General features: G+C 36.8%; 4 protein-coding genes and 9 non-coding genes across 15 annotated transcripts; 10 read left to right on the top strand and 3 right to left on the bottom strand.

Moving 5' to 3' along the window:
- Positions 1-26,883: 26,883 nt before the first annotated feature.
- Positions 26,884-30,188, bottom strand: LOC145685780 (TNF receptor-associated factor 4-like). The gene has a single exon (XM_081758304.1). The coding sequence runs from the start codon at positions 30,067-30,069 to the stop codon at positions 28,648-28,650; it is 1,422 nt and encodes a 473-aa protein (XP_081614430.1). The 5' UTR covers positions 30,070-30,188; the 3' UTR covers positions 26,884-28,647.
- A 19,086-nt stretch (positions 30,189-49,274) lies between these two features.
- Positions 49,275-104,848, bottom strand: LOC145685779 (uncharacterized). 2 transcript variants are annotated; one of them, XM_081758302.1, is made up of 8 exons: positions 104,707-104,848; positions 95,382-95,513; positions 88,734-88,802; positions 78,684-78,746; positions 75,662-75,703; positions 71,088-71,162; positions 70,663-70,734; positions 49,275-49,632 (listed from the first exon to the last, which is right to left on the bottom strand). In XM_081758302.1, the coding sequence occupies exons 2-7, from the start codon at positions 95,511-95,513 to the stop codon at positions 70,693-70,695; spliced, it is 423 nt and encodes a 140-aa protein (XP_081614428.1). In that variant the 5' UTR covers positions 104,707-104,848; the 3' UTR covers positions 49,275-49,632; positions 70,663-70,692. The 2 variants fall into 2 exon arrangements, with proteins under 2 accessions (XP_081614428.1, XP_081614429.1); XM_081758303.1 differs by having other exon boundaries at positions 88,743-88,802.
- On the top strand, positions 95,845-95,916 carry TRNAQ-CUG (transfer RNA glutamine (anticodon CUG)). The gene has a single exon. It is a non-coding gene; the product is annotated as a tRNA-Gln (tRNA).
- Positions 101,471-101,542, top strand: TRNAQ-CUG (transfer RNA glutamine (anticodon CUG)). Its single transcript has one exon. It is a non-coding gene; the product is annotated as a tRNA-Gln (tRNA).
- TRNAQ-CUG (transfer RNA glutamine (anticodon CUG)) lies at positions 101,652-101,723 on the top strand. The gene has a single exon. It is a non-coding gene; the product is annotated as a tRNA-Gln (tRNA).
- TRNAQ-CUG (transfer RNA glutamine (anticodon CUG)) lies at positions 101,834-101,905 on the top strand. The gene has a single exon. It is a non-coding gene; the product is annotated as a tRNA-Gln (tRNA).
- TRNAQ-CUG (transfer RNA glutamine (anticodon CUG)) lies at positions 102,014-102,085 on the top strand. Its single transcript has one exon. It is a non-coding gene; the product is annotated as a tRNA-Gln (tRNA).
- On the top strand, positions 102,195-102,266 carry TRNAQ-CUG (transfer RNA glutamine (anticodon CUG)). The gene has a single exon. It is a non-coding gene; the product is annotated as a tRNA-Gln (tRNA).
- Positions 102,377-102,448, top strand: TRNAQ-CUG (transfer RNA glutamine (anticodon CUG)). Its single transcript has one exon. It is a non-coding gene; the product is annotated as a tRNA-Gln (tRNA).
- TRNAQ-CUG (transfer RNA glutamine (anticodon CUG)) lies at positions 102,559-102,630 on the top strand. The gene has a single exon. It is a non-coding gene; the product is annotated as a tRNA-Gln (tRNA).
- TRNAQ-CUG (transfer RNA glutamine (anticodon CUG)) lies at positions 102,740-102,811 on the top strand. Its single transcript has one exon. It is a non-coding gene; the product is annotated as a tRNA-Gln (tRNA).
- A 9,150-nt stretch (positions 104,849-113,998) lies between the features above and the next one.
- LOC145685776 (uncharacterized) lies at positions 113,999-214,519 on the bottom strand. Of its 2 annotated transcripts, XM_081758299.1 has the most exons (11): positions 214,312-214,518; positions 189,900-189,932; positions 182,384-182,455; positions 172,242-172,307; positions 162,579-162,650; positions 148,698-148,763; positions 145,332-145,403; positions 136,737-136,802; positions 130,142-130,210; positions 124,556-124,636; positions 113,999-114,165 (listed from the first exon to the last, which is right to left on the bottom strand). In XM_081758299.1, exons 1-10 carry the CDS (start codon positions 214,378-214,380, stop codon positions 124,589-124,591), a joined length of 633 nt encoding a protein of 210 aa, XP_081614425.1. In that variant the 5' UTR covers positions 214,381-214,518; the 3' UTR covers positions 113,999-114,165; positions 124,556-124,588. The 2 variants fall into 2 exon arrangements, with proteins under 2 accessions (XP_081614425.1, XP_081614426.1); XM_081758300.1 differs by lacking the exon at positions 136,737-136,802 and having other exon boundaries at positions 214,312-214,519.
- Positions 214,520-235,083: 20,564 nt separating this feature from the next.
- Positions 235,084-259,516, top strand: LOC145685778 (peptidyl-prolyl cis-trans isomerase FKBP2). Its single transcript, XM_081758301.1, has 4 exons — positions 235,084-235,136; positions 246,425-246,612; positions 247,683-247,795; positions 256,968-259,516. Exons 2-4 carry the CDS (start codon positions 246,436-246,438, stop codon positions 257,110-257,112), a joined length of 435 nt encoding a protein of 144 aa, XP_081614427.1. The 5' UTR covers positions 235,084-235,136; positions 246,425-246,435; the 3' UTR covers positions 257,113-259,516.
- The last annotated feature ends 28,842 nt before the right edge of the window (positions 259,517-288,358 follow it).

Raw genomic sequence — 288,358 nt, 5'->3', positions numbered from 1 at the left:
GGTTTATTTGGAATTTGACGCTTTTGTTTTTTAAGATTTTGTAATCAATAAACACCTTATATTGGAAATTCCGAGGAGAATAATGATTGGGAATGTGTCGGAAAAATGGTAGTAAGAATGCATATAAATATTAGCTATGTACCAAATGTCACTCTCTTTATAATAAACTATTAATTTACTTTGTTTTTTGAAGCTGACCGTTCCTGTTCAGCACCGAGAGTATATGAGCCAGGATCTAGTGTCTAAAGTCATATTCGAACCACTGATTGAGTTCCGATCCCAGTGAGGCAAGCACCAACCCTGTGGATCCACCCCGGAACCATGCACAAACAAAGCACACTCATTGGCTACTTGGCTACAAAGAGCATTATTAAAATGTTCATTTAATGCATTCAGATTTTTCTTAGAAGAAAACCTAGAACAGCCAATGCAATTGTTGGTCTAGTGGCTAGTACCTAACGAATGTGGCAGTGATTCACATGTCCTGAGTTTGATTCCCGGTGGGATAGCGTTGAATGCATTATAGTGCTACCCCGGTGGGGTAGCAAATTTTCCACATAAATGTCTTTGCCGATTATACACATACTAACATTATAAGAAATACCGGCCGAATTCGCTATCAAATTATATTCCTACAACATATTTATAGACATGCGACATTAATTTTGGACATGAGTGTACCTACATCACGTTAGTGAATTTAATGATTTTTCTGTATATACACAAAATTTGTACTAAAATGAAGTAACATAAATTCGGAGTAATAAAGTTATTATACTTATAATAGTATTTTATTTATTTTTGTTTATAAAATTAGCGATGATATTATCCCATTCTTTGTCTAAATTGCCTCTTTCAGTGTTGAGTTTTGAATATTTTGTTCTAATATACCTGAAAACCATTTCTTTCAGTTCAAGATGTAGCATGGCGCATCTTCTCGACACTGCCTTAAGTGCTCCTTCACTCTAGTGTGTAAGGGAATAATCTGTCCCTTTCATTTATTATCGAGTTTTTGGGATCATAACTATGTAATGTATGTAATTTCGTTTGAGAGGACCTTTTCCGAATAGTTTTCGTTATCAGGAATATTCTCTTTTGTACTGTTATAAATGTATTTTGCTATTTTGTTAATATTGTCTTTATTCTTTGTATTTGACTAGGGATTTGTTACATTAATTTTGTTTGTAGTTATGTTTGGTAAAGTGGGGTGAAAATAGTCACCAGTGTAACTACGGTAAGTGGACTGAAATTTTGTGAAATATGCTAATACCAAGAAGGGTAATGCGTATATCAAGGACATTTTCAGGAGTATGGTGAAGAGATTCAGAGAAATGTGACTTTAAGCAATCTCTTCTTATGAGAGAAATATTTGTTTTAAAAAAAGGTCTAAAAAAGTTGATTTTGAAAAACTCCTGAAAGTCTTCTCGGTATTTATAGTTTATAAATGTAGGAATTAATTGAAACTTTTTGTACAAGGTCCTTAATGTATCCATTTCCTTGCCCAAAAGTTTAATGTTATTGAGTTTCGTAAAAGTAAAATCGAAAGTGGTGCCATTTTTATAACTTCTATGGGGTGAAAATGGTCAGCGAGTATCTGCTTTTTTTACGTGATTAATAGTATAGACATTAACATGGGTAGTCTTCTGTCGGAAGCATTCGGAAAACATATTTGTTTGTATTTCAGGATTCCACTATATAGCAAGCTAGTTGTACGTGTGTAACAATGGGTCGTGAATATAAAAGGAAGCCGGAAGCACGACTATATCGTGATTACACTGATGAACAGTTGGAGAAGGTATGAGTAGTTGAGTATGAAGCATCAGAGCAGCTGTAAAGGAGTTTGGAGTGCAAAGGGAGACTTTAAGGAAACGTTTGAAGTGTGGAAAAGGGAAAAGGTCTGGAGGACAAACAACTTTATCGGAAGAGGAAGAACAGATCATTTGTGAGCATGTGTCTATGTTAGTAACATGGTCCTAGCCAATAACTGCAATGGAACTACGTTTACTTGTAAAATATTATGTGCAACGTCAGAAAAAAAAAAAAAAAAAAAAAACTATTCCAAAATTCACAGATGGTTGTTTTCCTAGTGAAGGTTGGGCAACATCTCTGAAACGACATTAAGGAAAAACTAAGTGTACGACTACTGCAAAACATAGGTCCTAAACGAGCACAAGTTAGCCGAAGGGAAATTTATACTTACTTTGCCAACATGTAAGAAGATCTGAAAAGATATTGCTCCAGCAAATGTCATCAATTTCGATGAAACCAATCTCAGTGATGACCCAGGCCGTGTCAAATGCATCGCTAAACGAGGACAAAAATATTTTAATCAGGTATTGCCTTCATCAAAATCTGCCACAAGCATCATGTTTGCTCCATCTGCTTCAGGTAAACTTCTCCCAGTATTTGTAATATACAGAGAAGAAAACATCTATGACATGTGGATTACTGGTGGCCCTCCCGGAGCAAGATATGCGGTCTCAAAAAGTGGATGGTTTGATCAGCATGCATTCGAAGAATGGTTCTTCTCTGTGTTGCTTTCATATATAAGACAACTCAAGAACCAGGACCGAAAAATTGTAATTGTTGATAATTTATCGTCACACTTTTCTGTGAGTCCTTGAGGCATGCAAAAGCCATAATTTTTGCTTTAAATTTTTACCACCCAATTCAACACATATATGTTAGCCATTGGACGTAAGCTTCTTTGGAGCATTAAAGAAACACTGAAGAAAAATCCTTACTGAGTATAAAACCTGAAACCCAGGTGATTCGATTCCGAACTCCGACTTCTGAAAGTTATTACATACTTTAATGAATAAACTTCTGTCAATGGAGAGCAGAGTTAAAAATGGATTCCGTAAGTGTGGAATTAAGCCATAATCCTGAAGAAGTTTTGAAAAGTATTCCACAGACAGAAGAAAGCGACCATTCACCATTCTCAATCGATTTCTGACACATTCATTGATTTTCTTGCACAAAAGCACTTTCCAGTTGAAGACGATAAAGGGAGAGGCCGAAAAAGAGGAATTAACATAGAACCAGGAAGAAGTGTTTCAGTAGAAGATATCACCAACGTGGCTAGTACTTCCAGCAATCCTGTAGGAGCAAATGCTACATCCAATACACCACATACAAAAAGGAGAAACCAATGTAAGAAACAAATTGCACAATCAGATACAGAGTGAAGAGTCCCTAAACATACAGTAGGTAGATTCATCTGATGAAGATACCGGTATACAAGACATTATTAATGCCACCGAGGAAGATGAAAGAGAATATCGACGAAGCTGAATTGGAGATGCCAATACAACGAGGGTCCTGGGTTCTTGTCCAGTTTCCCACAAAGAAAACGAGGAAACATTTCATTGGGCAAGTCCTGGAAGGCCACTAGAATGATTCTACTGTGACGTTTCTCAGGAAAATTGGTGATCATTTCTCCTTCCTAGAATCTGTTGACATTTGTAGTACTGATGGAAATGATATTGTTACAAAACTTCTTGAACCAACACCTGGGAGGAGAGGTGAAGTGCATTTTACACGAAACTTGATGGGTACAATATGAACAAACTTCCCTTGAGTGTTGTGTACATAGTGTATATAGGACCATGTAGCCATTTAGTGTCGTTTGTATATTCTATATCTTTACGTTTCAATGACGTTTCAGTGCTTATATTTTTAACGCGGTGCTCCATACTAATGGTACGGAACTATTCAATGCACACAATCAAGGCGAGTACCTTCTTTAGAATATTTAGTGTCTGTATCAAGTATCGAGTCTGAAACTTACTTTGCTACATACGAAATTACCATCTATTTATATTTTACTTTGACATTTAATATGAGCAATTAATTTTGTTGCAAGGACCGGAAAAGAAAACATATTGTAATTTGCCTCAGAAGAGAACCACCATTAACTTTCATACACCAACATGTTCACTGAAAAGCGCTGAATTTAACTCCAAATATTACATCAAATTGTAATCCAATGATCTCGCGGTGATGTCACAACTTTTCTAATTTCTCTGCATGCATGGACGAAAAACAATGCGTAACTTCGTTCAAAATACATGTATCTTAATTTTAAAAATACCCATCGACTCCCCTGACCACTCGTACAATTCCATAAATTATTTCACATTTGATTCACTATATTGACCATAGTGTCCCCAAAGCCGGATGACTATGGTCACATACATTTGCATTGTTTTCTCCTACTGTTTATTGCGTTAAAAATTCAACACCCTACTGGCAGTAATCACAACCAATGCCCTTCCCAAAAGCGTATTTTCTTTTGCATTTCAATACGTTTCCTTAAAATTATACTCAAAACACACACACACACACACACACACAAAAAAAAAAAAAAAAAAAAGTGACCTTTGTCACCTCAGCTTACGTGTATATTTACGTCTTAGTAAAATTCCTAGAGCGCGAGAATTTTTTGATGCTAGAATAATTTAAAACTCCTTACTGGGTAACTTTTAAATTCGAGTTTTGCGCTTTTAACGCTGACTGGTTAGGAGAGGCTAAGTGCAGTTTCTTTTTCTCTTTCTGATGTTAATATCAGCGAAGAGTAGTCTTCTAGTACTCAGTGCTCTTAACAAGCAGTGGAAAAATTGGAAACAAGGGACTTCTGCATAATGAGGATAACTAAAAAGGAACAAGTAAACTCGAAATACAATTGTGGCAAAGACCAAAACTATAAACCATATTCGTTCTCGACATATTTGAGTAATCAGCCAAGTTCGTAATGAACATGTGTCTTGTATTTGTGACTTACGTGAATGACTTACGTGAATTCTGCTGTTGCAATTAATAGTTTTGTTGGTGCTCCGATTTTTTTTTCTTCGTAAATCGAGTTTGGACATGTGATGTGTAACTTTGGTGCCTAGTTCCGTTCTAAAATTTGACCGTTTTAATTGCTAGCAACTTAGCCACCACATATACACACAAAAATCATGGTCACATCAGCCACTTTTATTAGTTCAAATGGAGAAACGTCGCTTGGCTGAGAAACTGTTCAGTATAAAATTCTAGTTTGTAACGATTAATCTCTCTGCTGGACATTAAATCTGCCTGGGATGTTTTGGAACTTGCTGTGATGTCTATGTTTACTTCTTTTAAAGTTTAGATCATTGTTTCATAGTTATGTGCACTGTGGAACAAATTCAAGTTTTAGAACCTCTTTATCTTCAAAATTTCGGACCACAGAAAATTAACTTTTTTTTTTTTTTTTTTTTTTTTTTTTTTAAATTTTCGTTTTGGGAAGATGCTTTTAAAATCCAACTTCCAATTTAAAGATAACTTGATTCTCAGTCGCCCTTCTCCCCTCTTTCTTTATATAGACGAGTGAAGTACTTTTCTAATAATACGCTTTTAACTTTAAATGATTATCTTGGTCCGCAGCTTCCAGGTAGCTAGCTCCAGCTTGGTCCGACAGCAACTTTGAAAGATATTTCAAACTATAGCTTGTATTTTGTGAAATCCTAACTTATGTGTAAATGTATTTTTTGGTTATGAAATTGTGCATTAATACTATGGCAGGCTAACGCGTGACGTTTCTTTTATATTGGTTATTCCTGAAAATTGTGTTCGTGACAGATTAGTATTACCTATTACCAAGCTTTCATGCACTTACCCCATAGGTTCATATGAAGGGTAAGGGGAAAAAACAAGGAATGTCCACGTATGTGCATTTTCGGGTGCTTTGTCCTATCTGTTGGTAACTCTTGGTACTATTTGACTGTATATGCCATGCATGCGTAGATGTAGACATGTCCATGTAAAAATGGGCAAAACATTTAACTAACCATATTTTTTTTACGCGATTTTCAATATTAAAACGCCGTTTTCTCGAAAATGCAGTTTTGTGACATTCCTGGTTTTTTCCCCTTTACCCTTTATATGGATTTTTTTCTTTTGCCTATTTTGATGTGAGAAATCACTTCTTACAGTTTGTCGGTATAGTTCATTAACACCCTGTATATAAACGGGTCGAATTGAGAACTTTTTTTTTTTTTTTTTTAAGTCGGTTAAAAAGACGTCTGTATTTCAGTTCAGAAGATCAGAGATGCCACACTATGTCTACATTAAGGGATTCAAGATGCTGTAGCTCAACTGATTTCAGAGTTACGAACCTAACACAAATCATGGCACAACACACCTCGATATAACTTAATGCATCTATAACCTATTGTTGCATTGTATAATCTCTAAATCCCAAATAATCTTATTACTTCAAAGTATCGAGGACGACTACTCTTGTTTCCGTTATTAAAGAACTTTCCAGTAACTTTTATTCAAATTCCCTGACATTCCCTGAATTTCCAGGTCTGTGCGAACCCTGTTCGTGAAAGAAAAAGTACTCACAGTAATTCCAGAAAAAAGCTCCACCGCCAATAAAAAAATAACTAAATTATTTAGTCTGTGTGTAAAAGTTCGTTCAAAATACGCAAAAGAGTACGTGACAATTGTTACCGTGTAGAGGCGCTAGTGTGTATTTATTACGTGGTGACACAATTCATATAACTCATTACTGAGTATTAACAAAAATTATATATATATATAGCAATGTAACATTGTTAGCGCCATAAGGGGGCTTGCGTCGATAAGCCTTCCCATTTTTCTTTAAGGAAAAAAAAAGCGATTTCTGTGATACACTGCATAATTCGTAGTGACCTACTTTGATTCACTAATTTAACTGCGTTTTATATTAATGTTTGACTAAAACTGATATTTATTCATATCCTTATACATCATATAATGTATTGTTTAAATATATTGTTTAACTTTAAAACAGTGCACTAAAATGGACAAGTTTGTGCACTATTTACGTTGGCTAAATTTGAAACAAAATCACAATTAATTAAACTAACAACACTTTAGTTTTAGTTTCTTTAACATAACAGACTGAATCACGTAGATCATTTTCTAAGAAGATGCAAAGTATGACAGTTCATCTACGTATATTTATTGACAGGGAAGTACGCAAGTGATGGGTCCTGGAAATCCGCCCCCACCCCCTTCCCTGAGATCCCGACTCTTCTGTAAATTTAGTCTAATTTCAGGGGCGATTTTGCACATTTTAATATAATTTATTCTCCTATTGAATTTAGACCACTGCCGAAATAAATTTCTGAGTACGTGCCTGTCTATAGATGTCTTCTGGATGTCAGAGAAAATCAAGATAGTATTGGTTTCCGCAGTAAGTTCATTCATATAAGACTAGACATAAAGACGACTTATGAATACTTCTCGTATTAGGGTAAGCAAAACACAAATTGATTGATTGAATTTAAGTCTAGCGTTCCTTTCAGCAGCGAGGCTATATGAGACGTGGTCCTATAGCTTAACATGGGATCTGAACCACATGAGTTCTCCCTGAGAATTGAACCTGAGTCACCTGCGCCAAACACGTGCGCTCACCATATGAGGATGCTCCAAAAATGAAATGAAATCTTTTGAGTTTTACGTTCCACGGTTATCCTGTGTGGGCTAAAGGAGACAGTGGAGAAATGAATGAAATGGTGGAATGAAAAGAATGGGAGAACCCCGTGAACTCACGCACACAGTGTTTGTCCACTACAAAGCTCTCTTGGCGCGAGATGGAATCGAACCAGGGACCCCAAGCAGAACACGAAGAAGTTATACATGTACTGGGATGAAACTACAGTACATACTGGAATGACGTGTTATAACGAATTTAAGACGTATTATAAATCCAAATGAAAATGAAAATGAAATCTTTGAGTTTAACGTCCCACGGTTATGCCGGTTAGGCTAAAGGAGACGGTGATGATGAGAGATGAGTGAAATGGTGGAATGAAGAAAGTGGGAGGAAACGGGAGAACCCCGAGAAAACCCACGAACACAGTGTTTGTCCACCACAAAGTTCACTTGGCGGGGGCTGGGATCGAACCCGGGACACCAAGCACCATAGGTGAACGCTCTACCACTGAACCACCGCGCCCCCTATAGTAAATCCAGACAATATGCTCTCACACACAAAGAGAATTCAATTCTGATTCCTGAAAAATCTCTTGTACTGCCCACCTTTCGTCTCTCCCTAGAGCCTTGCTCACGAAAGATAAACAGAGGACGAAAAAATAATAACATCAGGAAAAATAAAAGAAATGAACTCACCAGAATACAGCAGTGCAAAGAACACCTAGTCCTAGCTTCCAATAGAGTCATTATCTAAATTCTTGAAAGCTGCAGGATAGGCGTATTTTATTTATTTTTTATTTTTTTTTTAAACTTCTAGTCTTTTTCATTAAGAATACGTCTATTTTCCTTTATTTTGCTTTTCACCTTTAAGTCGTGCAGAAATTAAAATTACGGAGCAGGATTGTGGGATATGCTATTCTTCAAATATAGTAAAACTATGCAGTATGAATGCAGCTTTACATAGACTAAAAGGTACCGTCTCTCGACATACTTTGCTATTATTATACTATGGTAAGATATATTCACTTCTCAGTTTTGGAGTTATTTTTTGGGGAGCATCGCACCTTGCCTTATCCACCTTCCGCACACAGAAAAGTCATGCGTATAATTTTTAATTTGAAACCAAAATCATCTTGTAGAGAAATATTTAACACTTAGGGCGCAAAGTCCGTATATATACGGACTGCGTGTTCCTTCTAGAGATGCGACTCCGTATTTAAACAGACTAAAGAATTGTGTTATGTACTACGCTTACATCCGTATGGAAACGGATTTCGTTGTATGAATAGGGTCGTTGGGGCTTGTTTTTCAGGTTTTTGCCAGAATATGGCAGTGTGGTTGCACGAAACGTTGCGGGAAGTAAGTTATGTTTCGCAGTTGTATTGTGTTGTTTTTATTCTTGCAATACAGAGGAACGTTGCAGAGTTGTTCCACACGATGAATTTCAAGCATGGATTGAAAAATTGTTGTCTTACAGTAGCAGTAACGAATATTTACTGTTCAGAACTGAGTGTTCTTCTCAATAAAAATTAACGACTGTAAGTAAATGGTTAGGTAGCAACATAAAAACTAGCACCATTTCTCCTCACCAGGGTAAGAGTGTGTGTGTGTGTGTGTGTGTGTGTGTAAACAGGATACCAAGAAACAGTAGTAGCTACATATGTTGTCATAATATTTCATTAATCCATATATACTCATGTTCATCTAGCGAGTTTGTTTGTAGTTGTTGTAATTCATATAATCTTATTTGTTATGAAAATGCAAATATATTATCAACAGTATCAAGGCAACGTTGAAGAATTATTAAGTTACCAGCGCCTACATAAGGATTACATCGACAATTTTCCATCTCAAATAAGTGATGTCACCGTCCTACAGCTCATTTTTGCGATTTAAAAGAAACATTGAGAAAATAGATTTATTCTGAACTTTATTAACCAACCCTCGTATAAATCCAAATGTTCTAGAAACTCTTTTGTCATCGCTTTGGTATGTCTCTTCGTCTGTGTTGGTGAACCCGAACAAGATTTTGTAACCATATATGGGCATACGTTGCAGAGACAGTGATTTCCTTTGTGAACGTTCTCTAACTCCGGAAGATCGGGAAAGTCGCAAAAACACTTTACTTCTTGTCATTGCTCAACGCTGATTTGACTATTTAAAATGTCCGCACTTTTTCAGCCAAAGAGTGTGAGTTTGATATTATACGTCATCACCGAAGAGTTTCAGCCCGGAGAAGATATACGCACTAGCTAACTGAACAAGAGGGGCAGTCGCCGTGGGCCAGTCCAGGAGGAACGTGTCGACGTTCGCTCGCACAAATTACGCTTTCCTAAAACCAGCATTCAGGCTGCCTAGCTTTCTATATACAAAAGTGACCGTTTATATTTTCTCACAGTGAGTTTTACATAAGTGCACTTGTTTAACAGTACGTCAATAACGACCCTATGGAACAGAACTTATACTTATAGTTCCTATTTGGAACTCTCATTGAAGAAGCAGCGGTGGGAAGTTAACCTTGGGACTTCAACTCCAGAAACAGCGCATATCCTCGAATACGGGACAACGAGGGAGCAACTTCAACAGGCTAGCCGAAGAAACACGTGAGTTTACTAACATTTTAAGCCACCATCGTCATTTATTATTAAAGCCACACCACCTTCGTGTCAATAGTATTAAACTGTTAATGGTGAATATATTGGAAATGTAAAAGTATGTAATATTTGCGCTCTTATAGTAATATTATATTTCTTTTATCGAAAAGTGACTTTATCATTTGTTATATGTTTAATACTTAATTTTCTTTATACGTGTAGCTAAACAACAAACTTTACGTTGCTTACATTTTCATCTACCATACTCCCAGTTATCGTAAGTTGAAACTGTAGGCATGGGCAGTGATCGTATACGTCATGGCGTAACTGGGAAACATAACTAAGAAAAGGGGGAATATATGAGAAATAAAAGTTGTTCCGAACCACGACGTAAATAACGATTACACCCGAAATGGCTAAACCGTAACAGGACATACTTTAATCTTCGGATAGAACTGCACTTAATTATGTCAGCGTTCATTTACTAAAATACGAACATAGTAAACATTTGAACCACGTAGTTACAGATAGCTAACTCAGTACAAAATCATGCGCAGATTGCTTCAGCTTGTGAAGAGAAAGAAAAGAAAAAGAAAATAATAAATAGGATTTGAAAAAAGAAAACAGAAAGTAAATTCAATTACCACGGAAATATAATTAGTACAATTTGTTTTGTAAGAAATTAAAACATTTTGTTTGTTCGCGAATTTTTCTTCCGCTAACTTTTCATAGTACGAAAGCACAGAACAGCTGATTCTAGCCGAACACACAAACACGTATATATACACCCTATGCACCTTCTTTTTTTATCACGATGAATGAGTAATAATTCGTTTGTTTATGTTAATTGTCTATCGAAACACTTTTACAAAATGAAATTTTGAAATAAAATAAAAACTTTGTGCAACTGAAATAATGAAATAGTTTGAGAAAGGTGTTTGTTTACATTGTTATTTACTTCAAGTGTTTGTTGCTGCATGTTTTGTATTGTGATTTGGTTTCTTTTAAGTTAAGTAAATATGGAAGCGAATATTTTAGAACAATTTCAGGCAATATTAATAGAACAATTAGAGAAACAGTCTGAGAAATTAGAGAAACAATTAGAAAGTAATAGTGAACGTTTAGAACATAAAATTGATACTAATAACGAGCGAATAGAGGAATTGGCAAACGAGTGCGCGAACAATAAGTTAGAGCTAGGAAATAAGTTTGATTGCAAATTCGACAAATTGAGTACCGGTATTACAACCACCAATAATTCAATTATCGAGGTACACTCTGGACTAATTGATGTGACCAATCAAGTTGAAGCAGGAACGGTTGAGTTTAAAAATAGTGTAGCAACATGTAAGGAAAGTCTCGTTGAGTTTCATGAATGCATGCAGACGGCACGACTTGAATGCAGAAAAGTGCAAGGCGAAAGTGAAATCGTAAATACTCTTGAATTCGCGCAGGCTCCCATTGCGGAAGATAAATGCCTCATAAGTCAGAGAGTTAGTTATAGTCAGGAAAAGGAAATACGTAGTGTTGAGGTAGCAGTAAGCAAAAGCCTGTTATGTGTATCCGTAGACAATTGTGATTCTAGTATACTTAGCGTTATTGATTTACCGGCTAGGGATGCCGATGGTTCACACACAATGAATGGTAGCGTTGGGAATGCGCGTACCCATCCTCTCCAAGAAGCCAGGGAAGGCTTGAGAGTTGAATTGTTGTTTTTGTGTGAAGATGTAGTTACAGTGTTGTCGTTTTTACGTCGCGGGCAAGTGGTCTTGCGCGACCTAACAGATTCAAATTTGTCTTTGGTACCATACACGGCCAACGTGAATTGCATTTTTATACTGCAGGTCCATTCCGACTTTACTAACTTCGAGTACGGTAGTAAGAAACAACTCCAGATTAGTAGTTTGAAGTGTAGGCCTATCCAGCGAATTGTTTTACGCGATAAGCGCTTTATTTGTGGATAACTTGTCAGAAACGTTTACGGTAACTGAGCCTAAAAGTGACATTCTTACTCAAGTGCATGCAAACCAAGGGAAATGGCCGTTAGCTGAAAAGTTAAAATGTAATACCGAGGTCAAGAAGAACAGTGAGATAGTCCACGATAACCAGTTGAGTTTTGCTGATTTGGTAGTTTATCTGAATTCGGTCTCAATGCGCACCAATAATAAACTTGCTGTAGAAGGGCGTAAATTAGATTCTAGTATGGTCACCTTTTATCAAGCTAGTACGTCATCATTGCGAAATTGTCGAAAACGAAGGTTCAAATGTAAATCTACTCGAAAACAGCTGATCGTTCGTGATTATGTTCATGCTCGTCAACTTCAATATCAAGTGTATTCACAGCGCGCACAATCCCGCATTAGGTATGCAGCGAAAAGCAGGGCAAAAGTAAAACAAAAGCGTTCTCAAAAACGAAAGTTGGGACAAAGTAATCGTGGGAGAAAGAAATTTAAGTGTAAATCGAAGTTAGTGGTATATCAACAAACTCGTGAGAAAGCCAAGACGCGAAAAAGGTGTATGTCGACTCTGAAGAATGCTAAAAGGCGCAAGCGTAAATACGTACGAGTCTCGTGCAGCAAGTTACATGGTAAATACAGTGAGAGTAAGTGTAAACTTAAAAGGAAAGTTGTGCATGACCCTAAATTTAAGCGCCGTAAACAAAGACGCGTCATTGCGCGGAAATTAAGCAAATGCGCCACAAAAGGGAGAAAAGTCCGACGAATCCCAAAAACTAACTGGAAAAGTACACGTAAGCGTATAAAATTGCAGGCGTACAAGTGTAATCGGCATCGGTGGAAAATGAAAGCTGTAGCACGACCAAAGCGCGAACTTTGCCCGAACTTGGACTAAATCCCGATAGAGACGAGAAATTAAAAACACCGAATATGACTTTTAGGTTTTATAAAAAATGAAAATAAAGATTATTACTCTTTTATTTTATTCCCCTCGAATCTCGAAAGTTAGGAATTTGTTTTTCAGCTTCAGGTGTGTGCCTACCGCCACCGACGCGCCTGTTCCAAGGAACCACCAATATCCATCTACAATCAGGTACGATCATTTAAATGTTATGTTTTATTGTTTCTTTACAGCTTTTGGAGATGAGAGATGAATGGGAAAACCAGAGGAAGAACGTTATTGGAAATTTTAAATAGGTAATCAACTTAGATCGCGATTTCGGACTTCGAAATTTTAATAACACCCATCCACTTTTGGAAACTTTGATTATCCCGTTTTGGATACAGAACTTCTGTATCAAATTTTGTTAGGATGTTTATGTTTTGTATGTCTTATTTCTTTTCAGGTGCCTCCAGTTTTGGGAACCAAATGCCATTAATAAAATTTTACCATTCCATTTTCTTTTGAGTTTTTATTCATTTACCTTATATGATTATATAACATTTAGCTGTCCCCATACCATTACGCATTTAGAGAAATGTTAGGCAATTAGAGATATTTGAAAACTTAATTAGAAAAACACTTATGCATATCATAATTAATTATGAAATTTGGATTTTTGAAAAAAAAGGGGGTGTTCCTTGGTTAATGAATATTTGCATCTAACTTTCTTATTAAGTAAGTGTGAGAACATATTGAATTTGTAACATAAAATTGGTTAGGCGTCGAAACATTGAAAACTAAATATTATTTACTATGATTTTGAAAGTAATTGAAAATAATGTCGAATTTAACAAATCTGTTTATGAATCCATTCACATATAATGTTCGTTATGTGAAGTCAGTGGGCATTTGCCATGATGTTAATGAAGTTTCAAATTTAATTAAATTTAGAAATAATCGATCTACAAGTTAAGAAGAGGTAAAAGGTTGAAAATTATAATTCAACCCTTAGAGGCGTCACTACTATTCTCTTTCCAAATTAAAGTGACGAAATCGGGGTAGCGTCCGATTGGGCCTCAGCTAGTGTGTGATTTGGCAAATATACACACACACTTCAAAATTCTATTTCGACTTTTGATTGTTTAGGTATTTGATATTTGGTATATTTAAAAGTGAAATATTTTATTAAAAGTGAATAATGTTTTGCATCGTAAAGAATTCAATGTTGAAGTATTCTCGATATTTGTTTAAGTTTGCATCAGAAACTTGTTTCAGTTTAGGGAAATGATTTGGCAACTAGTTTTGTTCAATTTGAAATGCTTTGAAATGAAAATGAAAAAAAAAAGAGAGAGAGAGAGGGGACGTATAGTGGCAGTAAGTAACTGAGATATGCAAGGCAAAAGGCCAGTGGCAATTTAAGAACTATAATTGGGCAAGAACAGATTAATAAGGGCCAATAAGTAGTTTCTACGTTGCGGGTTAATGCCGGTGTCAAAGGCTATTTTGAAGAGCGACACCGATGTTGCGTTTCAGGATACTAGCGATAATATTCGCATAGAGGGCGATAATTGCGTATAAGGCCTATAGAGAGGCAGACGCTTATATTGAGGACCATGAATTATGTATATTGCGAAGTGTACACGATGCAAAGGGCAATGAAAGGCCGCATCTGTGTTTTTCGAGGTTGATTTTTCCCTCGTTGTTGTTAAGTTCCCAGCCAAGGGTGCTGGAGGAGGCAAGAAGCCTATAGTTTTGTGCGTCTATGCTACTAAATGACAATGGTCTATAAGGTTGATATGTATATCCCTTTTATGTTCGATTTTGTGAATGCGTAGGAAATATTTTTAAAGAACGCCCATGCTTTGAGGTGAATTTATCCCTCTTATGTTGTTTTGTAAGTGCCCGTAATCCAGTTAGTTGCCATTAAACGTCCATCACAAAATTGTTGTTGATAAATTGTTATAACCAAGTTAAAATAAATAAATAAACTTAAGATATTAAGTTGGGATTTTAGGTAATCTTTTTCAGAATTAAATTTATGTTATGAGAATACATCAACTTTATTACGTAACAGCAGGTGCTAAACTGTATTAAGGTTTAATGAACAAATTATAAACATTATGGAAATTTGATAGTTAAATTTATCGTCGATTTTGAATTCATTAATTTTATTGGTTTAATTTTGAACAAAATTTGATGAATATTGTTTTAAATTTTGAAATGAGTGTATTTTAGAAATTGAGGAAATGTGAATAATAAATGTTATAAGGTGAAATTAATTGAATAACGAATATGACTCTTGATCGTAAGTGATACGGTCCAATGTAATGATTTATTCTCGGATGTGACTTACTCCCAGATGTGACGATATTACTGATGTTGATACGTGCACTTTGCCAGTAGGCCGCACATTTCGAATCGGCTGGCGCTTTTTAGTGGATGCAATTGTAAACCTACTAATTTTGTAGGTATGAGCGGGCCTAAAACAATTAATAGTTATTGAGTGATTGATGATATTGAGGTGCAGGGCTGTAGTATCGAACTTCCCCTCCCCAGGGTATTCTTGTTGTCCTTTTCATATATTTATTTTCTTGAAACACCTTCTTTAGGTCTAGATATTGACAGTCCAATTGGGGTTGGAAAATTTACCCGATTATGACATAGCTGTAATGCGCGAAGCATTCAGCTGGGAGGGACAAGGATTTAGTGCAGGAGCGATTTATTCAAATCGTCGGGGAGTTCAACGACCCCGCACACTCCAGTTATGTGAGAAAATAGTAAGTCGGTGCCTTTTGGTCTTCGGGACCAGTTCATTAACCTATATTTTTGTTTAATTAACGACTTACAACCTGAGGTGTCAACCAATGACACTCAGGATGGCACTTCGAAAGGCTTAACCGCCGTTTAACTCTTGTATATATTAAAAGGTTTAAAAGTTCACTAGTTGGGTTATGTAATGTAAGCATATAGATCAATACTTTAATCATTTTACATATCATGATACAATACGTAAAAATGTTAGTATATAGGTAGATTTTGTTTAGTTTTGAATTTTACTAGTTTTATGAATATATTTTGAATATCTAGTGAGAAAGTATAACTAGAATTTGAACTTTGTTTATATATCGTATCATATTTACATAGTATATTTGTATAATTCCAACTATTATTCTGGAAAACAAATATTTAGAAATGAAGTAGCCGCCTTAATGTGGAAAACATTTAAAAAAAAAAGAGTTTGCTTTCATAGTTTCTACGAATTTATCTATTGCTCAACGACTCACATAAAGGAGAGAATACCTAATTATGTTTCGTTTGTTTTAAATAATTCATACAGGTGGAAAAATTTAATTTAATTCACTTTATTAGAGTTTTATTCATTTCGATATGAGAAAAGTATTAGTTGGAGCTTTCGCTACATAGTTCATCGGAACAGAGTGATCATGATTAACGAATTACTTTGTTGTTTATCTGATTATTTTCATGTTCAAAAGTTTGAAAGGAAAGAACATCGTTTCGCATCAGCACTTGTCAATAAAATCACACAACTATAACGAAATTTAGATTGAATTTGAGAATTTGAAAAAAATATATAATAATAATAATAATAGAAAGAAATTGGTTTGTTGTACAAGTTAATAGTAATTGACAGATCCCATTGCTTATAGTATGTTGAGGCAATCAGATTTAAATCTATTTGGCACGGTGATATTGATAATGGTCATCGAGCGAACAAGATCATTGCGTGTAAAGGATTTTGAGCTATATACGTTTTTCAACTGAATAGCAATTGAGCATTACAAATAAGTTAGGGCTATTTTCGAGATGCCAAAGGCTGTATAGAGCGGTATCCTTGTATCAGTTTCTTGTTACGGTGTACGTGTACTTTAACGTGAAACCAAAGGCCATTAGAGGGCGGTTCACGTTCGGAGATATATGCTCCATGTCACTCCTTGAATACCTAGCTTGGGAATGCTAGAAGAGTAGGGAGAGTTTGTTATAAGTGTTTAATGTTTTTTAGAGGTGGATTGTAAATCCCTCTTATTATGTGATATGTGTTTGCGATTAATGCCCGTAAGATGGAGTTGTAGTTTGCCTTTGCCAATCAGATTAAGAAATGACTGTATCAATCGAAAGTCATATGTTCGCCATCGTTATACCAGATCCGTGCACTAATGTTGATGTCTACATACTACTTGCAATTAATAAATAAATGAAGAAATAAAATAAAAGTTTACATTTGTTGTTAGCAATACTGATAATTAAAAAAAAAAATGAGAGTTGATATTTGATTCTAAATTCATTTCAAACAACCCAACAGAACTTTTAGTTTGTTGTTTGAGCAATATGATTACTGAAACTTGATAGTATATTTGATTTTAAATTCTTTTTATTATTTTGATATTTTGAAATATAGTATTTCGAATAATTATATGTGATTTACGTTATAACTATTTTGCGAATTCTTGTTTTGAAAATTCTTTTGGATTATTAATATTTTATATGTATGAATATATATTAGTTGATATAATCATTTTGACGTTATATTAGATTTTTATGTTTGATAATCGAATGTTATGAAAACTTTGAATAAGAAAATTTAAGTATTAATTTTGCTGTAAGAAGGTGCATATACACACATTACACTACACAAACTACATATTAGGAATTCCGATATTACCGTTCGTTACGTTGTTAGGCTACACTTTCGAAATCGGTATACACATTTTACTATTGTTTAGTAGTTAAGTATTTTCTGTAGTAATGTTTATTTGTATATCTATTTGGCTTAATATATTTGAATATATTATGTGTTTAGTGGAAAATAATTGAAAAGGTAAATTAAAGTACATTGAATCATAGTGAGAAACCAATATTTGAAAAAAAAAATGAATAAACAAATAAAAGGAACTATAAACTGGAAATATAAATAAGTGAATTAATTATGAACAATTTACTAATGGTGGCATAAAGGTGGCTTTGTTTAAACAAAAAGTGGCTTAATTCGGACTTAAAGGTGGCTTCATATAAATAAAAGGTGGCTTTAAAGAACGTAATAGGTGGCTTTAACAAAGGTGGCTTGTTGTCATACAGGGTGAATAACCTCACAGTTAATAAGTGAAGTGCAATATATACAGTGCAGTCCCAATACGTCGAATTTTCATAGTGAGTCCCCAACGATCTTCGATTCCTATACAGAGTGTTCCATAATATAGTGATTTTCTAGTGACACTTCAGTAAACTAGTGGAGTTTGATATATACAGTGCAGTCCCGATATACCAAATCTTTACGGTGAATTCCCAGTGATAATTGATACTTATACAGAACGTTCCAAAATAAAACAACTCTTAAGTGACACTTTAGTATGAACCGTTAACCCTTCAACGGCCAGGGTTCTCTTCACAAATTGAAGCAATTTGCTCGGACACTGCTCGGGCCCCAATAGGTTGTCACCGTCCTACAGCTCATTTTTGCGATTTAAAAGAAACATTGAGAAAATAGATTTATTCTGAACTTTATTAACCAACCCTCGTATAAATCCAAATGATCTAGAAACTCTTTTGTCATCGCTTTGGTATGTCTCTTCGTCTGTGTTGGTGAACCCGAACAAGATTTTGTAACCATATATGGGCATACGTTGCAGAGACAGTGATTTCCTTTGTGAACGTTCTCTAACTCCGGAAGATCGGGAAAGTCGCAAAAACACTTTACTTCTTGTCATTGCTCAACGCTGATTTGACTATTTAAAATGTCCGCACTTTTTCAGCCAAAGAGTGTGAGTTTGATATTATACGTCATCACCGAAGAGTTTCAGCCCGGAGAAGATATACGCACTAGCTAACTGAACAAGAGGGGCAGTCGCCGTGGGCCAGTCCAGGAGGAACGTGTCGACGTTCGCTCGCACAAATTACGCTTTCCTAAAACCAGCATTCAGGCTGCCTAGCTTTCTATATACAAAAGTGACCGTTTATATTTTCTCACAGTGAGTTTTACATAAGTGCACTTGTTTAACAGTACGTCAATAACGACCCTATGGAACAGAACTTATACTTATAGTTCCTATTTGGAACTCTCATTGAAGAAGCAGCGGTGGGAAGTTAACCTTGGGACTTCAACTCCAGAAACAGCGCATATCCTCGAATACGGGACAACGAGGGAGCAACTTCAACAGGCTAGCCGAAGAAACACGTGAGTTTACTAACATTTTAAGCCACCATCGTCATTTATTATTAAAGCCACACCACCTTCGTGTCAATAGTATTAAACTGTTAATGGTGAATATATTGGAAATGTAAAAGTATGTAATATTTGCGCTCTTATAGTAATATTATATTTCTTTTATCGAAAAGTGACTTTATTATTTGTTATATGTTTAATACTTAATTTTCTTTATACATGTAGCTAAACAACAAACTTTACGTTGCTTACATTTTCATCTACCATACTCCCAGTTATCGTAAGTTGAAACTGTAGGCATGGGCAGTGATCGTATACGTCATGGCGTAACTGGGAAACATAACTAAGAAAAGGGGGAATATATGAGAAATAAAAGTTGTTCCGAACCACGACGTAAATAACGATTACAGTGATATACATGACGTATCAGATGTAGGTTGTAAGTGTGCATGCCTGTTATATATTTATGTTTTAAATCTCAAACCAGTAAGGAATGAAGACATTTTCTGGTGAACTACAAGACATTCTGTTTCGTATAATCTGTGGTTGATCTTGTGTGAATACTTGTATTAATGTGAGTAGATCTTCCGGTGCAAAATCACATCTTAATATGGTAATGAAATGCGTCAAGAAACCGTGAGTGAAATTGCGGAGGACTAGAATGCTTTTGTAAGAAAGCAGTCCTTGTGAATCTTGAATCATCTTGTGATAATTATAAAAATATTAAAATTAACCACTTATTTCTTCGATACTAATTTATCAAGTTTTAGGAAAAACATATAATTAGTGAATTAGTTATATCACGTGTACATGATGTATGATGTAGCGGTTTAGCAGTGGCGAAAGAATACCATTTAACAAGTTATGCATTCATTCTGACTGATGGCGCACTAACAGGAAGAAGGAACATTTCAAAGTAGTGCACAAATTATGTTAAAACAGTGGAAAAACATCGAATGAACTTGAATCAATATCAAATTTGTTAATAATGTTATAGTAGACAGTAAAAGTTTGGTAAATATGTACATTGGTAATTAATAGTGCGCACTTCCGCGTCCGCGACCGTAATCGTCCGGGTGTGTTCTGCCTGTTTCGCGATTAAATATGGGCTAAAGGACTGTTATGAATAAAAGAGAGGTTTGAAGTGAGATATTATATTAATATATCTATTCTATAATATTACGAAATGTGAGATTCATGTAAATATCAGTGTAATATGGAAGGGCAGTGAAAAGAAATGTCATGCCGACGGTTCGAAAAATATACACGTTAAACGAAATTAGAGTTATTTAATCAAAGTATTATTCTCTTATTGTATGATTAGTTATAAGTTGCACTTATGTTGATTTTGTGATGTTTGTGCTTTAATGTGAATAACTGAACGAAAATCATACCGGTATTTCCTAGTTATTCACATGGTGATTCTTAGCATGTTCGCGCTATTGAAGGAGCTGGTCACTGAATGATTCATGGTCTTAGTTCGAACCCCGTGGTAATATAGAATAAAATTCCGGCCTTCTTTGGTTAAGGATTATTTTATAAAGAGATATACATAGATAATTTTTGGTGCAAAACCATGTACTAAGCATAAGGTCGTCTTGGGCACTTTGTGACTTGGCCTCTACTTTTTTTATTTTTTTAAAGGAGTGATTTACCACTCCTAGCCCTGTGATAGTAAAGTCTGTCTGCCATTTGTAGTGTATCCGTACATAAGATTACCTAGTGATGTAGTTAAAAATGCTCCCAAACATTGGGGCATAGGGAAAAGTGAAAGTAGGTGGATGACTGGAGAAACTTTTTATGAATTTGTAACCAATGTTTTCTACCCATGGCTCCAGAAGAACAATGTAAAATTCCCCATACTATTATTTATTGATGGTCACGAAAGCTACTTGACTATGCATTTAAGCACATTTTGCAAAGAAGAGAACATTATTATATTAATATCTTTGCCTCCTAATACTACACACATTATGTGGTCATGTGATGGAAGTGTTTTTAAAGGAATGAAAGAAAAATGGAAGCAAGTTGTACATGAATACAGAATAAACTCACAAGAAGCAGTTACCAAACTGTTCGCTACTGTAGTACACAATATCACACCAGAAACTATTAAAAATGGTTCTGAGCGAAGTGGGCTCTTTTCTTTTAATGCCGAAGCAGTTGATTTTAATACGTGCTGCCATAATCCTCCTGCAAACAGTAGTAGGCCTATGCTTCAGCACAGCGAAAATGTTTCGGAGATAATGTTTATTTTTTTTTCTTTTAATAAATAAATACATTTTCGAGCTTTATTTATGTACAAGGTTGAAATCATTGTTTTACATCCCACAATTATGCCGTGTCACCGGCTTCAGGCTCATTTTTTCAAATTTAAAAAAAAAAAAAAAAAATGGAAAAAACAGTGTTAATTTTAAACTTTATTAACCAAGCCTCGTATATGGAGGAACAATCTCGAAGCCGCCTTCATCAGTTTGGTATTTTGTACATTTGTGTTGGTAAGCCTCATTTCGATTTTACGGCCATATATGGTCAAAAAAAAAAAAAAAACTGATCACGTGAGTGCAGCATTTCTGGTAATTGTTTCTTTATATCTAACTTTCGGAACTCTCACCCTTTACCTACGCACTATTATGGCTAAAAGCTAATTGGACAATAATTCTGGTCCCGATGCTAGGAGTAAAAATCGGAATTTTCCCGACTGACCATATACAAGCTTTGGTTTGCTAAAAGGAACCCTCAGTGCTTTGCACGAACGCTTGGACGCCAGACCCGTTACGGTCGTCGCTCGGAAAAGCACCCACGAAGGCGCGTGGGGTTGTGAACATACGCACTTATTTTAAAGTGAACATACGCATTCTTTCGTATATGCTTCCCTGTATGAGTTGAGCTATCGCAAATTCAGTTGTCATTTAATTATGTAAAAGTAAACTTTTTGTGGTTTAGTATCAGTGATTATGCGCTACTTATGTCGTCTGTGTTATCATACTTTTTAAATAACAGTGCAAATAAAAGTTTGCTAAGTCAAACATACATTACAGAGTAAGGGTGCAGCGACTTTTCAGTGTGAAGTAATTTAAATTATTTGTTGCAAAACCTAACGACGTACTCTTAAAACTATCCAGGCCCTGGTACAGAAACTCTTCTGTGGACCCTCTTTGCATCCAATTTAAATTCGACGCCAGGACCCCAGCGGCATCAGCAGCAAATCAATTAACCGGTAGAAGATCCTCGTGAGTAAATGATATTTTAATTTATCAATTATGCCACACAGCCACCTCCATTAAAAAAAAAAAAAAAAAAAATCAGAAGTAAAAAACGGCCACAAACATATGAAGTAAACGTTTGTTTATCCATTTGTTATCTTTTGATATGATTTCAATGTAGCATAAAATTACATTAGGTGTAATTACATTATTTTACACACTTTAGTTAGGCTTTGTAATTTGATCCTCAAGGAAATTTTAATTTATCGTTATTTGTGCCTAGTTTAGTCAGTTGCACGCATTTTCATTTTATGGTACTTATATTTTTGTCTGCCGTTTTCCCAGCTTCGGACTATGACTAAAAAGTAGATATAGAAGGAAATCGTTCTTCGCCGTGGCAGAGCTGGAATGGATACGCGAGAGAAAGAGAGGCGTAAACCTTAAAGAGAGGGAAAAAACAAATGTAAATGTTACAATTATATTCACAAAATTTTAACCACGACGAAAACACGATTTCGGCCGGCTAAGCTAAAGGACACGATGATGATGAGAAATAAATCGAGCGAAGTAGCTCAAGTGATAGAGCGTTGGCTTCGCATTCGGGAGGTCGTGGGTTCGATTCCCGCTGCCGACCATTCTGACTGGTTTTCCAGGGTTTCCCTCAGTCCTACCACGGAAATGACGGGATGGTACTTACTAAACAGGCCGATACCTTCCCATTGTTATTGTTGTTGTTAAATATTCAGTATAAAATTGCCTCTGAGCTGTATCTGGTGATTGTTTAAATAAAATTTTAAAAAATTGCAATGGTGGAACAAATAAAGGGGGAGGAAACGGAAGAACCACGAGAAAACCCACGTGCAGTGTTTGTCCACAAGAAAAGTTTACTTGGTGCGAACTGAGATCGAACCAGGGATCCCTCATGCACAATGTTATCCTGCACAAAGGCACAGACCTGAAATTGACCCAAAGACCTTTTTGCACGAAAGATGAACGTTCTACCATTGAGTCTCATCCGGGTTTTGCGTTTTAATAAAGTGAACAAAATCCACTCTGTCTCTCAATCCTTGATTGCAGCTACTGTCTAAAATATATGAACGCATTATCTTTACTTGAGGAATAGTTAACATTTCTGACAAGAGTATATACACTTATTAAAACTAAAATAACAACTGTACATACTCTGTAATAATAATAAAAAAAAGTGTATATACTATGGTCAGAAGCGTTAATTATTATTTTTTTTTCTTACTGAGTTCCAGTTATATCTTTACTTATTTTTTGACTCAAAAACAAGACAAGAATGTGTTTTAACGGAGTCAGAGATATCTGCGAGGCGCATACATGACTTTCATCTGACTCTGTGCTACCGTTACTGTACGGTACTCTTGCCATTGTTATCTTGACACCATGTGCCGAAATTTACCGTAAAACAAACGTATACAATGCGAAGTAAGTGTGGCAACAAATAGAAAAAAAAAAAAAAAAAAAAAACGTTAACTGAAGTGACGGAAGCATTGTAATCACTGGGCATAAAGTAAAGGAGGTAAAAATGAAATCAAATGGTTATGCCCCCTTACTGAAACTGGATGAGCGGAATGAGAATGTGGAAAACCCTGACAAATCTCAGCTCACCACACATCACATGGACTGGAATCAACCAAGATGTCTTGCACTGTGCATCCCCTAAAGTAAAGGATTAAAAGATTCAAGTACTTGCATAAGATTATGAGAAATAACAATAAAGTTAGCAGATGGTTTGAAGTGTATGTTACTATTCTTTTACTCTTGGCGCAACAACCCTCAGTGTGATGTGTGGTCAGCACATCGGCTCCCGTCATCGTTAATACTTGCTTTATGGGAGACTGAGTGCCCTACTTCTTTCTTTCGAGTGGCTTCCCAACTGTCCTCACGGCGCTTAGTGAACGAAGGGTAATATCAACATCTGGTGAGTACAAACGGTCATCATCTTTCCTCTGACTAGACCCGGCAGTACTTCATTTTGCTAATTATCACGAGAAGTGGTATTTTAGTGCTGCTAGAGTGTTGGCAGTGTATGTTGCTTTGCTAGCCGGTACTAAGAGAACTTACTGTGCGCATAATATCAATATCGCGGAAATAAAAACTGAGGAACTATAAAAGCATAATATTATCCCTATGGATACAAAAATTGGTCATTAATAGAGATGAACACAAGCTAAGCTTATTCGAAAAGGTTTTCCGGAATATTTTGGAAGCAAAAGGAATTGTTTCTTCCGTGGAGTGGAAACGTCACGAAAAATCATGATTATTACCATAAATCTCTTCAATTACAGTAAGGGTATTACTGATTTTAAACTTTTCTCCGTAGATGCACTTTGAAGCATTACGAAAAAAAAGATATATATATATATATCCATAATAGTTGTTTTTAACATATCAATCAGATGAAGTGTACATTGTCCGATGTGTCAAGAACATTCTTCCACGTAAGTTTGCGTTCTGGAAAATTGGACAATACACACACACACACACGAATACAAGGTTGATATGAAGAGAACAGCGATCGACACCAGGAAAGCTTGAGATCGCAATTTTCATAATCTTGGGCAAAAGAAACTCAGCATACCAAACTAAACCCAAACTGCACCTGATATTTTATCTTTTAAGGGGTTAAGTTTCGGAGAAGGGGTCTAAAAATACTACGAAAAAATGGAAAAATTCTGGAGAGGAAGATTATTTTGACGATTTTTCGTTAAATTTGTACTGAAATGGCGGTTTCTTGTAGTGGATGTGATGTTTCTATTTTAAATTTTATATGAACTTATGCTGGAAAAGAGAATAAAACATTAAGATTTGCAGACGAACATGGATTACTAAAGTTGACGACGAATTGTGGTAAATGTGCAAAGAAATTGAAAGCGAAGAAAGTACGTTTCTAAATGTAAACATTATATAGATGAAGTGTCATTGAAGGAAATCTCTAGTAAGTTTTTTTTTCTTTCTTTCTTTCTTTTCAGGACACAGAATTAACAGTGGAGGAAGTGATATTGTTTGTAGCATATTGGTGCTTAATTCGGATACGTATGGAAGATATGATTTCCTACGAAACGAACTGAAATTGCTATCGACCATCGAAGCAAGAAAAATTAATGCGTATATTTTATTAAATTCATAATTGACTTTTGGGGACAAAGGTTAATGGTTGGCAACTATGCGCATACTCATTCAGCACATGACTTCTCTTCGACGCCACAAACTAACTTTTCTTGTGAATGTGTGTGTGTGCAGAGCAGAGGTTCTTTGTCTCAAAGACATTGGAACTTCCGGTTGTATAGCGTCGAGAACATTCTAGAAACTACTAGAACATTTCGTACTTCCGGTGATTTCTTAAAGTTAGTGGTGATTGGACAATTTTTCAATTACTGACCAATCAAAAACTATGTTGTATCCCAAGTATACTCTGCTCACATGCTTTGTGTAGTTGAGAAGTGCGCCAAGCAATCGGGATCCGGAACTAAAAAGAGTACGACGTGCATCCCGAGTTGTGAAACATTTTGTGAGTAATAATGTAGTTTTAACCGAGGATCTGTGTCTAGTGGGCAAAGATGAGTGGATTTAACACGTAAAAGTAACAACGGAATGCAATACTCGTAATATTATCAAGAAAAGTTCTAAAAATAAGGAATTTCGTCGAGTTGGAACTTAGCATGTCGGAGAAAACAAAAGGACCAGCTTACTGCTTCTAAGGAGAATCAAACCGTGAGTAATATTAATTGATGTGATAGGAGCGATCATCGAGTGATTTGTGCGAGCATTATCCAAAACTTTCCTGACCTAGAAATATATCAACAGTTTAAGGTGAGAGTGATCGTGTCTTTTGAATCGTGGTTTATGCACTTGTTATATCATCTTCTATTAACATCGAAAGTCGACTTGACAAAAAAAAAAAAAAAAAAAATATATATATATATATAGACATCCGATCATTAGGCCACTATAAAATAAAAGCGCATGCGTATTCTTATTTTTTTTATATATACATAATTTCATTGCTCTTAAACAGTGTTTAGTTAGTTAGGGATTTCATTAAGAAAAGTTGTCATATGCGATACGAGCTCTAATTTTGTTGTGTCATTGATACGAATGATGAGAATGTTGTTGTGTAATACTCATGTTTAATGCTTGTTGTCCGATTCAGCCCAGGTGTACTTTAATATCCGAACTTATAATGTAGTGTTCAGCGCATGTAAGATTATTACTTTTGTTTCTTGTTAAATATGAACAGTCTATAACTAAATCCCGGAGTTTCTATCTTGTTTCTTTCCTTGAATTTTGTTTGTTGTTGTTTTTTTTTTTAGTTTCGAACATAGACGCGAGAATAGGTCGCGGAATGTACATAGTTCCAATTATGCTTGTGTAGTGAAATATCCCTCGCGCCAAACTTTCATTCAGACAAGAAAAGTTAAATCAATATTTTTTTTTTTTTTACTAATCTTTATATTTGGATATTTCGGACGCGACCAAACACGTTGTTACCAACCCTTCTTCTTGAGTCGTTCCCAAGCTCAGGCAGAGGTTGGCAAAGCATGTATATACTTCCAGGTGAAGGGGATGATTGGGAAAATTTCTAGTTCAAAATTAATGTAAACGAGAGACGTAAATAAGCTTGTTTGACCGCCATTCACCAAAGCGATAGTAAAATGCGGCATTTATGTAGTGAGGAATTAAGAGTAGCTTTCGTAGGCAGGAGTGTATCCATTGGGTTCTTCGAAATTCTGAATGGGTGGATTAGGATTCAAATTTCGGTGCTTTCGGCATCTATGGCCATGTGAGCCCATACGTATGAGGGATAACATCCCTCGGCGATCACACTATCCGGGAAAGAGGGGAACGAAGAATGAAATGGGGACGGAAGGAAGCGATGTGATACATTATGTGATAATACTCTGGCATTTACCTGATCTGAATGAGGAAAACCCAGCAAACATTCACTTAGGAAGACTGGCCTTGGAAAGCTCTTACAGTTTTTCGACCGTGTGTTAACCGTAGAACCGTTCCCACCAAACGCAAGAGCATTATAACCTTTTTATTTCAAGTGTGCCCTCGGAAAATACGTGAAACATACTTCGGGCCCACCCCGCCATGTTCTGACGGAGGAAACCCTCCCTTGCTTAGGGGAAAGAAGTGAATGACCTCGGCTGTGTTGCTAATTTGTCATTCAGCCGTTTGGTCTTAACAAGTGAAGAACGTTGTTTGCTTAGAACGGCTAAACAAGAGAGTGCACAGTGAAGTCCGTGATTCATTGTGGCAAAGCTTCCACACCCAACAATTGAAAGATTCCAGCCGCAGCTCTTCTCTCTCTCCTTTCGAGGGAGGTACGGGAAAACACACCGACAGTAGCGCCAGAAGGGGCATATTTGAAATAGATAGATAGCAACTACACTACGCGGGACCAAGACAAATAGATGGAGGGAAAAGTGGTTGAAATAGATGAATCAAAGTTTGGGAATAAATAGTACAACAGAGGTCAAAGAGTTACAGAGACAGTGAATGTTTGACGGCGTTGAACGGAGCAATGGGTCAAAATTATTCCTGTATCGGTAGAGCAAAAAAGTTCTGCCGACCATATTAAAAAAATAGAATTTCGAAGGAAACTACAATTATTTCAAGTTGCTGGAAAGCATTCAATTTTGAAATTAAAGGCTAAAAGTATTCTCATGTGGATCAGTTTCTATTCACAAACAATACGAAGCAGATGGCGTACTATAAAATACTCGACACGAGCATTCGGAAGAAAGACAATAAGAAGAGCACGTGGAAAGTTATTTGGCGGCGTACCTACTGAAATCGTTAAAAAAAGAGTGTGATTCATAATTTTCTGACGGCAGTAAAAGAGTTGTACAGACGGTAAAAATAAGTGAGTGATTTAGTGTAATTTTACCGAATCGAACCTAATTTAACCTTCAAGTAACAAAACTGAACCGAACCTTAAAGTAACCACGTAGAAATTTTCAGTTGTTTATGTACTCTAAGTTTGGACTCTCTATAACATATTGGTCTTAAAATGTCTGAAGTAAGCTGTTACATAATCAATCAATTAAATACAAATTCTCACCTCTGCATTAAAACTCCTTCATCAAACTGAGTCACAAATGCTTAACTACATTAGCTTAACACTGTTTTAATCAACATTAAAAAGCAACACAGCACATATTGATACTTACAATTTTAACTCTGTTTGAAATTTAATTCACTTATTTTCAATTACTACCTAAACCGTAAAAACTAGAGTACGTTAATCATGCGCCTGTACATTGGAAATAAAACATACAGAAACCCAGCTCTTAGTTACACGATATTGCATCTCAATTGTAAAATAACATTTATCAACAAATTAGAACTAATATACAGTTACTTCGATGAACATTTTATCATGTGAAATAAAATTTCCACGGTGCAACTCTTCACGGGATAAAAACTTACAGAAATTTGCCACAAAATTTGGAGGACCTTCCTCTGGTTGCTGAAAATTCAATCGATAAGAGAGCTTGCATTTTCTCTCAGAAGCGTAACCTTCCGAAGTCCTAACAATATCCTTGCCATTCATTGACTGGTCAATCAATTTGAGGGTGATTGTCCGTTTAAAAGGCCACTCCAACATGGAATCATGTTCTCCTCGAAGGATTTGAACTGCCAGTGACAAATGATGGTGATCAAAGCTCGTTATTCCAGATGGATATAACTGAACTTGTAATTTGTATCCACCAAATTTACAGCTGTAGAAAGGAGGACTTGTTAACGATTGATAGCATTTGAAATTGTTTAACAGGTGCGATACATTTGTAATAGTCCAGAGGTAGGAATTTTTCTCACGTTCAAGTTCCTCAATCTTCTTCTTCTGATTATTGACAATTACCACGAGATTCTCGATTGCATCTTTCATAAGATGCATATGTAAGGAACTATCATCCTGTAAATGCCTTCGCATACTACAAGGAAAACCCTCGAAATTGCACTTAAGTTCCTTGTATGTACAATACGTGAACAATTTTGTGCATTCTTCATCCCGATGTTTTGCTAAATCTTCTCTTCGTACCGTAACACCACACCCTTCGGGACAAGAAACAGGAAATTTCGTGCACGTGCCTTCATGATCAGTTTGCAGCTGTGCTTCCAAATTCTCTGCGCAATATTCGCACTCGATCATTCTCTTAGGGCATTCTTTAGTCACATGGTAGTCGAGATTCTTCCTGGGAATTTCAGCCCCGCATTTGTTATCACATATTATGGGTATCAATTCACATTCCTCCAAATGCTCCGGTAATGAGTCAGCTAACAGCTCGCATTTACAGTACTCACAATTTATTATGCGTTTATTACATGTATCATTTAAGTGGCATGTCATGTACAATCTCTGAATTTTCATACCACATTTTTCACAGTCAATCAAAGTCAAATCACAAGTCTGTGTATGCTTTAGAAATTGATCTTCCATCATAGATTCGCCACAGTAATAACACATAGTAAAATGCTTAACAGCTTCAGGATCTGGTATTTTAACACAATCACCACTTTCAAAGGTACACTTTGTTTGATGGATTTTTAATTTTTCGCTGGGGACTAAGTAAGAACAAAAGTGACATTTAACACATCTTCCTGTGCATTCGTGCTCATCGTGATAATTTTTCATATAACCAAAGAATGTCTCTCCACACAGTTCACATACAATTTTCATCTGTCTACAAATTATTCGGTGATCTTCTAGATTGTTCTGAATATGCCTGTTACACATGTCACAATACTTAAAAGCCGAAGTTGGCATTTCACAACGATTTTCTGATGTTCTCTTCCACTGCTAATAATATACGTACAACAAAAACAGCCACAAACAGCTGAAATGTGTACTCTATTACACAAGCAGAACGCCTACAATCAGGGTTGGAACTTCGTTTGATCATAAGGATCTTGTTTTACCAAATTTCTTGTACATAAAGTACATTCAGAAACTACAATATGGAGCCTCATAACGTACTGATTTTAGTTAAAGCTATGCAAAAATTTCGTTTTAGTTTGAGATTATAAGTATGGTACTTAATATAATTGATTTTTCCAGTCTTTGATTTGCATCATGATCCACAAATTTCCTACAACTTGTATGGAATGACGCTCTCGGATATCGAGTAGACCTATCCAAAATCAGCAAAAACTTTTAACAAGGTGCATATCAAAATAAATACTATATAAAAATGTAATTGTCAGAAGGAGAAGGGGTACAAAATGAGAGAGCTGCACTGCCATGCTCATATATTTTTACTAAAAACAGACTTGAAACTGCACCCCTTCTGCTGTGTGGAGCTGAAAGACAGCAGACAATGGTGGTTCATTATTAATTTCATATGGTTTCCAGAAGTATCGAAAGTCTGCAGCCCATCGAAACACTGAAATTCCATAGAAAATGAAATTGGAATTGGTGCACATCAAACATATTCTAAAGATGACATCTCGTAGTCTTCATGAAGAAAATAGCTATCACCACGAGATGGCACCAGCCCATAATTTGGTCGCCAGCAAGAGGAAATCTTGCAGTATTATATAACGCATCTGATCTTCTTTATCAGAATCCAAGTCCGTTGGAACAAAAGCTTCCACCTACGAATCACATGAAACTATATAACCAATAACAACAGAAAACAAACAATGTTGAATCTTTAGAGGCCCACATATTGTATAGCACTACGTACCCATGTATCCAATATACATTTGAAAAGAACAATCATCACTGACAGGTATTTTAATTCTTCTGTGCTTTAGGTTAAGTTGATAGGTTAGATTAGTTTAGGATTTCCAGGTAAGTATATTAGTTAACTGGGTAGCTTAGGTTAAGTAACATTATGAGGCAGCTTGATTCTATGATTAACGACCATGTGTGACAATTCAGTTTTGAACGAATCTCTATTAATAATATATACGCCATTTCATTAATATTCTTTAATTACTTATTTATTTGCCTCTTTGGCTTATATTAGCATCCTTAATAACGTAATAACCACAATCCATTCAAACAGTATAATTATATTTATCGTAAACATGAGCAAGTTTTTTTATACGTATTCACATAATTAATATACATCCTCACATATCACTTACAGGTCGTAAATAAGCTACTCAGAACGACATTAAAGATGAAGTCCAGAAAACCATACATGAACCATTCCTATCAAACTTCATTACAGAAACTAAAATTTGGAGGGTACATTAATGCGAAGCTATACAATAGACATCAGGAACATCGGGTTGGAAGGAAACATTATGAGGACCCTGTGGGTCCAAAAACTTCTAAAATTGCATTCCTATTAATTTCATATGCATAGTTTGAGGATCTTAATCTCTTGTTTTTTTTTCACGTACAAATTTTCTTCTTTTTCTTTTTAGATATCCTAAATATATGGCACACTCTAAAATCCAAGTTGCTCACTACCTGTATAAAATTTGTAAGATACATACATTGAAGAAATATAGAATAACTTATTAAATGATTAAACGACCGAACCTCATAAATATGAATTTTCAGAACAGTAAAATTATAAAAACAGTAAATGAAATAACTATAAATACAATCTTGTAATCGATTACGAAGTGGAGCATTACAGACTTAATTACGCTATTACTTGTTAGCTTGTTTGACAAAACGAAATCTTTCAGTTTAAAGTCTCACCATTAAGCCCTTCAGTGTTTCTTCCAGACATGTTTTTTGGGGGGCACTGCCCCCGGAGCTCTGAGAGTGTCCCGCGGAAAGGATCAAAATAATACGTCTATAATATCATAATAAAAAAAAAAAATGGAATAGTACCAGTAGTGTCCATGCGAATACTAAATGTGGCCCCCGGAACATTTTTTCTGAAAGAAACACTGATGCCCTTTAGACTTAGAAAGATAATTTATAAGAAAGATGATGCTGCTGCTGCTGCTGCTGGAAGGACTGGTAGAATGAGAATGCGGGAGGAAACGAGATTACCCGAGAAAACTCACGGTCCGATGTTGCCACCATAAACTTACTTGGCCGGGGATCGAACCTGGTATATATATATATATATATATATATATATATATATATATATATATATATATATATATATATATATATATATATATATATATATACAAGGTGACTGGTAATTCGATACATTCTTTGAAAGTGAATATTCTACAAGCACTTTGGAGCACTTTAACCTATATGAATCAGGGGTCGCAAATAAATAGTTCCTGAGTAATTCGCATATGCGTGACTTCTTCGAAATTTGCCGGCTAACGAGAGGCGCGCGAGGAAAATTTACCGTGATCCACTTTCACATATCATAGAGCGTGATTTACATGTGTAATCCTGCTTACCTATGTAGTTCATGTGGTAATGTACAGCTCATAACTCTTCACCGTTGCTGTGTTGTAGGTCCGAACGTGAAGTAAGGTGTAGTGGTCCAAAATCCATTATTTCACCTCAGAAAGCAGCGTGGCAAGATCGCAAAAGTACTTGCCCTAGGAAATGACTGCATGGTTTTCAAGAAGTGAAACGAAGATGACGAACAGTCAAGAGAAAACGCGAACTTTGACAGATTTCATCCCCAGGGTCATGCATCTGTCTGACCAAGATTCGGGCATGAATCTTGCATGTTGTTTTCCAGGAGATGGACACCCTTTGTCAGCATGCCACGCTCTGGGATTTCACAGAATTCCGCAACGCATGCAGCAGTGAGGCATAGTATATCCTTACCCCATGTTGATCCCAAATATACATGATCATCACTTTTGTCGCTCAGAGTCAGGGGCGGATCCAGGACCGACTTCTGGGGGGGGGCGGTGGGTTGTCATAGTGCTACTTTTAAGGGTTCCAAACTTTGGTATGGGTTTCATTTATATATATAATATAAGAGAGTCCCATCTTCTTGGGGGGGGGGCGATCGCCCCCCTGGATCCGCCCCTGCTCAGAGTTGAACACAGACATTCCCTTAGTGATAGTACGTCGGCACGCTGTCATTGGTTTGATTAAATTTTCCCCTGGTTTTCTTCACTCCCATTAGGCGAAGGCCGGAATTTATCTTCTAAAAGGCCAGGGCCAGTTCCTTCCCAAATCCTAAACTTACCTTAAAAACTGATGCGACCCTGGAGTTGGAGGTCTGAACCCTTCATTTACCCACTCCTATTCCCTTTCATAAATACATGCATAAAAAACCTAGTCAAACAATGACAGTGTGCAGATGTACCACCCAAAAGGAAGTCTGTGTTCTAATTTGAGGGTCAAAAGTGATGACCACGTATATTTGTGATCAGCAGGGTATTACTACTTGCTTTCCAGACAAAGAGTACAACAATTACCAGGATATACTATGCCTCATTGCTGCGTGCTTGCGGGATTCTGTGAAATCCCAGATCGTGGCATTTTAGCAAAAGGTGTCCGTCTCCGGCAAAACAACACACCCGTTCACTGCTCGAATTTTGGGTAGACAGATGCACGATCCTAAGTATGAAATCCGCCAGAAGTTCGCGTTTTCTCTTGACCGCACACCATCTTCATTCCACCTCTTACTAACCATTTCCTGTGGGGAAGTACTTCTGTGATGTTGCCACTCTGCTTTCTGAGGTGCAGTAATGGATATTGAACTACTACACTTTACTTCACTTTTGGACCTATAACACAGCAACGGCGAAGAGTTACGAGCTGTACATGACCATATTACCGTATGCAGGATTAAACATGAACATTTTATCGCTCTACGATGTGGAAGTGAATCAGGGTAAAACTTTCTCGCGAACATCTAGTTAGCCGGCAAATTTCTAAGAAATCATATATGTGCAAAATACTCAGAAGTTATTGATTTGTGACCCCTAGTTCATAAAGGTGAAAACTTTCAAAAGTACTTGTAGAATATTCCCTTGCAAGGAATGCATCGAGTTACCAGTCACCCTATATATACAGGGTGTTAATGAACTATACCGACAAACTGTAAGAGGTGATTCCTCACATCAAAATAAGAGAAAAAGTTCATATGGACCTGTGGGGAAAAGTGCATAGTTTCAGAGCTAGTGCTATCCAAAATCGCGAAAAACCAAATTTAAACAGGCCCTACTTCGAATTCCGGAAACTGTGGATGGTAGTCCTTATTAGTGTAAAGGAAGCTATGCATATGCAATCCAAAAATGCATATTTCACTAATTTTCAGTGGGTATACAGAGTATTCCCTGCAGGGTGATATTCCCAAACATGCCATCAACCGAATTTTGAGATATACTCTGACTTTATGATTGGTCCAAAGTAGACAAACGATAAGCCTTGATAGCAGTGAACACAAAATCCTTTGGCACGATGTCAGAAGTGTTAAGGATCGTCAGCAGAACGGTTTCTCGTACTAAGTAAACGCAAGGAATCCAATCCTGAAATTTTGCAGTACCTTTTTGTTACACACTACTGTATATATATATATATATATATATATATATATATATATATATATATATATATATATATATATTCCTTTGTAAAACTTGCACTTGCATTTTTTACGTGCAAGAAAAGAAAAAAGAAAGTGTTCGGTAGATCAAAGACATACTCCTAATTCACTGCAAGACTACAAGGCGAAATTTTATCCTCATAAAAATGAAACAGAAGGAAAATCCCAATAAGATTGAAGGAAAAATCTCCACCTAACTGTCCATAGCATTTCCAAGTGCCACAAAAACTAGCCAATGCAAAAATTTAAGTTCCTCCACCGAGAAGTATTGGGAGTGGGCCATTGATGATTAACCCATCGCCCTTGTTTATAGAACTACCTTGAAGAAGCACTGGTATTCTACTCTCAGTGGATCGTCAGAAGTATCCCCTTCAACCAGAAAGTGCAATAAAATAAAATGACCTTTATTTGAGACGAAGTAATTTTGAAACATTACATTTGCTTTCCTTTGTTTCTCTTGTGCATTGTTTGTTAATTTTACAAAATACTATTTTAAAGTATATATTTTGCAACACAGATACTCACAAACGATTGTCAAACTTTTGTCATCATAATCCTATGAGTCCAATAATTAATATGTAATTCCCATCCTGGATATAAATATAAACAATGTTAGCAGTGTTAGCAGTTCTGGTGTGCAAGTTGAAACAGAAGTAAATCGAAGGAGTGTGACGTTGGACAGGTAGGTTCATTCCCTACCAATGTTCGTAAAATTTTATGGATTGCTACGCAACACAGTAGCTGCAATAAGCAATTGTAAGTGCTATACAGACTATCGCAACTAAAACGCATATTTTGCGTTGGGTTAGCAAACCGTCGCTGAAAATGGTGCATTACCACATAAAAACTTCTGTACGAGAGCAGTTAGAAATACAATTTTAAAAATTTAAACCTAACCTGACTGGAGATTTCCACTATATTTTTTTAAACTAATGTTAATTTAAATGATCAGCATATATGATAAATAAATAAATAAGTAAAAATGTTTTTTTCTGTGTAGACAATATTAACTCTGGCATTATTATATAAATAATTAATATTTTTATGACCAGAGTATGTGTGAAATTGGATTACAGTGAGACACATTTTTTTCCATAGGTAATAACTCTTGTTTTATATAAGATATTAGAATGAAACAAAAACTGAACAGAAGGTTGGAGTTTAGGCTATCATACAATATTGGTTATTTTGATTTAATGTTAATCACCTCTGGTTTAGTTACTCATAAACAAAATATGACAATTTGTCTCACTGTACTCCACTATTGGAGTAGAGTGAGACATACACATACTTAATCCTTATAGGATCTTGGCTTTTTGGGCTATTTTTTAGACTTTCAGTCAAGCAGCTACTGCATCGTCACTATTTACGCTAGGATCATGGTTCATACCTCATTCTCTTCAGAATAGAGCTGGCTTTCAAATGGTACCACTTGCATGCCCATACCATATACCAGGAGAGGGAAAATTGATGTCGAAGGGAAAATGTTGAGGGGGAAATGTTTTTCGTCCAATTTTTGGCCCCCTGCCCCCCCCTGTGTGAACGTAGAGACCTCCAAAAAATCTGATAAATAGCGCTAGGTAAACTAAATGCGTGTACCAAATTTCAAGTTTCTATCTTGAATAGTAAGGGCGGGAGAAATTTTATCAAAAATTCCCACAATGCCCCAAATTACCACAAAACACTATGATCTCAGGGAAAAGAATTCCTGAGACATCCCTAATTACCCTAGGGACATGTGTCGCCCATATTCTCTTCTGAATAGAACTGCCTTTCAGGCGGTACCATTCACATGTCTCCATCATGTATCTAAGGCGGGAAATTCCAGAAAAGGATTTTTTTGTCTAAATTTCCCTTTTTTCAACTTTTAGCCTCTCTGGACCCCCCCCCTGTTTTAACGCAGAAATCTGAAAAAAATCTGTTAAATGCTACTCGGTGGACTAAATGTTTGTGCACAATTTCAATCTTCTAGGTGCAAAAATAAGCTTGCTAAAAAAATTCAGAAAATTCCCCATGTTACCCTATACAGAAGTATATTTTGAAAAAAAAAATCATTGAGACGTCCCTAATTACCCTAGAATAATAATTCGACCGTCATTCTCTTCAGAATGGAACGGCCTTTCAGGCGGTATGACTCACGTGTCTCCATCATGTATCTAAGGCGGGAAAATCATGAAAAACGGGATTTTTGTCTAAAAATCCCTTTTTTCATTTTTTCCCCTTCTGGACCCCCCCTGTTTTAATGCAGAGATCTGAAAAAAATCTGAGAAATACTACTGGGTGGGCTGAATGTTTGTGCACAATTTCAATCTTCTAGGTGCAAAAGTAAGCCCGCCAAAAAAAAAAATATACCCACCATGTCCCATTTTTCCCTATATAGAAGTATATTTTTCAAAAAATCCCTGAGACGTCCCTAATTGCCCTAGGATAATGATTCGACCGTTATTCTCTTCAGAATGGAACTGCCTTTCAGACAGTATGACTCACGTGTCCCCATCATGTATGTGAGGCGGGAAAATCCTGAAAACGGGATTTTTTGGGTAAAAATATCCCTTTTTTCAACCCTTCGCCCCTCTGGTTCCCCCCCTGTTTTAGCACTGACATTGGAACAAAAAATCTGGTAAATACTACTCGGTGGACTGAATGTTTGTGCAAAATTTCAATCTTCTACGTGAAAAAATAAGCCCGCCAAAAAATAATGAACATAGGCTTCATAAGGGAAAATTTCTATTTCAAAATTATGACGTCATCACCTCTTATGTCTGGACGCAGGACGGTCTGAAACAATACGTAATGTGTTCTACAATGTATCTGGACTTGAAAAACAAAAAAAAAAAAAAAAAAAAAAAAAAACCGGACGAAAAAGCTCAAATAGAAGAGAAATAACGCAATGTACGATGAAAAATGCGTATCGTACAAAATGTACGATAAGATCCCCAAAGGGTTAATTGTTTCATTCTCTATTACGAAGTTCAACGCATATCCAAAAGATGAAAATCAACAGAAAATGATAAGTATGACATTTGACTTTTAGTTTTACAATGCGTTAGCAGTTATGGTAACTTCAGTTTGATGTCATTTGCGTTTACAGTTGCAATATCCTGAACAACTGGAAAAATAAATTTTCCGTCCATTTTCCCACCTTTTAGCAGAAGCCTAACTATATAATTATTGTTATCACTATCCAGTTTCAGAATCTTCCCAATATAAAAATTTTCTTTTTACAGTGAAATTCTACAAGAACATAACCATCCTCACTTATGTTTCCAAGGTAGTCTGGGCCAATTTCGAGTAATAATTCAATTTCTTCATCTGATGAGGACAATTTGACCAATTCTTCCTCTATATCTGGATCGACTTCATAGTAAAAAAGGCAACTTTTTTGATTTTGTGCTCGTGTCCTCTTTGTTGTTTTCTTGATGTTTCTTTTCTCAGCCAATAATTTCTTCTCTGGACACATCTCTATTTTGTTTGAAGAAAGCGTCTCACTGTACCCCAACAGCATGTTATCAATGTCAATCGTATTTCCTCGGAATCACAAAAATGCTTAACTATTAACAATTTTGTGATAAATATCTTCAAATAATAAAGCATCTCATGCTCTGAAATTAATCTCCAATTATTTGAATTACTTTGATTTCTTCAGACAAAAAGGAAATACAGAAAATTTACTTTGTTTAATTGAAAATCACTGAACTCCTCACAGCCTGTATCCTTCGCGTCAGTCATTTGCCTACCAAAGTGACAGAGGAAGGTCAACAACCGCATGTCTGTACATCACATCCATCATTTCCAACTTTATGCAACAAACAATCAAGAAAAGCTCTTGTCTCACTCTACCCCACTGTCTCACTGTACCCCACTTTCCGCTGCTTCTTTATTAAAAATTAAAATATTTCATACACAGTTTCCATAACGTAACGTAATCTTCCTCAGACGTTAATATGTATGTATGTTCATATTAATGTGGGTGATAGAGACATCATAATATTAAATCATTTACATAAATTTCCAATTGTTACCATAATGTCATTCGTTTCCTTACATATATTTTAACACGTCTAAGGCACGAGAAAGAACGCTCACATGGTGAAATATGATATGGGAAGGTAGCAGTAATTAATGCCAATTTGTGAATTGAGTGGTAAATAATTTTGAAACGATCCATCACTTCAGTAAACTGAGGAAACTTTGCATTTCTTCCCCTCTTCATAACATTTCAAAACTTTCGAAAGAAGTTTGCTGCATCTCGACAGACACTATCGACGTCATAGTTTTAAAGATGTGCAAGTTAACTCAGTTTTCTCAAACGAGAGTAAGCACTCATTGTTTACATGAAAACTACTTATCCCATATACAATATTTAAGTTTTATGAAAAACACCTATTCATTTCTGCAAGTATTCTGTGAGTTAACTACAGGAGAAACATTTTAAGTCTTTTAGTCTTTTCGTATTCGATATCTTTTCCTCCTCAATAAATATTTCTTCTGTCATGACATACTAATTTAAATGGCAGAGAACGTGCTCTAGACATTGGACACCATGGAGATATTCCATTATTTTCAGCAATAGTCAAAGACTTATCCCAAATTGTTTGGAATCATGGGCTCCGGAAGGGAAGGGCAGGGTGATGCCTAGCCCCCCCCCCTGGCTGACGAAAATGTATACGTAACATAGCAAACCACGAATATTAAATACTAGACGTAATATATCAACCATGGAGATGTCCGTCCCCACCTAGAAAATTTTCTTCGGCGCCCCTGTTTGGAACCCCTCGACTGTATTTCGAATATCACTAAAATAATGCAGCACACTTTTGTAATTAATACAGCATCAGCAAATGTCCTTTCCTTGCTTTGAAGATGATCTGGCAATCTTCAACTTTCCCAGAAAAAAGACGACCCGCTCAGGAGAGTAATGCTCCCGGAAGTACGTTTTTTTTTCGCGCGCTACTCTAGCTAGCTGTTCTAAGTTGGTCACAAAATTTAATCATGGAGTACAAGGGGAACAAAACGAGCCCTGCGGGGCTTCTAACCCGTTCCTACTACTACTACTTACCTGCACAAAAGTAAGTAAATCACTTTTTTGAGTATCATTTTCATCTTATTTTAATTTTAAAAGTGTTATAAAAACTTACTTTGGGCCGGGTTTGAACTCACGCCAAAATAGAATTTCGTTGTTAACATATAGCGCTAGCCCATTTTTTTTACTTCTTTATTCAAGAAAAGTTCAATTACATAATCAAGCACAGACTTAAGCTAAAAAGAAAAAAAACAGAAAACAAATTTTGAACCTTAATAAATGGCGTTTACATAATTAGCAAAATATTTCTGTTGTTGTTGAGATGTAAAAAGTGACAGACGAGAAATTAAAAGTTTCAGATACAAATCAGAATTACCTTTGATATCGTCTTCAAGTATTAAAGCTGCCGTAGTTATCGTTAACCAGATAATAAGATTGTGCTTCGGTTGCGGAAAATGTTTATATTCAGGAAGCAGCAACATGTTGGTAACAGTGACATATTTTGGGTGCAAACGGAGAATGCGGCTTACAATAGAACAATATTTGGACCAGATCACATCCTCAGTAGGGCAACGAGCACAATACATAGTATTACTTAGGTCAATGTTATATCTACGTACATTTGTCACAATTAAATTGTGTACAAGAAGAAACCAAAGCGATTTAAGACTAAAAGAAAGAAATTTCGCCGTAATATTGGTCCAAATTTGCGACCATTGAACAGTCGGAAATTGCTGCTGTATTTTAGGAACATACATTATATTACTATGATAATAACAATATAATTGTTTAACAGTATACGTTTCAATACTCTCATGACTGATGAGAGCATAACTTATATCAAGAATAACATTAGTAAGGTGGGGGTACATATGAGACCAAGGTAGAACACTGACTGGCGAATCTAAAGATGCATAAAAAAGACATTGTTTTAGTAACACAGCTGTGATTGAAGAATCATAAACACAAAGTAAAACACATGTACGGTGTAATAATAAGCTGCGGCATTGTTGGCGAATATTTAAAATACGTAAACCTCCATGAGCAAGAGGCTCATAGATAGTTGGACGAGCAACTCTGAAGATTTGTTTATGCCACAGAAAGTATAAAGCATGGCTGGTGATTTTACTTTCATATTTGACTGGCAATGGGAAAATTTGAGCAAGAAACCAGAGTTGAGAAAATGCAAATACATTAAGAAAATAAGCACGACCATATAATGAAAGGTCTCGCAACTTATTAGCATATAAAGTAGAAATTATTTTAGCCGTGACTTGAGAATAATTATAATCTATAATTTCTTTTATTGTGCGTCGCCAGTGAACTCCTAAAAGTTTGAAACCATCAACAAGCAGGGACGTACGGAAGGGGGGGGACACGGGGGTCCGGACCCCCCCGAAATTTCGACTTTTTAAAAATTTAGCCTAATTTTAGGGGCAATTTTAGCAATTTTAATATAAAATAGCTTCATATTTAGTTTGAACCCCCCCGAAATAAATTCCTGGGTACGCTACTGTCAACAAGAGTAAAAGGTGTGTGATAAAATTTTTCAGCCTCAGAGTGAAAACAAAAAAGTTTACTTTTGTGGTAATTAACAACAGCACCCGAAAGACTAGCAAAATTATTAAGCTCAGTCTGAACCACCTGTAAATCTGCAGGGGAATTAAGTATGACGTGGACATCATCAATGTATGCTTGAATGCAAATGGCCCTTGTTTCAATACGGACACCAGGCAAAAGATTATTAAGTTTGTATACTAAGGGTGCAATAGCTAAACTGTATAAAATGGAACTTAAGGGGGATCCCTGGGGGAGACCTCTGTTCACAACCAAATGCTTAGATAAAATACCATTACAATGTATTTGAAGTAAGCGATCGGAAGAAAGCGCTTTTATCATAGAAATAAAATGAGATCCGATACCATAAGACGGCAGTAATTGATATAAATAATCAAGATGGAGATGATCAAAAGCTTGTGTCATATCGACTGAGAGTAATGCAGTGGTAGAACCATGAACATTAGTAAAATAAGCAATAGTGTCCCTGATATTACTTAAGGCTACATACAAGGGGGGGGGGCAAGAGCCATGACCAAACTGAAATGGAGACAATAAACGGTGTAAGACGTGCCTCAGTCTATTTGCAAGAAGACGGGCAAGAATCTTGTAGTCAGAATTAAGTAACGTAATAGGACGGTAATCTTGAATGCGAGTAGAATGGGCATGTTTAGGAACTAATACCAAAAATCCTTTTTTCATGTGCCTAGTCAAGTGAGGGCGACTCCAAAATTCATTGAACATTTGAGTTAGGAATGGTAACATCGTCAGTAAACATTAAGTACATTTCATTGGGTATCATATCAGGACCTGCTGATTTTTGCCGTTTAGCCATAAGAATGGCATTTTTAACTTCCTGTTCTGTAAATGGTGCATCCAGAGTTTCTCGATCGGCAGCCTCCAAGCTAGGAAGCATAGCAAAAAAAGGGGAAGAGGAAGTATTTATAGGAGATACATTTGTATATAAACTGGTATAATACGTATGAAAGCATGGCACCACCTGATTACCCTGATGCACCGTGTTAGTCTGATCTACTAATTTACTTATAAGTTTACGTTGACCGCGTTTGCGCTCTTTACAAATTTGCTGAAGGGCCGCATCCTCCGTTGCATTACAACTTTCTGTTTTACTTCTGACAAAAAAACCTTTTGTTCGCTTCCGATACAATGATATCAGTAACGCTTTAATTTCTTTGACCTTCACAAACACAGAAGGAGGCATAGGTCCAGGATATGCAGAGTAATACTCATGTAGTAAACGAGTATAATAATTAAACTGGGTATGATAAGCATGCCAACGCTCCTTACTATAATGTCTACATACAGATCTTAAGGCCGGTTTAATATAAAGTTCCCAACGAGTAAGCAAGGAATGAACGACCATATAATTGGAAAATTGGTGCCATTTAGTGAGAAGGCGTTGTTGCAACTCAGGATCCGTTAATAGAGATGTATTCATATGCCATACTGGAGAACACTGATAAAATTTTTGAACAGGTAACTTCAATGTTAACAATACAGCACAGTGATCGGTGAACGAAGCAGGATAAAGTTGTATATCTAGCACACAAGGAATTAAAGATTTAGATATGTAAAATCTGTCTAACCGACTAGAACTGTGGCTAGTAAAGAATGAATGTCCTAGTTCCGTAGGCTTATAATAATTCCAAACATCGATAAGGTTAAACGAAGTGACTACCTGTTGTAGGGTAGACGAAAAGTTGCGTCCTGGATGATGATCTTGCGCAAGAAGAGAACAATTGAAATCCCCTGCGCAGATAATAGGAGCGGTACTATCATGTAAAGCGACTGCAAGGTCAGTAGCAAAAAAATGCTCTCTGTCAGCTTTGTGATTACTTCCAGAATGAACATAAACGTCAACAAGGTGACAGTGTTCTAATTTTGGTGTTAATAGTCTACCTTCCGGATGTAAAAATAAATTATCAATTGCCAAATCTGCCCTATAAATGAGACCAGTTCCGGTACCAGAAGGAGTGTCATTAGCAACATAGGTATATTGATACGGTAAATGAAGAGTAGAAAAGTTTACTTCTTGTAAAAACACTACGTCAAGAGAATGGACCAAAATAAAATCCACTAATGCAGCTTTTCTAACCACGGAAGACAAACCATTCACATTAATTGTAGCAAAATTCACTGAAAACATGGAGAAATAATCATACGGAAACGGTAACAAACACAATGGAAACCCTATAAAAAGGGACCATAAAAGTAAAAAACGAATCGGGAGGAGATTCATTATAAAAACAAGACAATATCCAATATACACTAGGCACTGTAGTTTTCAATTTACACAAGATCGGCGAGTTCACTGAGAAGCACTGACATCCTCGGGAGCACTGATATCATCTTGTAATTGAACGGTTTGAGAAAAGAGTAACTTACCAAGTTCATGTCGCTTCTTACGTTTTCGACGTCCTCGTTCTGGAGATGCAGAAGACGAACGGTTGACTTCCGTGGTAGTAGGTGCGGTTGAAACGCTGTCCAGCACCATAGGGTCAGAACAAGTCGTAGTGGTAGAAACAGGATGAACGTCAGGAGTAGTCGTACTCTTGGTAGATGAAGCATTCAAACATGTCACAGGAGTATCCACAGGGGTCTCAACAGTGGGAGGCAGTGAAACTGGTACCGGAGAGCCGGGCAATTCTTCTACTACGGTAGTGGGACTGTTGCTGCGACTGCAAAATACAGGATCCGGGGAAGAACATTTGGCACTAGAAGGTTCAGCTTCAAAAAACGACTCAGCACTAGGTAGAAGTTTAGAACTGTTATTAACTACTGTTGAAAAAAGCACTTCCCCAGTTACAGCGGGGGTGGGGGCTGGCACAGAAGAAACACATTCATCACTGGTATTAGCGGGAGGGTCTGAAGGAGGTTTCGGTTGCAATACAGAAAAAATACTGTAATTTGTAGGGTCGGGCGCACTGTCAAGTTGTAAGGGGGAGGGGGTCCCCTCAGTATGGTACGAACACCTGGAACCACTGACGTTGACGTATTCCCATGAGGCTGAACTGGCTTGGCCTGGCGATGAGGACAGGAGGAAACGAGGTGATTTTCACTATCACACCGAGCACACGTTTTAGATTGCCCAAAATAGGTAACCCAAAGCCGTAAATTACAAATGGTCACATAGGAAGGAATGTTCCGTTTTAAAATCATTTTTAGGAGTTTCCGACCAGTCCGTACAGGATAATAATGACCTTTGGTGTATTCCTCTTCGTCCATAGAAATAATTTCGCCATACTGTCCCAGCACTTGCTTTATTTGAGCATCCGAAATTTCCATAGGAACTGTATGAATTTTCACCAATTTGAACATGTGAGAAGCAGATTCTAAAGGCAGTTCATAAGTACCTTCAGCGTCAGTATATGACACAACACCATTACGATCCATGAGGATCCGATCACACAAGTCCGCATTAGAAAGTTTAATAAAAAGAAACTTACGAGCAAAATCAAGTTCTATGCTCAAAACATCACTTAATGCAAACTTAAATTCATTGTGTATCCATTCATGTAAGTAAATAGAATTAGGAACATTTACTACACTCTGGAAGTTAATACGAATCGTATTAAGACGTAAGGAAGCCATTATTCACTGAATAACCACAATTAATAAACTTAGCGTTCCAAGAAAAAAAAATGCAATTCAATTCAATTGCACAGTCAGCAAACACAGCACCAAACGAGGGCAAAAACTGCTAAGCAAACAGACACCACCCTCCACCAAACTCCAAGCACTCAACTCGTACAGACACAACACAGTACACGATGTGAACTGCACGAAGGTCACGGACGAACTGATAAAAAACTTACTTTGGGTCGGGTTTGAACTCACGCCAAAATAGATTTTCGTTGTTAACATATAGCGCTAGCCCACTCGGCCACGAAGACTGACAACACGAATCGTTTTATTTCTGCTATTTGAATGCAGTGTGGCAAGAAATGGATAATGCCAACCAATCAGAACTGTTTTTCGTTCCTACTTCCGGGAGCATTACTCTCCTGAGGTAGTTTTAGATAAAAGTGTGAACAAGTTGTGTTGGAGCACAAACTGAAAATTCACTTCACTCTCTTCCGATTTTCATTACTTATTTCAGCAAATGTTAGGATAACTGCCCTAAATATTCTCTTCATAACCACACAAACTAACATATAATATAAACAGGCAAAACATAGTTGGCTTAGTAGTTGAAAAGGTTAGTATACTGGGTTTGTCCGGAAAGTAGTAGGACTGATTTTTTCTTTTTAATATTTAAAATTTTAACACACCGGCTTAACAGTTTTCAAATTATGCTCCTTCTGTATCAACACAGCGTTTCCAACTACTCTGCAAATCACTGAAGGCTCCCTGGAATGCAGAAACCGGAATAGTCTTCAGCTTCCTCGTTACGGCCTCTTGAATGGCCTGGACCGAGCCGTATTGCCGTCCTTTCATGATCCTTTCCAGTCGGGGGAAGAGGAAGAAATCTGCAGGAGCGACGTCTGGGTTGTAGAGTGGTTGGGGAATTTGTGTGATGCCATGTTTGGTCAGGAAGTTCATGGCAGTGACTTGGCGCATTGTCGTAATGAAGTTTCCATGATCCAGCGGTTGCTGGACGGACACAGGAGACTCGTTCTCTGAGTCATTCACGTACTTCCACGTAGAATGCAGCATTCACAGTCTGACCAGGCGGTACAAACTCTCTGCGAACCTCTCCTTTGCAGTCAAAAAAGATGAATATCAATTTCATGCAGGCTTTTTTGGGGCGAGGTGAGGCGGGGGTGTGCCATACAGAGCTTTGTAGCTGGGTCGTATTCAAAAAGCCACGACTCGTCTCCGGTGATTACATTGTCGAGAAAATTTGGATCGTCATGAACACAACCACAAAGTTCTTAACAAAACATAAAATGTCTTTGTTTTTGTTCATCGCTTAGGCACCAATTTTGCACAAACTTTTCTCATTCCAAAGTTTTCGGTCACTATTTCGTGCTCAGTAATTTTTGGCAAGTTTAATTGTTCTAATATCACCCATATACTCAATCTGCGGTTAAAGTTAAAAGATTTCGCACTCTTACTAAGTTTTCGTTACTTTTCCGTTGAAGGGGTTCATGACCAATGCTCATCTTTAACTTGCTCTCTTCCCTCCAGAAACAATTTCTGCCACTCAAAAACACTTGGTCGACCCATAGTGTAACTCCCATAAGCAGTAGGGTGGAGTGAAAAAGAGACATTTTTTTTTCTTCGAAACTCGATTTTGGATAGAGGGCAAAAGTTGCACCATAAAAATGTAGTACTTTTCCATGGAAAATTTGAATTTTCTAAAATAATTTTTAGCTGGGGCGCAAGGGGCCTTAAATTTCATAGATTTAGTAAATGAGTGAAAAGAGTCCAATTTTTTTCTAAATTCGGAATTTGATATGGGGCGAAGGTTTCGTCATATCGTAGTACTTTACCACTGAAATTTCAGTTCTCTAAACTGTTTTTTTTTTTTAGCGGGGTACAATGGGCCTTACTTAAGTTTGATAGAGAGCTCCCTCGTGGCTAAGCGGTTAGCGTACGCGCCTTTGGCGTGGGAGACCCGAGTTCGATTCCCGGCGGGAGCTCATGTGGTTGGAATTTCACGTTAATCAGTAGGTCCACGTCTCATATAGCCTTGCTGCTGAACGGGACGTTAAACTAAAATCAACTCAATTAAGTTTGATAGATTTTGTAAATAAATACACGTTTATTGTGTATTTGTGTAATTATTAGTAGCTCTTCGTTTGAAGTAGACTGTAATTTAAAGGTGTTAAGATTCGCTGTCATGTCATTTCTAAAGCTACCGAAGTTCATATTCTATGTTACAGGCTACATAAACCCAGAACACACCACGAGGAGTTGGCTGCAGTCAAGTTTATCTTACCCACCCATCAACATTAGATTGAATGTTTCATAAGTCTCATTCACGTCTTCGTGCAAAATACTGTTACTTTGTCTCAAAAGTAGGCGTGTATTTTCTCGAGCCAATTTTTGAATGAATAAAGAAATATCTCTCTCATGCCCCACATATTGACGAAGAAGTTTCACTAACTACTTTCATTAATCTTTCCAATGCTTGCGTATGACATGGAAACTCAGGGATAACAACACATGCATTTTCTGAAGAACAAATTGCTTGCAATTTGTCATCTGTCATATGAGTCAGTATTGGCGGTTCTGTTATGTTACATTCTTCTTTCCAGTTTATCATTTCTGTGTAATTATTAGCCTCGAGGTTTAATACTGGCACTTGGAAGGAACGCATTTCAGAATATGTATACTGTTTTTTGGATTGGAGGATTTTATCGGCAGCAAGGATTGTTGTAGCTGATTTGTCGTCACCAATTATGGGAATGAGAATATTTTCAGGATTCGCACAGAATGCATTTCTGGAAATTACTTTATTGACAGAAGTCTTGTATGATTCTTGCAAACATCGCGAGTCCTATGGTCAAGAATAAACTCTCAGTTCCGTACTTGACAAGAAGTTTCAGTTTGATGTTGAAACACGTTGGTGCATATAACTTTACCACGAACTTTGCGAGAGTTTTGAGCTCCTCTGAAGAATTTGGCGTTGATATATGGTAGACGGAAAAGACTACAAGCCTGTTAACCAGCGAGCATGCGCAAGTTTCCCAGGTTTCTTATCTGCTAGGCTTTTATCACAGTCTCCTCTTATGACAGATTGGCATATTTGATCATAACTGAGATCATGCACATTGAGGAATGTAGGAAGCTCTGAGGAAATCTTTTCGAAGCTACACACTGGATTTGTTTCACAATTAACCAATGATCTACAAACAGGACCAGAGAAAGTGTATGGACCAGTAGTTACACTTTCGATTTCTTTTAGTAAATGACGAAGTGGTAGTTCAATGAAATGCAATAGACATATGCATACTGCAAAGGCTTCCCTAAATGGTTTTCAAGTACCCTAATCACTCTCTTTTTAAACCCAACATTAGTGTTAGCACCATCGCAGCCGATAACTACCACATCTGATAGGTCCACATTATTTTCTTGCAATTCGCGGCAGATGGAACTAGCAATATTATTTGCTGATGCTCATCCGATCAAGAAAGGCATGCCCGAGAAATTTGTTACCCGGTTCTTTAAGGATACAATAATGTTTTTTTCATTTTCATATATCTGTGACTTTCGGACATCACGAGTGTTTGGTCTTTCTTCCCATCAAAATAAATGGCACGATAGTTTCACTTTATTTAATAGTCTCTTTAATTCGTACACTAAAGGTTTCCTCTTCTGGGGGGTGGGAGATCGCCCCCTGGATCCGCTAGTGCAGTTTGTATATAAAGGATGCCGTCTTTCACGTGTGGTGGCTAGTGCCATAAATAAGTCATCGTCCGCGAGAACTTGTGGAAAACACCCCCGATAACTAAATGGCCAACCAGAACTCTAATTTCCAGCATTGACAGCGCTTGTCAAGTCCACGTGCACACTTAGTTGCCCCAGTTCTAAACGATGTTCTTTCAGTCAGTGATTAAAAGATCGCTGTTCAACATATATAGTTTTCTTATTTATATATTTTTTATATTATACTCGATTGTAGCAAAATGTGGGGGCCTGACATCTGTTTCATATTGGCGATAGTATTGGGAGAGAGAGAGAGAGAGACAGAGACACAGTGGGTGTTAAGACATTCCAATTCCGCAAATGCGGTCAAAAGAAGGTTTGGAGGGACGAAGGGATACAGTTGTAAAATATAGCAGGGAAAGTTCAAAGAATTTGCCGAACTGAACATCCATTGAAAAAATAAACTTTACAACTGTAGCTGTATTGTTTCGGCTGAATGTTGCAGGAGTGCAAAAAGACACATTTGTAAAATTGTTATTGGCTTCCGAAGTCAGAAAAAAAAATCATCATTGATAGAATGAAAATTGGTATTCAAAAAGTAAATAATTCTAAGAAAAAGATTTTATTACATTATGAAATTTTTTATAGAATACAAAAAATTAGCGTAAATAAAGAACAATGCACACAAAGTAAACATTCACAAATGTACACACACAAACATACACACATACACAAAATTTAGCACAATACAATTTCATATGTCCACATATAGTTTACAAAATGTAATTTGTTTCTACATATCATAAACATAAATTGCACAATTTTCTATCCCATTGTTGCTTTTTATATTTTATTATTATTATTATTATACTTATCAGATACAATCCAACTTTCAAATGCGCCAACCTCATACAAAAATATTGTTAGAGTTTCTAAATAATATTGATCAGCGATGTGAAATATACACCTGAAAAAAAGGAAAACATATTATTTGTAACAGCTTTAAGTTTACGTTGCAAAGCATAAAAAATCAGGTATGTACAGTGTATTCCAAAAAAAAAAAGAAAAAGAAAGAAAGAAAAAAGAAAAAGAAAGAAAGAAAGGAAAAGAAAAGATTGACCAAATTGATTAGGCTCTTTTGAACTGAAAATTCTTTAAATTCAAGTTCGAGTATCATCGGAAACAGAAAACCAAGGATGCCAGGTTTTATACCTCAAACCGACCATTTGCGATTAGGAAGAAAATGTGCTGATATGTTTTCTTTTAAGTGTAATAAGATTTGTTGAAATGTTACTAAATGTAGAGAAAAGTAATATTCATTAAAATAAGTAACGATATAGTATTTCGAAACTATGCATACGTTGAGGACGTGCTGCTTTTGTCACCTACGTTTCCATGCGTAAAAGAACATTTCCAAAGGAAAGACAGCGAACATAGTTCTCGTATTCATAGTAGAATACATAAACAAAAGAAAAGCAACAGCGCTTTCAACGGGTATAAGTACCATTGTCTTGGAAATTGAGTTATATTTCTTCAGAACGAACTTGGTAGGAGTGTTCGTGTCAGCTCAGTGATAAAGCAGAGAATTTAATCATAAGGTCATGACTTGAATCCCTATTTAGAGTACATTTGTTTCTACTTGGCACGTTTCCCGCCTGAAGGATAAATCTATCTGCAACGCCACGCCACGGTTAAGTTGAGAGTTACATTACGCTAGGAAACACAGCAAAACGTCACTCCACTCACAAATCACTGTAATACATTTGTACGCGTGTGGCAACTAAGTATTTCAAATACCCGCCAAATACCAACGACCTCATTTGATGGACTGGCTGATAACAAACATCACCTACACGACAAAACCAATAAGACGTCTATTGGATTAAACCGTTCACGTGAGTGGCAGCAGAAAACACCTTAAAGGAGAACCAAGTGCACTGGCGGGAAGTGTGCCAAGATAAAACAAACGTACTGTAGATTAAACTTTTTCACATGTAACGATATATTCCTCAATGCATGAATAATTACAGTAAAATAAATCATTTGTGTATATATATATTCATACAATCATTTCAGGATATAAGTAATTATTATGTTTCAAATATGACATGTGACGTGTGGCGGATATTGACACAACGTTGGTATATTATACGCGAATGTTAGATACAAATTATGTTAATCGTGTAACAACAATATACCGTAAATAAGTGTGTATAGTGCATTTTTATGCAACTATTTGTCAACGGAGGTTACTTCTTAATACTCAAATTACAGCATTGGATTTAGGTTCTTGAAATATAGTTGGAGGCGCGGTGGCTCAGTAGTAGATGGTTCACTTCTGGTGCATGGCGTCCTTGGTTCAATCACAACTCGTGTCAAGTGAACTTTGTGGTGGACAAACACCGTGTGCGTGCGTTTCCTGGGGTTCTCCCGTTTCCTCCCACTTTCTTCATTTCACCATTTCATCCATTTCTCATCATACCGTCTCCTTTAGCCTAGCCGGCATAACCGTGGGACGTAAAACTTAGAGATTTCATTTCATTCTTTGAAATGTAGACAGAGCTGTAATGTGGGTATAAACAGATAATATCCAAAATCTGATCGTGGTTGCAGACAGCAAGTGTACTATCCCTAAAACTATATCCACAGCAAGTTCACGATCTCCACCCCGTTAAGTCACTTTAAGAGACTAGATTGTGTTTCAATAACGAAGGTAGGATTTTAGTTCAATACTCTGAAGCTTTGTTCCCATTCTCCCTTTGTTTGATATATGTAAGTGTTTGTGCATGCGTCAATAAAAAAATATGTATATATATATATATATATATATATATATATATATATATATATATATAACTGTAAAGCCTATGGAACCCATAGGTTCAATGCCGCGTTCACAAAAGCTCTACACTGACTTCTATCCTTAGCCAATTGGATCCAGTTTCTACTTTGCATTCCGATCTCTGCGAGATCCATCTTAATATTGTCCTCCCATCTGCGCCTAGGTCTTCCTAATGGTCGTTTTCCGATTGGTCTTCCAGTTAAGAATTTGAAAGCGTTTCTATTTGAAAGCTTATATATATGTCTTTCTGATCGAACATTAAGGAAAATCATCTAAACAATTGAAATAAAACTTGGGAAGTCTCTTCGAGGTTTGAACTCAGGCTCACTCTCACTGTAAAAGAGGGCAAGAACTATTTGATTCGGGTAACTTAAGAGCCCATCTCCACTGTTTCAACGTTATTTCTTTATGTCAGCGTTAGAGCAACAAAAACTGAAACTTCCCAACAAACCGCGTGATCGTGAGTCCTTAATGAAAAGAGTGAACTGCAATCAGCTTTAGAGTTAACAGATTTTAATTGATAATTAAGGTCATTCAACCAAAATCTAAAATCAGTTTCTCTCTATCTTTCAACTAATGCTAGCATGAAATCGTAAAATGGAGAAAGTTGACCAAATGGAAAACACCTGCTAGTTTCAGAGTGATAATATTAAAAATGAAATCATAAATTAAGGTAAAGAGACAGTCATGTTTCATACTGAACCAACGAGAAGTTACTGAAAGGAGCATTTGTTTCTGATACAGTTATGATGTTAAGACTCAAAGAAAAAAAAAACAAGAATCTAATGGTGATACAGACACTCCCACAGACCACTTAACGAAGTAGAAGAAAATTATGAGACAATAAAAGAATTGAGGGGTGTAGATGCAAAAGTGGCAATCTCCACTCGGACGAATTTTCCAGGACGAGCGATTAATTGATATCTCGTAAACCCCATAAGATTTTAACGTACAGATTTTTTGGCATAGTAGATCGTAGCAATATTAGAGGGTTGAACATAAATTTTCCCCAGAGAAAGTCCTTCATTTTTTGTAATTACTGTTTCAAAATTGGAGATTGCAAGTTTTGAAAATGAACGTGGACTAGTGAACTAGTACAAACTTATTGACTCATTATAAACTAGTGAGGAAATTTGGAACGATTCCAGTCAAGCGACACAGTCGCCATGGCAACGTCTGACGCCAGCGGGCCTCTGATTGGCTGAAGTGGAGATTGTGACTTTTGAATCGCACCGGGTAGTGGAGATTGCAAGTTTTGCAAAAAATGTGATATTCACTTTCAGTTTTTACTGGGAGGATGTAGAATTTGATCCAAACAGACTTCACCGCTCGGTCGGGGACACTGAAACAATACAGTCTCACCTCTAACTCAATTTCTCAAAAAATTGGTGATTGCCACTTTTGCATCTACACCCCTCAATTACAGACAGAAAGAAGAGGGGTGCATGCGTAATTGTAATGGGAGATTTCAATGGAGTTGTGGGAGAAAAACAGGCCAATAGTGTCATAGGTAGATATAGTTTACTCGGAAGAAATGAAAGAGGAGAGGGACTGGTCAATTTCTGTAGACATAATTCACTAATTGGGCACACTTGGTTCAATCAACACAAGAGAAAAATAAGATATAGGGCCTACATGGAATTCCTCAATAGACAGCCGACAATATCAGTTAGACGATGTTATGATTCAGGGCAGATATCGGAATAGCTTGAAGAACTCGAGACCCTTCCCGCTTCCCGCGCTGACATTTTCTCTGATCATAACTTTATGCTGGCCGAAGTAGATATTCAACTGAAAAATGTAGGGAGAAAAAAAAAAAAAAAAGCAACAAGATGTTGAATACTGAAAAGTTGGAAACTGAGGAAGCAAGAAATCTTTTCGTTGAAAAATTGGGACGAAAAATACTCAAATGAGGAAAGGATAGGTGCAGGTAGTAACAGACGGTGGGAGTGTATATTAAATTTTGCATACAGCACGCTGCAGAAGAAGTGGTTGGTTACTGCTAACACAAAACGGTTAAGAAAGCATGGTTTACAGGACAGATGTTGCAGAAAACGAGGTAAAGGAAGACGTGGAGACAAGTTGATACAGAAGAGGGCAGAAATATTTATAGGAAGTTAAATAACAACTTAGGAAGAGAAACAGAAAGAGCAAGGGAAGATTTTTACAAAAGAAAATGCGAGGACATAGAGGAATTAGAAACAGTTGAGAAAATGAGAAAGTGTACAGAGGTGAAATTTCGGAGGAAACAAAAGGTATTACGATGGCAGTAGAAAACAAGAACAAAATGCTTCGTGTGGAATATTGTACTGTATGGAATATTGTAAACATGGACATTATGCAAAAGTGATGGAAAACGACTGGAAGCTTTCGAAATGTGAGTGTGGTGGAGAATGGAGAGAATTAGGTAGGTCGAGCTGAAAACGAATGGGAGAATGTTAAAAATGGCGGAGGAGAAAAGAAAATTTTATATATTATTGAGAAGAGGAACTGGTGGAGACACGGCTAAAAATAAATTGTATCATGAGGGACGTGGAGGAAAGAGAGGGAGGGGCGAAGGAGACTACAATTGATGGATTATATCAAAACAGAAAAGTCATACGTGAAGATGAAGAGGTTGACTCAAGACTGGAGCGTGGAAGCTTCTTACTTGCGGTAAGCGACCTGGCAGATTACCTGTCATGATGATGATGACTAGCATCGTGAGGTAATTGAGATTTGAATTTATCTATTTGGTCATGTGGCTACTGTCACGTGGTTCTCTGCTTCTAGACGGAGTAGGGCTTCTGCTCTACTTCAAAGATCGGTACCATTCTTAACACTCATCCTCTATTTGCACAGAATGTGTATGTAGTTATCACTACAAAAATTAGTCCCCTGATCTTTATTCACTAACCCCGTAGGGTAATGGAATACATCTATTGTGCCAGTATCTCTCTTAGTTATGCCTGCTACTAGAAGGAACTCTCCTAGCGGACAGAAATCTACAAGAATCTGCAGCGTTTGCACTCAGCGTTACGGCAAGTACCTTCAGACGGATTTTCATGCAGGCGCCCGTTGCGTTCTTTGCTTACTATGTGGCTTAATAGCCAATTGAGAAAGTTGTTTAAGTTCGGCTGTACATGTAACACAATTTTCTTTTGGCTACACATAGAAATCGCAACCAACGAACGCAATGGACGCTTACATGAAAATCCGCCCTTCCTCTTGATGCTGAATCCTACGGTGTGGTCACAGCCTGCTAGAGTCCAACTCAAATCCGGTGGCCCTCGAATCCTAAAGAGATAGCTTACCAACTTCCCGCCTCGCTTACCTAAAGTCGATCAAACTTTTACTGAGGTATCATGTACATGTTTAAGTACTAGGTACTTACTCTCGGACCTAACGATACGTGTAGATTGCCATTTGGAAGTAAACATCCCCTGGAAGGGACAACAGTCACCAAACTTGCCTTCTTCTATTTATGGTTGAAGTGCTCCGCACATTATCGGAGCCAATGACTGAAGTCGGCCGGACTGTTTGCACAGTCAATATCATTTGAGAGATAAGAACCCATAGTAGGCTACTTGTGATAGCATTGTCTTTCTCTAGTTACCACTTAGATACCCGAACCTTACCGGAACCAATGACTGAAGTAGACTGTCGTTTTACTCAAACATAGCCATTTGGGAGCTAAAGCTTCTTCGGTAGGGTTGGAGGTTCTCGCTTTTCTTAGTGTATGTTCAAATCACCATGCTGAGGCCTCACATACACTTATTTCCTGAAACCAAGTGTAAGTGTTAATTGTACATTTGAGGGAATAATCGAAACCTCATCTTTTCCGGTAGTGTCGTAAATAAGAATCCTTTCTATCTCAAAAGTACGTGGTGAGGTACCATGAATATGTTGAGGCACTAAGTACTTCTTCCCGGACCCGGATCAAAACTAAATCACTCTTTGAGAGACAGGGGGAACCGTTCCCGATAGGACATTCGAAACAATCAATTTTATGGGAAATCCAAACCAGAGGCATCATTTGGGGAAAGTAAGGGGCAATTTCCCCCTAAGTTTCAGGAACACATGCTTCTTAATAAAAGTGAAACTCTTATGTCGGTGCATGGTCTTGTCCCCTCCCCCTGCCAAAACCTGAAGTAACACTACTGATCTGAACTACCTCAACTTTACGTACCGAATTACCACGCACCCTCCCGGTGTCAGTCGCCCATTAAGGAAATGGGCTGAAGCCTCTTGTTCCTCCGGTAGGGCGGCAGTTCAACCCCATTTTTGAGTGACCTACCTTTTTTAATTGAAAGTGGTGAGGTACCATGCATATTTCTGAATACAATAACACGTGTCAATCACCCATTTGGGAGACCACCAAAGCTTCTCATTCTTACGGTAGGTTATAACATCACACTGACAGTGAGTCCTTCTCCAATTAAAGCACGCAGTAATAAACAATTCAGTGAAAATTTAACGTGACTATGCACCACATTTTTACAAAAAAAAAATTGTAAAAATAAAAATAAAAATAAAAATAATATAGAATGATACAACTGAATGAATGAATACTGATATTGTGTTTCTGTATGATGTTCCCTTTCCTCGAGACTATGGCTGCGTGAATGTGTCACCCACTGCTGAACGCGAACCCACCGGGCCCGGACGGGTAAGCTATCAACACTCACTGACCCATCCACTACACCAATCATCTCCGGAAAATAGAACTCAAGTTGACCCATAATATGAAGATTTCTAAGCCTCCTTCATTTTCACTCGCAGTTCAGTATCCCGATCCGCAGTTCATGGCCTGCATCCCATCGCGAGATAAGGTTACAAACCACAATCCGACAGAACAAGACACTGACCCAAGAGTGAAACTGACGGTGAGTGCTTCGAAAATCTAAATGTGTGTGTTTACTAACCCAGATAAAAAAATAATAAAAAAATCTCAAATCGGATCTAAAACGCGCAACGGGATGGAATTTCGAAAAAGAAAATTGAATGCCAAAATGAATTTTGCTGATATTATTATCGAAGTGAAATTTCCTGGCAGGTCTGTGATTCCAACCCCGGTCACACTAAGTGAAAACGATTCTATACGTCTCAAGATGCTATAATATACTTTCGTTACACTATTCACGTACTGCTTTAAACACTCTACTTTCTGAGTACCAACAATACTATTGAAGTTACTATACTACATCGCTTTAAAATAATTAGCTTTGCACTGGACAATGAAAGATTTTGTTTCGACTCGCACGCTTTATTTACACTAACTTTCTGTATGATAAGAGATAACAGGAGAATACATTTAAAAAAAAAAGGTTGGAAATTGAGGAAAATTCTTGACATAGCTGAATGGGTAAGTCGATCATTGCATTACATATTCTCTGCACATATCATGAACAATTCTACATACGTTTGGTTTAGTCAAAAAAAAAAAAAAAAACATTTTGAAAATAAGGACATTTACTACAAAATCACGTAAGCCTTGCACTACACATGTGCTACTCATTACGGCTGTATGCTACATATTTTACTTTCTTTTCTTAGTATTCTCTTTTGGATACCGTTGTGAAAGTAGGGTCAGCGCGGAGGATTTATACCAACAAGGTGACCTCCCTTGTATGAGCTCAGACCTCATCCACTTTGATTCCACAACAAAACATTTTCTTTTGAGACAATACATACACTAAATAAATCTACATGAAAAGAAAGTACACTTAACCTAGTCCCTAGCCTAACTATCTAACTTAACCTAAAACATATAAAATCACTTTATTCAACAGATTAATAATATAGCACACACCCTGCTTCTTACCGAGGACGTATGGGACGTCGACCATTCAGCTCTACTTTTGTGTATTGTTAAAATAAAAAAAAAAGTCTTAAACTATGTGCTTAAAATTCGAATTTCTGGTCTCAGGTGAAAGGAATTCAAAATACATAACGAACGTGTCACTGTTGACGAGCATCTCCCATTACCAATAGCTATGCAAGCACCCTTGTTATCAATGTGAGCCGAAACTTTGTATATATTTGTCTCATCGTATTCAAACTACAGTGAAGGTAAGCACAAACCAGAGAATGGATTTTGTTCTGTGATATAGCAGTACGGAAGAATAATAAAAAAATACGACAATTACATATTCAAAATATAATTTTGGGGTGAAATGTATGTACTCGAAAGTACACACATTTCATGGACTGTTGGTAACAAACATCCACACTGAAACTCCAAAAGAACAATTTCCCCCCCCCCCTCCATTGAACGAGTGATTTATGTTACATCGCTAAGTTTGCGTATGGTATAACTTAGGGAAAACTACGCAGCGTTTAGCACATTTTAGTGGACATCACAACACTAGATATAAACATTTTCCAATCCGAAAGAGGTTAGAAATTTAGTAGGTTCAACTCGTCCGAAAAGGGAATTTTTGTTGAATAAAATAGTCACTTACTTGTTCAATAATCCATATAACGAACGTGTTTGTTCAGTTTATACTTTACCAATACTCTATCCTACTTGCCCCGGGCAAGTATTTTGGATAACTCAAAATATTTGAGACTGGAACTCCATGTCTTCGGGTTTCTGCAACAACGTGCAAACCTGACGCCAGCAGCTTGCTCTCCTTCACCCTTACACGATGAGCAAGTCAAAACTAATTTGAATTGCGCCGCAGTCCTCAGGAGTTCGTACTCCAAAAGCTCCACTAGCAGCTAACCACACTGAATTAAATTGTAGATTTTTTGCAGATCAGACGCACTACCCATCTGATCATGGCGGCTTCATCAACCAAAAGAACAAAGACAACAGGAAGAAGATTCTTAATTGGAAGATCATTGTGACGTAACTATACGATGATAGGAGTTTCTCTCAAGATCAAAGAAGCCGAAAAATCTCAACCACAACTGTGATTGCGGAAGATCCAATCACAGATAATTTAGATTAAACAAAGGGATGCTTCAAGAAGCTACTATGGCTGACTTTACAAATGTAATAATTTTAAAGATGATTTCTGAAATAAATTTTTGAATTCTTTTGAAGATCCCCTAAGCCAAAAATATGAATGAAAATTGATGGGAAAGGACTAAATACGACCAGATATTACTTTATTTCCCAAAATAATATTATATTTTAGCTAAATATACGAATAATTATTCAATGTAAATATATTACCATATATTTCCCTCTAAATATACTAAAATCATTAGTTCAAGGAACTTAACGCAAATTTTGCGATCTACTTCAAATCAAGTCATTGATTAATTATATATTAAAAATAAAATTTTAATAAATATTAAATTCATATATACACTGGTTGCCCAAAACTTCCGGGCCATGTTACATTATACGATGTATAAGGTAACATCCTCCGGGAGCTTCGGAAGAAAAAAAAATCTAACTTAGAAGTCCTAAGTTAAGCTCCTTTTTTTTCTCTAACCTAACATTTTAATCATAAAATACACTAATGCAATGCAATCAATATAGGAAATGTTTTGAAAATTTTTCAGAGACCTTAATCCTAACAAAGAATTTATAACTACTCTATACGAAAAAGGAAAATTGGACACAAAATAGACACAAAACAAACAAAAATTACCTTAATCTAAATTTAACCTACGATTCTCTTTCTTTTTTTTTCTCGACTATGTTTTGTTTCTGTTCAAGGAATCCATATCGCAGTCCTCAATCTCCCTTAGTGAGAGCAGCGACATGCATTCTCTGAACTATTCCTATTCACTTCCGGTGGCTGCGTCATCGGCGGCATGAACATCGTATACGGCGGAGGCCAACCAGTGGACACAGCCATGTTCACCGCTGGGGAAGGAGTGGATGTGGGAGTTGCCACTCCTCCTCCAGGAGGCAAATTCGGCAGATATCCCGGATAGGCTTGCGCTCCCGGTATATGGTTCGAATTCGGCGCGCACTGTTGGGATGCACCACGATGACATCCAAAATTCATCGCTCCCGATTGGTAGTTAGGATTGGAAACATATGGAACATTCTGGTTTCCGTTCCCCCAGTTTTGCCTTCGATTGTTGTGCCAGGGTCTTCTGGCCTGAAAATTTCTTCTTCGACCTCGGTTCCCCAAGAATCGATTGCCATTTTCATTTCCCTTGGCATCATCATTCTTCCTTCCTTCGTCCTCCTCCGTCTGCGACGAAGTGTCTTTAGTCTGTTGTGACTTTCCGTTATTTTCCGTCTTTTTTCCTATCTTGGCCTGCCGAATGTGCAGACGCTTGAATTTCTTATCTGTCACTGGTTCCATAGGTTCCGGATGACCTTCTATTTCGTCTATCTTAACTATCAGATGCTGGATATTCTTGGGCTCCACGGCTCGCAACAATCTAGCATCTCCAGGTGGCAGACAATCTAGGACAATTTCAATGAGTTCTGTCTCATCTGGATGTTGTGCCACAGCATAGTATTCGGCTATGACCTTCCAGGCAAAGTCAGTTAGCCGGTTATACTTGGACCGGTCAAATTTCATTCCTTGTATGAATTTCTTCTGCAGGCGTTCCATCCTGGCCGAGAAGTAGTGCTCCTTAAATAGACGCACAAAGTCAGCATAACTGTTGATGTCTTTACAGACCGTTTGGTACCAAGTCTTGGCCCCAGCGGACAAACAACACGGTACCAAAACCATGCGTTCGTATTCCGACGCGGAGATTATCTTAAACGCCTGTTCTAAGTTTTCTAGAAAAGACCTGGCCAAACCATATTCTCCTGCGAAGTTTGGTAAGTGATTTATTTCCGACAGCCTAAGATTCAACGCTCTATTTCCAGAACATCCCTCATATCTGCCGGGATTCAGGGGAGAGTTGCAGCCAATCACAGGGCTCTTTGCATTAGTATGATTTTGTCCAAAATTCGAATAAGAAGTATAATTTGGTCCAAAAGGTAAGTTGCTTGGCATCGATACCACTGTGTGACTACATACTCCCTCCGGAATTCCAACAAACGAAGGAGTCCTATCTGCAACAGTACTGGACACTACATTACTTAAGCTACATACATTGGAAGTCGAGACCGAAGCCTGAGACCACGTCAATAAAGGATTTAAAGCCCTAGAGGCAACCTGACCACTCATGATATCCCCACAGGCGGGACTGTAATTGTTCGTGACCAACGAATGCGAATTTAAGTCAAACGGTCAGACATTCTTAGTGTGAACTCTGGTCGGCTGACAGACAGAGACTGTCACCGTTGGGACAGTACGAGTCTCCCCAACCGAAGAGACTGGTACATCCACTCGGGTGTCAGAGTCTGTTCCGTCAGAGTCAACCCCCTCACAACCAACAAAGTCACGTGACCGCTTGCGACCGGCACGACCTGGTTTACTTTGCTCCCGATCCTTCACCAAAGTTTGGATCTTAGCGTCGAGTACGTCATACGATTTCTGGGTGCTCGACTCGAGATGCGATTGTTCTTTGGCGAGCTGATCACATCTGCGATTTTGCTTTTCTATTGACAACCGGAGATTCTCCTCAACGGTGTCCACCCGCGTTGTTATCGTATCCTGAAATTCCCCCACCGAAGTGTACAAATCGCGAACTTCGTTCCGGAGGTCCGATACGTCCTTGGTTACATTTTCGACTCTTTCATTTACAATTTGCTCCATTTCCGACTTTAACAAATCAAATTTTTGATTCATCGCGTACAAATTATTATCTACTTTCTCAAACCTTTCGTTCATAATACTGTCAACCTTTTCAAATTTTTGGTCCAAAGTTAAAGTTAAAGTTTGACTAAAACGTTCTAACATTTTCGCAAGGTCTGTCACGGATGCAGGTGAACCTGCAGTTCCGACACTCTCTCCACCGTTGTGTAAGAGTTTCTCTCCCGTGTCGTGCGTCGCGGTGTTCCGTTCACTTCCACTTTCCTGTGACTTGGAAAGCGATTGCACAGTCAGCTGTTTGACCACACACGTTTTACAAAACCAGGGCTCACTACACTTATTCAATTCTTCTACCTGCTCGTCGGTTATATCATAGCACTGTGCATGCACCCATCCAGAACAACCGTCACAATACACACTGAAGCCTTGTATTTCCTCACTACAACACACATATTCATCCGGGCTACGGGATTCAGTACTTGACCTGCTACCAGCAGACATCTCCATTTCATATAAATTGTTTTCCCCAAGTTACACATATACAAACTCAAGAGTAACTACACATCGTTCAAGGAGTCGTTTGTCACAACAGTCCCCATTACATTACACTGCTCTTTCAATATGATTCACTTAGCACTCGCGAAAGATTGAAATAACAGATCCTGGCTGTGGAACGCCAATTTTACAAAAAAAAAAAAAAAAAAATGAAAATAAAATTAAAATGTAAAAATAAAAAAATTAAAAAATAATGATGATGATACAACTGAATGAATGAATACTGATATTGTGTTTCTGTATGATGTTCCCTTTCCTCGAGACTATGGCTGCGTGAATGTGTCACCGACTGCTGAACGCGAACCCACCGGGCCCAGACGGGTAAGCTATCAACACTCACTGACCCATCCACTACACCAATCATCTCCGGAAAATAGAACTCAAGTTGACCCATAATATGAAGATTTCTAAGCCTCCTTCATTTTCACTCGCAGTTCAGTATCCCGATCCGCAGTTCATGGCCTGCATCCCATCGCGAGATAAGGTTACAAACCACAATCCGACAGAACAAGACACTGACCCAAGAGTGAAACTGACGGTGAGTGCTTCGAAAATCTAAATGTGTGTGTTTACTAACCCAGATAAAAAAATAATAAAAAAATCTCAAATCGGATCTAAAACGCACAACGGGATGGAATTTCGAAAAAGAAAATTGAATGCCAAAATGAATTTTGCTGATATTATTATCGAAGTGAAATTTCCTGGCAGGTCTGTGATTCCAACCCCGGTCACACTAAGTGAAAACGATTCTATACGTCTCAAGATGCTATAATATACTTTCGTCACACTGTTCAAGTACTGCTTTAAACACTCTACTTTCTGAGTACCAACAATACTATTGAAGTTACTATACTACATCGCTTTAAAATAATTAGCTTTGCACTGGACAATGAAAGATTTTGTTTCGACTCGCACGCTTTATTTACACTAACTTTCTGTATGATAAGAGATAACAGGAGAATACATTAAAAAAAAAAAGGTTGGAAATTGAGGAAAATTCTTGACATAGCTGAATGGGTAAGTCGATCATTGCATTACATATTCTCTGCACATATCATGAACAATTCTACATACGTTTGGTTTAGTCAAAAAAAAAAAAAAAAAATTTTTGAAAATAAGGACATTTACTACAAAATCACGTAAGCCTTGCACTACACATGTGCTACTCATTACGGCTGTATGCTACATATTTTACTTTCTTTTCTTAGTATTCTCTTTTGGATACCGTTGTGAAAGTAGGGTCAGCGCGGAGGATTTATACCAACAAGGTGACCTCCCTTGTATGAGCTCAGACCTCATCCACTTTGATTCCACAACAAAACATTTTCTTTTGAGACAATACATACACTAAATAAATCTACATGAAAAGAAAGTACACTTAACCTAGTCCCTAGCCTAACTATCTAACTTAACCTAAAACATATAAAATCACTTTATTCAACAGATTAATAATATAGCACACACCCTGCTTCTTACCGAGGACGTATGGGACGTCGACCATTCAGCTCTACTTTTGTGTATTGTTAAAATAAAAAAAAAGTCTTAAACTATGTGCTTAAAATTCGAATTTCTGGTCTCAGGTGAAAGGAATTCAAAATACATAACGAACGTGTCACTGTTGACGAGCATCTCCCATTACCAATAGCTATGCAAGCACCCTTGTTATCAATGTGAGCCGAAACTTTGTATATATTTGTCTCATCGTATTCAAACTACAGTGAAGGTAAGCACAAACCAGAGAATGGATTTTGTTCTGTGATATAGCAGTACGGAAGAATAATAAAAAAAATACGACAATTACATATTCAAAATATAATTTTGGGGTGAAATGTATGTACTCGAAAGTACACACATTTCATGGACTGTTGGTAACAAACATCCACACTGAAACTCCAAAAGAACAATTTCCCCCCCCCCCTCCATTGAACGAGTGATTTATGTTACATCGCTAAGTTTGCGTATGGTATAACTTAGGGAAAACTACGCAGCGTTTAGCACATTTTAGTGGACATCACAACACTAGATATAAACATTTTCCAATCCGAAAGAGGTTAGAAATTTAGTAGGTTCAACTCGTCCGAAAAGGGAATTTTTGTTGAATAAAATAGTCACTTACTTGTTCAATAATCCATATAACGAACGTGTTTGTTCAGTTTATACTTTACCAATACTCTATCCTACTTGCCCCGGGCAAGTATTTTGGATAACTCAAAATATTTGAGACTGGAACTCCATGTCTTCGGGTTTCTGCAACAACGTGCAAACCTGACGCCAGCAGCTTGCTCTCCTTCACCCTTACACGATGAGCAAGTCAAAACTAATTTGAATTGCGCCGCAGTCCTCAGGAGTTCGTACTCCAAAAGCTCCACTAGCAGCTAACCACACTGAATTAAATTGTAGATTTTTTGCAGATCAGACGCACTACCCATCTGATCATGGCGGCTTCATCAACCAAAAGAACAAAGACAACAGGAAGAAGATTCCCAATTGGAAGATCATTGTGACGTAACTATACGATGATAGGAGTTTCTCTCAAGATCAAAGAAGCCGAAAAATCTCAACCACAACTGTGATTGCGGAAGATCCAATCACAGATAATTTAGATTAAACAAAGGGATGCTTCAAGAAGCTACTATGGCTGACTTTACAAATGTAATAATTTTAAAGATGATTTCTGAAATAAATTTTTGAATTCTTTTGAAGATCCCCTAAGCCAAAAATATGAATGAAAATTGATGGGAAAGGACTAAATACGACCAGATATTACCTTATTTCCCAAAATAATATTATATTTTAGCTAAATATACGAATAATTATTCAATGTAAATATATTACCATATATTTCCCTCTAAATATACTAAAATCATTAGTTCAAGGAACTTAACGCAAATTTTGCGATCTACTTCAAATCAAGTCATTGATTAATTATATATTAAAAATAAAATTTTAATAAATATTAAATTCATATATACACTGGTTGCCCAAAACTTCCGGGCCATGTTACATTATACGATGTATAAGGTAACATCCTCCGGGAGCTTCGGAAGAAAAAAAAATCTAACTTAGAAGTCCTAAGTTAAGCTCCTTTTTTTTCTCTAACCTAACATTTTAATCATAAAATACACTAATGCAATGCAATCAATATAGGAAATGTTTTGAAAATTTTTCAGAGACCTTAATCCTAACAAAGAATTTATAACTACTCTATACGAAAAAGGAAAATTGGACACAAAATAGACACAAAACAAACAAAAATTACCTTAATCTAAATTTAACCTACGATTCTCTTTCTTTTTTTTTCTCGACTATGTTTTGTTTCTGTTCAAGGAATCCATATCGCAGTCCTCAATCTCCCTTAGTGAGAGCAGCGACATGCATTCTCTGAACTATTCCTATTCACTTCCGGTGGCTGCGTCATCGGCGGCATGAACATCGTATACGGCGGAGGCCAACCAGTGGACACAGCCATGTTCACCGCTGGGGAAGGAGTGGATGTGGGAGTTGCCACTCCTCCTCCAGGAGGCAAATTCGGCAGATATCCCGGATAGGCTTGCGCTCCCGGTATATGGTTCGAATTCGGCGCGCACTGTTGGGATGCACCACGATGAATAAGGTAACAACATACACCTCCGGAAAGTTATGTTCCCCCCGCAGCACTAAGATTTACGACATATAGGGGAAAATCTAGAATCAGGTGGAGGTCCCCTTTCTCTAGCTCAACATGTGCTTGGAATGGAGTTGCCTAAATTAATGTTTAGCAGACTAGTAACGAAAGTCGGAAGTAATGACATCTGGAAGATAATCCGCTGACCACGCATTACCCGGTTAAACGTGTGTCATCAGACTGCCACAGTGCTCCAGGGACTGTAGAGTCAGAGGGTCCCTATTCAGAGTCGCTTTTAGCGCCATATTAGAAGTTTGAGTAACTCTGATATTCAATGACTCATATGGTGTGTCATAGGCATAAACCTCTTACCCCATTGCCCCTGAGAGCTCTGTTCTTCATTGGAACTGATTATTTCTTCTTTTAGTTTTTAAAGGTTTGAGAAAAGAATTCAAGTCACTATTGTAAGCTGACAAGTACGTGCATAGCGATGACGTCACATTTCAGTACCTGTTGATCAGAACCGCACGTGACTACAAATACTCAGTTGTTTCAGTGTCAAACTACGAACAAAGGGAGGTTTCAAGAAGGGTTTGCAGATATAAGGTTCGCAGTGCATGACCACACGACAAAATGTTCCATATCACCTCCTCCCTTATCACAGGGACAAGACTTCCCGAAAGGTATTTTTTGGAGGAAACTTTCCCGAATTAGCTCGGATTTCCCTTTTCGTGTAAGTCACGCACACATACGGAAATTACTATCTGAAAGCTTCTTTCATACTGAGAAGAGTGACATATAAGTAATGACACTCGGATTAATAGTGTTGTGGTTATTTTTTAAAAAAGTTTCAGCTTGTATTTTTTCACGGTTTCTTCATGAAATTTCAATCCTTCAACAAGATTGAGAAATGTTTTTTACCCTCGTACCTATTCACGAAATTGCAACACGATTTGGCATATGAGTTATGGAAGGAAAGGAATATTGTTCACACTTTTCCACACTATATTCCAAGGAGGAAAAGGGGAGCTCCTAGGGATTAACTTCTGGAGAAGATGTTGAAGATAAGAATTCTTCTACAATCCTTAATATTCTTGAGATGTTATTTTCTTCTGAATTTACAGTACATCATAGTTAAACAACTATTGTATTACTCGTATAATCCAATCTTAGAATGAAGTTTTTGGCGTACACAATGTTCTACAGAAGAGAATAAGTAGTCGAGGTTTCTTCTTCGGGCTGTAGATACGCACTGTAAATTAAGAAAATGTGGCTGACGTGTTGTTCTTCCAACTGGGAAATTCTCGAAGAGTAGGCCATAGTTTCTTTAAATACTCAAGATGAGCAAGTGCAATTGTGTATATATAATACTAGCAGCGTTCACCCCGCTTCGCTGCGGTCACCCCGGAACGCAATAAACTTTGTTACTTAGATAATTTTTACTTTTTCGCTTTCAAGTGATATGATAAAAACCATAGAAGATTGCAGTAAATGTTAACATTATATCGCCTCTCATTTATGTTAACCCGCCCCGCTTCGCTGCGGTCACCGCGGAACGCAATAAACTTTGTTACTTAGATAATTTTTACTTTTTCGCTTTCAAGTGATTGCAGTAAATGTTAACATTATAGCGCCTGTCATTTATGTTAACCCGCCGAGTGACACGGTCATGCGGGTTGCATATAAATACGTTTATTTTTACCTATGATGAACTAACAAAGGATTTGTACGTTATGGACACTTGAATGGTCAATTATCTCAAGACACTGGTAATTAAAAATTAAAGTGATATGATAAAAACCATCTAGGGTCCAAATCCTAATAACCCCCCAAAAATGAAAGAAATTGGTTCAGCCGTATTAGCGTGATGAGGGAACAAAGGATTTGTACGTTCTCTTTTATATATATAGATAGATATAGAAACCATGCTCTACATAAAATATTCCGTTTCAGCAACATTTTGATTTTCTTATCAAAGAATACGTTTCGTGAGAGGACTGTTGATTTTCTCAAGCTTGTAAATTGTTGCTAAGTAACAAATTGCAAATGTAAGAAAAAAAGAACAATGAACATTCATAAACATCATGGGCGGTATTCAGAGAGAATTCGTTAATCGAAGTTTAGTCACAGACTAGTTAGTAAGCATACTAACTCTTTACTAAGGAAAGTGCACTTTTTGGTATTCAGTCTACTTTGAGTACAACTAAAATGATGATTTGGGTATGATTAACTTATAGAACCCCAATGCATAGGTGAGTAAAATAAATGTGGCAACTACGGAAAAGTAGATGAGCGCATGCGTAGTCTGTAAAAATGAAAATACATGAAATACGAAATACGAAATGTTGTGTCTCACGCTAAACCGTGGGTAAAGATTAGTCTGTTCTAGATTAATTAGTCACATGTGATTAACTTCGTCCAATACTACGTCCTAATCAAAGACTCTGAATACAATTTTCATAACCATCCGTTAGTCAACTCCGTAGTAAAGTGTTAATCAGACGTCAAATCGACTCTGCATAAGGCCCCATACTTCTAACAATGTTTTAAATATAGTTGTTCTCGGGTAAACAACCAGGTGAATTAAACGTCATCAAGGGCGCCGATTTCTCTGTAAGTTTGGGGGGGGGGCATTCAAATGCAGAAGGTATATATATATATGAGGATTTTAAGACAAATTGCGTTCAAATTAAGCCAAATATTGTATATTCATAAATACAATAGGGGGACCTCACATGTGCTTTGGGGGCCCGGGCACCCTAGGATCGGCGCCCTTGCACGTCATCCAAAGTTTCCAGAACTGCCAATATTGTTCTCGTCTTCAGGGAGTAATCTACACCCTCAACACCCCCTAACACCCACCCCCAAATTTCTTTACACACACCTCTGTATGGAAGAGGAATACTCTCTCAAATCCAATTGAATCAATCAATCAGTATCATATATTTTATTTATTACATCAAGTTAAATAAGGTTTAGCGTTTAGGAAAGAGTGCAATATTCTTATTTATTTATTTCACTTCAAAATACAAAGCGACATCGTTCTTAGGGATGCGCACGAGACGAGTCGAGACAGGATTTTCCTGACAAAATTCGAGTCGAGACACAGCTCTTCCAATAGAAAAATATACATTTTTCGAGTCGAGACATCACTTTTACAGCACATTTTCGAGACGAGACAGCCACAAATCTTGTCTCGTGCGCATCCCTAATCGTTCTCATGCACGGCTTCGAGAACCACATGACCTCATTGTTTCGGGCGGAGTTTCGATCAAAACAATTGACAAAACAGACCCGCTCATACCTACCCTCCTGGGCTCCGCGGTCATTTTCGAGAAAAGAGATTGATGGATAGATGCAGATGACAGAACAAAGTGTACAAAGTTCTTTTTTTCTTTCTTTTTTTTTAGCAGATTGGGCTCCTAAATGAAAGCTGCGAGGGAGGGGGGAACATGGAACCAGTTACTCTTGCAAATAGTTGCGTAACGATATACTGTTTTCTTTGAGTTTGTTTAAAAATGTATATCACTATTTTGAAAGAGCCCCCCTTATATTTTGAACACCCCCCCAAGTAAAAATTTCTGGCGTACTTACTGGTCGTCTTTAGGATAAAGTACGAGAGACCAAAAACAGAAGAAAATGGAAGCCAAGAAGAAAAAGCAGATAAGAAAACATGAGGACGAACAGTTAGGGAAAAGTGAAGGAAACTAGACAAATCAACAAGTAAGAGAAGGATTTCGATTTACATTTTTATGAATGTTTGGGCCACTCTCCCCCAGTGTTGCCACAGTCCTAGCTCTGGAGTGGGCTGAAAAATAGTACCAAATTGTAACAAAAAGGGCTGAATTCATTATTTTATTCCAGTGTAATACATGGCTCTATAACACGAAACAAAGAGCGAGAGCTCATGTGGTTCGGATTCCATGTTAATCAGTAGAGCCCGTCTCATATAACCTTACTGCTGAGAGGGATGTTAAACTCAAAATCAACTCAATTAAAAGAGGTAAAGTTCTAGAACACTACCCCTCCTCTCTTCCAAGAGCCCAAATCAAGAAAGTGCTCTTTTTAAAAACATCCAAATAGTAGGGAGGACCTGAACAACCGTGGAAGTAGATGAAACTTTTTTTGCACGTAGGAAGTATAATAGAGGCCGCAAATTAAAAGGATAAACACTTATCACCTTCGGTATGTATTTAAGGGAATCAAACGCGCCTCTTTTTCAAAGTGACCAATAAATCAAAACGGTATTATGGCCATATATGAAAAAAATATATAAAACGAGGAACAAATCAATCATTTCCGAGTTCGTGTGTAAGCAGTACGTTATAATAAAATATTAACATATAAATTATTGCACCTTATTCTCGTTTATTTCAAGACCGAAGGAGAATAATAGACTAAGAATATAATGTAAGTAAAGTGACATTTGTAAAAATTGTAAAACCGGTCCAAGACCCTATAACCTTCCCTGAATGACATCACAGCACATTAGTAATAATTTTAAGTCACAATGGTATCTATTATTCGAAAATGTGACAAGTATTTGTTAAATGGTGCTGAATTGGGTAGAATTGTACCAACTTTTTTTTTAACAAAAGGGGCTGAAAATGCCAGCGTGGTACCAACGGGCCGATGAATGACCAAAAGGGCTGAATTTGGTACAATTGTACCAAGTGTGGCAACACTGCTCTGCCCTCTACTTGTTTCATAAAAATAAGAAAACAAGGAGGCTTATGTTTTGCAGTGTTTGAGCCTACTACCAGCATTTCCAAAACCTGGAACAAAATGGTCCTTATGCAGAGTCGTTTTGACGTATGATTAGCGTCATACTAACGGCCTGACTACTGCAGGCAACATATGTTAGTCGAACGCTTTAGTATTGCACCAATCACGCGTCAGAACAACTATGCATAACGCCTAGTATGTTTTATGTAGTGTATGTTTTGCTGTACAGATGTCTCTTGATGTAAATTTTGTTCCTATTTGTAGCCTCCTACTCTTGCGGTCTGTTATCTTTCTTTTCAAAAATATGCCGCCTCCCGTAGTTTTGTCAGTGATTAGTTGTGCTTTCTTGCAGAAGCCCCGAATGCGGGACCTTTCGGTATTTATGAGCTGTGTTTTCCTTATTTTAATACGTTATTAATTCAATTTATATAGTCCACTAATACTCTTTAAATAGAGATGTAAAATAAATTGTTATTGTTTTGACTAACTTAATTATTTTCATTCAATGTGCATAACAATCAAATATTGTTTGGTCGCACAATAAGAGAAGAAAATGAGAAAGGCACTGCTATAAGAATTGTATGTTTTAATTCCTGGTAGAACCTAAACAGATGGAAGTATTATAGGATATTTATTCAAATGACAAAGATACTTCAAGGTACTTACGAAAATTTTCCAGATCTCTAAAACGGCATATTAATTACGTTTTATGCATGTAGCATCACCGCCACCAGAAACCTGAAATACATTGTGAAAACACGTTAAATAATGAAAGCACTGGATTGTAGAAACATAAGTTTTTGTTTTGAAAACTACAATTAAAAATAGGGGGAAAAGTGCCGCGTTTGGCAGCGTTTGTATCAATGTGGGGATGGACGACGAGTTGAAAAAAATTACCCCCTCCTTAATAATTGTAAATAAATATTTCACCACTTTCCTCTGTCGCCGAAAATGAGAGTTTGACTATTTTTCTACTTGTGAGCAATGTTGACATTATTATGCTAGGTACCGTACATAATATACACGTCAGTAAAATTAGAAATCAATCACATAATAAATTATTAAATGGTAAAGGTGAATGAAGTATGTACCTTTGCCCCAAATTGAACTTCCAAATTGCCTAGTTTCTCTCCAACACGCATCACATCTTTCTGGCACTTCAAGATCTAAACAAGAGAAGGAATAAATAATTAATAGACAAATGAATACTTAACAGAAAAAAATAAGTGAAAGTTGCATTTATAAAACAAGTAACTAATAATAAGTTACTTAATCATATAACAGAAAATTCCTGCGCGTAAGCCATGATATTCTCATGAGGTATTCAACAAATAAAATTTTATGTTTTATGAAATTTACTTTCTAATGAAACAATTCCTTCATTTATTTCTTTGATTATATAAACATAACAAAAAGTTCTGTCGCTTGTTTACCCACCATCTTCGAACATCCATATGTCACCTAAGACGTACCTGGAAGATCAAAAATAGTACCCATCAGCATCGGACGATCTTCTGTCAACGTTCTGGAAGGCCATGGATTCCATCGCGGTAGAACTTGGTGGACCGTGAAGCGAAGAAAGTATCAAGTGTATTTTGCACCTCTACTAGGGACTTGAAGTGGCGTCCTCTAAGGTTATTGTCCAAAGAATAGAACAGGTGATAATCGGACAGTGCAATGTCCGGAGAATATAGCAGATACAATAGTGTTTACCATCCAAGGTGCAGAATGGTGTCCCGAGTCATCTTAGCCACGTGGGGCTTAACGTTGCCCTGTAACAGGAGAAACTCTGCGATTTAGAAGTGCTGGCTCCAGAGTTTTGAGTTTTTCTTGAACACTGCTCAAGCTACTAACAGTACACAGTCATATTGATGCTTTGACCAGCTGGTAGCAGTTACCGATGCACGATACTGCGAGCAGTCCACCAAACACATAGGAGGACTTTCTTCTGGTGCAGTGCTGGTTTCGGCTGTTTTGGAACCAGTTCATGGTATGCTAACCAATCATGATGATGCCGTGGAGCTTCGTTCAGGACCCACTTCTCATCAAATATCAACACCCTGTCCGGACATGGCTCCTTCCTCAGACGAGACAGCAAAGAAACACTGGTGTCTGCTCGCGGTGCCTTCTGGCCCGGAGTCAAATCATGTAGGACCCATCAATCCAACTTGTAATGCTTCCCAAGTTGATGTAGGGGCTGCCGAATGATTTCTTCACGCACACTGAATTGTTGTCTAAATTTCTCACATGTCTAGACACTGTTCTACTCAATTGCTACCTGAAGATCTTCATTTTGTACATGTGTTCGTCTTCTTCAGTCCCACCAGACGAAGGCCAGGGCCAGTTCCTTCCCTAATCCTGGGCCCACCTAAAAGACCGATCTGATCCCGGAGTTGATGGTCCGAACCATTCCTTCAATCATTCACTTGCTTAAATACATGAATAAAAAACTAATCAAACCAATGACAATGTGCCGGCGTACAACCACCAAAGGAAGTCCGTGTTTAACTCTGAGCGACCAAAGTGACTATCACGTTTCTTTGGAATCAGCATGGGGTATTCCTACTTGCTTTCATTTAAAGAGTACCACAATTTCCAGGCTATACTATGCTTCACTGCTGCATGCGTTGCGAGATTCTGTGAAATCTCAGAGCGTAGCACGCTGGCAAAAAGTGTCCGCCTAGTGGAAATCAACCACCTGTTCACTGTCCGAATCTTGGCCAGACTGATGCACAACTGTCATAGTTCGCGTTTTCTCTTGATCGCACACCACCTTCATTTCACTTCTTCCCAACCATGCAGCCATTTCTTAAGTGCAAGTACTTCTCCAGTGTTGCAACGTTGCTTTCTGAGGTGCCGTAGTGGATTTTGAACCACTATACCTTACTTCATGATCGGACCTATAACATAATAACGGTGCAGTTACGAGCTATACAATACCACATGACCTACATAGGTAAGCAGGATTAGACATGTAACATTTCATCGCTCTACAATATGTAAAAATGGGTCAGGGTAAAATTTTCTCGCGCACCTCTTATTAGCCGGCAAATTTCAAAGAAATCAGTAATGTGCAAATTACTCAGAAATTATTTATTTGTGACCCCCGGTTCATATAGGTGAAAATGTTCCAAAGCACTTGTACTTGTAGAATATTCCCTTGCAAGGAATGCATCGAATTACCAGTCACCCTATATATATATATATATATATATATAGGTCTATATATATATATATATATATATATATATATATATATATATATATATATATATATATATATATATATACACCGGCGCGGATCCAAGGGGAGGTTTATAGTGGCCTTAGCCCTCCCCCTTGACGCTCAGGTACACATTGGATAAAATGAGCTTCGATGTTACTTTACACTGGATAAGGCGGCAAACTATGGTTTAGCCCCTCCTTTGATTATATCCTGGATCCGCGGCTGTTATATATATAATGAAATGAAATATTTAATTCCCACAATTATGCCCTGAATACTAAAGGAAATGGGTGATTCATTAAAGTGAATGATAATAAGGGAAGAATTGGTTGACTGAAAATTGGAGAGGAAATTGGAAAACTGAGAAAGTTTCCCGCGGATACATTGTTATTCACTACAAATATCTTGGTATCGGACCATGAACCCCTTGTAGAAGGGGCAAGCCTTGTATTTTTCAGCCATTATTTTCCTAATTTTGTTACCTATTATCTATACATACATATATGCCAGTTCATTTTGTTTATTTTTACCAAATATTAAACTGTCAGTAACGCATAAAGTAATCTGTTTGCCACACAAAGTGAAGCATACAATGCCTAATCTTTAGCTGATGGGACTTCTAAATATCATGTATTTAATTTACTACTTGTCTCAAAAATAAATCAAAGATTCTATACTAGGATATCTCTACCCGCACTTGAAAAATTTCTCTTCTGATTCTCTCTAGTCACATCATATCATTGTTTGAAAGGGTCAAAGCTAATAACGGTCGAATACCTTAACTGAGGAAACTTAGGAGGCTCAAGTTACAGAAAATATTTTAATATCCAGGGTGTCAATCAACTACCTGACATACTATGAAAGGTAATTTCTCACATCAAAATCATTTTTAAAAATATTAATATGGACCTATGGGGAAAATTGCATAGATTCGGAGTTAGGGCCGTCTAAAGCGTAGAAAAGTACTATATCGTAACATATGTTATTTCGAACACTGAATAGCATGGAGTGGCAGCCTGTATCAGCGTAAAGAAAGCTACATATATGTAATTTAAAAATGCATATTTCAACAATGAGTGAGCAACTGGTTCCCCACAGGTCACAAAGAATTCTCAGACATACTCGGACTTAAAACTGTGTCCGAAGTAGGCAAAAAGTTAGTCTTGATAGCAGTGTTAAAAGTGAGTTCAAAGTAGGCAAAAAGTTAGTCTTGATAGCAGTGTTAAATGTGAGTCCAAAGTAGGCAAAAAGTTAGTCTTGATAGCAGTGTTAAAAGGGAGTCCAAAGTAGGCAAAAAGTTAGTCTTGATAGCAGTGTTAAAAGGGAGTCCAAAGTAGGCAAAAAGTTAGTCTTGATAGCAGTGTTAAAAGGGAGTCCAAAGTAGGCAAAAAGTTAGTCTTGATAGCAGTGTTAAAAGGGAGTCCAAAGTAGGCAAAAAGTTAGTCTTGATAGCAGTGTTAAATGTGAGTCCAAAGTAGGCAAACAGTTGGTGAACAGGGAATGCATCAGCGGATAGTCAGAAGTGTTATGCAACACCAGATCCATGGTTCCTCGCTTTAAAGTAACGCGTGCTACAACGTATTTTTCACGCATTTGGACGGCCCTACCCTCGAAACTACTCCCCACGTACCCATATAAATCTTTTTTCTTTATTAAGATGTGAAGAATCGTCTCCTACAATTTGTCCGTCTAGTTCATGAACACTTTGTACATACAGGAAGTGATTCTGGAAAGTGATACGTATACATGTCACATGCGCACAAACCACAATAGGAAGATAGCTTTATCTCAATTTTGGTTGTGGCTACCAACAACGTTTGGTTGAGAAAGAAATGGCTGAGATAGGTCACTCTGGTCCCCAATTCTTCATTTGTCAATGTACTATAATCACCTAAGACAATATCAGTTTTCTGTTCCATATTTCCAAATAATTAGGGCAACCCAAAAACATAAAAAGCATAACAGCAATTCACATATGTGGTTGGTACCTTAAACATTGTTGTGGTTGTCTAAGGCTTCAGAAGAAACTAATTTTAAAAACATAATTTTAGAAAATAAAGCATAATTTAAAATATATAGCACAATTCTTGAAAAATTCTGTTTAACTGCAAGTTTAACATAGATCAAGATATTTAGAATATTTAATGTATAGTAAATATTATACATTATACACGATTAATGTAAAACAATGATTGAAATTAAAAAATATAGCATAATAAAGCATAATTGGGAAAATAATAAAGCATAACAAAAAATAAAGCATAATGTGGGTTGCTCTACAAATAATGAAACACGGATAAAGAAAAATTATCACAAAGAGTTCCCGTGAATCACGAAAATCTTAAAGTTGGAAGCTTTTAGGACAAAAGCTTTCAACTAAAATCAAAAATTAAAAGTATTATTTGAGCAATCAAACATTTAAACATAAAATTTTCTTACCATGGACTCTACATTATCATAACTGCTGCTGAGTTCTTCTACCTGCAAAAGAAAGCAAAATTTCTGAACCAATATATAGAAGCTTGCTATAAATTTAAGAATGAACAATTCAATTCGTTTCTGTATTGAAACAAACAGAATTTCAAACTGCTTATTACAATGTATAATTTTTAAGTCTTCACGCTCTGGAAACGACATGATGAAAGTTTTAAGTTTAATACACTGTAAACTAAATAAACAACTAATAAATGCAAATGGACTTTGATTAAATACAGAATGACATGAAAAAATGCACATGCAGTTTCTAGATAATATGTTTCATCTATAAAATAGATTCGAACTGGATTAATTTTCAAATCACATAGCCTCGATGCTAGAATGCATTTCTTAAACTTCAAAGCAATGAGAGAACGAAACTAATTGAGAATATAACACGCATTATTAAAAATAAATCTTTTAAAAAGGGTGGGGAAAGCGAAAAAGAAGAGGAAATTCTGAATATCTTGAGCCAGATTTAACTTAACAAACTAAAAGAAATATAATATAATCCTGAGTTTAAGTTCTCACATTTAACGGAAGATTAGTTTGGTCCCAAAACAATAATACTATATACATAATGCATTTAAATCTACATTTAAGGAAAACCATATTAGTAAATTTTTCGAATTTAACTTTTTAAGAAATGGGAAAGAAACATTGCTAGTAAATAGAAGGTATTCATAAACCGTATATCGATCGCAGGATACCATTTATTAAAATCGATAAACCCACTTGTACAGGTAGATGGGTATTTCGATAATTATCGACAAAAACTAGATCAATATTTTCATAACTATGAAGAAAAAAGAAATGAAATCGTTGTTTAACGTACCACGATTATGCCTTTTAGGTTAAGGGAGATGGATTATTAAGGCAAGCAAATGATGATGGAAAAGTTGATGGGATTAGAATGTGGGAGGAAACGGAAGTACTCCGAGAAAACCCACGAACACGATGTTGTCCACCACAAACTTACTTAGCCGGGGATCAAACCAAGGACCCCACAAAGCAGAAGTAAGCGCTTTACCACTGAGACGCTGTGCTCCTCTATCCATAACTACCGAGCAACATTAGGATCCATATCATTCTTCTGAACTCAAGAATATTAATGTTAACAATTCATTTTCTTCAATTTTTGCTAGTTTTTACATTGTTACATTTGATCACTTTTGCTTTGAATTTCAGTACGGTATTTTTCAGTCTTGGTAAAGTGAACATACGTATTTTTAAAAATAGTACCTTAGATTGAGTGCTTTGTCATTTAACAACCTGTTTGAAGCAAAATCTTTTTATGCTTATTTAAATATGCTAATTTTTGTAAGTCTTAAAAATTAACAATCCTTAAAAGTGCAAACGAAAGTCATTCAGAATTACTGGTTAAAAAAACAAAACGTATTAATATATATTACATTATACATCTTACTAAAACTCTTCTTTTTGATGCACACTTGTTTTTATACAAAACCTTTAATTAGCGAACAGTCCTCATTTTAAGGAAAAGAAGAAACAAAAATCGCCAAGCAATTTGTAAAATAGGGGTTATATAAAAAGGATTTCAACTTGTTAGTTGAACATTTTGTACACGCAAACTGCCGATTATTCTTATATAGAAATGTTTCCCATCTTTGTACAGAGGAAGAGAATTTCCGTTTTGTATTGATGGTTAAATAATGCTGTACAGAATAACAAATTCATGAACTCATAAAAGCAATAAATAAATATTTAAGATTAATATCTTACACTTGCTTGACAAATTAACTAAGTTAGAAAAGTTTCAAATAAATCTGAGTTTAGAATTTCTTATACTGATCCTCTTTTCACAGGAAGAAAATGCTTCCTTCAACATTATATTACAAGTGTCAAGGGATCTTGATAATTCATTTTATTAATCTAAAATATTGTTCATTTTAATTTTAAATTGTAAGAATTCTCAAAGACTATTTGTTTTGGTTATGGTATGTGTAATGCCTGAAAACATAGTCTGCGAATGTAAATGATGTAAATTGTCTATGTGATTGTAAGCATTTTTGTAATTTCATGTTTCACAGCAACACACTGCATCGGACAGCGTTATGTAAGTTATGTAAATGCAGAGTGCTGACATGACGCTCCATTTTAAGAGGAATTGGTTAACGCAACTTTCTTCAGAAAAATCTCATATGCACATGTATGATTTTGACCCGAATTTTGAAAGCCATTTGCTGTAATGCATGCATCTTTGGTTGTATAAATAATTCAGTCTTTTTGGTCAAAGTCAGTGAGGAGTGAAGGAGTGAGTCGTGAGGAGTTCGTAGACAGTCAACAAGTCATGAGACTGAACAGCGATAACAGTTATTGTCGAACAAGTAGCGAAATATTGGAACTCCACGAAATGCTTAACAATTGTATCATCGACAATTAGTAGACTGGATTTAGTGCTGAAATACTCCAAAGACTGCAGCATTAAGCAGAGTAGATCTTTGTTGAATTGGAGGTCAAAATTCATCAAGTTGCAGGTATGAACTAGTTAACCTTTTCCTACTTTTACATTGAGGATTGATCACCCACCTAAATTTACATAACTTAGATTTCGCTACACAAACACACACTTTACACACGCAATTTTTAACAGAATATATGTCATCTCTTGTGATAATAAGTATATTTTATTTAACTCTACGGTTCTGTTTTGCCGTCTCAAAACAGTGGTGCAGAAACCCCAAGCTCTATGTCCTAAGCATATTATAAGTGCGTTCTTAAAAGCATGAGCAAGATAAGCTAATTTAGGATATACCTAAGGCTAATGTCACCAATTTGGGTTCGCTAAAATTCGCTCTACAAAGATTAAGGCTACATTCTACTCAGATTTCAAAGGAGTGACATCCCAGGTTGACACAAGTTTTTCGTAAACTGAAATTGTCACACTGTAGGCACTATTTACACATTATTAACAATATCTTATTTTAAAGTTTATAATAATAATTTAACAATTTCATTTACAAACCTCATCACAAAGGTGTTGGAGCTCATCTTTGTACGTTCTGAGAAATGTCAAGTGCTCCTTGATCTGGAAAAGAAATTTTTTAAATTTACAAGGCACATAATACCGTAGTATCTCGAAAGGATTGATTTAAGTTTGTAATTCTAATATAGACAATAAAGCACGTAAACTCAAACAACTAACTTCAAAAAGTTACAAATTACATTGGTATTAGCTCTACATTAGATCAAACTCATTGCATTTTTCACATCAATGATTTACTAAAATCTTCGTTTAAAGTATTAACCAACTTCAAGAAAGCGCTAAAAAGTATAAAATAACTTAGGATGAATAAATTATCTTAACCCCTTGCGTTTCAGGTGTCATTTTCCTATGTGCGTGCTGTAATACCAAGTTTTCATTTAGTGTTAAAATATTGTCTAGACCGTTATATAGGGTATAGTTATTGTGCACGCGTGAGGAGAGCATTCACATTACTGATTTTAAAAAAACAACTTATTTGCATTGTGGAGCATTTGGACTAAAAAAGGGAAAATTTGATGTTCTGAAGGGATTTTATGCTGCTTCACGTTGGCAACATTGATCATAAGTGAAAGACAATATTTTCTCTTTAATCTCTTTTCCGATCTCGAAGTTACCAATTATTTATCGTCAAAAGAAATACATGTACACTCATGTCCAAAATGATTGTGAAACGCACCACTCTTACCTTCCATTCTAGTTCTAGGAAGAGGATGGTTCACATTGATTGTTTTGAGGTTCGGGTACCGACAAAAGAAACTTTTACAGTATAACAATAACTTGGCGTTTTACCAGATGTACGAACACATAGTTCATCCAACAATAATCAAACTGTAAATGGCCAACTAGATGATGCAGTTCTTTGAATAACGATTTACTTGAGAATTATTCTACATTTCTTATCAGCCTTTTATTACAAATTACATATCATAATTACCTCATATTCATCACATATCTTCTTCATCATTTTTTTTACTAATATTCATATTCAATTATTTTATTTCATTATATTATTATTATTATGTACAATTCGTCGAGGCTGTATAAGTAAAAACTCCCAATATATACATTAATAAATATATATACATCATCTAAATTACCAATGAACTACGTTGCACCATCTACGTATGAATTTCATTTCGTTGAGATCACAAACAAAATCAAGATACTAACACAATTGGATAAACTTTCCGACGTTTGATCCGGGGTTCTACGTTTTACAGATTCACAATTTTTACATACATATTTACCGACCAGAATCACAAAAACTATTTCTTTCTATATATCGTTAACATTCCATTTTCCTTACTCTTTACAATACTTTTTTTTTTCGATTCGAAAAAGTTTTCACAATATAGATTTATATCTTACGGCGCGGACCGAAATCCAAACTGCCACTTGCCCAAATATCAAGTAATGCGCTGGTGCAGGTACAATATAGCGGCGCATTACAGACTCCCCGGTGTCTGAACAAAAATTTTATCACTGGATAAAATTTTTCAAAATTCCATATTCACATTTTCTCTAGAGCTTTGTAACTAAGAAAGGACCAATTCATACGGAACAAAGTTCACACATTTCCAACAGTCATCATTTTCTTGTATCATAAAAATTCAAAATTAAAACAATAAATTAACATTGAAATAGAACATTAAAAACATTATTGATGGCTTTCCAATTGAACACCTCACTAAATAATACAACACTAAATAACATCATATATAATACCGTAACATTTTTTTTACTAATATATACTATAGCGACGATTTATCTTTTCTTATTTTTTTCTTTTACGTCGATAACTCCCTTTCTGTTTATCCTTCCACGGACTTCGCCTTCTCTTGCAGTTTTCAACTTTTTTCTTTTTCTTCTTTCTGCGAGTCATAATTTTGGCTTTACCAATTTTCCATTCACAATGTGTTAAGTGTTTCAATTTTCTTCTGGTTCTTTTTCGTGTTTGGAATCTTGTCTTCGTTTTACGTCTTTTATATTTCCATTCTTTTAAGACTTTCATTTTCTTTTGTCTTTCATTTCTTGATTTCATCCTTTTCTTTCTCCATCTTCTTCTGTCACTTCTTCTTTCATTATCTTTTGGTTTCTTTCTGTCTTTCTTTCTATTCCGGCTTCTTCTACTTCTTCCTTTCTCCACTTTCTTGTCTTTCCTCTTCCGATATTTCCATCTCTCATCCAGTTTCCATTCCTTCTTTTCCCTCTGTCTAAATTTCTTGCGTTGACTTCCGAATCTTGGCTTACTAATTCTTCTAGCGATGGTGGGTTTTATCTTCACTTGATCTTTCCTTTCTTCTGATGCAAACTTTTCATTCTGTTTTGTATCCTCTTCAATTTCAGCATGATGAATTTTATTATAGGCTACTATTTTCTTGTAACTTCCCTTATCTTTCTTGAATTTCTTAGAAATTTCTTTTACCCTTCGTTTCCGCAGACACTGGCGTCTACCATTTCTCTTTCGATGACATACCGAACAATTCAATTTTCTTATATGATTATTTAGCTTTAGGGATTTTCCGGAGTTCTGATGATAATATTCTATTTTATGTTTCCCAGTACTTTCGCCTTTCTCTTCTGATAAACTCTTTTGAATGCTTACACTGCAAACTTGTTCTTCTTCTAATGGCATGACACATATATTTTCTGCACATTCCCTTTCTTCCTTTCCAACATACTGGTTTGTTACTGGAGTCTCCGAATCATCTCCTAACAAATCATTAACTAGTTTGGTATCGTTCCTAGCTTTGCTATCTTCAATATATTCTTCCTGATACTCAAGCGCTTCCATTTTATTTTTACTTTGTTGTTCCACTTTATCTACCACTTGTGTTTGTACTTCAGCACGATCAAACTCAGCAATCTCCTTCCTTAAATGGTTCCTAAAATCATCTACGATATTATCCAATTTCGTTTGTAATCGAGACGCAAGTTGTGAAAACGCTTGGTCCATATACATTTTTATTTCTGTATGAACTTGCGTGCGTTGTTCAGCAAGACAGCACATCATCTTCACTTTACTAAGACCAGCTTCTTTTGTTTGTGCATTACCTCTACCATCTCTATTATTTTCCTTTTTAATCTCATAGTATTTCTCTTCTATACTTTTCGTTTCTTCTTTCTGTCTGTGGCTTTGTCTTCCATTGTCTTTTACCTTTGGTTCACTTCTACTGTGATCTTCGTGTCTTCTTTTCTTCTTTTCTCGTGTCTCTTCCTTATTTTCACTTTTATATTTTCTCTCCTTTTTCGTATCATCTTTATCACTTTTACTCTTCTTTGATTTCTTCACTTTCTTTATATCTCTTGTTTCATCTTTTACTATTTTCTTCTCTTTTTCACCGTTCTTTTTATTTGTATTCTCTCTAATTCTTTTTCTTTCTTCTTCCATGTTTATATTATTTTTCTTTAATATTATTATGAATCTCATTATGATACCCCGGATCTACATCTTCTGTGATTTCCAATTGCATTTTATTTTTCTCTATTGTTTCCCTGCAGTCGTATTCTTCATCTGTACCTGATAGTCCTTTTTCACGGTCGCCATTTTATGAAACGCACCACTCTTACCTTCCATTCTAGTTCTAGGAAAAGGATGGTTCACATTGATTGTTTTGAGGTTCGGGTACCGACAAAAGAAACTTTTACAGTATAACAATAACTTGGCGTTTTACCAGATGTACGAACACATAGTTCATCCAACAATAATCAAACTGTAAATGGCCAACTAGATGATACTATGTGTATAATCGGGAAACGTATATTTGTGGTAAATTTCATAGGAAAAGAATTATAAATACGAAAATTAGAATGAATAAAACAAAATGTTGCTAAATGGACAAGAAAGTTTTATTTTCGTTTTATTGTTCTTATTTACTGCTCTTTTTACATGAAATTTGCCACATACATGTCTTTGCCATTTATAAACATACTAACATTATAAGAAATACCGGGCGAATTCTTTGTCAAATTATATTCCTACAACATATTTATAGGCATGCGACAACAATTTTGGACACGAGTGTATGTCGTAATTGAATGCTCCCTTAAGCCTGCTATCTACTGAGACAAAACATGTTTTCTTCTCTGGCAGTAAGGTGCTGTCACCTAAGGAGAAACAGTAGAACTAACTCGTGCCTTGCATCCTCTATAAAAATTCATCTTCAGTATTAATACCATCCTTAATAAAGGATATGTTTTCGTGACTACCCAATGGATGTCACTGGTATTTTGCAATGAAGTATTTTATGACATCTACATGGGTGTCACTGAAACGCCAGGAGTTAGAAAGGCTCTAAAATGCTACTATTATCAACAAAAAATTGAAGTCTATGTCAAGCTAAACAAATTATTGCCTAATATAAAATTGCCTATTAATATTATTGCCTAATATCTGGATTAATAATTATTGCCTAATATCTGGTTTCAGTGGTAATGCTATTAAGCATTAATCTGCTTAGGTTGGCACAGACTTCAAAATCATTTAATTGATAATAGCAGCAACTTAGCGCTTTTAAAAATTATTTTCTCCTCTCTTACGCATTTAAAAATATTTTAAGTTTCTTGAAGTCGTTTAACATTTTTTATAAAAAGGTTTTGTTATTTTATGCTTTCTAGGGCTTTGATAAAGTTGGTTAATCATTTTTCTTAAAGTTTGTTTTATTTTTCGTTTTTTTTTTTTTTTTTTTTTTTTTTGTACGAATTGGAGATTTCAAGATTGGAGGGCAAACCATCAACAAAATCAGGTAAGTAGATGATATTGTTATTATAGCTAGAACCGAAGGACTATAGGAGATAATTGAGAAAATAGTAAACACTGGAAAACTTTATGGAATGGAAATCAACATTGGAAAATCGAGTCCTAAGAATGTCCCGTGGAAACGCACTCTTACAGGTCAGAGTAGAACAAAGAGTAGTTGAAGAAGTCGATTATTTCAAATATTTAGGAAGTATTTTGACGATAGGCATTTACTGCATCAAAGAGGTCAGGTCAAGAATATCCATAGCCAAAGAAGCATTCAACAAGAAAAGGTCACTCTTAACTAACAGGCTTTAATTTTGGACTAAGGAAGAAGTTGCTCAAGTGCTATATATGGGGCATTGGACTTTATGGTTCAGAGACTTGAATATTACGAAAGTTAGAGAAAAAATACCGTATTTATCCGTGTATGCCACGCACCTTTTCTGTACAAAAACAAAGTCAAAAAACAGGGTGCGCGGCATACACGAGGAAATGTAGAATTGACTGAGCCACCAAGCATTTAAAATCACGGGGAGTTTTTATTAACCTAATACTGGAATATTGTGAGTAATTTTACAAGAGTAGAAAAGTTTTAATATAAAATGACAAGTTGCAGCTCATCTTTCCTCTTTGCATCAACCGGCCTTTCAAGAACCACTTGCGGCGATTGTACACTGAATGGATGGCAACTGCAGTACACGAAACTACGCCAACTGGCCGAATTAAGAAACCTGCACTTCGCCTTTTGTGCGAATGGATTATTGAAGCATGGAATTCAATTCCAGAGGATCTTGTCGTCCGCAGCTTTAAAAAATGCTGCATTTCCAATGGGAGCGAAGACTTTATTCAGTCCGATGGTGATACATGCTCCAGCTGCTCGGGAGCAGACGGCAACGAAGAAAGCTAAGTACGGGAGTGATTTCTGTTAATAATCATAGTATTGTTGGATTGTCTCTGTGTATAACGATTTTAATGATTAACGTTTTTTTTTTTTTTTTTTGAGAAAATTGATGTGCGCTGCTTACACGAGGTATTTTTTTTCAATTTTAACATTCCAGAAATTGGGGGTGCGCGGCTTACACGGGTGCGCGGCATACACGCGTAAATATGGTATTTAGAGCGCTTCGAAATATGTTGTTGCAGGAAGATGAAGAACATGAAATGGACAACAAACGGAATGTTTTAAAATGGATAGGAGAGAAGAAACACTTTTAGCCAGCCAATTGGCCAATTGGATTGGACACATCTTGGGAAGAAATTGCCTTATTTATACCGCCATCAAGGAAATAAGGAGGGAATGGTACTTCTAAATTCAAGTAGCTTTTCAATTGCTTCTGGATGCTGAATGTATGTCTGAAATTGAACTATGCATTCTAAAAACCCGGTTAAATGTAAGAACTAAAATGATTTTCATGTTTCTTTAAACTGATTAAATTGTCACAACGTAAATAAGTTTCATAATTGTATTAATATTCATGAATATTCAGAATACGTGAACGATATTGTATATCTCATTCTATACAAGGAGCGCTACTTTCGTAACCAGTGTTTATTCCAAGGGGAACTTTTGGTGGAGCTTTGAATCTCCGAAGTTGCCCAGCCCCTTCCCTCGGAACTAAAATAAGTGAAATTGCAATCACTTAAGGTTAATTCACGCATAGTGTGCCTGTTCTATGCCATGGTCCTCAAATCTTTTCAGACTTTTAAAATGCATTGGGTTATTATTAATATTATTATTATTTTTAAATTCTCACATGATGTGTCGTGTCCGTGACGTTCACTTGTAATGCTCGATAGTGTCACCTTGCAGAGAAACCACCTCAATCGCGACTCGACGGCCGTGATGCTTCGGCTTTCCTCGGAGTACTCGAAACGACAGGAAGTTGACCTCTCCATGCAATCAATCTTGGGAAATGGTGTAGTAAGTAGTAGCGGCACATGGCATGTCTCAATGTTCGGACCGTCACACGGACTGAGCATAGGAGGGAAATGATATGGGCATGGCACGCTATGTATCAACCAGACTTTAAGTGGATAAGATCCTTCAGCAAATAGTGTTCCAGTGCAGCCTCTTATATTTTGAATTGTCCCTACGGACAACAACATTTTTCTAAAAGAAACGTTTTTCGTAGCGTTTCGCGATAGGATCACTTCATATATTGAACTACATCCGTCACGGACACATTTATTGTGACAATGTATCAGCTACAGCGGTTTACGTAGCTATTTGAAAAATTCTATGTAATGGATATTGCATTATAATACAACGTATCTCACTCGGAAACGGGATACAAAAATGTTGGTTTTGAAAAAAAGTGCGACAGGAAATGAAACAAAACGTTAACATGTTATACCTCTGTGTATAAGAAATGAAATGAAATGAGATTGTCACAGGAGATATCCTTTCTGAGCGTCCAAGCACAACTGAACACGTTGTTGAGTGATTTTGAAGATGATTGCCAGAACTTACTTTCCGTGGCCCTTATAACTGATTCACAATCTCCTGGAAATGTAAACAAAATCATAGAAATATTTACAACAGTAAATGAAATGTCATTGGGGCTACTTTCGAGCAGGGTATCCGTTAGGATTGCTTTAGATCAATAGGCCAATATTGATAGTTGAGTTTTGAGAGGACAGGATTTACTACTAAAGACAGCCGCACATTGAGCAGAGGACAGGATAATCAACCCGAAATGGAGTATTGTAAGCAATGCAACAAAGCCTTGTACTGTATATTCACTCGAGCACCTGCTAGACAAAGGCCTCTCCAACGATGGGATTGAAACACACATCTATGCACTATCTCTCTGTCTCCGCATCCCAGCCTACCTCCATCTGTCTCGGCTTGGTTGCTCTGCCTCGGGTCAATATGCTGCAGACCTAATGTCTTCGAACCCGACAGAAGCTTGAATTTGGCGCAGTTGGCAAGCACTGTTCGTAGTTTGAGGGAAATGTCTCTACTCTTGGGAAATGTCATAGACAAATTTAGCCAAAAGGAGGAAAGGGAATTTTTTCGATAAAATATAAGAATCCAGGGAAATTCTCCCTGACTGATTGACCAATATAAATCCTTAAATTTTCTTTGTTCTTCAGAAATGTACTAACACAATAGCAATATTTTGTGTGTATGTTCAAAGTAGCATCTTTTGCACCTATTGTTGGCTATTTGTGTAAATTTTTTGTTGAAAAAAGTGAAGGAAAAAGTAAAAAAAAAAAAAAAAAAAAAAAAGATGGAAAAAGTAAATGAATAAAACAAATATGGTTGGTATTTCCTTAAATATAGCTAAATTAATCTTATCATATAACTTATGTCATAGGAATTGGTCATTCAACTAACTGGAAAAACAACAAGAAAAGGAACATTTTGAGTGAGTAGAGGGATTTTTACAGGAAACCTACGAACACTCTTGGCAACCCCATAAGACCAATCCATACATAATGCAAAACCAATCCTCATAATACAGGACATCCCCACCCATGGGCGGCGATTAGGGGGGCCAAAGGGGGGCAGTTGCCCCCCACTTTTTTGAAATGACCCATCAATGTATATAATTTAATTTGGAAATATAAAGTTTATGTACGTATTAATGGTTCATAGAATAAAAATGGTGCCATAAAATATTTGCCGTTCCGTGAGTACGTATTGATTGTCTTCCCGTACACTGAAGAAAGCTACATGAATTGCGTTTTAATTGCCACGAAAAATGGCCCAAAAATTAACCTATTGGAGTGCCACAATTCGAGTGTACTTTCATTTCTTCTTACAAGGGCTCGATATGTTAGTTAGTTGCTTTAGAACTAAACGAGATAACATTTCGCAAAAAAAAAAGTTCTTCACAAGCAGTGTTTCTTTCAGAAACAATGTTCCGGGGCGCACACTTAGTATTCCGGGGGGAGCACTGCTGGTACTATTCTATTTATTATTATATTATAGACGTATTATTTTGGTCTCGTTCGGGGGGTGGGATACTCTCAGAGCTTCGGGGGGCAATGCCCCCCAAAAGCATGTCTGGAAGAAACACTGTTCAGAAATTATTCTTTAATTGCACAAAAATCGAAAATGTCTTTTCTTCTTTCTAATGGTAAGGAATATTATGATTTGATTTTTTTGAGTTTAACATCCCGTTCAGCAGTGAGGCTATATGAGACGTGGACCTACTGATTAACGTGGAATACAAATCACATGAACTCCCGCCAGGAATCGAATCCGGGTCTCCCACATCAAAGGCGCGGCATTGTTTTGCAGTGTAATATATGAATTTAGGGGTATGTATACTGTATACAATTTTGTATATACAATTAAATTTAGTGAATTTAACATAATTCTAGGTTTTAGGTAGGGATGCACACGAGACGAGTCGAGACAGAATTTTCCTGACAAAATTCGAGTCGAGACACTGCTCTTCCAATAGAGAAGAATACATTTTTCGAGTCGAGACATTACTTTTACAGCACGTTTTCGAGACGAAACAGCCTCAAATCTTGTCTCGTGGGCATCCCTAATTTTAGGATTATTTTGCATAACTGGAGTGTGGAGTGATTCTAAGTATTGTTGAGTTCTGATGTATTCCAAGAAAGTGAAAACTGTATCTAATGGCAACCAACATATTTCGGGAAGCTGCAAAAGCATTTCTTTAAATGTCGCAGCATATGCTTGTAGTATTTACTGTTTTTCTAAGAGTAATAACACGTAATAACATGCATGGAATTAAAAATATAAGTTGTTCATTCATTCCCAGTTTCAATATAACTTTTGCGAAACAAGCCTCATTTTTCATTACTGTTCGATTAATATTATCCTTTCTGTTTGTTTTGCGAACTTATCAAATAAGCTCCTAATCTGACCACACAATTTTCCAGACAGAATTTTAAGATGTTCGTGAGCAAGGAATCAAATCTCTTCTTACATCTTCGTTGTTTAAGAGTTCCAAGGGCTAGATCTACTTGCGTTGCTCTTGTCAATTTACTTAGTAAAATATGAAACACGATATATGGTATTTTAACTGGAAAATACCGTATCCTAATAGTTATACAACCTTTCGTCAAACAAAATGTTAGAAGCAACCAAAAAAGTAACATTGATATACAAATATTGAGATCATGTCTTGCCCCCCCACTTTTGACGTCCAACCGCCGCCACTGTCCCCACCATACTATTTCACCTCCACATAGCTGGATTCTAGTACCACATCATTTGTCCCGGCTACATAAAACTTTGTATCGTGCCTTTTATTGTGTAAAGAAATATGCCTACAACTTGTTAATAGAAGAAATTGTGAACTTACGTGGCCCACCTTATTATCTACTTCCTCAAGAGCCAACTCGCTACTGGCAGCTAGTACCCTCGAATAATCCTGTGAAATAAAAGTGCACAACCGTTATATATATTAAAAGTAAATATACAAAGTAAATATAAAATTAATTTTAGAATAGATAAAAATTATAAAATCTATTATTTATTTTAAGCACAGCAGCTTGCATCTGCAAAACAACATGAACGTACTACAATATTATTAACAAGACACCTGAGTTTCGTAAACCGTTATATCAGTTTTAATAAAGAGATTCTATCGAGAAGGAGTACTGTATTCAATATTTTGAGAGTTTCCACGTGGAACTTACACTTGACGGCAGTGGCACGGATGACATTACCACAAACTTGATTCGCATAGGGCGGAGGGGGCGGTGGCTCAGTGGTAAAGTGCTTGTCTATAGTGCTCTGGGTCCGACGCTCGGCCAAAATAAGCTTGTCGTAAACACGTTCGTGGGTTTTCTCGGGGTACCGTTTCCTTCCGTATTTTCATTCCACCAATTGTTCCATCGTCAATCATTCGCTTGCCTCAATCACCCGTCTCGCTTAGCCTTAAGGCATAATCGAGGGACGTTAAACTGAAAGATTTCATTTCGAATAGCATAGGACTCGTTTTCTTATTTTTGCAAAGGGAGGTGCGGTTGCAGAGTAGGCTTCGACGCCACTGGGAAATAATCCCTGGAAATATATACGTACAGTAGAAGCGTTGTCATTTCTACTTTACGATTCCAAAGAAGTACAGGATAAAAGCACCAGTGGCCGTCACTGCACCAGTGCTCGTCGTTTACGTACTAAAATCCTTAAAATAAGAAAAGCACATTAAAAGGCCAGATATACACTGCTAGCTTCTTTACACCCTTTTTCACAATGTCATGTGACGTGTAACAACAGAACCCTCGGTTGAGGAATGCTTTGGGGAAAAGTAGCGAAGTGCGTAAAGCAGGAGAGTGTTCGCCTGTATAAACACATAAGCGAATCAGATATGTTTTTGGTCACATCAATTGCGAGGCTATAGATTTATTAATCTGAGTGATTGAACCACCCACTAGGAACCTGCTGAGGGAGAGGGGAGAATAAAGTGAAACGATGTCAGAAGTTTGCCAAATAATTACAGTAATTCATATAATTAACGTTTATTAATATCTAATTAATGTGTGATGTAGTGGTCAGTGATATAATTCCTTTTTTTCTTTACTCCCCAATCAGTCTTTCCCCACTTCGATTGTCATGATTTTACACCCTGGTTACATTCCTGGTGAATCATGAGCAGGGACGTGGCCAGGGAGGTGGTTCATGGGGCCCAGTCTCTCCCGAGAAAATACTACTTATAGAAGATTAGTTAGCAATTTTCACATTAATTTAAAGGTGGCAACAGTTGAAGACTAAAGCTGTGCGATATTTCGATCGAACGATTGATACTTTCAAATATAAAAATATCGATATTACAATTTTTGATCGATATATCGATACTTTTGATATTGTTTATATTTCGATGTATCAAACAAGTATCGATATTTTGTCGATATTGATTATCGATATCTAAATCCGGATATTGTAAAGCCGTATCGAACTACCTCCGAAATAAAGTTTTTGGCTACGGGTCTGATTAGTGATGCGCACGAGACGAGACGAGAACAGAATTTTCGTTACGAAATTTGAGACGAAACAGAGCACTTCCAATAAAAACAGATACAGTTTTCGAGACGAGGCATAACTTTTGCGGCACCTTTTTGAAAGAAGATAGCCTCAAATCTTGTCTCATGCGCATCCCTAGGATTTTTATATTGTTGTTACTCTTACTATTTTATAGTGTATTCTTAAGCTTAAGGTAATATATAGTGAAATTAATAGTTCAGTTAACATATTTTATTTCTCAAATTGCTTTAAAAAAGTATTACAAACATTTTAATTTTCATTCTTGAGTGTTTAAAGTGAAGTATGGTTATTAAGCTTAGTTTTTTTTTTTTTATTATTGTATTCTTAATGTGAAAGTGATATAGAGTTATCTTTTGAATTCAGTTAACATTTTTCTTTCTACAATTGCTTTTAAAGTCTGTAAAAAACATTTTTATTTTCTTTCTTGAGTGCTAAAAGTGATTACAGTTGTTAAGCTTAGTACTTGATACTCTATTCTTAACCTTAAACTGATCAACAGTTAGTTTTTGAATAAATTATATCAACTTATGTGAGTGACGGACACTGGTACAAAATCCTAACGAGCACTGGAACATTTCGATTTTGAGGTGACGGGTACTGGTGATTTTATCTTAACAAAATTGACGATTGTAATTATTATGAGGAACAATATATATATATATATATATATATATATATATATATATATATATATATATATATATATATATATATATATATATATTCTCTATGCTTAAGCAAGCCCATAGCTGCAAGGTGGACAACTTAGGCTTAGTAGCCTCACCAAAACAATCAGTTGTTTGTTTACGTAAATATAGCCCTATATTTAAAACAATGGTATAATGAAAATTTAATAACTTATTTCATTGCAAGCAATAAATAAATAAATTTTGAGTTGGTTATTGGATTGAGAGAACTTAATGTAAAATTTTAGTAAGCCTATTTCCTGCCCACACGGCTCCAAGAGAAGGTGATTGTTTTCTCTTTGCGTTCCTTTAACATGACCGCTGTATTATCGAAGAGGTTTCTATCCTTATTGATTGGACAATGATTCCTTGCGGCGCTGAAGGATGTATGAATTTAGTTATTTCTTGTGTTAGGTTGACAATGTTTTGATTTGATTTCAGTTTAGCTTCCCTATCAGCAGCAAGGCTATATGAGACGTAGAACTATAAACATAGGATCCGAACCACATGTGCTTCCGCTGGAGATCGAACCTGGGTCTCCCATGCCAGAGGCGCGCACGATAGAGATCTGCACGGTCCGGAATTTTTGTCGCGGGCCCAGCTCGGCCCGGCCCGTGGACTTATAATGTCAGGCCCGACCCGAGTCAAATGTCCGGACTCGGCCCGAGCACATGTGACAATCAAATGAGTCCGAAAAACCTCGAATTACAGAAACTTTATAATTAACGCAAAATTGTTTTTTTTTTTTTATTTAGAGCAATTAGAGGTTTAATTTTGCAGTTGTGTTAATTTTTTTTTTCAGACAGAATGGTTTGATAAATATGGTTTTACATTATATTTACAAAGTTAGGCCCGAGAATAATAGTTGTATAGTTAAAAATTTACGGGCTGAGACCTAAGTGATTTATGCTTTGTAGGCCCGAGAAGTATTTCATTTATAATGCTAATCTGACTGCACACATATTCCTTTATTCTTATTATTATTATTTTTATGGAAGTTGCAGATGGTTTGACGTTACAGATAGGTATGTTTTAGACAGATTTACGTATTCATTTTACTCGTATAATAAATTTTCATTGGAGGAACGACGTAGGGAGTGGATTCTGGAGGTTTGGAGCCCTCCGAAAGTCCGACTTTTCTCTAACATTGTAAGTTTAGTTTAACTTTAGGAATGATTTTACAAATTTTAATACGATTTATTCTCATATTGAACTTGGACCCCTCCTGAAATAAATTCCTGTGTATCTGCCTGGCTGTTAGAATTATAAGAGTCTTCAAATTGTTCAACTCCCTTGAAATGTTTTTGTTTCATTAAGGAAAATCATATTTTATGATAATAGCAGAGTTTATGTACTAAGAAGCTATAAATGTAAGGTGAACTTAAGTTACCCTGCATATAAATCTCGGTTCCTCTGTCTCAGTGTTCTAGTTACGGGCCTGCAAAAGACTCTGTACTTCAAAAAGTATCGAACCCAAACTATATGCAACAAATTATTCCATGAGAATCTTTGAGCCATGAAACCATTCTAAGGGAATCTAAAAGTTGGGGGCTAGAGCCAGGGAGACACTGAAACGGGTAGCACCTGCCCTAAATTATATTTTGCCCATTCTAAAATTGAACATTAGAGAGAATTTTTAAATTGACTTAAAATCAGATACGAAATTCTTATAACTTCAAATTATCGAATTAAATACAATTAAGCTCATTTTACTCATTTCTGTGTAAAACGATATACCTTTTAATAGATGTAGTGCCAGATATTTCCTATTGGTCTCCTCCTGTTTCAACATTTTCAAATTCAAGTAGCCTACACTATTATCTCACCATGACAAGCATTCAAAGTGTGGCGGGACCATATGCACATTAAAAAAAAAAATCCGAGGTCCATAATGTTAACAGCGAACATAAACCAACTGTAGAGACCCATTTATTTTGAGAAATGTTGAGTGTAAGAGATGTATAAAAGTAGCACTTTGTTGTATATTGATATAACTTAAAAGTTGTTTTAATATAATAATTTAAAGGAAAAACTAGTTCAATTTTAACAAATAATATGAAATAAAATACCTCGCAAAGCAACTTGTATTATTTCCCCCCCCCAAAAAAAATATATTAATTACGAGTGCCTTGTACTACGATCTGATTCCGTTAGCGCCAAGTGAAAGTTCTTTAAGTTTTACGTCCCACGGTTATGCCGGTTAGGCTAAAGGAGACGGTGATGATGAGAGATGAGTGAAATGGTGGAATGAAGAAAGTGGGAGGAAACGGGAGAACCCCGAGGAAACCCACGAGCACGGTGTTTGTCCACCACAAAGTTCACTTGGCGGGGGCTGGGATCGAACCCGGGACCCCAAGCACCAGAGGTGAACGCTCTACCATAGCGCCAAGTGAGTTTTCTGGTGGGCAAACACCGTGTAAACGGGTTTCCTTCAGATTGTCGTGGGGTCGTGATGGCTCAGTGATAGAGCGTTCACCTCTTGTGCGTGGGCTCCCAGCTCGTGCAAAGTGAACTTCGTGGAGGACAAACACCGTTTGAGTGGGTTTTCTTGAGGTTCTCCCAATTTCTTCATCCCATCGTATCTTCCATTTTTCATCATCCCTGTCTCATTTAGCCTAGCCAGCATAACTGTGGGACGTAAAACTCAAAGATTTCATTTTCCAGATTCTCCCGTTACCTCCCACTCTCTTTATTCTACCATTTCATTCATTTACCATCACCACCTTCTCCTTTAACCTCGGGATACAATCATGAGACGTTAAACTCGAGGAAAAAAAACAACAAATATTATCATTATTTCTGGAGATAATGAAACGTAACGTAAGTAAAATGAGATAAAGAGCGATCCAAGAAAATCACTAAGCTTTTTATTTACTGTAAATGCAATGTAGATATATTGCTAAACCATTTATTTTTATTCAATATTTGTATGTTAATAACGAACTTTTGTAGTCATGGATTTACGTATGTCTCGTAATATTTGTCAATATAGTATATTCTTTGATAAAGGAGCTAAAGCTGTGTTACACATTTCATAAACAATAAAGAAATAAACAAACAAACACTTTTGTAGTTTTTCTTTGTGTTTTTGTTTTTACATTACAGCCTCTTCATTCTAAGAAATCGGGTGGCTACGGGCTTCCACCTCCTGTTCTAAGATACACTATGATTACATTTCACTCTTGGGAAGGACATGTTCATTAGCAACTTGTGTCCAAGTTCAGCATCTTTACATTTTGATTTTCCTCCCCCTCCCTCCCTGAACAAAGTTTTCTAGAACAAAGCTTTTTGGAACTTATCAGAGACAAATTAATCCAAAAGTACGCTATGCATGACCAATCCATATAGTTTTTGCTGTGCTTCGATAAGTTTTATGTACTTTATAATCTGAGCCATAACGTCTGTTCGCTTTTCTAACCAAGTTCCTTTGTCGCTAAGTTGTTGGTGAAATGAAATGAAATCTTTAAGTTTTACGTCCCACGCTTATGCTAAAGGAGACGGTGATGATGGGAGATGAGTGAAATGGTGGAATGAAGAAAGTGGGAGGAAACGGGAGAACCTCGAGAAAACCCACGAGCACGGTGTTTGTCCACCACAAAGTCCACACGGCGCGAGCTGGGATCGAACCAGGGACCCCAAGTACCGAAGGTGAACACTCTACCACTGAACCACCGCGCCCCCTAAGCTGTTGATGTATATGCCTTTGGCATAAGAGATCTGGGTTCGATTCCCAGCGGAGCTCAGGTGGTCCAATTCCACGTTAATCAGTAGGTCCATGTCTCATATAGTCTTGTTGTTGAAAGGGACGCTAAACTCAAAATCAACTCAACTCGTTTTTCAAACCAGCTAAGCAGTGACGGATCTGACCGGGGGTGGCATAGGCCCCCCAGTTTTTTGAATAACTAAAATAACTTAAGCTATTATTTATATATTTTTCAAAGTTAATAGTAAACTCATGATATACCTATCATGGTTTGGATTCTAGCTGGCCCCCTCAATTTTTAACTTCTAGATCCACCACAGCAACTAGCTAGTAAATGTTAAAAAATTTAAGCAACAGTTTCAACTCATAAAAAGGAATGAAGTAAAGATTTTTTTTAAAAAAAGATATGATGGCATTGACCGGCCTTATAGGTTATATTCCATTTTCCCCACTATCTATGTGTAGGACTACAAACATATAATTATTTTATTGGATCTCCTACTACGTTCAGAAATTGGGAAGCAAAAAAAAAAAAAAAAAAAAAAACTATTATTATCTAAATTTGAGTCGTACTTACCTCCTCCTTTGAGTATCCTAAATGCGTTATCATAAGAACAGCAACAGCTAGAAATACCACCAGGGCGAAGTGATGGTAGAGTATGGATAACAAACACACAATTACGTTCAAAATTTCAGGGATATAATACATCTAGGAAGAGAAAGAAATATATTCATTGTATTGAAATACACATAAGATATAGTGTGCTGATAAAATATTGTGTGTACCGTATATTCTGGTAATAACTCATACAATATGTCTAAAAATTCAGAGGGGAGAATATATACTATTTAGCAGCTAATCGCATGGTGTAGTGGTAAGCATTCTGGCCTTTGAATCCAGCAATCGGAGTTCAAATCTCGGGAGAACCTGTAGTGTTTTTTTCTTTCCATTATACAAAGTATTGTGTGTGTTTATTCTGGTAATAATTTCTGCAATATGTCTGATAGTCGCAGGCTATAACATACAACCTTTTCCAGGTGGTCCCATGGTGTAATGGTTAGCACTCTGGACTCTGAATCTAGTGATCCGAGTTCAAATCTCGGTGGGACCTAAATTGATTTTTTCTTTCCATTATACAAAGTATTGTGTGTGTTTATTCTGGTAATAATTTCTGCGATATGTCTGATAGTCGCAGGCTATAACATACAACCTTTTCCAGGTGGTCCCGTGGTGTAATGGTTAGCACTCTGAATCCAGTGATCCGATTCATTTCGTAGTGTTTGGTTGTCAAATACCTCGCTTTCTACGTGTGAGTGTTTGTTTTCCCATTGTTTGATATAGTGAAGTTTCTATTAATTTTTTTTCAAGTTTTTTTTTTTTTTTTTTTTTTTTTTTTTTGCTTTTCTTAAGTTTTCGTTTTCTTCCTTTTGAATACTGTGCTCCATTTAAAGATGTCAACTCTCAAACGAGTAAACACTCTGAAGTTTGATTTTGGCCCTGTCTCTGAGCGACCTACGTCTCTTGTAATTCATGAGTGGTTGCATAACACCTTCGCCTTTACTGTTGATCAAGTGTTGAGTATCGAAATGGACATGTATCGTAAATGTATTTTTGTCAAATTGGTCTCTTTACATTTATGTGAAAAAATCCTTCGTGATACAAATGGTGTTGTAAAGTTTCGCGATTCACAAAGTTCATACGACATAAAAGTAACTTGGGCAAATGTTAGCATTCTAACAGTGAAACTGCATGTTACTCCCTTGGAGTTGTCACATAATGAAGTGAGGGATGTCTTTGAGAAATACGGTAAGATATATAGTATACAGGATGAACTTTATTCAGCCGACCATGTCTACCCTATACGAACAGGTACTAAGTTGATCAAAATGGAACTGAAACATGCCATCCCTTCGTTCATAAGTATTCAGAACAGTAGATATTGTGTTACCTATCCCGGTCAACAAAAGACATGCTTGCGCTGCAATTCTCTCCAACATCTACACTCCGCATGTCCACTCCGTCCTCCCCCACAGGCTGTTTCTGGTACCTTGAGTTATGCTGGACGAGTATCTGTTCCAAAGCCCTCCAATTTGACATCACCGCCGGATTTTGTTCCGAAATTTTCCCACCTTGCCCCACCTATTCTGCCACGAGGAAGTGAAGCAAGTTTACCTGCAGTGTCTCCAAAGGTTTCCGTGTCCGAAAGTTGTGTTTCCCATGTTAGTGAGCATAATACCGTAACGCCTGTGTCATCTGATATCAACAATACCAGTGATTTTCCACCCCTCATGTCTCAATGTGATGCTGATCGTGACAAAACCTTTTCATGTGATAATGAGGCTGATGAGCGCCCTTCTCTGAACAAACAACCAGGTGATATTCCGGAGGCAAAACCGCAACCTCAACGTTCAACTCCCTCTCCACTTGGCACCCCTTCAAATATGGTTACTTCCTTACCCCCTTGTCCAGAAGATTATTCCAGTACCATGATTACCGATGAAAGTGCAACCCCCATTCAACCAATCTTAGGAACTCTCAGTGCTTCGTCTCTGTCTTCCCCCGTTCTCAGTCTTCCAGCAGATGATCAAGTGCAGGACTACCCGTCTCCACGAGAAACAGTAAGAAGTGCACCCAGTTCCCCCGACCACACTAAACGTAAACGCACCAAACGACAAGAACTGAGTAAAGCCCTCTCTCAGAGAACTGATCAACAGTCTGAACATAGCGTTTCTACATGTTCCTCCGATAAAAAGTAAGTACTCTAACCTTAGGTTAGTTGTGTACAGTATACGCTTCGTGTCTGTTTCCTGTTTGTCAATTTCTTGACAACATTGAACGTTGTATGACATTTCCGTTTCCAGTAATAGTGCAGTTTGTAGAATATTTCTATTCAGCATATCGATTCTTCCTGATTTCAATAGCTTGTGTAAAATATGATGTCCTTACAAACCGATTTACATTTTTCTACAATGTTTTTCTTTTTCATCATCATGTCTATTAAAATAGCAACTATCAATATTAACAACCTGCAGTCACCTACCAAAGCATTTTCGATACGTGATTTTCTAATTCAGTCGCATATAGATGTCGCGCTATTACAGGAAGTTGGCTTAGAAAGGCTAAATCTCGGTGCAGCTTATACAGTTTATAATAATTACACCACAAATGGCACAGGTACTGCAATAGTGGTCAAGAGTGACGTAAACTTCACACCTGAAATATTTCACCCAACCGGCAGAATAATGACTGGCACGTTAGGAAGCATAAAGCTCGTAAATCTGTATTCACCATCCGGATCACAACATCGTGTAGAAAGGAATGAATTTTATGTACATGATGTTCCATCTGCCTTCTCCTCAAACACTGACCATTTTTTACTGGCTGGAGATTTCAACGCCATATTCCGTCCTGAAGACCAATCTCCTGGTTTTAACTACTGTCCTACCTTAAATGAACTGGTTAAAGGGTTTCACTTACAAGACAGCTGGCCATTGAAACGTCCACATGAACGTGGATATACTTACGTTCGGAATAATTCGGCTTCAAGAATTGACCGTATCTATTTGTCTCCCAGCCTAGCTAAAAATATTATAGACGTAGAAGTAACTCCTACCATCTTTTCTGATCATCACGCATACGCCATATCTTTGAAAATTCCTGATGTCAAAATTGAACGTGGTAGAGGATACTGGCACTTCAACACTTCCCTTCTCGCTGACACTAATTACTGTGAAGCTTTTACAGCTAAATGGCATTATTGGATGACACAACGACGACATTTTCGAACGCTCAGCGAATGGTGGCATCAATATCTGAAACCTCGTGTTTCTAGTTTTTCCAGATGGTATTCGTCAGAGAAGAGTCGAGATGATCGTAACCTATACAATTTTTATTACAGATGTTTATGTGATGCTCAACATTCAGCACTTTCTGATCGTACGCTTCTATGTACTGTTAATAAATTTAAAGCAAAACTTTTAACCATGACCAGAAACAGAATGAAAGGTGTACTTATCAGAAGTAAATCTCCTATATTCGACCTCGAAGAAGAGCCATCCCTACATCATGTTATACAGGAGTATAAGCGTGGTGCGAGTAAATTAGTAGCACGCATTCAAGATGACGAAGGGAACACATTTTCCTCTTTCCCTGAAATCAAAACAGCGTTTTACACCTAATATAGTTCCCTATTTGGTGACTGCGGCGAAGCAAACAGCCAACAACAGATTTTCCACAACCTTTCTCCAGTGCTCGATTATGATTCAGCTAGAGCGATGGACACCCCGATTTCGAAAGAAGAGGTAGAATCTGCTGTGATGAATGCCCCTTCTAACAAATCTCCTGGTCTAGATGGACTTCCAGCAGAATGGTACCAACACTTCTTCCCTTTGATAGGAGACACATTAACAGACATAGTCAATGAATATTTCAGTGATGCGCCTGTGCAAAAGTATAAATCTCCAGGAGTGACAGTCCTTATTCCCAAAGTAAATACTGCGACTTTAGTTACTGATTACCGACCCATCACACTAATGAACTCTGACTATAAAATTCTGACCCGCTGCTTGAATAACAGACTACAACCATATTTGGAATCCTTGGCAGGGCCATACCAATTTGCAAGTGTAGGAGATAGGAAAATCTATCATCTTCTGCAAGCGATTCGGGATGTAATTGCTAGTTGCCAAGCTTCCTCTAGCACTCCTGCGGTTTTATCTATTGATTTCCATCAGGCATTTGATAGAGTAAATCATGCCTATTTATGGGCGCTTCTACAAAAGTTTGGCATAGGGGAGAAATTCATCAGATGGATTCGTGTACTCTATGATGAAGCACAAACAAAACTTAAAATAAACGGATTTTTGAGTGAGCCCATAAAAATCAAACGCAGTGTCCGACAAGGCTGTCCTCTGAGCATGGCCCTTTTTATTATTTCCCTTAGTCCTCTACTCTGGCACATTGCAGCACATATACAAGGGATTTCTTTTCATAATAATGGATTAAAAGTTTGCAGTTATGCGGATGATGTGACGGTGTTCTTACGTGACCAAGAGGATCTTCATTCTGTAGAAGCATGCATTGAAGATTATGTGAATATGTCTGGAACTCTGGTAAATCGTGCAAAGACTAAAATACTGCCACTTGTACAGAACTCTTTTATCACACAAATACGAACGGTCGACCAATTGAAAATCCTTGGGATAACCTTCACGCCTCTCCTTGCTGAAACCATACAGTTAAATTACAACCAGTTAGTTAATACTGTGCGACATGTTCTCCCACTTCACAGATCCCGTCAACTCAGCTTACGGTCCAGAGTGTATTTTCTAAATGTCTTCGCATTTTCCAAACTATGGTATCTAGCCCAGATCCTACCTATGCCCTCCCACATTGCGAAACGTCTTACCAGTGTTGGGAATTGGTTTCTTTGGCACGGTCACGTCTTCAGAGTCAAATACCCATATACCTGTCTACCCACCGGACATGGAGGTTTGGGTCTTGTTCATATTGAATGTAAAGCTACTGCTTTATTCAAGTTTCGATCATTTGAAAATATTCAACACAATGTAAATTGGGTCAGCCATAGTATCTTAGCTGATTGTATCGAACGTATAGGTAAAAACTTGCCTCTACATATTAATTCAATCCCTTGTTGCTACTGGTATTTCAGAGACGTGGTTGCTGATTATATTTATATGAGTGCTGAACAACAAGCATCAATAACTTCAGTGAAGTGCTTTAATATATTGCTCCTCAACCAGCTGAACCTTGAGCCTCCTCGTATGGAACTGAAACATCCAAACAACAATTGGTCCCAGATTTGGGGCAATGTGTTTGCTCGTCACATTCCACGATCTGTTCAATCGACTTGGTACACTGTCGTCAATGAGCTTCTCCCCACGAATGCCAAGAACCACCGTCTCAAATTTAGTGACACTACTAGTTGTGTCACATGTGGTAGTGAAGATGATATTGTGCATCGCTTAATTCAATGTGGATCTGCAGCGACAATATGGCTCAAATTCCAAACAGCTGTCAGCAAAATCTGCCGTACAGTTCCTACTCTTACCACAGTACACATATTCGTTCTACCGGACTTTCACTTTTATCCTACCACTAAACTCAATTCAATTGCCTGGTTAGCAGCTCATACGATTGAATACATACTACAATCCTCAAAACTACGCTTTGTAACAGACTATCAAGATTTCTTGTGCACTCAATACAGACACTTTCCGCCCGCTAGAAAGAAAAAGCTATTTGCGAACTACCTGGACATTGTACTTTCTGAACATATTTGAAGTTCAAAAATAGCATGGTAAAATTCTACTTCTCTCCATCAAATCACGATTTTAGCGCTCTTGTATACTATTTGTCGATATCTGTGTGACACTTCTCTACTGTATAAATGCTGTAAACATTATTTGTATATTCATCCCGTAATCATGTAATACTCCTGCTGTTATAGTATATTGTATTTCATATGTAATTACTCTGTAATCCTTAAAGAACAATAAAAAAGTAGAAAAAAAAGTTCAAATCTCGGTGGGACCTAAATTGATTTTTTCTTTCCATTATACAAAGAATTGTGTGTGTTTATTCTGGTAATAATTTATGCAATATGTCTGATAGTCGCAGGCTCTAACATACAACCTTTTCCAGGTGGTCCCATGGTGTAATGGTTAGCACTCTGGACTCTGAATCCAGTGATCCGAGTTCAAATCTCGGTGGGACCTAATTGATTTTTTCTTTCCATTATACAAAGAATTGTGTGTGTTTATTCTGGTAATAATTTGTGCAATATGTTTGATAGTCGCAGGCTATAACATACAACGTTTTTCAGGTGGTCTCATGGTGTAATGGTTAGCACTCTGGACTCTGAATCCAGTGATCCGAGTTCAAATCTCGGTGGGACCTCAATTGATTTTTTCTTTCCATTATACAAAGAATTGTGTGTGTTTATTCTGGTAATAATTTGTGCAATATGTCTGATAGTCGCAGGCTATAACATACAACGTTTTTCAGGTGGTCTCATGGTGTAATGGTTAGCACTCTGGACTCTGAATCCAGCGATCCGAGTTCAAATCTCGGTGGGACCTAAATTGATTTTTTCTTTCCATTATACAAAGTATTGTGTGTTTATTCTGGTAATAATTTGTGCAATATGTCTGATAGTCGCAGGCTCTAACATACAACCTTTTCCAGGTGGTCCCATGGTGTAATGGTTAGCACTCTGGACTCTGAATCCAGTGATCCGAGTTCAAATCTCGGTGGGACCTAATTGATTTTTTCTTTCCATTATACAAAGAATTGTGTGTGTTTATTCTGGTAATAATTTGTGCAATATGTCTGATAGTCGCAGGCTATAACATACACCGTTTTTCAGGTGGTCTCATGGTGTAATGGTTAGCACTCTGGACTCTGAATCCAGTGATCCGAGTTCAAATCTCGGTGGGACCTCAATTGATTTTTTCTTTCCATTATACAAAGAATTGTGTGTGTTTATTCTGGTAATAATTTGTGCAATATGTCTGATAGTCGCAGGCTATAACATACAACGTTTTTCAGGTGGTCTCATGGTGTAATGGTTAGCACTCTGGACTCTGAATCCAGTGATCCGAGTTCAAATCTCGGTGGGACCTAAATTGATTTTTTCTTTCCATTATACAAAGAATTGTGTGTGTTTATTCTGGTAATAATTTGTGCAATATGTCTGATAGTCGCAGGCTCTAACATACAACCTTTTCCAGGTGGTCCCATGGTGTAATGGTTAGCACTCTGGACTCTGAATCCAGTGATTCGAGTTCAAATCTCGGTGGGACCTAATTGATTTTTTCTTTCCATTATACAAAGAATTGTGTGTGTTTATTCTGGTAATAATTTGTGCAATATGTCTGATAGTCGCAGGCTATAACATACAACGTTTTTCAGGTGGTCTCATGGTGTAATGGTTAGCACTCTGGACTCTGAATCCAGCGATCCGAGTTCAAATCTCGGTGGGACCTAAATTGATTTTTTCTTTCCATTATACAAAGTATTGTGTGTATATTCTGGTAATAATTCATGCAATATGTCTAAAATTCAGAGGGTAGAAAATATACTATTTAGCAGCTTGACCCTACTGGAAGCTATTTTACACAGCTTTTTGCAACTGATCTTATGGAGTGTATCAGCATTCTAAAGCTTTAGGCTGACGATCATGAAATAAAACCCATTGGTTGTTCGAGTCTCTCTGTAGAAGCAAGGATGGAATTTTAACTCGATGCGTTTGTGTTCCTGTGGATCGAGTTTCGTAGTCCAGAACAGTGGTAGAAAGAGAAAATAAGACATGAAGTTTATCTTTTCTTTTCTTTTTTTTTTTTTATAAAAGGGTGGTATAGCAGTCACCTCTGGCGAATGAGTCCCAGGTTCGATCTCAGGTACTGCCAAGTGAGCTTTGTGGTAGGTAAACACCCTGTGCGTGGATTTCTCGGGACTCTCTGTTTCCTCACACTTTTACCATTCCTTTATCATCATCCATTACATCATCACAGTCTTCCTTAGTCTCCGTGCACAATAGTGGAACGTTAAACTAATAATAATAATAATAATAATAATAATAATAATAATAATAATAATAATAATAATAATAATAATAATAATAATAGAAATGGAATCTTCCAGTTTAACGTTCCCTTCAGCCTAAGGGACACGGATGATTAAGGTAAGTGAATGATTACAAAAGAATCAGTGATATGATAATGTGGGAGGAAACAGGAGTACTCCAAGGAGACCCATGGACAAGATGTCGACTACAAAATTACTTGGCCGGAGATCGAACCAAGGACCCCATGCACCAGAAGTAAGCGCGTTATCGCTAAGCCACCGTGGCCCCTAAACTTAGAAAAGAAGAGTTCTATGTGACGTACGACGTTGTCTTCTCTCTCACACATTGACAATGTGTGCTCGCGTACTTTAAAACAAACAGCATGTTTTTATCTGTTAATAGTCCGGAGAAAAATGTAGATGATATAACTTGAATGCACCTCATATAAACTCAAAATGTATACTGAATTCCCGTTTAATTCCATAACATTTATGAAATGAAAGAAATTAACGGTAAATTTTAAATATAAACGCGCTCTAGCGTTAATAAGTACAGCCGCTTTAAAAGGGTGTGGAATAGTAGAGAAGGGTAAAGTAGACTCTAGGAAAAGTTGAGTAGAATAGGGTGAAGTTAACTTAGGGTTAGCTAAGTTTGAACCCATTTTCTTAAAATTAATCGAGTGTAGTGTCTTGTGTCTGTGTACAGATGCCAACTGGAGTGGGCATTGTAAAATTTACCCGAAATTGATTGCTTAGTTAGTTTGGACGTAATGTCACGTGTTATCATGGGGTAAAGGTGGAATAAAGCGAGCCCTGCAAGGGCTTCTGGCCCCCTTCGCTCGCTGACGCTCGTTCAGCTACATTTCGTACTGTAAGTAAGTCACCTTTTTTTAAATCAATAAAAGTGTGTGTGCAAAGTGGACTAAATATCACGTGACATTACGTCTCGATCGAATGGTGCAACTTCAATGTGAATTTAACTTCAACCTTTTGTTCATAAAAATGAAATGATGGGTTTAGTTTAATGTGTCACGCTTAACTTTGGTGACGTCAAACCACAAGTACCATTCTTATCAGGAATTAAGCTTCCAGAATATACGGTAACTAAAACACAAGTTTCGTGTATAAATGTCTGATTCCTTTAAAATATAGATATATATTTTGTGTAAAATATATTGACGCAACCTTCCGAGAAAAAAATATTAAGTTTTAGTTACCCTATTAGCCACAATATTTAAAGAAAGTTTAGATCTACATCCAAGTAACAATCAAATTATTATCTTTAAAATAAAAGTAATTATTTTATATTACTTACGTTCAGTTTGTACTTAGTTTATCATAAACAAATCCAACTTAACAATTCAGCTTTCGTCATAAAAATAATCAATTAAATAAACTTACTACATTCAAAAAAAATGAGTTACAAAAACAATTGAATATGAATAATTGTATTTTATCTTCATGATTGGGCAAGTGCTAAATTACTAGAACACATTTAAGCAGCATATTTCAAAATGGCAAAATAATATTGGAAATCTTATTCTTCTGAACAATGTTTCGTTCAGAGGGTAACAGACTGGTATTACTCTCAGAAAACTACTATTTTAAATCCTAAGGTTAAAGTATATATACTTTCCAAAATTAAGAGTGAATATTTTAATTGAATTGAATTAGAGTGACCAGTATTCCTTTCAGCAGCAAGACTATGTATGACGTGAGCTTGCACCTTAACGTGGAATCCAAATCACATGTGCTCCCACCGGGAATCGAGCTAAGGTCTCTTATGCCGCATAATAAGACTGAATAATTTACAATCACTGCTGTATTTTGAAGCTATATAGTTATTCTTTTTATTCATTTCGATGTCAACACTTCTTTACAATATTTGTTCCGAGAAGAAAGAAGAAAATACTTTAATTTCATTTGATCCGATTTACGCCGATAACGATAGGAGCTCGTATATTGCAATGTGTTATTGCTCTATACGCTTCGATAAAAATAATATACTATATTTACGTATATTACAATTTAGAGTAATTTACTGTTTAAAAACTAAGGCTCAAGGTAGGAAGAAATTTGAAAAAGTCAGTGATTTAATAGGACTGAAATTAATCATCAACAAACTGCCCTTAAAATATTCTAAAAGCGGGTCTAGGAAAATTCGGTGAAAGAAAACTCGGTGTAGGAAAATTCGGTGTACGGAAAACTCAGTGTGAGGAAAATTAGGTGTAAGATGGATTCAGTGTAATACATTTTGCATATTACCACTTACGATAACTTACGAAACTTCATATTGTGGAGGCGAAAACACCATAAAATATAACGAATAAAATGTTATTACCTATTTCAAGAAAAGCATTTTTTTTTTTTTTTTTTTGCTTTGAGTTCGATATCTCTTGCATGTGTTTTGTGGGGGTAGGCCTACTGTAATTAGTTTTCATCACACAATGAATCTGACACATATATACAGTATATGCAAGATGCAAAAATGTGATCAAAAAAAGTCTTACAAGGGAATGGTCCGACGAGTCCGAGTTGAACGAAATTTCGAATATATACTACTAGGAGATCGTTGAATAACGTGAGAATAGTCATTGAATAAACTTTTGAGTACTTTACAAGATATACAGGGTGATGCAAAACAATGCAACATAAAGACAACTATGTAGTCTGAGTCCGTGTTAGACGATCATGTAAGCTGATTTCAATGTGTATGCCGAATTACAGCCTGACATGCATGGCAAGCGAAGTTGACAAGCAGGGCACCGCCTGCCGCACGCGAACATGTGAGTTAGGCTGTTTGTTTTACTAAACTTTGTCCATTACTGTTTGCTTTACAGTCGCTGGAACCCGGTCTCCGTTTTAATGCTGACCTTCCACTGTGCTACAGCAACTGGTAAATGGTGCGATTTCAAGGAGATTTGTCCTCAACGAATCGTGCCTCTTTTCAGAATCTCAACATTGTCCTCTCTTTCCCCTTTAATTTTTATGTGAAACCCCCTTCCTCTAAGGAAGATTTTTCTGCGACGCCACTGCGTTCCTCATTATAGATGCTCATATTAATTTTGCATCCACTTTTGGGCTTTCATCGTTTTATATCGGTACAATACAGAATGCTTCTAGTACCTTACTTTTGTGTCGCCCTGTATATCTCGTAAAGTACGCAAATGTGAATCAAATAACTATTCCCACGTTATTCACCAATCTCCAATTAATATTTATACAATATTTTGTCGAACTCGCACTCGGATTAAATAGTAGTCTTATGTTGCATTCTGTTTTGCATCACCCTGTATATCACGTAAAGTACGCCAAACCGAATCGAATTACTGTTCCCACGTTATTCACCGACCTCCAATTACTATATATACGCAATTTTGTCCCAACTCGGACTCGTCAGGTTGGGATCATTCCCTTGTTAGTGGAATGGGCAGTATAAAGGAGGATGGTTTATAAGATGATATAGTTCTAAAAATAATTTACTTCTGCTCCAATCAAACACTTCAGCTTGTTTGCCTTAAGTTAAAGTAAACAAGTACTGCAACCCTATTGGGTCCTTATTGACTTCTCCTCCAATCAGGCATAGATTCTTTAGTTGAGGCATTTATTTTTACACCTTTGAATAATATATGATAAATAAAGAAACTATGTCGTTTTCCAAGAATTTAGATTTAAATATTTATTTATAAAATAGACACAAAATCTTTAGAACATTTTTGAAAAATTTGGAATTTGCAATTTTACTCGTAAAGTAACCTACATTTATTTTTGGAAGTAGAAAATTCTACGAGATACCCTCTAAAGCAACATAAAAACTTAAGTTTTAAATTTAATGTCGATTGGTAGCGATGGTCGCTTCGCTAAATCACACGAACGGACATCGAAAAACAACTTTCTCGTCATGTAAGGGCCGTGAAATGTTAAAATCCGTCGAAATCTCGAATTCAGATTATTTCACGAACATTATTTTTAATTCCTTATAGTAGACAGTAAAAGTACGTTCTATACAAAGTTTGAACTTAAAACTATTACGCTCCTTTATTCTCAAACTTAAGTTCCTAATAGATCCTGTGATCTAATACAATGAATCCTTTTTACACCTAGCATTCCTCACACCGAATTTTCCGTATACCAAATTTTCCGTGTACCGAATTTTCTTACACCAAGTTTTCCTACACCGAATTTTTCTGCTCTCCTCGTGAGCATGTGTATAATGGCCGTTCAGATGTTTATTTTCTTAGAACTAAATCATTAGAAAAAGTGAAGTGTTTGTGCTTTACATAAAAATAAATAAAAAATAAAAATAAATTAAAAAAGCATTAACTATTTCTCATGTAAATTTTCATTTTCAGCATTCATAATGTATTAAACTAAAAGGTTAACTAATCTTCGTGTGAGGTAACATTTAAAGTTCTGACTGACTGACTGGATGAACAACATCTTCTAGAAAGAAGTTCTGACTGACTGACTGGATGAACATCTTCTAGAAAGAAGTTCTGACTGATTGACTGGATGAACATCTTCTAGAAAGAAGCTCTGACTGACTAACAGGATGAACATCTTCTAGAAAGAAGTTCTGACTAACTGACTGGATGAACAATAATTTCTAGAAAGAAGTTATGATTGATTGACTGGATGAACAATATCTATTAAATAGAAAAAGTTCTGACTGATTGACTGGATGAACATTATCTAGAAAGTTCTTACTGACTGACTGGATGAAGAACATTTTCTAGAAAGAAGTTCTGATTGACTGAATAGAGGAACATCTTTAGAAAGAAGTCTCATTGACTGACTGAATTAACAATATCTTCTAGAAAGAAGTTCTGATTAACTAACTGAATGGATGAACATCTTCAGAAAGAAGTCTCATTGACTGAATGAATGAACAACATCTTCTAGAAAGAAGTTCTGGCTGATTGACTGCATGAACATCTTTTAGAAAGAAGTTCTGACTGACTGAGTGACTGGATGAACAACACTTGTAGAAAGAAATTCTGACTGACTGGATGAATAAGATCTTCTAGAAAAAAGTTCTAACTGACTGACTGGATGAACAACATCTAGAAGTTTTGGAAACCGTCCTGGACTTCGATCAAGATCCAATAACTGATCTGACGTTTTACGATTATCGTGGCAGGTCCATTTTTCATCAAAAGCGACAATCTAATACAGGACACTTTTCCCTACACTCAGACTACTGCATATCTTCAGACGGCGATTCTGGTTCATTGGTGTCAATTCGAGTGGCACTACGAGTCCACCTTTTCACCTTTTGCCGATTGCACAGAAATACCGAACAACAGAGATGTATGTTTAACTTGTTTGCAATAGCACGAACAATTTTCCGAGGGATTCGTTCCAAAGCGTTCCTTAGAAGCTCATCCGAACATGATGTTAATCGATGTTCAGGAGATCAATTTTGCAATGCTGTGTCACCGGAACGACATTTGACAAACCAAGGGCGAACAGTGCATTCATTCACCCATTCCTAGTCTAAATACACTGTTAATGATTTTAGCAACTTCCTGTGCAGAAAATCCCCTTTGAGTTCGTGAAGAAAAATCGCTTGGAATTATGTGTTCTCCATAGTACACTTTAATATTACCCTGTTCAACGACGCATTGTCTTCTGACTGGGCACTCCAGCTTACTTGCTGCACGTGAAGAGAGTTTATGACGTTAGACACGTTATCTTAATCCATCCACGTGTTATGTTAGTAAAGCAAGTTTCCAATCAGTCGTCAAATCGGATTTTCATTTGCACCAATCTAATACAAACTCCAGAAATGAATTCTTGCGTACTTACCTGACCATAATCAAGGAAAGAATAGTATTACGCTCATTTTGTTACATAAATGAAAATAACCACTTTTAACTAACTTGGAGGTTCTGAATCCGAAAATAACATTTAAAAAGTTCGATTGGCTCTCCTTTCGGCGTAACAGAGGGGGTTGATATCCATGCGCCCCCTTATGTGGCAACACTGTTGAAGGTCTGCCAACACCACATTCCAATATATTACGTCAGATTGGTGGCGAAATATACCTGCAACATAGGCCCATAGCCAGAAGAGTCAATGGAGTCCTAGCCCCTTAAATTACGCATAAACACTGGCGTCGAAGAACAAAAAAGAAGGATTACTAGACTTAACTTTTCTAACATCTGGATTTTTTAGCTTGCCGTTTTTAACTACCTTTTCTAACACCTGGATTTTTTACCTTACCGTTTTTAACTACCTTTTCTAACACCTGGATTTTTTAGCTTACCGTTTTTAACTACCTTTTCTAACACCTGGATTTTTTAGCTTACCGTTTTTAACTACCGTTTCTAACACCTGGATTTTTTAGCTTACCGTTTTTAACTACCTTTTCTAACACCTGGATTTTTTAGCTTACCGTTTTTAACTACCTTTTCTAACACCTGGATTTTTTAGCTTACAGTTTTTAACTACCGTTTCTAACACCTGGACTTTTTAGCTTACCGTTTTTAACTACCTTTTCTAACACCTGGATTTTTAGCTTACCGTTTTTAACTACCTTTTCTAACACCTGGATTTTTTAGCTTACCGTTTTTAACTACCTTTTCTAACACCTGGATTTTTTAGCTTACCGTTTTTAACTACCGTTTCTAACACCTGGACTTTTTAGCTTACCGTTTTTAACTACCTTTTCTAACACCTGGATTTTTTAGCTTACCGTTTTTAACTACCTTTTCTAACACCTGGATTTTTTAGCTTACCGTTTTTAACTACCGTTTCTAACACCTGGATTTTTTAGCTTACCGTTTTTAACTACCTTTTCTAACACCTGGATTTTTTAGCTTACCGTTTTTAACTACCTTTTCTAACACCTGGATTTTTTAGCTTACCGTTTTTAACTACCGTTTCTAACACCTGGACTTTTTAGCTTACCGTTTTTAACTACCTTTTCTAACACCTGGATTTTTTAGCTTACCGTTTTTAACTACCTTTTCTAACACCTGGATTTTTTAGCTTACCGTTTTTAACTACCGTTTCTAACACCTGGATTTTTTAGCTTACCGTTTTTAACTACCTTTTCTAACACCTGGATTTTTTAGCTTACCGTTTTTAACTACCTTTTCTAACACCTGGATTTTTTAGCTTACCGTTTTTAACTACCGTTTCTAACACCTGGACTTTTTAGCTTACCGTTTTTAACTACCTTTTCTAACACCTGGATTTTTTAGCTTACCGTTTTTAACTACCTTTTCTAACACCTGGATTTTTTAGCTTACCGTTTTTAACTACCTTTTCTAACACCTGGATTTTTTAGCTTACCGTTTTTAACTACCTTTTCTAACACCTGGATTTTTTAGCTTACCGTTTTTAACTACCGTTTCTAACACCTGGACTTTTTAGCTTACCGTTTTTAACTACCTTTTCTAACATCTGGATTTTTTAGCTTACCGTTTTTAACTACCTTTTCTAACACCTGGATTTTTTAGCTTACCGTTTTTAACTACCTTTTCTAACACCTGGATTTTTTAGCTTACCGTTTTTAACTACCTTTTCTAACACCTGGATTTTTTAGCTTACCGTTTTTAACTAACTTTTGTTCCTTTATTCCTAATACTAAAGTGACCAGATTCTGACAGGCGAAAAGTAGGACACACATATAATAGTATTACTGTGTCGGCATACATGTCCTTATTTCATTTAACTTAACCGTAAGTTAATCATTCATTTTTGTTAAAAAGAAAAGCATCGAACAAAAGTGTTGAACGAATTCAACACAACTCTAAATGCTTTGATGAATAACAAAGTGATTTACTTTTATGAACGTTCAGTGAAACTTTCTATAGGGCTAAATACTTTTTTTTAAAATCGATTTTCGGAGTGTGGGATTATTTTAAGTAACGAGGGGAAAATTTAGACCGGCACGAGAGAACATCTACTTAACTTGATTAGTATCACTGTCGTAAGTTCAAAAATAAATATTTCCTACATTACCGACATCTGAATAAGCCCGTCTCAGTAAAAACAACGTATTGGAAAACAATGGTTTGTTGATTGCTCTCCTTCCCTAATCTTTTAAGGAGTACCAGTATTAGAAAACACAGAGGTTCATCATTTAGGAAAAGAGTGCCTGTGATTCAAAATGTTGTGAATAAAGAATGAAACATTAAAATATTGCAAATAAGTTAATTCAGGACATTTTTTTAAAAAAAGGACATTACCCGACTTTCTGGGCGTCTTCGCAACATGCAGGACAGCTATTTGAAAAACATTACTGTACTGCGAAAATCAGTACATCTGGTCATCCTACTAATACTCCATCAGAAATCCGCTAACATCGCTGTACTCCACTTTCCTTTGTATCTTCTTTCCGTTGTTGCAATTTGCTGATGAAAGTGTTCCCCATGTTCGTCGCTGATATCACCACAATTCTCAGTGAAGAATTACAAATGAGAATGGAGAACACACCCAATGTTCTCGTTAAGATGACAGAAGATTGTCCACAAGTTCTTCGTAGTTATCTGCTCTCCTCTTCCTCAGAAAACTACGACACACTTCTCGAAATGCATTCCATACTGCTTGCTCCTCAACACTATGTGTCTGTTCAAATTAAGAATCATGCAGCAGAAGACATCTGTGGCCCAATGAATATCCCCTCCCTTATTTTTTCCAAACTGAGGCTTGGGAATTTGTGACGACACAAGTACTCAAGTGCCGGTCCATCATGTGCAATGTCTTCACTAAGTTCTTTATCAGACCCGATTTAATGTGGAGTGGCGGAAGCAAATCTTCGTAGAATCTACAAGAGGTTGTGAAGAAACACTTTTCATATCACGTGTGTATGAAGAATGTATAAGCTAGTCTTTTCTCTTATAATGTAAATCACTAGCACGATTATCCCACTCACATAAAAAGCAGCAAAACTTTGTGTAACCCTTTTGTAAGCCCAGCAGAAGAGCAACGCAAATTTGCCACAAAAATCTATCATATTCCAGGTACCTAAGAATTTCTTTCATGTTTTCATAAGTTTCTTTAACGTCAACTGCATATACAACAGGAATTGAAGGAAGAACATTACCATTGTGCACTAACCCATTTATGTATATAGTTTCATTTGGAAATGTAAAGTTTTTGTATGTATTACTGGTTCATAGAAAAAAATGGTGCTATATAATATTCGCCGTTGCGTGAGCACGTGATGGTTATCCTCCCGTGGAGTTAAGAAAGCTGCAGAAATTGCGTTTTAATTGACACGGAAAATAACCCAAAAATTAACCTATTGCAACACAACAATTCCAGCATACTTTCACTTCTTAAGGATTCAATATATTAATCAGCCGCTTTGAATTTTAAGATGTTCATGAGCAAGGAATCAAATCTCTGTTTAAGAGTACAAAGGGCTAGTACCTACTTGCGTTAGTCTTGTCAATTTACTTAATAAAATATGAAATACGATATACGGTATTTTAATATAAAAAAGATAATATCCTATTAGTTATACAAGCTTCCATCAAGTCTTGCCCCCCACTTTTAACGTCCAATCGCCGCCACTGATTGTGCAGTAAAGCTGCTTTAAGAGAAAATTTGAAGGAATCAATGAAAATTCTCCGTCCCGCGGTTTTATATGGTATATTTATTGATGCAAAGAGTCATTCAACATCATGATACATAGTCAGATGTCCTTGGATTCTGAAAAATGAATTAAATTCTTTATGTCTTTAGCGAAAAGTTGTTACCTTCACATCATCCGCGAGATGCTTTCATTGTTGGAGCCGTGAAGCCTACAATTCGGCTTCGGCCTGTGTTACCTTATGTGGGTGGAAGAGGACGTCTGGTTGAACGTAGATCCTACACCAAGTCTCCTTTTTCTTTTCGGTATAGCCTTTCCGGTTCTGGGACCAAACAGTAATAGCAGTCAGTGATATGATCAGTAGATTCTCGCCACACCATGGGCACTCAAACTTCATGCGGCAAAGTTTCCCATGCGCCCATGGTCAAGAAAATGACATAACCGGATCCAGCGACTGTACTTTTTGTTCAGAATTTTGCAACGTTCTCCCTTGATTTGACCTTCAAATCACCTTAAACCTGATGTGATGGAGGTTACCCGACCTTGGATTCGGAACCAGCGACCCTTAAAACTCTAGTATACCCTAGTAAGACTCGTTCATACTCCATAGATAACACGTTAACCTAATTATTATTTTCAGTTTACGAGGGAGCTTATGCCTTTAAGTGACAATAATGACCAGCGGATATCTTAAAAAAAAAAAATAAATAAATAAATAAAGTGGAATTTCCTGGCTTCGTGTCCATTGAGACTTTTCAATCAGGGGACTGAAACACACAACATATTGCAATATCAGCCAATTTGACGAAAATCGGATTTCCATAAACTCTGAGCAGGGTACTTTCGAGTTTCTAGCTGAAGCGGTTTGGTCTGGACGTTGATCAGTCAGTCAGAATTTATTTATTTATTTTTTTACGTATATGTATACAGAGATTAAATTCGGTATGATATTCGTTCAACGTTTGAAATTTAGTCTCGAAGTTCCTCAGCAACTACAGGCATTCAGATGGTATAATTAGTTTTGGAAAGCAAACAAATGTTTTTTTCTTCGTTTTCTCTTTATTAGCTAAGTTATAATATACATAAATTTAAAACAAAATCTCTTTCGACAAGTACACACTTACAAGGAGATGTTTGTATAAATGTCTTCTGTAAAAATATCTATTTATCTATTACTTGTTACATATTCAGATCTATTTACCACATCAAAATTTTCACACAAATAGTCTGTAAAGACAACAATTCAAATCATTTAAAAAATAATACAACAGTAAAAATCTCAAAATATAATAATTTAAACCAAAGCTACCAGCATAAAAAAATACAAAGATCCTAATACAGAGGAATCCTGCCATGTAAAAGCAATGGGTTTCTCCAGCAAAGATTAAGTTTTCATCTGACACTCAAAGTAAAGAAACTAATTAAAATGAACCACGTAAAATTAACCATTCTTACTTCACTTTGTAGTTTTATTTGATACTGTAAGTCTAAAAGTAATACTACAATACAACAATTTAAGAAGCTACATACGTACATTCATATTAACTAACAAGTGATTAAATTCATTATTGTTTATACAGTGTGTCCCAAAAGTAATGACGAAAAATGAAACCACAGATTCCTGGCACCAAAACAAGAAAAAAAATTTATATGACATATAGTCCGGAAGAGTACAGGGACGGAGCTGGACAGCTTCGAATGTGGGGGAAAGGAACTTCACATCTGTCAGCGGAATAATGATAGGAGCTAGGAATCTGATTCAAAGATACGTAAAAATCATATCTGCTTGATATGTTAAACACATGTTACATAAATGTAACAGAGATTCTCCATACGTCATTTAGAGATTCACAATGTCTGTACAGCAGAGGTAATGAAACGGTGCAGTAAAGAAGGAAAACATACAAAAATGAAATGAATTCTTTGAGTTTTACGTCCCACGATTATGCCGGTTAGGCTAAAGGAGACGGTGATGATGAGAGATGAGTGAAATGGTGGAATGAAGAAAGTGGGAGGAAACGAGAGAACCCCGAGAAAACCCACGAGCACGGTGTTTGTCCACCACAAAGTTCACTTGGCGGGGGCTCGGATCGAACCCGGGACCCTAAGCACCAGAGGTGAACGCTCTACCACTGAGCCAAGGAAAACATACAGAAAGAAGTTGTTATCCATAGCACGATTGCACTCACATATACAATGGAAATCAAAGCAAAGTCCACTGAAAATGGTTGAATAATCTCAGGGGGCAATGAAAAGTGATATATCAGCCAGAAACTTGCAGTGAGGGGTTAGAAATAAGGACAAGGTAACTAGTAGCGTAATGTAATGAAATAACAGGCAGAATACACAACGACGTATTGTATTTGTAACGTAGTATCTTACACAGAGTAGCACTACAAACTACTAGGACATACGTGATAACAAAAACGTACCTACAGAAGATATTCAAAGTGATGTCCTTTCACATCTATCCTACGTGCTAATCATGAGTTTCAAATGCATTCCATCACTCCCGGTGTGTGGCGTAACTGTTCACATGCATCTTCAATGCGGTTGTGTAAGTCGGCAAATTCCTTTCCCTAAGTGTGAAGTTCCTTTTCTCCCACATTCGGAACTGTCTATCTCCGCCCCTGTCTACTTCCGGACTATATATCATATAAACTTTTTGCTTGGTTTGGTGCCAGAAATGGTTTAATTTTTCGCCATTACTTTTGGGACACCCTGTATAAGAAATCTTGATTCTTCAGATAAACGTTTTTGATTTCTTTCTTACTCATCATGGGAGGCCGCGGTGACTCAGTGGTAAAGCGTTCACCTCTGGTGCATGGAGTCCTTGGTCCGATCCCAGTTCGCGCGAAGTGAGCTTTCTGGTGGACAAACACCGTATGCATGGGTTTTCTCGGGGTTCTCCCGTTTCTTCCCACTTTCTTCATTCCACCATTTCATTCATTTCTCATCATCACCTTCTCCTTTAGAATAGCCGGCATAACCATGGGACGTAAAATGTGAGGCTTTCATTTCTTTCTTTCTTTTTTTTCTTTTTTTTTTTTTTTTTTACTCATCGTGAACTGTTGCAAAAATTGTCCTGTGCGTGCATTGACAATTGATACGGTAGTTAGCTACAAACCTAGTTATTGTAGTGAGTGTATCACGTAACCCCAAATATTGTGATGTGTGTATTACGCAATTTCGACTATAATTTCAGTGCAGTCGTTGTAAGTGCTTGCATTAATTGCTAACGGAATAAAACATCCCTACCTTTAAACTTTTCAGTGTTTCTTGCTTCTTACCTTTTTTTTTTTTTTTTTTTTTTTACCAACAATATTTTCCAGTTGGATTTCAATGTAGCCACCACAAGATTTTGATGTCAGTAAATATCGCTTTTAGAGAGATTCTTCGCCTTCTTTCAACTGTTTCGAAAAGTATCATGTTTGTTATGCAATCCATTTGGTATTTCTGTAATCGAATGGAGACGTTCAGGTCCAACTTTTTCTCTTGTGCTGCTTCAACTACATATTCCTTATCACGAACAGGTTATATGGGCTAAAGTTTGACAGTCTCTCTCCTCTTTCATCTCTTTCGCCTAAACCGTATTTATTTAACCCCTTTTGTACCAGTGACATCTATGTGAATGTCATGAAAATGAAGAGCTCCTCCGTGGCTGAGTGATTAGCGTACGCGCTTTTTGGCGTGGGAGACCCGGGTTCGATTCGCGGTGGGAGTCCATGTGGTTCGGATCCAACGTTAATCAATAGATCCCGTCTCATATAGCCTCGCTTCCCAAAGGGACGTTAAACTCAAAATCCATACATCCATTATGAAAACATATCCCTTATTAGGAGTCGTATTAATCCTGGAGATGATGAAATTTGTTATTGGAAGAAAGGAAAGACTTAGTTCTACTATTTCTCCTTAGGTGGCAGCACCTTACTCACAGAAAAGACAAGAAAAGAAAGAGTTGTCTCAGTAGATGGCAGGCCTAAGAATGCATTCAATCACAGCACTCATATATTTGTTTTGACGATAAACAATTAGAAACTTCGAGATCGGAAAAGGAAAACCTTTGTCTTTGATCTCCGATCAGTGTTGGCAACCTGAAGCAGTATAAAATCCCTTCAGAAAGCAGAATTTACCTTTTTGAGTCCAAATGTTCCACAATGCAAATAAGTTTTGTTCTTATCAGTAATGTGAATTCTATCCTCACGCGTGCACAATAACTATGCCCTATATAATGGTCTAGACATATTTTCACCGTAAATGAAACCTCGGTATTACAGCACGCACATAGAGAAATGATGCAAGGGGTTAATATACATATTCCTGTCCTATTTCTACAAAAGCGCTTATATCTACTACTATGCATGCATATTTTTTCATTTCTACCTATGATTTTGTCTATTTTGTCGTGATTCTTTTTTTACTACAATTAAGTAAATTATTGGTGCCAAGTTGTCGGAGATAGAATAGATTGAACTTTAGGTAATTAGATAAAAATTAGTTAGGAAGATACCGGAAATAGATATATATGAAGAACAAATGACTGTTATCTGTCACTTAGTAGTAGTATATGTTGTTCTATTTAAGCTATATGCATGTTAAGTTTTAAAGCTAATGATAATGAAGATAAAAGAAATATAGCACTTTCTTTACGGCAAAGGAAATGGAATGCATATTGCTGTGAGGGTAGGGAGACGCCATATTCTTTTATCCATACTATCTTTTAAACATAGCTTTGTAATTACATAAGAGATGTAACATTTATTTGTTGTTCCTCTTTAAGTAAGCATTTACAGCTCCATCTATTTAATTGCTGATACAAAATATTTGGGAGGACACATTACCCGTGTTACCCAAACCAAAGACGTCCACCTTAGCAAGACTCAAGACTCACCACGAAGGTAGTTTTTCTCCATTTTTTTTCTAAAGCATAATACTATATTATAGCTTAAAACGTATATATATTTTAAGTTCAGTTAATTGGCCCAACACCCCCCCCCCTAAATGACGCGCCTGCCTCAATTACAGAAAAAGAGGATCACAGTAAATTGTGAAATGTCAAATACTTCTTGTTCGTTATAACTTTTTGTAACGTGATCTGAAAATTATTTAGAAATCAGTTGATGAAAATCGTGCATAAAAATATTCCACGTGAAGGTGTATTATTTATACCATCGTTTTTTAATGTTTTCTACATTCTTTATATAAGGTAATCAAGAAAGGTATGTCGCTTTTTCATCTACCACCTTCGAGCATCGATATGTCAGCTAAGACGTACATGGAAGATCAAAAATAGTTCCCACCAGCATCGACGACAATCTGCTAAAGTTCCGGAAGGCCATGGATTCCATTGCGGTAGAACTTGGTAGGCCGTGAAGCGAAGAAGGTATCAAGTGCATTTTGCATCTCTACTAGGGATTTGAAGTGGCGTTTTCTAAGATGATTGTCCAAGGAATGGGACAGGTGATAATCGGACAGTGCAATGTCCGGGAAGTATGGCGGATGCAATAGTGTTTTCCATTCAAGACGTAGAATGGTTTGCCGGGTCATCCTAGTCACGTGGGCTAAGCGTTGTCTTGTAGCAGGTGGATCCCTTTGCGATTCAGAAGTACTGGCTCCAGAGTTTTTTTTTTTTTTTTAACACGGCTCAACTACTAACAGTACACATTTGCATTGATGCAGTTGGTAGCAGTTCCCGATGCACGATACTTCGAGCAGTCCACCAAACACAAAGGAGGACTTCCTTCTGGTGCAGTGCTGGTTTCGGCTGTTTTGGAACCGGTTCATGGTATGCTAACAAATGATGACGGCGTCGTGAAGCTTCGTTTAGAACCCATTTCTCATCACATATAAACACCCTGTCCGGAAATGGCTCCTTCCTCAGATGAGACAGCAAAGAAACACTGGTGTCTGCTCGCGTTGCCTTCTGGCCCGGAGTCAAATCATGTGGAACACATCGACCCAAATTTCAGTAGTTCCCAAGTTGGTGGAGGTCCTGCCGAATTCTTTCTCCACTCACACTGAATTGTAATCCCATTTCCTCACATGTCTGGTCACTGTTCGCCTCAATTGCTGCCTAAAGGTCTTCACTTTGTACATGTGTTGTTGTTCCGGCAAGTGGTGCGTCTTCGAGTGTTTCGTCACCGTCCTTAAACTTGTTAAACCACCGCTGCACTCTCCGCATATTCACGACACCCTCACCAAAGGCCTGGCGTATCTTCCGCCCCGCTGCAGCGGTGTTTGACTCCAGTTTGAACTCGTACAGCATACAAGCCCTTATGACGCTCTGTGGAAGTCTCATGTTCATTTTGTCCTTACGCAAGTTCACGGTGTAACTGCACTGCCACAACCAGGTATTATGTTGGATATACCCGCATCAACAACTGATTTTCTCCTTATCTCCATTCGTATTCAACTCATGGTGTGAGGGCCAATTGAACAGAGACCTCCACAAAAAGCGACAGAACTTTCTTGGTTACCTTTATATTATAGTATGAACTTCAGTAGTCTTGAGTTGTAATTTCAACTAATACTTTATACGATTGCTTTGGTTTTGATGTAAGTTTAACGTCCTTTTCAGCAGTTAGGTATATGAGACGTGAACCTGCAGCTTAACGTGGGATCCAAACATGAGCTCATGCAGGGAACCGAATCCAGAACTCCTCTTATTGGATACAAAGCAATGAACTATTTTCAGGTGAATGTTCTGTAAATAATAAATCACTTAACAGGAAACAACAATCTAATATTGTAAGTAACAGTAACAAGGAGATACTGTTTCTTTTTCAATTGTTGGCTTCTTTTGGTCACTGGAGCGAGAACTAGAGTCTCACGGGGTCCAGAAACAAACAAAAAAGAAAGAAAGAAAGAAAGAAAGGAAAAAGAAGGAAAGAAAGAAAGTGTCCAGAAACTACTCTGAAATCCTTCAAAGAAAACCGATAAGTAGCTCAATCAAATAATCTTCTTACTCGAAGTATTGTCCATTCAATCGAATGCAAGTGTCCCAGCGCTCTTGCCAACTTTCAAACGTCTTCTGGGATTCTATTTGTAGAATGCTAAGAACCCTTCCAGGCTTATGATTTGCTGATCAATGCCATTCTTTGTTCCATATTAACTACTATTCTAATTTGAGAAATAGTCATAGTGACAAATCTGGGTCATATGAAAGTTGTAAAATTACTATGACATTTAATAGACTGAAAAAGTGATGTTGTCATTTCCTCCTCGTTATCATGGTGATCGCCATGTTTTTTTCTAAACAAATACATGAATCGAAAGAAATACTGTTAAGTCTGCTGTTAATAATCACAGACTGTTAATTAATCAATTGTTAAATATTTTGAAGGCAGTAAAGTTAGTAAGAAAAGGTACAGATTAAGAATATGGGGCCACTATTTAGAAAATTTACGAGTGAAATTCAGTAATTCATGAAGTAACATCTCAGGAATCTTGTACAGGGACCACATTTCTACGTAAAATGATAAGATAGAAATTGCATAAGAAATGCTAGCGTCATTACCACGTAATCCATAATGAACAAAAGCAATTATACGCAATGTAGAAACTCTAAGGTAGAGACTGACGAGCTGTCGGCACAAAGAAACTAGAACAAATTTGTCTACAAGGAAAAGTCACTGTCTACTTAGAAAATAATGTTTATTATATTGGCGCATTCCGATTTCTTACACCCACACTTTAAAATATGAGTGCATGGTTACAGTGGCTACAAAATAAAGAAACAAACAATCAAAAAAAAAAAAAAAAAAAAGACACTATTTTTGTAGTCATATGCGTGCTGAGAATTTTCAGTCTGGACCGATTTCTAATCGGTTAAGTTTTAAACACTAATAAACACTGTAGCCCTACACATATGCAATGTAATGTGTGATACTGATGGTACTAAATAAAGATTTTCCAGAATTATATAAGTTTAATATCCGGTAATAAACAAGTTAAGTATTTTGACACTTAATGTAACCACCAGATGTATAGATAAATACACAAAATATTCGATAACAAAGGAAACATTTCACTTTCAACGCTTGTCATATTTGAACATATCATTTACCAAACTGCTTGCTTTTCCTATCTTTCGTAGTTTCATTCATTGGATTTTTTTTTTTTTTTTTTTTTTTTTTTTTACATATAGAAGTATTCCTTTTAATCTAATGTTTGCAATCCAGAAGTTAATAGTCACTGTTTTCGCTTTGCAGTTAGGTTCTCAGGCCATGTTGTTTAGAAAATAAAACTGCGATCACCATGGCAACAAGAAGGATGTGACATCACACTATTTCAGTCTATTCCTGAAAAACAAGAAATAATTGTATTGGCCGTACTAGGTTATCGTTTTCGTGGTGCAACACCCAAATTGGTTTTCATCTGTGAAACATCCATCATTTTCGTGTTACATATCTTCTCAATGTCTGCAGCACTGTTCTGTAATAATAAGTATTACCAAAGTGTTTGGGGCAGTGATGCCAACCTGTGGGAAAAATCCCATATCATGGGAGTTTTTGACCTTATTTTCTTGAAAAGGGATAAAAAGCAGCATGAATGGGATCTTTCGAGAAGATCGAAATTTACAGCTTATTCATTTAGATATTGTAAAAAGTGACTAACACAGAGAGATTTAATTTTTAATAGTATAGTGTACTTTTAATTGGTATAACGTGGGAAATTCACACGTAAAATGGGATTTTTTGCCTCTCGACATGGGATTTCATAATGTTTCAGGTTGGCATCACTGGTTTGGGAAAACAATGTGTTAGTAACCACTTCTCGACAACCAAAGAAAGCAATTAACATGATTTTTCTAGCTGATTTGATTGGTGAATCTTTCATTTCTTTTCTTTTTTCTTTTTCTTTTTTTGCCTTAGGTGAGGAAGGCGATTTCACAGTAGTGTTTTCTGCTTTGGTGTGTAGATCTTTCTGCAGGAGACAGAGGACCTTATGCAGAGTCGTTCTGACGCGTGATTAGTGGCATGCCAAAGAGTTCAACTAACATAATGCTTTCAGCAGTAGTCAGGCCTTTAGTATGACGCTACTCATACGTCGAAACAATTCTGCATGAGGCCCAGAAAGTTTATCGAACAGGTTTCTTTAGCTGATAAAATTCAATGGCGCACCACTCTTCTTCTATCATATTCATTTCTTCCTGAAATCACAAACCCCAAACATTTGCAGGGATACCAAGAACAATGCTAACTCAACTTTGGGCTAAGAATCAAACCACATAATATAAACCAGGGGTTTTTCAAACTTTTGGCAGTTGAGGCTCCCTTCAACCACCAAAGTCTGAACGCGCCTCCCCTGTCAAAAATGACATGTGTCCCTAAAATAAAGACTATCACTATGATAAACTATGTTTCCTTTATTAATCACTAATGGAAATATCTCATTAACATACGTAATCTACATTGTACACACTGACTACAACTTTTAATGTTATTAGCTGGTGTTAATAATTATAAATTGTGGTAAGTGAGGTATTTATGTTGAAAAATATGAGCAGAACGGGAATTTAAATAATAAAAACTGGCACATTTAAAATGTTGAGCAAAGTCAGTGAGATGTATGAGCTTGTTTTGAGTCACACAATTTATTAAATCTCGGCAGATATTTCGAAATGACAAGACCCATCTCTTTCTGGACCTATATTTGGATTTGATCACCGCCATGGCTTAAAATTCGGTTTTATAGAGATAGGAAGTTGCAAAAGGAAGGAGAACTCACAAGGCCTTCCTATAATTCCGGATACTCATTCCTCACTCAGCTCCAAAATTCAGGCAATGATGTAAAGAGAAACTTGGTCTTCAATGTGCTGTATGAAGGCAAATCAATAAGCTGTTCCCCTTCTTGGGCGGTGAAATTTGGTGGATTCTGCGAGAATTTGGTGGCGTTGAATGGGTTCACGACCTAGTTGTGCTGTGTGTCCACTGGAAAGTACTTCTTAAATTTCACATAAAGTTGTGTTAAGAAGATATACTATTCTACAGAGATAAATAGAAGATCGTTATTGGCCATCTGACAAGCATTATACACGTTTAAGGCAAAGGTAAAAGGGCCATGCCTAATCGTATGTGGAACAGAGGTGATACAAAGGATTAGTCCACTATGTATTACTGAAGAAGAAGGGAGTAGACTCAAATATGCGTGTAGCATTATAAATACTTCCTTTGTAGGATATTTTTTTAAAACTTCTCGCTCCTCCCCTTACAACCTTTGGCGCCTCCCCAGGGTGGCGCGCCGCACAGTTTGAAAACCCCTGATATAAATACTTACCGTCTATTTTTACCATTACTAGAGTAACTGGTCTACTCACTGCCAAATGAGTCAATCAATACGAATTTTCTCAGTTGTTTTGGGACAACGTTTGTAAGTATTCTTAATGTGCCAATTAGAATCATTTTGCAGAGAGAAAATACGAAGTAATACAAATTAATAAAGAGCTTTTTTTTTTTTTTGAGGTGGAGAACTTTATGTTGAAATAAAACATAGAAGAATGTTTTAAATATCCATGGAATTGGCTTTATTTGACAGATCATTTTATGGCGTTATTGTCTGAATATGATTTCGTACATGTGACCACCGAGGTTGGCGCGTACATGACGTAATCTGGAGCTTCAATTTTCACACACTCTTCGTACTAAATAAGGCTGTATTTCGGCAATAACGCGTCGAATGTTGCCTACCAAGTGCTCAATTGTTTCTGGTTTCTCGGCGTAGACATGCGACTTTACATATCCCCAGAGAAAATAATCTAATGACATCAAATCGCACGAAGGAGGTGGCCAGTTAACAGGTTCATTTCGTGAAACTAATAGTTCGTCAAATGTTTCTTTCGCACGTCGTTTCAATTGTGGCACGCACTGTATGGCATGTGGCGCCATCCTGCTGAAACCACATTCTACAACATTAATGTCGTTCAATTGAAGCATGAAAACGTTAGTAATCATGTATCTGTACCGCTCACCGTTGACGAATTGACACATTTAGGAACATCATCAACCTACGCTGCACACCATCAATTGTTTGTTGTGTCCGCACTGTACGACGTCTTACGATGCTTTTTTTATCGTTTAGAGTAAACGTACTGCGAAAACGCAGTTCCTCAAATTAATCGCTCAGATGGAACACCGTAAAATGCACGTAATGCCCGATGAGTTTGTCGAAGTGAACCATGGTTTTCTACATAAATTTGCACAATTTGCAAACGTTGCTCCAGTGTGAGTCTATTCATGATGAACTCTCAAACCAAACTAGTCTCAAAACAACCGTGAGTTGTAGTATCACCTGTCAGAGAAAATAGTGTTGCCAGTTTAAAGTTCTCCGCCTCTAAAATAACACCCGTTACACTAATACAAAAAGGAAACGGGATCAGTGTGCTCAAATACTTCCATATTCAGAATACGTATTATTGTCGATTCAATTTTAAAATTCTGATGTACGCAAAAACTCTGTTCCCATCTTTAGATCTACCTTCAATCTCTTCAGTAGAGGACGCACACAATACTGCAATGGTGGGCAAAATTGCCGACATTCGCTACAATTCACATGATTACTGGTATTCTTGTACTAATGTTAATATTAGTCAATCGTTTGCTTCTCAAGAACAACTCACCTTTGAGATAACTCAGTGACGCACTTATAACTTCTAGATTTTTGTGGAGGAACAACACGTCGTCGTAGAGGGTGGCCTCGGCTGAAAGGATAAACAATATATAAAACACAATCTATTCAAGTACACATTTTATCGTAATATACGTTATTCTATAAAGCTAACCAAGAAAGCTCTGTCGCTTTTTGTGGAAGTCTGTGTTCAATTGGCCCTCACAACGTGAGTTGAATACGAATGGAGATAAGACGAAGGTCAGTTATTGGTGTGGGTATATCCAACATACTACCTGTTGTGGCACTTCAGTTACACCGTGAACTTGTATAATGACAAGAGTAAACATGGGACCTCCACAGAGCGTCATAACGGCTTGTATGCTGTACGAATTCAAACTGGAGTCAAACGCCGCTGCAGCGGGGCGGAAAATATGTCAGGTCTTTGGTGAGGGTGTCGTGACTACGCGGGTAGTGCAGCGGTGGTTTAACAAGTTTAAGGACGGTGGTGAAACACTGGAAGGCGCACCACTTGCCGGAAGAACAACACATGTACAGAAAGAAGATCTTCAGGCAGCAATTGAGGCGAGCAGTGATCAGACACGTGAGGAACTGGGGCTACAATTCAGTGTGAGTGGAGAAAGAATTCGGCAGCACCTCCATCAACTTGGGAAGCATTACAAGTTGGGTCGATGGGCACCACATGATTTGACTCCGGGACAGAAGGCAACGCAAGCTGACACCTGTGTGTTTTTGCAGTCTCGTCTGAGGAAGGAGTAATTTCTGGACAGGATGTTAATCAGACGTCAAAACGACTTTGCATAAGGCCCCACATATTTACAATGTAATTATTATTTTTCAATTAGCTTAATAAAAAAGAGAGAGGACCTGAAAGAGCTTAGGCTGAAAAAAAATATTACGAATTCTCTCTCTTACTGACTTGCTAGAGGTCATTAAGCATAATTTCTCCCAGCAGGTTATTAGCAAACCTAAACATGATTTGCTTCACGCAATAATCTCTAAAAGTGTACAACCTCAAAATTAGCTTTTACTTTGTGTGGGTACAAGGGGTGTATTGAATTGCCAAAGATCATTATTAAGTGAAAAAAAAGTTTTCATACAGGCAGAAACTTTAGAAAGTAGAGGTTGGAGATATAAGAAATCATAGCTTTTTTTTCCTATAGCAGAATAGTTTCACTGTAGGTCTGATAGTTGGACAACCAACATGACAGCAAATACATGCTCGAAAAATATAGCATACATACAGCCAATACATACATAGTACATTATTCACATAGCTACAAGGGAGCTCAACACTTCTGATTTGAGTAGAGAGTTAACCCTAGATTACTACCGTGTGCAAACTTTTCGTTCGGCCATGTTTTACTCATTCCTTCTCCTCTCCCAACAACCTCATACGCTTCTGCCGTCAGCAGTAGGCTACTTCCACTGATTAGTTGGGCCTGTGACAGCATTGTGGAAGATTGCGTATGCTAGCGTTTTATGCTCATAAAATTTACGTATTGGTAATAATAGTGGTATAAGGAAACACGAGAGTGATCTAGGGTTAGGAAATAAAGGGTGGTATCTCTCCCTGTAACACTAAATAGATTCTAGAAAATTCCTTTTCGCTATTTGTTATCGTTTTTGTTCTGTTCTGTTCATTACTGAAACTGTAAGTTGTAGTGGATTTGCAAGGGTAAAGTCAAACCGATGATTTCTCGCGATCGAGGTCGAGGTTTAAGTCGCGGTCGCTACCTCTTGTCTATAGGTCTAAATGGATGAAGAGCACATATAGCGAAGACGTCGCATCCTCGCTGTAAGTTCTCAGTTTGAGGAGAAACATTACTGTAACCCGTGTGAAATAAGTGCATAAAAACCACTGCGTAACCTCATTTTGAAATTTAAAGGACCAAGGAGTTTAGGGAAGGACACAAGACGAGTCATGAGAAATGCAAAAATCTCGTCTCTTGTTTCGCAAAAATATTTGAGTCTGACCTCTTCTCTATCTCTATCAATATATCAAAGACTTTTACCTTTTTTCAATTTTCTGTGAAGAAATGCCCTCTTTCAGTTCCTCTTAACACTAACTTCTTTTTTCTTTAGAGATTCCGGAGTTTAGAGGCTTCAGCCCGAAAGCCACCTCCCTGTAATCGCCACTGCCTTATATAATAATCAGGTACAGTAAAAGCTCTTTATTCGCGGGGTATATGTTCCATAAATATGCCGCGAATACAGAAACCGTGAATACGGAATGGTAATTTATATGGGATTATAGGGGATACGTTCCTAGGTGACAAAATAAAAAAACAAATACATATATAAAAAATCAATTTACTGTAATTGAAGTTTTTGACCATACTGATTAATTATTATCTTCAGGCATAGGCAATGGTTTGAAGAATTTTGTAATTTTTTCTTGCTTGGCAGTTTTTAAAAGCTCCTTCAATTCAGACTGATATTCAGCAGTGGCATTAGCAATTTGCCTCTTAAAAATAAGACTTCGTTCCATAGACGGATCAATTTTCATAAAGAAATCACAAAGCTCATTTGCCATTCTTAAACCTTCACTAAGATTTTTCAAATTAAATGTCACGTTTCCAGTGCTTGTTGAAGCCTCTTGTTCAATGGGCTGTGAATTTAACATTTCCTCCAAGTCGGTTTCAGTCAAATCTTCATCTTGCGATTCAAGCAATTCCTGAATGTCACTTGATTCTATCTGTTCGAACCCATCTCGTCCTATTCCATTCGCAATTTCGGCTATGTTTGCAGTCAAAGTTTGAATTTGCACACATTCTTCGTCATTTTCCGCAGTCAGAGCAGGCCACAGTTTTTTCCAGCATGACTTCAATGTGTGTGGCTTCAGTTCTTCCAATGATTCTTTTATGTTTACGATGCATTTTGCTATGTCAAATTTCTTCCAGCATTCCATAACATTCATATCAGGGTTACATTCCATATTATCTAATACAATTTTGAAGGTTCGTCTAATGTAATAGAGCTTAAAGGTCTGGATTATTCCTTGGTCCATAGGTTGAAGCAAAGCCGTCGTGTTGGGAGGTAAAAATGTCACTTTTATATTTGGATGCATAGTTTCAAGTTCGCGAGGATGACCTGGTGCATTGTCCAAAACTAGAACTGCTTTAAAGTCTAAATTCTGTTTTTTTAAAATAAGTTTCAACTTCAGAAACAAAACAATTCCGGAACCAGTCACAAAAAATAGCGCTTGTAACCCACGCTTTCTTATTAGCACGCCAAAACACTGGCAGGTCGTCCTTGTTTTGATTTTTTAAAGTCCGAGGATTTAATGATCTGTAAAGCATCAGTGGTTTAATGACACAATCTCCAGATGCATTAGAACATAGCAGCTGCCTTAAATCCAGGAGCAGACTTTTCGCTTTTAGAAATGAATGTTTTGTTTGGCATTCTCTTCTAAAACAGTGCAGTTTCGTCTGCATTAAATACTTGCTCAGGTTTGTATCCTCCATCAGCTACTACGTGTGCAAATTCTTCTGGATATTGTTCTGCTGCAGCAGTGTCTGCAGATGCAGCTTCTCCAACGATTTTAATGTCATACAATGATTGTCTCACCTTAAATTTATTGAACCAACCTTCCGATGTTTGAAATCCTCCATCTGTACATTCACCACTACAACTACCATCAGGTTCTTTAAAATGAGCGTAAAGACGCTTTGAATTCTCCCAGACCATTGGACCACTCAGGGGCACCCTTTTTTGGTTGCGGTCTTCGATCCATAATGACAACGCCACTTCCATTTTTTCTATTGCTGGATCACGAACAATTTTCGCTGACAGTGAAGTTGAAGCTACAGACGACCTTATTTTATCTTCGGATTTTTTTATCGATCGTACAGTTGATTCGTTGACATTGAATGAGCGTGATATGGATGCAAACGACTCTCCAAGGCGTAAACGATCAAGCATTTCTATTTTCACTTTAAGCGGTAACACAGATTTTTTTTCGTGTCGAAACTCGTTTCTCATTTTTTTTAGTTGACATTACTGTATAAATTAGGAAGACAGCGGTAGAGACGTGTTACTCGATCACAATTTTTGTAACGAATGGAAAGACGAAACAATAAAACACGCAAAGCGGCTCTTACCAAAGGACGGAACGTCTAATAATGTGGCGAAAATTTAAAAATATACTTTATTCATTGAGTAATAAGGTTGCTTTCATTCTGTTTGTTTACATTCTCAAAAACACCGATCGCGACGAAGGCGGCTTATGTCAAAGTCCGAACCATACAGCGGCGATATCATTTAACAACATATTTTAGGCAAAGTAGTAATAAGGTCTATTTTACATTTTATTAGTTCATTTGACGGCGTTTACAAAGGATATTGGGATGGATGCCTATTGGAATCCTTTTTATTATTATGTATGTACGTACTGATTAGATCCGCGAATAAAGAAATCTTTAGCCGCGAATATAGGAATTCGGTCTCATTTTTTTAATCCGCGAATAGTGAAAACGCGAATGAAGGAAAGCGCGAATAAGGAGCTGTTACTGTACAGTAAATATGCATAACTTTTCTGACATTCCCATTTAAGTTTCTGTTTTCTTCCATTCTCTATTTAAAACGTGCCTATTATGATGCTGTTTGTGCCTCTTATCCCATATTGCTGGAACATTCCTCATTAGTTCTACTAATACGTCTTTCATAATCAAATTTAAAATGCAGCAAAACCTCTCGAACATACCTACACACAATCCTCTGCAGACGAAATTCTGAACAAGTGAAGATTTTATTCCGTGCAGCGCTTCAGGGAGAACCAATGAGAATACGAGCCACAGCGATGCTTCCACTGAACATCGATGTAAAAACAAACTCGGTTGTTTATCATCGCGACCATTAATTCACCATCGTGGTCGACCTCTAGGTAGCGATGTAGCATACATCTTCGGCATGCACTTACCCATTTGAATCCATGTGTTTGTGTCATTATCGAGATAGCGACCGCGACTTAAACCTCGAACTCGATCGCGAGGTATCTTTGGTATGTCTTCACCTTAACAATTTAGATTTTAGTAGAGTTAAGAATGGAGATGAAATATACTCTTATGATGCTTAATTGATTGCAGAAAACTGCTTCTTGGTATCTATTACGTGCCTGCTCTATAATGATCAACGTTCAAACCGGAAGTGGTTGATTACTATCACTTCCGGTGAATGGATAACCTCCATGAACGAACTCGATTCCGAAATTTTGACCCTCCACATCCAGGCCAAAATTCAAAATTCTTGGTGATCCGAGTAGTTGTCTCCCAGATGGTCACAGGACATACAGAATATACATGCAGGCTATCATACATATATAAAAATCCAGACCTTTTAAAAGTTATAGCAAAACTTCCATAGAAGCCAACCAATAACTTATAACTACTCTTTGCATCAAATTGGATCTGAATTTCACAGCGGAGTATGGGTGATTTCAACTTCATAATGCATGACAGACTAAACTCAAAGTATGGCTACCAGGTATTAATCGCTACTCATGTACTTGCAGAGCTACTGTGACTCATGTAGCCGAGCAGAATTGAGAAGTACTTTTAGTTTTCTACTGTTAACTTACCTCCTCATCATGAAGACAATAATCGAGAGCGTTTTGGGCTTTCCCAAGCTGCTTGTCTAAGTTTGAGACCTGTAAAGTATCATTAGATCATAATTAGAAAGAATATAAGACATTAACAGTTACTACGTACATGATAAAAAAAAAAAACTATAGGCCTACAAAGGCTACTGCGAAATAAACGTAATTTATGAACTAATGGAGAAATGAATAATACAGAACTACTCTAAGCTCATAAATATCAAAATTTATAAATTTTCGGTTTCTTGAAAATAAAAATTCAAAATTCAATTATCACACATAATACGATATTATTTATCTAAAACAATAATCCTTTAATTCTTGAATCCAGTACTCTTAAATTTGTTTTGTTCAAATTTACATCAACTACCTAGGTACTCTGGTAAACAGAAAAAAGATCACACACACACACACACACACACACACACACACACACACACACACACACACTAGAAGTTTCAATATCGACCGGTAGATAGCCGCTGAAGGATGTGTAGTGCTAACTAGCGGCGAGAATTCTAACTTCTATTATTACGTTTGTTTCAATAGTAGAAATTAAGATACGGATATATAACGTTAAAGTCACCGTTGCCTCTTAAGATATTAACGGATTAACTCCATTAACGAACTCGACCAAGGTAATTGCAACAAGAAAAGCTAGGGTAAACTATCCAATAGTCGACCGAATTTGATTACGAAAAACGAAGTCGGTATTTTGTGTTCTTTCTTTAATTGAATATGTCCAAAAAATGTGTATAGTACTCTGTGCACTCTCTAGAATCATGGGATTAGATTAGTTTTCAAAAATGTTATTACATTAATTTATTACATTTTTTTATTATAAGTGTGATAAATTTTGCTGTAGTCGACCACCCAAAATCTAAGTTCGACCACTACGTATACCAGTAGTCGACCAGGATTTCCAAGTTATAAAATTGTCCTTCTCATCTCAGAAATTGATAGAAAAACACATTTATAATTCACAATATTTTAAATAAAAATTGTGGCTACCATTGGATCTAAACCACAACATTTTTTTAAATAAATACAGGTCTATTCGACAAATTTGTGCAAATTATATCTGAATGTGCGAAGATAGACTATTTTTAAAGTTGAACAAGAAACTAACGTAACATTATAAATATAGTTTATAACAGCAACTAATGACTTCTCTATAGAATAGTTATAGCCTAAATTAATAATAGAAATAGATATAAATAGTCATTTCGAAGGAGAACATTGACTCAGAAGAAAATCCTCATCGCTGCTGTTGCTATCTTCGCATTGATAGAAACAGCTTGAGCATTGGAAATCTTCATACTCTTCTGCAGTATCTGCTTCCAAATCAGGAAAGAACGCTCTGTGAATTTTGGGAATGCATGGAAGATGGGTTGTGCACAAACAGTCTGCACAAGTTACACATTCGGGCTGTAATTTATTGCTTTCGTCGATATTTCCTTTGCATCGACTGCAAATTTTATTTTTAATTGTAGCACGTTCCATTGATTCAGAAATACAATAATAATGCTTAGGGATATCAAAAGCACTGTTTTCGCATGGGTTCGATGTTTCTTGCTCATGATTGACACTATCAGGAATGCTTTTCCGGTTCTCAGAACTTCATATCCCATTGTGTACTTTCTTTCTATTGCCAGAACGTTTGTTGTTTTCTTTCGCTGAAAACTTCTCAAGGCAAGCCCCTTTTCGATTTTCTTTTTCTTCTAACTTCCTTCGTTTCATTTCTTCCTTTCCCTCATAATAATTTTTCCATTCTACTGAAGATATGGCAAATGGAATTTTGTTCGAAGATCTCGATCTAGTTCCCCGGCAACGTGTTTTCTCAGAGTCTACCCTTGTTGGCCACCACAGATGCTGCTCAAAATTTTCCAATGAAGCTTGATTACTTCCACATTCGGGAGTAACATCTTGCCCGCTGCTGAAAGGAGAATCATTAAATGTCAATGGACTAGTGCTTGTATGCTTAACATCAACTGTTAAAGCCTCAGGAGTTGAGAGTAAGGAACCTTGTTCATTCGAAGTTTCACTGTTGTGTTCAGTTTGATTCTTTGCTTTCTGTTGTACTTTCCACCAGAACTGAAATAATATTGTTTCTTCATCACGTACACTTGATTCGTCCTGCGATTCTCTCACCATCTCAAATTTGTCCAATGTTTCCAATCCTAGTTCATACTTCATCAGTTCAACAGTATTTCTATATGCCGCAACTATTGGCTCACAAGCTGATGGGGTTCCACTCGTAGATTGTGGTGGTATTTCACACACACTTACCGCGTGACTGGATTGTGAGGCGTTTGGTGGGACAATGCATTTTGTGTAATCAGCGGCATTTGGGTCAAAGGGAAAGAATCCACAGTTTCGAAAGGCATTCCTTATGATTTCAAAGCTGGCACGATTTTGTATAATTTTAGCTAGAAGTGGACAAAAATCTAACTTGGTGAGGACCTTATACGAATTTTCGGTTTGCCATTCGTGGACAGCTTTCCGCCAAGCACCCTTTAAACTTCTAAATACATCTACATCTGCCGGTTGTAATATGTGAATCGCGTTGGGGTATAAGGCGTACAGAATAATGCCATTTTCAGAGCACAAGTTACTAGTGTTCAAGTTTAAATGAGTTCTATGTCCGCCAACGAGGAAAAGCACGGGAAACTTTGTATTTCTTCTTTTCAGCCAAGGGAGCAAAACGTTAGCAATGTATTCATAGAATGTTTCAGATTTCATCCATCTACTATCAGATAATCCTAATCCCCATTCTTGTGTTACAGTATTTACCAAATCTTTGGGTGGCTTCACATAGGGGAACACTACCATAGTTGGCAAAATGCTTCCTACAGCATTGAATCCCGGTAGAACTGTAATTGTATCCTTTTCTGTTTCAGGAGCCACTTCATATAAGTTTTTCCAATCTTTGGGTCCCAAAATTACCCCAGTTTGAGGACACAGTTGAAAGATTGTCTCATCAGCATTTAGAATTCTTTCTGAATCTTCCAGCAAATCATGACAATTAACGCTTGTTAGGTACTCCTTCAGTTCCTGAAACCAAGATCTGATTGCAGTCTCTGTAACACACGCATGTGCTTTAGATACTGTTTCCGCTGTCCTTTCAGTCACTTCTGGGTGCCTTCTCAAAAATGAATGATACCAGGCAGGACCAGGTCTTCCATTCCTCAACGGCGAGACTGGATATGACTTCAGCTTCTTGGCAAAAAATAAACAAATTAATGAATTAATCGAACAAGTAGCTTCATAGTGTGAATGAATCTCATTCTCCCTCTTAGCATGTCAAATAAGGGATCAATATTCTGCAAGGACAGAACACTCAACTGTCTTCAGCACCTAAATCAAAGGCATGAGATCCAAGTCTGAATAAAATATTCAAAACTACAATATCAAATATTGGCACGCAATAGGTATTTACAGACATCCAATACTAATATCTCTCTCTCTCTGTTTCTATTTCAATTTTCTTCATGTGCTTTTTCAAAGTTCTTCAAATTCATTTTATTTCATTTTCTTATCACAAATATTACTCTTCTCTAAAGTCGACCACTTTGTTTCCAGTACTCGACCTCTCCGGTCGCCTACTGCTTCCGTTGCTTTAAATTGATTCTTTTGTGATCTAAAGAGCATATTAACTTCAAAACTTTCAAGCCATATACTTTGTTAATTAATTTCTTACAAATTTTCAAAATGGTATTAGTCGACCACCCTGGTCGACTATAGAAATTGACCGTTTGAAAGAAAGCAGTAGTCGACCTCCCCCATTCTTTGTCCCAAAAGAAACAAATTTTATTATATTCAAGTGTTAAACTAAAGAACTAACCCAACACAAGCTTTTTGAATATTAAAACCTGAATTAGTAACGGCCATGATTGTATAAACACATTTTTCCTACCCGTTGTCAGTATTCCAAAAAAATATGATCCTTCTGTGTTTCTTCCGTCTCCTGCTATAGTCCTAAACACTTTGGCGCGATTCAGGCTAACCGTGTCAAACAAAACAATACAAGTTTGCAGTAATACCAGACAATGTTTAAAGTTTTCCAGTAAGACATTCCTTGGAATTCACAATGGAATAGATTTAATCTTAACAATGTATTTTTTCCAAGTGGTCGACTACTAACCTAGGTCGACTATAGCCGGTTCCACCCTACTTATCCTTGTATTATAGGCAACCAACATTTCTTTGCTATTTTGTAGGTTGCATATAAGCTAGGAAACGTTATGGATTTTAAACAAGATGTTGATATCTACCGTTTCCCGTGAAGATATTAACGGATTGACTCCTTTAACGAACTCGGACGAGATAATTGCAATAAGAAAAGCTACTTATCCTTGTATTATAGGCAACCAAAATGTCTTTGCTACTATGTAGGTTGCATAGAAGCTAGGGAATGTTATGGATTTTAAACAAGATGTTGATATCTACCGTTTCCCGTGAAGATATTAACGGATTGACTCCATTAACGAACTCGGACGAGATAATTGCAATAAGTATAACTCCTTATCCTTGCATTATAGGCAACCAACATTTCTTTGCTGTTTTACAGGTTGCATACAAGCTAGGGAATGTTATGGATTTTAAACTAGATACGGATATCTACCGTTACCCGTGAAGATATTAACGGATTGACTCCTTTAACGAACTCGGACGAGATAATTGTAATAAGAAAAGCTACTTATCCTTGTATTATAGGCAACCACTATTTCTTTGCTACTATACAGGTTGCATAGAAGCTAGGGAATGTTACGGATTTTAAACGAGATATGAATAATCACCTTTACCCGTGAAGATGTTAGCGGATTGATTCCATTAACGAACTCGGTTGAGATAATTGCAATAAGAAAAGCTACTTATCCTTGTATTATAGGCAACCAAAATGTCTTTGCTACTATGTAGGTTGCATAGAAGCTAGGAAACGTTATGGATTTTAAACAAGATGTTGATATCTACCGTTTCCCGTGAAGATATTAACGGATTGACTCCTTTAACGAACTCGGACGAGATAATTGTAATAAGAAAAGCTACTTATCCTTGTATTATAGGCAACCACTATTTCTTTGCTACTATACAGGTTGCATAGAAGCTAGGGAATGTTACGGATTTTAAACGAGATATGAATAATCACCTTTACCCGTGAAGATGTTAGCGGATTGATTCCATTAACGAACTCGGTTGAGATAATTGCAATAAGAAAAGCTACTTATCCTTGTATTATAGGCAACCAAAATGTCTTTGCTACTATGTAGGTTGCATAGAAGCTAGGGAATGTTATGGATTTTAAACAAGATGTTGATATCTACCGTTTCCCGTGAAGATATTAACGGATTGACTCCATTAACGAACTCGGACGAGATAATTGCAATAAGTATAACTCCTTATCCTTGCATTATAGGCAACCAACATTTCTTTGCTGTTTTACAGGTTGCATACAAGCTAGGGAATGTTATGGATTTTAAACTAGATACGGATATCTACCGTTACCCGTGAAGATATTAACGGATTGACTCCATTAACGAACGACCGAGACAAACACTAGTTAACTATTGCAAGAAACAGAGTTGAGTTGATTTTGAGTTTAACGTCCTGTTCAGCAGCGAGGCTATATCAGACGTGGGCCTACTGATTAACGTGGAATCCGAACCATATGAGCTCCCGCCGGGAATCGAACCCGGGTCTCCCACGCCATAGGATGCAAGAAACAGAATTCAAAAATTCCCTTCTTTTCATTTTCATGAAGCAGTTTCTCGCTGATCAACGTTGGGACGCCAATGAAGAAGTGAAAATAACGGACGAAGATTAGCTTCTGTCAGAGGCGGGTGATTTCTACGACGTGGGTGTACAAAAACTTGTCGAACGCTATAATAATAATAAATATTTAAATAAACATGGAAACTATCTGAAAAAATAGCTTAATGTGTACGGAGGAAATACTAAAAATGTATGGTATTATCTTAACTAGTTTTGTTGCTATTAACGATCGAACCTTACTTAAAAAATAGTCCTCGTATTTATTGCTGTTTGTTTTCTCCTAATTGTGACACAATCCTATCAATGACGCATAAAATCCTAAAAGTAATGCACGCACTATTTGTAAGTAGGGGCGTCATTTAAGGGGCAGGAAGGGGCAAGTGCCCCCTATAAGAGTTTGAGGATTACATGTACTATAATCGATTGTCTACTAATAGTCTATACTAAACGGCGTGACAAACATCTTGGCATTTGAAGGCAGCGTTCCAAGTTCCCTTTAAATGTTGCTAGCAAATGAGAGGCCAGCGGTATTGCCACGTTTATTTTGCACACATCCACGTCTATTTCCTCTCACCTGATCGCGCTGTAGTTTGTCTGCTTAGCCATAGCCACACCACTTGGCAACGTCGCGTCAGAGCTTGCGTTTTATTCGTTTAGCTGAAATGCCAAGATGTTAGTCACAGGCTTTAGTGGAAAACGTAAGCGTCTTATGTCAGTGATGATCTTGCCCCCCTCAAGAGAAGTCAGAAATGACGCCCCTGCTTGTAAGCACTTACGCGCCAAATAAACAAATGTAAATACTTACTTCTACTGATTGAGCCTCTAATTGTCCCTTCAAACTGAGAATAATATCTTCATAATGTTCTTGTTGCTAATTCAAAGAAATAACGAAAACACAGTAAATTAAACAAGGTTTACGTATTATAGAAAATATTTAAGTAAAGTCAATGGACGGTATTCAGAGAGAATTTGTTAATCAATCATTAGTCACGCGATTAGTTGGTGTCGTATTAACTCTGTACTAAGGAGGGTGTACTTTTTGATATTTAGAGTCTGCTTGGAGTTCAGCAAATTAAGTTGATTCGAGTTGATTGACTAATATAACCCCAATAAATCGGGGGAGAAAAATAAATATGGCATCTACGGAAATCTAGATTTGTGCATGCATAGTCTGCAAAAATGAAAATATTTGAAATGCGAAATTGGAAATGTTTTCTTTGTGGTTTGACATCACAACAACTTATAAATAATTAAGAAATCGGGTAATAATTAACTTATTCATTACTGAGGAATGTACTTATGGCAGGAATAAGTAGAAGTCAATATTAGCGACAATAGAAAAAATATGTTGTAATTATAAGAGAAGGTAAGAAAATAGTATGTATCCTTAAGAAAACTGGACATTTTCTACTCATTTTGCAGTATTTATTTTAAGAAACGGTTCTGCTATTGTAGAGGATTCGACTTGATAGCTGCCGCATAGTTAGCTCACCCAATGAGGTGAAAGGATAGAAAAAATGGTAATTAATTGCCTTTGTATTCTCATAAGGTTAGTTAATTGTGGCTAAACAATGACTAAACCAGGCTATCCTCTGCTCTAAATTAATTTGTCACATGTCATTAACTTAGACAACTGTTACGTCCTCATCAGAAATTCTAAATACACTTCTGATAACCATGCGTTAATCAAACCCTTAGTATGGCACTAATTATACGTCAAAACGACTCTGCATAAGGCTGAATATTACTTTTATTAAAGTTTCTTTTCTCCTATTTATGTAAGATTATTTTGTCAGGATACCCCCCCCCCCATTATTTTATTTCATACAAAATACATTTAGAAAGGGTTATTTTGAAATATTGTGTAGTTTTTTAGTATGTAAGAAGATTAAAACGGAAAATAGTGTAAACTTTTTATTTCTCTCTATCTCAGTAATAATCCTAGTCAAAAGAATTGATAACTGAAAGAAAAAAATAATAATATTCTCTTATTCTTGAAATTCGAAAAGCTTACCTTTTCAATCACTCACCAGTTTAATTTAAATAGAATAACATTTTACAAGCTAGACTACACCAATACTTTTTGTAAGTTCTAGCGAAAACGACGTTAATACAAGATTGATTTCAAGGTACGTTTCAATGTCAACAAAAATAAGTAAAGATTCAGTTCTTCAACAGATGCCTCTCAAAATCGAATCGTACGTTCTCGTAGTGATAGAAGGAGGGCTATCCCATTGAGATAATATAAAAGAACTATAATCTGTTTCACGTAGCCTGATAGGAAAAAAAAAGTTTTTTCTCCCTCCACGCTCAAGTGCAGGTGAATGTTGGTGTTCCGTCTTCCACCATCAGCCCCCGCACACGGAGGTATAGAGTGTTTCTAAATATGTCTAAATAATAAATTACAACTTTCACAATAACACTACACTTTCATAATTTAAAAACACTTAATTACATTTACCTGTATTAGTGAAGTAAGAAATGCCCTATTATAATGGAAATTTTATTGAGCAGTTGTTTATTTTCCTTCTTTTTGGCAGTCGGGGTTGTGACATAATGTTGGAATGGCAATTGATGGCAGGGTTGGTAATTGAATTGGTATTTACTTATTGATACAATAATTTCGTAATAATATAAAATCGAAAATGAAATCTTTGTAAGCTTTTACATGCCATGGTTATGCCGACTAGGCTAAATGAGACGGTGATGATGAGAAATGAAAGAAATGGTGAAATGAAGAAAATGGGAGGAAACAGGAGATTCCCGAGGGAACCAACACACTCGGTGTTTGTCCACCACAAAGTTCACTTGGCACGAGCTGGGATCGAACCTGGGACCCCATACACCACAAGTAAAAGGTCTACCACTGAGCCACCGCGGCGCCAGGTGTGCACGATAGTCTAATGTTTTAACAAGAGTTGATTATTGTATAAGAAAGAAAGAGTAACAATAAATACGAGTTCGTTCCATTATACAAAAATAACGAACGCTTTGGCTTAAAGAGCTCAAAGGCTAATCGTAGCAGAAACAAACTATTCCATTAGATTTTAACCTGCGAAAAATCGATGTATCATGTTTCTTATCAACCATCTTTCAAAGATTCTGCTTTACATTGTCCAGAAACCTTCTCTTTCGCCCAGTCTCTTTCTCCTAGGCTTTTTGAATAGGACTTGGTACGCCATACAAGTAACGTGTCATGTTTATCTTATACGTATTAACTTTGCCATTTCTATAATACTCAGTGACCTGTAGTTCTTGTAAAATAAAAGCTTATATAGCGGTTTAATTCACCTGAATGTATGCCTCTTTTGCTCCAAATATTTTTATGACATTTTATTTTCGAAACCTCGCAGTTCCCGTTCTTGTATTTGTGTTAGGGATCAACTTCATATTCATATTAAATTGGACAGATTGAACTTTTATTGGTTTTAATGTTTTCGGTACTTCTTAAGACAACAAAATGTTTTACAGTAGGGTAAACTTTAGTACATAAATACGCGTAATATGCAATACTTTTCTACAATACAAAAATTTAAAACAGTAATTGTTTGTTACTCGGGTTGATAGCTAGAAAGAACAAAGTACCTTCTCAACATCAGGTGCAAGCGAATTGACGTACGAATTTAGTTTACACGAATCTGTTTATTAGAAAAGCTTCCCTCCCTGTGAAGGTCAAAGTCTTGCTTTCCCCTTCTGCAGTGGTAAGTGGTGGGAGGTAGGGGAGTTTCCTATCAGGTTGTCTGGAACAGACTGTAGAGATGCTCTCCCTATGTTGCAGTATTGATTCGAGCGTACTCTCGATTGTAGAGTTCGATTGGAGATATCCTCTCCCAAGATGGCGTATTCCGCAAGTGCGTAAACTTCACAATAACTCTGAAAAACTTTCCAGTTAGTAACTTTTTGGTCCTTGTAGAGATCCTTACGTAGTATTTTGATCCTTTGGAAAATACTACATATATGGTGGGCTAGTTATCTACACCTCTACCATATATTGTATCATTTGTCATGTTTTCCAGAGCCCTGCTCTTGTGGTATTTAAGTAAGCTTAATCCCTCCAATCGTACAGTTGTAAGCGAAGTGGAAGATAAGAAAATCTGTGGAAGGCAAAATTGGAACAAGTGCCTAAAAATTACCGTAGATTTTGAACAATACGAATTGCTACAGGCCTTTACATTATCCGTACGCTTTACGATGCTAATTCGAAAATTATTATTTTTAGAGGTAAATCGTAGCGCCTGTAATTTTTAACTAACAAATTCCACATAAAATAATAATTATTATATACTATATAAAATATATAAATTTTCAATTTGGTAAATTTGTGCCTCGAATCTATAGTGCGAATAATAAGAACCGCCAAAAATATAACGTCAGTGTACGTTTAATTTGTCATTTTTAAAGAAGATTGATTTTTCCAGTGGCGTGTCTTGAAACTATAAGCGTGTTTAGCTCAACTTGTATACGATAAAGTGTTTACAGTGTAACAACATTTCTCGATAGCCTATGCATTATATTTTCATTTTTTATAATGCATTCATAAATACTGTCTTAGCAATGATCATGCATCTAATATAAGTTGTAAATTAAACATTTTACCTGAAGCTGCCAAGGCCGGACTCAGAAAATAAATTCAGAAGAGAAGTATCTTATTTATTTAAAAAAAAAAATTGAAACTGACTTAGAGTATAGTTTTATACAGTGTAAATTTAAGATATACTGTATATATTGTAGGATTCCTCTCTTAACATTCTCCCTAGAAAGACCTTGCATACTCTAAACCCTTTTTCTCCCATCTTCTGAATAACATATCAGAAATAATATTACATTTTGAACAGGCACGCTGATGCAGAAAGGCTTGAATTCGACATTGAAACTTGAAACTTAGTAATAAAAAGAAGATATATATATATAAAACCACAATGATCCTTTCTTTGGCCTTATCCCCCTATTGCAGTCGAAGTTATAACTAACTAACTATTAACTAACTCTATGGCTTATGGAACCCGGAGGTTCAATGCCGCGTTCACAAAAGCTCTCCACTGACTTCTATCCTTAGCCAATTGGATCCAACTTCTATTTTGTATTCCTATATCTGCGAGATCTATCTTAATATTGTCCTCCCATCTGCGCCTAATGGTCGTTTTCTGATTGGTCTTCCAGCCAAGACTTTGAAAACGTTTCTAATTTCTTCCATCTTACATGACCTGCCTACCTAAGCCTCCAAGACTTGATGACCCTAACAATGTTGGGTAAACCGTATAACTTATGTAGTTCCTCGTTATGAAGTATCCACCATTCCCCATTCCTGTTCCTCTTGGATCCGAATATTCATCTCAGGATCTTATTCTCAAATACTTTCGGTCTATGTTCTTCCATCAGAGTAAGCGACCATGTTTCGCAACCATACAGAACAACAGGCATGAGTATCATTTTATATATTTTATGCTTCAAATTCGTCGACAGAATTCGCGACGACAAGAGATTTTGAACTGAATAATAACACGAATTCCCTGCTTTTAGCCGATGTTTAATTTCTTCGTGAATATGGTTTTCGTCTGTTAATATTGATCCTAGATATTTGAAAGTATCCACTTTATCGAAAGTATTAGCGTGTTTGATATTTTAACGCATCCATAATTTGTCGTATTACGATCCTCACGAACTTCCATGTATTTACTTTTCTCTCTATTTACTTCTAAACCCATGTCCCCGCAAGCGTTTAATAAGATCTCTGCATTAATTTCTATTTTTCTCCTGTCATCCCCTATTAAATTTAGATAATCAGCATATGCCATAACCTGGTGAATACCGTTCAACTCTAGGCTCTGGTTGCTATCTTTGATTTTCCTTATAGCGTATTCTAGAACAAAGTTGAATAATAATGGCGACAACGCATCTCCTTGCTTCCGGCCATTTTCGACGTGAAAGCTAGTGGACAAAATTTTTCCTACCCGGACTTTACTTTGGGATTCATTTAAACATATCTTAATTAATCTAATTAGCTTTCTCGGTATTCCAAGTTCTGTAATATTCGGTTGGGTTCTGGGATATACGGTTCTGCGGTGTGTATCTCCTTTTCTCCACGCACATTAGTTTTGGCTGCGTGTTCAGCAAATCGTCATAGAAATTTTTCCATCTATTTAAGATGCTATCCGTATCAGTGAGAACTGTTCCGTCAGCTTTCTTTAATATATAAGCACGAGGTTGATAGCCTTTCTTAAATTCGTGAGATCCCCTTATACATGTCTTGAATGTTTTTATTTTTACTATTATCTTCAAGTTCCCTAATTTTAGCTTTCAAAAAATCGCGTTTCTTTGTTCTAAAAGTTTCTGAAGTTTCCCGCCTGATGTCTACGAAATTTTGTGTAGTTATTTCATTCGGATTTTGTAGCCAACGTAATTTTGCCTGTTTTCTCTTCTCTGCTAGTTTAATGTATTCCTGGTCGAACCATGGTTTTATCCTACATTATATATGTTGTATTTCTAGTTTGAGTATTGAATTCATATAATTTGGAAGTTTATCGTAGATTCACTTAAACGAAACTCACTTGTTTTTTTTATTTTATGGGATAGTGTTAAAAATAAAATCTCTGTGCAGACCATCCTTACTATCCATCATAGTACATCTGGTATTACATCAATCGATTGTGATATCCTTCAATATGTAAGGCAAGGTTCGGAGCAACCCCATGCCGTAAACGTCGCCAACATCAAGTGGCCACTTGCCGGTAAATGTCGATCGTCAATATAGCGACGCCTCGAAGGGCTGCCGCTAGTGTGGTACTGGCAGCAAGATTTTGTCGAGTCGAAACAAATATCTAGAGTCGGGGTGTTGATGTTACCACCGCATAGCAGAGAGGATTTCATTTTAGTCCTCACTCCTTCGATTCATCGCGGAGAATCGCGAAGGGACCAACACGAATTATCACCAGTAATGAGCATGCGGTTATTATTATATATTATTTTTTCCTGACGAATTGTTCCCAAGATGATCTCGGGGGGTCAAGAGTAAGCTCTGCCTTTACATCATGAAGTGAAAATTTTTGAGATTAGTGTGTATAATTGTATGAATTTAGATGGCAACTGTAGCCGATAATTTTGAAGTGAATATAGGGGAACTATGAAAGAAAGTAAATAGACGCGCGTCATTTTGTTATAAAATTACATGGCGAACGCATTTTATGTGATCCCAAACTGTTATCGTCGAATATACACAGTTAAAGAAACACTGATTTTTTTTTTTTAAATCAACGATTTATCCCTCTACAAGCGAGGTTTTCTTTATCACCGTGGCGAGGTCAGAAGAACACGCGAATCATAAGGTTTGTGGTTCGCACCCACCCCGGGATTAATCTTAATGTAAACAAATAACGCAGATAGGCGATTTAATATATTTTAGGGAAGTAATTTTGTGGTTCATTGGCGTTTTGTAGCGCCTCTGCCGCTGGTGGTATAATTTTCAAAACAGAAGTGGGGTCATTGCTGGGCTGCCAATTTTTGGCGAGATGTCGCTAGTTGCCCATCGGTGGTCCACCGACGCTTACGACATGGGGAAGTTACTTTAGGAGGGAAACCTCTACAAATATACCTACGTCTCTTTTTTTTTCACTGTGTTATATACAAAATGGAGGAAATATTTCCCTGGCAGGAAAGAAATTCTTATTTGATGAACCGGGGAAAATTATTTGACAAGAGGAAGAGAAAATGACCTTATCCTCTCGTTGATTCGAATTCTGAGTGTAAAGTAGGAGTTTACTATAGGTTGTATGTGTGTCGAACAAGAAAGGGGGTTCACATTCAACAACTGTTATGTGGAAAACACTTTTCACATCGTCAAGCAAACTTTTTGGTTTTTCTTTTCGTTGAGCGTGTCATACATGAACTAATACAAGGTTTATCCAGAAAGTAGTAGACTGATTTTTTCCCGCCAGAACAGCGTGAGTGAGGACAAGGGCGCCCATGTTGTGGTTTCCAAGGGGGCAAGAAAAAGCGATATTTCAAATATAGGTTCAAATTTTGCTGTAACTATTCTAAAAGTTCTATTGGGTTTTCGAAATTCCGAAGTACAATTTCCTCTAGGGGCGAGCGCCACACCTTGTCCCCCATGATGGGCGCCCTTGAGTGAGGGGGATGTTACTGTACTTGTTGAGTGGTGGTGTGTCTTAGCTACTAGCGCACCAGTCGCCTCCAAGCCTTAACGAAGTGTAGATCCATTTTAAGATGAACTTCTTTCAAGGTGACTTGTCATATCCATAATGAATCGTTTATTAGAGAAGCGTTACGCAGTGAAGTTTTCGGTTAAGCTGCGTAAAACTGCGAGAGAGACTGGGTAAAGCGCCAAAGCTCTGAATGGCAAACCCCCGCCACATCTCACCTGAAAAAAGCCCGCATGAGCAAGTTGAAAATGAAATTGATGTTGATCATCTTCTTTGACTGCAAAAGGGTGGATTACAACGAGTTTGTACCAGCTAGTCAGACTGTGAATGCTATATTCTACGTGGAAGTACGTGAAAGACTCAGAAAACGAGTCTCTTGTGCCCGTCCAGCAATCGCTGGATCATGGAAACTTCATCACAACAATGCGCCAAGTCACGCCACCTTTGTTGTCATGGATTTCCTGACCAAACATGGAATCACACGGCTTCTCCAGCTACTCTACAGCCCAGATGTCGCTCCTACAGACTTCTTCCTCATACCATGACTGAAAAGAGTCATTAAAGAACTGCACCACGGTTTGGTTCAGGCCATTCAAGAGGCCGTAACGAGAGAGCTGAAGAGTATTCCAGTTTCTGCGTTCCAGGGAGCCTTCACTGATTAGCAGAGTCGCTGGAAACGCTGTGTTGATGCAGATAGGGCATATTTTGAAAACTATTAAGTCGATGTGTCAAAATTTTGAATATTTTTTTAAAAAATCAGTCCTACTACTTTCTGGACAAACTGTGTACACATTTAAAAAAAAATCAAAAGATAATTTATATGATGTTATAGAGAGAAATTTAATTCCAATGAATTACTACATCATTTTGCACTAATTAGAGTTTAGTGTATGTTTCCAACACCGAGGCTATGACACAAGACCTACTTTAAAGTGATGTCCGAATCAATCCTCGGGTTCGTATTCGAAGCTCGAGTGCTACCACAACGAATTGAATTTAGAGACGCGCACAGAAACAAGGGTTGTCCACGAGGCGAGCCAATAGAAACAGATATAGTTTACGAGATGAAACAACACCTTCTCTTTGAGACGAGACAGCCTCAATTCTTGACTTGCAGGTAGCCTGCGTTAACCACTCGGCCATGAGGAGACATGTGAGTTACATGTATTTTAAATCGGGAATATTACTTGTATTGGACTGACAAAAATCAAACTGAAAATAGCACTGTTTTATAAGGTACTTACTCTCAACACTTCTGTATGAAGATCCTCACGACGTGCAGATAAACACTTAACTTGTTCACGAAGATTTTTACACTGAAATAAATAACAATAATTAGCACACAATATAAACACCGTAAGTTATAAAATAACAAAGACGTGATTCACTTAATCTTGTGTGTTCAGTTGGTCATAATAAAGCTACATTTGCTATCAACATTGCATAGTATTTATTCACAATGATTAAACATTGTATCGGAACAGATACTCCATTCTGTCCGAATAGGCATCACCTTTACACTCTTGTGTCGGGTGGAGAGGATTGCGTACATCAGTGACATTTTGATTTTACCAGGGGTAGTTGACTACCAGTCTAAATTAGTCTAAATGGAATAACCAAATAAACAGACCCTGAGACAGTAGCGTAAGCAGGAATTTATTTCGGGGGGTCCAAACTCAATATCAGGGTATTTTATATTAAAATTCTTAAAATTGCCCATAAAATTAGGCTAAATTTATACGAAAGTCGAAATTTCGGGGAGGGGGTCCGGACCCCCAGGACCCACCCCCTGCGGACGTCCCTGCCCTGAGAGAAGGCAGTATTTCTTCCAGTAGTCAAAGTTGGCAGAAATCAGTTTGGACATTAGTCCCAGTGTGATCAGAATGACTTTAACGGTTGGAATACTACAGTGTGGAAAACATAGGGGAACTAGCACACTTTTATCTCTAGTTTGCCACGAAAGAAAGAAAAAAATATGCAGGTCAAAATACTTTGGGACTAAAATATAACCCTATTCGGATCTCCAGGCAAGGAATGTGTTGGGGAAAGATTATTGGATGAGAAAGTAACGATGTAAGGAAGACAGCTGGAAGAAAAAGACAATCAAGTGCAAAGCATCAAGATAGGAACATGTAAGTACGTACTGATAAGTAGTTTTTTTTTTAGGGAAATTAGAGAATCTCATTTAGAAGACATGAAACAAAATAATCAAGAATGTGTGTAGTTAGAGGAAGACGCGATAGGGAATTTCAGAGCGAAAGACATTGAATGATTTAGTGAGTCATGAGAAAGAGTATGGAATGTGAGAATCGTTTGAAGATAAGACAGTGATAATAGAATTCGTTGATGATAGTATTAAGATGTTAAAGGGAAATAAAATCGGTGATAAAGACGTACATACCAACAAGTAAAGAACTAACACTTACAACTAACAAGTAAGAACAATATAAATAGAAATCCTACAGAAATATATAGATGGCCGAAGAAATCAACGTTATGATTTAGAAAATATATCGGAATCGTTTCAAGAGTCCTGAAGCCAACATTTGCTCTAGTCATAATGTTATGTTGACCGAAGTAGATTTCTTGAAAAATGTGTTGAGAAATAAAAGAGGACATGAGACATATCGAACGTTGTTTGTCAAAGAGTATTCCGTATTCTGTTATTGTTTGGTAACCTTAAAAGTTATGAAAGCTATGTGTGTATACATTGTATAAGTTTCTTCGTATTTGTTCTCCATCACCTACTTCATTCCGCGCCCATGTCTCGGCAAAATTGTCCCAACCTGAGCATCTGAAACATGCTTTTCCGTATGCACGGTATCTTCCACTGGAATAATCTTTCTCACATCTTCTAGAATAAAAATTACATATCTGTATTAGACGCAGACATCTGAACGTAGAAAAGGAAGTTAATAAAGATTGCTTTGGATATACCAGGAGCTATATCTTGGTAGAATTTGATTATCGACTTAAGGTAGAAGATCTAGAGAATAAGAAGTGGATATTGAAAAGTTGAAACTCAAGAAGTAAGAAATTGTCCCTTAACGAAAATTCCAAGAGAAGCATTCAAATGTGGAATGCATAGAATGGAACACATTAAACTTCGCATGATCAGGTAGCAAAGGAAGTACAGTAAAACCTGTCAACTTGGCCACCTGCTCATGTTGGCCTGATTCGTGTTAAACCTGTATTTTCCCGTAGCACATTCGTTACTTATTACTCTGTAAGTTGGCCACCTGTCTATCTTGAAAGTTGGTCGCATTGAAGCAATGTTTATTCTATGATGATAATGATAAATTTACCTGTGTTATATTGGCCACGCAAAATACTGCTTTGTTATTTTTCTTAATTCTTTCGTATTCCCACATGAGAGGTAGATGTTCTGTATTTGTGACTGGCTACAAAGAAGCATGGATTTCCACAATTTGTTCTTGCAAGTTAATGGTCAGAACACTACCCTGATAAAAGGGTGGTGAAGGATGATGTAAATCAGAAAAAAACACATACAGGACTTCAGGAAATGGTTCCACATATTTGTTTGCCCTCTCTGTTTTGGCAAAACCATCATTAGCTATATCGGCTCCTTAGATCAGTGGGGAGCTTTAATAATTTAGCAAAATTCTCACGGTTAAAGCTAACCATCTCAATTGTCAACTATTAGCACCTGACGACTTGTCGAAAGGTAGCGGAGGTTTTGAGATAGATTTTCTCAAAACATCTTTTGCTTCGAGGGAAACACTTGTAGCTCATTAACAAAAGATAGTTACAAGGTAGAAACAACATTACAAGTCATATTAACTGCATACAAATTGTTCAATTTATAATTTTGCTATTCTTGTTTTCAATTTCAATAACTCACTGTGCTATAAGATCAATTTCAACTGCGTACCTATGTTTCTATTTTATGGTTGTTTGTGTTAGTGTTTTCAATCCGAATAATTCAGTGTACCAGACTAGTTTTCAGGAAGAGAAAAGTACGTATATTAAATATACTGTAGTTATTTCTTCTAGTACTGTATATTATGATTACTTTATATACATTATTTAAAAGTAGCTGTCATGCCATTACTTATTAAAATTTTACAATCAACTAATATTGGAATTCCTATTCTAAAAATAAACCAATCATACTTATTTTCTGTAAGTTGGCCAATTTTCAATGGAATTGATGGTGGCCAACATAGATAGGTTTCAATGTAATAAGAGTACTGCGAATAGTAAACGAATAGAAAAGCAGTGCACATTACAGAGCAGGGTTGAAGAAAATAAGAGGAAGGAAAGTCTAGATAACACAGACGAAGGTAAAACAAATGAACAAGGAAGAAGGTTTTTAACAGAAATGTGATGGCAGAAGAATTACTGTGGAAAAAAAATATATTACAAGAAAGGTTTCCTGAAACCCTTACAGAGGGTTTACCACGATAAAACAAAACAGTCGACTTTGAACAACTTACCTAACTAGTAGTTTTCTAGTATCATGATATCTATGATAATGGAATGTGTTTATGGCAGAAGTGTATGATGAGATACAGTATATTAATTTGAAGATACGATCGGTTTAACTATTGTTAAATTTAAACTATGCCACTTTTATTAAGCTAACAAACCTCTCTCTCAGTTGCTGCCAGTTCATCCCTCAAATCACTAAGCACAGTACAATACCTCCCATGTACCTGAAAATGAATAGAATGGGTAAAGGCAAATTTCTTAATAACGATAATATAAATTAAACATCATCATAAGTAATTATCGATGTAAATTTAATCAAGTCAACTCTTGTTCATCCACAATTAGAAATATATTAAATATTTTTATACAGCAACATTAAAGGAAATGGGGTTATGGAATATCATTTTGTTTTTCATAAATACCTGATGAATGGCCATGTGAAATGACTTCATATTGTACAGTCAGAGACAAGAGTGCTTTTCGTTTGATAAAATTAGTGTCGCGAAAAAAAAGTCATAATGGAATTTGAGTAGAGTTTTCAGTAAATTAAAAAGAATGTAATTTTTTGTACGTTCTAGCCATACCAAAGTTGTTTTCAAAATAAATTTTACCAGCCGAAAAGAACTTTTCTTGCTGACTGTACAAGCTTACAAAGATTTCGTGGTTTCTAATATACAAATTAAATTATAGATAGGTTTTGTTAATTTAAAACATTTTATATATAACAAACCAGACCATTTATATAATATGGATGCTCCCTTGTAACTTTCCCAAGTAACAGTGTCACGTGGACACTACGTGAAGAAGTTTGGTTTATATGGCATAATGTTTTCTCAATTAATATTGAAAACAGAATACTACTTCTGGTTTTAGTAGAGAGATTAGGCTGGATATAAAAAATATATATTACGACGCTTAATTGATTGCAGAAAACTGTTTCTTGCTATCTATTAAATATTTTAATTGCAGAAAACACTTCTTGCTATCTATTACCTTTTTTATTACACAAAACTGTTTCTTCTATCTATTACCTATTTTAATTGCAGAAAACGCTTCTTGCTTTATATTACCTCTTTTAATTACATAAAACTGGTTCTTACTATCTACTACTTTTTTTAATTGCATAAAACTGGTTCTTGCTACCTTTTTAATTGCAGAAAACTACTACTTGGGATCTATTACCCTTTTTAATTACACAAAATGTTTCTTGCTATCTATTACCTACTTTAATTGCAGAAAAACGCTTTTTGCTATCTATTACCTTTTTTAATTGCATAAAACTGGTTCTTACTATCTACTACTGTTTTTAATTGCATAAAACTGGTTCTTGCTACCTTTTTAATTGCAGAAAACTACTACTTGGGATCTATTACCCTTTTTAATTACACAAAATGTTTCTTGCTATCTATTACCTATTTTAATTGCAGAAAAACGCTTTTTGTTATCTATTACCTTTTTTAATTGCATAAAACTGGTTCTTACTATCTACTACTTTTTTTAATTGCATAAAACTGGTTCTTGCTACCTTTTTAATTGCAGAAAACTACTACTTGGGATCTATTACCCTTTTTAATTACACAAAATGTTTCTTGCTATCTATTAAATATTTTAATTGCAGAAAAACCCTTTTTGCTATCTATTACCTTTTTTAATTGCATAAAACTGGTTCTTACTATCTACTACTTTTTTTAATTGCATAAAACTGGTTCTTGCTACCTTTTTAATTGCAGAAAACTACTACTTGGGATCTATTACCCTTTTTAATTACACAAAATGTTTCTTGCTATCTATTACCTATTTTAATTGCAGAAAAACCCTTTTTGCTATCTATTACCTTTTTTAATTGCATAAAACTGGTTCTTACTATCTACTACTTTTTTTAATTGCATAAAACTGGTTCTTGCTACCTTTTTAATTGCAGAAAACTACTACTTGGGATCTATTACCCTTTTTAATTACACAAAATGTTTCTTGCTATCTATTACCTATTTTAATTGCAGAAAACGCTTCTTGCTATCTATTACCTTTTTTAATTGCATAAAACTGGTTCTTGCTATCTACTGTCTTTTTTAATTGCATAAAACTGGTTCTTGCATCTATTACCTTTTTTAATTGAAGAAAACTGCTTCTTGCTGTTTATTATCTTTTTTAATTGCAGAAAACTGCTTCTTATTATTTATTACATTTTTAGCTTGCAGAAAACTGCTTTATGCTATCTTTTACCATTTTTAATTACAGAAAATTGCTTCGTGTTATTCATTACCTTTTCTCATTTTATAGCGATAAACGTTAAAGAAAGGAAATGGTTGATTTCTACTACTCTCGGTTAGAATTAGGGATGGCCACAAAATTCCGGTTCCGGCGGAACCGGTTCCGCGTGGAACCGGTTCTCGGAGATCCGGTTTTCAGAACCGGTTCCGGACCTGGATCCGAAAACCCGGTTCTAGACCTGGATCCGGAAAACCGGTTCCGGAACCGGATCTTCTGGAACCGGATCCGTTCAAATCCGAAAACTGGTTCCACTAGGAACCGGTTCTGGCCATCCCTAGTTAGAATAGAGGGCTAAGAGAGAAGGTGATATACCTATTCCTAGAAAGGTAAATCGATTCCTTTCCACAAAAGACTGCTCCTACCTGTTATCTGATTTGCTCTATGCAGATCGCTATTGATGCCGGAAGTTGTAGTAGATTTCTACCACTTCCGGTTTCAGTAGGGAGTTAAGGATGGAGATGAAATGTATTCTTGAGACACTTAATCGATTGCTAGAAACAGCTTTTGCTATCTATTCCTGTTTTGCTCTATACTAATCAACGTAAAAAACCGGAAATGGTTGATTGGTACCACTTCCGGTTTCAACAGCACATCTATCAACGAACTCGATTCCTACCTTGGGGCCGCGGTGGCTTAGTGGTAGAGCGTTCACCTCTGGTGCATGGGGTCCCGGGTTCAAATCCTGCTCTCGCCAAGTGAACTTTGTGGTGGACAAACACCGTGTGCGTGGGTTCCCTCGGGGTTCTTTCGTTTCCTCCCACTTTCTTCATTCCACCATTTCATTCATTTCTCATCTTCATCGTCTCCTTTAGCCTCGCTGACATAACTGTGGGACGTAAAACTCAAGAAATTCATTTCGATTCCTACCTTGTGATCTACTATGTTCTGGACAAAATTTACGGACATCAATCAAGTAGCTCTTGAGATTTTTTGTTTTCCGGACAGACAGATGGACAGAAAGGACCTAAGTCACACCAATTTTTTATTTTTGAAATTTGGTTTATGAACTTTTCCATTTCTGTAGGCATATACACAACTTGTGTATAGGAAGAGCAAGTATAGAAAGTGTTAAAAAGGTGTAAACGCGACATTGAACTATTGGTCAATTGCAAGAAAAGTGCAGGCCTGAATATAAACAGCTTTTCTTTAGTATCTCAAAGCTACACAAATTGGACTTAGATCCTTTCATCAATCATCGATTCAATTATACGAGGAGTTTTGTAAATCGAAATTCCTTAAAGTTAATAGATAAAAATAAGAAAGTAAGTTTCATTTCACATTCTGAAACCACGGAAAACTTCCGAACTAGAAGAGTCCAACACTTTGGGCAGAAGTGATAGGTTTATGATTTTCGGTTTCGATAAGCAGATAAGGGGCAGTTGAAATTTACTCTTAAGATTCTGAATTAGTATAGAAAAACTTTTATTTTATTTTATTTTATTTATTTTATTTTATTTTATTTTATTTTTTATTTTTATTTTTATTTTTATTTTTATTTTTATTTTTATTTATTTATTTCATTTTATTTTATTTTTTATTTTTATTTTTATTTATTTATTTTATTTTATTTTATTTATTTATTTATTTATTTATTTATTTATTATTTTTTTTTTGCTCTCTCGTGCCATTTTTGCTCTACAAAAATCTATATTAAAACCGCAACAAACATACACTGATGCTCATAACAGGATAATTCCGAAAAATGCACAGAGAAACGTACGATGTACTCGATGAACCGTAATATTACTTCAGGATACCGTATCAGTGGTCGAGACCCGATGAGTGGTATTGTTGTAATCAGACGAATAACGTAACAGGACGAATGTGCTATTCAGTAGGCATTGTCAAAAGAACGTTTGGAGTTCTTCGAGAATGGTTGTGTAAGGGCAATGGCTCAACAAACTCATATTGATGACGTAACGAGAGGCAGAATAATAGGGCGACTGGAGACACGCGAAACACAGCAAATCATGACGCGGAAGGTGTATGTTCCACAAAGTGTCACCTCGTGAATATGGCACGATTCCAATACACGAGAAACTTGACCCAGCGCTACGGCTGAGGACATCAACCATGTACAAAGCTAAACAAAGACCGTTATCTTAAGTGCCTGCAGACGTAAAAAGAGTCTTTGCATGAGACCTTGCTCCTACTAGTAGAACAGTTGTATCCAGACACAAGTGAACAGATGGTTGAACAGTAGTGGTTTATTCACTCGAAGCTCTGAATTTTGCATTCCATTGAGCAGTATCCACCAAGAAGACCATAACGTCTTGTGTCGACAATACAGTGAATGGACAATGGGACAGCGGCCCCAGGTGCTATTTATAGACGAGTCCCGGTTTAGTCTTCAGCTTGATACGTGTAGTTCCAGCATCTGAAGGAAATCAGGGACAAGGTATACCACCCTGAATTTTTCTTGAAAGAGACTCGTATGCAGATGGTGGTGTTTTGATGTGGGGCTTGGATGAGTGCATGTACAGCCATTCATGTCTTCTTCAGAGATACTGTAACAGGCCAGATATACCGGGATATCATTTTGTACCTAGGTAAGATTATGTTCACATTTTTCAAGGTACTGTTGATCCTGATTTCATACTGATGGACAAGAATGCAAGGCCACATCAAGCTGCCATCGTGGAAGAGTACCTAGAAACAAAGATATTCGGCGAATGCCGTGACCTGCGAGATCACGCGACCACAATCCGATTAAGCACGCGTGGAACGCTCTTGGTCGTCGTATTCTTACTCGTCCTTCACTCCCCTCCTTACAAACGCTTCCGAGTTCTGACAGGCACTAGTGCAATAATGGTATGCTATACCACAAAAGTAACTGCTCTATAACCTAATCCGGGGTATGCCAGCACATTGTCGTGCTTGCCTCGATATGCGTGGACATTACATTCTATACTGACATCATGTTTTGTGTTCAAACATTTTGAAACAATAATTTTGCCACTCCCTGTGGCAGGCCCGCAACCAGGCCTCCATGGCCCCCCTAAACTTTTCATGGCCCCTCCAGACCTCAATACAAAATGCAATTATAAGTACAAAAATCACAATTTAGATATTTGTAAGAGAATTTTTAATAACTTGGCCCCCCTATCTTATTCATGCCCCCCAAACTTCTGTGTCTGGTTGCGGGCCTGCTCTGTGGATATGCTACATGTATGATTTCGTTTCTTTCTCTTATTGTACTATAGTGTGCATTTGGAGATTATGTTTTCTTTGAACTGCATGTTTTCGGCTTTCTTCATTTTCTGAATTAACCTTAAGTTACGAGCGTGAGTGTATTTCTACAACTTCAGGTTTCAATAGAGGGAAAGAAGCCGAAATTCGAGCTACTTATAGAACAGTCAATTCATATTTTTAAAAATATGTATTTCACGGTGTCTGCTCCAGTTTTTTGCTCAATGGGAATCAAGATTGAAACAAGAAGTTGTAGTTAATTTGTCATTCAGTAGAGGGTTCATAGTGGAGAGACTATCTGTTCTTAGATTTCTCAATATCAAAAAACGTTTCCTTTATCTTTTGCAGTTTTTGCTCTATTGAGGTTAACATTCAAACCGGAAATAGAATATTTCTACCACTTCCGACTGCAAGAAAGGAATAACGACGAAGATGGTACCTGTTCTTGAAATGCTGATTCCATATCAGAAAACTATTTCCCGCTGTCTCTTACCGGTTCTACTCTGTTCTTGAAATGCTGATTCCATATCAGAAAACTATTTCCCGCTGTCTCTTACCGGTTCTACTCTGTTCTAGAAATGCTGATTCCATATCAGAAAACTATTTCCCGCTGTCTCTTACCGGTTCTACTCTGTTCTTGAAATGCTGATTCCATATCAGAAAACTATTTCCCGCTGCCTCTTACCGGTTCTACTCTGTTCTTGAAATTTCCCGGCGGGAGCTCATGTGGTTCGGATTCCACGTTAATCAGTAGGTCCACGTCTTATATAGCCTCGCTGCTGAAAGGGACGCTAAACTAAAATCAACTCAACTCAACTCTGTTCTTGAAATGCTGATTCCATATCAGAAAACTATTTCCCGCTGTCTCTTACCGGTTCTACTCTGTTCTTGAAATGCTGATTCCATATCAGAAAACTATTTCCCGCTGTCTCTTACCGGTTCTACTCTGTTCTTAAAATGCTGATTCCATATCAGAAAACTATTTCCCGCTGTCTTACCGGTTCTACTTTGTTCTTGAATTGCTAATTTCATATCAGGAAACTATTTCCCGCTGTCTCTTACCGGTTCTACTCTGTTCTTGAAATGCTGATTCCATATCAGAAAACTATTTCCCGCTGCCTCTTACCGGTTCTACTCTGTTCTTGAAATGCTGATTCTATATCAGGAAACTATTTCCCGCTGTCTCTTACCGGTTCTACTCTGTTCTTAAAATGCTGATTCCATATCAGAAAACTATTTCCCGCTGTCTCTTACCGGTTCTACTTTGTTCTTGAAATGCTGATTCCATATCAGGAAACTATTTCCCGCTGCCTCTTACCGGTTCTACTCTGTTCTTGAAATGCTGATTCCATATCAGGAAACTATTTCCCGCTGTCTCTTACCGGTTCTACTTTGTTCTTGAAATGCTGATTCCATATCAGGAAACTATTTCCCGCTGCCTCTTACCGGTTCTACTCTGTTCTTGAAATGCTGATTCCATATCAGGAAACTATTTCCCGCTGCCTCTTACCGGTTCTACTCTGTTCTTAAAATGCTGATTCCATATCAGAAAACTATTTCCCGCTGCCTCTTACCGGTTCTACTTTGTTCTTGAATTGCTAATTTCATATCAGGAAACTATTTCCCGCTGTCTCTTACCGGTTCTACTCTGTTCTTGAAATGCTGATTCCATATCAGAAAACTATTTCCCGCTGCCTCTTACCGGTTCTACTCTGTTCTTGAAATGCTGATTCCATATCAGAAAACTATTTCCCGCTGTCTCTTACCGGTTTTACTCTGTTCTTGAAATGCTGATTCCATATCAGGAGGCACGTAGCCAGGATTTCATTAAAAGGGGGTCCGTGACGAAATACTGCGGTTATCACACCAGGGGCTCGATCATTCTGAATTAGTTTACTGGAAACATATATTGGCTCGTTTAACCAGGATTTCGTAATGAGGAAGGGGGAGGCATGACATGAGATATTCTGGTTACACACCAAGGGCTCGATCAATCTAAACTATTTTACTGGCAACATATCCATATTGGTTTCTAAGGACAATAAAATGAGGATATGTTAGTATTTTAATAACGAACTATGAAGAATCTCGAGTAAAAGAATATAACAAAAAGTATTGAAAAAATATAATCTTCCGAGTTTTTTAAGTTCTGAGAGTTTATCTGATCGAACCGGTTTATCGATCGTCATTTGAAGTCCATAGGATTAGCATGGACCTAGATGGAATTCTGAATGCTCCATTACAATAATATCCATTTTCAATTTGATCCCCCCCAGTTTTCTCCACACAAAGCTCCTCATAAGAAAGAGTAACCTAACGCTTGCTGTAGCTTTATATTTTTAACGCTGATGTTTCTTTTTCTCGTTTATTTGTTTCATTCTTCCTTATTTTTTTTTACATTTCTGGTTCCGAAGGGGGGGCAAATCTCCCGGACCCACCCCTTGGCTACGTGCCTGATATCAGGAAACTATTACCCGCTATTTCTTACCAGTTGTACTCTGTTCTTGAAATGCTGATTCCATATCAGGAAACTATTTCCCGTTGTCTCCTACCGGTTCTACTCTGTTCTTGAAATGCTGATTTTATATCAGGAAACTATTTCCCGTTGTCTCTTACCGGTTCTACTTTGTTCTTGAAATGCTGATTCCATATCAGGCAACTATTTCCCGCTGCCTCTTACCGGTTCTACTCTGTTCTTGAAATGCTGATTCCATATCAGGAAACTATTTCCCGCTGCCTCTTACCGGTTCTACTCTGTTCTTGAAATGCTGATTCCATATCAGGAAACTATTTCCCGCTGCCTCTTACCGGTTCTACTCTGTTCTTGAAATGCTGATTCCATATCAGAAAACTATTTCCCGCTGTCTTACCGGTTCTACTCTGTTCTTGAAATGCTGATTCCATATCAGAAAACTATTTCCCGCTGCCTCTTACCGGTTCTACTCTGTTCTTGAAATGCTGATTTCATATCAGAAAACTATTTCCCGCTGTCTCTTACCGGTTTTACTCTGTTCTTGAAATGCTGATTCCATATCATTAGGCACGTAGCCAGGATTTCATTAAAAGGGGGTCCGTGACGAAATACTGCGGTTATCACACCAGGGGCTCGATCATTCTGAATTAGTTTACTGGAAACATATATTGGTTCGTTAAACCAGGATTTCGTAATGAGGAAGGGGGAGGCATGACATGAGATACTCTGGTTACACACCAGGGGCTCGATCAATCTAAACTATTTTACTGGCAACATATCCATATTGGTTTCTAAGAACAATAAAATGAGGATATGTTAGTATTTTAGTAACGAACTATGAAGAATCTCGAGTAAAAGAATATAACAAAAAGTATTGAAAAAAATATAATCTTCCGAGTTTTTTAAGTTCTGAGAGTCTATCTGATCGAACCGGTTTATCGATCGTCATTTGAAGTCCATAGGATTAGCATGGACCTAGATGGAATTCTGAATGCTCCATTACAATAATATCCATTTTCAATTTGATCCCCCCCCCCAGTTCTCTCCACACAAAGCTCCTCATAAGAAAGAGTAACCTAACGCTTGCTGTAGCTTTATATTTTTAACGCTGATGTTTCTTTTTCTCGTTTCTTTTTGTTTCATTCTTCCTTAATTTTTTTACATTTCTGGTTCCGAAGGGGGGCAAATCCCCCGGACCCACCCCTTGGCTACGTGTCTGATATCAGGAAACTATTACCCGCTATTTCTTACCAGTTGTACTCTGTTCTTGAAATGCTGATTCCATATCAGGAAACTATTTCCCGCTGTCTCTTACCGGTTCTACTCTGTTTTTGAAATGCTGATTCCATATCAGGAAACTATTTCCCGCTGTCTCTTACCGGTTCTACTCTGATAGTTGTCGACAGTCAGACGGACGGACATAGACGTTCTATAAGACTTCTATACTTATGCATAGCATTCTTCAAAACTTTAAAAGCGCTAACATTTTGTACGATGGAACATTGAAGGGCTCTATAACAGTAATAACACAATGCACATCCAAAGTATCTTACATGTTAGTGTCGAATACGTACCAATAAATTTACAAGGAATTTAAAATTTAGCCATTTAAAAAAGAAGTGTTTAGATGAATATTACATTTAAAGACTATACGTTCCCAATAGACGAGGAACTCATACTGTCATTTACAAGAATGTGACATATCATATTGTTCCGGAGACACGAAAAACTGTTTAAATCAAAAATATTGCTTAAAATATAATGGATGAATCAAGCATGACCCAGTTTCACAACTACTTCCAGCATCATGCATTTTCATAGGATTCCAAAGAATGCATGGGTCAAACATGACATAAGTTCGCCAGTTCTTCCACTATTATGCAGGGTGTTCAATATACAATGCAACCCGGAGTTTGGGATAGTAGGACTTTTGAATCTGAAGTGATACACAAATAATGGTTATACCAAAATGAAGTTTTGTTCATGCAAATATTTTTAAGCTTGGAAGCAACGATTGAAGTACACTAGGAATCACGCAGTATTGCCAGATGTAACCGAAGGTGCAAATCATTTTTTTTTTTTTTGCAAACATATAAATTGACTCATAACTCATACGCATCGACGTTCTGTCGTTAATTTTCAGTTTGTTTAGTTGGAGTAGATTGTGAACTATGGAGCAGAAAAAATAATTTTTCATTTCCACCGATAGCTAATCAGATGAGGCCTCTGTAAGGGGTAACTAGGGAAATCGAAGTTTTCATAAATTAACACTCTGAATTGACAACCCTGCTGATGTTTCAGTGCATTAAAAGGTGTGTTAAGGATCTGTCTACATTATGCAATTCCTGAAAACAATGAAAAACCAACTTTGAAATTATCATGATAAAATTTTTACTTACTTGCACCCGGCAACACTGCTATTCATTTGTATGGGTAGTGATGGGCAGTGGGAATATTCCCGGGTTTTTTCCCTGGCATATAAATTCCCGGGAAGGAATTTATTTTCATTTCTTTACTTTATCTTCTAATTTATAAGAACCATGTGTCTAATTACTTTATTTTCATTTATTATTATTTACTTCTAGGGTTTAAACAATTTGGAGATTAAAAAGATAAAATTCTTTGACAGTACTTTATATAACTAATAATATAATATTTTAAGTTCCATTTCCATTTGTACTAGAAAGTAGCCAGTATTAGTACTAATTTACAAATGATGAGAAGGAGCCAGTTCGTAAAGTAATGTAGACATTATGTAGAAATAGAGATGAAGTACTATTAATACACCCCGAACCACCGTTAGTAATAGACGTCGGTATGTCTCCTGTCTCTGACTCGAATTTCTGAAGGTGTACTCGGACTTCTCTTTCATGTGAATTAACGCATGAAATTTCGAGAAACAGGTAGGAAGAAAGGTCGTGTGTGGCAATGTTACGTGCTAAATTATAAAACTAGGTCAGTATCTTGCAAATATTGTGAACATAAATATGTATGTGCAAATGTGTCTTCTAAGACATGGTGAGATATGTGTCTTCTGACAGTTATTCAACGTAATTTGTTTATAACGTTTAAAGATTTAATATGTTTATAATATCAATAGTAGAGTCAAGTTTAGAAAATCCACTTACATTTAATTTAAACTGTTTAGCGGTGTAGAAGTATGTGGACTTAATATACCATTTTTTATATTATTTTTTTTACATATTTACTTGCACACAACATATTGTAAGTAAATATACATTTATGCGTACTCTCTAAATATAATAAAATATTAATAAAACAACATAATACCGTTCAGTATATACATTTTGAAGAATCCTCTCTGGACATAACAGTAACAATATACGGTGATAAGAAACGAATTTACCTTTGAAAACGTAATATAGTAATAGAATTCACTTTTCTTTGTGTTTGTACATAAATTCCCGGAATATTCCCATTTTTGGGAATCTTCCCGGGAATTTTCCGAGGGAATGTTCCCGAAAAATATCTTCCCGGGAATTTACCCATCACTATGTATGGGGCTATTTGAAGCAAGGGGTATACAAGAAAAATTCTCGAACTATTCAAGACCTGGAAACGAACATTCGCAGTGCCATTGAGAACATTAACATTTCTAATCTTCGTAAAGTTGCTGCCAACCTGGTGAAACGTGTGAACCAGTGTTTGAATCTAAACGGGGGACACTCCTAGCATCCGTTGTAAAGCTGGTAACTCATTTTGATAGTAGCAGTGTTGCCGGGTGTATGTAAGTAAACGTTTTATCATGATAATTTCAAAGTTTGTTTTTCATTGTTTTCAGGAATTGCATAATGCAGACAGGTCCTTAACACACCTTTTGATGCACTGAAACATCAGCAGGGTTGTTAATTTATGAAAACTTCGATTTCCCTAGTTCCCCCTTACAGAGACCTCATCTGATTAGCTATCGGTGGAAATGAAAAATTCTTTTCTCTGCTTCATAGTTTTCAAGCTACTCCAACTAAACAAACTGAAAATTAACGACAGAACATCCATACGTATGAGTTATGAGTCAATTTGCATGTTTTGCAAAAAAAAAAAAAATAAATAAATAAATAGATAAATAAATAAAATGATTTACACCTTCGGTTACATCTGGCAACACTGTGTAGTTTCCAGTGCACCTCAATCGTTGCTTCCTAGTATAAAAGTATATGCATGAACAAAGCTTCATTTTGGTATAACCATTATTCGTGTATCACTTCAGGTTCAAAAGTTCTACTATCCCAAATTCCGGGTTGCATTGTATATTGACGTTCTGTATTTCGGCTGAGTTTCAAAGAATGGATTCGTCAAGCATGACATATTTCCGGCAGTTCTTCTACCATCATGCACTTCCACAGGGTTTCAAAGAATAAATGGGTCGCATTACATACTTACAGCAGTATTTGTTTCCTCTGGGTTCCAAAGAGAAGTGTTACATATGGAATTTACAGTGGTTAAATTTTGCGTTGACGTATAAACATCATAATAAAAGAAAGAATAGAAATTTTCATCTAAATTTCTGAAACAAGTCACGTTTATTCCAATACATATTTTCGGTTATTATATTCTGAAAAACCAAAATGCGGACACCCTTCTATCTGGGTAACTTGTTATATAAATATTAACTTTCGACACAACAACCATAACTTTATCTTATACTTTTAAGCTTTCTGTTCAAACATTATGAAAGATATGTTGAAATATATGGAAAATAACTAAACAAGTGTACTTATACAACATCATTTACCTATTCATATTTTTCTCTATATTTCATCTTTTTTTTAACAATTCCTTCTTTAAACACAAAAAATCAAATATGTCTTTGCATGTGAAATATTTGAAATGAACAATGAATTACACTTGAGCTCAGAAACTACGAACAAATAAGAGAATTTCGGTAAATCTATGGGCACGGACGTATTTACTATCAAAATGCAGACATGTCCGCATATGGCTGCTTCTGGGCCCTGAGAACTTCCCTAACCTCTTGGCTCCGTCTGGACCCTGAGAGAAACGTAATCCTTTTCTCTTAGTTGTGTCTGGGTCCTGAGAATTCCTACCACTCTCTGGGCTGCGTCTGGGCCCTGACAATTTCTACCACTCTCTTGGCTGCGTATGGTCCCTGAGAATTCCTACCATTTTCTTGGCTGCGTCTAGGCCTTGAGAATTCATACCACACTCTTGGCTGCGTCTGTTCCTTGAGAATTCCTAATACTCTATTGGCTACGTCTGGGCCTCAAGAAAACCATACACTGATCTCTTGGCTACGACTGGGCCCTGAGGTTCTCTCGAACTTTTCCCTTGGCTGCGACTGGGTTCTAGGAAGGAATGGGGGCGCGGTGGCTCAGTGGTAGAGCCTTCACCTCCGGTACTTGGGGTCCCTGGTTCGATCACAGCTTGCGCCGTGTGGACTTTGTGGTGGACAAACACCGTGCTCGTGGGTTTTCTCGGGGTTCTCCACTTTCTTCATTTCATTCATTTCTCAAAATCACTGTCTCCTTTAGCCTAACCGGCATCACCGTGGGACGTAAAACTCAAAGATTTTTGGGGTTCTAGGAAAATTCTAATCACTTACTATTAAATTAAGGGACTTTATTAATCTTTGGACAGCCTTTGTTAACCCTTTTCTGCATGATCTTTTTTCTTTAAGCGAAAAAAATAATCAGTATTGGAAATCCTCATATGGGAACTTGAAAAATGAATTAAAACTTGAATTTCAGATTTTTCACTTAATTCCGACGAGAAATAAGTAAGTGCCATATATGACACACTTACAACTCACAAAGAACATGTCAGATTACACCAAAATCTCTTATTCATACACGTCAATATCTCACACAGCAGACAAAACAGTCATTTGATGCCTTTGATAAATCACAAAAAAAAAGCTAAAGTGAAAAAAGGGTAGGTGCCATATATGGCACAGCATGCGGTAAGGGGTTAAAGTATTATTCTGTTTTGTATCGTAGTGGAGTTCTATAATAAAACTGTTGTAGGAGAAAGTCCAAATCTCGTGTCTCTACCAACATGTTTTCCACAGAATATTACAATATAGATATAGATAAAACTGAAGAATTTTTTTTAAAAAAAAAAAACATACCTCAGCCCCAGCTGTCCTCAACTCACTGACTTTCTGAATTGCATAATCAACTTTGGCTTGGGAAACACGAATCTGGAAACAAACGAACAAAAAAATCTCTCATTTGATGTATTATAATAAAAAAAATATATGCAAACATGAAAATAAAGCAAAAATTATGTAAATATTAGATTTGTAATAATTTGTTTGCTTATTTATTCGTGTAATATGCTGTATGATCACTTAACAGGGCTAAATAATTTCATAACAACATCTCTAAATTGCATTATAATTTACACACACGATTAAGTAGGCTGTATATCCTCTATATGTGCGACTAGACTCTATTAGGAATTTCCACTAATATTTTAAATGCAAGCAAACTACCCACTCTTCTTATGGGGAAGATAGTTTCATTCATGACCCCGAAAACTATGGATTCGACACTAATATCTGTCATTTTAGATCATTTGTATATATATATATATATATATATATATATATATAGTGGCGTATTTAGGGGGTGGCTTCTGGGCTTAAGCCCCCCCCGAAATCTTACTTAGTATAGTAAAGTATAGTAAAGTAAAGTAAGGGGAAAAGCCATGTTGATTTGGAGAAATGCAAATTTTCACATGATTAAACACTTTTTCGTATAGTATGTATTCATATACTTTACACATTGAATTAATTATTGAAATAGGCCTATAATTTGTCATAACGTTCGAATTACCTGATTTCAAAATTGGAATTATTTTTGTTTCTTTCCATTTTTGAGGAAAAATATTAGTTTTCAATGACAAATTAATAATAAATTTAAATTGTTCGGATAGAACCTCTCCACATGCTTTAATAACGTAAGAAGGAATTCCATCTGGGCCACAAGATTGTTTGGGTTTGAGATGCTTAATAGCACTTTTAACCTAATCTGAAGTAACATAGTTAAAATGCAAAATATCAAGTTTGTGATGTATGTTCGGAAAATCTCCAAGAACATCGTTAATTTTATAACTAAAGTTGGTTTGACTGTAAACTGAAGAAAAATATTTTGCAAAACCGTTTGAAATATTGCCTTGAGAAAAGTTCTCGTTATTCAAAGTGAACACTAGATTTCTTATGTTATGTTGTTGTTTGGTATTTACAAATGACCAAAAACGTTTTATATTATCATTGACATTCATTTGGAGTTGTTCTATGTATTCATCATAAGCTCTATGTATAAGCTGTTTTAATTCCGACCTTAAGTTCCTGAATCTTTCGTCATAGTACCTAGAGAATTTACGCTTTTTAGCACATATTTTCTTAATTTTAATAGTTTGAATTATTTCTCTGGTAAACCATACCGGATACCTTGTAACATACCTTGTTTGTTACAGACAAGTTAATAGGCTCAATGTGAATATCAGATTATATTACTCATATTATTATCGTAATTTTATAATAGGGCAATTTAAAGTATCCTTATGTTTATTATTCTTTCGCAAACATTGCGTTGAAATGCAGATTTTGTTGTTTAGACGTTGGTTCTCTTAGTAAACTGCTCTTGAGTTTGTTATCAATGTTCTTCTTCTTCTTCTATTGAGTCGCCCATAGTAGGAGAATATACAGGCATAGGAGCATTACGGAATGAGGCCAGTTTATAACGTTGATTTATAGTTCAAATTAAGGTTGTAGTGTTCTTTCTTACTATATATTTTGTTCATTAATGTCTATATTCTATACGAATTATCTTTATTTTGTTTAATACAGCTGTAATAAAAAAAAAATCATCAAAATTTCCAACAGCGGGAAAGAGAGAGAAGCGAGGCGGTGAAACGACTGTCTTTATATATACTGTGTACTCTAAACTACGCCGGACAGAACTAGTGTTTCGAGCTTCTTTTCTTTCGTGAAAAGAAATGTAATTTGTGATGTATTAGAAGCTATTTCGTCGTCCTATTCTATATAATAAGATTCTCTAAGGATCATAGTTACCGACAGAGATATGGGTTTGTTCTAAATTGTGGACGAAAAGTGAGTAATTTGGATACGAAAGTGGAAATTGATCACGCACATGGTGATTCTCGTGTAAGCTGAACAATGGCGTAAAATTTATTATTTCTTCTGGTAGCAGCACTTCAGGTAACGTGACTAACTTTAAGTCTATCTACAATGACTGTTCTGCATGGGAGCATTGAAGTAAAGTGAACTTAACCTTGTTTTATTGGAAACTTCAGTAGTAAAACTCGAACTACAAAACGTCAACGGATATATATTTAGTTCAGTTAAATTATTCTGGGACACGAACATACTGAATGAAACTATTCTTTCTCCGTATTAACTACGGTGGTTTATCAGAGTTAAAACAAAAGCTACAGTTGTTTATTAGAGTTGAGGTAACGAAAGCACTGGTGTTCTTCAGAAGTACAAATTAATATTTGTGAGTACGAAAATGTATAGTTTACGAGTGTATCTTATACACGGCACAATGTCCGAGTAAAGAGTTCCTATGGGGGAAACCTCCTCCCGAAGGGGCCCGGCTTGTGCGCGGCCCCGAATAGTCTTAGCCAGCTCTCTCATTATGTAAGTTGTAAGTAGTATAAATCTCTCTCTCTCTCTCTCTCTCTCTCTCTCTCTGCTGTGAAGTTCATTAAGTCTGGGGTTAACCGTATTAAAAGTGCACGTGAATATTTTCTATTAGAGCTCCAGTTTGAGTAAATTTGAGTATAATATATATATATTGACTGTATTTATCAGTGTTTCTTGGTATATTGGTTTAGATGTTTATAGTAGTAAGGTTGCCAAGATACAGATGCTGTTCTCAGTAGTGTTTTTACGTTCCAAAGTTGTGGACATTCCAAGATATGTCGAGTCCAATCGCTATCTATTAGTTAACCGTCTGTCCATAAGAACATACGTATCTATCGTCCATTCGTCCAATATTTGTCTAGCTGATATAGAGATATACAAAGTCTCATCCAACTGTTCCCTACGAAGTGTGATATACTATCTTGTCCATTATCTATCTACCGTCTACTGTCCATACTATCCGTCCACCTTGTCCGCCCGTAAGGGAACACTATTACTAAACGTCCGAGTCATTAGTTGCTGTGTCTGCCCAGTGGATGTTCGGCTGTACACTTTATTATTTGAGTTGCTACGGCATATTAAGTTATGCGAAATGTGTGAACAGGAGTTCGATTATGCTGAAGTGGTGACTAAGACGTTAGGTGTACTATATTTGACTTCGTATAAATTTTAATGACATTATAATTGGTAGTAAAGTGCGCCCATGATTGGAGCTGCCGAACGGGGATGTCAGTAAATATTACCTCCGTTCCTATATTGATTGCGTTTCGGCACCTGAACTGAACCGGAAGCGGTAACATTTCTTTCAGCTGACGCTCGCTCAGGCGAGAATCACTCTGTTCTGTTATTATGTCGTGCCTATGACGAGTGATGTGAAATTCTTGAACTTTATTTAGCTTTCTGTGATTGCAGTATAGTTGTTTCTCTTAAGTGGGGTGACGAAGTGTCAGGTAATAGTTTCTAACACTTATGGTACAATCTACTTCGACTATTGGTTTATGGACAGTTTTATTATAAGAAAAAAAAGTGAACAATAAAATCTGATAATGGTTAATATTGTAAACAAATTGGATATGAGATTGACAGACAGAATTCTAAATGTGTTCTCTTAAAATTTTTTTCCCTTCACAATGTTATGATACTATAATGAATATACTGGCACCTTACGTTAATTGTAGTAGTGTGGTTAACTAACACACCAGTGCTAGTTGAAGCATTGTTAATAAATCGTATCTGAAAATGATTTTTTTTCCAAAGTATTTAATATAACTAAGGTAAAATATTCATCTATACCTACATATTTAAGTTAAACTTTGTTAAAGGAGTTGAATGGAGCTATTACTCTCTCTTCTAATCTGCATCCACCGGAGGTAAGTTTCTGGTTCTTCATTCTCTTTTTGTTTCGTTTTCGTTTATTATTTTTCCGTTGCGCGATAGATTCCCTTCTCGATTCCTTTCGAGGTTGCTAGGACTTCGAATCAGGGATCAAGAAGGTGAGTTCGAGGGAGGTGGTCGTTACGTATTGGCAAAAATAAAACTTCCCTTGAACTAGGCTTTTAGATTGTAGCAGTCGTTACAACCTAGACTTCCTAACTTGTGTACATATTGGTATACAATTATCAAAACATTTATAACCGGTTTCATCCGTACAACCGGCCCGTACGTCCATTTCACGTGATAACAGCGGACTGTGAATGTCATGACAGGCTGTGAAAGGTTTTTCTTAAGTACCTGCATCACTTGCACTGCAGTCACACAACTGTTCTGAGTGACTAGTACTCAGCGGAACCTCTCACTGAGGATTTTCATCCTCTTCGCCGATGTTTTTTTTTTTTCGTGAGTTTAGTAGTGGTCACTTTAGACACTGTTCCTTTCGACACACTTTGCAATTTGTCATGCTAGCACCACATAACGGAGCGCCAACCATTTTCCCTATTTGAAAATCAGAGGGATCGCCCATTTTCCATCCCCACCGTCTCCTCACTGCCGCTCTACCGCCCCTCGTTCAGTACGGAATTCACCCTAACATACCACCAACAACATCCCGAAGTCGCTGCCTCACTGCTACCAATCCAGACATATGTCGTATTTCCAGCTTAAGATGTTTCTATTATTTTGATAAACATAACCATCTGAAACTTGGTATGGAGCAAGTCAGAAATCAAAATGTGATTAATACATATTATATTTACAGATAGTTGGTATAAACGTACTATTTACATTAATGATATTAGGGAAGAACTTGTTATGACTATATGGTCAGCGTACGCGCCTTTTACGCAGGAGACCCAGCTTCGATTCTCGGTGGAACCTCATATGGTTCGGATCACACTTTAAGCTGTAAATTCAAGTCTTACAGAGGCTCGGTGCTGAAAGGGACGTTACATACAATCCAGCCATACAACCAAATAATCTGATTGCTATCAGAAACTATGTTGTGATAATAATAATAATAATAATAATAATAATAATAATAATAATAATAATAATAATAATAGTAATAATAATAATAATAATAATAATATAAAATAAACAATCGACAACCATTTAAAAATGTCATAATTTGTTCGCAAGTCATCTATAGAACATTCATTTTCAGCAGATACGACCATTTTATAATTCTAACTTTGGGCTAGGGGGGGAGAAGGCGATTGCCCCGATCGCTCCCGCCCCCAGAAGTGGAAACTTTCTTCTTTTTTATGTATAAATAAAACCCATCCCAAAGTTTGGAGCCCTTAAAAGTATAGTAAAATCGCTCGAATCGTTCCCATGCGGCTACAAAGGAAGCGGAACACAATTGAAGGAAACCGCGTGTTTCTTTGTTACATGGAAGGGATAATTCAACATGTCCTTCCAGTTGAGGGTGGCCTGCCAGTTGACCTGCTGAAAAAGAAAGCGATGTTGCAATTTTCACCCTCTTGCTTACTGATTCTTCAGTAGTCTTCGCAGAAAGACAGATTCATCTAGTTTTCCGTTACTTTTGTTTTCATTGCATCCTCCTCCTTCCGTCTTTTTTAGCTTGAAGGGCATAATTCTGGGTTGTTAAACTGAAATATTTCATTTAATTTGAATTCAATTTGGATATGTTGTAATGAAGAGAAAAAAAGAAATCAATCATTAGTTTCATGAAATGTGCTTATATTACTCTTAAATATAGCATATGGTTAATATTGTGTAACTTCCATAACGATAACGCTTGTACGAACCAAACATGTTAAGTGGTTCGCCCCTGTCCTTCCCCCCGCCCGCAAGGCATTGCCGCAAAAGAACGATGAGAAAAAATACAATCTTTCCTTGCCACTCCCAGAAATCCGTCCTTGACCGGCCCTGTCCATACTATTATACTGAATTCCTTTAATGATTGGTGTGTTTTATTATTATTATTATTATTATTATTATTATTATTATTATTATTATTATTATTATTATTATTATTATTATTATTATTATTATATAATGCATCCATCGATAATAAAAGTTTAGCGATGGCAACAACGTATTACTTCGACACCGAACACGTGCCGTTTATGGCTTATTTGTAGTGTTATTTATGAGGGCGGTTAGGGTAAATTTTCTGCTTGAGTACAAAGGAAGCCGATTGGGGACGAATAGAACGTCTCGACTATAGCAGTATGACAACCTACCGCCCTCCCAGAAGTCGGTCCTGGATCCGCCCCTGTTTGGGCTAGTAAAAATAACATTGTAATAAACGTCTAACACTATATGGAAATATAGAATTTTCCCACAAAGTAATGAGACTGGGTCTGCTAAAAAGAATTTATTGATTCGAAAGGTACGTATTCTTATAATTCTTCAAAATAATCTCCTTAGGCGCCGATACACCGCTGTCAATGCGATCCCTACGCTGCAAAGTCTCCTTGGAAGTCAGCTGCTTCAGAGACTCTGTGATAGCCCGTTGGATGGCGGGAACATCGTCGAAACGGTGACCTTTCATTCTTCTCTTGAGCTTTAGGAAAATAAAAAAGTCTGGTGGGGATTATATCGGGACTGTACGGCGGCTGCGGTAAGGTTGCAGCTCCTATCCGAGCCAGGTAGGTGGTCACAACGAAGGCGCTGTGGGCTGGAGCGTTGTCGTGGTGGAGCTTCCAGCGATCAGCATTTCCATTTGTGCAGGCGTGCAAAGACTTCTTTGTAGAAAACAGTGTTGACAGTCTATCTCGGAGTGACAAAAACTAAAAGCAGCTGTTGCGCCACGCGTGATCCCCACTGTGTCAGAGCTCAGACGCGATTACCGCCTGGCGCGTTGCTTAGCTTAGACCCCCACCACAAATCCCTCGCCAGGAAGCACGCTGCTGGGGACTGGAACGCCGCGCAGCGGTCAGTCTCATTACTTTACGTACAAACCGTGCACCAGAAAGGATTTCCCCTCTAGTTTAGTCTTCAATTGCATGAAAATGTATCCTGGTGTTACTCACAAAGAAAAAAATAACTCTCTACAAATCCTTAGATACTTAATGTGTATATGTATTGCACAACAGATCGGAAACTTCCTAATAATAATAATAGCAACATGTTTCGGATTAAAATACACAAGCAAACTTGATATCTCAACACTAATTAATTAAGAGACGACGCGATGAATGCACAGGTCTACTGCTTTGAATGGAAATAATTTTTCTTAAATTTCATTTTTGAATGCAGTTCAATTATATATGTACACTTTGTACTTCCTCATAACATTATTTACTTGAAATATTTTGAAATCTTATCACTGTTTCGTGAAATGTGTATGTGGTTTTCATTGTATATGTTCTTCCTAAAGATTTTGGCATTAAGTGGTAAAAAATATTAAAAAAATGTTTAATAAGTCATGTTAATAACCTTCTCACCGCGTTTGGTGCCCAGAAAAGCTAGTTTGATTACTAAATATGTGTTTAAATCAACTACAACATAAAATCTAAATAGGGAAATACTTCTCTGTGAGTTTTCACGTAGACAATAGCCTGAAACAAGGATACCTTGTCGCCATTCTTATTTAATTTTGTTCTGGAATACACTGAAAGAAAAAAAAAACGAAGAAAGTAACCAGGGTCTAGAGCTGAATGGAGCTCACCAGGTTATGGCTCTGCTGTTATCAATCTTATAGCAGATGATATGAGGACAATAGAAAGAAATGTCGAGGTTCTATCAAATGTCTGCAAGACATGGGTTTAGAAGTATATGCAGAGAAACTAAATACATTCAAATTCTCCGTGACTGTAATACAGCACACTATGGATATGCCCAACGAAGTGCAAAGTTTCAAATATATAGGATCAGCATTAACAAACTAAAAACATATCCACGAAGAATTGGCAATTCATGTCATTATTCACTTCAAAGTGTTTTGCCTTCGCAAATTCTCTCGAAAAATTTGAAGTTACATAAAATGGTAATTATGTCTGAGTTGAGTTGATTTTAAGTTTAACGTGCCGTTCAGCAGTGAGGCTATATGAGACGTGGATTAACGTGGAATCCGAACCACATGAGCTCCCTCCGAGAATCGAACGCGGGTCTCCCACACCAAAGGCGCGTACGTTAACCGCTTAGCTACGAAGGAGCTCAGTAAATATGTATGTTGTACTGTCTGGTTGCGAAACATGATCGCTTAGTTTGAAGGGAGAACGCAGACTGAAGAGTATTTGAAAATAAAATCTTGAAATTAATATTTATACCCAAGAGGATCGGGAATAAGGGAATAGCAAAAACTCCAAAATGCAGAACTGGATAATTTATATTGTTTACTAAATATTGTTGGGGTCATTAAGTTTAGGAGACTCAAATGAGTAGCCAGAATGGAAGAAAGTAGATGCTATTTCAAAATTTTAACTGGAAACCTAATCAGAAAAAGACTATTACACTGTAAAAAAAATCGTTGTGTTATTTCAACGACATACCTGTGTGTTAACACGATTGTGTTAAAATATAACACAAACAAGTGGTTAGAACAACTTACTCTCGATTTGCAGTTATGTGTCAAATGCCGGTATTTGAAAGGACACACAACCTGTGTGTTAAATTAACACAAGTGTAGAATCTTCGGTGTTGTTTTCTGCGTGATTGCCAAATATGTTGAGCATCTAATTATAAAGGCTTATGAATGGAAGCTACAGACAAACAGAGTAGAAAGAAATACTTAAACAAATCCAGGTATACGCAAAATTTCATCTCCCACATTTGATGCATTTATTGCTTCTTTTTCTAAGCGATTGTGTACTAGAAGTAACAAACGCATCAACTTTATTAGATGGCAACTGGTGCCGATCATTTGAAAGTGAATATGGAAGAACTATATAAAATAAAGTAAATAGACAGTCGTCATTTTGTTGTAAAATTACATGGCGAGCAGATTTTATCTTATCCCTAACGCTTATCATCGAATATACGTGGTTTAAAGGAGCACTCTGATTAGCCAAATTCAAAAGACCTCAACAATTTATCCCTCTACAAGCGACGTTTCCTTCATCGCCTCCGTAGCCAAGTCGAAAGAGCACGCGCCTAGTACTCGAAAGGTTGGTGGTTCGTGCCCTCCCCCAGCCACTGGAGTATTTTTTTTACTTGTTTAAAGTGTTTTTTTTTCAAGACTCAGCATAATGTAAACACATTACGCATATAGGCGATTTAACATATTTTGAGGGAGTAATTTTGTGGTTCATTAAAGCTTACGGCACGGCTCAACACCGGTTGTGTGTTAAAGACGTGTTAAACGCCAACACCGTGGGATATGTTTTGAACTAACACCGCATAGTGGTAGTCACGCTGGAACCACTGCTTTGTGTTAAAATTGAGTTGAATTAACAGAACCATTTTTTACCGTGTAGGAACATCTAGGCGCAGATAGGAGAACAATATTAAGATGGATCTCGGAGAAATAGGAATACAAAGTAGAAATTAAATCTGGTTAGCTAAGGATACAAGGTAATGGAGAGTTTATATGAGTCCTTTATTGAACCTTCGCGTTTCTATAGGCCATAGAGTTAGTTTATTTAATCTTTGTTGATCCAACTCTATGGAATAATAATGAAAAGCTCGATTTGAGTTTATCTGGCAAAAAAGGAAAATAGTAAAAGCACTAGACGACTTCAGAAGGAAAATAAAAGTTAGAAAAAAGTTACTCACCACGTGTTCCTTGTTAAATAGAGCTGCAGCCAATGATTCTATTTTGGAGTCACGTAACTCAGCTGCCTGCAAAGAAAATGAAAATATTTCTCAATGCAAGACTAAATATGATCTTTATTTATCTCGGAAACAAATACGCCATCGCAAAATTTTATTCCAGTAAAACTTCAAAGGACACACACACACACACACACACACACACACACACATATATATATATATATATATATATATATATATATATATATATATTTGGGTGTCCCTTATATTGGGTAATTTAGTTTTGCGATACGCACCCCCTCCCCCCCGAAATGTATTCTATGTGACCGTGAACACGCATTAGTGAAATAGCAGCTCTCTACGAGAACGTTAACCCGTGCCGACTTGACGACAAAGTCATGACATGTTGTTTCCACATTATAATATAATTTAGAAATTCCAACCGTGATAACGGAGAAACAAAAAGAGACAGAGAAACGAAACATTGCACGAGGCAACTAAAGAAAGGACGACATCTGCTCGTGTATGGAAGAACATCACCGGGTGAACAGTGTTGCCAACCCAACAGAAAGTTATGTTTTTGTAAATTAAATGAAGTAAATTGGATATCATCATTGGAAGCAACAATAAAAATAAAGACAAAAGCGATGGTAAACTCAGATCAGTGTTGCACACTTTTCGAGAAATAACGTGAAACATATTCAAACGCCGTTGGCGCATACAGGGAGTGAGGTACTAACATTTTGTACACCTTAAATTAAATATTGACAAGAACTGTTTAAGCTGACTCTAAGTCTAGAAGGGTCAGCTGAACAGTGTTGCCATCAACAAAAGAGAAAAGTTGAGTTTGGAAAAGGTACAATAACTCGGAAAAGGTCACTAGTGTTGTATGGTTTAAAACATATAACGGAAGGCGGTAAAGCATGAAGAGTAGTACCGTGGTTATGTAAGATCGATAAGTCACGTACTGACAGAGATATTCGGTATCTTCTTAAAGGTGAGACGTAAGGTTTGTAAAAGGTGGCAACGCTGCACAGCGGATTAGAATCCTGACAACCTGGTTAAAATATGAAAACAGTGTGCAATTTGCATGGGTTTATGTACTCGTAGGTGTTTGAGGTCGCTGATAACGATGATGACGTCGACAGTAAACAACCGACGCGGTGCAGCGTTGCCACCTTTATCAAACCTTACTTCTCACCTTTAACAAGATACCGAATATCTCTGTCAGTACGTGGCATTGATCTTACACAACCACGATACTACTCTTCATGCTCTACCGGCTTACATTATATGTTTTAAACCATACAACACTAGTGACCTTTTCCGAGTTATTGTACCTTTTCCAAACTTAACTTTTCTCTTCTGTTGATGGCAACACTGTTCAGCTGACCCTTCTAGACTTAGAGTCAGCTTAAACAGTTCTTGTCAATATTTAATTTAAGGGGTACAAAATGTTAGTACCTCACTCTCTGTATGCGCCAACGGTGTTTGCATATGTTTCACGTTATTTCTTGAAAAGTTTGGAACACTGATCTGAGTTTACTATCGCTTTTGTCTTTGTTTTCATTGCTGCTTCCAATGATGATATCCAACTTAGGTTATTCAATTCACAAAAACATAAGTTTCTGTTGGGTTGGCAACACTGTTCATCTGGTGATCTTCTTCCATACACGAGCAGATGCCGTCCTTTCTCGTTGCCTCGTGCAATGTTTCGTTTCTCTGTCTCTTTTTGTTTCTCCGTTATCACGGTTGGAATTTCTAAATTATATTATAATGTGGAAACATCATTTTATGACTGTCGTCAAGTCGTTTAACGTTCTCGTAGAGAGCTGCTATTTCACTAATGCATGTTTACGGTCACATAGTCACATAGAATACATTTGGGGTGTGTGCGTATCGCAACACGAAATTACCCAAAATAAGGGAAACCCCAATATACAGGTATATAAAATCTATACCGACCAAATAATCTAAAATCTAGTTCTACAAAGGATTATGGGTGGCCAGAAAGATTAATCTGGGCGATTTTTGGTGAGGAAATCAGGTCCTTTCACCATTGCCTTTAGTTGTTTTCTAGACTGTATAGCTTTTCGATCAAATAGATCCCCAATTGCTTCATTACGCTGGGCCAATACTGAAAATTATTTTGTGCCTTTATCAGCCATTCATTTAATATGATTCTATTTTGGTAATGAAGGCAAAGTGGTTCCGTTTTTGAAATTGTGGCATTCGTCTATACATCGGAACAAACACCACCGAACAAACTATGTATGAATTCATGAAATAGCCATTTCGGGGTACGGAACTCTTTCCGACATCTTGATTGGCTAATTGTTTGTTTCAGCATTCTTCATTGGTCATTTCACTCTCGATTGGAGAAAGTGTTGTCGTTACTTGTGTGACTTCCATTGACTTTGGATTTAGTTAAACGATTTGTTCTTTTTTCTAGTGGAACAACGGAACACGTGTCAACAACACAACCGCTACGCCGCCTCCTCGTCCAAAGCTTACGTGATCATATCAGCTTCCTTTTCTTTTCTCCACATTCGAAAACGTTTTATTTCCGTTTTCTTAGTTCTTCTTTCATTCAAGTCATTTCTGTTCCCCCTGTTCGCAATTCTTTCGGGTGATGGATGCTTAGTGGTGTTCCCCCTGGACTGTATGGCGGCCCTGGATCAATCTCAGCTGCGATCAAATGGGCTTTGTTCAGGTAACCTCATCATTGATCGCACATCAGAAAAGCTCTAGAGACCGGGGTCAGACTACTGCGGACGCCATGTTTAAGCACGACAATGCCCGGCTACATGTATTCCAGAAATAACAATGGATACCCCTGCCTCCTTGGCCTGAATAGCTTCACTGTGGCTAGGCGATTTGCGTACGCGCCTTTGGCGTGGAAGACCCGAGTTCGATTCTCGACAGGTGCTCATGAGGTTCGGATCCCACATTAAGCTATAGGTCTACGTCTCATATAGCCTCGCTGCTGAAAGGAATGCTAAACTAAAAATCAAATCAATCCTTGGCCTGCACAGTTGCCTGATATGTAAACCATCTAGCACGTATATTTGTGTTATTATTTGTAGACAAGTTGCTCGTCATGATCCAGTATCAGACAGCATTGATGTCGTTGATTCACATATAAGCATCTTGAGGGGCGATTCTTCACAGACACGTACAACACTTGTATGATTCGGTACTACAATGTATAGAGGCGCTGATTGTTCTTAGGTAACATGTAGGCTTCATACTATACAGAACTATTAGGGTTAAATGCATTTACAGCTCCGAAATGTTAATGATTTCTCTATGGTTGGTGTTCCAATGTTCACAAACAACCAACGTGCTGAAATGATTAATATAGTCATTGCGTGACCTAGAAGCGTAGCGGGACGTGATATTTTACTTAATACTTGAGGCGCCAAGTCCCCAACATCACATGTTTTATTTTAGAGTTAGCAGCGTTTACTGAAGAATACCAATGTGTGCATAACATATATGCACATGGTCCCCAATAATGAACAAAGTGTGCATAAAATATATGAACATGGCTCCCAGTAATGGACAAAGTGTGCATAAAATAAATTGGTATGCAAAACTAAGAATAGTGTTGCCACGAGACGAGACGAGACTTCAGGATGTCTCGTCTCGTCTCGTGCAAAGCATGTCTCGTCTCGTGTCTCGTCTCGAAAAAATGTACTCGTCCCGTCTCGTGTCTCGTCTCGTCTCGTCTCGTTTGTCTCGTTTTGTCTCGTCTTGTCTCGTAAAAAATATAGCAACATACCATGGGAACGAAAGTAAAATGTAGCAGGCTGCGCCATGCTAATCAAGATACAACTAAGTTACAAGTGTTACCCAGAACACACAAGACAAGAAATGTCACGGTAGCTACACCGTGAAGCCTTCACCTCTGGTGTATGTGGTAGTCGGTTTGATCTCGGTTAGTGCCATGTGAGCTTTGTGGTGGACAAACATCAAATGTGTGTGGGGACCGCGGTGGCTCAGTGGTAGAGCGTTCACCTCTGGTGCTTGGGGTCTCGGGTTCGATCCCAGCCCCCGCCAAGTGAACTTTGTGGTGGACAAACACAGTGGGCGTGGGTTTTCTCGGGGTTCTCCCGTTTCCTCCCACTTTCTTCATTCCACCATTTCATTCATTACTCATCATCACTGTCTCCTTTAGCCTAACCGGCATAACCGTGGGACGTAAAACTCAAAGATTTCATTTCATTTCATTTCATTTTTCGAATGTGTGTGTTTTCTCGAAGTTTTCTAGTATCCTACCACTTTCTTCATTCCATTAATTTTCCCATCATCATCCATTCGGCCAAAGTTGCCTAAAGGTCTTAAAAATAAATTCAAATAAGCTCACAAGGCAAGGACAAATAGTTTACAAGATAATATATCTCTGCTGTTAGTTGTCTGAGGCTTCTCGACCCTGGCTTCTTTTCTTTTTTTTTTCATTCTAAAACATTGAAATTTGTTTCACCAGTTTCAATACACGAATATACAGTAAATTGCTCATAGGTACGTCGAAAATGAAGACACTAATGTCAATTAATGTTTACACGACAAGCAAAGTTCGATGTAAAGGTGTCACCATCCCAGACGCTATCGTATACTATCAGCCCACTTGCTTTATAGTGTCTGTATATATATATATATATATATATATATATATATATATATATATATATATATATATATATATATATATATATATATTGAGAGAGAGAGAGATGGAAAGATATATAGATAAATAGAGAGACAGATATGTATGTACACTCTGATTTCATATATTCCAGCCTTTAGGTTTCACAGTGTTAACCCATACCAATCCAAAAACTACTTTTCATTTTAGCATGTTCAGATTTGTTGCAATTATTTTTTTAAAAAAAGCTCGGAACCAAATAATTTTATTGAGTAATGGAAAGTATTTGATTGAAATTGTATATGTTACTGCACAGTAAACTCTACTTGAAGTGCCATAGTAATGGGAGCTGAACGATACATCGGACGAAAGAATGCTTGGGGCCAGTCTTCACCTCCATGGTTCAAATCTGTTCCCATAACCGCGGTGTGTGTGCTACTATGTGGTGGTTGCCCCGTTTGTGTAACAAACTCATGACAGTACACCCAGATTAGCTAGTGGTCTAAAAAAAAAAGTTGATTTTTGGGTGGCCATTTTGGATTAAAGTTTCTTATATTGTCGAGATCTATTCGCAGTCATACAACGTACATCTTCATACCAAGCCGAGCGGTCTGTGGCGATAGACCATCGGCTTGAAGGCCCCGGGTTGAGTCCCGGAAGGGTCATGTGTATGGATTTTAAGAGCATTTGTTTTTTCGTATTGTGTCAGGGGGCGAAATCCTACGGGATAAAAGGATTTCAGTCTGAAAAAATTGGAGAGAATATCCACCCCAGGATACTTTCATGGGAGTAAGGAATTAGTAAAAATATAGGATATACATTTTATTGCAGGTTTAAAAATATGGTTTGGGTATCCTATTTCTTTTCTGTTAATTATTTTCTTCAATGTTCGAATTTTGATCATTCTCATGATATTTTCTGCTTTCAACGGAGTTCCATGAATATTATACCAAATGTTCTTTACATTCTGTAAGAAACCATTTCTGAAGATAATTCAGGTCCTAATAAATATTATTCACTAGGAAAGGGAAGTATTCCCCTTCTCTCAACACCAGGGCAATTTCACACTCTGGTCAAATCAAACATTTCCGCGTAACAAAACGAAGGTCCCCCTGTAAAACCTCTTCACCTAAAGTGTTATGGTTAGTAACATAAATTTGCTGAAAGCAAACAATTTGAAGGGTTCGTCGATAATATCTTTGCTTTTTTTGTCCTTCACTCGCCTTCCAAACGAAGAGGTGAATTTTACAACATGACTGCTGTATAATAAGCGAGCGATTGGTAAAATGGTAAAAGTGTGTGTGTGTGTGTGTGAGAGAGAGAGAGAGAGAGAGAGAGAGAGAGAGAGAGAGAAAGACAAAATTTTAGTTGCAAGATGGCATACTTCAATTGCCGTTTTCAGTTCATATAGCAAAAAGAATACCGCCACCAGAGAATAAAGACAAGTATAGTCTGTTCTGTTCTCTTCCGCCATCTCAGCCAGAACTTTCAACTACAGCCTGTAATGAGTGTAGACCTTACCCAGTTCTCAAATTGAATAGATGGTGGTGGTAGTTCGGTTTCTTGACCTTGTAAAAATCTTCCTGTCTTTGATTTCGTTTGTCATCATTCCAGCCAAAAATGAAAAAAAAATTGAGAATTCCTCAGTTTACAGCAAGGGGAATTGGGGACAAGACATTAAGGATGATATTCCTGGAAGCTCATGTATCACGATTGTTTCATTCAATAGACAGAGGACACCTTCCTACGAAGGCTTTTCAACATGTTTTCTCACAAAGGGGATTTTCCTTTTGCAATCTATATGACCACTGGCAAATTCAATCTCGGCCATTCTCGCCAGCGTTTTCATTTTCGAGACACGAGACGAGACGAGACGAGACATTTCAGGAGACGTCAGGAGCTTTTCACTTAATTTGCAATTTCATGGGAATCATTGGGAAAAGATTCAGTGACGCTGGACTAAAAGACCTATTGGAAGCAGGAGTTGCAGCTGAAGTCTCCCCCTCAAGCATCATGTAAGGCAAACACTATAATAGAGCACTTCGCATGCACAAGCTGGTCTATGAGGCACTCATGAGAATACTTTAGGGAGGCTTTCTTCAATGAAATGACGAAAAACATGAAGAAGCATTTCATGCTGTTCACGTTTTTCAAGATGAGATCCAAACATTGAGAATTTAGCTTCAGCGAAAGCAGAGGATTATGAACAAATACTGTCAAGCATGGAATTTTCAAGAGTACATGATGGGTTTGAAAACTACTTTCGACATATGAAGGAAGGAAATGGAAATCTGGCATTGTTATGGATATCATACGTAGATATGGTAGACGTACTCCTTACACTAGTGCGGGCAAACCGAGAAGGCAATTGGCTGCTCTATCTTGCGGCTATCAGAGAGATAATACCTTGGTGCTTTGCATACGATCATTTAAACTACGCACGTTATCTTAGTGTGAATTATGCTAACATGTTAGCACAAGAAACTGACCATCCCTCTATTTATGCATCCTTTATTGAAGGAGGTTTCTCAGTGCAGATTGCGAAAAGAAACCCATTTGGCAGAATCCCTGTGGACCAAGCTATTGAAGAAAGCATAAATAAAGATACACAAGGAACAAAAGGTACAACGAAGTTCAGCTAAAGACCTGCAGCATTTGAAAGATACTATTTAAACTCTAAGAGAGCAGCATTTCTTCACGTGGTTCGTGAAAGAATAAGCTGCAATTCTTCTTCAGGACAATCTGTGCTACATCCAGATCTTTCTTGGCTTATGATTCAAAAAGATGAACGTGATGTTTCAGCGTTACAAAACCTGATGACCAATGAATGGATAAATCCATTTGAAGAAATAGATACGATCAGTTTATCTACTGGAGCTGTGACAACTCCAGAAATTGTCAAAGACATGGTCACAGCACATGAAGTAGGCCAAAAAGCTTATGAAAAATTCAAGAAAGATAATCTGTCTGAAGACTCAAAACCAGAAGAATTTTTCAAGCCTCTCAAGAAGCAGAAGCTGAAGACGTTCTCTGATTTGAAGAAGAAAGAGAGTGTGAAGATGAATAACACAGAGTTCGTTTTCAAGTCGGAAAGAAATCTGTTTGCTCAGATGGCAATCATTGCTAGTCGAAGAGAGTTGGACATGAGAAGTGTTTTCTCGTACCCTCTGGGACCTCTTCCATGGTCTTTGGCTACTCCTGATGGTTCGATTCGAAAAACTGCTAAGTCCAAACTGATGGAAGTCCTGACCAAAGACTTTGCAACTGATGGGCAAATTCCTAGTGACGCTGTTAACATCTTTGATGGAATGTGCCTTGTTCTAAAGCTGCCACAGGGACTACAAACATTTGGCGAAGTAGCTGACAAACTCTTTTCGAGAATATTACAAGAATCCGTATCTTCTTAGACAATTCATGTTGTCTTTGATACGTACAGACAAGTGTCTATAAAAAGTAGGGAACGAAAACATCGAGATGTCGCTGATTCTATAAAAGCGAAACATATAACTGCTGCCCATTCAGTCCGAAAATGGAAGCAGTTTTTATCTGATGACGAGAACAAAAAAGAACTTATACGTTTCATTTGTAAAGAGTGGCAGGGAGAGCAGTATCTCAATCAGCTGAATACACAAGTTATGTATGTTACTTGTGAAGAAAAGTGCCATAAAATTACAAGCAAACTGGCACAAGAAGCTCCTGAGTTGACATGTTTCCAAGAAGAGGCGGATACCCGACTTCTTCACGTACAGCATGCTCTTCTTTCGGGATTTAGAAAGATAATTATTAAGTCCGTTGACACATATATTGCTGTTATCACACTATTTGCTATAGAAGAACAGTTGAAAAAGTACAAGGGATCAATATTTCTAAAATGTGGATCTAGTGACAGAGTAAAGTTTTACAACATGAGTGAGATGAATGCTTTTCTAGGTCACGAAGTGTGTAAAGAATTGCCCGGACTTCATTCATTTACTGGGTGCGATGCAGTAAGTGCATTTGCAGGCAAGGGGAAATCTGCAGCCTACAAGATAATGACTCAAAATTCTAGACTCAGAACCGCTTTAAGTATTCTTGGAACTCAAGCTGAAATACCAGAGAAAACAAAGAAGCAGCTTGAGTTCTTTGTTTGCCAGCTCTACTCTAGACAGCAAAAGTTCACTGACATCAATGAATTGCGTTACAGCATATTTTCTGCTAAAAAGGGGTCTGTTGAACCTCATAGCCTTCCTCCATGTCGGAACACGCTCTATTAACATATAAGAAGAGCAAACTACCAAGCCCACGTTTGGAAGAAATGTCTACAAGCTGACCCAGAGCTTCCATCCCCAGTGGACCATGGCTGGATTTCTATAACGGACAGTGAGGGAGGATCTTGTCTGGGAGTACAATGGATGGACTGTTCTCCTGCCCCTGAATCTGTTTTGGAACTGATGTCATGTTCTTGCCCAAGAAAATGTGCCATGCCTTCATGTGTGTGCCTTTCCAACAGCCTCAGATGTACAGACATGTGCAAAATACAGACCTGTTCCAACTATGAAAACGTCACTGATTTCGACGCTGGACTGTGATCTGATGACGACAGCAGTGAAGATGAAGACTAACATGAATAATTTTTGAAGGAACTTATTAGTACAAATATTAAATACTTCAGAAATATGTATCTCGGTAAAATATTTCCACGGAAAATAACGTGTTACAATTTAAAACAAGGCCGTTTCTTCTTTAATCGCAAATATCTCCTAATCGATTGGTTCTAATAAAAAATATTGCTGAACATAATATATGCAAAATTTTATCCTCTTCAATTTCATTCCTCTTCATTTTCTCGATAAGAGGAACCGTTTATGAGATAAATGCGCAAAACCTCGTAAATGTAGAGACATGGCAGCCATTTTTCAATATGGCGGCTTTAAGCTACCACAAATTTCAGGGTATTATCTTTTGATGAACACCTTGAACCACTGTGAGTACAAAAAGGTACATATCATCAAGTCCTTAGAGATGAAACCAAAAAACATTTTTTTGGATTCTGAATAGAAGTCGGGCTTTTGCACTTTTAATTACGTATCCTGTAGTTTTCTATATCATGATCTAGCACTATTTTCTATGTATGGTTCCAGTTTCACCACTCTATCCCACTTGGGAGTGGCACGACGTGAGAAAATAACTTTCTTCCTTAAGTTTTACACAGCCGTCGAATATGCACATGGCTCCGAGCAATAGACCAAATGTGCGTAAATATATACACATGGCGTTTAAAATGTAAAACAATTCAATAGAAAATTATAATGTAGTTTATATATAGTAGATCAATATTTTTAATTCTCTTGTTTAAAATATGAAATAATTAAGGATACTTGAAGCAAGAAGGTGACATCGAGATTATTCTTCGGAAGTTCATAGTTCTTTAGAGTTATGCTATGAAGTCCTACACAGTGGTAAGGAGATTTTACTCATAGTTATATTACTTTATGATGAATAGCAAATAATTTACCATGTCAGAAAAGGATCCTGACACACTTGCTTCCGTGGAAGACAAGGGACGATTACCTTCCAGTTCCTGAATCTGTAAAAGCAAGAAAAATATGTCAAACTTCTTGCCATGGACAAACCTAAAAGAAATATTGGCAGATAGAATCCATTCGGAATAATCTAGCATATCCTATAATACTAATTCTTCTAATTTTAGGATCTCAAATGATTAACCAGGACATGTGACGATACTGTAATATTCGATAGAGTAAATACACATCGATTTTTCCTTCACGTTTTATTATGAAAGATGTTTAAATAGTTTGTACAAAAGATTACAAATAAGTGATTTTCTATTTGTCTCTAAAAGTTCTTTTCTCCAAGTTAAGTACAATTGAAATTCCTGGCCATTGCAGCTCGGACGTTTGAGGTTTGGTGGTTAAGAAAGACCCTGCCCGTTGCAACTGGGTCTAAAGGAACCTCGTGCCCGTTGCAGCACAGAGGTGGGATTAGCGGAATCTCTCCCGCCCGTTGCAGCTTGGAGAGAAGGGAGCATCTCTTGTCCGTTGCAGCTAGAGATATAAATAGGAGATGACCAGTGTCCGTTTATATAGCCAATCTTCGAACTCGGAGTCTGTGGAGGTTCGAAAGGGTTTTCTGCGTATGTCTTCGTGTCTCGTCGGTGGTGATGGCATCCGTCGGCTGCTTCTTGGTGCTTATGCCGAAGCACTTAGTTTTTATTTACTGATATGGGATGCTTGCAATATAATGGGATATTACATTACAATTTAAATAAAAGGACTTCAAAAATTATTTTGTTGTCCTATCTTCAAAATTTGTATACACTCTTTTATTAATTGTAAGCAGTTCGTTTGAATTTAAAACCCAAAGAAAAGTGTTGTACTGCTTTTATAACTGAACAATATACATATCTCAGCTCTCAAGAAAGTATTTAAAAAGGTGGTGTGATCCTATAATCCAACTCTCTTTTTGAGGCAAGATATTGTGGTATGAAACAGTCTATACTGTAAAAGCTATTACTTTGTGCTCTCCACACCCCCTCCCAAGTGTAATGGAACCAAGCCCTGAAAAAGTGATCGACGCTGCAGAAAGACATAAAATAAAATAACTCAAAATCCCAACTATATACAAGGTGAACACTAAGTCGCTTTTCTCAATATGTGAAGAAATAATGTTTTAGGGAAAGCGTCTTTATGACCACCCTGCATATATGACTATATTCACAGGCAAGAAAGCTCTCATCCCAACCCGCACCATCTGAACTTTGTGGTGGACAAACACCATGTGCGTGGATTTTCTCGAAGTTATTCCGTTTTCTCCCACTTTCCTCATTCTTATCATCCTCATTAGCACAGTTTCCCTTAGGCTCGGTGTATAGTCGTGGGACGTTAAACTAAAAAAGTTCTTAAATGTAAATTCTGGTTTGTACATTGTTCATTAGAACTGGAAATTTTTAACATGTATTAATCTTTTGTGTACAAGTGACATCCATATGGTTGTCATGAAAATGTATTCCTTATTAAAGGTCGTATTAATTCTGGAGATGATGAAATTTGTTAGTGGATGAAAGGCAAGACTTAGTTCTACTATTTCTCCTTAGGTGACAGCACCTTACTGACAGAAAAGACAAAAAAAAGTGTTGTCTCAGTAGATGGCAGGCCAAAGGGAGCATTCAATTACAACACACATGCGTTTGTTTTCACGATAACCAATTAGCAACTTGGAGATCTATTCCGAGATCGGAAAACATTTGTCTTTGATCCCCGGTCAGTGTTGCCAACCTGAAGAAGCAGAAGATCCCTTTAGAACATCGGAATTTTCCTTTTTCAGTCCAAATGTTTCATAATGCAAATAATTGTTTTATCAATAATGTGAATGCTCTCCTCATGTGCGTACACAACTGATATTGCAGCACGCACATAGGAAAATGACACCTGGAACGTAGGGGTTAATAAAACGAAATTGGCGAAAGAAGCAAATATATCAATAACATTTGTGTAACAGTTTCAGGAATGTAACATCGCCTTTATCAGACACGTTATATTAGTAAAATGGTCTTTAGAAGAAGAATCATTTATAAGATGTCTGATGATGGCGATGTTGCGTTACTGAAACTGTCACACAAGTGTTGTTACTGCGTTGCTTTCGTCAATATTGTTTTATTAATATATGAGAAATTTTGATTTGATTTTATTTCATTTTTTAGCAACTTTGTAGATTATACTGAATGTACACATGACACTGAGCACGTTATTGCTTAATACAGACACAAATATACAATACTTAAGTTTGAATGACTCGTGAATGATGTAGGAGTAAGTACGAAGAAAATCAACACATATAGTTATTTTCAAAAGCGTATTCCAACGACTGGACACATTAATGTTGAAGTAGATTAAATTATACGAAGCGGTACAAAATGTCATGAAAGATGTAAAAGCAGAAGAAAATGCTATTCTATACCCTGGCTGGTGAACGATGATTTCTGACAGCTCTGCATAAGTGAGCAGAAGACAGCAGCTCAACCAACCTTAGGCTCAGAACCTGTCGCGTCTCCATGGTAACCACCGCACATTGCCAAACTTTCACTCACCTCCTCCCATCCTCAACGAGGAAGCAGACAATTCTCCCCTTGCGCGAGAAGCACATGGCAACACCGCACTCCTCAGTCGTCCTCGAGAGCTGAGTTGTCAGAAATCATCGTCCGCCGGCCAGGGTATAGAAGGTGATTCGAATGCGATGGTAGAAGAAAGCGCAGAAGGGAAAATAGTAGGAAAATACGGGCTAGGAAGTGCCAAGAAAGAGGAGAAAGACTGGCTGAATTTGCACGAATAACAAAGTCGTAACAGCAAACACTTTGTTCAAGAAACCTAAATTCGGAATATATATACTTCGAAAAGTCAGGACATAAAGACATCAGATAGATTACCCTATATTTTTTTGTGAGGGAAAAGTTCGGAAGGCAAATAAAACTACCTACATGTGCACAGTGAGCACAATATAGTCGTGATGAAGAATGAGCTGACATTTACAAAGTTGGGGGCTAAAGAAAAACAATGGAAGACTTTATATAGGCAAGCTCAAGAACAAATAAATTCAAGAAAGTTTTGCAAAGAAAATAGCAAATAAGATAACACAAGTAACGAAGGAAGTTATACATAAAACCTGGCGTACTTACAATACAACCGAGAAGGAAAGAATGGGTCACCAAGGAAATTCTTCAATTAATGGATGGGAGAAGAAAATTGAAAACGAGGTTAAGGAGCAGTAAGATAAAATAATAAGAAATGAGATGATTATAAAATGAAGACATGCCAAAGAGGAATGGATAAGACAACAATGTAAAGAAATAGAAAAGGATATTGACACAGAAAGAGCAGATCTAGCTTATAAGAAGATTAAGGAGAACTTGAAACCACGAAGACTAAAGAGCAATGTACTGAACGCTGAAGATAAAGTGACAGCTGAAGATATGCTCTCAATAGAGTTTTCAGATTTACCCTGATTTTAAGGATGGTCCAAACTAGGCAGATGGTAAACCTTGACAACAATGGACATCCAATGTTTCGGAGGGTAGTCGGAAGTATTGGGAACCGGCAGCTCCATGTTTTTTTTGTGTGTGTGTGTGGTGTGTGTGTGTGTGTGTGTGTGTGTTCGGAATAACATGACATTTGATGTATTTCGTCATGGTATATTTCACGTTTTCTTCACTTCTAAGCGTGAAAGAAAACATCACAGCATGAGTTTTCCCGAGTACGACAGACCGTGCTGCTGACGATCCTTAACACTTCCGACATTGTGCGAAATGATTCCGTGTCCATTGCTATCAAGGTTTATCATTTGCCTACTTTGGACCAATCATAAAGTCAGAGCATATCTCAAAATTCGGTTGATGATATGTCTGGGAATTTCACTCTGCAAGGAATACTCTGTTCACCAATTAAACATTAATGAAATATACATTTTTTAGTTGCGTATGCGTGACTTTCTTTACGCTGATAAGGACCACCATCCACAGTCTTTCGAATTCGAAATAGGGCCTCTTGAAATCTGGTTTTTTCACCTCTTACAGTTTGTCGGTATAGTTCAAGTGACTTTTTGTAACTTAATAACTCTTGAACTATCCGACCGATCTCAATCAAATTTTCAAGATAAATGAGGTTCTAATCTGGAAACATTTTTGTAATTTCACTTTAACGGTAGATTCTAGGGGAGGGGGACGTACAAATAAAAACAAATAAAATCTAACAACTTTTGAACCAGCCATCCAATCTCAATCAAATTTTCAACATATATGAGGGTCAGGCGTTGGGTGTTTGTTATCGTTTCGAGCCAATCTAGGGGAGGGGGAGATATATATGTGAAAAATTTTAAAATTAAAATGACTGCCTTTGTGACTTCATCCCTCTTACCGACAGATCTCAATCAAAGTTTCAACATACATGAGTTTAGAGGGATTACTTTAGGCTATTCACTGTGACGATACAACGTAGGGGAGGGGGAGGGGAAAGAAATTTTAAAATGATCAAAAACGACCGATATTAGTGTTGAATCCATAGTTTTCGGGGTGGATGAGAGAAACAGTGACACTTCTGATGCTGTTTCAATCCAAGTTTAGCCTTGATAGTTGGGGAGGGGGAGGATACAACCTAGGAGAGGGGGATAAACATTTAAAAATGATCGAGAATGATTAATATTAGTGTCGAATCCATAGTTTTAGGAGTAGCTCAGATTAACTGTGACAATTCTGATGCCGTGTGCCGCAGCACGGAGGAGAGGGGGAGCTATATATAATAATATGACCAATATTAGTGTTTCCGGGATCATGCAGATGAACAGTGACATTTCCGATACGGTAGAAATCCAAAATCAGCCCCACCAATTGGGGGACGGGAAGATATATATATATATATATATATATATATATATATATATATATATATATATATATATATATAAAAGAGAACGCACAAAATCCTTTGTCCGCTCATCACGCTAATACGGCTGAACCGATTTCTTTCATTTTTGGGGGGTTGTTAGGATTTGGACCCTAGATGGTTTTTATCATATCACTTTAATTTTCAATTACCAGTGTCTTGAGATAATTGACCAATCAGGTGTCAATACGTACAAAAAATCCTTTGTCCGCTCATCACGCTAATACGGCTGAACCGATTTCTTTCATTTTTGGGGGGTTGTTAGGATGTGGACCCTAGATGGTTTTTATCATATCACTTTAATTTTCAATTACCAGTGTCTTGAGATAATTGACCATTCAGGTGTCCATACGTACAAATCCTTTGTTATTAGTTCATCATAGGTATAAAAATAAACGTATTTATATGCAACCCGCATGACCCTGTGACTCGGCGGGTTAACATAACTGACAGGCGCTATAAATCACTTGAAAGCGAAAAAGTAAAAATTATCTAAGGAACAAAGTTTATTGCGTTCCGGGATGACCGCAGCGAAGCGGGGCGGGTTGGGGTGACCGCAGCGAAGCGGGGCGGGTTAACATAAATGACAGGCGATATAATGTTAACATTAGTGCAATCTTCTATGGTTTTTATCATATCACTTGAAAGCGAAAAAGTAAAAATTATCTAAGTAACAAAGTTTATTGCGTTCCGGGGTGACCGCAGCGAAGCGGGGTGAACGCTGCTAGTATATATATATATATATATATATATATATATATATATATATATATATATATATATGATCGAAAATGGCCACTATCAGTGTCGAATTTATAGTTTTCCGGGTCGCTCAGATGAACAGTGATACTTTCGATCCCGTTTAAATTCAAATTCAACCCCGCAACTTGGGGGAGGGGGAGGAAGAGATATTTAAGAATGATCGAAAATGACCTATATTAGTACTGAATCCACATTTTTGGGGGGTCGCTGAGATGAACGGTGACACTTCCGATGTCATGACCCACAACATGAGGAAGGGATATATATATATATATATATATATATATATATATATATATATATATATATATATATATATATATATATATATGTGTGTGTGTGTGTGTGTGTGTGTGTGTGTGTGTATAGATAGATAGATAGATAGATATAGATGGATTTTAATTTTGGGTAGGCCCGCTCCCTTGCTTATGGTTACATATACACATTTGGTTGATTAATAACAGTAGGAAATTACTTTTACAGAGTAGTCGATGCTATTTGTTAAATAATTATCTACCATTAATATAAATAGTGGAAAATATATTTACTCTTTATTGTGTCTTTTAGCGTTTATTTTCAAAATTTTGGGGTAGGCCCGTGCCTACCCGGCCTACCTGCTAAAGCCGCCACTGCATTTATCTCATCTGTTCATCCCAATCCCTGAAAATGAATGCAATGTCTGAATTCGAAACGTCGAATGTCAATATCTCCACCCGGCTTATAGCCCCAGAACTAAGGTTGCCAGACGTCCCTGTTTTCCGGGACAGTCCCGGTTTTCAATGAAAGAATAACTGTAACGAAAAAGGCTTTCGGGACGCCTGTTTGTCCCAGTTTTCGTTTTTCAGATTGAAAAAACAATCAACCTGTAAGAACTAACATATCTCACCCAACAACAGATTTTCGGAACATTTATGTACCCAATTAGTTTTACTAAACAAGAAGTTTGAAAATCACTCTTTCGTCCTGTTGAGCTTCCAGAGCGGAAGAAAAGTATTTTTAAAAATATTCAAGAGGGGGTATATGTTATGGCAAAGCTTTCTTTAATATCACTTTCAATAGGAAAGAATGTTTTTACCCCAGTGACGGGCTTTAAAAAGATTTACTTTTTGTTTATAGTTCTGAATTTAGTATAAATGTACGTTTTCTTGGTAAATGCTAAATTTGTATTTCTTTTACGGTAGCGTTTCTGATTCAGGTGATGACGGAACAAAGGAAAATGTATCTCTTGCATCATAAATGGAAGGATATCTCGTAATTGGTGCAATATTTAGGACCTGTTAAACAACAAATCGGAATTCGGAATAAGGAACACCAGGCAGCTATTCTCATGTTACCTTTTCACATTCTTTATATAACACTTGTGATCTTCATTTGTGTTAACTGTGTGTAGAATGAACTGGAAAATTGAGAGTATTAACCTGACAAACACAAATATTAATTGATTCTGATCAAATGAATAGGAACCCTGGAGATTGGTGTCCCGGTTTTTCGTTTACAAAATTTGGCAACCTTACCCAGAACACTTACTAAAATCACATAAGCATTATTTTTTGCAGTGCGCTAATATAAATACATCTCTCCAGAAATAGTTTTGTTTCTTTACAGAGGGAGGTTTTCCAATCATCCCCCTCCCCAGTAATTCAAACGCCTAATACAGTATTTCAATTCTCGTACAATTAACACGTGAGCTGTGAATAACCTAAATTTGTGTAACCACTTTGTAACAGATAAGTAATCATGTCACATCGGCTTCTGCTTTTCTAAGGTTGGAATGTATTAGTCAAAGAGATTAATTCCAAAGAAAATATATATACTAACCTTTTTTATTAATTCTTTCTGCTGGCGATAAAGCTGAAAGAAAAGTATTAAAAATCATGAGTAAAAATATTTTTAAAAATACATATAAATATTGAAGTATAACTTAATCATGTTACAATATAGTTCATAATACTATCTATATATTAAAATGCTAGGTTTATGTTTGTCTTCAAAGAAAAGTTTATATTAAGTTTGTCTCCAATCCTTTCGACAATGAGATCTCGAAAACTCGAGATCTCGAAGTGCTAGAAACGTACTGTTTTCAGTGATCGGTTACAAATTTTGTGTAGATTGCCCAGTCTAATTGAATATTTATAAAACATGACTATTATTTCTTTATTACATTTTTAGGGATACATTGGAAGTGCTGAAATTAAAAAAAGAAGTAAAGCATCATATCCTACGAATTATACATTACAACACCACATAATTGTATACGGGAGTAGTATATATATCTCAGGTGTTTTTTTTTTTTTATGGCCACATGATAATGAAAAACGAAGGATAGCCATTTCTCCAGTCTAAGATGAATCTTTATTATTTGGAGTGTTTTGCTCAATGAACACCATATATCACTGACATTATAATTATGAAACGCACTACTCTCACATTCCATTCTAATTGTAGTAAGAGGATGTTTCACATTGATTGTTTTGAGATTCGGGTACTGACAAAAGAAACTTCTACAGTAAAACAATAACTTGGCGTTCTACCACATGTACGAATACATAGTTCATCCAACAATAACCAAACTGTAGATGGCCAACTAGATAACGTAGTTCTTATCAGGCTTTTATTTCAAACTACATATCATAATTACCTCATTCATCACATATTATCATCATTTTTTTTACTTATATTCATATTCAATTCTTTCATTTCATTATATTATTATTATTATTATTACTATGCACAATTCTTCGAGGCTGTATCAGCAAAAACTCAAGAATTAACTTCCAACTATATAGGGTATTCTAAAATGGCGCCAACGGACCACAAATTACAAATGAACTACGTTGCACCATCTACGTATGAATTTCATTTCGTTTTGATCACAAACAAAATCTAGACACTAACACAATTGGATAAATCTTCCGACGTTTGATCCGGGGTTTACGTTTTACAGATTCATAATTTTACATACATATTTAAAGATCAAAATCACAAAACAAACTTTTTTCTATTTTATATCGTTAACATTTCATTTTCCTTATTATTTAGAATATATAGTTTGTTGATTTCGATTCGAAAAAGTTTTCACAATTTGGATTTATATCTTACGGCGCGGACCGAAATCCAAACCGCCATATTTGTTTAAATACCAAGTAATGCGCTGGTGCAGGTACAATATAGCGGCGCATTACACACTCTCCCTTGTCTAAAAAAATTTTGTCACTTAACAAAAAAAATTTCAATAGTTATTTTGTATGTTTTTCATCTGCATACAATTTTTCCAAGATTTAATGTCCATGACATTTGCTCCAGTATCATTTCTCAAAATTTCTATAACTATATAGGGACCAACTCATTGTGAATAATTGCGTTGATTTCCCTACAGTAATCAAGTTTGTTTTAACATAAAATAATTAAAATTAAAACAACTAACAAATTAACTCGTAAGGAAATATTAAGAACATAATTAATGATTTTCTCAAATTAAATAACATAAACAAAAACTATCCACTATAACATAATATTTTTTACATCGATGGTTTCTTCTCTCTTCATCCTTTCACAACCATCGCTGTATCTTTTAATGTGAACTTTCTTCCTTTTCTTCTTCTTATGAGGCACAAAACTTGCTTTACAATTTTCTCCATTCACATCGTGTCACTTGTTTCATTTTCCGCCTTCTTTTTCTTGTTACGAATCTGGCTTTCCGCACGTTTGAGATCCAATAGGTCACTACTTTTGTTTTCCTATTTCTTCCATTTCTTCTTTTCCTTCTACACCTTCTTGTGTTACTTTTTTTTTCATTATTCTTCTGTTTTTACTTTCTTCTATTTCTTTCTTTTTCCATTTTCTGGTTCTTCCTCCTTCGATATTTCCATCTTTCGTTCATGTTAAATTTCTTTCTCTTCCTTTTATTTATTTCGTGTTTCCAGTTTGTTCTCCACTTCTTTCTTCTCTCTTTCTTTCTTCCTAAGTAAATTCCTTTTTCTTTGTTCTTCTATGTCTTTCAATTTCTAAATTTATCTTTTTCTTCCTCCATTCCCAGCTTCGAATTTCTTTCTTTTGTCTTTCACAACTTTCTCCTGGTTGATAGTTTTCTCTCTTTGTAATCTTCACAGCTAACTTCTTCTTCGCAGTCAATTTCAGTTTCCTAACATTTTCATCCTTCTTATTCTGTTCCTGTCCTATAACTACTTTTAAGCTCATATTGTTTACATTTTTCAACAACTTCGTGGTTTGAATTTGGAGCGTCCTTTCTTTCTTCTGCATATAGGTTTCATGTCTTTCCGTTTTTTAGGTTCCGTTCTTGACTTCTTGTTCTCTCATCTCCAGGTGAAAATTGACTGGCTTCTCTCCACTGGACTTTGTCTTTGTTTAATTGAATTCCGTTCCAAATTTGTGAATTTGTTTCCTCCGATTCCATTTCCATTTCCGGGTTTCCTAATATTCTCCTCAGATGATTGAGAGTGGGTATTATTGTTCTCTTCTTCTCCGGATCTGGCCGGATTCGAAGATCCGGATCTTGAATCTCTGATCTGGATCCAGATCTCGAATCTCGGATCTGGGTTCGGATTTCGGATCTGGGTCCGAAATTCGTATCTGGATTCGAAATCCGGATCTCAGATCTTGATTCTAATCTAAACCCACATCTCAAATTGTGATAAACTTGAATATCTAAAATTCGCCGAAAGTAATTTCACGAAATCCTGCCAGTGAAGAACAAAACAGGAAATTCAGACGAATATTGACAGAACCTATTTATCTCCCTCAGTCTACTCTAAAGATCAAATAGGGGCGCGGTGGCTCAGTGGTAGAGCGCTCACCTCCGGTGCTTGGGGTCACTGGTTTGATCCCAGCTCGCACCGTGTGGACTTTGTGGTGGACAAAGACCGTGTTCGTGGGTTTCCTCGGGGTTCTCCCGTTTCCTTCCACTTTCTTCATTCCACCATTTCACTCATTTCTCATTCTCCTTTAGCCGAACCGGCATAACCGTGGGACGTTAAACTTAAAGATTTCATTTCTAAAGATCAAATGCTTGCCTTACTAAAAAAAAAAAAAATCTGATTTGATACAGATAAGAGTTCGAATGTCGAATCTAGGTCAGTACCCCGTTTCAGGACCGACACAAACACCTGGGATTTGGAACATCTGAAACTAGTATACATTTGAAACCGGAATACAAAACTTGGATATTTAAAATTCCTTAAGAGACCTATTTCATTGACAGTCAAGAAACAGTTAAGACAAGTATTGACTAGTTTTTACTTCTATTTATCTTACTCAATCTGCTCAAAATATCAAATGTATACCTTACAATTTGATTTAATAATTTTTTAGTAAATCACAATATGAGCACCGAGAATAAAACATGAATTTTAGTGTCCCTTATCTAGATTTGAAATTTCTTATTCATACATAGAATCGGGCTGAAAGATAAATATTTGAGATATGGAAACCGAAACATGTGGTAGTACCAAGATCGTAGCCGATGTAATGCGAGCGAAAGGCACTTGCACTAATTCCGCACGTACTTTGAGGAGCACGAGAAACTAAAAAAAGATAAATATTCTTTCTCAGGGGTAAGTCGCACTTTAACATGACTTTTCAAGAGTGTTGTGTTAAAATAACAAAACTGTAGTAGCGACTTGTTCGAAATAAAGGCCTTTTCATTTTTAACAATAAATTTAGGCACTTTCTCATTGGGGAAAAATTAGCAAGGCACATTCTACTGATTATGGTGATAGTTCTTATGTGAGTTTTCACACTGAACCGGAAGATTTCCTTATGTGGGTATCGAGTTGCCACAATTCACCTTGCTGAAAGACGTGGTTTATCAGGAGGTCAGCCAAGATTCTTTTGGACTTAACCTGTAGACTGCTTCTGGTCTCAATTATTCCCATATAACAAGAATACCCATATATATAGTTGGTTCGAAATGAGTTAAAATGTCCTTAGAGGGACAATTGTGATTTAAATATTCGTAAATCAGAAGAAATGTGAAAGTTAACCGTTAAAATAAATCCGATAATTCTGGAATGAAGATATTTATGTGTAACCTAAAGAAAACAATAAAACTCCTTATGTAACATTTTCACAGCCAAGATTAACAGTTAATCTTCTTGAAGAGAGTTTATGACAGTATAGAAAATGATAAATCCAATTATTGTAAGTAGTACCTTTGACAGTCTCGCATTTCACATCACAAGCGCCCTTTATCCTGATAAGTGGGCAATTCACTTAACTACGATGACTTTTCAGCTGTTCCAGTAACATTAATATCTCAGTTTTGGTTTGAGAGATCATACTTCGGTGAACCTTGACTATCACTATCAGCAGCTATTAGAGAATCAGAACTTATTTCTGTACTAGATAATGTGGGTAACTATAGTTTTTCGTCTATAGAAGACGGAGAGTGTATGGTATTATTACAGGGAATATTTGATAAGAGTTAGATTGTCAGTATTTAGGAGCAACATTTAAAATAATCAGTTACCTTAAATGTGCTACCGCTTAGCCGAGAAAATCCGACAGGCATAGTCGAATGATCTTCAGCATTTGGCTGTGGATCTCTTGCTGTGAGTGTCATGGATTCGAATCCCGCTTCGTGAATGGGTGTTTTTAACTATCCTCGTTTACTTCTGTGTCTGTGTGGTGTCGTAATGGTTACAGTGTAATCCGTGCAAAGCGTTCAGCACGTTAAATAGAGATAATTTGTAAAAAGCGGTTACCTTTTTTATTTTTTAAAAAAAGTGGTTAGAGCATGCCTTCGGTGCCCGTGGTCACGGGTTCAATTTCCAGACACACACAAATTTCGGTGTTGACCCAGCATCGTGAGGACAATTGGGGAGTTATCTGAAGTAAGAGTAGCGGACTTCAGTCTAGAAAGCCGGAATTAGGGACTTTGGATGCCGTTCCTTTGACCATACATCCCCACTTTGAACGTAAGCCCGCTGGCAGGGACCAAAGGACTGTCGTGTTAAGAGTTCAGTTTTTTTTTAATTATCTTAAATGCCTTCTTTATTATTAAATGTTATGCAATATTTTATTTTCAGCTGGTTTTCGAAACTCAGAGCTAGCTACTTGTTTTCTTTTTAATTCATATTCATAGTTAGCACAACTAATCACTAAGAAAAAACAATCTTTTCAATAAAATTCCTCTCGCGTTTTTCGTAGCTTTAAGTGTAGTTATTTTTACCTTTTTTTTTTTTGTTGAAGAGCATTTTATTATTTTCCCTTCGTTTTCCCTATTTTTTTTCTACTTTTACCTACGTTTCTCTGCACGGACATTGCACGTATAGTTACGTGCTTAGTGTGTTCGTTTACAAAAACGGGCCTTTTTCCTGCCTCTGTAGAAAGTAAGAGTGCCCTGTATCAGAGAAATATTAATTGACGTATGTAAGTGAATATATCTGTAATGAAGTCATAATTACTCAGTTTTTGCATCGACATAGTTTCCTCATCCTCATTAATCTCTTCACCCCCTCTTCCTGAATTTCAGTTCTAGTATTCTCTCTTGAGCAAGGCCCATTTAATAGGGAACTGGTGCAAGGAAATTGAGGAAAATATAGTCAAAGGTAATACAGAAAGGGCATATAAAAAGGAGACATGGACGGAACAACACTAATAGAAGAGGAGCAGATAACAAGAAGATGGAAGGAATACATTGAAGAACTACAAAGGAGACAGAGTGATCGAAGGAGAAATGGAGAAGGAAGAAAAGATCGATGAAAATGAATTAGGACCATCAATTTTACAGTACGAATTTGACAATGCTCTGGAGAAAATGCAACATGGTAAAGCTCCAGGAATAGATCAAATATCAACGGAAGTGATCAAGAATCTCGGAATAGCAACAAAGAAGAAACTATTTAATCTTATTAATGAAATGTACATCTCGGGAAAAATACCAAGAGATTTCGAGAAAAGCATATTGGTACCTATCCCGAAGAGGAAAGTCGCACGGAAATGCGAAGAACACAGAACGCTAAGTTTGCTTTCTCATGCATCAAAAATACTGTGCAAAATTATCGCATAACGAGTAGAAGGGAAAATTGAAGAGCGGCTATCGGAGGACCAGTTTGAATTCAGGAGAAAAAGAAGAACAAGGGAAGCAATACTGAGTCTACGGTTATCATGGAATAAACAAATCGATTATGATAGCATTTGTAGATATAGAAAATGATTTTGTCAATATAGATTGGAAGATCATGTTCAGAGCGTTTAAGAATCTGAAAGTAGATTACAGAGACAGAAGAATAATATACCAACTTTATAGGAACCAGACAACTGTTATAGGAAGAGATCAGAAGGAAGCAAGAATAATTAAAGGAGTAAGGCAAGGATGTGGACTTTCGGCTCTCTTGTTCAACCTCTATATAGAAGAGGCTATGAAAGAATTCTTTTGATAAAAACGAGAAAGATGTAAAAGTAAATGCCCAGGTTTTCAGCACAATAAGGTTCGCTGATGACATAGTACTGATAGCGGAGAACGATGAGGACATTCAGAAAGCACTCAGGAAGCACTTTCAAACTTGAACGACCAACTGGAAAAATATGCAAAATGACGATAAATAAGAAGAAAACCAAAGCGATAAAGTGCACAAGAGCAGGACAGGAAGACGCAAACGTATGGCTAGATGAAGAGAAAATCGAAGACGTTAAGATTTTCCTCTATTACGAAGTCTAATATCCTCGGACGGAAGAAGTGAAAAAGAGTAAGTTTGTAGCGTTCAGTTTTTCCCCTACAATATTTTGAGTATTCTGTTCATAATGTTTTTGTATGTTTTCATTTGTTTATGTAATTATTATTGTTCACTCTTTTGGTTTGGTGTGTTTTTGAGATTGTTTAACTAGTGTCTTTACAATTGTCAAAATTAGTTTTTATAATTTGTATAATGTGCTTTTGAAAAGTATTTCCGTGAAGAAAGAGGGTAAGTTAAACTGTTCACCGTCCAGAATTGTGTGGCAAGTAAGGCGGAGAGATTGGAGCGTGTTACGTATCTAATAATTAGCCTTAAAACTCATAATGCATTAACAGGATAAGTATATCTTTTAAGAAAATAGAACATTTAAAATATAACATTTCTTGTGAATTTTAATCTTCAAAGTTATGAATACAAACTAACTGCAAATCAAAGTGAAAATAGCAAGCGGGTATTGATATCATTATAGTGTTGCTAGCATGTGGTTTTTGCACTTATAAATAATAATATTATTTTTAAAACATCGGAAAATACTAAAGACTCATCCGCATTCTTTAAGTATTACAGCACAGCTGCAAATTATTACAGGTGTAAACTTACTACGGTAAGATTTACGGCGTACAGTATAAACTGTATAGTAAGTGTTAAATAACTGATATTTTATTGTCCTTCAGGAATGACCGCTAGTATTTTTTCAATGACTGGTTCAGATTTAATATAAAGTGTCATGTGGCAACGAAATTATAATAGCACAAGGCTAGAAGCAACGAACCTGAATACGTGAAGTAAAATTAGTTCCTTGATAAGTTTTTTTTTCTTCTTTTTATAAGAAGTGGCGACCCATGAAAAAAATATAAGTAGTATTTTATGTCTGGGCTAGTACGTTTATAAACAATAAAAAAAGACAACGCAAAAACAGAATATTGTCAAGCGTTTTCCAAATTATAATTTCCGTAGCATTACATAATAAATGGCGACCCAGCTTTAGGATATTTGCTTCTAGACGTTGACTGCTAGGTTTTGTTTCAATCAAGCCAAGATAGAAAGTATTTTTAATAGTACGGTTATGAACAATTTGTGTTTACTGAACTTTTAAGTGAGCTTCTGAAGGAAATTTAATAGTAAATATCAAAATGTCGAGCGATAGCAGTAGTGGAGAAAATTCTTACGACGAAAGTGTTGGACATAGTTGTTGCAATCGAAAATATAGGTACAGTGTAGCTTGTAGTACCTGTAAACGCTGGTATCATGTAAGGTGTCAGGGGATACCAAATACGGAATATGAAATACTAAAAATGAAAAGTGTAAAATGGAGCTGCTCAGAGTGTATGTTAAGAAACGGTACAGATAGAGAAAAGAATATAGATCGCCGTAATGCCGAAATCACAGATAATGATAACGTTGTAGGGAACAGTGTGGAGGAAATTCAAGTTACCGGTAAGGATATGGAGATAAATGGTGCTTTAAACGTTACCACACAAAAAGTAAACAATGACTTAGTAAATGAAACGGAAGATCTTGTTAACGCTAGTAATCAAACCAGTTCAAACGTCGAGTTTGTAATGCTGTTAGAGAAATTAAACGAAATGTCGATAAAGCAGGATAATCAGTCAAAAGTGTTAACTGAAAGATTAGACTGTCAGGCAAGGGAATTTAGTGAAAGGTTAGAAACCCAGGTTAAAGCAATAAGTGATAATTTTGATAGAAAGATAATTGAGTTACAGGGTGAATTAAAGGCTTTTCAGTTAGAGACTTGCATTGAAATTCGTAGGGACTTAGAACTTGTACAGGACGATGTTGAAACTTTGAAGAACAAGTGTGAAGAAGTAGATTCACAAGTAGAAGAACTGAATGACCGTTTAGTGACTTTAGAAAATGATAAGAAGAGACACGAATCTAGTATTTGTCAGTTAAATGCACGTGTAAGTTCATTAGAAGAAGGAAATAGGGTTATCAATAACGAAATAGAGAAAAGCATTGAAAGAAATGTCCATTTGTGTAGCCAAAAGAGTCAACACCTAGACCAACGTTTGAAAGAATTAGAAAAGCAGGTGGAAATCTTTAGTTCAGGTGAAAATAAAGCTACATCAGAAAGTAATTGCATTGATAATCGAAAACAACTGCAATATACTGTAGGTTCTAGAAATTCTGAAGTTGAGGTGCGAGAAATTCCAATCGCAAGTACTTACAGAGATTGTACTACTACAAGTATTGTTACTACAATAGCTAGTACTACTCCGTGCAATGGACGAATTAATGTTACATCGCCTTTTTGTTTGCCTTTTGAACCACTTAGGGCAAATACAGTATATGGTACTGAAGCGACAAACGTTCATAGTAATGCTAATAGTTTTTATCCTTTTAACACTACTAAGAGCCAGTTAGGTTGTTCAACTGCTGTTGCATGGTCTGGTTTAAGTTCTTTACAACCAAATACAAATACTTTTAGTGCTAATAGTGTTAACAATCCTTTTTACCTTCGACCAATGAATCAAAGTGATACTGGGTTGAGTCGAAACGTAAGTATGTTCCCATATTCAACTCAAGAGTCTAGTAAACGAGAAAATGGTAACAATACAAGCTTTTCCTTAAGAGATTTAAATGCGTTTCCAAAATATGATGGTAATCCAACGCAAGGTGCCGCTCGAAACTTTTTAAGAGAGTTAGTTCAGTGCATGGAATTGTATAATATGTCAGAAAGGGAGAAATTGTTAGTAGTCCAGAGATTGTTGACACATTCGGCGTCAGCGTGGCTGAAGTCAGTTTCAGGAGAAATAAATTCATTCAATGATTTTGTATATCAGTTTAGAAAGCAGTATTTCTCAGCGCGCCTGGAACGTGCACAGAAAAGACAGTTGCAAGCTCTTCGTTACGACAAAGTGAAGTTCCCGCGAATGGTAGATTTTGTATGGTACATTGTAAATCAGTATTACAGTATTTGCGACACGGTAAATGAAACAGAACTAGTAGATCTGATACTCGAGTGTTTACCAGAAGGGGAGTCAAAATTGTTAAGACTAGTAGGTTGTCAGGATACGGAATCCCTAATTGCTCATTTGATGGAATTAGAAGCACAGACGGACGTTGCAGAGTGTCAATCCTCTAGTGTGAAGCAAACAAAAAGAGCTTTTGTTAGAAATGTTAATGTTCAAGAGAGTAAAAAGACGAAAATTGATTCTTCGGTGCAAACAGAGCAGTTTTTTGGTAATAGAAACAGTGAAACTTCTGACCGTGAAGGTTATCAGTATTCTTACAAGCCATACCGCTACCAACGGAATAATAAGTTCAGAAGAAATGGTCGTGGTAGGAAAAGGATGTATAATAATGATAATAATAGGGATTATAATTCAAATTGGAGACGTGACGACCCCGAGTTTAATTCGTATCCTAATGAGTCGCCAAGAGTACAATATTCATCAGAGAAAGGAATGTAAATTATCGTATGGGAGCTGATTCCATTCAGAGAAATCCTAACAGAAATACGGTAGTGACAGATGCTGTTGTTCATCACTCGCGCGAGGAAAACTTCCCGTGCAGTCGACATTAGAAGGGGGCGATTTCGACTGCAGTTTGAGTCCCCGGCAGTACTCAAATTTCGAAAATACTTTTGGTAATAGATGTTTCGATTTAACGAACACTTTGCATGGTGATAAATCTATTGTTTGTGTTAACAATATCCAAGAAGAGGGTGAAGAAGTTCGAGTTAATAAAATTTCAGTGGATAGCGGTTGTGCATCAAGTAAACTTTCAGAATCGTTCTCAGAATTGGTTTTCAAACCTTGGCAGGATAATTATCCACTTGTACAGCGAAGCCGAAACGTGCCATTGCAAATACGTTTTGTTATTGATGAAGAGAGTGAGTTAAGTAATTCTAGGGTAGAAATAACAAAGTGTCATCCTCCTACTGTGGATTGCGAAGTAGCTGGACTTCCTATAAAGTGCATAATTGATAGTGGCTCAGAGTTAAATTTACTCAGTTTATCTGTTTGGAATAAAATAAAGAATAAATATCCTTCCGCCAAATTACGCCCAGATCCTAATATTGTTTTGTGTGGCTTTGCTGGAAACGAGAAATACTTAGTGAAAGGTTACCAACTTTTGAATCTAGATATCCAGGGCAAGATATTCGAGACGCCAGTGTATGTGGTGAAAAACCTGAAGACTGATATGATACTAGGTGTCCCATTCATTAAAAGATATAATGCTGTGTTAGATTGGAAAAACAAAATCCTGTCCTTCGAGGATTCTAATGAAACAAAAGTTACTGTAAACTTAGATGAATATAATATATTTTTGGCAAAGTTAGAAGTGCATGATCCGATCCAAGAAGAAGAAGAGGGTGTAATCTCCAAAGAAGAAATCGAGAATTACGTTCGTGAAAGAAATGACTTGGATAACGAGACGAAGTCAAAATTATTATCATTGTTGCTGAAATATCGTACGTTGTTTTGTGAGTATCCGAGAAAAATTAAAACAGAGCCGTATAAAATTCAGTTAAAGGATAACGAGCCCGTAGTAGGTAAATCTTACCCAATTCCTCAACACATGCAGGGCGAGTTCGAGAAAACCTTGAGTAAATGGATACGTATTGGTGTAGTGAAGGAATGTGTTAGTCCTTATAAAAATCCAATACATTGCGTTCGCAAGTCATCAGGCAGCGTGAGGCCTGTATTAGATTTGAGACAATTAAATACAAAAGTTATATCACCAAGGGTACAGGTGGAACCAATAACAGACATTTTAAATCGTATGTCAGGGTCTACCATTTTTCTTCATTGGATTCTACGGATTCATACTATGGTATTGCACTTCATTCAGAGTCATCTCTTTGTACTAGTTTCCTATATTTAGGAAGACAGTTCATCTTTTTACGAATGCCAATGGGATTAAAATCTTCAGGATCAGTTTTTCAAAGTGTTATGAATCATTATTTTGATATTAGTACTAAGGATTTTGTCATATGTTATTTAGATGATGTGATGTGCTTCTCACCTTCGTACGAGGATCATTTTTCTCACTTGGAAAGAGTCTTAGAAATTTTTCGAACAGGAAACTTTTCATTGAACTTTAAGAAATGTCAATTTTTGAAATCCGAAATTTTGTTCTTAGGACATGTAATAAGTGGAAATTCCATACAGGTGAATCCTAAACATAACGAGGCCATTCGAAATTTTCCAATTCCCAAAAACAAGAAGCACTTGAAGGCATTTTTAGGGCTTGTTGGATGGAGAAGACGTTTCGTCAGTAATTTTTCTGAGTTAACATCACCTTTGTACGACCTATTAAAGAAAGTGAATAAATTTGAATGGACACCTGAAGCTTTAGAATCTTTCGACAAATTGAGAGTCATATTGAGTTCACCTCCTGCGTTATCTCAGCCAGATTTTAATCTAACATTCCATGTCTATACTGATGCAACTGCCCAAAATCTCGCTGGTTATATAGCACAACATCCTGAAGAACAAGAAGAAATGAATGTAATTGGTTACGCTAGCAGACGTGTTAAAGCCCATGAGATGTCATTATCAATATTTCAGTTAGAACTACTGGCAGTGTTATTTTTGTGCGAGCAGTTTTCATATTATCTATTAGGAAGAAAAGCTATCATACATTGTGATAATGCCGGAGTAAAACATGCGTTGACTCTAAAGAACTTGGATCCGCGCACGACCCGCATGATTCTAAAACTACAGAGGTTTGACTTGGAGTTTGTACATTTGCCAGGAGTAGAAAACAGATTTGCGGACATTTTGAGCAGGTACCCACCTGATGTCAAAGAAAAGGAACCTCAAATACACCGAGTAAACTTCATGTCTCAAGAAGATGATTCACTTCTAAGTTTTGACGAAATAAAAGAAGGTCAAGCTTCAGATGATTATTGTGCAAAGCTAAGATCTTTGGCAGCAGATTTACAGTTTCAAGATAAAGTTAAAATTTTGGATGGCGTAATTTATCAAAGAAATCCTAAAACTCAAAATTGGTTGTTAGTGATCCCCAGTAAGATGATTTCCGATTTGGCACAAAAGATACATGTTAACGGACATTTGGGATTAAGAAAGTGTTTAGCGTTCGCTAAATCAGTGTTTTATAGTAAAGGTATGAAGTCTGCCTTCGCGAAATGCATAAAGGACTGCCTTGATTGTGCTACGTCTAAGTTCGCTAATAGAAAAATAGCTAGAGAAACCTATCACATTACTGGTGAGAAACCACACGAGAAGATTTGTGTTGATATTGTTGGTAAACTTCCAGGCAGTTCCGGATACTATTTTATACTTTCCGTTTTGGATGTTTTTTCAAGGTTCATTTGTTTTTACCCTCTAAAATTAGCGAAAACGAAAGAAATTGTTGCAATATTAGAAAAGAGATATTTCCATCATTATCCTATTCCAGCATGTTGTATTACTGATCAAGGAGCTCAGTTCAATTCGAAAGTGTGGAAAGAATTTTGTACAAAATATAAAATGCGGCATATCATGACATCCCCTTATAATCCAAAGTGTAATGGTTTAGTGGAAAGGAAACATAGAGACTTAAATACTATCATCAGAGTGTATTGTCATGATAATCACACACACTGGAGTAAAGTATTGAAAAGGGCACAGGATCTAATAAATAATTCGTTTTGTAGTAGCACAGGGTATACTCCATCTGAACTATTTCTTTCGTATTCAGCATCAGAACGTTTTAAATCTAACTATCCCTGGCCTAAGGAAATGGAGAATGTGGATATCAAGGATCGTTTCCTAGAAGTTGTGTCAGAAATAAATTCTAAAAAGGACAAAAACACGGTGAAGTCATCAGGAAGGGAAGTGATAATCAAAGAAAGGGATTTGGTTTTGGTGAAAACACATGCGCTTTCTTCATCCTGTAAGAAGAGAATACACAAATACATGAGTACTTACACAGGACCGTATCTAGTGTCTAAACTTATGAAGAATAGTGCTATGTTGAAGGATCTTAAAGGAAATGCTGCTGGCATTCAGAATTTTTCAAATTTAAAAATATTTGATTGTTCCCGAGAGAAACGAGAAGAACTGTTAAAGGACTATGTTGTAGTTACATGAAGTTAGTTTGTTTTGTGCACTTTTATATATATCAATATTTAATAAATTTAGTTTGTTTTCGTCTTCGTTGTATAGATATTCTTTGATAGCATTTGTGTATCTACTGGACACTGAAATAGTGAATTAACTTTACATTATTATTGAACATAAACTTTTACATATTGAAGACTAAGTAATTTTAGTGAAATATTTAAGTGAAGTTAAATAATATAAGCAAAAAAAGGACGATTTAAAAACTGTTATTTTTTTTACTCATATTATTTTTTTTTGTGTGGCAGGGGAGGATGTAGCGTTCAGTTTTTCCCCTACAATATTTTGAGTATTCTGTTCATAATGTTTTTGTATGTTTTCATTTGTTTATGTAATTATTATTGTTCACTCTTTTGGTTTGGTGTGTTTTTGAGATTGTTTAACTAGTGTCTTTACAATTGTCAAAATTAGTTTTTATAATTTGTATAATGTGCTTTTGAAAAGTATTTCCGTGAAGAAAGAGGGTAAGTTAAACTGTTCACCGTCCAGAATTGTGTGGCAAGTAAGGCGGAGAGATTGGAGCGTGCTACGTATCTAATAATTAGCCTTAAAACTCATAATGCATTAACAGGATAAGTATATCTTTTAAGAAAATAGAACATTTAAAATATAACATTTCTTGTGAATTTTAATCTTCAAAGTTATGAATACAAACTAACTGCAAATCAAAGTGAAAATAGCAAGCGGGTATTGATATCATTATAGTGTTGCTAGCATGTGGTTTTTGCACTTATAAATAATAATATTATTTTTAAAACATCGGAAAATACTAAAGACTCATCCGCATTCTTTAAGTATTACAGCACAGCTGCAAATTATTACAGGTGTAAACTTACTACGGTAAGATTTACGGCGTACAGTATAAACTGTATAGTAAGTGTTAAATAACTGATATTTTATTGTCCTTCAGGAATGACCGCTAGTATTTTTTCAATGACTGGTTCAGATTTAATATAAAGTGTCATGTGGCAACGAAATTATAATAGCACAAGGCTAGAAGCAACGAACCTGAATACGTGAAGTAAAATTAGTTCCTTGATAAGTTTTTTTTCTTCTTTTTATAAGAAGTGGCGACCCATGAAAAAAATATAAGTAGTATTTTATGTCTGGGCTAGTACGTTTATAAACAATAAAAAAAGACAACGCAAAAACAGAATATTGTCAAGCGTTTTCCAAATTATAATTTCCGTAGCATTACAAGTTCCAGAATAATGTAGGCTAAGCAAGCATTCTATAGGAAAAGAGGATTACTAACATCAAGAAATGTGCCATTGGACGTTCGTAAACGATTTATCAAGACACTGGTATAAAGTTTGGCGCATTACGGATCAGAGACGTAAACATTGAGAAAAGCTGAAATATCCAAGCTGGAAGCATTTGAAATGTGGTGTTGGCGCAGAATGCAGCGCCTATCATGAACCGAAAGGAAACGGAATGAAGACGTGCTAAAGGAAGCTAATGAAGGACGACAGATCATGAAGATAATAGGAAAAAGAAGAAACAGCATGCGTGGCCATCTTATTCGACACTCCGATTAGATCACTGTGTTGATAAAGGGAAAGGCAGAAGGAAAACCAAGAAGAGGAAGACCAAGGATGGAGTATCTAGATGCAGTTACGAAGAAGAGGCCTTATCAAAATATAAAACAACTCTCCCAAGCGAAAGAAAAGTTTTAAAGTTTCCATGTTGCCCACCAACCTATGGTTGAAGTGAACAAGAAGAAGAAATAATCTCACGTAGGCCTGTTAACTATAACATCAGCAATAACGAAAGTAGAGTTTAATTTGTACTAATTTTAGAATATTACGTTAATTATTAGCTAAATAATAATAGTATGGAGCAAGCTTAGGCTAGTTGTTAGGATTCTTGCTTCGCAATTGGGTAATACCGGGTTCGAATTCGGAGACCGACCATCCTGACAGGATTTTCTAGGGTTGTTCCTCAGGTACACTGGGCAAATGCTGGGTTAGTACCTTAATCTAAGGCTCTAGAGACCTTCCTTCCATTTCTTTTCCAATGTTGTTTTCATCTGTTGATTACTACAATGTAAAATTGCTTCTAAGGATGTATCTGGTAGCTTATAGTAAATAAACAATAATGACATAATATATCTTCATGAAACATATGGCTTAATTTAACTACAGCCTTACAGTCCCAACAGATAACTTAAGTTTTAATATCAATTTCCTGATTTTTAAATACTATTTTTATATAGTTTTAGCTTCCACTTGCCTCATGTATGTTCCCACTGAAAATTAAACCTGAACAAATACAAATATGTTAAATATTTTTGAACACTTTAATATACAAAATACAAAACATTTCAATGATACGATGCATGAATATGTTTTGGCTACGTCCTGCAATGTATGACTAAAGAAACTTGGAGGGTGAAGAAGAAATAACAGAAACCTCTTTTTTATTTGCTTCTTCAACAAAGCCCCGACCTCAGAAGGGCAAGACATAAGTTAGGTGATAAACCTGGGGTGTAGCCAAGGGGGGCCCATCGGGGCCAGGCCCCCCAAATGGTTTCCTGGCCCCCCAAATGACCAGTTTTTAAACATCATAGTAAAATTACCTCGCTTCATTCATTTAAAAGTAACAAAGTTTATTGACAATTAATAATTTATGGTAAAATAGTATGGAGAAATATTGTTTTTCCATACCGATCGAAAAATAGTATAGTATCTCTACTGATCGAAAAATAGGATATTTTTTGTGACAGCAGATTTCACAATTTACTGCGATTAATATTTGACAGTTTGAAGACAAACGTTTTAACAAGGTACTACAAATACAGCCATAAAACAAAGGTACTAAACTTATTTGTAAGTACTGTATATTTTTATATGCTTTAACAAGTGTTTTAAAAGACATAGAGGATGGAAAATTTGGCGAGAAACAATGCTTTTATTCAATTTGGATTTCATTCGCTCTCTCTTTTATTTCTACTCAGTGTAATAAAATAATTGTTTTTTTTAAGTCACGAATAATAAACAAATATTTTTGTCAGGAAACCGTAAAGAAATAAGTGAAATTTCAAAGAAAATCAATCTTGTGTAGATAGGTTCTGTATACAAGGTCTTAAATTTAAATATAAAGGTAACCAAGAAAAGTTTTGTTGCTTTTTCACCCACCACCTTCGAACATCGATATGTCACCTAACCTGGAAGATAAAAAATAGTCCCCATCAGCATCGACGACCTTCTGAAAACGTTCTGGAAGGCCATGGAATCCATCGCGGTAGAACTTGGTGGGCCGTGAAACGAAGAAAGTATCAGGTGCATTGGACTTTTACTAGGGATTTGAACTGGCGTCCTCTAAGGTGATTGTCCAAAGAATGGAAAAGGTGATAATTGGACGGTGCAATACCAGGGGAATATAGTGGTTGCAATATTGTTTCCCATCTAAGACGCAAAATGGTGTCCTGAGTCATCCTAGCCACGTGGGACTTAGTGTTGTCCCGTAAAAGAGGACCCATTTGCAATTCAGAAGTGATGTCTCCAGAGTTTTGAATTTTTGTTGAGCACAGCTCAACTGCTGACACTACACAGTTGCATTGATACTCTGACCAGCTGGTAGCAGTTACCGATGCACGATGCACCAAACACACTGAAGGACCTTCTTCTGGTACAGTGCTGGTTTCGGCTGTTTTGAAATCGGTTCATGGGATGCTAACCAATGATGACGGCACCGTGGAGCTTCGTATAGGACACACTTTTTATCACATGACAACGCCCTGTCCAGAAATGGCTCCGAAACAGTAAATAAACACAGGCGACTGCCGCGTTGCCTTCTAGCCCGGAGTCAAAATATGAGAGACCCATCGACCCAACTTGTAGTGCTTCACAAGTTGATGGATATGCTGCGGAATGGTTTCTCCACACACTGAATTGTAGTCCCAGTTCCTCTTTCTACATATGTTGGTCTTCTGGCACGTGGTGTTTTCGGGTGTTTCGTCATCGTCCTTAAACTTGTTAAACCATCGCTGCAATGTCCGCGTCGTCACGACACCCTCACCAAAGGCCTGGCATATCGTCTGTCCCGCTACAACGGCGTTTGACCTCCATTTGAACTCGTTCAGCATACATGCTCTTATGACGCTCTGTGGATGTCCCATGTTCCCTCTGTCTTTACGCAATTTCACGGTGTATCTGAATTGCCACAACCAGGTAGTATGCTGGATATACCCACACCAACAACTGACGTTCGCCTTATCTCCACTAGCATTCAACTCACAGTGTGAGGTCCAATTAAACACAGACCTCCACGAAAAGGGACAGAACTTTCTTGGTTACCTTTATAGTTATGCACAAATGTATAGCGTTTGGTCCCGGGCAGTAGTTCTTGATTAAGCATAATAAAAACTATCTTGAATATAATTTATGGATAATAATAATAATAATAATAATAATAATAATAATAAGAAGAAGAAGAAGAAGAAGAATAAGAAGAAGAGGAAGAAGAAGAAGAAGAAGGAGGAGGAGGAGGAGGAGCTAAAATAGTGTTTTTAGTTTTCCAGAAGGAAACCAAAATTTTCCTTTCTTTCAGGCCTCAAAAACACTAGCAGCAACACATTTTTTGGCTTTGTACATTGTAGCTGGCCCCCCTCAAAAACGACGGGCCCCCCTACACAGACCTGCTGGCTACACCCCTGTGATAAAGTCATACAACGAACACTTTTATTAACAACTAATAATGTACGTACACTACACAACCATATCGCTCTCCTGAAATTCTCGTGTGTATGTTTAAAATCTACTCTTGTGCCACACCAACCAGTCTATATTTTTTGTTGTACCTTCAAAATGTAAGATATTCATTATTACATTTGTTGATGGGTAGACTCTAGTGGGTCAGAAACTACAATTAATAAAGAGTTTATTTTGTTTAGTATTCCTGCGATTGGAAGGACCTTATCTAAAAGATCTTTCATTTGTATATGAGAAAATAGTAGTTTATTCCTAAGAATAAAATAATTATTTTCAATGTGAAGCTAACATTAAGTTTAGAAGAGGAGCTAAACAGAAAAATTTACTATTTACATCAATTTTAAGACACTTAAGTTCGCTATACTCTGAAATGGGGAAAGGTCAAATTTTGAAACATTTTACTAAAGAGACTTCAACAGAAAGTGCAACTTGTAAATATTGCAAGGTTAAAATAAAGAATTAAGGTAGCACAAATGTGTTATGGAAACATTTAAAAGCACAGCATCCTACTATATTAGTGAATCTGAAAAATGTTTTGACGAAATTTAGATATTCAAACTTATCACCACAATTTCAGGTGTAGGTTTGGATACCAATCAAGATCTAAGATCTGGACCCAGATCGGAGATCCGAATCCAGATCCAACATTCGGATCCAGATTCGAGATCCAGATCCGACATTCAGATCCGAGATCCGGATCTAGGTCCGGATCCGGCAAGATCCAGATCTCATTGGGTCCGGGATATCCGGATCCGAAAATTTTTGGCCATCCCTATTCTGCAGGCCAAATAGCACAGGCGTAGCGACCTGTGCAGGCGACTGGAGAAGAATCGAAATTCAATTCTTACTACCTGCGCAGGCGTGTAGACCTGAGCGTGTGTGTGGATCACTCCAGCACACCTGTGCAGTGTTTAGGTAAGTTGTGGCTAGTTCCTTGAATAGGGAGCGTCGGTCGCCGTCTTCTTGTTTGTTCGCCATCTCTCGACTGAGTTAAAATCTTTAGGTTTACCATTATGTGTGTGCTATATCCTTCCCAGTGTACCGGTGAGGTTTACCTGACAGATAAATCGTAAAGTGTGTGCCGGGACTAATAATTTCTGCAATGTCTGATAAGAAAAACTTATCCTGAATTATGCCTCAACCATAAATTAAACAAAGTAACGTAGGTTGCATACAGCCAAGGGGTTTTGGCAGCATCCTTGTAGCCCGCATTCTCCAAATGGTTAAAACCTGTTTGGTGGTGGATGTTGGTCATTGGATGTGGTCATTGGATGTTATGACTGTTTACATAACGGTATTGCTCAACTTCTGCCAGAACATCGTCCACTTTTCTGTAATTGATTACCCGCTGCGAGGAACATCGTTTGACTGTAGCTTTTGATAATGTATCTTGCCCATAAACAGTACACATTCGTTCACGGTCCTGTGGAACATTTGCACCATTATCGAAATAAGATTGTAAAATGAAGAGCTGTTTTCCGGATAGTTCATTTATTCTCACGGCGCCATATCTTAGGTTTAATTCTAAGAGTTTCAACATTTCTTCAACATCTACTATTCTCAACTGTCAGCTATGAAACGATATTAGAACGGATCTTCTGTGACTCATATATTTTGCAATTTGGGATCCTAACGCTATCTCGTACGCAATAGACTAACTACTTTTCAGACTGCGTGAAGTTTTGACCAGTGGTGGGCACAAAAACCGTTTTTTCAGTTTTCGGCTTTTAGAAAAACCGAAACCGTTTTTTTTTTAATGTTCAAGAACAGGTTTTTCGCCAAAACCGGTTTTGGTTTTCTCCAAAAACGGTTCAGTTTTCACCGAAACCGGTTATCGTTTTTCTTCAAAACCGGTTCGGTTTTTCACCGAGGCCGGTTGGGTTTTCTTTAAAACCGGTTTCAGTTTTTCCAAAACTGGTTCTATTTCTGAGCAGAATAGTGCTTCATTGTTCTCCGGAAACTGATTCCGTTTCCACAGAAATTGTTTTATGTGTTTTCCGAGAAACCGAACTGGTTTTTGGAGAAAGCCGAAACCGGATTTCGGAGAAAATCGAAATGTAGGTTTTTCGGGTTTTGGTTTTTCTAGAAACCGGTTTTTAAAAAACTGGTTTCGCATATCCCAATTAAAATATGTAAATTCATTTACCTTTAGAAGTAGTGGATCTTCAAGGGCGATTGAATAAAACTAAAATGAACAATTTCACCATTAAAAAAAAACAAAACAATTTGAAACTGACTCTATGCAAAACAGGCCAATCTTAGGATGACCACCAATACGATAGGCAACATGTGTTTAGTAGTGTTGTCCACGAGACAAGGCGAAACCAGAAATAAGGGTTTATCGTTTCGTCTCGAAAATTTTTGTACAAGTCTCGTCTTAATTCTCAAGGAATCGTTTCTTGTTTCGTCTCGATGCCAGAAAAAGCTTGTCTCCTCTCGTTTTATAAATTTGTATACAAAATGTATGCCCTGATTTCTTTTAATAAAAATTCCTTTAGAAGTTACCAGAGCGAGAATCATTCCGCGTTACGAGAGGTTCACGAAGGGTCTGATATTACATTTAAAGCATACAGTATTTATTAATAGAGTAATTTATATTGTGTAATGACTTTTCATGTCTTTGATAAATGTTATTCAGTTGTTATTACAATCACTTTATCAATTTACATTTTTTTAAACTATGATTCATGCATAGGCGGCGCCAGAATTTTGATAATGTGGGTGCAAGCTGGGAAGGGATAAGATATAGTAAAAAATATTAACATGGTACGCAATAAAAACTTTTATGTATTATACATATTTCAAGAAACTTAATATATGGATACACGTATGTGTGGGTTATGAATTTATCAAAGAAATATCAAAATTATTAAGTGTACAAAGGTACTTTTCCTTGCAATAGCATCAATTACAAGTGCTTTTATAAGGACTTTTTTGTTGTTGTTGTTGTTGAATGGAACCATGGCTTTAAATTCTTCAATGACATATTCAATATCTATGCTCACTGAAATCGACTTTTCAACAGAACGCATCATTATGGAGTTGTCTCTCTGTTGAAGTATAGTCGATCTTATAAGACAACCAAGAAAGTTCTGTCGCTTTTTGTAAAGGTCTGTGTTCAATTGGCTCTCACACTGTGAGTTGAATGTGAAGGGAGATAAGGCGAAGGTCAGTTATTAGTGTGGGTATATTCACCATACTACCTGGTTGCGGAAGTTAAGTTACACCGTGAACCTCCGTAACGATCCATGTTCAATGGGCTCTCCACAGAGCGTTATAAGGACGTGTATTCTATACGAGTTCAAACTGAGGTCAAATGCCGCTGCAACGGGACGGAAGATATACCAGGCCTTTGGTGAGGGTGTCGTGACTACGTGGACAGTGCAGCGATAGTTTAACAAGTTTAAGGACAGTGACGATACACTCAAAGACGCATCATGTGCGGGGAAGACCAACACATGTTCAAAATGAAGATCTTTAGGCAGCAATTGACGCGAACAGTGGCCAGACATGTGAGTAACTGTGACTACAATGCAGTGTGAGTGGAAAAAACATTCAGCAGCACCTCCATTAACTTGGAAAGCACTACAAGTTGGGTGGATGGTTCCCACATGATTTGACTCCGAGCCAGAAGGCAACGCGAGCAGACATCTGTGTTTATTTGCTGTCTCGTTTGAGGAAGGAGCCATTTCTAGACAGGGTGTTGACATGTGATGAGAAGTGTCCTGCACGAAGCTCCACTGCACCGTCATTATTGGTTAGCATTCCATGAACCGGTTCCAAAACAGCCGAAACCAGCACTGCACCAGAAGAAGGTCCTCTTGTGTGTTTGGTGGACTGTCGCAGCATCGTGCATCGCCAACTGCTACCATCTGGTCAGAGCATCAATGCAACTGTGTACTGTCAGCAGTTTAGAAGTGTTCAAAAAACCCACAAAAAGGTATTCCTGTTACAAGACAACGCCAAGCCCCACCTAGCTAGGATGACCCGGGACACCATTCTACGCCTTGGATGGGAAACCCTATTGCATCCGCCATACTCCCCGGACATTGTACCTTCCGATTATCACCTGTTCCATTGCTTGGGCGATTTCCTTAGAGCACGCCAGTTCAAATCCCTAGTAGGGATGCAAAATGCACTTGATACCTTCTTCGCTTCACTGCGCACCAAGTTCTACCGCGATGGAATCCATGGCCTTCCAAGAACGTTGGCAGAAGGTCTGCAAGGCTGATGGGGATTATGTTTGATCTTCCAGGTACGTTTTAGGTGACATATCAATGTTCGAAAGTGAAGAGTGAAAGAGCGACAGAACTTTCTTGGTTACCTTTATAGTTTGGACTTGACATAATTCATCTTGGAGAAACTGCGTTTCGCATGAGCAACTACTAACCGAAGACGCTACGCTCTGCCAACACATCCTAACATTGTTGCCAGAACGCTCTGCACTATTGAGCCTTTAGATCTCAAAAATAATCCCTAAGTTTTACTTTAAAAAAAACTAGAAAAACACGGTATGATAGCAAGTAAACTATGAGAGTTAAGAAGTCAGTCAAATATATGAAAACATGGAAAACAAGAAATATGCAAAATGTAAAGGATTATTGTAGGAAATCTGAAAATCGAAGTTAATGTGGGTGCAGCTGCACCTACTGCACCCACTGTGGCGCCGCGTATGGATTAATGTAACACTAAAAAGTGTTTGTGTGAACTTGTGTTGCCTACGAGGCTCCAAAAATTTCTCTTATCATCTCGAATTTAGAAATGTACTTCTTGTCTTGTTTCCGAGACAGTGCTCCCTCGTGGCTAAGCTGTTAGCGTACGCCCCTTTGGTGTAGGAGGTCTAGTGTTCGATTCCATGCGGGAGCTAATGTGCTTCGGATTCCACGTTAATCAGTAGGTCCATGTCTCATATAGTCTCACTGCTGAAAGGGACGCTAAACTTAAATCTAATTCAATCATTTTCGAGAGAAAGAGAAATTTCTCGTTTCGTTGGCAACACTGATGCCGAGGAAGCTGTGTAAGAACATGTATTGACTAAATCTCTCTCTAAATGCGCACATAAGTTAGGCATTCCATAAGCAAAATTACAAGGATGTGTGAAGTAAGACTTATGTGTTAACGTTAAGCAAACCATCATCGTTACTAAAAAAGACTGTCATGAAGGTAGTACTCCCTGGTTTATGGCTTAATGGCCCCTGACTCAGGTCCCATGGACCCTGGCCCGGGGTCAATTACCGGGGGCAAGGGCTGTGCTTGAGGGCGGGCGCCGCAATCCAGGGGCCCAAAAACTGCGATCAGATTGCTATATACTACTACGAAGCTTGTGGGCGTTTACTTATCGTCTTTCCAACAATACATATGCATCAGAAAGTAATCTAAGGATAACGGTTTAGGGTTACCAACTGACCGGTATTTTTGTTAGGCCAATTATATATTTCAACGTTTAAAATACAGTTATTCTTAAACTGTTTTGAGGATTATGAGCAGGTGCCGGTAATTTTATTTTCCAGAGTTGGCAACCCTAGTAACGGTTAGTTTGGGTCGCTCTGTAGAATCTAATTTACTGTGCTACCTACTTAAATATAGCAAGATACTAGACATAAATTGTAAAAAGGAAAAGACGAACTATTTGAGCTCTAAATTTGCAACTAAAACTGGACTATAATTTTTTACAAACTAAATTCTGCATTTGTTATAATTACATTTAAACGAATATAATATCAGTACTTACTTTTACTGTCAGATAAAGCATAAAGAATACTATTGAAGCCAATAGTATTACTGCCAAATTTAAAATCATTTAGTAATTTACGTTTAAGGGCTCAGGAGCAAATCAGAACAAATTTCTATGAAGAAAGTTACCATCCAAATCTTGTGAATATATTAAAATTTTCTATACACAAAAATAATAAGTTTTTAGGTTTTAATGTAAATTTAAATCAGATATATTTCGGTTATTGAATATTAGTATTGTTCAACAATGTTTGGATTGTTACAAAATAGTTGTTTGGTTCCGTTTCTTCAATTAAAATTAACCTATAGTGTTCATTCAAGAAATTACGAAATAAGTAATACTACATTATTGCTAATATTGATACTATGTAACTTGATCATATAAAATAAAATTGCAGCCGAATTCATAAGGTATATACATAGTGGCGTATTTAGGGGGGAGACTTCCGGGCTTAAGCACTCCGTCGAAATCTTACTGACTATAGTAAAGTATATGAAATATCTTGCAGAATTTTCCCATTTTCAGGCAAAGCCCCCCCGAAAATTAGTAAAGCCCTCCCCGAAACAAAATCGTAAATACGCCACTGTATGTACAATTGCTTGTGTTCTTAGGACCGATTTTGTTTAGGATCCTAATTACACTTCGTCACCGCCCATTCTGCAAATTACATTTTCCTATCTGGGTCATCCGTCGTTAGGTCTGCAATTGGAATGTGCATGGATGCCACTTGTTTGGGTGCAACACACAAAATATCGTTCCCTGACTTACACTTGAAACTACAGCTAAACATCTGGTACTGCGTTTCGGGTTTTTCATCAAGGATGCTACAACTGCCGTTGCTGTTGCGTCTTTCGTTGCAATCCTTGGGCGTCCTCTGCGTTCTTTATCATGTATAGATTCAGAAACCGAAAATTTCTGCAAAATACGCGATACTGTGGTATTTGCAATGCTTTCCTTCTCTGGATACCGGGCATTGAAATAATCAGCAATGGCTCTGGCGCTGTTCCCCACTAATGAGAACAATTTCAATCCTTTCTTGGCGGGTGAGAGCCATGTTACATCACCTGAAAAGACAAATCAAAACACATTACATGATGCAATATCCAAGGCTTAATACACAAAATGTCATTACTGATTAAAGTTAGGTGAAACTTAATTTCAGAATAGTATTTCTGGGCTAAAATCATGTGTCGCATGTCCCATTACCATTTGACATATTGGACCTGAATTCAAAATGGCGGATTTAAAGATGGCTGCCATGATGTCAAAAAGGGCCTTCTGGTACGCCCCCACCCCAATTACCCACATCCAATTCAAGACTACAAGGGTGATGCGGCATCTTTGTCTCTCCCTGTATATCTATATCTATATTTTTGTATTACCCTGTATAAGTTCTTAGTTCTTTCGTAGGAAGCCCTTTTGCGTATTTTAACGTTTTTCACTGAATTGCGAAGAAGCGTGTTTGATTTTTGAAGATTTTCTGCCAGTATTTGCGTACAAAAACTTACTTTTTCCCCTTCCAGTTGGAGAAAAGGCATCGGATCTTGCAATCTTCCTTATACTTCCATACCTGCTCCCACTATTATTGATTAAGGGAAAGAGCAAAACGATCCTCCTTTGCAAGGAGGAGGTGCAGTCTGCTTTCATCTTACTTACTACATCACATGCTGATATTTCTCTGCTCCTCAGTGCACGAAATGATAAACTGTTGAACCAAGGGCTGAGAAAGCAACCCCAAATAGTGAATTAATGTTTTTTATACAGGGTGATTCCGGAGGAATGTCACATAATTTGTGAGGTGATTCTACATGTGAAAATAAACCGAAAAAGTCCTATGGACATGCAAGGGCGCCGATTTCTCTGTAACTTTGGGGCATTCATAAAAATTACCTATAACAATAAAAATACGTATTAATAAAAATACATGGGGCCCACATGAGGTTTGCGGGGGTCCGGGCCTCCTCGGCCCCCCCCCCTTCCCCAAGATCGGCGCCCTTGTGAACATGTGTCCGATTTTCGATCGTTACGGAACTGGAGCTAGTCTAAGACTACACACATCCATGAATGATTATGAAGATAAGTGTGAATATTGATATTACTTACCGAAATGCTGTGAAGACGCTGTAGTGAACGGAATAACGGTGCGACAAGCAAAGCTAGTTATTAAGGTCTTATTTTCTATCATCATAAAATAAATTAATACTTCCTAGTTAGTTTTCCAACTTTCAATCACTGTAGAATTTATTCTGTTTCAACTTGAGTATACCATTTAACACTTTCGATCCTAGGCTAATCTGACCTTGTTTGTTCCAGTATCCTGGGGCTTTTAGGCCTTTTTTTTAAAAAATTTATAACCTTGCTAAATAATAATAGACGCACTAAAACATTGCAAACAAGTTTTTGGACTTTAGATTTTATTATGAATATATAATTTGGTGATGTAAGAAGGGATAGTACGCTACACTGCTGTTTGAAATATGTACTTTTTGAACAAACGAAAAAAAATACAATAAAAAATAATATTCCCCCTGCGTGTGAAGTGCGATGGTGTAATAAGGAGCGGGAAATCTGCGGGAACAGACCGCTGAGTTCCGTTATTATGAAGCTACGATTCAGCATGATACTTTCCCGAACAAGGTCTACAAGGTCGTCTGTGATGACGGTTGATTTCCCACTGTGCTCCTCATTATGCACATTTTGGCGTCCTGCTGCAAATTGTCTACACCAGCAACGCACCATCTGCGTGCTCATGACGTTAGGTTAGACCTGGCACAACTGACGATGGATTTCAATCGGCGCTATACTCTGTGCATTCAAAAACTTTACAACCAGTGATGTCAATTTAGCCTATTTTTGGCTAAAGCTATAAGAGATGCCACATTGTCTTGAAACTTAGTCTTCCTTTCCAAGCGCTGCTATCGGCTGAAGGAATTCCACTCTCTTTCGTCATCCGTAGAGCAATGTTGCCGCACTTCGGAACGCGAATCTTGCGGTCAGTACAGAACGTGTGAATTCTATACGATAGTTTCTTGTTCTTAAATCTGGCAATAGCGTAGACGACTGCAAGGTTCTCTCGCTCAGCAACAGCTCAACCCTTATTGGCTCAACGCGTGGGTGTGTCGAGGGTGTGAGCTTTAGTTCGCATTTTTGCCACGGCTCAAGACATATTGGCAGCATAATAGCCTATTTGGAGAGGTATTTAGCCATACGAATTTACGAAATGCTTATAGCCTTAAATATTGCTTATTTTATGAAACTCTTTTGTCATTTTTGACTTTTGTATTAGCTGTTAAATTAGTTCTAAAATACTTTTTTTTTCTTTGAAAATAAAGTGTAATTTTAGACATTAGCTTATTTGTCATTATATATTATCGTATTAATTAATTTCTCAAGACAGAGGGTGTTTTACTACGCAACATATACTTGTTTTCATTCTTCTTCTCACTCCCCACCCACAGATTTACAACTACTTAAAAATACTTATCGACTCAGAAGGAACTTTAATGTCGCTTCCGTTCGCTACTTTTTAATTTTTGCATTTTATTGTAATGATGAAAGTTTCCTAATACAAATTTAGTAAGCTGTTCGGTTCTTCAAGCCACAGAGATTGTTTTCGTATATTTAAAGAAACAAACAGGATATATAATTAGCTTGAAAATTCTCAATGCGATCATAATGTTTCATGTGGGTGTACGGGGAAATAAGAAGTGTTTGTAAGGACTATGACCTGCCGAAAGAATACTACTGAAATTTGGACAATAGCAATCTACACAAACACAACCAATCCACAATCCAACGATGATGCATCCAGTTCCAGCGCCTCGGCTAGTTGCGACGTCATCGATGAAGATAAATTTCAATTCAACTGATAATATGGCTGTTGACTTTCACAAATCAGATGAGTTATTTATGGATTTTATTGTAATTTAAAGTCATATATGTTGCTTGTTGGTCTTCAGCGAATGAAGTTCAACAATTCAAATTTTACTAAAACTCACTTATAATACTTCAAACAAACAAAAAAAAGTTTAAAATGTACAATGTGGGTTATAGGTCAGCAGTTCAAAATCTAACAATTTTTTGAGTAAAAAAGCTTATTTCTGAAGGGCATCTAACTTATTTTCTTCAGAGGTTGTTGGCAACACTGTTTACAACTGCTTGCACTTCACACGCGACGAGAGCTGGAATAGGAAACCGCTTCCATCTTCAACCATTGCCACAACGCTTCTGAGAGCACTAGGAAAGTTCCGCTGGCGCATGCGGCAAGCTAAGACCTTACTCTCTCACGTCAATGCAGTCGCTGCACGCCACATACGGTTTCCTACCTATGGGCCGCGTGGGAAAGGTACTTTTTGGATGGGCCTCATACACATATTTTTATGGGTGTTCTCATCATGTATTCACCTGCTTTTTAAATTTCGAAATCAGGATCTAAATCCGAATCATCAATTTCACCTTCCGAACGGAATCTAAACTTCATTCTTCTAAACTCTTTGATATTTTTTCTATATTAATTTTACTTGCTTCAAAGAAAACTTCTGTAAAATTAAATAGTTTTCAAAACAAAATATTCCACTATATTATCGACCATGCTGCAGTCAAACGCAGAAAGTTGATCACAACAATCAACCTGCAGGAGTTCGTTTACTCTTCGCTGGATATCAGGTGAATAGTATTTCTCCAAGAACTGAGTCTCAGTAAGTACTTAATAAGGTCGACAACCGAACGGAACCCGTAATAAGTTACATAGTGGCTATTATGTAAAAAGCAAGTTAGAGTCGAGCTCTAGCGATTTGGAATAAACATACAAAACGAGTTTGATTCGGGCTTAGAGTTCAGTCAATAAAGGTTTTGTGTCCGGACTAATTAGACAAACTGAATTTTTTAGGAACATTAGACCACAATGTAAGGAGTATTTTCTGAAAAGTCCCCATTCCTTTCCCTCTTGCTTTCATCTCTACCCCCCGCCCTTAAACCTTTTAGACGCTCGCGTTTTTTAGGAAAATGTTGTCTTTCAGTTAACTAGCTACTACTTCAGTACTATTCGTCCGAGTATCATGGGTTGTACGTCGTTCTCTTCAGAATAAAACATACTTTCAAATGGTATCATGCGCATGTTTGCATGATGTACAAGGGAAGGGAAATTCGAGGTAAAATAGAGAATTTTCCCTCCAAAAAATCCCTTTTTTAAAAAATTTTGTAAATTTTGAAGCAACCCTGGCTACAGGTATCTGAATATAATCCACTTTGCAAAATACTATGGTCTATATGTAAGGCGTGTTTCAAGTTTTATTGCAATATCTAGAATAGTTATGTCGAAAAAATATTTCTCAACCCTACTTGACAATACCGAATTTCATACCGTCAAATGGGGTGAATAGAAACACATTTTTGGCTATATGAGTATATAAGTCTGGTGATGTTAAAGATTTCGCGTATCAGATAATTCCAAAAACAGGTCTTAATATGCTAATGAAGTTCAGTAAACGTCATATTAATTTATCAACTCCACTTTTCTTCACCTTGATTTTTCTAAATGTTTCTATTGACCCCATGGGTAGGGGTGAATAGAAACAATGACTTTATTTTCATTGTTGTTTCTTTTATACTGTTGGAAAGGTAAAAATAAACAGCGTATTTGTTGAAACGAACTATTTATTTGATACCTGCAAGATATAAGTTCAATAAGACCAGTATTACATAAGTTACAAACTTATAAAACAATACAATGCACAATATAGGTACAAACGACCATACAGATTTGATGATATTTGAATAAGATTTAAACCACTGAAATCACCAGGGAAACTTATCATGAGTTGAGTTGATTTTGAGGTTAACGTTCCGTTCAGCAGCGAGGCTACATGAGATGTGGAGCTACTGATTAACATGGAATCAGAACTACATGAGTTCCCGCCGCGAATCGAACCCGGGTCTCCCACGCCAAAGGCGCGTACGCTAACCGCTTAGCCACGAAGGAGCCCGAAACTTATCATGTACTTAAAGCGTGCTGACGAACTCCTAATAAAACCCAACAGTTTCGTAACAATATCCTCATGTAGTAAGAAAGATTCTTCAGAAGTTTCTGAAAATTTCATTGTTTATGTGCTCTCTTATAAAACACTCCCACTTATCCATCATGTTCGCATTTTCGCACTTGGGTAGTGAATAGTATCATCGAGCTTTAGCTTCTCATAAGCCTTTTCCACAGCAAAATCACCAGCTTTAGAAAACCATCAACTACTTCCGTGATCGTCTGGAATGTTGTCTTCTGGAGTGTTGTCTTTCTCCTCTTCCGACAATACAACGACAGGTTGAGTTTCGTTGTGATTTGATGAAAATGTATCATTTTCAGAACACAAACCAAAACTCTTACCAGAAACATCTATTCGTACTCTCTTCTTTCCTTGTTTAATTTTTTTCATCTTCTCTTATGCTCTTGAGAAGATCCATAAGGGAACGGTTTACAGTCTGAGATGTCTTTTGCTGTTCTGTTCCTTCTCGTTCATTCTCTCTTTTTGGCAGCATCCTCAGTATTTGGTCTCGACAAAGGGGTAAAATTCCACACTTTTCAAATCCAGCCCTGATATTTTCCTCCTTCAGTTTGTCACACATTTTTTTTTTTTTTCAGAAGACCTGGAAATTTGTTCTTAGAGATTGTTGATTCATTCCTGTCCTTTTCTCCGCTTCTCAAGAATTTTCCACTCCTCAAGAAGTGTTTCTATTCACCCCACTAATTAGAAATCATAACAATAACCCAGTAAAGTTAAATTTTGATTAAAAATAATTTACAAAAGGAAAACTTTTACTATGAACCTCATTAAATGAAACAACAAACTACAAAATAGGCATATGTTCAAATGCAACAAATATGAAAATGTCGTACTTACCAAGAAAGTTTGAGGAGCGCCAAAATACCGTGTACAATTTCAGTAACACATTAACGCTGCTGCCGTCTGTCGCAGTGTTTCCAACTCACTAAAACATTTTATCTCTGCTGTGAACACTTTAGCCATATAAGACTATGTTAAGAAATTTCAGTTTTGTTGATTAATTTATCGTCCAGATAAATTCAAAACTAATCTGGGAGTTTTGTTTCTATTCACCCCCATGTTTCTATTCACCCCATTTGACGGTATGTAAATAAGGAGAAGTAGGATATATAAAAAATATGTTTCCAAACACAGTACTATATATATATATATATATATATATATATATATATCCAAGTATCATGGTTAATACGTCATTCTTTGAAGAATGAAACAAGGCTTTAAATGATACCATGCGGATGTGTTTATAATGTACAAAAGAAAAGTTTTGGGGATAAATATGAAAATTTCCCTCCAAAAATCCCTTTTTTGAAATTTGGGGACCCGTGAAGCGGTACCGGGTACAGATGCCTGAATATAATCTACCTTGAAAAATACTAGTTCATGCATAATGTTGCTAGGAGAAAAGAATTTGTTAATCCTGTTTGACAATACAAATGAGATATTTTCAAAGAATCGAATCCAGTAGCAGCACTCTTACCCCTCTAAAATATCACGAAAATATGACAAACGGAACGAAATATAACTCTCAGCTTTAAAATATATACATGTATATACATTATTAATAGTCTATACACATAAGTTAATAATTTATTTACAACTGTTATAGGGCTATACAAATTAATGGTTACTATATTTTATTAATTTGTTTTTTTTTTATTTGTATTATTGCTAATTAATATGGTCAATTTTTGTTCGGAGAATTGTTCCTAACTTAGATTAGGACTGTTCCACTATTTTGCACCTATGGACCCGCCATGTCCTCGACTAGCAACAATCGGTAGCTGCTTAACAGTGCAAAATAATGTACTTTATACTGTAAGAACATCACGGAACACGTACCCAAAACACATGGAATGTAGAAAGTAGAACCAAATATTATACTTTCTACAATATTACAACACATTTTATACAATCGGTGTTTACTTGTTGACTGATAAAATTCAGTTCAGCTTTCAGTCCAATCTGGTTAAAACAAAATGCTACACTTTTCAGACTCGTCATCATCGAAGTCAATAACATCGTCATAGGCAATAGAATTATCACAGGAAAGTCCATCACAGTGTTCACACATGGCGAACAATATAATCCTACATTTCTACATATAGTTGGCGCAAGATTATTCACAGCTGCGAGAAACGAGACGAAGATCACCAGGCGCAAAAGTCTTAGTGCTTGGTACTGGTATCGAAGCTTTTGTTTAACATGTTCCATCTTCACGATAACCGTCAAAAACGACAATGACATTTCTTCTGTATAATGTTGCACTCACTGAATTGTGACCTCCACAGAAGAAAGTGTGGCCAGCAGCCGAGATGATATAATTATGACCGACCCTACTGGTAGTATAGCAGAGAAAGAACACACTCAGACTACATATTGGCAGATAGCACACTGTTATAATGGGAGGTTTGCAGGTTTTATCCGCATTTTAATAGGGCAAGATTGTGGGTACCCGAGTAATAGGTATGTCAATACCCAAACAGCAATACTTGTCGGATACGCTCGTTCCTGTGTAATGAAGGTGTGCAAGGAATAGGAAGAAAATTGGATAACGGTCTCCAAAAGAGATGGAACTAGGGGACGTACGGAAGTTTAAAATGAGCGGCGAGCGTCGTGTCAAACAGCTCGTGACAGCCAAACGAACCATCAGTGTCTGGGAATTACGTGACCAATACAATGGTGGATGCACAACACCCATATCCCACGCAACTATACGGCGTGCACTGACATGCATGCAGTTCCACACCAGATTACACACTCGTCACCCACTCTTCGCAACTCGTTACGACAAACTTCGTCACCCTCGGGCACAGGAACACGCTAATATTACCATGGATGATTAGTGTGTTAGTTCGATAAATCACTATTTGTACTACTCCTCTCGGACGGGCGTGTGCATGTGTGGCGCCAACAGCACCAAGCTATAGATCCCTCGTGCATAGTGTGTACTGTACAGGCTACTCTATGGTTTGGGGATACTTTTGTTGGCATGGACCGGGACCGTTGGTGTGTATGGACCACAACGAGACACCCTTTCTGTACCTGCAGGTGTTAGAGAATCACGTACACCCTATAATGCAACACTTCTACCCACACGAAGACGGCATTTTCCAGGACGGCAATGCACGGTGCCACCAAGCCAAGACTACACTTGCTTCGGTTAAGAAAGATTTCATGGAGCTGTAGTATATGAATTGGCCTCCTAACTCGCCGGTTCTTAATCCTATAGAGCATTTATGGGATGTTACGGAACGAGCCCTTCGCACCATGACTCCTGCATCAACATCTGCGGGCTCGTTGTGGGATGCCATCAGGAATATATGGTATCAGATCTTGGAAACATATCAGCAACTACCAGAATCCATGCCACGCCGTGTTCAGGTCGTCCTCCGAGCAAAAGTGGACCAACAAAGTATTAGGTAGGTGGTCGTAATCCAGTGAACACTTACTGCAGTTGCCACAGTTTTGAATAACATTTCCGTAAGTACAAGGAACATAAAAAATAAGAAATCCTCGATCAATCACTACAGCTGATTTCATTTTCTGCTTTGATTAACTGCAATACAGCTATAATATATGTGGTTGGACACTTTCTCGAATTTCTCATTATGGTAGTCATAAATCCACTCCATCCTGGCTGCGACTGTAAGCCAACAAGCCATATAAGGTTGAGGAAAAACAGATATTGTGAAGATTGGGCCGTAAGAGATCTTACTTGTTGAAGTTCACTTAAGTCTTCAATGACCATTGAAGACACACCGTATTTCTCTTTTTCATTGGATGTAAGTACTCTCGGATAGTTGTGGTGTTCATAAAAGATTCGATTGGAATTATCTTAACTGTTATCCGCCATGGGTACTTGACGTGACACAATGAATCCCTCCCATAGGACGAAAAGTACCTTTGTTATCAAGATTTCATACATTTGCGTCAACATTATCAAAAACATGTTGGAGAAATCCATCTGAATGAAAGCTGGGAAGCCAGCGTTGATCATCGATGTTAAGTAGATTGTGACTTCACGCTAAGATTTTCACACTCCCACTGACGAAATATGTTTATGAAGTGTTTTAAACCGTATAATCGATGTAGATTTAGAGTAAGGCTTCTCTAAATGGGTGACATAAATGATCTAGGTCTTATAGCAGATATGAGAGCGTGATTTATAACAAGCACTTACTTTCAGCTTTCTGGGATCCACTTAAAGTTGTTATTTTGTAACTTGTGATGTAAAAATATCAAGACTTTCTGGAATAAGAATTTTGCCCCCCCTGAATTAATCATATTCTTAAAATTTGCACTTTCTTATTACACTTTCTCTGTAACTTTTCGTGCACATCGCCTTTTCTTTGTACACTAGCTTCACGAATAGAATGTACACCATTTTTACAACTACAGTGTCTACGTTATGTTAATTTCCACAAACTACGCAAATGAAATCAAAATTATTATTATTTTTTACATTATTAATGTTGTTCAGCTAGCCTGGAACAATATGAAATGACTACACTCTTGTCAACGTAACACATTTTGGTTTTTATCCAGACAGCATTTTCACCGATCCCAGGAGGTTCACCCAAAACATGGCTGAACCAGCATTCTTATTGGCTACGTACCGATGACGGCACCTACTATTACTACTACTACTACTTTTGCTATGGATCTCTATAGTACAAGGGCAAACATATTTTAATGAAAGAAGTTCAATGTAAATTTTAAAAAAATAATCGTTAAATCACTTTCTGAATATTACTTTTAATATTATTTTAACAAAAGAAGTGTTATAAAGAATTTTAAAAACAATAAAAAAAACTTTCCTTAGGCAAGAAGCAGGGTTTGAACCCACGCCAAAAACGATTTTCCTTACTAGCATGTATTTCCCGCACCTGCAGTCGTTTGGTAAGAACTCTCTGGACTTCGTTCCCATTCCTATAAACCTATTAATATGTATATCATTTTAAAGCTAAAAAACAAGCTAACAGTTTTATTTGAAACATTTTGTTGTAGCGTTATCAGGTTTTTAGCAATAATAACAAAAATGTTGAACATTATATTGAAAAATATACTTTTTCAGCAATTTATTTCGTTAGCGCCATATATACTTACTTTAGCTAAAAACACATAAGGACATAAGTTAAAGAATGTAATGTGAGGAACCTAACTTTAATAAATCATATTGATACGAGCTGGCTTAATCGAGTTATTGAAATTTTAACAGTGGCGGCCGGTGGATTGTGGTTTCGGGTGTTGCAGTACGAACGATAAGAAACAAAAGATATAAAGTTGACTCATTGACTAATCAGCATAACTGTAGATGCAAATGCTATGTGACATGTTAAATTAAATAAAATTCTGTTTTTGAAAAATAAAAAATGCAGAACATTTTATCCGATTAATCATCTTAATTAATTAGTAAGTTCATTCTCCTCTCTTTGATTGGAGCAAATCTGTCTAATACATGCTGGTTGAACTCTAGTATTCTTATTGTCAAGTCTTTTTCGATGGAAAGCATAACCAATGGTGATAACCTTTCTTGGGAAATTCAATTCCTTGAAAGTGTCAATTCTTTTTTATGTGGGAAAAAAAAACTTTTCGTCTTTTGTTGACGCCATAGGTACAGTTAATATTAATTTCAGAAGCTTTGTAGATTCACTAAATATTTTTTCTAGATTATTGCAAACGATTCATTCGAGCAAACGCAGTCCCTGACAGTGATCCGAATTCCTCTTCAGCGTTGACTGAAGAGAGTTCGTAGCAGAGATTAGTATAAAAAATGTACATTGAACACACTTTATTCACAGTTTATCCAGGAAAATTTAAAATAAATTGAAGAAATGTATCTGGTGCAACAACACTACTGCCATAAGATATCCTGTAAATTTAAACTGGATTTTTTTTCGAACACTCTCCTGAATTGCCCTTTGCTTGTTTTGTCTAAGCCTTAATTGCAAATTTTTCCTAAGTTGAAAGCTGGTCAATGTATTTTGTAAGTTATTTACAGAAGTCATGGTATACAATTCATTCAGAATTTGTAGGTTATTTACAGAATTAAAGCACACACAGTAAAATTAACAGCTGACACAAAAGAGGTACTGGTATATGAATTCCGAATGTCACATATTCATACATCAACACACACACATGTGCGTAAAAGAAAAAAACTACATTCCAAATCATCCGTCTTGGTTGTTACGCAATGCACAATGAACACAATATACTTCCACATGAGGCGAAATAATGTTTACCAATGTGGTATCTTCTGGAAAGGAAACCTCAAAACACGCCAGATAAAGGATCAGCATGTAACAGAAGCCAAAAATCAAAGAATATCAAAACAAACAGCACTGTCAGTTCTACACCCAGAAATGTTAACTGGGAGGGATCCAAAGTATTTGAGGGAGGTCCAATACGTCTACATAATATGGAACCTGTCTTATACTGCACCCGAAAAGACGATAAGTAATTCTTACTTACTGTCACCTATATTTTTAGAAAAAATGATAGAATGATTATTTTTATAAGAAAAGAAAGAGTACATGATGAGGTGTAAAATAACATATTTAGCCTACATCAATCATTTCTCTGTTAAACAAGTATAGTTCGTTAAGAAAGTCTACAAATGTTAGTCGAGTTTCGAAATTTTTGGGAGGTCCGGACCCGGTGGATCCTCTCGTGGCTACGCCCCTGAGCATTGTTAACTAGTCCAAAATTCAATCTGGCGTTTCCCATCAAACAGATTTATGTGGAAAGTTATCAAGATTATAAAATACACTTATTTTATAAAAGAGATATGTTTATACTAAAATACTATCCCCAGAGGGGGGGGGGGCGATTCTACATACTGACTTATTAATATTTGATTCACAATTACCGTAGAAGAAGCCTTCAATATCAATATAAGCTAAGAATTAACTTGTAAATGCGGGTCTACTTTCATTTGTTTTCTCCTCTAGTAGATATTTTCTTTCTTATTTTGTAATTCTGCAATCATTTTTTTTTAATTGTCATTATATTGATTTGCTTCAGTATGGCCCCTTAATTTAAAAATATGAATGCATAAAAACAAACTCCATTTGTTAACTACTAGTGAAAGAAAATTCAGAAATCTTATTTAGCGCGAAAAACCTTCTCGTTCACTGGAAACCGTGCTGTGTTGCAGAAGCACTGCAACGACCAGTCCCTTTAACTTCCGAGATAGGGGAAAGGAGACTTAACATTTGCTCCAATTGCCGCGCTGAAGGAATCTTGTCGTTGTATGCTCCTGCAACACAATATAAATTAGAGACTCTGTGGCGGATTATTTTTCGCTTTTTAAAACGGATTAACGGAACGGAGAGTTATAGAAGTAAAAAATATGTTATTTAAAGTTTGTATATGCGAGTATTAAAAAGTATTTTTTTCTGTTCTTTACTACTATTGATAATAATATTTTTTTTTTCTTGAAATACTTTGGTCGTTGCGCAACGCTGCAACACTAACATTAACCGCCACTGCATTTTAATGTAGGTATGCAAATTTGCATGTTTAGGGCCGTGGGGGAAAAGCAAGAGGGGGATAGTTGGGGACTTTTGAGGAAATACTCTCCTTATGATGTTGTAATAACTGGCAAAGTTTCAGCTTGTTACTAATTAGTCCCGCCAAAACCTATATTTTGCTTTTATTGACTGGACTATTAGGATGCATACAAGCAAATGAAAATACTTGTTCACATTGTGTAAGCCATTTTCTTGTGTTTAAAGTCAATAGGTCGCCTTACTAAAATTCCTAGTTAGAGGTAATTATGTTACTGTTTTCTCAATACTTTTAATTGAAGACAATTTCAATCGAATACATTACATGAAAGCGGACTGAAAGTTAATTATAAAACTGTAATTGTAAATCTAAAAGAAAGCTTTATTTCTAAATTCTCACAGTGTCGTCTATAGTCAGTACGATTCTTCATCACTCACTTCAGTTTCTGAATCTGATAAGTTGTCTTGAGATGCATAAGTTTTACCCATTATAGTACCCTTGATTGTAACAGTCACATGCTGGGGAGTATGAACGTCTTGCATATTTACACGAACAAGATGATGAATTACATTATTTTTTGCACTTACAGCTTTTGATACACAAATACTCTGTAGGAACTGGTGGAAACGTCATAATTTGTACGTATGATGTCCGTTTCGTTTGTCTGCCACAATCTGTATGTGTTGCTGAAGTGCTCTCTTTCAAACGATCGTTTGATAGTTTGCTCGATTGACATGATGGCGTAAAACATGTTCTGTTGAAGTCAGTTGTTGAATAGTGTTTCCCTGATGAAATAGCTTCAATCAGATCATTTTCTTCTGATACAGTAGGTTTGGAGTGAAAAAAGAGAACAATGAAATATTCAATTCTCTTGAACACATCAAAATCAACTTAGTTTTCCAGTCCACAGTAATTCATAATTGTCTTTATATACTTTCCAAGCTGACTTCTTTCCATGCCTACTTATTTGACTGGTTGTATCACAGCCTGTAGTGCTGTAAAATGAAAGCAAAGAGGACTATATACCACAACATACCATATCATGCACAATCTTATGGATTGATATTAATCTAGTTGGGTTGCTTCTCTTCATCCATAAGCGAGGGCCTAAATTATGCCACAAAACAAGGACGAATACATCTGTATCGTCGCTAGAAAAACAAGCGATGCAAATCCTTCATTTAAAACTTGTTTCCCATGCAACAACATCCTTGTGTCTGCTTCTTCTTGATCTGAATGTAGATTCGGGATGTCTCCAACTGCAGAGTGTACTGCTTTACCAGATGGAAGGCCTCCAACAATTAGTACTTTGTTGCCTGGTAATCTTTTTGAATATTTAGGAAGTTTCAAGATCTAAACTTTCATATACTTAATTTAACGGACGGAAAGGCATACCTATCAAAAACAACATCAATCCTAGTGCATGTTGCTGAGTATCAATGAAGGAATCTGCAAGGTTTCCAAAAGTTTTACCACTCTTTACTTTACCATCCTTGTGCACACAAGCCATACTATCAACAATCAGTGCTACTGATCCTTGAAGATCCTTTATGTTTGCAGTGGCTACTGTATCCTGTATTGGAAGCTGAAATAAAGCAGCCTTAAAACCAATGATAGGTGAAAAATCCGATCTGAACAGGGATGGAGGATTTCAAACAACTCATGTTGTAGAAGAAATCGAACATCACCATTTGAATATCGGCCTATTTATGTAATTAGTCGCTGATAAACTTGTGTGGCAGACTTCAGAAGCCTCATGCAGAGTTATCTGACGCGTGATTAGTGCCATACTAAAGAGTTCGACTAACATATGTTTCCTGCAGTAGTCAGGCCTTTAGTATGACGCAAATCATACGTCAAAACGACTCTGCATAAGGCCCCAGACGTCTTACTTTTGTCTTATTTCGTTATAACGTTCGGTCTTTGAATGATTTTCGGCTTAATTTTGGTATAGTATCAAACGGATTAACTTGGGATTCAAGAAGTAGACGTGTCTTAACGATAGTGTCAATAATTCCTTTGCCATTTTCAAAGCCATTGAGAATGTCATGTGAAGTATTTTTCGGGATTACATCTGTTGATATCACTCTCAAATCATTGTAGATACCACGAAATAGATGAAAGTGCACAAGTTGTTCTTTTATTACTGGTATATCAGTGATGTCTCTCTCTAGTCGTTTCTTATGTTCTTCAATGTGGATGAACGATGTCTGAATTTCAATGTTGAACTGATTTACCGCTTCAGCCATATGTCTAAGTTCATTGTAACTGAGTTCCCATCGCTTTCTGGCATATTCATTCCGAATAATGTTTACCTACCTTACAAAACTTGTCCATATGTTCATGGTTTGATCAATTGCTATCTTTACAAACGGCAGCTTGCTTCTTTCGACACCAAAATGACCATCTGTGAACTCATCATTAACTTCTTTGGCAAAGTGTGACAAATCTCGTATGCATGTAAGATACACTGGACCCCATCTGGTGTAGGTTGTATGGTTATGAGCAGGAATCAAAGGCAGCATATTTTCGAAAGCTTCTAAGTGCTTGTGCCAGTTTCCCTCACGTTCAGCTCTTATAAACCTGAGAAATGTATTCACTTCTTTCAAGTAAGGCAACCGAAATCTAAAAGGTAACTGATTTACATCTACAAATTAGTGTAGTCTTAGTGCAAATGCTAGAAGATTACACGTTAACTCCTTCACTGTACTTCTGACTTGTTCATAATCTCCATTGCTGGAAGATAAGCAATTTTTAATGCGTATTCCTCTACCACATCATGTTCGCATCTTCCACTTGAATTGTTCAACCAATACGCAAATTCATTAATCAATATATGCCAAATAGCTTCAAAGGTAAGATTGTATGCTTTGATTACACGGTTATACATTTTACCTTTTATTATATCTGACGATGTGACTTTTGAAAAAATTCCACTTTCAATCCAACAGTTTTCCAGTCCTAAACCAGCAAACTGATGGCCTAGAGCTGACAACTACACCAGAATAATCACGTCACAGGTTTCCTCTTTATTCGACCATACCAACTCATTAGCTTTACAGTAAAGAGCCTGATCAAATGCAGGGCCGGATTTCCCAATAGGCCCGGTAGGCCCGGGCCTATGGGCGCAAGCTCCCAGGGGGCGCACGGCCGAGAGAGAAAAAAATAAAAAATATCTAGAAATAAAAATAATAGCCATAACTTAACATATTTTTTGAATTGATTAAAAAAATCAGGCTTATAAAGCATTCTGATTTTGAAGTTCATTGGAACAAATAATTGTTGCTAAAATTCACCAATCTTTTATCTAAAGTTCACCAATCTAATCAAAATACATTAACGGTATTTTGTTAAGCCCAGAACCAAGCAAATTCCTCAAAAAAACTTGCAATGATAAAATTGCATCGTGGAGTGGTGTTTAAGCAATTAACATATATATGCCTGATATAATTTTTTAATAAAGGTTTTTAGGAAAGTAACTTTAACCAGACTAGGGGGCGGAAAAAATTATTGGGCCTAGGGGCGCCAAAATGCTAAATCCGGCCCTGATCAAATGTTACAACAGTGTGATGCTTGCTCAAATGTTGTGAAATCAACTTACGTATCATTATAGCTGTCCAAATCGTATCATAATCTGAAGTTGGTGCTGACAGAATTGAATAAAATCCAATGGTAGTCACTGGAGTATCATCTTCGCTAAAACGTGAAATAAATTATAATATAATTCTTTGGTATAGCATTTTCACCTTCATTGGCCTCAAATGTTTCTGTGTTTATATTTTCTTACCTTTTAATGCATTGTAGATGTTTCAATCTTTAATTTTCTATCCACACATGTCAATATTGCAATTTAATTTAAGTATTGTATGAATTTAGGATCCACGATTTTTAATCCAATATGGCGACCAACACACCTATTGTTATGCTGGCAACAATACTTTTCTAAGTCTTAGATGCAAGGACTTACAGAAAACAACTGTTGCTTCTTTTGGCAATGAATTTCCTACGGAATCCTTTTCTGTGCCACTTTATCAATTTTGTTCCCCTACTAAACGTGGAACCAGCCTTAAATTAACTAGAGGTTCTCATTGTGGTGCAATGTTGCAACGAAGGGATCAGTTGCAGTAGCAAAGATAGATCTTGCAAAAGTGTTTCCATCTTTTACATTAAAAAATGTAAAATGACAGTAGTGATTAACACATACACACACACACAGTGATTTTCTGTTTTCATTTCTAGCAGATTGAACATTGTGCCTTCCCAGGCCCGTAACCAGCCCAAACATGTAGCGGAGGCCCGGCTGAAGTTAGGGGGCCAGATCCAACCATATGATAGTTCATCACCATATTATAGTTCATTTGCAAGCCTACCGTGAAAATTTAGGCGGAGCCCGGCCCCCCTGGATACGGGCCTGTGTCTTCCTATTTCAATACGATAGTGTTTCCAATTTCCAACCCTGCTTTCGATTTGTGATTTTAGGTCTAATTCAGAAACATACTTTAAAATTTTCCCTGATGGCTACATGGTTAACATACGAACGACGTCGGAGGTCCAGATTGGGTTCCCAGATATCTTACATGATTCTAAATCTTACATTCAGCTGTAGACCTAAACCTAACGTAGTTTCATTGCGCTAAGGATGTTAAATTGAAACAAATAAATATATCTTTTTTAAAAAATAATTAAGAGTCCTACTTCTGCAAAAAACGAGTGCCTATATCAATTACGCATTATTAATACAAAAATGTTAATTTAAATATTTTCAGGACGTTGTTTGGTAAAATTTTGGTGTTTAGTGTCCCTTACAGCAAGGCTATACGTTACGTTGACCTAAAGCTTAACATGCGATATATAAACCAGATAAGCTCCAAAGAGAATCAAACCTGGGTCGCTCGCGCTAGCAATGCATACGCTAACCTTATAGTCACAAGTTAATTTGTTTGAAAGCTAAATAATAATAACTAGCAGCGTTCACCCCGCTTCGCTGGGGTCACCCCGGAACGCAATAAACCTTGTTAATTAGATAATTTTTACTTTTTCGCTTTCAAGTGATATGATAAAAACCATAGTAGATTGCAGTAAATGTTAACATTATATCGCCTGTCATTTATGTTAACCCGCCGAGTGACACGGTCATGCGGGTTGCATATAAATACGTTTATTTTTACCTATGATGAACTAACAAAGGATTTGTACGTTATGCACACTTGAATGGTCAATTATCTCAAGACACTGGTAATTAAAAATTAAAGTGATATGATAAAAACCATCTAGGGTCCAAATCCTAATAACCCCCCAAAAATGAAAGAAATTGGTTCAGCCGAATTAGCGTGATGAGGGAACAAAGGATTTGTGCGTATATAAGATAATAATAATAATAAGATATCTTTTATATATAAGATAATAATAATAATAATAATAATAATAATAATAATAATAATAATAATAATAATAATAATAATAATAATAATAATAATTGCTTTTTCATTGCTAGCTTATATTAGGAGAGAGGAATTTATATGCTGTTTCTAAGCTATACTTTGAACTAAAGAACAAAAAGTAAAGCACGCCTAAATAACACTTTTAAATGCCATTACTACAAGGAGCGCAATAAGTACACAATGAAATCTGTTCAATTCTTACCTCAGTAAGTTCTAAACTCCATCCACCCCTTTCCATCAAGATCGTTTGTTCACATTTAGCTTAACGTCCCATGACTATGTCCGAGGGTAGGCGAGACGGTGATGATGATAGCAAACTAAATGGTGGAATAGAGGTGGAACACCTAACGAAACGGGAAATACCCGAAAAAAAATATCTCACACCAGTATTCATAATTTTGAGGGAAATTTCTCTAATCTAGGGAAATTCCGTAGGTAAATTTAACAAAAAGGGAAAAAGGGAATTTTTCGATAAAACATGAAAATCCAAGGAAATTTTCGCGCTGACTGATTTTATCCAACATAAATGCTTAAATTTGTCTTTCTTTTTCAGAAATAAACCAATAGAATACCAATAGCTTATGTGGGTGTGTGTTCAAAGTAGCATAAGTTGCACCCGTTTTAGGCTGGGTGTGTTTGTGTTATTTTTTTTTACAAAAAGTAAAAAGAAAATAGAAGCCAAAAGCAAATGAACAAAATGAATGTGGTTGGTATCTTCTTTAATATAGCTAAATTAATCCTATCATATAACTTCTGTCATAGGAAATGGACAGTCAACAAACTATAGAAAATTTGACAACGAAAGGGAAATTTGTCGTCAGTTGAGGGAAATTTTCTTAAGAAAATCTACAAACACTGCCACACACGGCGTTTGTCCAAGACAAAACAATTTGGGGCGAACTGAAAGCGAACCAGGGACCTAACCGCAAAAAAGGTGAATGCTCTACTACTCAGCGACAGTGATGCGTTGTTAAAGATCGTGTATTCGTTTCAAGATTCATTATAAACGACTAAAAATGCTCATCCGTCAATTACTTTTACATATTATATAAATGTCACTTTTTTATAATTTGATACTACAGCGCCATGATTTTGGTTCAATCTTAGATTCTTTATTTTCTATTAGTTCTATGGAAACTCTTTTTTTTCAATTCATTAATCATTTAAAAACTACTTAATAATATCAGACAAACTGGTAAGAAAAGCTGATGATGGAAACACTGTTTCAGCGCAAGGACATGAGTTTTCTTTAGCTTGGTTGGAATGGACCGAGAATTTTGGTTAACGTTGCTCCGCCGGTGCTTTTTAGTGGTCACCTAACCTAGTTGGTTATCGTCTTCTGCACAATACTTCTTATCGTGTACATACATAGTGGTCTCCTAAAATTAATATTATACAGGGGTACACCCCTCAAAAATGATTGTTTAAGATACAAAAAGTTGATTTACTGAAAGAGAAGTATATAATGAATTTATATATAGATCCGTACAATAATTCTGTACCCCGGCTCCACCTCGATATTTAATCAATTTTTTATAATGTTGATCAACTATTCGCAGTTAGTCCATTTTGGTTCGTCCATGCCATCCATTTTTCTTACTTTCGCAGTAAGAACGAATTTATTTTTAATCACTGTGCATATTTTAAATCACTTTCTGTTTTCATGAACACTTCTAAAACAAAACAGAAACAGTGATTTGGTCGACAACGCCCACCAGCAACGACCGTAAGTGTAACAGGGAAAAGACTTTCGTGAGTATAAGAAGAAGAAGAAGGTTGTTAACTGATTGTTGTTTATGCGATAAGCTTTATGGTATATTATTCAGTCTTGCAATTGAAGACAAAAAATCTTCAGCTCAAGATTTTTTATTTTATTTTTTTTGAACATTTTACTTTGTTATTCATGTATTAGCACGGTTGTTCTAATTGAGGATAATATTTAGCAGAAGGGGTTTAGGTTTCTGTTCACATTAGGTTAGGTTAGACAAGTTTTGGTTAGGTAGGGGTCCGGCATAATTTCCGGCATAATTTCTGAAAAAATATAATTTCGGAGTATGATTAGTACAAGGGGTCCAGAAGCACGTAAAAAACACAAAATTTACAGGAGAAATGAATGATGCAAGTATTTAGACGTTACATAACGTAACCAAATCTAACATAAACTAACCTAAGCTAATCTGAACTAACCTAAACTTAGGGTTAAATTCCAAAGTTGGGCGTCCGTTTCCAGCGAAATTTTTAAAATTTACAGGAAAGATATGGATAATTTGATCGTTTGTGTGCTTGATAATATATAAGAGTCTCGAAAAATCTGTTTATTTCTTATATATAAGCGGTTATAAACATGGGACTATACGGCGAGCGGAGGGAACTACTTGGCGCAAGGTAACCGAACAGTTGCATTGTGGGAAAGGAACGAGCATTTATGTTATCAACATGGCGAATGTACAAGGGCAATGAACTAGCAGTTTTAACATTTGTGAAGCAATACATTGATAACGAGCAAAATCTTTTAGAAGTTTGTGAAGAGCACGGATTAATGAACCTAATAACAAATTGCAGAAAGTGTGCAAAGGAGATAACAGCGAAAAAACTTGACGAAAGTGGACGCCCAACTTCGGAATAAATGTCTAAACGGACCTAATATTATAGAAATAAGCGAAATTCTATCACTTTTTGGAAAATTATGCGGGACCCCTACACTAATTTAACATAAACTAACCTAACCTAACCTGAACTAAACTAACCCAAGCTGGCTTAAACTAACATAACCTACCCTAAACTTACCGAATGTGACAGAAATTACCAAAATTGTAACATTTTTTAGAGAAAAGAGCTGGACCCCTTCTGCTAAACATAGGCCATAATTTCGCTCATTTTTATTAATATTAGGTTAGTTTAAGTAAGTTCAGTTAGGTTAGATTTGATTAGATTATGTTAGGTCTAAGTACTTGCAATTCCATTTCTCCCTTAAATTTTGTAATATTTACGTGCTTCTGGACCCGTCTGCTAAAACGTTTACCCTAATTTATATTAGATCTTTCTCGTGACTAAGCGCTTATCTGATGCGCCTTTTTCATGAGAGGCCCGGGTTTAATTCCCGGCCGGAGATCATGTGGTGTGGATTCCACATTAAGCTGTAGGTCAATGTCTCATATAGCTTCGTTGTTGAAAAGGACGCTAAGATCAAATAAAATAATCTAATGTGTATTAGAGTAGTTTTAAGTATCTTAGTAATGTATGATCAGGTTAAGTTATGATAATGAAAGAAGCAGAAAACGAATTTTTAACCCTCCGGGACGCGCGCTGTTGTATAAAGTACAACAGGCATAGTTTTTTGCGTTGTCGTGTAATTTTGAGTTGGGCGGTTAGCAACCACAATGTGTTTCTTGGCCATTTCTCCCCCCTATCCTTGTCTCACCGGACGTCGCTCTGTTCATGATCAGTTGTGAGACAGTAATATTTATAGCCACCGAAGAACGTGCAAAAAAAGTCTATTGTACAAAGTACAACGCGCGCGTCCTCGTGTTATACGGAAAAGCGGGCGTCCCGATGAGTTAAAGCAGTTGTATTTTTAGATTTTTTAAGTAAAAATCTCGCTAATGATAGTCGGGATAATTTTGTAACTGGGGCCAAAATCTGGTAAAAAGAAAAAAAAAGCACCATGTTTACAGGAGAAATATGTTGATGGTACGTAAGCGTAATTACTAAGCACTAACCTAACTTAGCCTAAACCACCAAAAACAGAAAATATGAGAAGAAAGTGCGGATTTTAAGCAAAGAGTTCTGGCCGCCCAAACCCAAAATCCTAACCTAAACCATCAAAAATACAAAACATAGAAAGAAAGTACGAATTTTATGCAAAAAGTTCTGACCTCTCAATTCCAAAAATATGCCTGATACTTTCTATAAACCCAGTTTACTATAATAATACATACGTATAATAATAATACATAATAATACATATTATAGTATTAAGCAAACTATAATAATACATACTTCTAGTTTACAGTTTCGGTATAGGCTAAGAATCTGTGCAAATAAATGCAAAATTTAATTCATAGAAAAGTTTATATCTCAAACTAAATTAAGAAGCTGGAAGTAGTGTAAGAAAAATGTGTGGTGGTCAAGTTTAGGCACACCACATTTTGCAAAATTTACAGGTAGAATTCAATACTCCACATGAAAAATCGTTTTTAAGGAACAACTTTCGGCACGCGGAAGAATTAAATACTAACAATTAAAGTACTTGGGCTCGAACGGTTGAATACGCCAAAAAGAACAGCATGTGTAATGTTAGCATCCCGGAAGCAAACAGTGATGTCCGTTTATCTGCAAGATGCTGTAAACGTCCGCAAGAGCAGGACAAAGTAGAACACGTGCCACAACTTCAGTACGTCTATAAAGTCTGACCCAGGACTACTTGTTGCGGTAAAGAGTTGGGTGGATAGAAAAATCGGCGTACACGTACCCCATTATTTTTAGAGACACACAGTTTGAATAAAAAAAGTTGTGTTCCAGGGTCCCCCGGAGGGTCTCAGACAGGGTCCAACCAAAATTCTGTAAGTTTAAGTGCCAATATCTCGCGTTTCATCAAACTTTAGTATGGTACCATGTTTGATTGTCTTTAAGTGTATTGTACGATTTCCTTTGAACGCAGCCGTGTTTTGCCGTTTCTTTGCTACATATTGTAACACGCATTTAATATTGCTTTTTATCTTCATTTTCGGGTATCATTGCAGGAGTCTTTATTTATATGAGTTGAATCCGCGTACATGATAATCCTCGAATATGATCTCGAGTGTGGCACCAGTAAACTGTAATCATACTGCCAAAATTACACCTTTTCGGCGACTGTTTGTATTCACTTTGGCTACTTTCATTGTCTCGTGCAGGATTTGTAGTGTAATTATACGTTCTCACTTCTTCCTCTTCATTCACTACACACTTCTCGCCACTACGCTCTAACGTTCGAATACTTTCAGTTTCTAACTGATTTCCATATTTTTGCATAATTAGTTCTTCGAGAGAACATGCAAATATCTCATCTTCCAGACCAATTCCTTCTTCATGACGTACAGTCCGTAGCAAAAAACCTGCAACATGAACATGTAAATTTATTGTGAAACCACGTCTAACAGCGCAGGGAATCAACATAACGTCTAAGTGGCCCGAATCACGCCAGGAGAAACCGCGGCGTCCTCCCCTGCACACTTATTTTGGAGCAAAAGACTTCGTCGATTCACAATAAACTTACATGTTCATAGGGGCCGCGGTGGCTCAGTGGTAGAGCGTTCACCTCTAGTGCTTAGGGTCCCGAGTTCGATCCCAGCCCCCGCCAAGTGAACTTTGTGGTGGACAAACACCGTTTGCGTGGGTTTCCTCTGGGTTCTCCCGTTTCCTCCCACTTTCTTCATTCCACCATTTCATTCATTACTCATCATCACCGTCTCCTTTAGCCTAACCGGCGTAACCATGGGACGTAAAACTCAAAGATTTCATTTATTTTTACATGCTCATATTGCAGGTTTTTTGCTGCGGACTGTACCTTGCGTCGCACTTTCATTCCAACCAATCGCACTACAATGATTTGATTGATCATCACTCTCCGCACCATTTGACATCTCACTACATATTTAACCTTCCCTCATGCGAAGAACAAGCGTTTGCAGCTTCACAGTTGGGAATAGTGTAGCGGTAGATATGAGGTGGTCTCTCTCTGCTACTATGTAGCGCCATCTGTTGGTGCACATGTGCACCATCATGCAGATAAACGGACATCGTCTATCCTTTTAGGGATACTATCACTGTTCATACTTTTATTTCTATGCCTATTTGTTCGGTCGAGCTCAAGTACTTTCCTGGACGGGCAAATATGCACAAACATGAAAGGATGTGTAATGTTAGCACCTCTGAAGCAAACAGTAATGTCTATTTTCTGCAGGGTTTGAAAAAACCCTTTAAAAAAAAAATAAGCTCAACCCACCTGGGCCATATGGGTTTTTTCGGTTGTTTTTTTTTCGAAGTATTTCAATATATTTGGGGTAAGAGTGTTAAAATGTGATTTATATTTCAAGATTATCATTGTCACAACTCGCAACAATTTTCTATTCACTGCTGTTTTAAAGAAATGACTGTCATTTTAAAATTTTACGTTGGATCGTTCCCAAATATATACAGCTAATTTAGAGTGTTTCGTGCTTCTACTCTGAAAATTTCAACTTAAAAGACCATAACTTATGCTTTGTAGCGTGAATACCTGTTATTTTGAAAAAAATGGCCGCCATTTTGAAATTTTACGTTGTTATGCCGCCAAAATCTATACAAGAAATTTAGTGTGTCTCGTGCTTGTATCCTGAAAATTTAAACTTAACCTTTTAAGTGGCAAAATTCCCTGTAAGTACCAACACAAATATCTCGTTGTATTTAGTTTTTTTAGTGTCATAACATGATTTTATAACGTGCTAACGTGCTACTTTGCCTGGGTAATAAGCATTAAGGGTCTCATACACGCAGACACATGCATGAAGAGACCTTGCAACATGCAGAAAAAATGATAAAATCACAGGGAAGCTGATCGTGTATGGCCTCGTTCATGCATGTTGAAAGTTTTCAAAATCTCTTGTAAACATGCATGATGGTTTTGCCGTTCTTCATGCCTGTTTACCGGGTCTGTACTCGTTCATACAAGTTGGTTGTTTTATATTTAGGTCCGCCAATCGCGAAAAAAGGCATATATTCCGAAGTTGGGCGTCCGCTTTCGTCAAGTTTTTTCACTGTTATCTCCTTTCCACACTTTCTGCAATTTGTTATTAGGTTCATTAATCCGTGCTCTTCACAAACTTTTAAAAGATTTTGCTCGTTATCAATGTATTCCTTCACAAATGTTAAAACTGCTAGTTCACTGCCCTTGTACATTCGCCACGTTGGTAACATAAATGCTAGTTTCTTTCCCACAATGCAACTGTTCGGTTACCTTGCGCCAAATAGTTCCCTCCGCTCGCCATATAGTCCCATGTTTATAACCGCTTATATATAACAAATAAACATATTTTTCGAGACTCTTATATATTATCAAGCACACAAACGATCAAATTATCCATATATTTCCTGTAAATTTTAAAAATTTTGCTGGAAACGGACGCCCAACTTTGGAATTTAACCCCGAAAAAATCACGTGACTTTCCTCCGATTCATTCTTCTAGTAAGTTGGACAATAAGTTAGTACGTGTGTGGGCAAAAAAATTCTTCCAACATGCATGATGAAACAAATCTTTCATGCAAGTTGTTCTTGTAGGTGTGTGTGTCTGTGCTCCCCTTTATGTACACTGTAGAAAAGAATCGGGTGATTATTTGAGTAACCACTATCCATCCAGGAATGTAGCGAGGACTTGTAAACAGTGGATGGTTAGAAATATAACTACTATCACTTAAAGGGTAAATACCGAAAGTGGCACCCTGCAGTATGTGTGGTACAAGCAGACGAACGAACAATTGTAGATCAAATTATTCCAGGATCCTCAGTGACGTTCGCCAAATATGAACACCAAATTTATTAATTTAAATCAAAGATATAACTGATGTTTTATAAAATAAATGTTTCAAAATGTCTTATAGGGCATAAATATTTTCCAGCGTAAAATAAATGGTTTTATTGTTAAAGTTCATTTCCCATATTTGGTGCGTTGAGTTACGGGAATTTCTCGAGACGGTTCTTTCCAGAAAATTAATTTAAAACACTTAACAAAGATATAATCCATTTTTAATAAAAGTAAATGTTTCAAAATGTCGTAAACGAAATTAAATATTTTCTAGCGTAAAATGAATAGTTTTATTGTTGAAGTATTTAGTTCCGTTGCTTTGTGCATTCAATTGCGGGAATTTCCCGAGCACTTCTAGCGAAGATTTTTTCTTTCTTCTTTTTTTTTTTTTTTTTTTTTTTTTTTCGGAAATGTAGGTTCCTTTACTGCACATCGAAACTTCCACTAGTACGGAAGTTTGAATTCAGCACTTCAAATAGCAAGCGTGACGTAGTTTTCAGAACTCGGAGCATTTAGTTTCTTAAATTTGACGCTATTGCTGGTGTTGATTCTCCAGAATGCTTATTTGAAGAGTAGCAACAAATAACTAATTTAAACTGTTGTTATTGGAAAACCAAATTTTACTGAAGAATACTTGTATTACCATCAAAGGTAATAAAAAAAATACTAATAGTTTTACTAATGCACTACATATTTACTGATAGTACGGCATCTATGACCTTAAACCCGTCAAACGTATGAGGAATGACATTCCTTACCGTCGCCAAGTCGGTGAGCACGCTGTTCAAGGAAAGTATTTTCTAAAATATAAAATTGCACATTTTATTTCAAATAGGATATAAGCATAATCTATATATTAATTTGTTCTTTTATCTGAAGCTAAGTTTTTTTTTTTTTTTTTTTTTAATCCAATTCAGTGCATTCAGAATTTAATAAAGGTCTTATGTTGAATGATGTTGTATACCTTAACATGAAAGAATCTAATTCGCCCAAGGAAAAGTCCAAACTCTGATAAAAATCATTTTCAATGTGATCATCATAGTTGTACCAATAATATACTAACAATTAGCTCAAAAACCCAGGTGGGTCCAACCCGAAAAAACTCGGTGCGTTTTTTCGGGGTGGACCCCCTTGGGCAAACCCTGATTTTCCACAAGCTGGTGTAAACGTCCGCAAGAGCAGGTGCCATAGGGCATCTATAAAGTCTGACCCCAGGCCAATTTTGCAGAAACGGGAAATATCGGCACACACTTATCCCATTATTTTTCGGGTCACACATGTAAAATGAAAACGTATTCCCCCAGAGGGTCCCAGACAGGGTCCACCTCACAATTTAGAAATATAAGGGAATCAAGTAGTATATCGTTTAAAAGATTAAAAAAAAGAAGAAGAAGAAGCAGCTGCAACAAGTCCCGAGTCTGTATGAGCAACATATGCAAAATGGTGGTCACAGACTCTTTCTCGACAACTATGTTGACATTTTGACTGCCTATCATTTTGTACAAGGTAAGCATACAGAAAATTTGGGACTTGCTTCATTTTTTTTTTTTTTTTTTTTTTTTTTTTTTTACACAATACTTTTCAAACGATACACTACTTGACCCCCGTTTTTATTGGAAAGTAGTGAGGTGGACCATGTCTGGGGCCCTGGGACACAACTTTTTCATTCAAACTGTGTTTCTAAAAATAATGGGATACGTGTACGCCGATTATCTATGCACTCAACCCTTTTCCGCAAAAATTGCCCGGAGTCAGACTTTATAGACGCCCTGAAGTTATGGCACGTGTTCTATTTTGCCCTGCTCTTGCGGACGTTTACAGCATCTTGCAGAAAAATGGACATCACTGTTTACTTCCGGGATGATAACATTACACATGCTGTCCTTTTTGTGTGTATTCGCCCGTTGGAGCCCAAATACTTACCTTGGAAGTAAAACAGCAGTATTTTAGGGTTACTAGTGTGAAGTCATTGCAAGGTCTTACAACGGTTAAAATCAATTGAAATCATATGAAATATTACTGTATTAGAATGTATTCACCGGGAGAGAATTTCTGCACAGTGTACGAAAGCTGTATTTTATGTTTACAAGTCTAGCGTTAATAATGTGAAACCATTACAAGTGCTATTGGAGTTCGTATCGTTGCGAGAGAGCCTTCGTGGTTAAGAGGTTAGCATACACACTTTTGGCGTGGGAAACTAGGATTCGATTGCCGGCGGGAGCTCATGTGGTTCGGATTCCACGTTTCAGTAGGTCCCGTCTCATATAGCTCCGCTGCTGAAAGGGACGTTAAATTGAAAATCAACTCAACTTGTTCGTTGCGAAAACGTCTTTACAGTACCCTCGCTTACGCGTATGTCTCAGCCTCCCTTGGATGCACTACCATGTGGACCCACCAGCTTCACCGTGGCTTGGCCCGGTTAGATATTGTTGCTTTTTAGTGGCCACCTAGCACAGATTGGTTTGTATTTTTTGCAGTGTAGTTTTTATGTCATACATCCGGTAGCCGTATTTATACGCAAATTTTGAAAGAATTGTAACTTTTCAACAGTTACTTCTGGTTCTCTCTTTGAATCTCATCTATGCTAAGTGGGGTATTGTAATGTCGTCCAGCGTATATCCTTTGGAGGATCATAAGAAACAAATTGGTGAAAGAATTATAATTTTTCAATAATTAGTGGTTTGACTAAACTTGACTCGCACGGAAAATACACTCCTCTTTAAGAGAAATGTTTGCATGTGAAATTGAAACTTTATATTCTGTTGTCAAGACGTTTTAAGTCTCATTGTCTGCAGCGCCCTAAACCCCCTGACATTTGTCATACTTCATTCACTCATTTTCCCACACTTCCCGGAAGGTTGTGAAACTAATAACCCCAAGTCAGCGTGGGTTAAAGTGGAAAATTCCCTGTAGAATGAAATGTTTGATACTAATCAATTATAGGTAATACCGGACTCACTCACGTTATTTGTTTTAGAAGATTTCTACGTAATTTAATGTGAGGAATGAATACGTGCAGGTCCTAATTTCTGGAGGTAACCGGATCAAAATTAAACCAAATCCCAAATAGTTAAAAAGTTTGCAATTAAAAGTTTCGAGCTTGCGCATAGACTCCTCGCTAAGGCTGTGCACCACATTTGTTTCAAGCGAGGATTTAGTGACAAGAGATCCGGCATGGCCTATAAAGTCCCATAGCTCCAAAACTATGGCACCTGCTGTACTCGGGTGAATACTTCACGTAGCAACTAGTATGTGCCCTATCAAAAATCCATGTTTCAGAATCTTAAGGTACTCACGCAACAATTTTTGTAGACTGAGTTTGGCTACGGACGTATAATTTAAAGTACTCACCAACTACCTCTATAAAAATCGTTGCGGAAGTACCACAGGATTCTGGAACATGTATATTTGGATAGGGCACACACTAGTTCCTAAGTAAAGTATGACCCGACTATGGTAGATCCCATAGTTTTGGAACTATGGACTTTTAAAGTTGAGATTTTCATGTTTTCAGCAGTCTATAAGTCCAAAAGGAAGCCTTTGTACACCGGGATTGGTCTGTACTTTTTGTGTTATCTTGGTGTCAGGAATCATCTTCCAAACGTCGGTGTTGTTTTGAAATACCCTGTATATATGAAAAGAAAAAGAAACTGTACAGAGGTCTAGTTGATATCCTTATCCAGACGAAAAGAATGGGATTATTTTCAATAATGAGAACAAACAGGTATATGTTGAAACAAAGAAATTTTCCTTAATGCGCATACGCACGTTCAGTAATGCGCCTTCTCTGCTTGCGCACCCCCGTGCTATCGCGTGTACCCTCCTGCTTCGCCCTTTTCAGATGTGAATGAGATGCAATGCTAGTTTGTAGTGGCCACCCAAAGAAAACGATGAAGTTGATAATTCAGCAATTCGGATGGTCTCATTATTTATAACTTCGAGTCGAGATTTGAAAATTAGACGACTCGTCAAGATTTTTTTGGCTTCGTGTGACGTAATTCCTAAAGGCAATAGATACAAAAGAAATGATTCAAATCAAATTTTGTGTTCAGGTTTGAGTTGACCGCTGCTTAAAATAGACTGCGAAAGGTAGGGATGCTCATACAATAATCCACCGGAAGTGAAATACTAGGCTCTTCGTTTGGATTTGACCTTGAAATTAACTTTGTTGTGATCGCCTACAGGAATAGATAATGTCACCAATCGATTCTTCGTATTAAATTACGTAAGAAAAATAATTGAATAAAAATTACCGAGGTAGGTCCGGTTTAATACAGTTTTATTCACAAGATTTATATCCTAATTTCGTTTATACATCGTCATTGCTAATCTGAGTATGAGAGGCACGATGTAATGTTATTCTAAGTGAACCGATAGTATACAACCTTAGGAGCCGTGGCACTTGGGTTGTTAATTTGTATGGGTTTATCTACATCCTTTATCAAGGCATGAGGAGACACGACATACTACCCACTGTGTGTAGGTTGATTTCAGTGGAGTCACTGTGATATTTTACAACAAAGTAACTGGTAGTGCATGCTCACCACAGGATAGTTTTGTTTTCTTCTAATCCGGTTTCAGGATAGGAAATCTCCGCGCCAAGGTATGTCTGTATATTAGTTAAAAGAATATAACGTTTCATAGTTATGCCCTTTAGGTTCAAAGAGGTTAATGATTAATGAAAGATTTAGTGAAATGTGAACTCACGAATCTCGGGGCAGGACATTCATAAATATCTCGGGACTTTAAACTGAAAGATTTCATTTCGTGTACCAAAGCCATGTATAGTACTAGATCAATGAGAAATAAGTAGATTTGTTTTTAGAACTTTGCAATATCACAGGTATAAGAAACGTAGAGAATTTATGATGTAGCTAAGAGGGTAGTGTGTGTGTGTGTGTGTGTTGGAAAAATGTATTATGCATGTATATATATAGTATGTATATACAGGGTGTTTCAAAACAACACCGACGTTTGGGAGGTGGTTCCTGACACCAAGATAAGACAAAAAGTATAGGCCAACCTGGGTGCACAAATACTTCCTTTCGGAGTTATAGGCTGCTGAAAACATGAAAAAAATAATTTTAAAGGGACTACTATTGGATCTACCATAGTCAGGACAAGACTTCACGTAGGAACTAGTATGTGCCCTATCCAAAAATCCAAATTTCAGAATCCTGCGGTACTTCAGCAACTATTTTTATGAAGGTAATTGGTTAGTACTTCAGATTATATGCCTGTAGGCAAACTCCCTCTATAAAAACTGTTACGTGAGTATCTTAGGATTCTCAAACGTAGACTTTTGGATAGGGCACATACTAGTTCCTAAGTAAAGTCTTGACCCGACTATGGTAGATCTTATAGTTTTGGAGCTATGGGCCTTTAAAGTTCATTTTTTTCATGTTTTCGGCAGCCTATAATTCCGAAAGGATGCATTTGTGCACCCAGGTTGGTCTATACTTTTTGTCTTATCTTAGTGTCAAGAATCACCTCCCAAACGTTGTCGGTGTTGTTTTGAAACACCTAATATATATTAGTCTTTTTATTTTATTTTTTTCAGGTTTATTAAATATGACGTCCATTGTAAATTCCATTTTAATCTTGTTTGTCTTCGTGTCGGTTGTAATCTGTGAAGAAGAAAAGAATTCGGGAGGCACGAAAAAGAAGCTTCAGATAGGAGTCAGAAAACGAGTTGATAATTGTTCAATAAAATCTAGGAAAGGAGATCTACTTCATATGCACTACTCAGTAAGTATTCATCGATACTTTACCCAAAAAAAAAAAAAAAAAAAAAAAAAAAGTTTTAGGCACAATACGTAGCTAACACATGGTACTATCAGTGAAAGTTTACTTTGCAAGTGTTCTGCAACTGATCCGTTGTGGCTATATAATACTGTTCACTGCAAATGTACTATTCATGTATAATCTACGTTTCTGTACTTTTTTTTCTGAAACACGTATTTACACTTTCCAAGAAGAACCAAATGCATTTTTTTCTAATGAAGTAGAACCTAAAACAAGTTGTAAGACACCTGTTCTGTTGATCAGTAGCAGAAATGGACTCGAAATATCGATCTCAAATTAACAAAGGGGACATGGTGGCACAGTAAAGTGTAGGGTCCCTGGTTCGATCCCGAGACAAGTAAAGTTTGTGGTGGATAGCATCGTGCCCGTGGGTCTTCTTGGGGTACTCCCATTTCCTCCCACACTCATTCCACCAAATTCTCTATGATCATTCACTTATTTTAGTCATCCGTCTCCCTTAGCCTAAGAACATAATCGTGGGACGCTAAACTGAAGTATTTCATTTTTCAAATTAACATATCAGTTACAGAATTCTTTCAAAATAGGTTTTCACTGACTTTTTTTTTTTTATCTTTTAATTTTTTTTTTCTGAATCAATTACGATTGATTATTAAATAATATAAAAGAGTGAATATTGTTACCTATGTTGAACGTCAAGGATTATTATTTTCCTCTTATATATTTCGGAATTTCAACTGTTTGCGTAATCATGTAGTCATCCAGATTGCTTCTTGAAGTGTTTCTTAATTATTTTTTTCTTCTTCTTTTTTTGACTTTAGCACTTAAGGTCCTCGTATCGACCGTTCTCATTATTTTAATCTAATGTCAATAAAAGTTCCTTTTGAAACCTTTAAAAAAAAAAAAAAAATGAAAGGTTTAGACCTGATATCGCGAAAAGAACAAATTATGAAGAAAGATTCCAAATAAACAAGTAAGGAGTTTGATAATTCTTGAAATTTCCTGTGCGTACACGTCCATGATCTCATTGTATGCTTCATATTTGTATTTTCCAGGGAAGCCTTGAAGATGGAACTGAATTTGATAACAGCTATATTCGTGATCAGCCACTGACATTTACCTTAGGCTCTGGCCAAGTTATTAGAGGCTGGGATCAAGGTTTGATAGGGTAAGTTGATATTTTATTAATGATTCTACACATGGTAATATTTTATAATGGTTAAACACAGTGTTCGAAGTGGAAGAAAGGCAGAGGTGGTATGTTTTATGACAATTTTGACTCGACATACCGGCTATCTAAATGTTGAAATACAGTGAGGGTATGTTGCCTAGAAGATTGCATTTCTACTTATATAATGACTCAAAACCATGGAAGAGTTTGTCCGTAGTTACGGGGAAAGGGAGCATGGAGAACCTTTGTCCCCCGTCCCAACTTTCTGAGAAAAATTAAAAAAAAACTATCCCCTTATGATGTATTCTAGAGAATTATACACGAAAATGCTTAAAAAGCAAGTTTTTGTATGAACAATTTTTGAGCAATTTCTCGCGGGACAACTCCCGGACCCCCACTCGACTGAGGGGTATTCCCAGTGCCGAAGGGAAGGGGAGGTCCCAGCCCCCCCCCCCCTTCCAAGGGTTCCATCAATATACTTTGGTACTTTGATGTTTGTAGTTTTTCTCGGAAGAAACATCAATTGCCTTCCATGTACTCTGTGTTTCAAAACAGATTATGTCACTAAACAGTTCCTAGAAAAGCTGTATTCGGCAACGCTATCTTTATTGTTTAAAAAAAAAAATGTTTGCATTTTGGAAATCGAGTTTCCCTGCTATCCGAAGGGATGGTGACCATGAAGTTATTGTTTTACTGTTTGATATAGCAATGACCACAGTTTTCACGTATCTTCTTTGACCCAAAGCCTTTGCAGATTGAGGTAGACAATATTGAAAAGAATCAGTTCCTTTCTAATTATAAAAGAAGATTCCGAAAAAAAGACCTTAGTTGAAGGATTAAGAGGGAACTGACATATTTGAACTCAAGAAATCACTGACCTCGACAAAAATAACAAAATACGTGACCTGTCATCGCCTATTTTGAATCATTCACCAACGTTCCCAATAGGATTAACTATAATACTTCGCTTTAATCGCCTTAATATTGCAATAAGGATATCGCACCACTCACTTTTAGCCGCAATTGACATCAAAGAAAGCGGTGATCAATGAATTTTGATAAATACTCAGCAACTAGTTTCCTTAATCTACATTAAAAAAAAAAAAAAGCAAGCAAGAAAGGACGGGTAAAAATAAAAATTTTCTTTTGGTGTTTTCCTTTTATTCAAATGAAAAATATTAGAGGAAAAATTATTAACAGGAGAGGATGGAAAACAATAGTAAAGACTTGTAGCGTGTGACTATCTCACAACAGTCTCTGACATTTGATCAATTAAAGCAGTTCAGAAGAGAATGCATTCATGGTGTCGAAGTAAGAACTTACTTTGCAATTTAAAAATATCGCAAAACGTTTTACAAAAGTGATTAAAGCTGAAAAAAAGATAATTGTGTTAATTTTGGTGAGGAAAATGTACAAACAAAGAAACCAAGAAATAACGGAGAAAAATCAAAACAAGATATTAATTCGGAGAAAGACTCGAAAAAAGTTTTAGAAAAGTGGATAGAATGAAAAAAAGGCAGTAGTGGTGGTAATTTTGGCGAAGAAAGTATGCAAAAACAGCAATCGAGAAACAACGAAGAAATATCTAAATGAGGCAGTACTTCAGAGAAAGATGTAAATATTATTATTATTATTATTATTAAAACTAAACATTTTGGCGCAACAAACACACGCACACACACACATATATATATCACAACACTAAGGCGCCCTCCAAACAAAAATCCTGGCTACGCTACTGGGTACTCCAGACCCCGAAAGCTCCGCCTCTTCCACAGCAGACAACTCCTAAATCCAGCCATGCTAAAATTTTCAGATTTGAATGCTACGAAAGTTCCCATTACACTTGCAAATATAGAACAATCAAATCCACCATTATTGTATGTCAGCCACGTACAGTATACTCTTTATGTATGTTATGAGGATTAACTTCCTGATATATGAATTTATTGTGAAAGCATGTAAAAGTTTTTATTTATTTATTTATTTTTTAAGGTAAGGAAATGCTAAACTAAAAATCAAATCAAATCAAACCAACACGAGTTCTTGCGTAGGAGCAAAGGATGAACTTCTTTGTAGACACCTCATCTTAAAAATAAAAGATACGGAAAATAATAAAAATGTCGGTGTTAGCAACTTAGAAATTATTTCTACATAAGATATAAAATCTTTGACGAGCAAAGCAACTTAGAAATTATTTCTACATAAGATATAAAATCTTTGACGAGCAAAGCTATTAATCAATTACTATATATAAAAACAGCTTTATTAAAGCTATATTAGCATTCATTTTCCAGTGACGGTATGTCTTGATCACTGAAAAATAAGAGACGGTATGTCTTCATCACTGAAAAACTATAGGCGGTATAGCATACCACCGCATATCGTGGTTAAAAACCTATGATTTCTTAATTGTAGTTTTAATATTCCGGCTGGATGTGACATATTACATGAAATATGGTACAAATAAGGTGGGGAAAAGTTTGTTTTAGGGCTAAAAATAAGGAGCAGTACGTATAGAATCCGCTAACTCAAAAGATCTTTTGTAAATACTGAGAATAACTTCAAATCAATATTTCTACTACAAAGGATATTAGGAAAGTTTTGCAATACAGGTTTATTTATTTAAGTTTTTCAAGATGAGTCCACCACATTCAACACCTCTCCACCCTCCGAAACTAATTGTTAAACCAGATCTGCCAGTTTCACTAGGGAGCAAGGCACACTCGTTGTCCCGAGCCGTCAGAAGATCCTCATTCCTTTCAGCTCCATTTTCACATAGGGAACAGTGCAAAGTCACAGGGAACAAAGTCTGGACTGTAAGGAGTGTGTTTAAGAAGTTTCAGTTCTGTTGTGGTCAAATATTCGGGGCAGGCTTTCGCGCGGTGAGCTGGAGCATGGTCATAATGGAATAACCAGGTGTCCATTCGTGAATTTGGACGTAGGCTGTCCATAGATTCGATGATTTTACGCAGGCACTGTTCAGTGTGCCACTTAGTTGTGACTTTTTTTTTTTTAATCTTTTTGCCCAAAACGAGACGCATCACAATTTCACTCGATTTGAAAAATACAGCTATCATTTTCTTCTTTACTGATCGAGATTTTCTGACAGCTACAGTTGTATTCTCATCATCAAAGACCCAAACTTCGTTCTGAGTCTTGGTCGGCACATCATAATAGTTCAACCAAGCCTCGTCACTTGTCACGATGTTGTTCACACATCGAGATTGTCTCTTATCAAACATTTGCAGCATCTCCCGGTACCATGTCACACGTCGTGTCATCTGCTCGCCAGTCACCGGACTATGTGGTACCCAGAGACAACAAGTTTCTTCACGTGCAAATGATTATGCAGAATCGAAGGAGTTGCTGGTGCATTTAGCCCCAAGGTACCCTCAATCTGGTGGTAGGTCACTCGCCTATCTTCGTCTAGCATTTTCCTAACGGCAGTAATGTTTTCCTCTGTAACTGACGTTCGTGGCCTTCCCACCCTCTTAGCGTTCTCCAAAGTGAAATTTCTCCTTTGGAATTCTCTGTACCATCTGAATATAGTTGTATGATGCGGACAGACATCACCTAATGCAAGAGTTATTTCTTCTAATGACTGGTCTACGTTTAAACCACGCGCTAAGTTATACCGCAAAACTGCACGTATCTCATTTCGTGACCAAAATGCCATAGCAAGCACTTTAAACTATCACTGCTAATGAATAACTCAGCCTATCGACTTGGCGCAGCAGTTACTGTGCAAGTATGAACATGTCTCAGCATGCACCAAGAAACAAGACTCCTGCGATACATGGTTGCAGCACCGTATTGCAAAACTTTCGTAGTACCCTTTGTAAAAGCAATGTAACAAACATGCATATTGGCATGAAAATATTTGCAAAAGACAATAATATAAGATTCGAATAAACAGACTTAAAGAGAGCCTCAAAGCTTAGTATAAAAGTAAGCGCTAATACAAGGGTAAATACTGAACAAATGGTCAGTTCTACTAAATGAAACAAAACATGTAATCGTTGCAATTACGAGTCATTCTTTTGATTCGGAACTACTCGATTATTTATCCGGGACATTGTATTTCCAGTAGAGTTTGAATCTGCAATTACATTACTAATGTCAAACAAGGCCTACACAAACTGTATGAAAAAGCGTGATATAAATCAGCTTTAACACCTACAAAAGATATTGGTAAGAATTTCACGAACTACATATCTTTTTTAAAAAAAGTTAATCCATTATATTTAATTATGTTTTACTGAATCACTCGCAATTGTTCTCAGACTCATATTGGCCTGATATAAGAAACACACATGTCAGAATGAAAGAACTTTTAAAAGACGTGAAATAATAATCCTCCTGTTTCTGAATTATCTAAACATTTATAATTATGCAAACCTTACATATTATCTACTAAAGTAAAGAAACAGTATACATGGCTTGTCAGGAAAGTAAAAATACAAACAAAAATTTAAGACATACAAGAAATGCATTGGACGCAAAGAAAGCTACACTGGTAATTTAGCTATTTCTCCACATAAGTGTCCCACTTATCCAAACATTTGTTCAAATGCGGAATAGGTTTTTGTATCCCAAAATCGTAAAAGTCCGGCTTCTACATCTGGAACAATGTTGTCACTTCTTCCCTGACCTCATCGTTGGCGTCAAAGTATTATTTTCCACTAAGGTGTTTCTTTAGGTACAGAGACAAATGGTAATCAGAAAACATCACACAAATTTCTCTAATTGTTGCCCGCCTGTTCCCACACAGCTTTGCTTCAATGCATTTGCGAAGGTCGTCTGTTATCACGGACGTCCTCCTGCTCCTCTCTTCTTCGTGAATATCACACCGCGGCACCACTTCGCCACATTTCGCCGATTCATTACGTTCCAGTAAACAGATACTTTTTCGATGAACTCTTTTCCTTGCATCCAAAAACGTGATCACGTTGGCATTTCACGATGGATCTCCGGTGGACGCTTTCTCTGTGCATCTTAAAGCGTGATCACGCTGTGTATTTCTTGATTGATCTCCGATGGACACTGTCCTTCTGCATCCAAAGACTAATCACGCTGCGCATTTCATAATGGATTTCCGATGGACGCTGTCCTTTTGCATCCAAAAACTTGATCACGCTGCGCACTTCACAACTGGCGGGACGCGATCCCATTTTCAATGTCTGCTCCTTGCACAAGACTCTTGGATAAAAATGGAATACAGATTACCGACACAAACACACAACGTTTTGCCTGCAGGTATTCAACAACTAAAAATGAATTAAGTATTTTCGAAATGAATGTAAAAGAATATATAAATGAAAGTGTTTTGTAGACAGTAAAGCTAAATGTCAGACGATGTATCGATTAGTTGCATCAGCTTACCAAACACAATCGGATGGGCCATTCTAGGTAAGATATTTTCATTAGAGTGATACTTACATATCTGTCTATCCAAGCACCAATGACTATGTCCCCTTACAACTTGTTCCAAGGTCTAAGAATGAGTTTACTGAAAAATCTAACGTAATTCGGAACTTCTGATTTGTCACGTCCTCCCTTCTCGTGGAATGTTGTATGTGTGGCTGGGGGGGGGGACGGTGGCTCAGTGGTAGAGCGCATACCCCTGGGCGTGGGGTCCCGGGTTCGATCCCGGCCAAGTATGTTTGCAGTGAACAACATCGTGTCCGTGGGTTTCCTCCGGGCTCCCACATTTTCATTCTGCCAGTTCTTCCATCATCATTCACTTGGCTTAATCATCGTCTCCCTTAGCCTAAACGGAATGTTTCCTCTGTCGGATGACAATCGACAAACCTGATAATGGAGACCGAATGGTTGATTGATCCTCACCTCAGGTTTATATAAGTAATCTTCAGAGGTAATGAAGCATCTCTTTTTTAAAGTTCTCACGAGACTGCTTCTTGGAAGGAGTTTATGGCGAAGTATGAGAGGAACCGTTTGGTGAAAATTCCGTAAGATCGAATGATTTCTAAGCTTTCCAGAGGAAAATAGATATGATCGTCTAGACCTGTAATTCAACCAAGATTGAACCTGTTAAATTAGAGAATGCTTAAGAAAGTACAATTGTCTCAAGATTGGTTTCTAGAAATAATTTTTACAAGATTGAGATATGGAGTGTTCAGTACCTTCACACATGTAATTCATCTTCATGTCCAAATATTGTAAATAACTCATAAGTTAATGTTTTCATTTTATATATGATACGCTGTTATGTAAAATAAAGAAACAAAGATAATACGTACCTTATTGTATTTGGAGACATTGTATCAGGGAAACATGATATGTAGAAGGAAAGTAGGTAGTTATGTGGTATACATTAGTGACTTTAATGACTTAATAAGACACATTATTGGGGCCGCGGTGGCTCAGTGGTAGAGCGTTCACCTCTGGTGATTGGGGTCCCGGGTTCGATCCCAGCCCCCGCCAAGTGAACTTTGTGGTGGACAAACACTGTGTGCGTGGCTTTCCTCGGGGTTCTCCCGTTTCCTCCCACTTTCTTCATTCCACCATTTTATTCATCACTCATCATCACCGTCTTCTTTAGCCTAACCGGCATAAACGTGGAACGTAAAGCTAAAGATTTCATTTCATTTTTTAAGACACATTATAAAATCCAATTTCTAAGTCTACAGCTTATACGAGGTGTGACACAAAAAAAACGAGACTAAGTGCATAACTTGAAAAAGGATTGGAGTTGGCAACAACTGTTTTGGTGACGTAATGCCACATCCCTCCTCTATCCATGCTGCCAGTTTCGACTGAGCCGGTGGTGACAGTTGGGAGTATTGCATCAGTGAGTGAAACGTGCAACTGCATTCTGCCGAAAAGATGTCTAGTGTAAAAACTGAACAGCGAATCAACATCAAGTTTCTTGTGAAACTTAAGAAATCAGCCACAGAAACATTTCAAATGTTAACTGAGGCTTATAGAGATGAAACTTTGTCTCGAGCAGGTGTGTTTGAATGGCATAAACGGTTTTCGGAGGGAAGGGACAATGTTGAAGATGATGAACGTTCTGGGCGACCAAGGTCAACGATTACAGACCAAAACATTGCCAAAGTTCGTGAGGTGATCCGGGGTGACCGAAGATTAAGTGTTCGTGCAGTGGCGGAGTTGGTTAACTTGAATAGGGAAGCTGCTCGACGCATTTTAACTGAGGAATTACACATGAGGAAGATTTGTGCGAAGGTTGTTCCAAAAGTTCTGTCCGATGACCAAAAACAGTGCCGTAAAGACTTGTGTGTGGACATGCTAGAACGCATTAGAAACGAGCCAAATTTGTTGGAATCTGTTGTAACTTGTGATGAAACATGGATTTTTACCTATGATCCTGAAAGTAAGCGCCAATCGATGCAGTGGAAATGTCCAGGATCCCCAAGACCCAAAAAAGCGCGCATGTCAAAATCAAAATTCAAGGCAATGTTGATTGTCTTCTTCGACATTAAGGAAATTCTAATGATTGAGTGGGTTCCCAGTGGTCAGACTGTTACTCAGCACTACTACATTGAAGTACTAAAAAGACTTCGTGAAAAAATTAGGAAAAAAAGGCCACAGTTGTGGAGTGATGGATGACTGTTGCATCAGGACAATGCACCCGCTCACAAGGCCCTATCTGTCAAGCAGTTTCTGAGCAGCAAAAACATTACTGTAATGGAGCATCCACCTTATTCACCAGATTTGGCTTCCTGCGACTTTTTTTATTTCCCAAAATTAAATCTTGCATAAAGGGAACCCATTTTACCACAGTTAAAGATGTTCAGGAGAAAACGGAGAATCTCCTGAAGGGCCTTCCCAGAAACCTCGTTCCAGGAATGTTACAAGCAATAGCAGCACCAAATGCAGAAGTGTGTGAATGCTGAAGGGGACTACTTTGAAGGTGATAACATCACAGAGAACTAATTCTGTAAGTACACTGACTTATTGGAACAGTCTCGTTTTTTTTTTTTTTTTTTTTTTTTTTTTTTTTTGTGTGTCACACCTCGTATGTTTCAGAAAATTAGAGGAGCTCATGACTAGGAACCAATAAGATCCGTCCTTTTTTATTTTTAAGAATTTTTAATATTTATATATTTGCAACTTTTAATAAAACTTTCACTTGAATGTTCCACTTTGTAAATGGCAAACTTGTATTATTTTAGAGAAGCTATTTTATCTTATTGGTTCCTAGATATGAGCTCCTCTCATTTTTCTAAGATGTATAGAAAATGCTGTAGTCTTAGAAATTGGATTTTATAATGTGTCTGATGAAGGCAAAGATAATTTACCGAAACTCTAACGATATTATTTATTAAAGAGTATTGCCTTTGATTTTGTAGATTTCTTTCTATTTGCAAATATTTGTTAAAACAGACATTAAAATCAGTTCTATATACAAGAAGAATGTTCTCATTACTATTATATTATTATAATCTAAACGATAAAAACTGAAAAAAAAGGTAGTATAAAACATTCAGAGCATAATGGAATTAAAGGAATTTACATTTATATTAAAAGTGTCCTGTAAATGCATTTACATCTGTCCTTTTTAATATGAGAATATATATTATATGAAATCTTTTCTATTATTCTGTCGTTTTCAGTGTAATCACTTTCACTTGTAATTAGGAATTTCGTTCAAACTTTGTCTATTTTTCTCACAACGTTGCTGATGTAACTTGATATCCTTGTGTACGGGGCCGCAGTGGCTCAGTGGTAGAGTGTTCACCTCTGCTATGTGAGGTCCCTGGTTCGATCCCATCTCGCGTCAAGTGGGTTTTGTGGTGGACAAACACCGTGTGCGTAGGTCTTCTAGGGGTTCTCGCGTTTCGTCCCATCATTCCCCATTTCATTCATTTCTCATCATCACCGTCTTCTTTAGCCTATAAACGTGGGACGTAAAAATAGAAGTTTTCAAGCTTTGATTCCTTGTGCTCTGAACATTCCATATATTTAAAAACCAATATATGCCATCATAGCCTTTTGCGGTATGGTGATATAAGAAAATAAAAGGTTTCCATATTAAATAACATTGTGTTGTTTTCATAATACTACATTGTAAAGGTTATCTGCGTTTCGTACTAGAAACCAGTTAGATTAAATTAATTAAATATTAGAATATTTTTGAATGACAACATAATGAAGTATTTTGTGCTTGGTCGTTTCATTTCAGAATGTGTGAAGGGGAGAAGAGAAAGTTAGTGGTACCTCCAGATCTTGGCTACGGAAAAACAGGCGTCCCACCGAAGATACCAGGAAATGCAACGTTAATATTTGAAGTAGAACTTGTTAAAATTGAAAGGAGGGACGAACTATGATGTAAAATATTTAATAGTCTTCACAATGTAACGTGATTTCTAAACTTGCCAGACTCAACAAGGGTTGTGATAATTTAAGGTGATCGGTAGGGGATATTATGAAAAGTCTGTTGTTAAAAACAAGTTTCGTTTATAGTGTTCTGAACAATCAAAACTTTTTTTTTTTTTTTGAATGTTATGTTCTTTTGATTATCGTTCAGTAGTTGCCAACTGAGCTATTCGTGAGCATTTCGTCAACTGAATTTCACCAAACTGGCTTCGTTCTTCATTTCTTTGTGTATATTATTTGCTTAAAAAAATTTAAAAAAAAATAGGAAAGAAAGAATATTGCAGTACTATTTAACTGGAATTTGTCTTCAGCTATAAACGTCAGACTTATTTAGAAATAAAAGGGATTTAGAATAAATAATAATAATAATAATAATAATAATAATAATAATAATAATAATAATGTAAAAACTGTGAGGATTGAAAGAAATAGACATTTTCTAGTGACTTAAAAAAATCTAATTGAAATACAATTTTAAAATTTGGTAAAGCATGAAGAATCATGAAAACTATGCAATTGTTTTTCAGATTTGTTTAAATGAGTGGGATGTTTTAAGTGTGAGGTGTAAGAAAAAGAGAGGATACTAATAGTAACACATCATATTTTCTCATCTCAACACAGAAATGATTGATGAGTTGACTTGATTTTGAGTTTAACGTCCCTTTAGCAGCGAGGCTATATGAGACGTGGACCTACTGATTAACGTGGAATCCGAACCCGCCGGGAATCGAACCCGGGTCAGCCACGAAGGAGCTCCACAGAAATGATTGTTGGGTTTAAAATGCTTCCAGTGTATTACTGTTGTTTTTAGCATATTGTTACTTATCCAACAAAGGAAATCGTACTTTTTTTTTTTAATTTCCTCTGTGAAAATTTATGAAATTTTTGTTAATTTTTTCTGTAAAATCTTCAGTATTGTTGGTTTCGGTTTTAAAATCTTTGGAATGATCTGATAAAAAATATTTCGTGTGGTGGACAACATCGTGTTCGTGGGTTTTCTCGGGTATTCCCGTTTCCTTCCACTTTTCATTCCACTAAATTTTCCATCATTATTCACTTCCTTCAGTCACCGTGTCCCTTAGCCGAAAAGACGTAATCGTGGGACGTTAAACCGAAATATTTCATTTCATTTCAAAATATTTCATCTGTTATTTTTATTTATTTTTTAAACCGTTATTCTGTCTCTGATGAGAATAGTAGAAATATCAGATTTCGTTAAGTAATAATACGAAAATTTTTCACGTATCTTTTGAATCCTGATTGCTTTGTAAGACCTTTATTTTTTATTATTTAACTGTTCATTGTTTATTTAGAAGTCAACTGAAAATGGTAATATTGTATATATTTTTAAAAATTATATTTTAATGGTTTATTCGTGTATATGTTTACCAGGAGACGTGAGTGTAATGTTTATACATATCATGCAAAGTTGGTGTCTTAAAATATATACATATGTCGCCAATTATCAAAATAATCTTTTCTGTAACAATTTGTAAAAATACAAATATACCACTGAATAAATTTTAGGTTAAGCAATCCCTACATGTGAATTAAATTTGACTGAAGTAATATAAATTGTTTGGCTGTGTAGCAAATGGAGATTAACTCCTATATCGTAAAAACAATTTTGTACTAAGCTTTTATTCGAAAAAAAAAGTTTCTATGTTAAACACATTCTTTTCAATAGTATTTGTAAAACAAAGACGATTGCGAAATTATGATGTGTTAACTCAAGTTAAAAACAATTCCTCGAAGACTGTAAAATTGTTTATCAGATTGAGAACTAACTCGGCCGCCCAAAGGTAAAAGGAAGTATCTCCATTTTGCTTGTTTTGAGAATAACCGAAAAAAAAAAGTGGTATTTGATGATTAACGTTACTGTTAAAGACTTGCTTTCTTTTCGGCGTCAATCAACACTTATTGCTCATTGATGCCGAAAAGAAAACAAAATCTTTAACAGTAAGTTAATTATCAAAAATCACTTTTTTTTTTTTTTTTTTTTGCTGCTGTTCTCAAAACAAGCAAAATGTAGATAATTCCTTTTACCTTTGAGCGGCCGAACTACTATCTATCTTTCTTTAATCGAATACCATTATTTCGTTGCTACTTGCGCTAATTTTATTCTTTTAAAACTATTAGAAGAATGAAGTGGTTGATGGGAAGAAAGAGAAATATTCTCAGGAATCAGTGTGATAGGTCAATACAAGTATGATTCAATCTGTATGTATGAACTTGTATAATCTGTCTATTTGTTGTACATCATGTCCAGATCAAACATTGTGATTTTATTTTTTGTACTAAATTATTTTATAATTTTTGAGTTCAATCTTTAATAAAATAATTTGTTAATTTGCATTGCTGTAATATGAATTAAGTAAAATATTATCCAGTATATTCTTCTGTTGATCAAAAACGAATAATTTCAACTGAATGTATAAAACAAAACTGACCAGGCACTAAGTACGGTACAACCTCGTTTATCCGGCCCTCGTTGATGCGGATCAGATTTGTAGACTTTTTTGCTAATTTAATATTCACATAGATAATAATTTTTAACTACGATAGCAACAATTATAAGTACACCAAATATTCGCTTTTTACTTTCATTAAATGTACAGTTCTTGCATAGATTGTACAATAAATTATGGTAATACAGCACATAAAATGTCTTTTGTTGAGTTTAAGAAAGCATTACTAGTATTACAGTGCGTTGAAGTTGATTGACTCACCAGCTATAAATAACTTTGACTCTGCTTGACAAGACACATGCAGATGCTGCGCACCAGCTAACAAATATCATGGCGTACTTAGTGTGTCAGCCCGACAGCACTCCAGTTCAACTATTAATGATAAACCGTTTGTGTGACCATGTTCACTCAAACGCCACACGTGTTTGAAACAAAAGACAGTGGACCAATTCTTTGTTAAGAAATTATGTGAAAAATTATCGTAATAAATGGTAAATCTGCTTATTTAAGGATTTGTTTTGCTTAATACCCGGATTTTCGATTTTCCGGATTGCTTTTGGTTTCAGTTACTCCGGATAAACGAGGTTCTACTATATGTTAATACTTCTGCAACAGTTTCGGAAATGTAGCATCGCCTTGATCAGACACGTTATGAGAGATCAATCCAAGAGTAACAACTTAAATATAAACAGGAAGTTGTTTATACAGCCTCTGACAATAAAGTTCGGTGAATGAAGTTGCTGTGCTCGACCTGGCATCACTGGTGCAACGAAACACTGCACACGAGTAGCGACAGGTGCCGCTATTGTGGACCCACCGTTCTTCAGTTGTGAGTCAATTGTGGTCTATGTGAGACACGGTATACCAAGTGAGTGTTACTGTGTCCGGTTCCAAACTGATAACAGTAAAATGAACGAAGAAAGGATCAATTTGAAGTTTTATTTTAAGCTTGGCAAGACACCGAAAGAAACTCATTATATGCTGGTACTCGACCGTTTTCGAGAAGGGCGGGATACTGTTTCTGATAACCCCCGTAGCGGTAGGCCGTCAAGCTCTCGCACAGACGAAAACATTGAAAAGGTGAGGACATTAATCACGAACGATCGCCGATTAACTTTGCGAATGATTGCTGAGGAATTGAACATTAGCCGTGAATCTGCGAGAGTTATTCTCACCAACGACTTAGGGAAAAGGAAAACGTGTTGTCGACTCGTGCCACATACTTGACCAGACGCACGATGTTCTTGCCTCATAGGATTTTATCGCTATGGCGGATGAAAATCCAAAATTTCTTGAATTATATTGTTGCTGAGGATGAATCCTGGTGTGTGAGGTGCGATCCGTAAACAAAATGCCAAAGCATGGAATGGCGTTCTCCTGCATCACCTCGTCGGAAAAAGGTCAAAGCAGAAAAATCACGCATCAAAACGATGCTAAGCTCTTTTTTTTTTGACAGTAATAGCATAATTCACAAGGAATTCCCACCTGAGGGAACAACATTGAATTCTGCTACGTACGTTGAAATTTTGAGACGTTTCATGAAACATGTACAGAGGATACAACCCCAGTACTCAGAACAGGGTTCATAGTTTCTGGTTCACGACAATGCTCGCCCTCACACAGCCAATATCGTTACAAAATTCCTGGTCCAAAAGGGGATGGTGCAAATTGACCATCCACCATACTCGCCAGATCCGATTCCTCCCGACTTCTTCCTGTTCCCACGCTTCAAACTCGCGTTGAAAGGAAAGAGATTTGACGATATTCCAGACATTCAACGAAACGTGATTTGGCTCCTGAGCACCATCCCGAAAGAAGAATTCTCAAAAAGTTTCCAAGACACGTACAGCCGTGCTCAGCGTTGCATAGCTGCGGGAAGGAACTACTTTAAAGGACAGTAAGGTAAGTTTCATTCATATTGTATCTACTTTCTATTTACGGGATCATTCACCGAACTTTATTGTCAGAGGTTGTATTTAAATTACTATCAGCAATAACATTATAACAATGATGTGTTTACTGTTTGTAATATCAGCAAATTCAAAAATTCAACTCTTGCAAGAAGCAATATTAAACAATAAACAATATGTGCATTCATAGCTTTACAAAAGTAAGGACTTAATAACCACCCGCCACCAGTGCTTATTTTTCTCGCCACCAGATCTTCATTAATTGTTGGTTATCAAATAACTCACTAGATAGTAACAACTTTGTTGATGTCTCGAGTAGGAAATATCTCAGCACTATCATCTCATATAATGCGTGTGTTGAGGAATGTGAAGTGTTTCTTTCAGATATCCCTCAATGCTCAAGATCACTTTCCTATCTAAATGTTTACGAAGAGTACTGTAAGGACCTTCCCTCTAGAATATACAATTTAAAGAAAATTCTTATTACATAGGTTGGATTAAAACTAGTGGCGTGTATTTGAGTACTATAAAAATTCTGCAGCTGATTAGGTATTGTGAAACAATGAAATGTGGTGAGTGGTAGTGACTGTGTGTGATTCAGTCAAAACCGACGACAATGCCGCAAAGTAGAGGAAGAAAGTGGAAGCGGCTTAATATGTTTCGGAAAGACGAACAAGATGCGTGAATCAAGATTGAAGTAATATGTGGGAGCAGCGCACAACAATGTTTTCAGGGACTTTGTGACGACCTCTTCCCCAAAATGAAGCAATTACTTCACGGGAAGGACTACGACACAAGAGAAACCCATTTATGCCATACAGTGATCCCTGTGGGACAAAGATTGACGCACTGGCGGTGTAAGACGTGTTCCACAGGTTGATTCATTTATATTGAGACGAAGTCTGTGTGCAACTATGCTGCACATGCGCAACCCATCGCCGTGAGATTGCCAAGAGGTAAGTAACATTATCTCGTTAGACATGCAGCAGAGCAGTCTGATGCCACTGAAACTGAATAGATTCTGGGAGGGGTTCATTGTAGTCCTCTCCGACGCTAAATTCACGGCGTCACGCATCGTAGAAATATGTCAAGTGCGTAATTTTCGTGAAGATCGTTCCACTATGAATCGTATTATACGGAAATACGCAGCACAGGGTCCGAGGACCATCACACCGACGCGAGCATTGCGTATGGTTCGGAGTATGGCCACCTCCGAAAATTCCCCCCACACTGCGTGCAATGCCTAGCAAATACCGCACATTGCAAGCAATAATCAACTGCACCATTCACAGGAATTTACACCTCACGGTCATTCGCAAGAGCAGTATGCACACCCTGCAACCATTCATGTGGATGAGCAAAAAAGGAATTCGACAAGGCTGTATGAATATTTAGTGTGTGATTGGTAGAAGTTTTTGTTACCCTTGATGAGGCGCGGATAGACTGTGATAAAGTTCGTGCTATTAGATACAGACCTGTTGACGCCAAGGGCCGAAGCACGTTCTTCCGCCAGTTCGCAGAGTTTCCCAAAAGGGTTCAAGGTCGTGGCCAATTCCACGTACAGAGGCAATAGAGCAAAACGTCAAAAGCAATGCAGCGTACTACCAGACTCATGTTCTGACTGAAATGTGCCACCATTCTAGGAACAAGACGGGAACCATGTTGAACTGCACCAAGACACAGCGAAAACATCTTTGGAATTCTATCGCCGTATGGAACAGGAAACTGGAATTTCAACAATTCCCTTCTCTGACATCCCTATCAAAATTTCTAAATGCCACCCCAATGGACTATTGTGCTTTCGAACTCCTCAAGCGGCGCCTATCCTATCGTCAAGTCTGTACGGTTTCCGGCCTATGGAAAGCCTGTAAAGAGGAGTGGGGTGCAACACCCACGGTCGAGCTGCAATGGAAACTCCTACGCCGGGCAACTCAGTAGGGGTGGCTGCAGATCAAACACAACCGATGGTGGGAGCGCACTATTTTCTAGGTGTAACATTCAAATTCGGTTCAATATAAAAGAATCGACCACCGTCAAGATGGGAGGCGATTATATTGGAGGAGGAGAAATCCAGGTATGTAGCAGAAAGGTTGCCATTACTTTTTATCTTTAATGTCCCTTTCAGTAGCAAGGCTATAGACCTGGACGACCCACAGCTTAACGGGGCATCCGAACCACATGAACTCCCACCCAGAATCGAACCTGGGTGGGCCAAAGGCACGCACTCTAACCATAGTCACGAGGGAGCTCTCGACGGATATTTATGTCAAATCCATAGTTTTTGGAGTCACTGAGATGAACAGTGATACTTCTGACGCCAATCAAGTCTAAGTTTATCCCCCATGGTCAAGGAGGAGAAGTAAATAAAATAACATGTCCAAAATTGTCATATTAGTGTCGCATCCATCGTTTTCGGGATTGCTACGCTGATTAGTGACATTTCCAATGACATTTAAACCCAAGCAGCTATAAAACTAACGGAATACCTAAAAAATAGAATTATCCCCGAGGCACAATTCAAGAAAAATAATTTCTTTTGTGAGAACAACAGATTTGACAAAGGGAAAGAACGAAAGAACTGCTGCTTGAAACCTTTCGTGCAACAAACATTTTCACTGAACTTCGTTGATGCACATGGTCTTTACATACAGTAGAAACGGTAAGAGATAATCGAGAAGCTTTTTTCTTAGGAATAGCTTCAGCGTCGCATGAATAAGTTCCATCTCTTCCGTTAACCCTCTACTTAAACCACAAGTAGTACGTAGAAATAACCCATTCTGGTTTCAATGTTGATCGCTATACGAAAACGGTAATAGATAGCGAAAAGCGATTTTTGGACTATATTCAACATTCAAACAATAGGTTCTATCTTTGTTAACTCTCTATTCAAGCTGAAAGTGATAGAAACCATCCATTTCCCGTTTCAGTTTTTATCTTCATAAAATAAAAACGGTAGCATACAGCGATAAACTGTTTTTTTGCAATCAATTCCGCATCTTAATAAGGAAGGATGCCAACGTCTGTTGTATCACTCTCTACTACGAGTGAAAGTGTACAAATTTACTACTTAACAAGTTTCATCTGTCTCTATCCTTTCATTGCAGCCCGAAGGTATAGATCTATTTCAAAATTGCATTCGCATAGCAAAGAAAAAATTAAATCTTTTAGTTTAACGTCCCACGATTATGCCCGTTAAGCTAACAGAGACTAAGAGCAAGTGAGTGATGCTGGAAGAATGGGTACAATAAGAAACGGGAGTACCCCGAGACAACCCACGGACACAATGTTGTCCACCAAAAACTTACTTGGCCGGGGCTCGAACCAGGGACCTCACGTACCAGAAGTGAGCGCTCTACCACTGACATCTACTGGTAATGCTCGGCAATTGTCCACACTGGCGTAATTCTTTTTATGATTTAACAACCTGGAACTCACTTGTTACGTAAGACTAAGAGTTCTAATTCACTGGCAGTGTAACACTCAACTACGACTCACTTTCGTATAATCACGGAATCACTTTTAAAGCTCAACCCAAAAAAGTAAAAAGGGGAGCCGACTTTCGATAATACAAGCGCGCGAATTAACTCAAGTAGCACACCCAGCTTACATTCAAGGGTGGTGGACTCGCTGGGTCGTGCGTCTTCACAGACACTGAGACGACTGGAGTTTCCCTTGCCGAAACATAGCTCACATATTACTAGTTTTTCTTCAGGAGCAAAGTCATCGACCAATCAGCACTCAATTACCACAGTGCGTGGGTGGAAATGCAAGGGTCCCGAAATTAGGGAGAAGGGAACAGCCACTAAATATGTTACTATCACGTGAACGGAGTCCCTGTTTCCCGGCCATATATGGCCGTAAAATCGAAGTGAGGCTTACTAACACAAATGCACAAAATACCAAACTGATGAAGACGGCTTCGAAATTGTTCCTCTATATACGAGGCTTGGTTAATAAAGTTTAAAATTAACTCTGCCTTTTTACATTTCTTTCACACTAAAAAAAAAAAAAAAACTTTGGGTCGGTAACAACGTGGTATCCGAACCACATGAGTTCCCGTTGAGAATCGAATTTAGGTCTCCCGCGCCAAAGTCGCGTGCACTATCCACATAGCCATGAGGGAGTTCTACAGTATATTAGGACAGTCCAAAGTGTATACAATAGCATACAAAGTTTAGTCACTAGAATTGTGAAGAAATTGTCAGAACTAGATCATGATAAGACGATATTCTTTATTTTTTCGTTCCTCTATTCACAGGAAATGAGGTTCTTCTATATATTGCAACACTTTCGCTTGCGATTTTCGGACATTAAATATTTTCTAGTTACATGTGGAATGCAAGAGATTTGCTCTTCTATTATCTGATTTTATCCTGTAAGTAATATAACGAAAAATACTGTGAGCCCTCCTCGCTGATCTAGTGGCTATCGCATGCGCCTTTGGTACACGTGATCCCGAATTTGATTCTCGGTGGGAGAGCACTTGCTTTCAAAAATACTGAGTATTAATATACAGGGTGGCGCGGAGCCGACTGACCATTTCAAATAATATTGTTCAGGCGAGATAGCTTGGAGTCGATTGCGGTTGGAGGATGGAAAGTGGATAGGATGCCATTTCATAAGAACACTGCAACAGTTACAATGGACTGTAATGCCAGGTAACAAAGCAATGTCTGAACAATCGCTGCACCCTAATCGTAATAAGTACGAACACAGAAAACACATTGTTCAACGCTCCAACGATGTCCATGGTAACTGTTATGGTATTCCCATAAATTAGCATCCTTTCACTTTTAATCTACCACCCGTAACCCACTCCAAACTATCGCGCCTGCGTAATATTCAACTTTGAAATGTGTCAGTCGGTTCCGCGCCACTCTGTATTATACTGTACTACGTAAATCGAAGACTGATACTATAGGATTTGGTCCAAGAATTGACCCACTTGTGTGCTGGAACGAATATTAAAAACATCGGGAAAAATAACAAGAAAAAGACTCACCGGGAAAAGCAGTGCGAAGAACATCTTGTCTTAGCTGCTAATCATACAACGAATGATTGTGCAGGACAATGTGGAACGGTGAACATTATTGTGCATTCTTTTATTCACGTAAAGAAGGTTGCCGGCACATGCTAATATTTTTGCTTGGTGCCAATATTGTATGTATCTTTTTAATTGCATACTGTCTCCCACTTCTTGCTTTACCATTCCCTATATATGTCTATCTTATTTTGCATATAAATAAAGTATTGTATGAGGAAGTAAAACAATAATTGAATTTTTTTAATCATTTTAATAATGTTAGAAAATCCTTAAGAATACCTTCACATTTCGTTACAATATTTCACTTAAAAATTTAACAAGAGAAAGACCATCCACGCATTGTGCCGTTCAGTTCACTGCAGAATGTTCAAAGTAAATAAAACAAACAAACATCGCAACTCATGAGCTGTCTGTGAACTCATATTAACAACTGATGTCTTTCTTTGATTTTTATTGAAATTATAACTTTTTTTTTTCAGACACACTTCGCTGCTTCTAATCTCTCTCTGCAATTGCCGTTAGATGAACATCAATCTCGCGTTCATTCAAGATTCTGAAAAGAAGAAGAAAAAAAAAGTTGTAGAGTAAATACAAGCAATGGAATAAGGTGGAAAATTTCTTGTTTTTAAAATAGTAATCTGATAAGCGGCCCATACACGTAAACACATGCCTGAAGAAACAGACCGACTTGTATGAAAAATGATAAAACCACAGGCAAGTTGATCGTGTATGGCCTCGTTCATTCATGTTGAAAGTTTTCAAAATCTTCTGAAAACATGTTTGATGTTTTTGCCGTTCTGCATGCATGTTTACCGTGTATGGGCTCGTTCATGCAAGGTGGCTGTTTTATATTTAGGTCCGCCAATCACGACAGCGGAAGAAATCACGTGAGTCTCTCCTCCGTCGCATGCCAAGGTCGTGCAGTTGCAGAAAGAAAAAGCACGCGTTTCCTCGTCCTCCACATTTCTCAAACTACTTTCAGTATGTTGGACAGCACGTTGGTAGCTACGTGTGTGGGCAAAAAATTCTTTCAAGATACATGATGAAAGAAACCTTTCATACATGTTGGTAATGCAAGTGCGTGCGTCTATGGCGCGCTATATACACAAGGCGTGACCTAAAAGTACAGTGAATGTACTTGCACAGTGCCATATATCGATATTGTATCAATTCTACTAGGAAGCCCGGTAGCCTAAATCTTTCGTACAGTGTTGAGTTTGAACGAGTTGTAACATGTTAGTTGGCTTCTAGAGGCATAAAAGTGAGGACATATTAAGTGTGACGCATGCCAACATTAAGTTTTGTTTTGAACTGCAAAAACGTGCCAAAGGAGAGAAGACAACATGTCAAAATCGGTGTATGACGATAAAGCGATGGAATTGAAGACTGTTTACAAGTGGTATGAGCGATTCAAAACTGGCAAGGAGTACGTTGAAAACGAGCAAAAAGTGGCACAAATGATGTCATCAAACAGACGAATGACTATTCGAGAGGTTTCCGAAGAACTAAACATCTCGTATGGGTCTCTGAAAAGCATTTTAATCGCCGATTAAACGGGCAAATAGCTTCCTTTTTCTCCACGAAAACGCGCCATGCCACACCTTGCTTTTGATCCGCGAGTTTTTGGCCGAAAAAAATATTCCTGACTGTTTACATTCGCTGTGCTTTCCAGATATAGCACCATACGACTTCTAGCTTTTCCCAAAAAGTAAAACCGTGCTTCAAGGAAGACGTTCTGACATCGTTCCTAACAGTGAGAGGGCCGCGACAGAGTAGCTGAACGCCCTTCCAACAGAAGTTTTCCAGAATTGCCTCTAGTCAGTGGCGTAGGGAAGGGGGGCCCAGAGGGGCCGCCCCCCCAAAGCGGTCCGACAATGTACTTTGGTACTTTGATGTTTGTAATTTTTTATATATTTTTATGTTTATATATTTTTTTGTTTGTAATTTTTCTATATGTACCTATAATAGCACTTGCCCCCCCCCCAAACACACATCCTGGCTACGCTACTGTCTCTAGTCATGAATTCAACGTTGGGATAAGTGCATTGTTAGCCAAGGATAGTACTTTGAAGGAGATTAAATCAAATTCCATGTTTCTAACAAAATTATTGTATTTTTATCACAGCTCGTATATATAAGAAAGTATAAAGAAAAATTAAAGTAGAAATAATAAAGTTGTAAAGCGGCCAAGTGGGCACTAGGTGAATGCCAGGATGACACCTTTCAATACAGCATGTTTACAATATTAGTGTCATATTAAAAATGACTATTTTCACACAGAGCCATGCGTTTAAGTAACTATGAAATGAAAGAAGCGCTCACTGAATAAAATATAACATTTATCGAATATGTTCGGGACTCACCAAATTCGATGTATTCTGTGATGCGTTTCAGAAGAACGTGTACGGTTCCTCCTTATCTGTTAATACAACGGTTACCAGAACGTCGTTTTTGAACATATTGTTGTCACTCATCCCATTACCTAGTGACAAGAGAATGGGATTTGTAGACGACGGCAGTCTATGTTCCACTCTTACCACAGTTATTCCTCCTCCGCGTCATCTCCTACAAGATACATGCTTATCTATACTATATAGTTGGTAGATGGGTTCCGTTTCACCAACGTAGATATAATCAACTTAAGATACCTTGTATCCTATTGGTCAGCGAAACAGTAAGAATGTCCATTCCGCTAGAGGCAAGCCATCTATTGCGCGAATTACAGGTTTCGTCAATCATCTCATATTAATCAATGAAATTCCGGAGGAAGCAAATTCATATAATAAATATTCGTTGAAGGATAGGATTCTCTACAGAAAGAAGGTATAGTGACTTTGAAATATTTATTGCCACTGATACACTACAGGTGATACTACCTTTTTAGACCCCCACAATTTAAACATGACAACTGTCTGAATTCTGATGGTGAATACGTTGAAAAGAGTATCACATTTTCCACGTGAATTGGGAATTGTTGGAAGTTCTCAAGAAGGTTGGGTTGGAATGGAAAGATCGAAGACTCATAAGAAACTTATATATGATCCAACAAGTAGGTTGTTAGAATAAGAGAAGAAATGACAGAGTATAGTACAATTGGAAGGTGAGTTCGTCAGGGGTATGCTGTCTCTCGCCTACATTATTTAATATCTATCTAGAAGAGATAGTAAAATAAAAGAGCCTAAAAAATAAATATGGCATTTCAGTAGGAGGTAGAATGATTACTTGTATACGGTTTGCAGATGATATGGCGCTTGTTGGAGAATCTGTTAGAAAGACACAAGCTATGGTGATTTGAACGAAGCGGTCGGTGTCAAATGCAGAAGTAGAAGGGGAAAAAATAAAACAGGTGACTAGTTTTCGATACGTGGGTAGTATTATTAGTGATAATATGAAGTGTGAACATGAAATAAAAGCAAGGATAAGAGTGACGAAAGAACCTTTAGGAGGAAGAAAATACTATTTTGTGGGAGCTTGAATAAACAGTTTACAAAAAGACTCACAAAATGCTTCGTATGGAGTACTTGCTGTATGATCAGAAACATGGACATTTCGCGAAAATGATGAAAAACGACTGGAAGCTTTCGAAATGTATTTATGAAGAAGAATGGAGAGAACTAACTGGGTCGAGCAGAAAACGAATGAGAGGGTGTTAGAAATGGTGGGAGAGAAAACAACACTATTAGATATTATTGAGAAGAGGAATAGAAACTAATTGGGATATCGGCTAAGAAGGAACTGTATCGGGAGGGACGTGGTAGAGGTTATGGTAGCAGGAAAGAGAGGGAGGGGCGAGGAAACTACAATTAATAGACGATATAAAAAGAGAAAAATCGTATGTGGAGACAAAGAGGTTAGAGGAAGGCCGTTAGCATGGAAGTTGCGCAAGTGACCTGCCAATAAAGACAGAGGGACTTATGCAGAGTCGTTCTGACAAATGATTAGTACCATACTAAAGAGTAAGACTAACATATGTTTTTTGCAGTAGTCAGGCATTTAGTATGACGCTAATCATACACCAAAACGACTCTGCATAATGCCCAGAATGTCTATGTTGATGACGATGAGTATGACATATGCTACGTGAAAGTAAATGTTTAAAGATTATGTGTTTCCTTTGTGTGTACCGACCGAGAGAAAACGCAGCTCGTGCATATTGCCTGAAACTGAGGAAAGGAAGAGGAGAACTCGCTTCATCACCTTCAAACATGCCTCTACACATAATTAATAATCTTATATTCAAACTCCTGTACTGGCCAAAATAGGAACATTAAAATGTTTATTATTTGTCATGAAGTTATGCCAAGATTCTAAACAGAAAAGTCTCAACCATTGGTAACAGATTCTTAGTATCAGGGCATTGTAGAGAAAGTCGATAGAAAAATTATCTCACATTTACTTACCGAAGACTGGATGGATACCGTTAGAGAAGCAAAGGAAACACCTCCAAGTTTGAGGTCATTAAAATGAAATTTTTAAACTTCTTATCCACCAGAAGCTTGGGCTTGGGAAATATAATAACAAACAAAGAAGACAGTCAATGGTTATGACTTCAACTGGCTGAATATCAAATGATTACATTATTACAGAAAATCTCCTTTTACCCTAAAGTTTAAGGAGACTCCTAATTCTGATGTACAATATTACAAGTTGGCTTAACAAAGAAATCGCCGAACCATCGTGTGATACCTTTATGTAAATTCTAGCTGGATTTCCTTTATATCCAATGACAAACAGTAATACAAGCAGAGGAGGAAGACATGGAGGGTTTACTTCCATACATTTCGCCTGTTTGTCACCCGTTTTTTCAGGCACTACTATGTGAAACCTTTACAAAAACTGCATCTTCACAAGTGCAAATAGATGGCAGTGAATATATTTTTTCTTTGAATTAGATTTATTTCTACTTGCAAATATTTGTTAAAACAGGCATTTGAAATTAAAAAAAAAAAATCCTATATACAAGAAAGATGTTTTCGTTACTATTATCTTATGATCTACAAGAAACAACTGAGAGAAAACATAATTACAAAATACTCAGAGCACAGTGGAATTAAATGAATTTAATTTTGCATAAATAGTATCGTGTAAAAGCATTCAGATCTGTCCTTTTTAATATGAGAACATATATTATACGAAGTATCTTCTATTATTCTGTCGTTTTCAATATAAACTTTAATTTGTAATTAAAAATTCCGTAAGATCGGGTGGGGCTATTATGAGACCTCGAACGGTATATAATAGAGACTTCGAAAAGTTACTAAATGTTAGTCCATTGAGTGATATATTATACCCATATATGAAAAACATTTTTGAGCATTGGCTAATGGAAAAAAAATCCCTCCCAAAAAAAGAACTTTTCTTTCAGAAGATTTTTATAACTCTTGAACTATACATGGTAATCCAAAATTCAAAACATTAGCAGGTAGTATAGATTAAGGAGTAGAAGAATCACCTAACATTTCCAGGTGTCATGCAGCCTGTGGGGGACTAGAAGCTTTCAAAGACATGGGACTGTTATGAGACAGTTCCCGAGGCTGTTGTCAGACAGCAATTATAACCATTGAAATGCACTGCTCTTCTGTTTATGTACAAATTTTTGGTACTTTTATAAAATATCAAAAGTATATCATTATTCAGATAACACCGTAATACAAACAACTAATTTATGTGTCGTCTGTAATATTTAGCCTATTCTTCAAAACTTTGAGTGTTTGTCGTCTTGATTTTCTTTTTTAAAATGGGAAAAGTGGTAGAAACAAAAGAAAACACTGTAAAATAAATTCTTACTGAAGCAGAAGTGCATTTTTTTAACATTACGAAAACTGCATTCAGTTAACATTTCCATCATTTTCTGGACTGTCATACTGTTGATTTTGAATAAATACTGTAAAAGAAACTATCCATCACATAGTCACCGAACTTGTTTTTTCTAACAGAGGATGCCTGTGACAGTCTTACAATAATCATCACACATTCGTATGGCCACCTGGGCCTGAGTAATAAGCATGTCTCATAATAGCCCCAAGTGTGGGGCTATTATGATACACCATTTTTGCTTTTTAATGCAGAATTTCTTTTGAAATGAGACATTCAGATGATGGAATCTAATAGAGGTCTCAGTTCACTATATTCTGGTATTTGTTTTGTTTTCCTAGTATTAGTAATGCAGCAGTTATGGCAAAAGTTCTATTTTTTTGTCTCAAAATAGCCCCACCTGACCCTACAAACTTTTTTTTTTTTACAACTTTGTTAATATGATTTAATTTCCTTATTCTCTGAACGTCTCATATATTAAAAACCAATATACAACATCGTAGCCTTTTGCAGTATGGTGATATAAGAAAATAAAAAAAGTTTCTATATTAAGGATCATTATGTTGTAACCATACGGTTCAGCTCAGTCAATTTCTAAGAAGAAATTTTAACTTTCTAAATGAACCTCGCATAATAGTGCTCTCAAGAATTTTTCTCTCAGCCAACAAACGAATGTGTATATATGTATGTGCGTCTCGACTGCGACGGAGATCGCAGAGTTCCTCTCTCCTTCCCATATAAGGAGCTAAAATCCAGCACAATGGACAAACGTCGTCTCTAAAAATTCCAATGCATGGATTGTCATAGTTATTTTTAGCCTCTGACATCACCTAACTGCGAAGCAAAGCGCACTATTGCCTAGCAACAAGACGAGACGAAAAGAAAGAGAAGTTAGTGTTACTGAGACACCCGAAGAAGCCACCACGAATGGAATAGCTAGTGCAAAAATACAGCAATAATGAATAGTCTGAGAAATATTTTTAGTAAAATTAGCATGAGAAACTAGAACGAATCATCGAAATGAACGAGCAACGTAAATAATATCTTTAACAAGTGTGAATAAAGTTGTTCCGGCGGCATGGATCTGGAGAACGGCATACCATTCAATTCACCGCAAGGAAGATGAGAGGAGAGCAACCCCGCAACCTACAGGATATCACCCCTGAATATCCAATACAGTTCCCCTTCCAGTGTCAAAGCGAGTGAACAGTGCTAGTGAAAGTGTAATAATCAGCAATGTAACGAAACCTAACCAATAATTCGTGGCAACCGCGTCCTCGATAATCAGCGGGCCTAAATTAAATTGAATCAATATATATATATATATATATCACAGCGATCAGTTATCCATTTGAAGTGCCATAAAAGTGATGTATTATTTGTTCATAAAGTTTTAGTGTTGTGAATTAAAAGCAAAGATAGAAATCTGAGTATCCTTTCAACATAATAATTATGGTTTAAATTTACATATATTAATTTTAAGAAATAATATAATTAATTTTTCTTTACAGCACGAGTGATTAGCGCCTATGCAACTTAGTAATTCATACATTAATAAATTGCATTAGCGCTAAAGAATACAATTGGAGTTAGCTTTGTGCCAGTTTCCCGAAACGTTCTGACCGAACTCTGAACCTGTTGTCCAGCGGCTATATGGTCAGTTTTAATGGTCGATCCAACCCGCTAGTAAATGCTAAAGAAGACATTCGAACGGTGGAGAATCGAACCCAGACCATGGTAAAAGCGCAAGCCCACTTTGGGACCGTAGGACACGAACCACGTACAGTAATAAAAGGGTTTATCTCGATAGGGAGTGAGACGTACCTGGATCGAACCCAGTATTGTTATATATGGCTTTCTCTCACGGGAACGTACCAGGACTCGAACCCTAATACTGTAATAAATGGCTTTCCCGATCAGGGACCAATAAGGTTCGAACCCGATACTGTTATAAATGGCCAAGCCCTTCACAGGGACAAAAACCCATTACACTAATAAATGGTTTCCCGATCAGGGACCAATAAGGTTCGAACCTTATACTGTTTATAAAATGGCGCCCGATAGCACAGGAACGTTCGGTAAAACCGCATAAAGGCGACGTTAATTGTATTTTCTCGATTAAGGTAAATTGTAGTGCCTCATTAGTGCTATTTAATTTTGTTGTTCTGGCATTAGTAAATTAATCATCATGTCCGTAAATAGAGAAATAATTCCTGTCTTGCATGAAATGCGAAAAATATGGAAAGAAACAGAGTACTTAATAGTAGAAAGTCAGTTCAGATATAGAAAAGAACCTTTTACATTGTTAGAAGTCGAAAATGCCTTAAAGGTAGAACAGGAAGTTTGTGAAATTCGTAAAAGAGCTAAACAGGAAATTGCAAAATCTCTTTTGGAAAGGAACATAGAATATAGGGCCGAAATTGAAGATAAAGTTGTTGCTAAAATGTGTGAATTACGTAAATCTGATTTCTATCGAAAGGTCAAAGATGAATGTGTTCTTGAATCAGAATTTTTTTCCTTGTCAGACATTAAAGGTAAATTGAAAGTTCACTATGAAAATTCAGACATTGTACGTACTGCAAAAGAAAGGTTAGCTGAAAGGATATACAAAAGATATTCAAAGCATCACAATGTTAGTTGTAACAAGGATTCCAGTGATAATCAGAAAATGAATTGTAAAGTTGTACCACCGAAACGGGTTAGGTTTGCTGATCCTCTTGAAACTGTAACTTTTGCGCATCCTTTTGTAAAAGTTAATGAGCTAGAAAATATTCAAAATTACGAGAATCGTCAAAAGAAAACAGTACCTTTAGAAATAAAATTTGCTGAAAGTAATTTAGAATTTGTTGAACGTGAGTTTGAAGGTATTTTGTGGGACATTGCCCCCGTAGCTCAGAAAGCATACGCACGAACAGTGAAAAATGAATGTGTTGAAAGTTGTACTATTTTGCCATGTGTTAAGTCTCAGTCACCACCTATTGTAGTAAATCAAGCTAATATTGAATTTCTTGACAACGAATTTGAACAGGTTGAAGAAATGTATGAGAGTGAATCAAAGGTAGAAAATGAAAGCATTTCTGTTGTCAGTCACGTTAACATTGAGTTAGGCCAAGCCAAAGAATTTGTTTTGTCTCTCTCGAATAGCAGTCTAAAAAGAAAAGAAACAGAGAGAAAAAAGAATAACAACCCAGCTGTCTTGTTGCAACCCGCACCAACTATCGAGTCGGTCACGTCTTGTACAGATGTATGTGTGAGCCAGCGGTTGGCTGCTCCAGCTGTTTATTTGTTTTGTAAAGGAACAAAAGGCATTCATGGATGCAATGCGTGCGTCACTACAGAAAGGTTTACTAGAGTTGTAATAAATTGCGTCGAAAAGGGGAATGAAAGTAGCCCATGTACGCAGCCTTGTAGTGTAATGTATTTCTTAGAGGAAAATTGTTTTTATGGCACCTTGCTAACCAGTAGATTGGAATGCGTTCCGTTTCACAAAACTTGTTTATTTTTTGTGTCTGTTAGGGTTGTAAAGATTTGTCAAGAGAAGAGTAGTTCTTTAAGCTGCGAGTTGAAAGTTAAAAACATACAAATAGAACAAATGAATGATGTCATCTTTTGCATAGTTACTTGTATTCAAGTCGTGTATTTAAAAGATTGTTCAAACGGCTTTACGCCAGGTAGGCCTAATGGTAATGAACGTAACTCAGTAACGTGGGAAAAGAAATTAAAAACCTGTCAAGAATATTTTAGTAAATTACGAAATGTTGTTTGTCAAATGGTAAGGAAATATAATTTACAGGTTCAATGTGGCAAAAAGCACCGGCAACATAAAAAGAAAGTACGTAAAGTCAAACGGAAACTAAAAAGAGTTAAACGTATGCTGTATTGTTTTTCGAAATTTTCCAAGTATGTTCGTAAATGTTCTTTGAGAAATAAACATTACAGTCGCACCAATGCTCAGACAAGTAGCTGTAAATGTCAAATTGTGTTGTCGCACCAAGGTGATCAAAATTTTAAATCCAATCACACTAGTAACTTAGCGATCCATGACGTAGTAAAGGGGTCAGGTGCTGACCACTCATCACCTGCAGATAAAAATCACGAACCTTTTCAGGAAGAATGTGGTAATCAGGTGAATGTATTTTTTACGTCTAAGCGATTTGAAAGTGAACAGAATAGGAAAATTAAATGTCAATCACCAACTACTGTCAGTGATGTGCTATCAGCTGATCGTGACGTCATAACAAAGGCTAAGCATACAGGTAAATGGAAAAACCTAGTGAAAAGAAAAAAGCAATCTAGTGTTCAACCTAAATATAGTGAAATTGGTGCACAGCGAAAATTGTCACAAATGAAAAGTAATTGCAACTCAAGTAGTGATAAGTTAGTAAATTTCTTGTGCCATGCAGCAGTTATACATATTGAGAAACCATTCATGCTAGTTGTTTATTGGCAAATGAAACCTTTGAAAATTGTTTTTGTGTTGAAAAAACCTAGGGTAGGTGTAGGATAAACAAAACTTCGTTAAGCTGGACTGCTTGTACTGTATGAAACCGACACTTGCAATGGCTTTGATATTTTAACAAAAAAAAGAGGAAATCTTCATATTTAGTGAAATGAAATAAAAATTGTGAAGATGTGAAAAATTTGTATAGTATATTCCATCAGAGTGTTTCAATTTTACAAAATTAAAAATGTTTTGAATCACAAATTTAAATATTTTGGTGAGAAATCATTCACTAATAAATCTAAATAAGCACATTTTAAATTAATGAATTAAATATTTCAATTTTTAAATAACAACTATGCGTCAATTAATAGTAATGTATATTTACAATGTGTTATGCCAATTTATTTGTTTTAATCAATCAGTATGTCTCTGGGATTACTAATCAGCTGAGGATACTTGAAGTTTGGTGTGGTAAGTTATGGTAGTTACATGTACCCACCTTCATGGCGCGTTGTTTAGTTGAAAAGAAAATATAATGAGACATCCTATTATAAATGAGTATCAAGTAAGTTGTGTGTGATAATTATTAGCAACTATTGTTGCATTCTCTTTGCATTAATCTTTTCGTTGAATACGAAAACATTTCAAGTCTTAACTTGAAAACATGGAAGCAAAGATCCCTCCAATATTATGGGTTACTCATATTATGTAATGCCCGGAGTAGGCAATTTTCTTATTAGTCCCCTCTATATTATTTTTAAATTTTACCCAAATATCCTATCTTTTCACTTTGCTTCGGGGATGGAAATAAATGACATTTTAATGTGGGTAGGTATCTTCAAAATTTCGGAGGGCAGACACTTTGAAAAGTGTAGTGGTTTGACAAACCATCCACTGCTCAGTCCATTCTTGGTCAAGTCTTAACCAGAATGTAATAAATGTAAAATATTATGATAAATTTGGATCGTTGTAGATTTAAATAATAATTTTTATGATGTAACCAATATTTTGAAAACATTTATGTGTGCTCGTACTTGAATTTAATTTGTGTGCTATATATTTGATTCATAGTAGTAATGGTAATTGAAATAATACTACTAATAATAATATCAATAAATGAATACAGATATACAGTTATTGTGTTAAGTTTTCAAGAACGTTGAAAATTGTTTTCAATGAAAGTAAATATTGAAAATGAATGCTTTTTGATGAGAGTAAGAAAATTAATTCATGTTACATTTAAGAGTACGAGGCACTACATTAGTAAACATTTTAGGTTACAATTATTACTTAATATACTTGTAATATTTTTGTGTTTAATGGTAAACAAGGCAAGTAATTAGTTGTTCAATTATTAAACGTGATATTTTGAAAGAAAATAATAACAACTTTGTTTCTGTTTTGTTGTGTTTAAAATTGTGGCACTTAAGTATTTTAAAAACGACAAATATTAATATAATAAAAGACATTGATAAACTTTATTTAAATTATGGCCCAACCGTAATCCAAATTCGTTTCGTATGGCCCACGTGTTCGTTACCGTACTTTCGAAAGGACTTTAAAATTTTTTCGTTACATTATCACAAGAAGACTTAAGTGATGTTAACCCTTTGAAGACCAGTGAATGAAATTTGGTGACACTAGTGAAGTGACCATTGTTGCAGGGTTCTATTTGTTTTTCTCTCTCCCTCAAAACAAATGTCCTGCCGAGCGCCAATGTAACCATACGGTTCAGCTCAGTCAATTTCTAAGAAGAAATTTTAACTTTCTAAATGAACCTCGCATAATAGTGCTCTCAAGAATTTTTCTCTCAGCCAACAAACGAATGTGTATATATGTATGTGCGTCTCGACTGCGACGGAGATCGCAGAGTTCCTCTCTCCTTCCCATATAAGGAGCTAAAATCCAGCACAATGGACAAACGTCGTCTCTAAAAATTCCAATGCATGGATTGTCATAGTTATTTTTAGCCTCTGACATCACCTAACTGCGAAGCAAAGCGCACTATTGCCTAGCAACAAGACGAGACGAAAAGAAAGAGAAGTTAGTGTTACTGAGACACCCGAAGAAGCCACCACGAATGGAATAGCTAGTGCAAAAATACAGCAATAATGAATAGTCTGAGAAATATTTTTAGTAAAATTAGCATGAGAAACTAGAACGAATCATCGAAATGAACGAGCAACGTAAATAATATCTTTAACAAGTGTGGATAAAGTTGTTCCGGCGGCATGGATCTGGAGAACGGCATACCATTCAATTCACCGCAAGGAAGATGAGAGGAGAGCAACCCCGCAACCTACAGGATATCACCCCTGAATATCCAATTCAGTTCCCCTTCCAGTGTCAAAGCGAGTGAACAGTGCTAGTGAAAGTGTAATAATCAGCAATGTAACGAAACCTAACCAATAATTCGTGGCAACCGCGTCCTCGATAATCAGCGGGCCTAAATTAAATTGAATCAATATATATATATATATCACAGCGATCAGTTATCCATTTGAAGTGCCATAAAAGTGATGTATTATTTGTTCATAAAGTTTTAGTGTTGTGAATTAAAAGCAAAGATAGAAATCTGAGTATCCTTTCAACATAATAATTATGGTTTAAATTTACATATATTAATTTTAAGAAATAATATAATTAATTTTTCTTTACAGCACGAGTGATTAGCGCCTATGCAACTTAGTAATTCATACATTAATAAATTGCATTAGCGCTAAAGAATACAATTGGAGTTAGCTTTGTGCCAGTTTCCCGAAACGTTCTGACCGAACTCTGAACCTGTTGTCCAGCGGCTATATGGTCAGTTTTAATGGTCGATCCAACCCGCTAGTAAATGCTAAAGAAGACATTCGAACGGTGGAGAATCGAACCCAGACCATGGTAAAAGCGCAAGCCCACTTTGGGACCGTAGGACACGAACCACGTACAGTAATAAAAGGGTTTATCTCGATAGGGAGTGAGACGTACCTGGATCGAACCCAGTATTGTTATATATGGCTTTCTCTCACGGGAACGTACCAGGACTCGAACCCTAATACTGTAATAAATGGCTTTCCCGATCAGGGACCAATAAGGTTCGAACCCGATACTGTTATAAATGGCCAAGCCCTTCACAGGGACAAAAACCCATTACACTAATAAATGGTTTCCCGATCAGGGACCAATAAGGTTCGAACCTTATACTGTTATAATGTTTTCGTAATACTACATTGTATGGGTCATCTGTGTTTCGTAGTACAAACCAGTTAGATTAAACATTAATTAAATATTAAAATATTTGATATGATAACATAGTAAAGTAGTTCTTGCCTGGTCGTTTCATTTCAGAATGTGTGAAGGGGAGAAGAGAAAGTTAATCAGGGGTGCCCACAAAGGGGGGCTATGACGCAAACTGCGTCATTGAAATATTTGAGGGGTTAAAAATCTATATAAATATGTTTGAGGGGGTGTAAAAATTAATCGAAAAGATTTTTTTTTCGTGGAAGAACACCTACGGATAGACAATTGGGGGGGGGGGTGCGTCATGGACATAAGGAGGGATGGGCACCACTGAGTTAGTGGTACCTCCAGATCTTGGCTATGGAAAAACAGGCGTCCCACCGAAGATACCAGGAAAGGCAACGTTAATATTTGAAGTAGAACTTGTTAAAATTGAAAGGAGGGACGAACTATGATGTAAAATATTTAATAGTCTTCACAATGTAACGTGATTTCTAAACTTGCCAGACTCAACAAACGTTGTGATAATTTAAGGTGATTGGATAGGGGATATTATGAAAAGTCTGTTCTTGAAAATAGTTTCCTTTATAGTGTTCTGAACAATCAGACTTAAGTTTTTTTTTTTTTTTTTTTTTTTAATGTTATATTTTTTTGATTATCGTTCAGTAGTTGCCAACTGAGCTATTCGTGAGCATTTCATCAACTGAATTTCACCAAACTGGCTTCGTTCTTCATTTCTTTGTCTATATTATTTGCTTTAAAAAAAAGGGGGGATAAAGACTCTTGCAATACTACTTAACTGGAATTGTGTCTTCAGCTATAGACGTCAGACTTATTTACAAATAAAGGGAATTGAGAGTAAATAATAATAATAATAATAATGTGAACTATGAGGATTGAAAGAAATATACATTTTCTACACTTAAAAAAAAGGAAATCGAATCGAAATACAATTTTAAAACTTGATAAAGCATAATCATGAAACCTATGGAAATTGTTTTTCAGATTTATTTAAACGAGTGCGATCTTTAAGTGTAAGGTGTAAAGGAAAGATGATCTCGATACTAACAGTAACACATCATATTTTCTTGTCTCAACACAGAAATGATTGTTGGGTTTTCAATGCTTCCAGCGTATTACTATTGTTTTTGGCATATTGCTAATTATCCAACAAAGGAAATCCTATTTATTTTAAATTTCCTCTGTAAGAATTTTTTCTCTGTAAAATCTTCAATATTGTTGCTTTCGGTTCTAAACTGCTTGGAGTGATCTGATAAAGAATATTTCTTGTGGTGGACAACATCGTTTCCGTAGGTTTTCTCGGGGTTTTCCCGTTTCCTTCTACTTTTCATTCCACCATTTTTCCATTATCATTCACTTGCTTCAATTACCGTCTCACTTAGCCGAAGGGACATAATTGTGTGAGCGTTAAACTGAAATATTTCATTTCAAAATGTTTAATCTATTAATTTTATCTTCACAAATTTATTGAAGTTCTGCATGAAGACGTGCGCTCTCTGCAGAACAGTGATATTAATAGTGAGCAGACATTTTCCAGTGCTCAAAATGCAATTAAACAACAGTGTGCATGGAGTGAAATTGTCAAGTGCAACAGTGGTCCAGTAAACTATTATACTACAAATCAATCCAGTGATTTCTGCGTACCATCACGAACCGCGTTACCAAGAAATCAAAGCAGAGTAAAAAAAAAAACAGCCGTGTACTAGGCCTACCTCAGTACAAGGCAGATCACATGTTAATAGACAGACTGGTAAAGCTAACGCTAATGGGAACGAGTGGTGCGATGTGAAAGTAACGAGAAATTCTAAGAACAGAAAACATAATCTACCTCCAGAAAAACAGGATATCAAAATCTCCAATAGGTATTTGCCATTAGCAACAAACGAGACGGATAAAATGGTAGTTGAAAGCGAACGTACAGAATGTGACCATAAACTTGTTCAGCAAAAACCTGCAACTAGGATCGAGCCAGACAGCAACATTTTAATAGTGGCAGACAGCCACGGTCGTGGTATTGCGGAAAGAATAAAACAAAGAAATAAAAACAAAAATGTAATTGGTATTGTGAAGCCTGGTGCCAGTGTCAGTGAAGTAATAAAACCAGCCCTTGTAACTGGGAAATGCATGCTTAATGAAGACACTGTTATTATAATTGAGGGATCAAATGACGTCGCGAGAAACGAGGGGAGGAACTTAACGTGCGCACTACGAACCACCTTACCAACACTCACACATACAAATGTAGTAGTTGCCACGTTGCCGCATCGCCATGATCTCATAGACTCTTCCATAGTAAACAGACAGGTACGTGAAATCCAGGATATCATCCAGGTAACATTAAAATCCAGAATATCTGCAAACGATTTAGAAATGTGAAGATTCTCGATATAAGCAGATACCCAAGACAATATCACACGAGACACGGTCAGCATCTTAATGGTAGCGGTAAAAACTTCTTCGCCGACGACCTGACCGAACTTCTATCAACACTGGAATAGTGATGGGCAGTGGGAATATTCCCGGTAGGAAGGAATTTAAAAATGGGAATATTCCCGGGTTTTTCCCCTGGCCTATAAATTCCCGGGAAGGAATTTATTTCCATTTCTTTACTTTTTCTTCCAAATTATGAGAACCATATGACTAATTACTTTATTTTAATATATTATGATTTACTTGTAGGTTTTAAAGAATTCGGAGGTTAAAAAATTTAAAATTATTTGACGGTACTTTATATAACTAATAATATGATTTTTTTTAGTTCCATTTGCATTAAAAAGTAAGGTAATTGTTTAGTATTGGGAGGCCAAGTTCAAGTCGTCAAGAAAGTAGCGAACACATTTTTTTTTTTTTTTTTAGGGCAATAGGGGATTTATACAAAACGGAAACGTAAGTGGAAGAGATTTATGTAAAAAAAAAAAAAAAAAAGTGAATTGTTGGTAACGAAGATAGAAAATAACGTGCCATGCGGGGCTGTAACCCGCGTTCATTCGCTAACGCTCACTCTACAATGCTGTCTGAATTTGATTTTGGTAACGTAATTTAACGTATGAAACCATAAAACAACCGCATCGGAATAGAATATCGCCAAAAAGTAGGTGCAAAAGCTGGCCCCCAATGATAAAGAACAGCCAAAATTAGCAAAGTACTAATTTACAAATGATGAAAAGGAACCATTTTGTAAAGTAATTTAGAATTATGTAGAAATAGAGATGAAGTACTATTAATAAACCCTGAACCATCATTAGTAATAGACGTCGGTCTGTCTCCTCTCTCTGACTCGAATTTCTGAAGAGGTACTCAGACTTCTTTTACATGTAAATTAACGTATGGAATTTCGAGAAATAGGTAGAATGAAAGGTCGTGTATGGCAATGTTACGTGCTAAAATATAAAGATAAGTAAGTATCTTGCAAATTTTGTGAACATAAATATGTATGCGCAAATGTTAATAAATTGGTGAGACATGTATCTTCTAGCATTTACCCAATCTAATTGGTTTATAACATTTATATATTTAATGTGTTTATAATATCAGTTATAGAGTCAAGTTAAGCAAATCCACTTACATATAAATTTAAACTGTTACTATATAATTTTTTCACACATATTTAATTGATAGAACATATTGTAAATAAATATACATTTATGCTTACTCTCTAAATACAGGGTGTCCGAGAAGTCCTTCCCTGATTACAGAAATTGATAACTCAGGCTAGAAATAAGATAGAAATATGAAACTGGTGTTGAATTGTTTACAAACTATAAAAGTTTTGGTCACATCAGTACACTTCCACATGAGCACCCTTGGTAGCACGTAGCACATCTAGGCGATATTCAATTTCCATCCACACATTACCCAACATCACTGGAGGGATCGATGCAACGACTGTGGTTATTCGTTGCTGCAGGGTTTCAAGATCTGGTACACGTGTTTGGTAGACCTCATCCTTGACATAACCCCATAAAAAGAAGTCTAATGGGGTTATGTCAGGAGAGCGTGGAGGCCAAGCTGTTGGTCCGACTGTGTCTGCTGAGGTTCTTGGTCGACCAGACCTCGGAAGGTCAGCAACCGACCCTGTGTTCTTGAACTTCTCATACCAGGCTGGTTTTAATGCTCTTGACATCAGGTGGAGTCCTCCCAAATGTTGTCTGGAACTGTCTCTGCACCGTGGTTGGTGATCGTGTCTCATGGTACCACAAGACACACTGTGCCTTCTCCTGGTTGGTTGGCATGGCTTCTTGGGCTTCTTACTTACGTACTACAAACCTAAAACAAACAAAATTGAGACTTGGTAAAACAGAACAAACCTAACACAGACAAACACTTTTATAGTTTGTAAACAATTCAACACCAGTTTCATATTTCTATCTTATTTCTAGCCTGAGTTATCAATTTCTGTAATCAGGGAAGGACTTCTCGGACACCCTGTATAATAAAATGTTAATAAAGTAACATAGTACCGTTCAGAATATAAATTTTAAAGAATCCTCTGTGGACAACAGTAATAATATGCTCTGATATAAAAATTAATTCAACTTTGAAATCATAATTTAGTAATAGAATGCAATTTTCTTTCTGATTGTACATAAATTCCCGGATAAATTCCCATTTTGGGAATCTTACCGGGAAGATTCCCAGGGAATATTCCCGAAAAATATCTTCCCGGGAATTTACCCATCACTACACTGGAACCCATTAATGCTGGTCCTATAGCATTACCGTTTAGTGAAAATACTTTTGAAAGGAATCAATTAGGTGAAATTACTCTGACGAACAACAATTGTAGGTATGTAGTAAGTAACAGTAACATTAATGACAGTGATAATCAAACAATACTTCGAAGTGACCGTAGTGTTTTACCTGCTAAAAATGCAGTACGCAAAGAGTACAAGGATGAAATAATAGTTCCAATAGACAAGGAAAACCCCAATATCACCGGCTTAGAAACAAGTGACCACGATCAAAAATCTTCCAAGGGTGTCATTGTTTATGGTAAGGTCCAGGCCCGTAGCCAGCCTCCAAATTTAGGGGGGGCTAAATGTAAATTAGGGTGGGCACACACAGAAGAGACACAGACATTATACAAGATATAATATATATATATATATATATATATATATATATATATATATATATATATATATATATATATATATATATATATAATGGCTGTCTCTGTGTGTGATGATGAATAATTTCTTATGCTCTTAAAACTAAAACTACAGCGTGAAGGAATTATTATTAAAATTTTCCCCTATAGCGTTAGTACAACTGTACCTGAAAGCTAGAATACTATGTGTCTCCTTTTTATTTTATTTGTTATGGCAACAAAATATTTCTTCCGTTTTCTCATCTTCAAGGAAATAAAAAAAATATTTGTTAAAAAAATAGTTAGTTAAACGAACCAATCATTAAAATTTCCAAAGAATTAGTACAGGAAATACGTTTTTTAATTTTTGATGACTGAAAAAATATTTGTGAAACTTGAAAACATCTAGAGAGTAATGAGATTTAATACTATCTTCAAAGAGATTCTACAGAGAAGGGTCTCAGAATCTTAAATCAATATTTTGAAATACATGTGGCCTAAACAAATATATGCATATTGGAAAAGTGAAATTAACATTTTACCTGTATTATTATTTACATCTCCTTAGATATGAAACTTTATATTTCTTTAAATATCACGCGCTTTATTTTACACTTGTACTTCTAAACATTTTTTGATCTTTTTTTTATGGTGATGTTCGAAAGAAATAATGATATGTTTATGGGTTTTTGCTATCTACAAATTTATAAATTTCATAAGATTAGGAAACACAAACACAACACGCATATATACACTCCTCATGTTGGCACACTATAATAGAAACAAGTTGTACATTTGAACAATCACTAAAAACACTATCACAGTATAAGTCTCCTTGTTTTGGATGCTGCCAATCTTAAAACAATTGTGTCCAGATCGAGGTTTCTGGTGATGTCCTTGTAACTCAGCAAAACAAGATCGTACGCAGTTAATGTACAACTCCTTTTGAAAAAATGCCCTAACAAAGAAGGAATTCCTCTCACCTGAAGTAGTTCTATATAAAGGTTGACCGGCTTCAGGGCAGAAATTTAGTAAAGAAAATATTCAAATTTACAAACGTATAATTTCTAATTGCTTTCTTTTTAGTAACTGAAAAAATACTTTTTGCATAACAGCTGTGAGTTCCATTGTATCACAACACATTTCAATTTTTAGACGTCGTGGACCCCGTAGCCAGGTCACGCGGACCCCTGGGGTCCGCGGACTCCAGTTTGAGAACCACTGTTCTAGACTCTTTGGAACATACTATCAACAATCATTTAGGATGATTGCTACTAAAGTCATGTTTAAGTAAAAGTAATCTGTTATGATCTGGTACTCGAGCATTCAAATAAGAAATAACTCCAAAAAGTTCCCTGTTCTATCGCAGTTACCTTCTTTCTCGAAACGAAATGAATAAGAGAAGTAACAGTTCATTAAATTTTCTTTGTATAGTACAATTCATATCAAAGTATACATGAAATTCTTCGTTACATTGTACAAATAAGAATTCGAGATCAGTTGCTCCCGTAGGTACTAAAATGTTTAAGTTAAGAACTAATTATTTAAAGAGCTATTTACTTATTTCTATTGAAGATATCTCTTCTTCAAAATGAAACTACATTAACAAATTGTTACTTTTGTGGGCTACCCCGTAGCCTCATGGGTACAGCGCTCGCCTTCGGCGCGTCTGGTTTCGGGTTCAAACCGTACTGGGAGTCCTCGGATTCAAACCGATAGTGATTTGGATGTTACTTTAAGCTATTGGTCCCGTTTCTTTATAGCCTCCCTGCTGAAGAGAGACGCTAAACTCCCCAACGCACCCTGTTTTAAGTCAAAGGTGAAATTTCAAATTTATAAAGCATTATAGGGGAAGGTAGTCGAATTCTGCGCGGTAGATAATTCTGCGCACACGTGTTTCTTCAACTTGGAGATTCTTTACGACACATTGGTTGCTGCTGCCATGAAGCGACCGTTACTAGTAACTAACATTAAAGGAGGGAAGCCAATATATCAAATGTTTAGGCTGTAAGTGGCCATTGAATAATTTCTTCCCTGTTGATGTTAAATTGTCTTCAAGAGAATTAAGGGGTACGTTCTATATTTTATATATTTCTAGATCGTTACTTTTATATTCCATTTATATTGTAAATGGACATGATAATTACGGCAATTGGTAGTTCTAATCAAATTTTAATAGCTCGTAGTTTTGTGTTTTTTGTTAAATGGCGGAGTGGGGTTATTCTGCGCAAAATCGATGGGATATTCTGCGCAGTGCGCAGAATTGCACCTCAAGAAGCTTTATGTTAATAACAAGCATAGTAATAGATCTGCAAAATATCATCACTCTCTGATTAAAGATACAGGGAAGAATAGAAAGAGCAACTACGAGAGGTAGTTATGCAGAGGACCAACTAAGAGAAGCTGTCAGTGCTGTTAAAAGTGAGTGTGCGATTCGAGAAGTTGGAAGATTGTATGGAATAGCAGAATCTACTATTCGTCTACGGATGAAAACTGGAAATATGGAACATGCTACTCTCGTAAGTGTTCTCGTGAGAACAAAAACACGAATTGGTGGACTATGTGATATGCGTTGCAAGCGTTTGGTATCACACCTATAGACCATCGGCGTTTGGCATACGAATTTGCTGAAGCAAGTCGAATTGCCTATAATTTTGATGGAACTACCTACCTTGCTGGAAAGAACTGGTTGAGACTATTTTTTAAAAGAAATCCAAGAATAAGCCTAAGGAAACCTGAAGAAGTAAGTTTGAATAGGATAAATTGATTCAATGAAGAAGCGGTAACACTATTCTTCAATAACTTGGAAACAGTGATGAAAAAGCACCATTTTCCCCTAAGTAGAATTTTCAACGTGGACGAAAGGGGTATTTCGAACGCACAAAAACTTGTGAGAATTTTAGCACCTAAAGGTCAGAAACAGGTAGGAATTGCTATGGTGTGCGAACGTGGAAAGACAGTCACTGTTATGTATGCTTGTAGTGCATTTGGAATCTTTGTCCCTCCCATGTTTATATTCTCACGTGGTTGCATGTACGATCTCGCCAGTATTTTCGATGAAGCATACGTCAAAGTTCCAACTATGGACCAAGCCATAGCTGGATTTAGGACTGTGGGAATAATACCATTAAACCCTGACAAATTTTCAAAATCAGACTTTCACGATGTCACTATGGAGGAAC

The sequence above is a fragment of the Thermobia domestica genome, chromosome 5, assembly GCF_964235325.1.
Source record: "Thermobia domestica chromosome 5, izTheDome1.hap1.1, whole genome shotgun sequence".
In the NCBI taxonomy this organism is placed as follows: Eukaryota; Metazoa; Arthropoda; class Insecta; order Zygentoma; family Lepismatidae; genus Thermobia; species Thermobia domestica.
This window is presented reverse-complemented; position numbering and strand designations above follow the sequence as displayed.

Excerpts from the sequence above, each read along its gene's own strand:
- LOC145685778 (XM_081758301.1), top strand. The coding sequence starts at position 246,436 with ATGACGTCCATTGTAAATTCCATTTTAATCTTGTTTGTCTTCGTGTCG. Across the intron at positions 246,613-247,682 it reads TACTTCATATGCACTACTCA|GGAAGCCTTGAAGATGGAAC; the intron begins GTAAGTATTCAT and ends TGTATTTTCCAG. Across the intron at positions 247,796-256,967 it reads TGGGATCAAGGTTTGATAGG|AATGTGTGAAGGGGAGAAGA; the intron begins GTAAGTTGATAT and ends GTTTCATTTCAG.
- LOC145685779 (XM_081758302.1), bottom strand. The coding sequence starts at position 95,513 with ATGTATTATATCCCTGAAATTTTGAACGTAATTGTGTGTTTGTTATCC. Across the intron at positions 88,803-95,381 it reads TAGGATACTCAAAGGAGGAG|GATTATTCGAGGGTACTAGC; the intron begins GTAAGTACGACT and ends TTTATTTCACAG. Across the intron at positions 75,704-78,683 it reads TCCAACACCTTTGTGATGAG|GTAGAAGAACTCAGCAGCAG; the intron begins GTTTGTAAATGA and ends TTTCTTTTGCAG.
- LOC145685776 (XM_081758299.1), bottom strand. The coding sequence starts at position 214,380 with ATGATTTTAAATTTGGCAGTAATACTATTGGCTTCAATAGTATTCTTT. Across the intron at positions 148,764-162,578 it reads TGAGGACAGCTGGGGCTGAG|GTACATGGGAGGTATTGTAC; the intron begins GTATGTTTTTTT and ends ATTCATTTTCAG. Across the intron at positions 136,803-145,331 it reads TTCATACAGAAGTGTTGAGA|CAACAAGAACATTATGAAGA; the intron begins GTAAGTACCTTA and ends TCTTTGAATTAG.
- LOC145685780 (XM_081758304.1), bottom strand. The coding sequence starts at position 30,069 with ATGCCAACTTCGGCTTTTAAGTATTGTGACATGTGTAACAGGCATATT.